Genomic DNA, 227,904 nt, shown 5'->3' with positions numbered 1-227,904 from the left:
TAGAAACAGAAGATTCATGTCATGACTGAATGAATAATTCTTTCCCCAGTGGAAAATAAAAATTCTGTTCCTAAAATGGTCATATTGCAATTAACTTCAGGCAACTGCTTATTCCCATTTTGGTCAGTTCATCAAGCAGGATGATCTTATCAAAAGAACAGTTTGTTTGCTTGTTTGTTTTGGAACTGGGATTTAAACCCAGGTGCACTTAACCACTGAGCTAAATCCTGAGCCCTTCTCATTTTGAGACAGGGTCTTTCTAAGTTACTTAGAGCCTCTCTAAGTTTCTGAGGTGGGCCTCAAACTTGTGATCCTCCTGCCTTAGCCTCCTGAGTCACTCAGATAACCGATGTGCACCACTACACCCAACTGCCAAAGTCCATTTCTAATTGACATGGTGCTGATGGCTCAGACTAAAGTGGCTCCTGATTTTGCTTTAGTTTCCCAATAGCTTGAGTGACTATTGTATGTGATATCATGCATTGATTGTAGGAACTTGCTTACCCTGAACCTATCCCTAATATGGACCCTCCCTTGTTTATAGGTAAGACAAAACAGATGCTGTGCATGAAAGTTGGGGGGGGCTAATTCCAGGAATATAGCAAATTTTCCTGTCACATGCACCCTAATATTATCCTGACATGTGACCAGGCATGACAGATTTGCTAATCTTTACTGTAGTTATTTCTACCGTGTTACATCTGGTGACCAGGAGGCGAGGCAGCCTGTGGTTTCTACATGAAGTAACACTGTAGTGATGCTCTCACAATCTCCTTAGGACAACCGATTAAGCAACTGTCAAAGGATAAGGAGATAATTCTTAGTCTCCCTAAGATGCTAATTAGTCCATCAACAGCTGCTTCCCTAACCTCAGAGCTGGAATACAGAGGAAGTATAAATGGCAAATTTTCTGGGCACAAATCTTAAAAAATTGATTCATCTACCATGATGTAGGATGCCAAGCACCAAAAGTGCCCCATAACCTTGGAATGGATGACGAATGTCACAGCTTTTGATTAGACCTAGAGGGAACTCCACAAGAAAGGGCCTCCCCTCTTACAATCATGGGACTAGGTGGAGTTGCCAAGAGAGAGGGCGATTAAACAAGAAAAAACTGGTAGCACTAGTTCCTGGGACATGCGTATCTGGGATTCAAAGGCCCATGTAAAGTGAATAAATAATGCTTGGGGAAGTCGATTTTCTACACACCCTTGCACTAACATTTTTTAAACATTTCCCATGCACCTGGCACAGACTAGAATATAAATAAAAGAAAGATGGTTCTCCCTTGAAAGAATGGGATGGAATTGGTTGTCTACTCAGCATCCATTCTGCCTTCCCGTCTTCAAAATAGAATCTTGTTCTCATTCAGGTTTTCACCCACCCTAATAATCACTAGCTCAGGGACCTGAAGGAATTGGCCCACTCTAAACCTCAGGGTTGGAACTGATTGGTCTAGGGATGACCTCCATTGCCAAGGACTGGCAGCGCAATGGGGGCTTCTGGAAACTAATTCTGTGTGTTCTGAATGTGGAAAAGGAGTGCCCCAGCTGAAGACAGCAAACATCCTGTTATCTAGTCTTCTGTTGCAAAGACAAAATACCTGAGATAATCAGCTTAAGGGGAAGAAAGGTTTATTTTGGCTCATGATTTCAGAAATTTTAGTGCATAGTTGGTTGGTTCCTTTGCCTTTGGACCTGTGATGAAGCAGAGCATCATGGAGTGGAACATGTGGTGGAGGAGGCTGCTTTCCTCCTGGCAGGTAGGAAGTAAAGAGAGAGGAAGGGGTGGGGTACCAACATCCCCCCAGTGACCTAACTTTCTTCCATTAATCCCCACTTCCTAAAGAACAGCTAAGATCAAAACCATAACAGACCACCATCCCTGTGATGAGAGGAGCCAATAGTTAGGAAAAGGTTGGACTCTCAGTGAACACTGTAGGGGCCCCAGACCCAACACTGATAAATATCACACTATTTTTATTGCCCTATATTAATAAATCCACTTTATAATTTAAGCCACTTTGTAATTTAGGCTATTATTTGCAACCTTAAAAATCCTAATTAGTAAGTTGGGCATGATGGTGCATTCCTGTAATCTCAGTGACCTTGGAGGTTGAGGAAAGAGGATTATAAGTTTGAGGCCAGCCCAGAGAGACCTTGTCTCAAAATACAAAATAAAACAGGCTGGAGATTTAGCTCAATGGTAAAGCAACCCTTGGTTCCATCCCTAGTCAAAAAAAAAAAAAAAAAAATCCTAATTAGTGAAAAGCTAACAGTCTAGACTTAGCTCCCTGGAAAGACATTTTCTACAATCAAGCCAGAGGATAAAATACTCTGTTGGAACTAGATTGCAATTAAGACAAGGAGGGCTTAATATTTCTTTGTATCTCTAGCACCCAATAAGCATTGAATGCTGAATCCTTCAGTGTTTCACATAAGATAGTGTATAATAAGGGATCTGGTGGTAGAATAGCTATTCAAATAAAATAATAAAGAAAATAAGACACTAATACTAGCTCTTAATAATAATAGCTAACATTTATTGGTCACTTAATACATGCCAGGCACAGTTCTTTGTGTAAGACTTAGAGTAATGTGCATGGAGTAATCAATTTAATCCTCACCACAGTAGCCACGTGCTATTGCTATCTGTTTTATAGGTGAAGAAGCTGAGGCAAAGCACAGCTACCAGATACTTATAAGAAAGTTTGCTTACCATGAAAATTCTCAAATAACTAATGACTAATAAAAGTGAAATCTTTAAGTCTCATGCTTCAACCAATAGAACTTATCTAAGCCAGTTTATAACAGGAGTGTTTCATCTTATAGACAGGATAAAAGGATGAAAAATACAGTTCCACTTAGTTTTTTGTAACACTCTGATGTATTATGTTGATTTATAGATTCTTAGAAGCCTGTTTTTACATTTTGCTGCAGTGTAAAGTTTACTGTAGAAGCGTTTAAAAACCCATGCTTTTATTAGTCCAATCTGTTACCTGTACCGTTTTACTAAAATGGATCTACTTGTTAACCTAGACATAACAAGCCATATGTCTTTGACCAAAACCTCCAATATTTGAATCTGTATTAAGGTTCTTCAGAAAAAAAGAACCAATAGAATATATACAGACATACGAAGGGATTTGTCATGGGAGTTGGCTCATGTGTTCATGGAGACCAAGAAGTTCCATAACCTGCCATCCAGTCAGGAAAACTGAGAGAGCTCATGGTGTAATTCTGTCCTAATCCAAAGGACTGGAGCCAGGCACAGTGGCACATCTCCCAGTGTCGGGCAGAATGCCTGAGTTCAGGGGCCCCCTGGGTCAGTCCCAGAGGCTGCAGGCCTGAGAACCTGGAGTTCTGATATGCAAGGGCCAGAGGAGATACATGTCCAGCCCCAGAAGAGAGAGTAAATTCACCATTCCTCTACTGTTTTGTTTTGTCTGATCCTCAACAGACTGGATGATGCTTTGGTGAGAGGTCTTCTCTACCCCTTCCACTGAATTACATGCTGATCGCTTCCAGAGACAACCTAAAGAACACACCCAAAAATGTTTTTACCAGTTAACTAGACATTCCCCTACCCAGTTGATGCAGAAAATCAGCCATGACATGCTCCATATCTTTATCTGAAAACAGATAAAAATGTAAAAAATCAAGAGAGGAAGAGACAGAATAAAATCAGTGAATATATAAATAGGTGGTAATTTGCCGGAGTCCGGCTGCAGCAAAATAACCGGGGGGTGACGAATAACTTGTGTACGTTGATACAGCAGGAGTAGGAGCCGTTTATTGCAGGACAGGAGCAGTATTTATACATTCCACACAGTTTATCTAATTAGCATAAACTAGATACAGCACTGAACCAATAAGAAATCTCCACACTTAATGGCTCGCTTTTGTTACTTCTCAAACCACTCCCTCTGGCATTTTGCCAGGCACCATCCAGACTTGTTTACGAACTCTAACATTCCCCTGGCTAAATGCCAGGTGTTATTTTGACTTGTTTACAGACTCTAACAGTAATTACTGTTTCTTCTTTCAGTAATAATTTTTGGAAGCTCCCACACACACAAGGTGCTTTTCTAGATGCTGAAGAAATAATGAACGAAACAGATCCAAGGACCTTACTCTCTATGACAGAAGCAGATGCTAAACAAATCACCAAAAAACTAAATACCCATTATGTATTTTGCCTTGTAGAAAAAGTAAAAGGAATGATGAGAGCATCCAATTCTGTGTGTGTCCAGGGAGACTCTCCTGAAGAAGTAACATCAAACATGGTCATGAAAGAGATGAGTCAGAGGTGTCTTGGATTGTTCTACCCAGCATAGGTATAGCCCAAGTCTTTCTGAAGAAATACTCTACTTACATTCTTAACCTATGTGCACCCTGCAGCTGAGACCTAGGCTAAGCTAGAGAGTGTATTCCCTCTCTGGCCAAAGTGATGACTCAGGGAGTCCGGGGATGAGCCCGTGACCTCCACTAGACCAATTGCCATAGCAGGCCAAGATGGTGCACGTGCTGTCACAGTCTGATTGACAGAGGTCGGAGCTGTAATCAGACACTCTCTCTCTCTCTTTTTTTTTTTTTTCCTTTGGTACTGGAGATTAAACTCAGGGGTACTCCACCACTGTGCCACATCCCTAGCCCTATTTTGTATTTTACTTAGAGACAGGATCTCACTGAGTTGCTTAGTGTCTCACCATTGCTGAGGCTGGCTTTGAACTTGCTGTCCTCCTGCCTCAGCCTCCTGAGCAGCTGGGATTACAGGCATGTGCCACCGAGCCCAGCTGCTGCTGCTGCTGCTGCTGCTGCTGCTGCTGCTGCTGCTTTTTCAATTTATATATTTTTAATTGTGGATGAACCTTTATTTTTATTTATTTTTATGTGGTGCTGAGAATCAAACCCAGTGTCTCACACATGGTAGGCAAGTATTCTACCACTGAGCCACAATCCCAGCCCTGTATTCAGACACTCTTCTACAATCAACTTAATTCTTGCAAACATAGCAATTGAAGAGGTGCCCAAGCAAGATCTGGTGAGGTGAACCTCACAGGCATGTTTTTGTAATTCTTCACTGTAGTAAGATTTCCGCCAAAGTGTCCTTGAGATGCTTTGACTTGATACATGGAAAAACATGTATTAGTAGTAGTCATTCCCCTAGCTTTGTGTTTTAATTACAGGAATGTAACTTAACTGAATGTTTCTGGCCCCTGTGGGATCCCTTACTCACTCCTGCCTAACTGATGAGTATTAAGGGAAAACTAGGGATGGTTTCTTTCCCTCCTGGGGTTTTGGAATCTTTTTCAGGGAGGATGGTGTCTGCTGTGTTCTGGGCTCTGAGACAAATGGGGCCTCACTATAGGAATGACTCACAGGTAAAAATGTCTGCCAAAGCCTGCAGTCCACTCTTAGGAAGCCCATAATTGTCCAGCACCTAAGCTACGTCCCTCAAAGTACCTTTCATTAGTAATAAAGATGATATTTTAAGCTTCATCTTCCTGATCCTTCTCTATTTTTCATATGGTACAAGCTTAATGTACTTGAATAGTTAAAGACCATAAATAAAGTAACAGTTCTAGAGTCCCCTCAAAATAACTTAAAACTTAAAAAGCCATGAACAAAGTGACATTTCTTGAGCACCCTCAAATTCCAACATTAATGTATTCTTCTTAATGTGTACTGGAAAGACATGGCCAGTTACTTAAGCATAATTATCTTGCTAGGCATGGTGGCACAGACCTGTAATCCCAGCAACTTGGGAGACTGAGGCAGGAGGATGGCAAGTTTGAGGCCAGCCTGGGCAACATAGCAAAACTCTGTCCCAAAATAAAATTAAATAAATAAGTGAAAAGGGGAAGGAGGCATAGCTCATTGCCCATGAGTTTAATCCCCACTACCACACACACACATACACACACACACACACACACACAATGATTTGATAGATATTACTGCTTAATATGAAGCTAATTATTTTAAGGAGGTCAACTTGGTGTCAATGAAGCCAAAAGATTAAGAAAACAATAATATGAATTTGGAAAATATGGCCAAAAATTATGAATTATGTGAATGATAAAAGTATGGACATTCTACACCAAAGAGGAAATTAACAGAAGGCATGTCTTGGCTTCACCCAGGAGTTTAATGATATAGCAAAGGCCTGTCAATTCAGGAGAAAGCTTTGTTAAGTTGATGAAACCTTATATGGCATAAGAAAAGCATGGAATAGCAATGTATTAAAGTTAAATAGGAAATACCGGTGTGAAATAATGACCTTTAAAAGTACTTTTTCAGCTCTGAGTGACCCAGCAGCAACATCAATAGAACTCTGGCTCACTGCTCCTTCTAGAACATTCCCAGAGCTTTGTTCCTGGGATTTAAAATTATTTTTTACTAGAAGGAAACATAATCCCTTGGAGAATAGCCAATTCCATGATTTAGAACAGAAAAAAAAAATCAGAACATTTTTCCACCCTCCTTCTGTTGCCAAAAAGCAAGGATGTTTGGGGGCCAGCGTGTAAAGGATAAGACAGCAACATAAAGGGCCCCCCCTCCATGGGTAAATAGTAACAATGTTTAAAATAATATTTTTTATTGTAAAAACAAAGTTCAGATAATGAAAACGAAACAAAATAAATATATGCTTGGGTCAAAAAGTAGAACTTGCACCCACCCCTTTTGCCCCTTCCATAAGCCTCGTCCCATCGTTCTTCCTCTCCTTTCTTCATATAATGTTGATAACTTCCTTTAGTTTTTTATAGTTTTATCACCTAAATGTGTGTATTCTAAGATACTCTAGTTTAGTCTGGCCCATTTGGAAAAAAGATGATCTGTCTTTTGAGATAAATCATAATTCAATCATCAAAGTCATCACTATCGTCATCATGATAGCGTATAGAAATGAGTCTTGTGAAAGTCTATGACTTCAAAATGACTCAAAATAGAAAATTTAATATGAAATCTGCCAAAAACTTTCTTGCAATACAAAGTGGTGAACATAACCCTGTGTATTGTTTACTGATTTTAAAAATTAGGAAGGCTTGGTAGTTCTTCTATTAATTTTTATGTCCGTGAGACATAATCATCTGCCTTTCTCTCTCTGTATAAGGAGAACAAATATTGGAAACTGGAAGTCAAATATTCCCAGAAAAAGTAGGTGCCAGGAATAGGAAGGGCTGCTCAGCAAGAGTGGGTGCTCACAATAACCAACCAGGAGGAGGGCTCTACAGTGTTTTCCAAAGTAATCAACCACCAGATGACCAGCAAAGGAATGCCGATTACAGACTCCAGCCCTCAACTCCTGGGAGATTAGATCTCAGTGCCAGAAGGGAAGATGTCAGCTTTTAATGCTAAGACATCAAATCAATATTTGATTATGACAAGATAATCAGTTATATAACAATGGACAGGTGATTTTTTTTTTATTTCAGGGGCAGATGCTAGATTGCAAAAATTAAACCCTAGGCGTAAGAGAAGGCCTGAAACAGTTTCACTGGCATAATAGACACCAGTAACGATAGAAAAGCTTGCTATGGAACTGTGGTTCAGATTAGAATCACCTTGGGAGAAGCAATCAAGCCTGCCCAAGAATTAATCATCCAACACACCAACTCCTGCAATCTAAGCTGTTCTGATAAGATAATCTTTTCTCTGAGTCTGCCTAAGAAAATCTGTGACCCCAGAAAGGAAAATATAACAATAATAATACTGAAACCTGCAGATATATCAAAACAAGCATAGAAAAACAAGCACAAGTCTATGATATTGATGCTTTAGAGTAGATTTAAGTGCAACTCTAGCAATAAGATTCTGTGATTTTTTGTTTTTATGTTTGTGAATTAAGGTTTAGAAATGTTTAAAAGGATTAGTCATTCAAAATATATAATTGCATCTAGCTTAATTTTCTTAAATGATTTGCTTAATAAATTTGTAATCGATGTTTAAAGGCCCCAAGAAAAATTGGTTTTCAGTTTTTGGTATCAGATTCACAAGCTTAATAAATTGAGCATTAAACAAAAAACAAATGATTGCAGATTTTCCTCTCCATACCAAAAAAAAAAAACCTTGGCTATAAAAGATTCAATCAGTAATAGAAGATGGTCTGACTTTATATTAGTTACCTACTTTTATGTGACACATCATCTCCAAACTTCCTTCCTATCTCAAAACAATCCTTACTAACTCATAGTGTATTGTCTGTGCCTCACATAGCTGAGTGGCTTTCCTCCTAGGTCTCTCCTAGGCCTACAGTTCAGGTGTCATCGTTGCTGTCACTTTTTTTTTTTTTTTTTTTTTTTTTGGTACTGGGGATTGAATCCAAGAGTGCTTTGCCACTAAGTTACATCCCCAGCCATTTATTTATTTATTTATTATTTTGAGTCAAGGTCTCCCTAAGTTGCTTAGGGCCTCACAAACTTGCTGAGGTGACCTCAAACTTTCGGTCCTCCTGCCTTAGCCTCCTGAGTCCCTGGAATTACCGACATGTTCCACCGTGCCTGGCCAGCTGCTGTCATCTTAAGCTCAGCAGGAAGGCGCCCCTGCCAAGCTCACACCTGTGGTCATTGGCAGGATTTGGTTTCATCAGTTCACTGACTGACGGCCTCAGTTTCACCCCTGGCTCTTGGCTGGGGGCTAGCTTCTGCTCTTTGTCATGTGAACCCCTCCAAAAGCAGCTCATGTCACAGCAGCTGGCTTCATCAAGTGGATGATTAAAAAATAAAAATAAAAGCAAGGAGTCATAGTCTTTTATAACCTAAGCTCAGGGGTGATGCACATCATTTTTGTCAGATGCCCTGTTGTGAGAAGAAAGTCCACACTCAAGGGCAGGGAATTCTGAGGTGGGTGTCAGTGGGAGCCACTTTAGGAGCTGACCGCTGGCCCATAAAACAATACATTGAAGACCCTGGGGATGAAACCAACCATCGTATCTCTGAAAACAATAAATCACCAAATGTTTATTGAACATCTCTGGGCCAGACACGGTGGTAAGATTCTGGGATACGGTGACGGATGAGACACAGTTCCTGTCTACAGGGAGCTCATGCTGAATGAGGAAGTTCAACATCTTAAGAAGAGTTAACCATTCTCTACTCTCTTCCTTTTCTGACCCTATGACTGTATTCTCCAAATATTCATTTAAATATCTGGCTATCTGTGAAACAAGGATGTCCTTGAGGGAAGATATTATATTTCTTTGATATTTGTGGCTGGTTGTGTCTTTCAAATGACCTCACACATATGAAGCCTCCAAAAATGTAACATCTCAAACCTAAAAAAAGCAGGCATGGTCAATTCTCTATAAACCACTTATACCTTAGTATAAATTAATGATCCTAATCTTCTGGGAAATAATCAGGATAGGGGAAGACGTGCTTGGGAGCTGGGTAGAAGTGATGCTAAGGAAACTGTATAAAGAGGAAACTCATAATGTTAAAGGAAATTAGGTCGACTCTAGTTTTATCAAGGCATGACTTAATTGCCCCCCTTCCTTCCTTCTTTCTCTTCCCAACCCCAACTCTCAAACAATGAGGAGGTTCTACTATAGTTCCAGGGTCTCCCTAAGTTGCTTAGGGCCTCACTAACTTGCTAACTTCTTTTTTCCTCTGGATTTTACATGTTCTTTAAAACAGGCAGTAATTATATGCCAAAATTTTGACAGTGACATAACTCTATTTCTCTCTCTCACATAATTGCATGAATGTGAACTCTCTATAATTACTGTGTTTAATTAGAAAATTAAGAGATGCAACTAATGAGGACAGGTGATAAAAACAACTGTGAACATTTCTTTCAAATTTACTTTTAGCATAAAATTCACTCCGGTTAAACTCTAGTGAACCACAGAATTTTTTTCTTAGAAATGTCACTAGTGTTCATCCCAAATGAATATATTACCAGAGGGATTCATATTTGTAGAAGACTTAGAATTTTTTTTTAAAAATCATCCTCCTTATGACTTAAGCTTAATTGATGCTTTTGGCCAGGTGAATTTGGAAAGGTAAATTATAGGTCACAACGTTAATGCTGAATACAGTTTTCAAGAGGAGAAGGGGAGGGACAGGGGAAGAATTGGGGCATGAAGTTAACCAAATTACGCTATGTGTATGTATTCCATAATGCATTTCAATATTATATCTAACCACAATGCATCAATTAAAAAATAAATAGAAGACAGACCAATAGAGTATAAAAGGTGATCAAGGAGGGAAGGGGGAAGTGCCTGGGATTGAAATGGAGAAAGTTATGTTATATACATTTATGAATATGTCAAAATGAACCCCACTATTAACTATAGTAGTATAACGATAATACACTAAAAAAAAGGCTTCTCGTGCTGACAAAATCTATCTCACAACAAGCATCCATTGCTTATTTAGGGAAAAAAAAAAGTTTAAATTGGCAACTCACTCTTCATGGAGATCTTACCTGAAAGTCAAAATGAAAACAAGAAAAAAAAAAAAGTAGAGGGCAATGGTTTAGACCTAGGGACTTTGCCTTTCTAGCCCCACCAAATCTGCAAGGCAAGCAGGGAGGGAAACACATTGCCATTGCAAACCACAAGTGTCTTCCCAAAAGGGTGAGTCTTAGAAAGGACGGCCCCTGGATTCTGCAGATCTGTGTGTGTGAGGGGCAGATAGGCCTTGAGGCTGAGCCACAGTTGGGAACCAGGGCCAAAGACATGAGCTACTGTGCTAACAAAATACTAACAGGAGTAAACTAAGATGAGAAGGGAGGTGAGACCAGCAGCCTGGTTCTGTGGTTCCAGGGAGCAGCACAGTGAGCAAAACAAGTCCTGCAACGTGTTCACATCATTGTGACTCAAGATCAGCCATTTTCAATGCCATTCATTACTTCCGTTGAGAACCACAGAAAAGGCCCACTGTTTAGTTTGGATGGGTGTGGCATGGAAAGAAGCAGCATGTGTGGAACCAAGAGGTGATTAGTAAACTGAATGAATTTTATTGTTAGGATGGTTTGGGGAGTTGGTAAATGTAAAGTGTTTAGATCAGGGTCCTGCACATAGTAAGGTGATATGTGCTTGTTAAATTGGGAAATATATTGCATATACAGCCACCAAATTGAGCCCAGCTAACCTGGCTAGCAGAGGAAATGAAAATCACCAGACTAAGCAGAGATGGTGTTTTTCGCAAATTGAGGCCAAATTTGCTTATTATGCTGAGACATGAGACTTTAATACCAATGATATTGGGGTTTGTCTTGTTTTGTTGATACTAGGGATTAAAACCAGGGATGCTTTACTACTGAGTTACATTCCCAGTCCTTTTTATTTTTTACTTTGAGACAGAGTCTAAGTTGATGAGGCTGATCCTGAACTGGCAAACCCCTGCCTCAGCCTCATGAGTTGCTGGGATTATAGGAATGTACTACTGTGCCTGGCTCGTTTTTTATTCTAAGGACCTATTACAAATGCCTACAACTTACTAGAAATCCAGTGAAAATTGTTCCATGAATAAATGAATATAGATAAATGTTGAATTTTTAAAGACATCCATTCATTTTTTAAAAAATGTTGAATTTCAAAGAATATAAATTATTTTAATTACAGTGTCATGATGGTTTTTAATCTTTATTTTTTCCCCTTGATCTGAAGAGATCCTTGTCATCCTGGGAGTAATAGTTAGCTAAACTTGCACCAATACTGCCCAACCCACTGGCAAATGTTTGTAGGTCACAAAGTAGGAAGTGAATAATTTAGTGCAAACTTATTTCTACCAGTAGGCAAAGAACCAGACATCTCCCCTCACCCCCCACTCGTTTATTGCAACTTTACTTAAAACAGGTAAAAATTAGAAATAGAACAATATCCATCAATAACAAAGGGGAATGAAAGGAAGAGAAAAGAGATGGGAATAGGAAAGACAGTAGAATTAATCAGACATAACTTTCCTATGCTCATATATGAATACCTGATCAGTGTAACTCCACATCATGTACAACCACAAGAATGGGATCCTCATTAGAATGGGTTGCACTCGATGTATGTATAATATGTCAAAATACTGTCATGCATATTCAAAAACAAAAAAAAAGAATTAATTAACAATCTATAGTACATGCTTATAATAAAACACTCTACAATAAAAAGAAATACTGATACATGCTTGTATGTAGATGGATCTCAAATATGTACATGTGTCTATTCTGAGCAAAATAAATTATGTATACATATATTGATACAATATTTTTTACATCAAGGTTTAAAACAAAAGAAAACAATCAGTTAACACAATGGTTGTTTCATGAAAATTTAGGGCAAGATTTTACTCAAAAGGATAGAAGGGAAATTTGGGGGGCTGTGGTAAAGTTTCATCTCTTTATGGATTTTAGGATTACATACATGTATGAATTCATTAATATGTGCATAAAGCAAATGTGCTCTTATGATTCTTATACTTCATTTTATGTATCTCAAAAGAAACAGTAAGCCAATATTGAAAATAAGTTGATATTATGCTGCAGTATTTAGCATAAAGTACACTAATTAATTAAATAATGAATAGAGAATTGGTCACCTGGTAGGTTTCTGAACAAGTGAACAAGGAAGTGCTGATTATTGATCTAGGTAGAGTCTATCAATATTTCCTTTTTTCCAGCTTTTTTGTTGAAAAATTTTAACCACAATATAATGTTGAATATAAATATACAGTAAATTCATACAAAGAAAATGTGAATGAATAATGCTAGACCCAAATTAAAATGTATCTAGATGGCAACAGAATTTATGATATAAATAACCCCTTCTGAATTTGAAAGTACTTCATAATAGTATTGGGGGGTAGAGCAGAGACAATGTTATATTTAGAGGTATATATTTGGATTTTTATTCTTTGAGCTGTACATAAAACTACTTTAATCAGAATAGTGTATGAAGACCAGTTTCATCAGTTAAATTCTACAAATTTAGTTTTATGTACAATGAATGCTTTTTCCTTAGGCTTCAAATGAAATGCTGTCTAAATGATTTGGTTCTTGTTCGCTTGCACATGTATAAGTATTTTTTATTATTTATTCACAAAAAATGCTTAAAATTTGATGATTAATTCATATTTAAATAAATGTATACTTCCTCTTTCTTAGTATAGAATGAGTGGGTATATACTTTAGGGACACTGAAGTATATACCCACTACTAGCTTGGAGAAGATAAAAATGTTAATTCAAGGATAATTGATATTTAATATCAAATACAAATTGACCTTTAGTAATATTAGATATTTCTGAAGTTAATAATTAGTGAATGGTTCTTTGGATAATAATGTAATCCAACATTATCATCTTTACAACTGCAAAGGGTAAATTAGGTGATATTTAGCTTTCTGCATTAATTAGAACAAGAAAGTGTCTATTTTTCTTAAGTGGAATTTTATTAGTATAAGTCTGTTTTAGAGTATCTTCTATTTTTTATTTTATCATTGATTATTAATTTCATTTCATTATAATCTGATAAAATGCAAGGTATTATCTCTATTTTTTTGTATTGGCTAAGAGTTGCTTTGTGGCCTAAGATAATCATATATATTAGAGAAGGATCCATGTACTGCTGAGAAGAAAGTGTATTTAGTCACTGACGGATGAAATATTCTACATATGTCTGTTAAGTCTAAATTATTAATTGTGTTCTTTAGTTTTATAGCTTCTTTATTAAGTTTTTGTTTGAAGGATCTATCCAGTGGTGAGAGAGGTGTATTAAAATCACCCAGTGTTCTTGTGTTGTGGTCTATTTGATTCTTGAAATTGAGAAGAGTTTGTTTGATGTACATAGATGCTCCATTGTTTGATTCATAAATATTTACAATGTTATGTCTTGTTGATGTATAATTCCCTTAAGCAGCATGAAATGTCCTTCCTTGTCCCTTTTTTAATTTGAATTTGTTTCTCCTTTGACTGACTGTTCTTCTAGTGTAGCTCCTCCCTTTGCTGGTTTTCACTTTTATTTTTTATTTCTTCTTCATGGAATATTTTATAGAGTATATTTTGTAGTGCAGGCTTTCTAGTTGTGAAATGTTAAAAGGTTAACATTTGTTTATTTTGGAAGGTTTTAATTTCATTGTCATTTCTGAAGCTTAATTTTGCTGGGTATAGTATTTTTGGCTGGCATCCAGTTTCTTTCAGAGCTTGGTATATCTTATTCCAAGACCTCCTAGTTTTGAGGGTCTGAGTTGAGAAATCATCCAAGACCCAGATTGGTTTCCCTATAAATGTGACCTGCTATTTTTTCTGGTAGCCTTTAAAATTCTACCCTTATTCTGTATGTTAGGCATTTTCATAATAATGAGCCTGTGTGGGTCTATTGTAATTTTGTATATTTGGGGTCCTGGAAGCCTCCTATATTTGATTTTCCATTTCATTCTTTGGGCTTGGGACATTTTCTGATACCATTTCATTGAAAAAAATGTGCATTCCTTTCATTTGTATCTCTGCACCTTCATCTATCCCAATAAATCTTAAATTTGGTCTTTTCAGATTATCTTATATTCCTTGGGAGTTCTATTCATGGTCTCTTAACATCTTTTCTCCAAAGTCAACTTTGTTTTCAAGATTATATATTTTGTGTTCATTGCCTGAAACTGTCTTTCAAGTGATCTTGTCTGTTGGTGATGCTTTAAATTGAATTTTTAATTTGGTTTATTGATTTGTTCATTTTGAGGATTTCTGCTTAAATTTTTTTTTTCAGAATCTTTATCTCTTTATTGAAGTGATAGTTCACTTCCGGTATTTTCTCTCTGATTTCAATCTTTTTATTGTTCTTTATTCCACAGATCAGTTTAACTCTGTACATTCTAAACTCCTTCTCTAACATTTCTTCGACTGTGGTGTCAATACATTCTATTATTAAAGTATATTGATTTATTTGGGTGATTTGTTCCCATGCTTTTTCATGTTGTTTGTGCGTCTACCCATCTAACAATATGGATCTGAGGTGGTAGAGTCTCTATTCTGTGGACTTATAGTGTCCCTGAAGGTTTCCAGTACCTCACTGTTTAAAGGGAGACAAATAATAACAACCAATGTAAACAATATACAGCATTAAACAAATACCTCTTACTATGATTATAATGTTAATTATCACAATAAGCAGAAATTATATGATCAGTTATTACAAATAATAAAAACAACAAGTTTGCAAAAGGGTTTACAGTTTCAAGTGGTGGACTGGGAGAGAACAGAAGTGATGTAAGATGTAAGGATTCTAAGGGAAGAGGAGAGAAGATAAAAGTAAAATATTAAAGGAAGAGTGAAAGAAAGAACAATAAAGATTGGCTGTTAGCAGAAGAAACGAGAAAAATAAACAATATTTCTAAATGTAAACAAGTGAGAGGAAAAATATTAAAATAAAAATTTTAAAACTTAGAAATAACAATAAGAGAATGCAAACAAAATGAAAATATACTAACCAAAATCCTAATCCTCAAAAAACTGATTCATTAAAAATAACTGACTTCAAAAATGCTCAAAATGAAGCCCAGCATGGTGGCACATGCCTGTAATCCCAGGGGTTTGGGAGACTGAGACATGAGGATAGTGAGTCCAAAGCCAGCCTCAGCAACAGCAAGGCACTAAGCAACTCAATGAGACCCTGTCTCTAAATAAAATACAAAATAGGGTTGGGGATGTGGCTCAGGGGTCGAGTGCCCCTTAGTTCAATCCCTGGTAACAGCCAAAATTAAAAGCTAGAAATTAGAAAAAAATATATAAATTTGTATAAATGTCCATGAACCACTAAGTTCACAATTAAACAGAGAAAATAAGGGGAAAATAAGATCTCAATGAAAAGTTAAAGAATTTTTTCCATTGGAGTTCAAATTATTCTCAGCTTCCCTTCTCAGCAGTGTTAGGTGGGGTGGTCTGGAGTGTGATGCTTGCCCCACCCTCAGGGTGGGATTGTTGGAGTGAGAGAGGTAATTCCATAGGTGGAACTCCTGGAGGCAGGTTTTAGGCTTAGGTAGGCTTCAGGTTCTTCTCCGAATGCCAGTTTATCTGGAGATTTTAAATCAGTGCACCTCCAGGGCCCAGCAATTGTCATTCCATGCAGGAAGACTACACCCCTGATCATCCCTGGGTTCCACTCATGCAGTGGAGGAGCCAATTCTTAGTTCACTCCTTCACCCTTGCTGAGAAGCTGCCTATCTGCTCTCTTGGCTTTATGCCATGGAGCAGCCTGGAAAGTGACCTTCTCTATTCCACCATCTTGAAACCGACCAGGTATGTATATCTTGCATACAGAGTCATAAACAATATTTCTGAATGTAAGGGATAGTAGACAAACCCTGTGGTTCACCTTGTAAATACCTCTATAGTTCAACCACTTTTACACTGCCAGGCCACCATTCACTGCCATCAGGATCATAGCCATGGACCCTAACTGACTTCCATTTTTGCCATTGCCCTATAGCATCTTCTCTCAAATACAGCAGCCAGAGTGGCCTCGTAGAACAAATCAGATCACAATCCATCTCTGCCCCAAGGCTTTATATGAATCTGCATCCAAGCAGGAAGACAGAACCTTCTCTGGATATTTCAAACAGAGGGAATGTATTATAGGATTTGGTTACAAAGATTAGTAACTGCAGGAAGCCACAACCACCCTCGGCTGGAGGAATAAAAGGTAAAATGGTGTTACACCAAACCCATAATCAGAGCCATAAGAGTGGTTCCTGATGGAACCAAGCTGCTGGACCCAGCCCTCTCAGCTGCTGCTGCTAGAGCAGCTGTTCTTTAGGAAAGTCAGCCAAGAACCTGGTCCAAAAAGAGGAGGGCTCTTCCTTCCTCCCATCTTGCACTCTCCTGCTGTTATCTCTCATTGGCAGACCCTGACAGGAAGCCATCATCAAGGGAGTCTAGGAATTGTAGTTTGTAGGTCTCCTGCTCCAGCATTCAGGGGAGAGTATAGAAGGAGAGTACATGAGGTTGACAGAGAACAGCCCCTGTCCAGACCAGCATCTCACAGTCCCCAAGGCTTCTGCAAAATAGGAAAGCGTCCCCTCACCCAACACTTACAGCCTTCCCCTCTGAGATCCTTTCCACCTGTCCCCAGGTGCACACTGCACCCACACTGGCTTCTTTGTTGCTCTCCTTTCTAGGAGTCTAACACTTGCCATTTCCTCTGCCTAGAATGATGTTACCCCAGACACAACTCACTCCCTCTGCCCCATTAGGCCTTTACTTAAGTGACACCTTTTCAACAATGCCCCCCTGGAAACTAGAACTGAACCAGTGTCCAAATCTCCATCGCTCTCACTGTCTTATTTTTCTCTCAACTATGTATCCCATTCTAATATACTGGAAATTCTTTTGTTCTTGTATTTATATTTATATTTTATATTGTATAAATGTTTTTCTGTATTATATGTTACTATATATATATAGATATAGATATAGATAGATAGATAGATAGATAGATAGATAGATAGATAGTTGTGGCTTCCTGCAGTTACCAAATATATAAATATATATATGTAATTAAATTGTGTATTTAGGTATCTATATTCCCCCACTGAAATGTAGGCTACACAGGGGTGGGAATTTTGTCCATTTTGTCTACTAAAAAATCCTTGATGTTCAATAAAATAAAAATTGTTGATAGTCAACAATTAACATATTGTATACTTAAAACTTGTAAAAGGGTAGATGTTAAGGGTTCCTGGCACAATAATAAATAGATAATTTCTCAATTAATAAAACAAATGTAATCCTTAGTAGATGTATTTATTCTGAGTTTTTTGTTGTAGTTGTTTTGTTTTGTTTTGTTGTTTCTCTTCCTTCCTTCCTTCCTTCCTTCCTTCCTTCCTTCCTTCCTTCCTTCCTTTCTTTCTTTCTTTCTTGTACCAGAGATTGCATCCAGGGGAGTTTAACCACTGAGTCACGTCTCCAACCCTTTTTATTATTTTATTTTGAGATAGGGTGTCACCAAGTTGCTTAGTTACTGAGGCTGGCTTTGATCCTCTTACCTTGATCCTCTTGATCCTCTTACCTCAGCCTCCTGAGCTGCTGGTGAGGTTTTTAAGAATTATAGTCACTTAAGAGCATGGGTAAGGAAGAGAAGATAATAAGGCTCACACCTCATCTGTAGAGACTCTCTAAGCCCACTAAGGTAACTGGAGGTGTCACTGAGTGGTAGAGTGTTTGTTGCTTGGTGAGTTCTGGGTTCAATCTCCAGCACACGCGTACACACACACACACCACAGCCAATAAGCCTAGGAAGGTGTCCCTGTAATTATCCCAGAACTTGTCACACTCTATTATAATTATCTGTTGCATATCTGCCTCCTGCACTGCAACTCTACAACTGTAAGATCCATGCAACACCAAAGGGCTGGTGCCTCTGGGCAACAGCATACATCAAGGACCTAGCAGGACTGTCATGCAGGCATGTGAGGCCCCAACAGTATTTGTGGTCAAATGTTAAACCAGAATACCATATAAAAGTCTCTGAACACCACTTCTTTCCCTGGTGTTCTGAAAAGGCAGAGGAGTCGACAGCTATGAGAAAACATACAAAGAGGCAGGAGGTAGTTAAGTATGGAAGCAAAGGAAGCTAGTGAGCAGTAGTAAGAAAGGGCAAGCAAATAATATGACTGCAAAAAAACGTTTTCATGCGTTTTATTAGAAGTATTTATGTTGCCCCCAAAGCATTCCATTGCTGAAGTATTTTAATAGCTGGATATTAGAGATTAACAAACAAATCTTGAAAAATGATTAAGTTATGAAATCAAAATCATCATAGAAAAGTAATGGGTCTCAAATAGATAAGAGATTTTACAGTGTTATTCTCAAGGGACATGGGGAATGGATGTTAGGGCTACAAAAATTTATTAACAAAAGTGTCTTTCTAATTTACTAACAAATCTTAGGAGAAAATAATCCACAGTATGTGCATCTGTGGACAGTAGAAATATAACTGCCTAAAATCATCCTTACAAAGTTTTTCTCCTAGAAGTTTTCCAACAGATATCTACAAAATATCTGTCATCTTTTATGTAGACATTGTGGCTACATATTAAACTTAAAATAGATCTGTTTATTTGGTAACCATTCAGGAGCTGGAAAAAGTCCTATCACACACGTACTGGAGCACCAAATTTATCATAAATAGCTTCGACTTGGCTTATAACTTCAGTGGTTAGAGGCACTCAAAATGTCCCATCTCATCTTGACCTGAGAAGTAGTCCTGCTCACTGCCTGCATGGGTGCTACCTAAGCAAAACCCCCAGGGGAGACTTTAGAAGGACAAGCCTCCTCAGCTTGCCTATCTCGGGATGAACATCCTGTTTTGTGGTGGCCTGCTGGAGTGTTCAGTGTTGGCTCTCTCTTTCTTCTGCTTAATTAGAAATTCAATTTGACCAATGACAATTTCAGATATATTATAAGCAACAGGAATTCAGTTCATCAGAAAGCTGCCTTTTGAGTCCATGCTTACCACATAATTTTGCAAAATACCTCCCAACCAGAAAATAATTTCAACCTGCTGCCTGAAGTGTACATTTATTTGTTCACTGGTGCAAGGTGAAAACTGAGCTAAATCAAGTGAGATACGTGCACACATTCCTGAAAGGATAATTTTAGAACAGGTTTCAAAGCTGACTCTGATTCAAAAATGCCCCTGCTACTTAGACCCACATGGAGATGCTCCCAGCCTCACAAAATGTCACTGAATAATTGAGTTTTGCTAACGGTGGAAGTGATTACAGCTGCAGTGGCTTCCTTGCTGGGAGAGGCAGGAGGAGGAGGAGGGGACAGTTTATTAGAAATAACTTTAGGGAGAGTACAATAAAAGCTGACATGCAAAAGCCACAGCTATTGATTGCAAATCTGGCAAGGCTGCAGGCCATTCTCATTGCAGGCAGGGCACCTCAGGGCCCGGTAGGACTCCTTAAATCTGTTGGCCAGCATCGAGAACTTGCTGCCGTGGCACAGAGAGCAGGTGGCACTGCCAGAACCTCGGCAGTGAAAACAGTTGTCCTCGGGAAGTTCCCCTTCCTGCAAGAGACAGGCCAGGGTTTAGTTATAGCAGCAAGTTCAAGTTTATTATTCACATGCAGGTCTTGGCAAAGGCTGGGACAAAATTAGAGAAAAATACTTCCCACGAATGCTAGTGATGGCCGGAACACAGGATAACAGCAGTTTTATCAGAGAGGATTTATCTGGTGAACATGGGTTAAGACAGCATCCTCTACCACCACAACTGGCATTTGGAGACTTCACGTTCTTCATCATGCCTGTGAGCATCTGACGTGTTATTTCTGTAAGCTCCATAAGGGCAAAGACTTTATTTTTCTCACTGCCAAATACTAACAGTGAACTCCTGTGGCATGCCTGGTTGGTGCCAGGTACAGTTCTAAGAGCTTTCTATGTATCAGTCCATGTAACTCTTATGACATCCCAGTGAGATAATATGAGTGTTTCAGATAGAAACATGAGATACTGAGAAGTTAATTGGCAATGGTCACACACACAATTGGGAAGAAGAGGAGGCAGGTTTTGATCCCAGGGGACTGATCACCAAAGTTCCAGCTGCTAGTGACTATGTATATAGACTTCACTGTAGTCTAATAGTAGATGACCCAAGAAAGATCATTTTGTGTGACGGAGAGACTGAGTGGACAAATGAATAAATGAATCAGTGTTACCAGCCTTCAAAGCTTAGCTATCATTTCTTGGCATATTTTATTCCTCTTTGAGAACTGTGTAAGGCCTGGTGACTAAGAGCTCTGTGCTCAGGAGTCAATAGACTGAGGCTATTGCGTGATAGCAGCTGTACAACTTGGACAGTTCCCTTCATTTTTCTAATCTGTTTCTCTATCTGTGAAATGGGAATGGGAATGTCTGAGTAGCTGGGATACCAAATTAGAGAATATGTATAAATGCAATATTCTCTGGCATTCCGTAGATTCCCCATAAAAGTCCATTTCCTCCTAAGTCCTGCCAATAAATCTCCAGTCCTTGACTTTGACTCTAAAGAAAATATACCGGGGTGATTATCTTGCTCTTCCCCTAAGACATCTCAAGGAAACCTGCAATTTCACACTCCTTATAAACTGTGAATCTCCCAAGAAATAAGGGGTGATACCAGACTGATACCAAGTGAATCCAATAATATGTCCTGCCCATTTCACCTTCAAACATTTTCTCAAATCCATCCCTTTTTCATCATCCCAGAACTACAGCACCTAGCCCAGATGCCCACCCACTCTGGTCTGAATTCATATGGACCTGCCTCTGCTCCCTCTGGTAAGGACATTCTCCCCAGCAAAGCCCATCTCATTAAGTTTGCTATAGTCATGATCCTCACCCACCCACACCTCCAGAGGAGGAGCCCTGCCCACTGTCGTCTGCACTGCCCCTGGCTGCAGGTCTCCTGCTCTGCTGAGTACACCTGCTAGCCAGTCAACAAGCACCCTGGGACAGCACCTTCTTACCACCACTTCAAGGGCAGTGTCCATCCCACTGTTGTTCACATATTGGTGCCAAATAAACAAACACATCAACAATCTAAAGAACACTTCCTATTCTTAAACTCTAGGATCAAGACAGCTCCACCCACCCAACACAGCTTCCTTTATAACCTGAAAATAAAAATCATTTCTGAAAAGAGAGACAGAAGTTTTGAAAGTACTTTCATCATGTTGCAATGTGCCTAGGAAGATGTTAAATTTTATTTACTCCAGATTTAGGGAAGGAAGAGGTTACCCAACCCATTATGTTTGTGTACTCTTGTTAATATTTGATTGACATGCTAAGCGAAATAAGCCAATCCCAAAAAACTAAAGGCCAAATATTCTTTTGGATATGCAGATGCTACCTCACAATAGGCAGCAGAGGGGATAGGGGGATGTGGGGGGAAGAGTGGGGAGATGGGGATGAGAAATTCCTCAGAATGAATCGGACATAACTTTCCTATGGTCATATATGAAATCACGACCAGTGTAACTCCACATTATGAACAACCTTGAGAATGGGAAGTCATACTCCATTGTATGTATGATATGTCAAAATACATTCTACTGTCATGTTTAACTAACAAGAACAAACAAAAAATTTAAAAAACAAAAAACTTGTTGCCATATTTTAATATATGAACAATGAAGAAGTTCCTTTTCTTCCTTTAAAGTATTCAAAATAAATATATTTGCATATATATCTATAGAAAGAGAGAGAGAGATTTGGTACTGGAAATTGAGCACAGGTCTTCATGCATGCTAGGCAAATGTTCTATCACTGATCTACAAACCCAGCCCTGTTTGTTTGTTTGTTTGTTTGTTTGTTTTTGAGGCTGGCCTTGAACTTGCAATCCTCCTGCCTCAGCATCCTGAGTCTCTGGGATTATAGGCTTGTACCACAGGAACCTGCTCTGTTTAGTCACTCAACTAATTCAACAAGTATTTAATGAGCCTATATGTCATATGATACATATGAAATACATGCCTCTTTCTTCTTTTCTTAATATTTTTAAAAATTCTTCTCAGGAAATATTTAGCAGCAAGATATAGAGCATGGCTGCACAGCATGGTTTAGGTTCTAGACTCTAGCAGAACCACTCAGCCTACCTTCACTCAAAAGCTAGGTAGCCTTGATGGTGGCATCCAGCACCAGCCAGAGCCTGCACGGCAAGGCGGATGTGATCGTAACATTGGCAGAGAGATGTGCCTAGCCTAGACTTGACTATTGGCTTTAATTATCTCTGGCAAGTTACTTAACCTCTCTGAGCCTCAGTTTCCCCAGCTGCAGACAGACTATTGCCACTCAGGCTCCTGTAAGAATGAAAGGGACTGATGCATGAGGAGCACTGGGCATGATACCTGGCAACTGTGAGCCCTGAATAAATAGCAGCTGGTATTATTATTGTTACAATTATCATCATCATCAACATCACTATTATTATCTCAAAGGTGAGATCACATAAAGCATAACGAAACTCAGACGATGTATATTCTAAAATCCACTGAGCACAAAGCCAGATTTTTCCCTTGTACATTTAACTGTGTCTCGATTCAATTATTCTTCTCCTTTTCTTTGATAGTTGATGTAGAGGTTCAAGCGAGGCCTGGCTTTCAGCCTTGCCCTGCTCTTTCATCAGGCTCTCACTGCGTCCTGGTTCCATATAACAGAACAAAGAGTCTCTTGGTCAGAAGGGGTTTCTTGATGTTCTTTGACCCTCTCTTTTAGAAGAAAACTTGTCTGGGCATTTATTGCATGAGGGATTGGGCAAACAAATAGCAATTTAAAGCAGAGTTTAAAGGATAGACAAGTGAAGTATAACCTTTCAAGGCAACCGTCTGCCTGCACAGCTCTGCCCTAGTTTACAGCACTACAGCTAAGAAACACGCATCCCTCCAAATTGAATTTAAAGGTAATTGTCATATCAGGCCTACTGTTGCTTTCCCATTTAGGCCTGCAATGTGACCTGCATTTTACCATTTCTAGCCCTCTTCCCCACCACCCCCCAAAAAAAGAAAGTGCTCCTAAAGGAGGCAATGTGGTAGGAGAAATAGTAAAATTAAAAATTTTTTTTTAATTCAGAAAGTAGAGTTTCAGATTACAACTTTCAGTAGTCTGCCTGCTACAGTTCTTAGTAGTTCTGCGCAGAAGACAAGAAAAGGCAATGACAGAGTATTCCTCACCAGCTTGTACATTGGTTTTAAATCTCAATATTCTTTCAACAAACATTTAATTAATATTTACTGAGCACGTACTATATGTCAGTCATTACTTTTTTGACACTCAAACCTCTATGTTGCACCCAACATAAACATGCCTCTACCATCATGGAAGCCAAATCAAAAGCCAAGAACAAAAGTTAACCAGATTAGCACTCACAAAAAAATTGCACTATGAAGAGGAGTGAAGAGTCCCCCGACAGATCCATGTTGGAGGGATTTATCTTCATGAAAGCCTGAGAATATCCCTCTCAGGGGATGATGTTTCCTCCCTGATCTCAGGGGCTGCAGGCAAGGTGGCAGAGAACCTGAGGAACATTCTAGGCAGAGGGGGTTTGCCTCTGGTAGGAAAGAACCAAGAACATATGAGGGATGGTTCCATGAGCAGTGTGTCAGGGTGGAGAGCATGAGAAGAGAGGTGTGAGAAACAGGGCTGGAGAGGTCAGCAGGCCATTCAGAGCTTTCTAGAATGAGAAAGGTGTCTTGGTTTTATACCAAGCAATGAGAGGATACCAAAAGCTTAGACAGGTAGTTAGTTTATGAAGTTGGTGACAGAATCAGATTTTCATTTCAAAAATCCATTATTAAAGGTGAGATCAGGTTGGAAAGAGACCTGAGTAGATGCCAACAGAACCTTGGGAGTCTTTCTCTGGAGACTGGGTAGCTGGGGCTCTGGGGAAGGGGAGGGAGATGAGAAAGCAGGAGAGAAGAAAGTGGACGCTGGAGGAGTCGTGGAAAGGTGGGTGGACTCGCAAGGTGAGAGAACTGAAGGGACAGGGGGTCTTTGGCACCTTGGCTGTCACTTTGAGGCCAGTTCCCACTTTCTTACTCTTATCACCTAAACCCTCCCAGAGTGGGATATTCATCACTCAGCTTCCCTCACCAACTCATGGGAGGTGACAGGGAGTTCCACAGAATGCTTTAAATGGAATCTAAGAACAAATTTTCATTTTCCTGCTACCCAAGATTTTACTCTCTTAGCGTAGATCCATCAAAGTTGACTCCCCACCCCAAACCTCACACTGTGGATTAAAGGACACTTTCCTCCTCCCCTCATCTGAGCTTGTCTGATCAGTGGTGGCCCACGCACAGGGCTGTGGAGGGAAAACATTGCAACTGCTTTTTATATTATATCTGCTTTTTATCTAAAAATAGGCCAAGAAATTAAGCTTTAATAATGTTCTTAAAGACATTTTTATACTAATATTTTTGTTCGTTTGAGACAGGGTCTGGCTAAGTTGCTGAGGGTGGCCTTGAATTTGTGATCCTCCTGCTTTAGCCTCCTGATTAGCTGGGATTACAGACGTGCATCACACCCAGCTTCTAATTTTTAATAAACCGGTTAGCACTGGTGCTCTCACTAGGTCAGGCCATCCCTGGACAAGTGTGGTACCCAAGAGACCCTGGAGTAGGTGTGACTTTCAGTGTTGTTGACAGTAGTGTCTCAGCTGTCAATTGTATTCATTTTCAACATAATGCTTTTTATTGCAGTTTAGTTGGGCCTGGGATCATGGATTTACAAATATTATTGCTTAGCATTAACTAAACTAGTCTGCAAAATAGACTCCTGGCTTTATGCAATGTCTTCAAGGAGACTGAATCGAGGATAATAGTGGTATGAGAAGCACAAATGAACCCAGGAAAAGAGGAAAGAGCTGACTTTTCCTGAGCTTTTAAAACTAGCTGTTCATAAGCCACATTGCACAGTGAAACCAAAAAATACATAATCATATCTCAAAAGAAGTATGCCCCCAAAATTTTAAATTATGAATATTTTAAATATGGATTTATATATGTTCTTTGTTCTATGATTATTGCTAATAACATACCATTAAAATATAACAAATACTAAAGTGTCTTCACATCTTTAATATTTAGACATTTTGGGTATTCGTATTCAAAAGTTTTGACTTAAACAGTGAATAATCAAAATGATTTGGACAGCTGTAGGGTCAGCCCCGAGTGGGACAATCTGGCCCTCTGACGCACCTGCATGTACTGATCATGGGGAAATGTGCTCTCCGTCTCTGACAAAGGCCCATCATTCTGGTCTCTATCTCCATAGGTTTCTTCTTTGCTCATCAGAGACTCTTCCTCAGCCACTTCTTCTTTCTGGAGAATTTTCCTCATGAAATCCCTCTTGTCCATTGGGGTTCGGATGATTTTCAGGTTATTTGTGTAGATGATTATCTTTCCAAAATCTATAATAGGTGGAGGCTAGAGAAATGGAGAAGAAACATGAAACTTTCACCACCAATCACCAAATACAGGTTTGCAGAAGCTGTCCAACACCCCAGGAAGTAGGAGAGAAGGAATTTCCAACATTCAAAGATTGTGAACACATCAGACCAGAGTTATAGTTCATTCCATGGCTTGTTTACCTTCTCTGAAAGCTATGAAAACCAACCTCTTCCTTCTTGTTGATGGTAACTCTCGAAGCTAAACTACTCAGAGTGTCAGACTCTGGAGAGCAAGGTCTAGAGCTTCAGAACACCACAACAATCAATGCAGAGCTGGGCACAGTGGGTGCTTAATAAACACAACTTAACACTTTTTTTTATTCATGTAAATATAGCTCTACTTTTTTCAATGCATAGGCAATATCAGCAGATACCATTTATTGAGCACTATTGTGTGCCAGATGTCATGCTAGGCAATTTACCAATTACCTTACCCCTCTGCAAACATCCCTATGAGGAAGTTTCCACATTTTACAGATGAGGAGACTGTGTCTCAGTGGGGTTAAGTATCTTTCCAAGGTGGCAGTTACTCAGGTTCTCTGCCTGGGATTCAAACCCAAGTCTGTCCTCCTACAGCCCACATTCTTAACACCTGCCCTGCACTATTGACAAGAATTCCCCTTTCCCAATTGAGGATTGATGTAGCTACTCAGTTGTAACCTGTTTTTTGATAATCCATATAACATGAAAATATTTTACATCAATAAATATGCTTCTAGAGCATCATTATCAATAGCTCATGTTCACTTGCATGGGTTTAGCTTATGTTAGTTAATAGTTTGCTCAGGAACTCATTTGGGCAATACCATAATGCAGTAAAGAAGCCTGGAGGATAAGGGTGTTGCTTAGGAGTAGAGCACTTTCCTAGCACACGTAAGACTCTGGGTTCAATCTCCAGCATAGGAGGAGGAGGAGGAAGAAGAGGAAGAGGAGAAGAGCAGTAAGTTGTCCGGGGAATAACTGTCAAGGAATTCCTTGATCTATCCAAAGTTAGGACAGCTTGAAGGCAGACAGCATGGAATCCCAATTCTCTGGTCCACCTATTGTGAGGTACAGGGGAGTTGAGTATGTCTCAGAACTCCGATTTACTCATTTGCAAGTGGGCTGACATGCAGCTGGGAGGCACCACCACAGACAAGTTAGTTACTAAAATACAGAAATCCCTTCACACTGGATGGTAAACAGGTATTTTCCTGAGACTCCTGAATGCCCTCCTATTATCCAGCTTCCCTTCAGGAGCCTTGAACATCCCAAAACCCAGTGGGTAAAGAGTTCATTCTTAGAACCTCAAATCCTGGGACCCTGCCCAATTCTGCTGCCTTCCATGCTGGTTGGGTATGTCCCTGTTGTTAAATATTTTTATTCTGATCCCTGAAACTAATGATATTAACTTCTGCAGATGGGAGGTGGTATAGAAAATACAAAATAGGTTTTTCAAAAGCTGGAGGAACTATGCTAATGGTGGGCTTTGTTGTTTTTGCTGTTATTGGGAACTGTTCTTCAGTAGTGCATGCACACTCATGCTACATACCTAAATGCCTTCATGAAATATTTCCCCTGCTTACAAAACTACATAAATCAAATCTACTTAGATGCTACAGTCGAGCAGTCCCCTAATTAAAACCTTCATGTATTCAGCCAAAACCCTACTTCAGCCAGACTTCAGTGTTCAAGTTCCCTTTTTTGAAGCAGTGTGGAGTTTTGTGAAGCTCCCTACCTGGCCCTTTTTCTCTCCCTCTGGTCGAGGGATCATGTAGCAGCTTCCTTTTCCTGTCGTCTTATGCACAATGGACTCCTATTTCACACTCCGGACTATCAGTTTCCGACCATCAGAAGATAAGGATGGAGGAGCTTTGGAAGGTTCCATTTCTACTCCCAGTGATAGCCAAAGAGGCTCAGTTACGAGGAGCCTTTTCACATCTCGAGTTGTCTTCTTTTCATTTCCTTTTTGGAAGGCAAAACTCTGAATATGTGAAGAGCATCAGGGATCATCTGCTCCAACCCCAGCCTCTAAGCTGCATAGTCAGTATTTTTTAATATACTCCAAAGATGGAAGATCCCAAATCACCTTGAAGGTGTGGTTAAGTTTCTGTCATGCTGATAGCCACATTCTTCCCTGTGTCTAAGGAAACTCCCCGGTGAAACCGAAATTCTCATTATCTGGTTACACCCAGTTGCCCCTGAGGAGCAGCCACTTTTGTATGAGAGGGTCAGGATGGGGTCAGAAATTTATCGCTTCCTTCCATAGCCCAGGATGGCCACCTGGTGGGTAAACATTTTTAAAATACTCCAGTGTCTGTGACAACATGCCTAGAGATTGATATTCAGGTATTATTAAATCTTTCCATTGCTGTTTTTAAATGCAGAAATGCCTTATTGGGTAGTAATAATGTGATGGGCTTTGTAGACAAATCTGATTCAAATTTTATCCAAATATTGTTTGACAACCGTGTGAGACATGCAAGCTTTTAATCCTTCTGAACTTCTGTTTTCTCAATTTGTAAAACTCTCCTAGAAATATCACGAAGATGAAATTATATAGTACGTGTGAAATGAGTTTCAGTAACTGTTACTTCCCTTCTTTTCTGCTTCCACATTTTTGTGAACCTCAGTTTTAATTCCTTAAAATATTTAGATTAGTTTACAGCCGCTTTCTCCACCCATCACATAAAATAAAAAAGAATCAACATTTCTTTGATAAGAACCTGCTTTTTATTGCAATGGTGAGTAATATTTTCTAAAGAGATACAAGGTGCAGGCATAATGCTAAGTGCTTCCTGTGTGTTCTCTTCATTAATCACAATAACTGCTCTGTAAGCAGGTACTCACTTCTACTGCCCTCGTGTCATGGATGACATTGAAGATCAGCAAAGTTAAGTAGAGTGACAAGCTCACACTCCAAATGGGTAGAAATGGACATCAAGTCCAGGTTTGAATGACATCAAAAGTCCTTGCTTTCAGCAGGGTGCAGTGCCACATACCTGTAATCCCAGCAGCTAGAGAGGCTGAGGCAGGAGGATTTTAAGTTCAAAGCCGGCCTCAGCAACTCAGTGAGACCTTGTCTCAAAATAAGAAATAAAAAAAGGGCTGGGGATGCAGCTCAGTGGCTAAATTCCCTGGGTTTAACCCCTGGTATTAAAAAAAAAAAAAAAAACTTGCTTTATTTGCATTATTAGTATTATTGTTATTGTGATATAATATATATAACATAATATTTTCCATTTTAACCATTTCTAAGTGTCTCAGAGTTCAGTGGCATTAGCACATTCACATTATTATACAGCTATCACCACCATCTATCTGTCTGTCTGCAGAACTTTTTCTTCTTTCCAAACTGAAACTCTGAATTCATTAAACACTAACTCTTTCTCTTCTACCTCCAGCACCTGGCAACCACTATTCTTCTTTATATCTCTATGAATTTGACAATTCCCGGTTTCTCTCGTAAGTGGAACCATACAGTATTTGTCTCTCTGTGACTGACTCCCTTCACTTAGCTTAATGTCTTTAAGACTCATCCATGTTGTGGTGTGTCAAATTTTCCTATGTTTTAAAGGTGGAATAGTATGGCCTTGTTGTGTATGTACTATTCATCAGTTTATTCATTCATCAGCCAATAGACATTTAGGTTGTTTCCACCTTTAGCAGCTGTGAACTGCTATGAACTTTGGGGTACAAATGTCTGTTCAAACTCAGAAAACTTTTCTTTGAATCATTGCTCTTAACGACTACCCAATGTGGTCTCCTAGCCAGTAGTTACTAGAGGTTATTTTACAATTGATTTGCCATTGAAAAATCATGACATTCCAGTTCTTGTCTCCTTCTTTTGCATGAATACCACATGGACAAACTTTCTCAGTGGGAGATGCTACACAAACCCATCATGGCCCCTCCAACCCAGAACCTGGCTAAGATTGGGATGTGGCATTTGATCAGGAAACAAAGAATAGAAAGATAATGAACCCAAACAGGAATCCTCTAGAGTACTGTTTTAACCAGCTGAGCTGTGTGGCCATGAAGACTCACTTACCAGGTATTGTAAATCCACATCAAATCACAGATTTACAGAAATGCCGAATTTGGCATATGACTTATAAAGCAGCCCAAAATTGTCTACCATGGCCTTGTATGAGGTTTGTATAAAGTATGGCTTTTTTAAATTCTAAACCTGCAAATATAGCTTAAGATAAATACTAAGTCCTTAGTAATAAGTACACAATAAATGGTAGCTGTCATTATTGTTGGTGTTGATGTTGGTATTGTCATTGTTGTTATGTAATCATCTTGTTCTTAAAAAGGAAGATGCCATAAGGCAAAAAGCATGAGAAATTAGAAGATCTGGATTCTTATTCTGACTCTGTGTCAAGGGACCCTGTAATACCTAGCGGATCCCTCATCAACTTGGCACTTAGCTTTTCTCACCTGCACAGTGGGAATGACCTTAACATTCTCTCCAAGATTATGGCAAAGATCCAATGTGACAGAGACAGAGATAATATGTGATAGCACTTAACAATGTATATGTTACTCTACTAACATAAATATTGAAAAGAAGCCTGGTAATCTTTGGTAATTGTGGACATTCCTATAATTATACTGTATCAATTACAGCAAGTTCAATACATTTGTCTACAGTAGATGTAGTGTCTATTCCCTTAGGAAATGAACAATAAAAAATGATTAGGAAGTAATTATCTGAATTTCACACTTTAGAGATGATAACATACCCTGGTGTGTCATTTATTAATAACCTAGACACATTGTATAATTATTTTTAATGATGAAAAGAAAAAAAAGGCATCCATGGTCCCACTGGCACAAGCATGTACACATCTTCTACAAACTTTGGCATCTGCAAGTATTTTCCAGATTCTTCTAGCTTAAAAGAAAATCACGTATGGGCTCTTGATTATACATGGTACTAGAGAAGATAATTGAAATTCACAGATAAAATGCATGCTTCAGTTGAACTATTAGCTCAAACGTCTCCCCAGGTCACATCTCTGGTTGATTTGCTTTTCACCATCTCTTCCCAGGATTCCAGCTAACCAGAGTCCATGCTAATGAGCAATGGAAAGGCAAAAATAATAAACGACAAACACTTACAAAGCAGGCAGTAGGAAGGTGACAGCAGGAAAACAAGACTTGGATAAACCGCAGCTGAGAAATCGGCTGTAGTAAAATGGGCACCTTCAAACACTCAGCTCTTTCGGGAAACAAAACGACCCACTGCTGCATAATTTTCTAAAATGGCAGTCTGGCAACCTGAAAACCACTGCACCTCTATTTAATTTACACACCGAGAAAACTCAGCCAAAGACCCAATTACAAGGTATTACCCTGGATGGAATTTGAATGCTATTTATGCTCATTGCACTTTCCAATGAGTAGTCAACAAGCATGTTATTTTTGTCCCGGAAATATTATTCTAATAACAGCTTGGTGCATCTATGGCTCTGGATGGTAGCTGGTGAGAGCAAGAAACAAATCTGAAGCATTTAGGTGTTTCTCTAGACACGCTGCAGGAAGCCCTACCCTTAAAGCTTATAACCACGCACAATACCAACCTTATGGTCATTCGCCTTGTAATCATTGAACAGAGGCTGGCTGCCTGCCAAAGTGTAGGCATCGCCCTCTCTGAATACACTGATCCTCTGAGCAGTCAGCTTAGGGAAGTACAGCGAAGGTTTGGGGGCTTCCCCAGACCCATAAACACCATCCATTGGCTCAAGGGACTCCTGGAGAAAACTGTGAGGGTATTCTTCCTTTGGCGACTCTAATTCCTGCCCATCCTCAAAGACCTGCTTCAACACTCGACCACTGTAAGAGGAGGAGATTTTAAATCGTACTTTCCGGGGTTTGCCATCACTCTTCTGATTCAGCTTCTTCTCGGGGTCCTCCATTAGCAGAAAGTTCACCCTGTGGTTTTCAGGCTTCCGGGCAGCCAGTGAAACTTGGGCTCTAAGGAAAAGGCATTTTATTTTCTCTCCTCCTGCATATGATTAATTCAGGTTGGTGCTAGTGTATACTCAGTTTACAGCAACTGACACCCACACATAAAATATTGATGGACCCTCATGAAAAGACAGGGGACCGTGGGCTTATAGAATGGATGGAATATAAGACAAGACTGGCTCCCCTCCTAATTCAAAGCTCATCCATAACTTCACTCAACCCTGGCTTGTCTTAACCTGAGGATGAATACGTTTATTAGACTAAACAAGCACCAATTCAATAAGGATCAGACATTTAATCAATTAGCGATTGTCTTGTTGTTGTTACCAACAACTACAATCCAGTGAACACTTAATAAGTGTGTGTGTGTGGGGGGGGGAGGTTGTCACATGCATTATCTTGCTTCATGCTCACAATAACCCTACAAAGAATTGTCTCTTTTCCACAGGGAAAAGGGAAGCTTTGAGCTATTTCCTCATTTTCTACTTCTACTACAGCTAAATACGTGACAGACTAGGCAATCAAACTCAGACCCGACTCCAAAACCGTGAGCGGTACACCAGGCCAAAAGTTTTCAAACTGTGTCTTGTGGGGACCTGGATACAATGGAGTGTCTTGTTGGCTGTTGCTTAGAATAGGAGGAGGTCAAGGGTCCTATAATCAGGGTCTTCCACTCCATGTTAACCAAAGAAGCTCCACTTTCTAGGTATTTTATACATTAAGTCTCATTTGCAAGCACAGAACTAGTCTCCTCTGACTGTTGGACCCAGTAAATGCCCAACACTGTGAGGGGGGTCCATGGGATGAATGTCAGAGAAACACGAGCTGTGGGTCCTGAGACCCACAATCCAGTTTAGGAAACAGACCTAACACATGTGAAATAACAACCTCAAGCTTAAGGGTGCAAACTGTCCTGTGCTGAACCCCACAACAGCTGTTCTGGGAAGGAAGTGGTCTCTCAGGAGACAAGGATGGAAGAAGGCTTGTAAAGGAAAGTAGGCTCAGGTTGGATCTAAAAGGACGGGTTGGCTCTGAAGAGCTGAATGGTGGAGTAAAATCGTTCTCCCTATGTTTGCTGACAGCCTCAATTAGTTGCCCAAAATGACTTCTCTCCAACTTCCTGGAAATTCCGTCCCCACTGCCTTCGTCCATCTACCCCAATACCCTGGCCCTAAATGAAAGCTTCATGTCCCCAGTTTTCAAAATTGTGGTTGCTTCTAAAGACATCCTGTATCCATGTCCAATTCCATTCCCCACATTGTTGTGAAAGTTGTTTCCCAAAAATCTAGTCTGCATGTATCAGTTCCCCCTTAAAATTCTTACCAAGTGATCACAGCGTAACAAGTTCTAGTTCTTTCATGTGACAAAGTTCCTCAGAATGCAGCCTCATCTTCCTTCCTCTCCAGCCTCATCCTCAGCATTTTTCCAAGTGCTTCCTGGAATTGGATTCCAGGCCCACCAACAAACTCACCCATTTCATAGACCCTTCAGGTTTCCGCCTCTCACCCAGTACCTTGTTTACTGATTCGTGGATAAAATTTCTGCTCCTCTTTCAAGTCACACCCTGAATGTCTTTGTTTCTGGGAAGCCTTTCCACTGCCCCAGGGAGTGCCACAGAATTGTGGGCCTACCACATTAAGGCACTTCTACCTTTCCCTTGTCAATCTTGTGTTTCCTCCCATAAGACCATGAACATCTTAGAGTGAGAACATCTATATCATCTCTCTATTCCCAGTGTTCAGCAAAGTGCCCAGTACATACCAGAACTCACTTAACAATTGTAGAATGAATCAATTCAGGTGAGAGAAGTCAAATAAATAATACTTTTGGAACAAGAATTGGGCATGTTGGTTGAGAATAATGAAAATGTATAATCAGAAGGTTGTTAAGAAAAACATCTACCTTTCTGCTAAGGACAGGTAGTATCACAGTTATAAAGTGCCTGCATGATCAAGGAATAGGTCAGGTAGAAAAAAAAAAAACTAGAGAAACAACATTTTTTAAAAAAGAAGAAAGCAAGCAAGCTATGTTCTTCCTGACACAGAAGACACGCTCCTCTAGGTCCCCACTGATGTGGAGCTGGCCCAGATATGCCATGAATGGATTACATTAGGCCCAGATTTTGATCGCTCAGCCTTGAGGGCAGCCAGGTGGGGCCCAGGACTACATTGACCCAATACATTTGTCCAGTGTATATCACAACATCATTATTGTCTGTGTGTGCCTTGCCATGAAAAAGAGTAGGCATTCCCCCATGAGAAAAATATTTTTTCCTTCTGCCTCAGGGAACAGTTATTAAAAAATGAGCAATAATCTGTCTTTATCTAGAGGAGCTAGGGAACTGACTTCTATAACTAACTGTCAAATAAACATGTCCAATTGTTCCCAAAATGAACACCCTTGGCAAAGGTAGCCTTCCAGAAGAGTGGACTCAAACAGAACAAAACATGCAGATGAGTTTTCCTAGTAACATTTGTTCAGCACTTTCTTCACGCCCCTTCCCATATTCACAGATTTTCAGTGAGCCGAACCAGTCATGGGAAGTTTGGAAATAACCATGCTTGCTTGATAATTTTTAGATGGTAGTGTTTTCAGAATAGTCACAGTTCATACACTTCCAGAAGGAGGCTAAATTGATAAATTGAAAGCAATTTTGGCAGTATTATCGAAAGCCTTAGAAATGTTCATATCCTTGAGTCTTTCAAAGAAAGAAAATAACTGCCTGTATCAGAAGAAATCATGTCAAGATGCTAATATCAGTTGCCTCTGGGCGGAGGATGCTGGATGCTTTTTTTTTCATTCCCAGTTTTATTATATTTTACTCATCATGATAAGCTCATCTTACTTTGATAATCAGGAGGAAAATACATTTTAAAAATCCATTAGTTTTAACCCAATAATTTCTCCTAAGGAAATAGTTTTAAAAGGATAAAAATATTTATCTAAAAAAAAGATAGTCTCCATAATATTATTTATACTGGGAAAAAAACTTGAAAACAACTTAAAGGTCCAACAGTAAGAATTCCATAACATAAAAGACTATGTAGCCCTTTTAAAATGATTTACAAAAAGTTTAAAATAATATGTTTATGGTACAAATGAAGTAGCAAAATTATAACAGAATTTTATATTCTATAATATAGAATTCACTATATAAAGCTGTATAGGAAGGAACTAAATGCATTAGAACACAGTAAAATTTTTAATGGTTTTTCTCTGAAAAGGAAAATGGGGTGATCTTTATTTTCTTCTTTTCATACATATTTGTATTTTTTAAAAATTTTCCATAATAAGCAAGTACTATTTTATATTAGAAATGCTTATCATTATATCCCATTGGCTAGAGAAAATTAAATCCACAACATTCTGCCATTTCTCTCTGGCTGAATTCGAATTAGTGTCTGACCAGGACAATCTTCATAGTGAAAGGGGACTCCAGTTGCAGTCACATGGGAACAAAATACAAATCAGAATAAACCCACCTGTGAGGTATTCTGGACAAAGGTCTTCAACATTTTTCTAATCAAGTCTTATTTTCAGTTTATAGGAATGATAAGGAATAAAGGAATGAGTTAAATGACCCAAGAGGAAAAACTCAGACAAAGTCATTCTGAGGGACATCTACAAGACACTGGTCTCACCAAAAAGTCAATATATTAGGAAAAACAGAAGTAAGAGAAACACACTAGATTTGAAGTGTATAAAGAGATAAAAATCAAATCTAATATGTGAACTTTGATTGCTTCCTAGAAAAATTTGACTCTAGAGTTGATATCACATGGAATTAGAGAATTATTATTAATTCACATAGTCAAGATAATGTTATGTAATTATATAAGACAATGTCTTTTCTGTAGGAGATACATGCTTAAATATTTAAGGTGACATGTCATGATGCCTGGAATTTAATGTGAAAATGTTTATCCTCTCAATATGTGTAGATGTATATTTAAATTCATGTATATATAGACATATCAAAATGGAGAAATGTTTGCATTCTTGATGATTAATTATTATATTATTACTCCAATATTTTTGCATGTTTGAAATGTTTCTAATAAAAATTGGGTTTTCTTCTAAAAATATTCACCCAGATACCTAGTTTTGCTTCCATGCATTTTGATTTAGACCATAGTGTGCTCTGATCTTTTTAGGAGTAGTATTTTTTTATCCTATCCTGTCTGATGTCATTTACTAGGCTTTATTTTTATGTGTATTTTGGGTTTTGGGAGATTATATTAGATATGTGTCTTGATGAGAGAAATGTACAATTATTGCAAATTGAGTGTGAACATCATCCTTTAGCGATCTTTCCATCATCTATCATTTCTAATCAGAGTGGGGCTTATAAATTAAACATATCCTTTTAATCTGCTCATACATTACCACACAGTGTGCTCATATGTGTGTGTCTGTGTGCTTATTTAAACTCCAGTTCCACATCCCCCTTTGAAATACTGTTAAGACAGAAGGATATTACAGTTATTGATTATTTATAGAGGTTTGAAAGGGTTCATGGGACTTTATAAAATTCATGACAAACAAAATCCAGGTTTATTATCTGTCCTACTCCACCACCACCTAAAATACAAAGTCCCAAGGTAATGCTTTAAGAGACTGTCATATCTCACCATCATCTTTTAAAAATTTTTCCAAGGTTGTGTAGGCTCCCTCAGGAATGAATTTGTCATTATGGATGGAGGTGTCATGGGACAGAGTTTAGTGGTTTGTCTCACTTGTCCCCATCCACATGGCACAACAATCAGAGGAACATTCCAGCCAAAATATGGGGTCAAGGGAATCTGATTAGAGGGAAGATGTGATCCACAGAGCTAATAATTATTTTCTGAAAAAAAAAAAAACTAATAAAATAAGTTGGATCAATGTTGAGGAGTAAAAACATGTTAAACTGATTGCTTTACTGCAAGACTTCTCAGAATGTTTAATATACTAATACACTTTGTCAACATTGCTGAGGGGGATACATTATTTCTAAACCACGGTTCCCACAAAACTCTTTTTATTTTTGGAATTTGATTTCCTGGGGTCAATATTCTGAGGAAAATAGGCTGGGAGATTCTGTTCTCAAAGGCTTCCTGGCTTAAAAATTCTCTCCACTTTCCACCTGCACCCCTCTGTAATAAAAAGGAGCTACTGCTTATTGGGCATTTACTGTCTAAAAAGGAGATATTTTGCAGACAGGGCTTTTGGAAACTCAAGCTCAAAGAGGTTAAGTTACCTGCATGGGGCCCCATAGCCATGACATGTCAGTCATTATTCTAGTCCAGGGTTGACCCCAAAGCTCAAGCTTTTTGCTATTAGCACCTTTATCTCACATCATGAAATTAACCACTTGGGAAAAGAAAGACAGTTCCTTAAAAAAGGGAGATGACTTATTTCAACTAGTCTCATCGTATTCTGAATCCCATAATAGACCTGATCTGAAACCAGATCAGTGAGGATGAAGCTTCACTACCTGTGTGGTTGGTTCTCTAAACTCTGCCTCAGGTAATAGCCCTCGGTTTGCTTTGAAATACAGCCACCTGCATTATCTGTAAATCTCCAGAATGCAGGGATAGGCCATCTTCTTCATACCTTGATGTGTCTTTTCCTCATTGCCTCTGAGCTGAGCTGGCACGGAGTCTCGGTATCGCAGGCCAAACCCCAATCAGATTATAAAGGGAAGGTTCTCAAGGGAGCCGGCAGAGGGAGAATGTAGTAGGAAAATATCAGCCCTGCCAGGAACCACAAGCCAAAATCTGGGACTTTATTAAAAAATAATAACCGCTTGGGATTATTCTACCACTCAAAGACCCTGTCCCTGGGGTCCTTGGTTTGCCTGCTAGAGAGTAAGGGACTCATTTTTCTCACTCCTCCCTTGGTTCTAACTTACTATGCATTCCTGTCTATAGAAAGCAAGCAGGGATCTCAGGCTGAAAAGGGTCCTGAGTTTTCTGTATTCCAGCACTCTCCAATAGAAACATGGTATAAGCCATACATGCATTTTTTAATTTTCCAGAAGTATCATTTAAAAAGTAAAAAGAAAGAGATAAAATTAGTTTTAATAATATTTACTTAATCCAGTATAGCCCTAATTTTATCATTTCAACATGTAATCCAACATAAGTATTTGTTAGATATTCTTTTTTCCTGTCAAACCTAAACTCCTGTATATATTTTATATTTATAGAGCATCTTAATTAGTTCACTAAATTTTCAGTTAAAAATGTTTGATCCCTATTCAGACTTCATAAAATATATAGTTGACAAAGTAAATTCATGGATCCAAGATGCTGCATTGAGCATCAATGTTTAAATTTATATGTAAACTAAATTAAGTTAAAATTTTAGGTCTATAGTGGAACCAGCTACATTTCAAGGCCAGTAGGCACACAGGATTTGGAGCTACCCTTTTAGACAGCTTGTAGCCACCGTATTAGAAATTCTTAACGAGGCCAGTAGTGCCCCCTAGAGGGCATTATGGAAATTCGTAAAAACATTTTATTTTTAGAGTTGCACTCACAAAGAACACCACAGACATTTAGCAGGTGGGAAACCAGGGACGCTAGACAACCTGCAGTGTGAAGGAAAAGCCTACATAGCAAAAATTTGTCCCACACTTCAGACTCCCGCAGATAAAACACCTGTTGATAAAATTAGCTCAGCCTAGAACCTGTTTGTTTTTCTATTGTTTTTCTTGTTGGAAGTAGGGAACTTAGCTTTGATACACATTTGGAGAAACTGAAAATGCATACAAATTAAAGGAAGCTTATACTTTGTTTTGTTCAGAGTTCTACCAAGAGTTTTCCCACCATTTCGAAAATTATTTCACTGATTTAAATACCACAAGTACAACAGACTGCATCTGCAGCTGTCGCATTCAGAGGTCCTGGACATAGGCATAGCATCTGACTATTTCCTGACTCTTCTAGGGAAATTCCACCTAAGCATTTGCTGGTAAAATATGTAATATTTTATTGTCAATGACCTTTTCTGTTTCTTTTTATGTTAGAGCAAAGTCATTGTACTGTTTCTTTGAAGTTATGTTTGTAGGTAACTCTAATCTGTTCATTTCATTCCATAATAGTAAAAGGGCTTTGGGAAATAATGTGTTCCAGAAAGCAAGGCCCATGAAGATTCTGCCACCTGCAGGAAAGAGAAGGAACTGAGGCTGCATAACAGAACACCCCAGGACAGGGCATAGCCGGGTGATTACTACTGGGTACCCACAGTGTCCAAAACACTAGAAGATAGGGCTACAGCAGGGGCCCAACAAGCACAGCCCTTCTCCCAAGGAGCTCACTGTGGAGTGTGAAAAAGAGCAATGTGGGCAAGAACAATCTGTTGGTCAGATAAACTCCTAATCTATTTCAAACCTCTCTGCTAATAATTTGCCCAGGTTACTTGATCCAGGAAAATGTAACAAGAATGCTAAAGTTTCTGGACATAAATTTAAATTTTTTTTCAAAGTTTATGTCAATGTAAGAAGTGTACATAAAAACATAGGAGTAAACCATGAATTTGCTCTTTAGTAAATAAATTAAAAAACAAGAGACACAAATAAAAGAACAAAACAGAAGCCTTCTTTCACCCTTCCCAGAACATAACTATTACTATAAATCTAGAATATATCCTTCCCAGCATATATCCTTATGCCCCATCCTGCTCACCAATTAAATTGTGCATTATAAAATCAAAAGACAGCTAACATTTTGGGTACTTGAGAGTCAGGTGTTAAATGATTGGCAAGCATTGTCACCTTTTACCATAATCACTATGAAGTAAATGTTAAAATTGTGTCCATTATATAGATAAGAATTTGAAATAAAAAAAGAATATGGAGGGGTCAAGTGCATCCCCAAGATTACAGAGACATAAGTGGTGGAGCTTGAATTAGAAGCTGGATAATATAGCTCTGGAGTCCACATCCTAAACCAGCTGCAGAGTGCAGCTTTTAAATATTAATAAACTCCTATGTGTCGCCATGATGTTTTCCCTTGGGACAAATAAGCATTTTTGACTAAATACTTTCAATTCTGTTTATAGCAAGGATTATGCCTAACCCCCAAGACCTCCTAAAAGGCAGTGCAAGGCAATGCAAAGGACTAGGTTTTAGGAACAGCTCCTTCTGGCTGTGTGATCTTGGGTAAATTGTTTACATCTCTGAATCATAAAGAAGTGGATTAGGACCCTGAGAACATGAAACACAGCAGGGACAGTTTTCTATGGACATTTGTGAGTATAAAAACCTCTTAAAGAGGTTAGATCCAGGGCTGGAGCTGTGGCTCAGTGATAGAGCACTCATCTTGAATGTGTGAGGCACTGAGTTTGATCCTCAGCACCACATAAAGGATATTGAATATATTATTCAACGTACATGTATGAATATGGCCTAATGAATTCCACCATTATGTGTAATTATAAGGCACCAATATTTTTTTTAAAAGATGTTAGACACAAGTGTCCTGTTGGTGACTGAAGATTGGCAGTACGGTTCAGAGTTTCCGCTAAAGAAATCCAGTTCATTCCCTTCACCCTCTGAGGTACCCCCTTCAGTTTCCTCTTGAGTTCTATTCCTTCCCTACTTTTTCAGAGAGTCAGAACCTACTCCCTAAGGTGCTAAGCAACTCAGTGAGACCCTGTCTGTATCAGAGTTGCCACTGAAGTTACCAGAATATTTCAGGGCTCTGGAAAAAAGACTGATTCAGAGTCAAAAAATAAGAGCTCTAATTCCAACTTAATCTGTAAGAATTGTTATGTGGCTGAAACAAGCCTCCATCCCATTTTGGGTCTCTGTTTCCTCTTCTCTAAAAATCATGCATTTTGCACATTTGGGGGGTGGTTCATACCAGAGATTGAATTCGGGGCACTGGACCACTGAACCACATCCTCAGCCCTATTTTGTGTTTTATTTAGAGACAGGGTCTCACTGAGTTGCTGAGCACCTGGCTTTTGCTGAGGCTGGCTTTGAACTCATGATCCTCCCTCCTCAGCCTCCCAAGCTGCTGGGATTACAGGCATGCGCCATCACACCTGTCATGTATTTTGAATCTCTCTAAATTCTGTCTCAGGATGAACATGCCACAATTCTATTTCTGGCAGTGATTGGAAGGAAGAGGATGATGGACACAATGGAAAACAATCTATCCTCCTACCAATATTCATTGATTTGTCAGAGGCCACAGTCAATTGTCTTTCTCTGGAGTAAGCACACAACTGTTGCTCATGCAGCAAAAGCCATTTTTTTTTTTTTCCTGAGAAAACAAAATGTTCTGGGAAATTTCACAAAAATTGCTTTCAAACTGTCTAAAGAGCCACAGATTCACACCAAGTAGGCATTACATGAAGCCTGAGGTCCCACGCATTGTCTGTAAGTACTTTCCATGAAAATTTCACAACACTCAGACATACTCTGGACTGCTTGGTTTAGCAATCTATGTGACAGGCTGAGGCCAAAGCAGGAACTTGACTGGAGATGTTAGATCTGAGTAACCCCAGACCCAGGAATTTGAACTGTGTGAGTATGTCTCTCCCCAGAGGTGTCCTCGGGCAGAAAACATAGCTCTGGGACAAATACATCACTCACACCAATACCCATCTATCCATCCTAGGCTGGACATTAGAAGTGTGCTTGTATACACACACACACACACACACACACACCATCTCTGAGGACCATCATCACTGAGGAAACATGGTGAAGTACAGTCACAATACTCAGGTTCTGGCCAGACAACTTGGCATGACATCAGGCTTGGAAATGATCTATTTCAGGCCTAAATTTTATTATCTGTGATCTTGAACTTGTTAGCCTCTGACAATCAGATTCCTTGGTATTATGAACATCTTCCTAACCCACTGAGGAGACAGGCTGGCCTGTAGTGGTTTATACCAGGATCTGGAGCTTTAATTTCCACCTGTCCCACACATGTCCCCATACCTCTTCTTGGAAGAGCTTTTCCTCTGCTACATGTGGTCCTGGCGAGAGACAGAAGACCCTGCTGCCTGGGCCACATCGATTGGTGCAAGGTTGGGCAGAGCAGATTGAAGCCTTGCCTTATGTTTCTGTTATCTATTGTGCAGTGTCCAGTTGGTCTAAAATTTAATGATATCCTCTGTTTTCTCTCATGCTTCTGTAGCTGGGGTTTCAGCCATCCAGAGGCTGGGCCGGGACAGAACATCCAGGATGCTCATTCACATGCTGTTGGTACTTGTGGCACTGGAGGACTCAGCTGGGGCGGTGGATGGGAGCACAGTTCCTCTCCTCGTAGCTTGGGCTTCTCAGAGTATGACAGCTGGGTCCCAAGACGGAGCATTCCAAGCAGACAAGTCCCAATGTGCCTGCAATTTACCAAGCTCTGCTCACACTGTGCTTGATGAAGCCCTATGGGCCAAAGCAAGTCACACTTCCAAGCTCAGGGTCCCACTACACAGGAGGGAACTATACAGAAGAGTCAATACCAACAAGAATGGTCCTTTGGAGGCCACCAATAATTTCATTTTTGTGTGATTAACCTAGTTTGAGTCACTATCACTTGTCACCAAAACATCGATGACTAACAGAGTCAGTATCAGATCTGAATCCAATTCTTATTTTTGCCATTTATTAGCTGTGCAGCCAAAAAATGTCACCTGACTTATCAGAGATTCAGGTTTTTTTCAATCTTAAAATAGAGACAATACCCAGTCAGCATACCATTATGAAAAATAAATAACATGAAAGGCTTGAGAACATTTTTTGAATTCAAATGTACTATACAAATAAACATGTCACAGTGATGATAAAGGAGAAACTAGAGGGCTGGGGCTGTAGCTCAGTGGTAGAGCACTTACCTGGCACGTGTGAGGCACTGGGTTTGATCCTCAGCACCACATAAAAATAAATTAATAAACAAAGATATTGTGTCCATCTACTATATATATATATATATATATATATATATATATATATATATATGAGAAACTAGAAGTTTAAGTCAGTTTGTTTTCACTCATTACACACACATTCAATAGATATCTACCCTATATATATCATCTTATATATTCCTGCTATATAAGAGCTGTATAAGCCCTCAAAGAATTTGAAGTCCAATACAGGAAATAGATATGTGCATATATGATACTAACACAAGGACCCCTCAAAAGAGAAATAAGTAAAGTATTATGGATAGAGATGAAAGAAATAAATCATTCTGAATTGCATGGGGGCAGAGAATAAGGACATCTTCAAAAAATGTGGCACTTATCCCCAGCTATAAAGAATGTGTTTATATACATAGAAAAGGCAAAACACCTCAGAACAGCAGTCACTAAATGGGCAATGGCTAGGAAGCATATAGGAAGTCCTTGGTAAGAATTATGTGTGAGCTGGGTGTGGTGGTGCATGCCTATAATCCCAGCAGCTCCAGAGGCTGAGGTAGGAGGATTATGAGTTCAAAGCCAGCCTCAGCAAAAGCAAGGTGCTAAGCAACTCAGTGAGAGCATGTCTCTAAATAAAATACAAAATAGGGCTAGGGATGTTGCTCAGCAATAGAGTGCCCCTGAGTTCAATCCCTGGTACTCCCCACCCCCCCAAAAAAAGGAAAGAGAAATTATGTGTAAATGGATAAATAAATGGACAAATGACAATCCAGGAATAGCACACAGTCCTGTATTTCTTTTTATTATTATTATTATTATTATTATTATTAGTTGTTCAAAACATTACAAAGCTCTTGACATATCATATTTCATACATTTGATTCAAGTGGATTATGAACTCCCATTTTTACCCCAACAGTCCTGTATTTCTGAGCAAATAGAATATGGGAGGGCATGTGAGAGAGAGGACTGAAAGAACAGATTGGCCATGCTATGATGCGTCTTAAATGGTATACCAAAGACTTGGGCATTTATTTTAATGAGGAACCACTGAGGACTAGGAAACAAGACCAGAACCATGTTTTGCAATGATGGCTCTGGTGCTAATGTGGGATGAGCCTGATAATGGCACTATTCTTTCCCTCCGTCCCTGTCAGTGTAGGGAGTGGTAGGTGGGCCCAACTCTCTAACTCTCTCACTCTACTCCAGGGTGGTCAGATGATTCTACTTGGCCAATGGGAGCAACTTGTGCTGCTGGATCACAGGGTCAGGCACTTGACTTGAGCCAGATCAGAGAGACAGCCTCCTAGGACTTTAGGGAGAGCATTAGAAAAAAAGTGTTGGGCTGGGGTTGTGGCTCAGAGGTAGAGCACTTGCCTAGCATGTGTGAGGCACTGGGTTCGATTCTCAGCACCACATGTGAATAAATGAATAAAATAAAGGTCCATCAACAACTAAAAAAAATATTAAAAAAAAAAAAAACAGAAATGCTTCCCCCCACCACCTTACATACTGATATTGCCAGTCTGGAATTACGTCAACCTGAACCTGAAGTTGATGGTGACAATAAAAACCAGCCTGAGAACAAAGCTAAGGGGAAAGGAAATGGAGACTATAGACAAAAGGAGTCAGCAATTAATGGCTTTATTTGTGTTCCCGGAAAGAGACACCCCAAAAGCAACCCCCTCCATTTCCAGTAGCACTGGAAGGGATCCAATCACATTCCTTTTGCACTTGAATGGGTTTTTTGACTTTTTGTAATGGAATGATTTCTGGGTGAGTATAGTCAGACACAGTGCTAATTTCTTAACAGTCATTTGTTGGTCTAACGAATGTGTTGAAGTGCCTGCTAACTTCCAGATACTCTTCCAGGAACTGAAAATAGAGTGAAAAAACAGACCCAAATGCCTGCTCTCATGGCGCTTACATTCTAGTGGACAGCAGTCAGGAGGGGAATAAACAACATCATTAAAATCTGTAGTGTGTCAGATGACTGTCTGTTCTGGGAGAAGAAAACGAGGCAGTGGAGGGAGTGGAAGAACAGGCTGGCAGTCAGATTGCTCTTTGACCTAAAGTGCTCAGGGACTTGTCATTGCTGAGGGCTCAGCCTTGATGGGAAGACCGGCTTTCCAGGAGAAGGGGACTTCCCTCCCCAAGGCAGGACTGTGCCTAGGAGTGGAGGAGCACAAGGAGGCTGGCATGTGTAAGGCTCAGGGGACGGTGGGTAGATCAGATGACATGGGAGGGACAGTGGAGGGAGAGGGCATCCTGGAGGCCATTTTAAGAAGTGAGCTTTCACTCTGAGAGACAGGAGGCCAGTGGATTTTCCAGAGGAGGGTCAGGCACCAATGCAGATTTAAAAGGATCACTCTGGCTGCCACACTATGTGCAAAGTAAGGCAGGAGTGAACGCAAAAGGCCAGTTAGGAGACCACAGAAGCACAAAAAAGAGGAAATGGCTTGGCTGGCAGTGGCAACATTGAAGGTGGTGAGAACTGGCCAGCCTGGGCATCTATTTGGAAGGTAAAGGCCAACAGGTACTGCTGATAAATCAAATGTGGAGTCACATAGGGAAAAGAGAGAGTTTAGAAAGATTCCAACATTTTTACTTGAGTGCCTTAAAGGATCTATTAGCAGATGAAAGGAATATTAAGAGAGTTCAAGCTTGGGAATGAAGGTCAGGTGTTTCATCTTTATTATCTTCAAATTGGAAGACGTGGGTGGGGTAGGTCTTCATGTCTAATGGAGCATCAGAGTGTCATATCCACGGAAGTCTGGACTGGAGTAATATGCCTGCACCATCCTCAGAGAAAGCTCAGAGAAAGTTTCAGCCTCATCAGTTATGTGGGGGAAGATGTTCTTGCTGTTCACCTTTCCCTAGTCACGTCCTCTTTATCCATTTGCAGCTCTAATTGCCTTGCAAGACAATGAGCTCAGACGTAATTCCCTCCAGTCTCAGAGGTCAACTCTAAATTCCAACAATCCTAGCCAACAAGATTTTTTTTTTCATCCTCAAAGTTCAGCTCCAGGAATCCAAGAGGATAGAAATGACCAAGTGCAAACAAACAAACTCACCAGGAACAAAGATTTCTACCAAGTCTCAAAAGAATCTGGAAATTCCTGGGATGTGCAGAAGGAGGAACAAGGCAAGCACAAAGAGTAACACCGGGGCTGACAGGTGGCAGAGGAGGTGTCGATTCAGAATCCTGGTGGGTTTTATCAGCTGATGAACACCGAAATACTCTGACAATTTTTTTGCTTAAAATAGGAACAATGAATATGAAGGGATCTTTTAAATGTTAATAGAAGCAGTGTTAAGGAAGAAAATTGGACCTATTGTTTTGCAAACAGCTAGATCTGCAGAAGCAAATTCAATATGTATTTCTGAGGGCTCCTTTCAAAATATGCTTAATTGTAATAAGCAAAACTCCAGGAGGCACACTGTAGGGAAAAGACCTGGGGATCTGGAGTTAGATGTGACTTCCAGCTGCAGTCCTACAGCAAATCACTGACTCAAAAATGCTGCATTGTAAAATGCAGTTTCTATTCTCCAGCTCCATCCATGTAACTGTAAATGCCATAATTTTATTCTCTTTTAATGCTGAGTAATATTCCATTAAGTGTGTGCGTGAGTGTGTGTTTGTGTTTGTGTGTGTGTGTGTGTATATATACAGCGTCTTTATCCATTCATCTGTTGAAGGGCATCTAGGTTGCTTCTACAATTTAGCTATTGTGAATTGAGCTGCTGTAAACATTGATGTGGCTGCATTACTATAGTATGCTGATTTTAAGTCCTTTGGGTATAGACTAAGGAGTGGGATAGCTGGGTCAAATGGTGATTCCATTCCAAGTTTTCCAAGGAATCTCCATACTGCTTTCCAGATTGGTTGCACCAATTTGCTGTCCCACCAGCAATCTAAGAGTGTGCCTTTTCCCCCACATCCTCACCATCATTTATTGTTGTTTGTATTCTTGATAATTACCTTTCTGAGATGAAATCTTGGAGTAGTTTTGACTTAAATTTCTCTAATTATTAGAGATGTTGAACATTTTTTAATTTGTTGATCAATTGTATATTTTCTTCTGAGAGGTGTCTGTTCAGCTCCTTAGCCCATTTATTGATTGAGTTATTTGGGTTTTTTGTTTTGGTTTGGTTTTTGGTTTGTTTGTTTGTTTGTTTGGTATTTTTTGAGTTCTTTATATATCCTGGAGATTAGTGCTTTCTCTGATGTGTGTGTAGCAAAAATTTGCACCGAAAATGTAGGCTCTCTGTTTACCTCATTGATTGTTTCTTTTGCTGAGAAGAAGCTTTTTAGTTTGAGTCTATCCCACTTATTAATCCTTGATTTTATTTCTTGTGCTTTAGGAGTCTTGTTAAGGAAGTCAAGTCAGGGCCTAATCCGACATGATGAAGATTTGGTCCTACTTTTCTCTCTATAAGGCAGAGGGTCTCTGGACTAATTCTTAGGTCCTTGATCCATTTTGAGTTTAATTTTGTGCATGGTGAGAGATACGGGTTTATTTTCACTTTTCTGCATATGGATTTAAGTGAAGTAAGCCAGTCCCAAAAAATAAAGGCTGAATGTTCTCTTTGATAAATGGATGCTGATCCATAATGGGGATGGGGGAGGCATGGGAAAAATGGAGGAATTTTTATTGAGCAAAGGAGAGGGAAAGTGGGGAAGATACATGGGGGCAGGAAAGATGGTGGAATGAGATGGACATCATTACCCTAGGTACATGTAAGACTACACACAGAGTGTGACACTATATCATGTACAACCAGAGAAATGAAAAGTTGTGCAGCAATTGTGTACAATGAATCATAATGCATTCTGCTGTCATATATACCTAATTAAAATAAATAAATTTTTTAAATGCAGATTCTAAGATCACTTGAAATTGTCATGTAATGGAAGAAAGGCAATGTGCTTAGAGAGAACCAGAGGCACTGAGGTTAGGCTCCTGATGAGCACTGATCTAAGGCTTCTATATCTGGGTGATATACAAGTTGAGAACTTGGGAAGAACACCTGGATTTGAATCCCACTACCACCACACTTGCTCGAAGACCTAAATCAAGGTAATCGCCATTCTGGCACTCAATAGCCACATCTGCAATACTCTTTCTTACCTTCTTGTCAAGGAAATTATCAAGATTAAATGAGCAACTATGTGTGAAGACTTAGCATAGTTGCCAGCACATAAAAAACACTGGATACTAATTAGCAGTACTTATTGCTATCACATGTAATTCTCATAACAAGACTCTGAGGGGTGAAATCACTAATACTGCCATATCATAGTTTTTTTAATTACAGCGATCAAATAACTTGTTCAAGGTCACATCACTAGTAAATTATAAACATTACTAATAAGTAGTTAAGGAGCAAAAGTTGTAATGGTTTGCATGTTAGCATTTGGAAGTGATCAGCTAATCTTTTGATGGTTTTCCCTAGTGTCGAGCTCTTCAGCCTTACATCCCATTTCTCAGCTGAGATGCTACTGACTTCCATCTCTGTGCAGTGGCCTCCACTTGTCACACTTGTCACCACTTCAGAGAAACTTTTCCTGACCGTATACCAAAAGTGGTCTCCAGCACCCCCATTAGCGTATCTGCCTATAATACTACCATTTTATTTTCTTTATAGAAGTTATGGGTTAACTTGCTCACTTGGTTGTTTTCTATTTCCTCCCACTGGAATGGAAGCTTCTCGAGGGCAAGGACTTGAGTGCCTAGCAGAGCCAGGGGTGGAGCCCAGTGGTAGAGCGCTTGCCAAGCATGTGTAAGGCCCTGGGTTCCACCTCCAGCACAACAATAATAATAATTATGCCTAGCACATAAGTAGATGCTCAAAAAATGAGTGATGACTGAGCCTTCAGACCATGACCTCAATTTACTTCTCTTATACATGTTTTTTCAATTAATCTTCTGTCTTAGATCTGTCAGCAAACAATCAGAAGTTGGGATAAATAGTCCTGCTCTCTTTTCTTCCCCCCAACAATTCCTCTTATGCACATTTCTTTATGAGGCTAACAGGACAGTATGATTAGACATGATTTTCTCCTCTCCCAGAGGCTGGTGCTAAATCGTGAGGCTTAATGAGAATCCCATTCCTCTCACTCACTCTAACTGTCACGCTGTGGCTGAAACAATATTGGGACTCATATCGTACATCCAAGTTCATTTTGTTTCCACACTGTTGTACCTATGAGCAGAGTCTCTGGCAAGTTTGTTTTAATAACAGGATTCCATAGAGAAAATGTCAACTGAATTCATTACTAAAATAAATCGAACTACGTGAATAAGGCTAGAGTGGAAGAGGCTTTGAGAAAGCTTTATCTTCTCAAACTTGGGGGCTGATCACAAAATGACAATGAATAAAACACACACCAGCTCTCGTTGGAAGACAAGATTCTCCTGGCCAGGACCCCCGGACTTCTCCACCCAGTTAAGCTGTGTTCTATAGCTTAACTTTTGTGAATATATAACATCCTATCCATGACCCAAGGAAAAGGGAGCTTGTACCTACAATTTTCCTACTTTCAATTAAAAAATATAACTAATAATAATGACATAATTACAAGCCGGCTCCCTACATCTCAAATACAGTGATGACATACAGCTGTACTTCCTATCTGCAAACTGATTTGAAAATAACACAAAATATACATAGAACCCAGCTTGACGTGACCACAGCCAGCTTATTGGTAATTGCCATATATGCCATAAGTGATCCTAGCTCACATCCCAAGCCCTACAGGATAAGCAAAGTAATCAAAATAGTCAACCAAGTGTGTTGTGCCAGCCAATGACGGTGTCCATACTGTCTCTTAACTGATGTTGGGTATGTCAGTACTTGTTGAGCAAGGCCAGGGACATTCTGATTAGCCATGGCCCACCTTTGTCTACTTAGCATATAAACTCTCCTCCTGCCTTTGAATATGGCATCCATCTGTCCTGCTGTCACCCAAGACATGCTTCTGTCCATAAGTCCCCAGGAAATTGTGCAATCCTGATCTATCTGTCTCTTTCTTCAGTCTCTTGACACCTTTCGGCTTTGGCAGCCAGTTCTCATGCACCAAGACTAGGCATTTCTGAACCAAAACAATTAATCATAAAATGTGATATGTGCTTTGAAGGAAACTCATGTCGGGCTGAGACCAAGGGAAGAAACCTACTTTAAATAGAGCAAATATGGTTTAAACCAAAATGAAAAGGGTAAGGTCAATTATGTGAAGTGTGTGTGTATGTGTGTGTGTGTGTGTGTGTGTGTGTGTGTATACATGTGAACATGCCTTTCTGTGAAGGAGGAGGCTAAGGCTCTGGGAAGTTAAATCTCCTTCCAAAAGTTGCTCACATATTATTAGGCAGAGCTTTATGGATTTTTTTTAATCTTAAAATTCATCCTTTTATTTTTTTAAATTACACCATAACATTGTACATATTTACAGGGTACAGTTTAATAATTCACTACATGTATGTAATTTGTAATGATCCTGTCACAGTAATTAGTATTTCCATCTCCTTAAACATTTATTAATTCTTGATGTTGGGAGCCCAGGAACTTCTTTTAATTTTAATGAAAATGTATAATAAGTTATTATAAACTACAATCTCCCTGCTGTGCTATAGGACACTAGAACTTATTATTTTTGCATTTTGTCACTCCTTACCCAACCTCCCTCAAACCCCCTACCCCACCTTTCCTAGCTCTAGTAATCACTACTGTAGCCACTATTTTTTTTTTGAAAGGTGTGTCATTTTTTTAATGATTTTATTTTTTAAGACATTAAATTGACAAAAATTTGCATATTCAAGGTGTACAATATGATGATCTGATATACATAATATACGTTGCATACTGATGACCACAGTCAAATTAATAGATGCATCACCACCCATAGTCAGCACTTTTGGAACTTGTTTGATTTAATAGAATTACATACTCTTTGCCTAGTTATATGTTGTTTCTCTCTTAAATCAAAGAAGATGGAGGATCCGTGCTTCTTTGCAGAAGAGGCTCAGTGTTTTCCTGTGGTGTCTCAGCTCATGGTAGTAATTGCTGAGCAAGGTCCCAGGGCACTTGGAAAAGGCCTGACTTGGCAACAGTGGGGAGAAAGAGGTCAAGGAAAAGTGAACCGCCGGGAAACCAGGGAGCCCAAGAGGAGCCCTGCTTTAGAAAATGTGCCTGACAAGAGCCCAGGGAAATATGTGGGAGATGAAAACATAGGAAGAACTGACCCAAGGACAAGACAGGAGAAACTGAGTCCCCAAATTCACCCTCCTTGGGACCAACTCTGTGAGCAGTAAATACTTAGATATTGACCAATTTTTAAAGTTTTATTTCTGGTCCTATAGCCAGACTATTTTTTTTTTTTTTTGCCATTGTCTTCTTTATTCAATCAAAAAACATTTGTTAGATGTATTCTAATGCTCAGCCCTGACAATACAATGATGAAATTATGGTCTGTGATTGGTCTCTGAAATAGGTTTCCCTGGGTCCTCAGTCTAGCCAGCAAGAACCTAAACAGCCTGGATATGTTCCATAGGGTCCAGCACCAGCTTCACACTAGCACTGTGCCAGCTCTTGGAGTCCTAGGATGAGGGAGGTCATTCCACACACCAGAGCCCAGGGGCCAGCAGAAGCGGCAGTCGGCTAGTCAGTGGCCAGTACAACCCCTGGGAGCAAGAGCTGTGGGAGGTAGAATGCAGGAGGCCATGGAAGCTGAAAAGAGGGTCCCTAACCTTAAGCAGTTTCCTGCATGAAATGTCCCTTCTTTCCTTCATTCAGCAAATAATTACAAAACCCCTGTTAGGCAGACACTGCTCTAGATGCTGGGCACCCAGTGAGAACGAGAAGATCCTGTGCTTCTGGAACTGATATCCCAGGAGGAGCGGGGAGACCAGAACAAATTAACAAGGATCAAATAAACTTGATAGATGGCGGTAAGTGTTTGAAGAGCACAGCAGAGAGAAGGAAAGAGAGTGATAGGAAGGACAAAGAAGGACATGGACGGGGGGCAGCAGAGGCAGGAGAGGAGCCCTAAATACCAAGATGGACCAGGTGAGGGCAAGGGTTCAAGGCAGAGTCCTGGGTAAAGGTCTAGAGGCAGAGGCAAAAGCCCAGCCTCCTCAAGAGCCACAGAAGGCCAGTTTGAATAAAATGACCTGGATGGAATGGACGACTGAAGATGAGATCAGAGTTATAAGCAGGACCAGTTTATGAGGGTCTGACATGTATTTGGGATTTTATCCACAGTGCAATGGGACAATGGGAAGCTGTAGGATACTGATATAGAATCTCTTTGGGGGAGGGGCGGGCTTGGGGATCAAACCCAGGGCTTGGCGCGTGCTAAGCATGTACTCCACCACTGAGCTACCTCTGCAATCTGATACAGATATGTCCTGATTTACACTTGCTAAAGGTAACTCTGGTCAAATGGATGGTGGAGTATCATTTGGCCCCAAATGGTGAGCACCCATTTAATCAACATTGTCATATGAACAGCAATCACCCCATAAAATAAAGGCGATCCAAACCTGTGAATCAGGAAGACCATAGTCTTAGACAATCTTTCATATCAAACAAATTTTAGCTTTCTGAAAAACATAATACATTGACCAGAGGTTTCTCATTTCGCCTAAGAAGAGTGAAACTTTATATAAACTGATACTGGTCCAACCCACAGACTCTCATTCTCACAGTGGCCTTAAAAATGGTGGTTTCACAGAATTACAATCAATCAACAGACATTTGCTGATCACCTTCTATGTGTCAGGCACTCTGAAAGACACTGAGAGATGTGCTTCCTCCCTTTGTAGAGCCCCAGCCCACGTGGCCAGCAGAAGAGCTCTAGTTTAGAGGCATTGTGTGGACCAAGGAAAATCAAAATAACTAATTGCACAGGCACCTGTTTGTAGATTTGTGATGAACCTGATGGAGCTGGTGATTAAAAGCAGCTTGACGTGTCTGTGGGCTGAAAGATGAGTGCAACAGTTTGGGAGTGTTGCAGGGGAGATCCTATCAGGGTTGGGAGGAGCAGCCACCCATCTTCTTGGGGGGAAAAAAAACTCCTATCAAAGTTGGGGCTTTCCTCATAATTCATTCAAAGGAAACCAAGTTTGGGGCAGTGTCTGTGTATTACAGTATCTCTTCCCTACATTTTCCTAATTATTTCAGTTGGCCTAAATGGGAATTCTCTATTAGGAAGTTTTAGAACGAGTGATCAAAATCTTGGTCCTATTAAGAAGATTAAAAATTAATAAAATACATTATTGAACTTTGATAATAAGTGCAAGCAGATAAAGCTTCTCAATCGCATGCTCACCAGCAGCAGAATGGAAAAGAACAAAAAGTGACCATAGTGAAAGGATTTCAGAATAACAACCATGCTCTCTGCCACCTGTCAAAGACTGTCCAAAGCAAAGACAGGCTACCAACCAACGGGTGCTTTGGCTTCCTGTTCCTAATGCTATAGCCCAAAGGGCAGTGATTACTTTAAAACAGTGGTTTGGAGACTTGCATTAGGATCACAAGAGGAGCTAATAAGAATGAAAAATCCTGGATCCCTGACCTAGGCCTCTTAGACTAAATTGAAATGTTCAGGACCTGTGGTATTGGATAAGCTCTTTAAGCAATGCTGACCTTGAGGACTGCTATCATCTGGGCTCCCTAACTAGCTATGGATGGCCAATGAGAGAGAAGTATAGGAAACCTGCAGATGACCAGGAGATCTTGCAGAAGGTGGTCTAGTGGAGGCAGGTGCAGAGGACCATTTCCAACTAGGCCATTAGTGTCCCTACAGGGAGGGAATGGTCTTTTTTTTAGTAATTTTAAATAATCTGTGGATGCTCTATAAACTCCACTAGTTATTGTTGATGCTTGGCTTAATCTTTCCCAAAGCTATTTTGTCCACCTTGATTTTGTAGGGCCCTTTGGGCTAAAAACTATAAAAGCCAGATATTGCTCTCAAACACTCCAACATTCACATAGAAGTTTTCAGAACAACCTCAAACATGCTGCTTAAGAAGATAGGCTCTAGAGAATGTTCTCTCTGATATGCAGATGCTAACACACAATGCGGGGGCGGGGGGGGAGGGGGGAATAGAAATTCATTGGTTTAGACGAAGGGAAATGGGAGGAAGGGAGAGGGGGTGGGAATAGGAAAGACAGTAGAATGAACAGGGCATACCTTTCCCATGTTCATATATGAATACACCGCCAGTGTAACTTCACATCATGTACAACCACAAGAATGGGAAGTTATACTCCATGTATAAATAAAATGTCAAAAAACATTCTACTATCATGTATAACTAAAAAGAATAAATAAAAAATTTTAAAATAATAAATAAAATTTAAAAAGATATATCTACCAATTTATAAGCATATATATATATATATATAATAAGTCCATTTAAATTCTAAAAAATGAAAATACGCTCTAGTAGGCTGTGTGTTCTTTCCCAAGTTGTGCCTCAGTTTCATCATCTGCACAGGGGGTTAACCACCAGTATCCACTTCACAGGTAGCAAATAGGAATATCTATTCAAAATCCTTTACATGTCCCTAGAACAGAATCAATGCAAGGTAAATATTTGCTCAAATGTACAAGCTTGTCAAAAATGCTAAGTCTCCAGGGGGAAGTGCCAGCAGCACACCCTACTGACACAAAAGTCACCCTGGAGGGTTGGGGGAAAAAGAGATGAGCTTATTCAGGAGGAAACAGATGATGCTTTGTGAAGATCTCAGAGCTGTGCATGGCTGTGTAGGAGGCGAGGGGGCGGAGGAAGGGGGACGCTGCTCCTGCTTCAAGCTCCTGCCTGAGCTGGGGTGGGAATGGTGTGTGACAGGAAAGGAAGAGGAAAGCAGAGAAGTGACAAACTCACTGTGCGTGTGTCTGTCATCACGGATGAGCAATAGAGATGATAAGAATCCTCAAGGCAAGCCTGTATCATTAGAGAAGGAAGAAAAAAGCTCATTATTAGGGGGAAGTTGATGTTCTGTGAAGCCAGAGCTTTTAGAACAAAAAGAAGCAGACTGACAGTTTTCAGGGCTGGGAAGCATTGTTTTATGGATGATCCATGACAGGCCCTGGGGTCTTTTGATTTCTCTTATTTTATTGCTTTAGTGCCCCCACTTTCTCCATCAGGCCCCAGGCAGAACCCTGAGGGGAGTCTATGGGAAAAAGTTCTTAGAGGAAGAAGAGGAGGATTTCTGTGGCAGAGGGGTATCTGTATTTAAAGAGTTTCATTTAAACTGTTTGGAAAATATCACTGAAGCAGATCAGTAGTATAATCTCATTATAAACCCAACTTTATACTTTCCAAAGGATGAAGCTTAAAGGGTGGAGGTAGGTATCATTGTAGCTGTGAAGCCTGGATTTAAACTAGGTTCAAATCAAGGTGACACCCTGTCTTACCTTGGATCAATCATTTAACCCCCCTGACCCTCAGTCTCCACATCTGTACATTGGGATTGAGATTCCAGCCAACCTTACAGAGTTACTGTAGGAAATACATGAAGGTCCCCGAGCAGACCCTCAGGGAATCACCCTGACATCATCTTCACATGGCCATCCTGTCGTTGCTATCATCACTGTTGTCACTATGCCCAGGAGGTTACAAAGCAATAATAGAAACCAACTTTAAAAATCAGAAAGTTGTCAGGCTTCAAATCATAGCAGCTTTCAGAAAACACACAAATCACCTATTTCAAACTTAACAACAACGGGAACCATAGCTAGATTTATTTTGTCAGTTCCCTGCTCACTTTGATAAAACAGTCATTTATTTCCAGGGCAGGCAGTCCCCAAAGTTCAGATCTCCCTTTAAGATACAGAACAGATGGGGCTGGGGATGTGGCTCAAGCGGTAGCGCGCTCGTCTGGCATGCGTGCGGCCTGGGTTCGCTCCTCGGCACCACATACAAACAAAGATGTTGTGTCCGCCAATAACTAAAAAAAATAAAATAAATATTTAAAAAAAAGTTCTCTCTCTCTCTTTCTCTCTCTCTCTAAAAAAAAAAAAAAAAGATACAGAACAGCACTGCTGTGCCAAGACAGATCAGTTCTCTACAGTATTTTGCTGTTATGCCCACCCCACCTCCAGTGACCAATTCCCAAGCTTCCTTTGTTCCCCAGCCTTGGTTCCCAAGGCACAAACAGCTCAGAGAAGAAAGCAGTTCTTATGGTTCTGGTCTCAGGTTTCCCTGTGTCTTAGACTCAAACCCAGTGATTCCACAGTCGAGTTCCCCCAGAGCTATGGACCACTCTAAGAACATTTACAAAAGACAAGATATGAGAATAAGTGTGTAGAATATGGACAAGAATCATGATCCAAAGAATGAAAACACATCCTCCCACTGAATCATTCCATAAACACTGGTGGAATATCTATAGGGGTCCAGTTCTATGCTCAGGACTGGACAATAAGGAAAAGAGAATACCGTCCTTATCTAGAAGTCCATAGCCTAGGAGACAGCAATTAAGGACCCCTGTAGCATGGAGAGGAGAGAAGCCTATTCAGGGTTGGTTCAGTGACACCTTATGATGAGATTACTGGGCTCACATTCTCGGGGCAGGCAGTGAACAAACACTGAGGGATATCCTGAAATACCTCCCCATCACTTACTTTGCACCATACCGATCTCCCTTTTATGTCTTCATTGTTTCAGAATAAGAGACATCCTTACTCAAAAGCCAGTATTAATATTGCTCATTATCAGCCATGCCAAAACCTGTGAGGCCACTGACCAACCATCTTATTCCCTCATCTGTAAGATAGGAACAAAACTGTTTGCCCTGCAATCAGATATCAAACATAAAAACTTTTTTTTTTGTAAAGTTCTGTTAAGGGAGGCAGTTTTGTCCCCATCATACAGATGAGGAGATGAAATGATGGGCCTTACAGCTCAAAGGTAAAAGAGCTGGGGTGTGAGCCAACATCTTCTGACTCCGAGTGTAGCACTCACATCCTTCAATACCTACAGCAGAGTTTGCTCCATCCTGAGGGCCCAGGAAAAGGCCAAGGGGTCAGGGAACAGCTGGTAACACCTGCCAGTACCTGGATGCACCTTGATTTGAACCTAGTTTAAATCCAGGCTTGACAGCTACAATGATACCTACCTCCACCACATACCTATGTGGCAGCAGCACTGTGCAGCCAACCTCAGCCTTATCACCTGAATGTCCCTATGCTCTACCTGCTACAACCTGTGTAAATGCAGTCCCTCACCTCTGTTGCCCAGAGGGAGAACCTCAGGAACAAGTCTCCTCATATTCCTCATCTATATCCACTGCCACCCACAAGTCCCCATGGGAATTACCTCATTATCCCCGTGGAGGCTGTAGCCTCCACTGAAATACTACTTGGGGAGTTTCTTCCTAGGATCCCAAATCCTGAAGAAGTCAAATAGACTCAGGTTCCCATCTGTTTCCCAAATTTGCCCTGCATTGGCCACTTTGGGTTCTGAGCTACTAAATCTTCCACATCACCTGGGGAGAACAGGTCCTTCAGGTTATGGCTCCAACCCTGGCTTCCCAGGGACCAAGAATCTGTTTGGGGAATAGGAAGAGGCAGACTCCTCATAGAGCTTCTACTGTCTTATCTCACATTTCTTTCTCCAGGCCCTATATAATAGGCTCTCCACTTCTCTTTCGGTCCACAGTCATATAAACAAATCAGGGAAAGAAGAGAATCTGGGCCCCACAAACCAATTGACCACTGCTAGATAATTTCAGAAAAGGAAAGGCATCCTTAGTCAAAAGCAAGTATCCCTCATTATCAGCCATGCCAAAATGCCATTGTCCAATCATTTCACTCTTTTATCTGTAAAATGGGACAGGGCAGGGGGGGGGACATTCAGGAATGGATCCCAATCATGAACTCTTAAAAATACCCCTTAATAGCAATAATAGTCATTTATTGAGTCCTCAAATGTATACCTAATTAACGCTCACAAGAATCTTTAAAATAAGTACTACTACTGACCTCTATTTAGAAAAGAAAATGGTGGTCACTTGCTGAGGGCACATCCTCAAACCTAAGCAGTAGGCAGATGGGCCCCCCACTCTCTGTCCTCAGAACCTAGGCCTTCACAATACTGAACCCAAACTTGTCCACCCTGACTGCGTTTGAAGGGTTTGCAGACCCAGGTAGCATTTCTACTCAATTGCTCTGAGAAACAGTGACAAAGCAGGGTTTAAGTAATAGGTTGATGGGTGGGTGGGAGGGAGGAGGAGAAGCTGTTAACTTTAGATGTGTAATTCAGGCTGCTTATTAAGTGGCAGAAGTGTCACCATGCCCTATCTTTGCCATCCACCTTCTAAAATAAAGAGCCAGGGCCTATGATTTCCTCAGTGGGAAGATCCATCCCTCACATCCTTATAAACCCTGCAGATGGTGGGGCTTTTTACAATCACCAAGGAAAACTTTGGCCTATGAGAGGTTCCTGTTATTTGCTGAAGTCCCCCAGAAGCATGCCCTCCACATCTAGTAGAGGATCTTATAAGATAGGAGAATGTCCCAGAAATTTGTTTATTAACCCCGTCACACTACATAGAGCCCTGAGTGATAAAATCACATTGGTACTTGGTCATCCTGGTACCCCATTCCTGCATCTAGGTCAGTCAAACATCCTCTGCAGTAATGACTTATATGAATTCTAGCCCCAGAACACAAACCTCTGTGTGTATATTAATACTATGTAAGTTGAAAGTATATAAGTAATTATTGACAGAGCCAAAATAAAAACCCTAAAATCAGAATTATAGTCAGGTAGTATTGTCTATAAAATTACTCCTGTTCCAAAATATAAAGGATTATAGTAGCTTACATCTACCTGGTGTTTTCTATCTGCCAGGAACTGTTAAAGAACAGTCCTGGACCGTCACATCAATGTTACCTGGTGAGAAATGCATATTCTCAGGCTCCGCCCAGACTTGAGTCAGAAATGCTGGGAATAGTCCGAGCAGTCTATGTTTTAACAAGCTCTTCAGGTGAGTCTGATGCATTCTAAAGTTTGAGAACCCTTGCCTTATATTAATGTTGAAGAAAATAAGGTAGAGGAACTATTGAACACTACTGTTTCCAGATTATAGAGAAGAAATCTGTCTTAAAATATCAAGTGACACCAGGACTGGAAGGCAGTCCATTTTGCCACCCAAGTTCCTGTTTTCCTAAATACATCTGTTCCTGCCAATGAAAAATAAGCATGCCAAAAGTCAAAGAGACAGCAATTCCTATGGAAACAAATCAAAGAGAGTTTCAGTTCAGAGCAAGCAAGCAAGAAACATTTATTGACCATCAGTTATGTGTCAGTCACCATGTGCTGTGGTTTGAATGTTTCCATCCTCTTCAAATTATTATGCTAAAATTCCAAACCCCAAGGAGATGGTGGTGGGACCTCTGAGAGATGATTAGGTCATGGTGCAGAGCTTTCATGAATGATTAATGACTTTATAAAAGAGGCCTCAGAAAGACCCCTTACCTGGTCCTTCTGCCTGTGAGGACCCAGCAGAAGTCTACCAACTCTGACAGCAGCCCTCACCAGACTCTGAACATTTCAGTGCCTAGACGTTGGATTTCCAGCCTCAAAAACTGTAAGCAATAAGTTTCTGTTGTTTATGAGCCACACAGTCTTGAAGATTTGTTATAGTAGCCCAAACAGAAAAAGACACTATGCACAAATATCTCATTTAATTCTAACAATAGGCCATGCCAGTTAGGCACTCTGAAATCATACCAGGTAGGGTGAACTACTTTTCCAAGTTCTCCTTGCTCAGGAAGTTGGAGGGTAGAATTTGAATCCTGCTTAAACTCTCTAAAACCCTCATAGCCTCCCAGGGGCACAGTTACATATTTAGCAAACCCATGTATCCTCATGGCAAAAAGGCCAGGAAACCAAGGATAAATGTGTATGTAGCAGCAGCAAGTGAGATCACTCTGTTCCAGGGCTCAAAATCCACCTCTACAGCATCATCACGATCTTTCCTCCCTCCCTCCCTCCCGCTTCCCTTCACATAAACCACCGACTTTTCCCTTTCTCTCTGTGAGATGGGAGGGGGGGAGACAAGTTCTTACCAAACTGAACATGTTGATTCTCTTTCTATTAATTGAGCATTCACCTACCTTCCAGGGGAAACAAGGCCCTTAGAGGTTAATGCTGCCAGGAATGAGATGAATTGCTAGTTGGAAATGTAGCAATATTCAGTGAGGATTATCTTAATGTTATGGATGCCTTTAACCAGCTCCCCACACAACACACATACACGCCCTCGAAACTGGCTTAGGATTTACCAGCAACCTTCTAAATCAATGGCTTACTTAACTTTCAGGCTGTATATGAAATGTCATGAAATGTCTCTACAGTCAAGCAGCACAAGGAGATCCAAAACTTAAATGCATTTTTATATTAACTACAGTTTCCCAGTCATCATTTTGTAGATTTTTTTAAATAGTTTGCTATTTCTTTTCACATAAAGACATAGTATTTTTACTTCTTGATTCATAGATTCAAAGAGAAACAAGGTGGAAACTTCAAGTGAAAATATTTGTTAGAATAAATATATTTTTTTAAAAAAACCCAACTCTAAACAGCCCCAAATGCAAAGGCCATCTCTGTCACTCCCTAGCTTAAAACTTATGACTGGTTCTTGGTCACTTTCAGGATGGAGCCCAGGTATCCCAGGCTCTTTGCCAAGTACTTTGTGATCAGGTGGCTGTCCACCCACATTCTATCCCCAAAGTCTGATACTTCGACTACACACCCCTTGCCCTGGGTGGGCAATATACAGACAGTCCCCAGAAAGTCCCCCCATCCTCAGTCCTTTGTAACTATAGGATTCTCAGGCCAGAATCCTTCTCCATTTCTACTCATCCTTCAAACTCAGCACAGTTGCCACGGTCTTCCTTGACCACAGTGGGGACTCCCAAGGTAACCTGTACTGACCTTCATCATAGTACTTTCATGCTGGTTCATGGTAGTCAATTTAATCCTGGGTCACCACCAAAGCAAGGAGTTTCATGAAAGTATCTCATTGTCATGAGAGCCCTGCACAGGACCAGTCACATAATAAGCACTCGGAGCATCATTGTTGAATGAATGAGTGAATAAATGAATAAATGAATGATCATTCATTCACCTAGGTATTCATTTTGTCCACAGGCTCCAAGTACACCCTAGAAGTGAAAGCTATGATTGTCCTCTCCCAACACATTTAAAAAGTGGCTTCTAGCCCAGGAACAGTGGAACACACCCATAATCCCAGCTGCTAAGGAAGCTGAGGCAGGAGGATCACAAGTTCAAGGCCAGGCTTAGCAATTTAGCAAGACTCTGTCTCAAAATAAAAAGGGCTGGGGATGTAGCTCAGTGGTAGAGCTCCCCTGGGTTCAATTCCCAGTACTGAAAACAATTTTTTTTTTCAAACTGCTTCCATTCCCAGGGACTCATACCAACATGGCCACAATCACCTCAAGGCTGCAGAAATTCAGTCCTGCACATGATGTAGATGAACTCATTTTCATTATCTAGAGGAGTCCAGCATTGTTCACCAAAGTCAAGATTCTTAAGATTGGTAACAAAACCCAAGCTAGGTTAGAGTCCTAAAGCTAGTTCCTATCTGGAATGGTCTGGAAGTTTAGTTTGGTTCAAACCTTCATATCATAAGGCCAGTGTAAATATGTTCTATGTATTTAAGAGCAGGGGTGAGGGTAATTATAGAAGCAGTAAAGTATTATAGACAACTCTAACTCAAGCATAAAGCAGTGTATAAAGTAAACAATGGAAGACTATACCCTGATATTGGCCCATAATGTGATTCTCCAGGAACAGCCCTAGTTTAGTTTTTAGAAGGCTGATGTATAATGAACCTGTAACACAGAGTCAACTCACAGTTGGCCACATACAATATGGTTTTTACAGCAGTTTTGTTAGTTGCTACAAAATTAAAATTAAAATGCTTCACAACTGAGATGCTTTCATGAGGCTCCCAGCTTTGAAAAAGAATAGGAAATAAATAGACTATCAGAAACTAGAATGAAAAATACTGTGATTTTCAACTTTTCTTAGAAAATCCAAAGATCTACCACCCCATTAGCAATAACGAGGTGAAGGTGACTGGTGCCAGATACTTAGCATGAGGCATGCTTTCAAGGTAGTCACAGCCCCTACCTGGCCCACTTACCAAGCCAATCCAGCATCTACAAGCACTGGAGTTTACAATCACTAATATATATCCTTATAAAACCCTTCTAAATAGCATTATGAGCACTGACTACCATCTTCTCTTTTCCATTATATTTATTGTTTTTTGTTTGTTTTTTGTTTTAGTACTGGTGATGGAACTCAGGGGCACTTAATCACTGAACCACATCTCCAGGCCTTTTTTGTATTTTATTTGGAGACAAGATCTCACTGAGTTGATTAGGGCCTTGCTAAGTTGCTGAGGCTGGCTTTGAACTTGCAATCCTCCTGTTTCTTCTTCCCAAGCTGCTGGGATTACAGGCATTGGCCACTGTGTCCAGCTTATTTATTGTTAATGTATACAATTCTACCTACATATTCCTCTGTATGGTATATATGGGGCAGGATCTATATGTGTAATGGTATTTATAACCAGTACTTTCCCAATGAATATTTACAGTAGCACCACATATTTTCACTAACAGTAAACCATATACATATATGTGTGTATGAAAGAGTGTGCATTTATGTAAATATATACCTATATATACATATATATGTGTTAATAGATATATATGCATATATATATATATATATATATATATATATGTCTTTGTGAGTATTTCTCTTGAGTGAATTTCTGTATATAGAATTGCTGAATAAAAGGGAATGTATATTTAGGGTTGGGGATGTGGCTCAAGGGGTAGCACGCTCGCCTGGCATACGTGAAGCACTGGGTTTGATCCTCAGCACCACATGAAAATAAAATCAAGATATTGTGTCCACCTAAAAAAACTAAAAAATAAAAACTTTTTTTAAAAGGGGGAATGTATATTTAAATTTTTATTGGACAATATAAAAATGCTGAAATTTGTTTAGAATCCCAGTCATGGTTAGCCCCAAGCAGGGGCAAGGAGAGGCTGAGGCTAGAGACAGGGCTGGAGAGGTAAACTGCCCACCACTTTAGCCCTCTTCTTCAGCAGCGATAATCCTGTGTTCCTAGTCCACCCATAGTTCATTGCCACAACAGTAATATCACAAATGGAAGAGCCAGACTTAACAGAACAAATAAGTTTTTGAATTTAACTTGAAACTTTAATTCAGTCATAAATTGGGCATGAAAACAAAATGAGACAATTCTGGTTATCTCTATAGAATTTTCTATTTGTTATTGCAAACCAAAGGAATTTTACTAAAATGTATTGCCTAGCCTTTATTTAATTTGCGCATTTCTCATTATTTTATCTCAAAAAGAAATTCTTCCATACTCTCTCTCTTTCTGTTTCAGGCTTATTTCCCTTTATACTTCTTATAAATTAACCTGGTATTACCCTGAGAAGGCTGCTCATGTTTCCATGGTTTGAGCTTTATTAAATAAAACTAAAAATATAAATCTAGGATCAAAATGCAAAAAAGGTATTGAACATCTTTTTAAATATCATAGATGCAGCAAATGGGATGACATGAGGGTTAAGAATGCAGACTGCCTGGATCTAAATCCTGGGTTCCTTGGGCCCTGATGGACCAAAGCATCATCTCCAAATGGCTCCACTTCCTCATCTGCAAGACTAGATAATAACAGGGTTAGGGTTCTTTGCACAGAATCTGACACAAAATAATGCTAATTGTTATTATTTATTCTAGCATAATAACCAACCCCATCCCTCTTAAAGTTCTGAAGATGCTACAGTGCCCATGACCACGTAGGCCTTGGGGCAGCTCTCTGTGAGTTGACAGTCATGCAGTGACCAAATCAGAATGATAACTGCTTCAGGAAGAGAAGCCAGGAGTTGGGCTCAGTTTTAAACTGTACTTTAGATGCAACATGATAGATAATAAGAGCCCTGGCAAGGGGATAATGGCTAACCTTTGCTGAGCGCTACTCTGTCACACTCTTTGAAGCATTTTATAAGCATCTTCTCGATGTACGCTCACAATAATCCTATGGGATAAGTGTTGTTATTACCATCGTCTTTTTTCTCAGATGAGAACCAAGTACAGAGTGTTAAAGTGATTTGCTCTAGGTCACACTCTTATATAATAAAGTGGTAAAGCCAGGCACAGTGGTGCACACCTGTAATCCCAACTACTAGGGAGGCTTAGGCAGGAGGTCACAAGTTCAAGGTCAACCTGGGCAATTTAGTGAGAGTCTGTCTTGAAAAAAAATTTTTTTTTCTTTTAGAATAGGACTGGGGATATGGCTCAGTGGAAGAGCACTCTATGGAGTTCAATGCCCAGTACCATATACACACAAAATAATCATAAAAATGGGGTGGCATAGGTCAACTGACTTTAGAACTTATGCTCTTGACAACTAAAGAGGTCAGAAATGATATCAAAAAGAGATAAACTGCAGCTACAACAAAAAGAAAAATTAGTATTGTCAACTTATATCTCTAGAGCACCTGCAGACAGCAGATCTGCTCTAAGATAGCAGACACTGCTCTAAGTGCTGCTGACATGTTGGGAAATGTATTCCTTATGAAAAGCTTAAGTATATATTACTGATCATATTTTTATGGACGGGGCTTGGAACTATTGAACACAAAGCTCACAAAAGTTCTTAATGGTAGAGCTGAGTGTCCAAAGCATGTCTCCAGATTCCAAGTCCCAAGCTTTCTCCTTAGAATTCAGTGAGAATTCCAAACACAAAGGAGTCATTCCCCTCAGTCATCAAATATTTACTAGGCACTCGTGTCAGCCACAATGATCAATACAGGCATGGTTCCTGCACTATGAGACAAAAATTGTGTAGAAGAAACCAACTATATATGATAATAAGTGAATATAACATATCATATAATTGGTAGGTAATTAGCACCATCACAGCCCCCCAAAATAACTAATTTATTTGACATGTTTTAAATGTTATTTAGCCAGTAATAGAAAAATAATTCTAATTCTGAAAAAAATAAAAAGAAACATATGTTTTTCATGTATTCTATCATATAATACCAGACCTGCCTCTGAAGAAAGATATCTAGGACTAAAGCATTTGGGGAATTACTGGGTTTTGCAATTTTCCCACCTGTGTGATCAAGAGTACAAGATTATGGTTACCCAATAGTCCGGGCAAATTGTCAGCTTTTGCATAGACTTGCTCTGGATTTAATAAGAATTAAGGTTGAATCCTGCTAATGGTTTTGAATCAAAATATTTACCAATTTCATCAGAAAGGAAACAGTAAAAGATGATAGGGAAGACCAGTTAGGAGCAAAATGAGCACAGGGTTGGGGTTTTTGTGTTTTTGTTTGTTTGTTTTTTAAGGCACAGACAGTATCTGTTATGGATTAACATTGACTTACTATAATTTCAGAGCTTTGAAATAATTTTTTTAAATAGTTACTGTGTTAGTCAGCTTATTGTTGCTGTTACTAAAATACCTGACAAGAACAATTTAGAGGATGAAAGATTTGTTTTGTCTTACCATTTCAGAGGTTTGAGGCTCCATTTCTTTGGGCCCGAGGTGATGCAGAACATCATGGCAGGAGGGTATAAAGGAGGAAAGCATTCCGTTCATGGCAGCCAGGAAGGAGCTAGGGGGGAAAATAAGCTGCAGAAAAGATAAACCCTTCTAGAGCATGTCCCCAGTGATCTATTTCATCCAACTAGGTTTAGCCTACCAGTAGCCCATTCAGCAATCAATGGATTGATAAGTCCACTGATGAGGTCAGAGCCCTCTTGATCCAATCACTGCCCAGTCAAATGCCCCATCTCTGCACCTTGCTGCACTGGGGACCATGCTTTCAAAATGAGGCTCTGAGGGGCATTCCAAATCCAAACTATAACATCTATATATCAATTATAATCCACAGGATTACAATTATTATTTATTATTAATATTAATTATTATAATTTATATAGGATTTAAATATCTCATTGTAACTGTTTTAGTAAATTTATAATGATTTAAACTATTTTCATGATCTTTTCTTAAAATGTATTAAACTAGTAATATATGTTCATTATAGAAAAATTACAAATGTACATAAGCATGATGAAAAAAATAAAAATCAGCTAACAAGCCTGGTTCCCAGAAACAGCCATTGTTGACATTTTGGCATACATTCTTCTAGTCCCAAATTATATATCTGTCATTGTTCTTAAATAACCTGTAAGTTAAAAGTTTCTATATCCACTTAATTGTAAATGTTCTTCATATTATATATATGTATATATATATACATACATATCATTTCAATAGTTTTATAGCATTCCCATATTATATAGATACATAATCTGTGTGTGTGTGTCTTTATCTGTTCTTCTATTGTTGCACAATAAGGTTATTTTGAACTTTTCACTATTATAAGTGATGCTACAAGGAATATACTTAAGTACATTTCTGTTATATTAGTACAAACTTCTACAAGTGTTATTTAAGGATCAAAGGGACTTTGTTGTTGTTGTTTGCAATATTGGGGATTGAACTCAAGGATGCTTTACCACTGAGCTACATCCCCAGCTTTTTTTATTTTATTTTTTTTTTATGTTGAGACAAGGTCTTGCTAAATTGCTGTGCCTGGCCTGGAACTTACCATCCTCCTGCCTCAGCCTCCCAATTAACTGGATTTATATGCATGTGCCACCATGCCCAACTCAAAGGGGCATATTGCCATAGTGTGGCTGGGCACAAATGCCGCAGTCTGGCTGGGCACAAAATCACGAGCCACCACACAGCTTGTAGATTCAAATAGCAACTCTTTATTCCCAAACTCACACCAGCCATCTACAATCACGTTCTGGGGAAATCCACGTTCTCTGCCCAAATCCATCCCCACTGGGCTTCTGTCTCCCAAAAAATACTGTCTGAATCCGGTGAGAACTCAAGGGGAACTCAGGCAGCAGGATACGCCCTATTCCCAGCAGGAATAACCTTAAACCTGGAACCACCCTAAACCCGGATACGCCCTGGTCCTTGAGCAAGGTCACCTACATGCAATGTCACTGCAAAATGTCCTATTTCCACGAGTCCTTCCACTAAGCAACATGGGGTACGCTGGCAAGGAAATTGTCATACCTACTTGGCTAATGGCTCCCAGCAGCATATTTTTGTGGCTTTGGCTATACACTGAATTTAATTTTTATATATATATTTTTTACTTTGAAATAATTATAGACTCATAATATTTGCAAAAAAAAAATGGTACAAAGAAGTCCCTTGTACCTTCACCTAGCTTCATCTTATATAACTATAATATATTATAAAAACAAAAAAACCGACATTGGCACAATACAATTAACTAGACTACAGGCTTTACTTGGGTTTCACCAGTCAAATTATTTTCTATTAACAGAACCTACTTTCTCTTCTCATAAAGCTGCCTTTAGAATGCCTTTCTAATCTCCTGTAGGAAAAATAATACAAATATAAGTCATAGATTATTTTTCTCAACTGAAAATCAAGAATGCAAGAATCTTTCACCAGATTTGAAGGTGGATAAAAATCACTGTTTGTGATACAAAAAAAAAAAAAAATGTTTCTGTCTTCTTGATTCTTTATGATACACTGGAGCATAGTTTCTCCAAAGCCTGGGATACCCAGGACAAAAAGTGAATAACTGGATCAGAGTGGGAAAGTTGTTCCCTTGTCCTTCCTCTTATGATTGTGCTAAAAAGAAAGCTTATGTTTAGGGCTAGTCTTTAATGCCTCTCTAACTCTTGCTAATTCTCCCTTTTTAACACAAATTGCTCAGGCCTCATGTTTAGGTCTAGGAAGATAATAGCATTTGACTGGAATTCAATGGTATTCTATTACTTTAATCAAATATGTATTTACCTTCACCTTCAAACTGCAGCAAGTGAAACTGGTTTCTCATTTACAGAAGTGTGTTTTTTTTTTAATTTCCTTTTAAAATAAGTTATTTCAATTAGGAAAGTGAGTTGCTATTCTTTAAAAGTATGTGATTATGGAAAAAAGACATAAAGATGGATTAAGGATACATTGTGTTAAGAGTGTTCTGGTGGATAAAGAACTAACCACATGTACCTGCATGTTCTTCCTCAGGTTTTGTAGGGGTTAGAGTGAGAACCCTCTGGCTCCTGGTTCTTTCATGAGATCTGCTTACCAAAAAGAAGAAAAAAGAGATGAATCCTGAATCTATTAAGCATTTATTGTATGCATCACCACATTTGACTCCTCTGAACAACCTAGTGAAATAGGTGCTCTTAATAACCTCATCTTATACATGAGGAATCAGAGAGAGAGAGAGGAATGGAGCAATTTGCCCAGGTGATCTGTTAAATGTCAGAGCTGGGATTTAGATCGGTTCTATTGGACTCCAAAGTCATGCTCTTGATTGCTGGATCAAACTGTTTCTCATTAAACTTAAATGTACCAGAAAATGTACCCTGGCTCTTTGTCCTCAGCACCAGTTTGGATCACTTTACCCTAGGGCTGGTAGTTGCAGAGGAGCACCCTCTGGTCCACTCCTTGCCTGCAAACATCCTCCTGATTGCAGAGGAAAACTCACAATTAACTTCATTCCAGGCCTGCATCTTTCAAAGGCAGGATGTCCCACAGCCATCCACCCCCTGCTGTTCTGCCTTCCTTCATTTCCACTGTTGGAAAGATGCCCACTCCCTTTGTCCCAGTCCTTGAATAGTTCCAAAGGTTCCCTTGTATCACTAGAAAATCAAGTCACATGGGCAAAGTCAACTCATGTCGGCAGATAACAGAGCTTTAGTTACATATTAAAACATTCATCCACGTCCATACTAGGTACTAAAGGAAGAGAGCAAGAAGTAGAGACCATGGCCTCCACCAAGAATATAGTGAGAGTCAGAGAGACTTGACAAACAAGCAGCCCTCACACTTCATATTTCCAACCACCTGACCTCCTAGGAGGGACCCTTAAGGAACTTAAGGATTGGATTACAAATGGTTAACTTTACAGCAGAGATCCTGAGAACGTCAAAGGCTGAGAGCCAGTCAATTGAAAACACTGAATCTCTAAAGTTATAATTCCAATAAATAATTTGATCTACAAAAGTTATCTGCATGTTTGTTTTGTAATTTAGAGTAGGCTTCCTTGAAGGTAATTTGGGAGCAGGAGTTAGGGATGGGTTTGTGAAACAGGAGCTGAGGGAGAGCTAATCCAAGGATGAGTTATTGTGTCAGTACCTTATGAGCAAGTGGTGCTCATCGTGGGATCTTCTAAGGAGCCTTATGAAATCTCAGGACCATCCCAAAGGATGAAAAGGAGCATTTATTCACACGCTGCCCATCAGTCAAAGATGATCCACACCTCTGGGTCAAGCACCTCTGAGCAAGTTCCTAATGATAATCCACGCACTTTTTAGTTCATGGCAGGGTTTTGAGGAGAGACCCAAATTTGGTAAAACTTACCTTATGTTAGAGGTAGAGTTGAGGACATTCAAAGCAGCACCAAAACTATAAAACCACTACTAACAGTTTGATATACATCTGCCCACACTCAAATATTTAAGAACACCATTCATGCATTCATAAGCACATTCAAGGAATACTTATCGAGATTCACCACATGCCAGTCACAGTGTTAGTTAGTGTTCTGTTATGCAGACAGAACAATGACAAGACACATAAGTGCCGTGCTCTCCTACAGTCCGTTTGGAGAGTTGGGCATTAAATAAAAGATTATAAAGTTGTTGAATTACATTAGTGATAACTGTCAAGAAGGAGAAGGGTGAGACGACAAACTTCTTACTCCTGAAAAATCAAGGAGGTCTTCCCTGAGGAAGAGACATTTAAGCCCAGATTTGCAGAGAAAAGGGTAAAAAAGGCAAAGGGAGGAAGAAAAGGGTACTTAAGAAGAGTTGAAAATAAAACAGTTACTAGGACGTGTGTTGGAAGCAGGAAGAAGAGCATGAACAAATATCCTATGGCAGAAAAACTTAACTGTCCTGAGAATGAAGAGAAGCCAGCACATCTGGAGTGGGAGTGAGGGGAGGATGAAGTGCAGGTTGAGGCAGATACTCCAGGACATACAGAGGCGAATAGGTCAGAAAAAAATTTTACATTTTTATCCTATGGTAAACGGGAACCTACTGGAGGATTTCGGGGGTTTTGTTGTTTGTTTGTATGCTTATTTCTGGTACCAGGGATTGAACCCAGGGATGCCTAACCACTGGGCCACATCCCAGCCCTTTTTATTTTTTATCTGTAGACAGGGTCTTGCTAAATTGCTGAGGATGGGCTTGAATTTGCAATTCACCTGCCTCAGCCTCCCAAGTTGCTGGGATTACAGGGGTGGGCCACCATGCCCGGCTTCCTGAAGGATTTTGAATAGGGGTACGATATGATCAGAATTGCTTTTTTATTTTTTTACATAAATCAACATGTAAACAGAAGCATCAGAATCTCATAAGTATCACATAGTGTTACGAAAGACTGCAGCCTGGGGTTAGCATTCAGTGGGCATTACAACCTGTGTTGGAGGCTGGGGATCCAAGTGTTCCAGGCAACTTCTTAGGGAGAGGTATGTGTAGTCTGGGAATCACAGACAGTTAGCAAGTCAGTGGAAAGGACAGGGAGAAAAAAAAAAAAAAACTTATTTATTGGAGCCTTTGTCAGACTCTGTGAGTACAATAGACAATAACAATATCAATATCCTTATTGGATATATCTCTGTCTTGTAGAAATAATGGAGTGCACACCTCCCTGAACCATGGCCCATCAGACAGTCACACTTTCCTGGGGTCACAGAGATGTTAAGGACCCTGTTGGTGTCTGCTGAGGTACCCAGACACAATGCAAATGAAGTGAGAAGCTGTACAGATGCAATAGGGAAGGCTGGGTGTGGTCTTTTTTTCCCTTCTGATGAACACCAGATATCCCCCATACAGATGTGGTCGATGAGGCTGACAGTTCATGAAATCTGGCCATCACCGCCAACACCAAAGGATTCATCAGCGGTTACCAGGATCCCCAGACTTACAGGCCAACACAGGACAAAGAGATGGTCCTCTTGCTCGTGGTCTTTAGGTTCATCTCTCCTTCCTCTCATTTTGGCTTTCTACCCAGGTCTTTCCTGCCTCCAATCAACTTGCCTCTTTGATTTAGATGAAGATAAAGTCTAAGAGGCAATGCCAAAGCCCAGATGAAGCTCTGGACTTCATCAGTTTTCTCAAAAACTTGGATGCCCTGGCCTCTCTGGGGACACCTACTTTACACCTACTTTTGCCATTTAGCCCAATGGGAAGACAGACCACAGTAGAGATTGAGAGCTTTATCTCAAAGCTCTCTATCTTATGTCACTCTGCAGCTTGAAACCTTTTAGTGACTCTCCTTTGCCTGCTACATAAAATATAAGGTTTGGTCTTTTAGTTTTCAGAGCCAGACTATATTCCAATCTTGAACTTTCCACTCAGGAGCCAGGTAACCTTAGGAAGGATCTTTGGTCACTACACCTCATTTCCTCTTCTGGAAAATGAGAAAGACAGTACTGGCCTGTGTTGGACATGTCATATATATTGCATCAGATTCTCTTTGGTACTCATCATCCATATGCCCAGAGTTTCTGTTTTCTCTTACCAGACTTAGATGGAATGTCCACCACAGGGCATGGGGTCCAGCATCCATGTAGCCCCAGCAATCTTGAAGTATGGGGCATTTCATGCTCATGGGGTTAAATTTCAACTAATGGGAAGGGGAAGGTAAGAGAGACACATGCAGATCAATTCTGCCTTCTTCTCTCTCTTCCACGAATTGCTCCAAGGCACTGCTCTTCCCTAACAGAACAGCTGATGGGGAGATTCCCAAGTAGCCAGTGTACACACCTGCTGGGCCTCCTCAAGGCTTGTCATGAAGCAGTGTCCAGCTTGGAAATGCATTGTCTTGTGTTACCTTCCATCTTCCCTGCCTCATTTCCTTTTGCTCTTTCCTAATGCCTTGGGTTTGTACCTCCAAAATAAAACATCAGTTATTTCAAAAAGAAAGAAACAAAGAATGCAGCCTGTAACTACTGCATAACTGTACAAATATGAATAGAAGTATTGGCAGGATGGGTACAGTGGGGGTCCTGGGGTCTGGCACGGCATGTGGAGTTCACCTTTTTATTTTTAAGGACTAAACATTTGTCTAGTTTGATGCCAAGTTAGCATTCAGCTAAGCTGGGGTGTAATCCCCATTTAAAACTCTCCTCCTTCTCCTAAACTTCAAAAGAAAATGTTTTCTCAAGACTATCCTCATATGTGGGTGGTACTGGGGACCACCTACAGGTGTGATTTGAGAGGCACTAAAAGAACCCTTCTCCCTTCCTGTGTAAATTTTCTGTCCTTCACTAGTGCCCAAAATTCTCCCATCACAATTTTATCGGTCTGAATTTCCAATTGCCAAGTATCCTAGGAAAGAGTAACTCACGGGATTTATCCTGCTTTCCTGGGACTGAGCTAGTTTGATTGGATTTTCTAAGAGATAGAAGAGTTTGAAGATTTTTGAGACTACTGATCATGCAGGGGCTTGAAGGAGCCATTAAGTTGGATAGACTATGGATGGACAGCAATTCTCCTTTTTTGACTTTATCAACTTGTCTTGGATTGGCCCTTGGATCAGTTGGTGTATATACGACAGATTTATATATGAAAGTATGGATGTATACAGTGAAACTATGTAGATGTACTTATGGCATATATATGACTTTATAATATGAGAAGCAATCACAGATGTACTTATAGCATATATATGACTTTATAATATGAGAAGCAATCACAGTAAGGAAACCCAGTCCTGGGATTAGACCAACCTGAGCTCACAAGATTTGAAACCCTAGGGAAGTTATGGGATGCTAGGGAGGATTCAATAAGATAATCTGTTTCAAGTCTTACTACCTGAACTTAAACTATACTACAAAGCTATAGTTTATAGTACAAAAATGGCATGGTATTGGCACCAAAATAAACATGTAGATCAATGGTATGGAATAGAAAACACAGAGACAAATCCACATAAATACATTTATCTCATACTAGACAAAGGCACTAAAAGCAGACATTGGAGAAAAAAGCCTCTTCAACAAATGGTGCTGGGAGAACTGAAAATCCATATGCAGTAAAATGAAACTAAACCCTTATCTCTCACCATGCACAAAATTAAACTCAAAGTGGGTCAGGGACCTAGTAATTAGACCAGAGACCCTGCACCTAAGAGAGGAAAAAATGGGTCCAAATCTTCTTCATGTCAGATTAGGCCCTGACTTCCTTAACAAGACTCCTAAAGTGAAAGAAATAAAATCAAGAATTAATAAATGGGATAGACTCAAACTAAAAAGCTTCTTCTCAGCAAAAGAACAATCAACGAGGTAAACAGAGAGCCTACATTTTGGTAGCAAAATTTCACCACATGCATGTCAGATAAGGCACTAATCTCCAGGATATATAAAGAACTCAAAAAACTTAACAACAAAACACAAACAACTCAATCAATAAATGGGCTAAGGAGCTGAACAGACACAATCAATCAACAAATATATAAAAAAATGTTCAGCAACTCTAGTAATTAGATAAATGCAATCTTGGAGTCAAAACTACTCCAAGATTTCATCTCACACCAGTCAGAATGGCAGTTATCAAGAATACAAACAACAATAAGTGTTGGTGAGGATGTGGGGGAAAAGGCACACTCTTAGATTGCTGGTGGGACTGCAAATTGGTACAACCAATATGAAAAGCAGTATGGAGATTCCTTAGAAAACTTAGAATGGAACCACCATTTGACCCAGCTATCCCACTATATTCAAAGGACTTAAAATCAGCTTACTATAGTAATGCAGCCACATCAATGTTTATTGCAGCTTTTTTCACAATACTAAACTGTGGAAGCAACCTAGATGCCCTTCAACAGATGAATGGATAAAGAAGCTGTGGTATATATACACAATGGAATATTACTCAGCATTAAAAGAGAATAAAATTATGGCACTTGCAGGTAAATGGATGGAGTTGGAGAATATCTTGCTGAGTGAAGTAAGCCAATTCCAAAAAACCAAAGACACAATGTTCTCTCAGATAAGTGGATGCTGATCCATAATAGGTGGGCGGGCATGGGGAAAATGGAGGGATTTTGGTTGGGCAAAAGGGAGGGAAAAGAGGGGAAGGGGTATGGGTCCAGGAAAGATGGTGGAATGAGTTGGACATTATTATCCTAGGTACACATTTGACTGCACATATGGTGCAATGCTACATCATGTACAATCAGAGAAATGAATAGTTGTACTGCAATTATGTACAATGAATCAAAATGTCATATATACCTAATTAAAATAAATAAATAAAATGGATTTGAGAAGAAGAAAAAAAATAAAGTCTTAGCAGTTGGGCTATGCAGCTAGTATTTGATATATGTTACTGTTATTAAGATTATGTGTGTGTGCATCATTATGGAAGCATGCGTGTTCATGTAAGTATAGATGTGGAATATCAGGGAGAGAGAGTGTGTTTAAGAATAAGAGAAGGAAGGAGGTAGGATGTTGGCAACTCCAGCAGCAGATGTTCTAGCATTGAGTGGCCCTTTCTGGGGTTGAGGGGACTGCAGGGATGCTCACAGAGGACAGCAGCTTTACTAAGTGGGAAACAGTAAGGAGAAGACAGAGCCTCAAACAAAAAAAGATGTGCTTATGGGCACAGAACCAAGAGTGGGAATTAACTGAAGGATACAGGAAATTAACTGAATTAACTGAAGGATACAGGAAAGTGAAATGGGATGGGATTTTTTTTTTCCTTTTTGGGTACTAGGGATTGAACTCAGAGGAGCTTTATAACTGAGATATATCCTCAGCCCTTTTTGTTTTGTTTTGTTTTAATTTTAAGATGGGGTCTCACTAAGTTGCTTAGGCTTGCCTCAAACTTGCGATCCTCCTGCCTCAGCAGCTGGGATTACAGGTGTGCACCACCAAACCCAGCAGGATGGGATGTTTTTGAAGTTCAAAGGGGAGTTTAAAAAATAAGTTAAAAATTATGTCTGAAACTGACATGAAAATTAGGACTCAGTGGCCAGAAGACAGATAATTTCATTCACTCCTTCCCAAAGTTCCCCCTTGTTTTGAGCTTTATGTATGTTTGATTTTTTAGAGATGACATGAAAGAACTTTGAAAGATAAGAAAACCACAATAGTGTTTTCAGGCCTCTTGGTCTCCTCTTAAGGTTTTTCTCGTACCTCTCTGAGTGTTTTCCAAATAATAAAGAAATGGGTACTTATTTTGAAACAGAAAATATATTTTTAAAAAGACAATCAGTTTCTAAGCCCCATTTCTGTCCTTAACTCACCAGACAACTTCAAAGAATCTCTTGATCTCTCTGGGCAGAGATGCCTCGTTTGCAAGAGTTGATTGGTCAATTTTGGTCATTATATTTTGATTTCTTGCCATCCTAAATGACGTTTAGCTTCCTTGAACCATCTCTTCTCCTCTTGAAGTTATATCATTCTATCACAGCAGTTGAGAGCACAGACCACCTTCTGCTAGCTGTGGTGACTCTGGGGATGAGTTCTCTCTGTGTGTCTTGGTTTCCTCAACTGGAGAGTGAAGGTAAAGAGTTTAGTGTATCCTTAGGTTGTTAAAAGGGTTAAGCAGGTAAATTCAGGTAAGGTATTTAAAACAGTGCTTGACACAGATAAGGCTATCCCTGTGTTAGGTAACATTATTATTATTTACTTACTCAATTGGAATCCTTTGTAACTTTGCATGAGATGCACTATTGACAAATCAAAAATGGAAGTATAAGACCTTATCTGGGATATGAAAAGACTACAGTGGGTAGAGGGCCGGAGAAGAACTGGGACAATTGCTTTTCCTTGGTTAAAAAAGAAAGAAAGAAAGAAACTTCTGTACTTTGATTTCAAGTATGTGTATTGTACACTTACTTTTTTTTTTCTTTTTAAATTAAAGAGATTGAGTCAAAGGTCACTGAAGTCCCTCTTATTTCTAACTTCAGGGACTGGCCATGGTCTTTAAGGAGCAGTCTTTCCTCTGTGTCTAGCAATCCTTTTTATCGTGGCTGCCATTAATGTTTGAACGTCTCAGGAAAAACTTATAAAGGCTTAAATAAACAAGATCATCTTGGCATCTTTATAACTGAGCAGGTTTCGACTTCTTGGATAGGAAAGACAATAGGGAAAATGAAAATACAAACTTTGTCAATACTTGGCTTTCTGGGATGGCTTCTATTTTTGCTTCTGATAATCTTTCCCCAGAAATTGACTCAGAGACATAAAAGAAAGACGAGCAGCAGAGCGTAGCTGATAGGCAGCAGCCTGGCGGCGAAAGCGTTAACAGGGCCGGGTAAGGCGATCCCTTGAAGTGAGTAGGACTCTGAGTTGTTAAAAGTTTTGAAAGCGGTGGCAGCCGCGCACTTGGGGAAGGGAAGCCAGCTGGAGGGCGCGCAGCAGCGGAGCCGAAGACCGGCTGAGCAGAACTCCGCCGAGGTTAGAGGCACAAGGTTAGTGGCCCCCGCGCCTCCCCGCCCGCCGCGCGCGCTAACATCTTTAGAGAGGAGTCCTGGGAAGGCGAGGCGCCATCTCTCATCCCCGTTTGTCGTGTCTGCCCTGCTTACGCGGGGCCACCCTCCTGCCAAACCTCCCGGCTGCGGCGCTCGCCCAAGCCTTGGCACGCGGAGGAACAGCTGTCTTCGTCCCAGGAGACTTTTCTAAACTGGAGGCTTGGTTTCAGATATCCAAAAGGGATCTGTTTCTGAAACCAGGATTGTTTTCAGACCACACACACACACACACCCTACCTGCACATGCTGCTTCGTCTTGGTTTTTACAGGTTGTGACCACAATCCAGAATTCCTATCTGCTTCCGCTGAAACTGAGAACAATTGTTGAAGTAACTAAACAGGCTGCACGACTTTACTTTGTGGGAGGAAGATTGTGTCTGAGGCTAAGACAATCAGGCGCTGGGGGGCGGGGGGCGGGGGGAGCGCTTTCAAGTACCCTAGCCTGTGCTTAACGCAAAACAATTCTTGCACATTAGTTTGTAGTAGTTTTACTTGTATGTTGCCAGAACGAAATAGCGGAGGAAGATAGATTGTGAAGGACGTGATCCTACATCTGCATGGGTTTCATAGAAACTTACCTACTTAAACTTATCTGCACGTGATGCAGACAACACACAAACTTAAATCTAGGGAAAGACGGAGTTATTGATAGGTAGTGTCGCAGAAATTACAATCTGACCAGGCTTTGATTTGAGAATTAAGATTTGACTGTTCCAGAGCTTCCACCAGGCAGTGGTAAAAGACCCCTTCCTGCCCTGGATGGTAGAGGTGCAGGACTAACCCCTTGGGCAACTCAGTTTTCTCTCCCTGTTCTCCGACGCACAGAGACAAGGAGCAGTCAGTTGCTGTGCTGAATGTTCCCTCTGATTCTTGCAGCAGGCACCAGTGGAGTTTTATACCTGCTAGCACTGAATCAGAATGACTCATATGAAACTTGGGTTCCGGAACAGAGTACTTGCAAAGAGCCTTATGAGACACTGCCTCAATGTAGGTGGGATATACCTCTCAGAGCAGTCACATTTTTTCCCTCCTTTCCTTTTTAAACAGGCAGGAATTCTGACGCTCTCAAGAGACCCTTCTCTGCCAGCTTGGCTCAACTGCCCCTACGATGTGGACCCTGCTCCTCAGGGACCGGGCTGGAGTTTTAAAATAAAATGGATGATTTGACGTTACTTGATCTTCTGGAGTGCCCTGTGTGTTTTGAAAAGCTCGACGTCACAGCCAAAGTCCTTCCTTGCCAGCACACCTTCTGCAAACCATGTCTACAGAGGATTTTCAAGGCCCACAAGGAGCTGAGGTGTCCAGAATGCAGGACCCTGGTGTTTTGCAGCATCGAGGCGCTGCCGGCCAACCTGCTGCTGGTGCGTCTTCTGGATGGCGTGCGTTCAGGGCAGAGCTCCGGGAAAGTGGGCTCCTTCCGCAGGCTGGGCGTGCTAACCTCACAGGACGGCAGAAAAAGCAGGACCAGCCCCAGAGGTCTGCAGGCCAGCCCTTTCCGGCCTGTGCCCAGTATCAGAATCCACATGGACGGGGTAAGAAAGATCTTAATTGTTAATATCATGTCCACTTGGAGGTTGTGTGTGTATATACATGGAGCCAGGGATAGTCTTCTCTTAGTTACATTTGGAATGCCACCATTAATTCCCTAGAGATAAGTTTCCGTGAACAATTATCATTTTGCTGAGACATGAGGGAATCCAGAACCTACCTAATCCATCTGAGAATTCCTTAAAACTTCCAAAGTTTTCTAAATTCTCCTTACTTCTTGTTTACAGCTATCAAGATAAGGAACCCCTTTTAGATTATATTTTGGGCCTTTCACTTCTGCAGCTCTGAGTCCAAACCTGTGCATGAGAAATGCCCAGAGGGTGAGAAAAAGAGAGAAAACAAATCCAACTGCTGGTTGTTTTTGAGATCTCTAAAAAGTTTCCAAATGTCAGATATTGTTTGAATTTTACCCAAATCTGTCTTCCCATTCCTAGTCATAAAGCTCTATTATGACATTGCTCATTCATAATCTGTTTGAAGCTATCAAGATACTTGACACCCCAGATCATTTGAGAGCGAAGCGTCTATGTGGGTAGACTGACTGATAGCGAAGATTGGGCTGTGAAATTCAACAGATGTGTGTAGAAGTCCTGCAGATGTGTCTCACTTTACAAAACGAATAAAACACGCAAAAAATACGCGTCAGGGTCTGCAGGTCCCCTAAGAAAAACAACCGACCCTGTGAAACCACAGAGGAGATTACCTAATAATGCTTTTTGTGTCTAGATAATGCAAATTCCTTTGTCCAGCTCTGCAAACACACCCCAAGAACCTTATCTTACCTGGCAGTGAGCCTTGTTGTGGGATGCTGTGTAAGGGAACATCTCAAGAGAAGGACATGGTCCTTGTGGGTCCAGCAGGATTATTTGCACTGTCACCCCTGGAGTCAGTGTGCCAAAGTGGACACAGAGGCTGTGGCTTAGATTGTTGGCATGCTTAGAAAATCAAAGCTGCATTCCTTGAAGTCTTGCCTAAAACAAGCTTTAATACTGGGAGGAGGGTCCCAAAACTGCTCTGACAAATAGTATTGTGTTGCGGGGGTGTGCACAGGACTTCCTCACATAGGAGAAGAGCTTATACATTTGGAACAATTTTCTGAAATTTTCCCTCCAAAAGCTTAGCCCTTCTCCAGTTCACTGTACCTTTAAGCCACCCATGTGGTAGGGGTGTATGTGAACATTCAAAAATGAGAGCGGGGAGAAGCTGGACTTTGTTGTGATTTCTTCACAACAGACTTTATTGCTGTTGTGTGTGTGTGTGTGTGTGTGTGTATGTGAATACATTCCAGAAAAGGGCTTGGCACTCCTCTTTAAGTCTCCATTAGCCCTGGTCTAGTCATCAATCAGAATCCAGAGGCCTGCAAAGGCAAAGTGGGGGAGGGGAGCAAACTTTTCTCAAACATGCCTTGTTTATAGAGAAAAGGGCTCTATCTCTGGGTCTGCAAATCTCCCCTTGAATTCCTAAGGTCCAGCAACCTGTCCCTCCCCCTCCTTGCAAAAGTCTGACTTGCCTTTCAGGAGTGTCAATACTCACTAAGGACAAGTTGCCAGACTGGGAGGAAGCAAGTCCCTTATCAACTTCACATACTTTCTTCAGGTTTTCATCTTTTTGTGTGTGGCTGTGTTGCTAAGAAATGGTAGCAATGAGTAGGTGCACAGCTCTCAGGATTCACAGGGCCCTTCTGGAAGGCACAGGGGATTAAGACGAGAGCTGATTATACATAAGAGAAAGCCATCAAGATACGGGATGTCCTTGGCACTCTTCTGCAGAGACTTGTAACCTCAGACTAAGGTGCCAGTGCCCTCCAAGCCACTCTGGACCAAGGCCTGTCATAAGGCTGAAACAGAACCAAGCCTTGAAGGGCTCTTGCTTTGGGGAGGACATAGTTAGTGAAGATGTCCTGTGAAAGGGCAGAGCTGGCAGCCTCCCCACCACCCTTGTTTCCTTCATTCTCTGAGCTGCTCTTTCTTGAACTGCTCATCTTATCCCTTTCGCCTCTCTCAGTAAGGACATGAACAAACCTATTCCTAAACATAAATGCGGCATCATTCTGCAACCTGTCTGACTCCCAGAAATATAACTATCTTTCCTGTGAGTGTGAAAGCAACCATGTATCCTTCCGTTAAGAGAACTGAAAAGTTCCTGGATGCCACCCTCTGCTTCGAGTCACAGGATTGGATTTGTAACCTCAGTCAAATTCTCCTGAGTTACTCGCCCCCTTTGCCTCAGTTAACCCAACCTAGTCAACAGCTAGCAATACTTGCTGCACACCTTCCTCCAGGATAGTATGAAAATTATCTTTGCAACATACTGTATCACCTTAGAGAACATTGGCTGAGTAGATGCAAAGCATCATCATTAACATTAATTTAACCTTGCTGTAAGACTTTGGGCAAGCCACTTAAATTTCTGGGTCTCAATTTAAAATTCTGTAAAATGGGAAAATGTATTGTAAAAACAGAGAGCCACTGTGAAGCTTAACTAATTAGTGTTTGCAAAGCACTTTGAGAGACTTAGATGAAAGGCGTTTGGATGATCATTATCATAGTAAATATTATTATTGACTGTTTATTGTGCCCTGCGTGCATGAAACATTCTACAAAACACAGAAGCAGTGATAACCTTTGCAGGAGAGTGTAACAGGTATTATTATTAAACTTGAGTCTATGATGAGTCCAGGCTAGGATAATACTAAGTATAAAGTTAGCCCCTAAGAGGGCATAAATAACCTGTTGTCACAGGGTACCATTTGGTAAAATACCTCTTTCAAAAGACTCACCAATGAACTGGCACTCTGAAAAAAAGTCATTTAACATTTTATGCATGAGCTTTTTAAACCCAAAGTCTGTTCTGCTCACCTAGGCTCATCTGAAAAACAAGCTCATCAGGATCTTTTTGTTGGCTCAAAGAGTTCTGATGCATCCTGTGCCAGCCAGAATGCTAGGGTGGAACCAATAGAGTCACACCTCATGGTGCCAGCCAAAGAGAGAGAAAAAATTGGCCCATTGTGCCTACATGTCTAAATCCCTTCCAAGCTGATTGTGTAAAAAGAAAACTTGAGAAATGGCTGCAGGTTTTTACAGCATGCAATTATTTCAAACCAACAAGTAAGATCAACAGGCAGTGGAGGACCCTCATAGGGCTAATCCCACCAGTTCTTATTCCTCTCCATAAGACAGTCGAGCCAGAAGAACTTTGCAAACCTTCGAAAGGATTATGAGATCCTGAATAGCTGATCGCTTTTCCTCCTCACTCTGTTATACTTTAATAACACTTCCGAATTAGGACAGGCAGTAAAGCATCGAAGTTAAGAATTCACAGGCTTAGGTTTGAGAAATGTCAAAATTCAAATTCTGATTCTTCCCCTCCATAGTTGTATGCTTTAGGTGTGTCACTTATGCTTCTGGGCCTCCAATTCTCTGTCTGTAAATTGAAGATAATAGTAGTACCTACCTCAGAGGGTTGTTTGAAAAAGAAATGAGATGATTCACGTCCATTAGCTCTTAGTGCATCCATTTGCTCATATTAAGTGTTCAATAAATGTTAGCTGTGATTGAGATGGAAGTTACTCAACACTCTCTACTCTGCGTTACAGTCTTTCTTTCACCTTTTATTAATCAAGCACCACCCAAGATGATCCTTGGCACTCTGATTTCTGGCTTGTTTCATTTACCCCCGCATGATCTGTGGCCATATTTCAGATAAGCGATTCTGCCCAGAATGCCCTGACTTTGCAGCATTACTTCCAGAACCCTTCAGGTGCTATGAGTGGATTCTAGGAGAAAACTCCCTAACTCACTCACTTCCTCAAATAACCAGTTCAGGGGAAAACCATACAGAGGGCAAGACTAAAGCCTTTCCTCACATCACCAATTCTTCATTAACTTTCTGTCTTTTCTTTTCCTCTGCCTCTCACTTTATTTCCCAACACAAATGTTACCACCCTGGGTCTTGCAGGGCTGGACATTTTCCCTAATTGTTAAGAATCATGCCAATCACACACATTCCTGTCTTACTCACCCCATATCAGCGAGAACACACCTGCCACCGCCAGCACACAGACCAGGTGGCTTTGTCCTAGAAACTTTTTCAGCTGGTGTTGCAAGCAACTGGGGAGAGAAAATGAGGTCAGAAAGCACTTTAGCAAATTGAGTCTGGGTAGACACCAGAAGGTGGGCAAACCCTGTTTCTGGGTGGCAAATGAGTTCAGAGATAAAGCTGTAATGCAGAGTAGTTTTTCGCTAAATTTGCAAGGGGATTAAAATCATCCCAGCCCCTGAAAACAGCAGGCAGGTACCACCTGGGACAGCAAAGACCATATGTGGCAGGTGGAAGAAGACAGATAGGTAGAGGCTGAGGTGAAAAGTCAGAAGACCCAGATGAATCTCCAGCTTCACACACATATACAAACGTTTTTAAAAACCATATGGCCCCAATTGGAACTGCCAGTCTCTCAATGCACCACTTTCCTATTACAATCCCCTCCCTTTTATTGCTAACTGTAAATGTTAAGTAGGAAATTATGGTCAAATGAAGATGAATTTGCGATGGGGTTCAATCATCTGTTAGCCTTAAGCAAGTCACTTAACTCTGATCCTCAGTTTCCATATTTGTAAAATGAAGATAATAATTAGATATATATACATATATATATAAAGGCTATTTTGAAGTTAAAAGGAGATAATGTACATAAAGAACTTAGTGCAAGTGCCCAGTACATAATAGGCACTAATAAATGTTATCAACAGAAAATAACACAAGATTAATGAGTCGTCAGCCCAACGGCACATGCCTGTAATCCCAGTGGCTCTGGAGGCTGGGGAAGGAGGATTGCAAGTTCAAAGCCAGCCTCAGCAACGGTGAGGCGCTAAGCAACTCAGTGAGACTCTATCTCTAAATAAAATACTAAAAAAAGGGCTGGAGATGTGCCTCAGTGGTTGAATGCCCCTGAGTTCAATGCCCGGTACACCCCCCCCCCAAAAAAAAATAGTAATGAGAGGAGAAAGTCTGCTGCCATTGGTATTTTGCTGCCTGTGCGCACGCGCACGCACACATTCACACACATGTATTCAGGGGTCCCCATTAAAAAAATTAAATACAACAGTAGTTGTCCAGGGTTATGTGTTGGCGGAGGATCTGTTCCCAACAGCAGCATGGGGGAATTCTATGGGTGATGAAACTGTTCTGCATCCTAACTATGGTCTAGGTAAATGAATCTGTATATGTATTAAGAGTCATAGTAAGATACATCAAAAAATTTTTTCTATGATAACTTGAAAAATAATATTAAGAAAAGGGAAAAAAAAACTTGTACATTTCTTCTAGTCCCTGCCTGATTTTCACCTGGCCTCCTCTGATTTCTTTTCATCTCCATGTTCATTGGGCCATTGCAGTTTCTGGGAAGGAAGTTGCCATCATTTAGATGATTAGGGTAATTCTTGCAGGAGGGCTCCTCCCTGTTTTAGTAAGCCAAATATTCTATTACCTGCTTCAGTTTTCTCATTGGTTAAAGGTGTCTGGCCAAACACGACAGCTCACTCCCTGTGGAACGGCCTAGGTACTGAGGCAGTTGGGTGGGGCACAAAGTTTTCCTTACTCAACCTCAATTATCCGCCACGTGCACTGGAGGCATGTCACCTAAGAGATTAGCCAGTGCATGGTTCTGTGTTGTTTTCCTTTCCTCTTAGGAAAGGTTGCCTGCCCACATGTCCCTTCATACTAGAAAGAGATTTTGGAGAGAGGGAAAGTGAGTGCTCAGCCCATGACTCCTGAAGAGCATCCTCATGGGACCCATTCCAGGTGCCCTCACCTTGACTTTGGTTACACAGCTCAAGTACAACTCTATTCAATTACTTATCTCTTTCTTTCCCATTCTTTTTATTAATGCTTATACCTCAGACCAGCCTTTCATAATGTGCATTCTATAAATCCTGAGTGGATGTTTCACAAAGTTCCAGAGTCAAATAAACCAGAAATTAAAAGAAAGCTAAATATTTGTTTTTCAAAATGTTTCAGGACTATTGCTACAGGACTTTTTTTTTTTTTTTTTTTTTTTTTTTTTTAACGTTCAGCATGCTCTCTCTCTCCAATGCATTGGAAATCTCTAAGTGGGAGATGAAGAAAAAAATTTCTTAAACTTCAATGATGTTGGCATCCCTCTCTCCTCCCTTTTGTCAGTACTTTAGTAATTGTCCATGGAACAAAATTTGGGAAATGCTGTCTCAGACTTCATATGCTCAGTGATAATGCAAAAGATATTTTTAGACAACTCTTAAACTCACTATCACCATCTTCTGCCATGTTTATTTAGTTCCTACCAGTTTCTAGCTATAGCTTCTACAAGAATCTACACAGCAAAGGTAAGATATCACCTTCCCTGGGGCTGACTGTCCAACCCAGACTGGTTGATAAACCAGCTAGTCAGTCAGTACCAGAAGTACTGATAGTGATTGTAAGATATTATCTATTATAAGTTGTATCATCTGTTTAGTATAGTTCTTAAGGGGAAAGGAAACACTACAAGTTAGATACCCACTGTAAGATACATCCAATCTTAGAAGTATTGAGATGTGAAAAAACAATTATGTCTTACTTATAAAAAGGCTACACATATTGCCTCATTCCCTGCATATAACATTCTAGAAAAGGCAAAACTAGAAACTACAGTGACAGGTGGATAATGGACATGGTTTTTGTGGTAGCAAGTAGATTTGTCATAATTCATCAAACCATACACTTAAAATGGGTGCATTTTTGTATATAAAATTATAACTTAACAAATTCAATTAAGATAAAGAAGTCTTAGATTCCAGAAATTATGATATGTGAGAGTGTTAGGTAGTGAGGTGGCTCAGTTTGAGGGAAATGAAGCTTGGTCAGTAAAAATTTTTTTAAAAAATATATGTTGTAAGGGTTGGGAAGGATGTGGTGAAGGGATTGAAGGGCAGGGTCTATTCTGGACATGTGGGTGCTAGGTGAGACAGGGCAGAGCAGGGTATGCTGAATTAGAATGGAAGACGATTGAGAAAGAAACAGATGGAGAAGAGACAGGGTGACTGGATATCTGCCTTCTTATCAGGGTGACTAGATAACATGAGGAAGATACATGCCAGTCACTCTCTGTTACAAAGTTTCTCCAACCGCCATCAGGCCAAACTGGTTATATGACATCTTGTAGCCTATCAGCTGTATCTACAGCAACTTGGTGGATTAAGTGCAGCCAAATGAGGTATCTCTGCTCCAAGTGTGTGACTGAGCTTCCCAGGTAACAGAAGAGAAGCCTCCATGTTATTGGCAGGCAGAGCCATTCTCTTCTGTTGAAGTGGTCAGGTTGCCCCATAACCTAGGGTATATGCCAGAGCATCCAAAGGAAGAGGCAGACACAGGCAAGGAAAGTCAAGGCAGGCCCTTCCCCACCAGCAGCTTCCTGCATTTGGGGGTCTACATTAGCCCCCAGTGTCACAGTGCTCCAGAACACTGCTCAGAAGGGAGAGTTCTCAACAAATTGTCCCTCAATGCCTGCTGTGTGGCAGGAATGGTCTAGAAAGTTCATATCAGGGATGTTCCTGGTCTCAGTGATTGTAAGATATTGTAAGACTTCAGGATTCAAAAGTAGCCGAGTTCATTTTAGATCTCTGTGGTTTCTTCCGTCTTTTTCCAGGCACCAATTTATCTTTTATCTTTCAAAACTGTGCTCAGAGCACCTAGCCCATATTAGGAATCCCAAAACAGGCCCTAAATGGAAGAGTAAATAAATAAATACATCCAAGACTGTGATAGACTTTATGGAATCATGGAATAGCTCCTCGCGGGTGCAGAAATGAGACCTTCATCAATCAAGCCATTACAGAGCTATGTGGGCAATGAGCAGTACAGTACATTAGGCAGAGAGTGTGTGGAAACTGAAATACTTTTGATGTGAATCACCTCATTAACTACCTTTTTGGGTGACAAACGTCACTCTCTGGAAAACACAGTGGGTCAGGTTCAAAAATCACTGAGTTCATGAATTGCTAACAGAATATAGGAAATACCATTCTGTATATGGCTGAACTCCTGCATCATACACCACAAATTCCATGTGCTGCCTTGATCTTAAGAGGAACATCTTGTCATGAGTTAATTGACAGCTAGTCACAGGGAAACCTAAAAATCTAAAAGAATTTGTCACTGAGTTATGAGCTGAACTGATCTGGCTCCTCCTTCGAGGGGAAGGCAGCATTTTAGGTAGGTACACAATATCTGTTCTCATGCTGCCAAGACTTTATCATTTATTCAGCAATTAAATTTTTATTGTGGTAAAATTACCCAGTATAAAATCTACCATTTTATCCTTTTCTAAGTTATAGTTTAGTGTCATTAAATATATTCACCTGGTTGTGCAACCATCATCCTATCCACCTGCAGAACTTTTTCATCTTTCCAAATTCAAATTCTCAACCAATACCTCTCCATTCTCCTCAGCACCTGGTATATATACTCTTTCTGAATAAGTGGATTAGGTGCTTTAGTATCACTTTAAAATATGTATTCCAATTTTCTGCTTCTTTTGATTAGACTTCCAATGAGATAAGTAAGCAAGATAACATTATGATTCAGAAGAAAGGCTCAGTATGTATGTGTATTGGCTGTATACTTCTGGGTAACTTACCTAGTGATGCTGAGTGTCATTGATATAAAATGGAAATAGTGTCAAATATGGTGGCACATGCCATAATCCCAGCTACTCAGGAATCTGAGGCAGGAGGAATGCAAGTTCAAGGTCAGTCTGGGAAAGTTAGCTAGACTCTGTCTCAAAATAAAGGACTGGGGATATAACTCAGTGTAGGTGCCTGCCTAGCATGTGCAAGGCCCTGGGTTCAGTCCTCAGTGCCCCCCCCCTCTCTCTCTCTCTCTATCTCTCTCTCTCACACACACACACACACACACACACACACACACAGAGGAAATAGTAAGGCTCACACAGGATTATTGGGAGGATTTAATGAAATGATATCTCTAAAGTGTTTAGCACAAGGCCTGGCACCAAATTAGCTCCTAGTAAGGTTAACTATCAGCTTATACTCATCCAGGTAGGTTTGTCTTTTAAAGTACTATCACACTTACCACATTTGGCTGCTATGTCTCTGTGCTGTAGGCATGGATATAATGATAATCATGGCATTATTTGAAGCATAAATTAATTCTCATAGGAATTATCTTGCACAAGGCCTGCTACATAAGCTCAGTGATGATAAATGTAGGCATGATTTTTAGTATTTTCCCAAGTCTCATTCATTTAAAAGATATGTACAGGATGCCTTTGATGAATAAAACCTTTTGCTCATGCTCCAGTAGAAAATAAAAGTAAGTGAAACACGATCCTTGTTCTCAAAAATCTCATTGCTTTTTGAGAAAGATAGCCATGTAAACTAATCATCATGATGCAGTTAATAAATTTTAAAAATATTTACAGTGTGTTAAGACAGTACAGCGGAAGGACTGGTCCACTCTATCAATAGAGCAGATATTCAGAAGGACTTATTGTGTGTCATTTACTGGGCTAACTACTTCTATCTATAGACTCATTTAACTCTAGGTGCACAGCACTGTGATGAGTGCCACTGGTATCTCTACAGGTCAGAGGTGTATTCTCAATCAGTGTCAATATTGATAAAATAGGAGAATACGATTACAGATCAAATTTTAGCTGTCCTGTATTTGTGAGAGCAGTCAGTGAGGTTATTGAGGTTGCATTTAAAAAAAAAATACACATGGTCTGCTTCCTAATCATCTAGGCATTAATAGAAACCCATGATGCTGAGGACTGCAAACCTACAAATACACTGAGAGACATGCACATTGAGAGATGAGGCCAGGCTCTGGAAAATGTGCCTTTGGGGTGCCATTCATATGCACAGCATGCAAGGTCAAAAGACAGAGGTGGGAGAACTTGGATCATTTGTTGATACCCTTACCTGAAAGGCTAATAGGAAAACTTCAATCTGCAGACAGGGGAAATAAAGCAAATAATGCCAGGGTACTTGAAACAGGCCACCTGAGCTGAGGGCATTAGCCAAACTGCCAGTGTTAGAGAAGGTAAAAATAGATCATCTCCCTGATCAGGAAACTGCTCCAGGTAGCTGACAGCAACCCATTCCCAAGTCTTGGGGTGGCCTCCATTCCTCTGGAAGTCAGTCATCATCATATCTCAGATCAGCCTTAGATTTCTCCTCGGGTTCCCAGGAGCCTGGTGCTACCTTCCAGTCTCTGCAGTACGTTGTCAGGCCACACAGTACCGTCTGTTCCTGTCTCTTCCTCCTGGAATATACGCTCCATGAATAAGGAGCAGTCCTGTCCTCTCTACTTAGTACAGTGCCTGAAATGCAACTAGCACCAAGTATTTAATTATCGAGTGTCTAATGTTTGCCGTATTGCAAGAAACTGCATCTAGTTCACCAACCTCAAGGCTGAAGAGTCCTCATGTCTTCCCCTGAGGCCAGAGGAAAAGAGGTGTGCGGGCCATTTCGTCCCCAGGATCCTGTCTTGCGGATAAGGGTGTTTTTTGACTTAAGGCCCGGTGTGTTAGGAGTGGGATGCTGGTGCTTGCAGGGGATTCAGAAGTAATTGGGAGGTGAAAAAAGAAGTCAAACCAGAATGGAGCCAGACTGCAAGGAGAACTCCGACCGGCTGGCAGGCCGAAGGCGCCTGTGAGCAGGCCGCCCTGGGTTTTGCAGAATTAAGAATGATATCGCCGCACACATAAAAGTATTTTAATTGGTTGCCAAGGCAATGCGAAAGAATCACTGAGCACAGAGCAGGAATAGAACTCTGCAGGGCTGTGTTCATGAAGGGTGTTTATCTAACAAGCTGCCTGTGTATGAGAAAGGCAAGGTGACAGTAAATCTTATTTGGAACTTTTGCTTAATAAACAGGAATGACAGAGAAATGGAAGGGCAAAGGAGAAAACTTCCTTTCCTCACTTTGGAGAAGCAAAAGAGGTAAATCCAGATTCCAAATATCTCTCTGGAGTTGAAAATTCCCATGAATGAAAGAAATCCAAGTGGATTGGCTACATGCTTAAAGGAAGGAAGGATGAGAGAGAAATATAAGGGGACAGCAGTGTTCTCTTCCACTTGAGAGATTATAAAAAGGAAGCTATCTTTTAACAGAAAAAAAAAAGTATTTTTTTCCCTAATCTCTTACTTCCCTTTGCATTAGGAAGAAAAAAAATGTACAACTAACACATTTCTTTTTATTGCCTTGTTTTTGTTTTCCGGAGCCTTTAAAAGATGAAAATTTTTTCACAACCATTAAACTTTGTGGTTAAGATATGTCCTGGCTTCCCTGCGGTCCTCCATTCTGGTTACTCTCCCAAGATCTGAAGAATCCAGCAAACCTAGTCCAATGGAGTGCTTATTCTGATACTTGGGCGAGGAGGGAGGAACCAGGAAAAGAAGGAAGCCAGAAAGGAGGTGGATGTAGTTGTTAATCATCACCTGAATAACTACTACTATCACATAGCACATACCCTGTGCCAGGCACTGTGAAAAATAAACATGTTTTCCTTTAATCCTCCCAACGATCCTTGGAGGTCTGTGGTACTTTCCCATTTTGCAGATGAGAAAACTGCTCAGAAGAGGCAGAGCCAGGACTTGAACCAGAGCTGTCTGAATCCAAGGACTGGGCTCTGACCAGATCAGTCCAGGTGATCACAAGCAGTGTGGTGTTTTCCTGGAACTCTGTGGAGCCCTGTGCTGTCTGCCGTTGCTGGTTGGTTCCTGTTGGTACCCACATTGCCATTCTAATGTTGTTGATAAGCTTCAGAGCAAGATTTCATCTCAACAAATCCAGCTCCGTGTTAATGATATCTATGTCTTAATTAGGTATAGCTTGGTCAGAATGCCAAGTATTTAAGATGTAAAAATTTATACAGAGGAAGACAAGAAAGGGGGAAACTGAGTAAAAGGGTCAAGAAGGGGAAAGACAGAAAAGGTACACGAAAGATCTAGACTTAGGAATAAAAACCAGAGAGGAAGGAAGGAGAACAGAAAAGGAAGCCAATCAGAAAAAAAAAAAATGTGCAAGGAAGGGATATTTGGGGGAGATATTTTATCAGGAGCTATGACAAGCTCTCGTCCAGAAATGGTCTGCTTTTCCTGAGATATAAACAGAACAAAATATTTATGTTCCATTCCTATGGAAACCTGTCATCTGGATAGGCAAAATGGTTCATTTTAGGTGTGGAAGAGTCTGAAATCCTGTCTAACTGAAAACTAACATTGTGACATGAAGTGTATCTTAGTGCTTAATAAATCTTAGCAATTACTACAGTTACAGGAAAAAAGTCTCAAATTCTCTGAGTCTCAAGTTTCCATCCCAAATGTAAAATTTGTCCTCTTCATGTTTGATGGAATGTGCAGAGGATACCGAAGTATTTGCATTTATGTTTTTAAGATAAAAAAATGTAAATTTAACGGTTATCAGAAAAATTATTCCTACTTTTGAGCCATTACAATTTTCAAGGGCTGCAAAAACCAATCCACAGAGGAACACCTTCTTACAGATAAGAAAGCTGAGGTTCAGGAGAAGTGGGTAGCTTGGCCAGAGCTACCCACGTGAACCGGGGCCAAGCCTATGTTCTTGACCACCACATTATGTAGATTCATCTTGCAACACATTTTCTCTTTGCAAAGAATATGCATAGCCCAGATCTTTTTTACTTACTGTGGCATTAAGTAAAAAATGTGTGAATTTCTCTTAAGTCATGTAAATAGTTTAAATCTCGGCACTCCAAAACTGCATGGAACCAATCACACATGCAGGTATTGTGTGAGTCTTCCAGTTCCTTCATATTTTAGAATATTGTATCTGAAAGAGATTTTGAATGTCCTCGAAGTGAGCCGATGCCTGCCCAAGACCTGAATCCTCTCTTGGACTTCCCAGAGGGAGACCTATACAGCAGTGCATTTATATCTCCGGGATCTGGCCACACTCTCTTCCCTCTAATATTGAATAGAAATATTAGAACACTCTTCCTGACACTGAGCCACACAAAACACATCTGCCCCCTCTTTAATGGGAATTTACAACTTGTTAAAAGCAAGTCAAGAGGCTACATCTATTTTAGTATCTTAGTTAATCTTGTTTTTCTATGCTGAAGTACTTCACTAGGTTCACTAAATGAGCTAGTTTTAAGACTACTTAACTCAAGGAGCAAGATTGTGGAATAGTTAAAAGTAGGAATTCTAAAGTCAGAATTAGTGGTTTCAGATCCTTGTTAGCCATATACCTTTGGGTAAGTCAGTTAATCTCCCTGACCCTCAATAACATATAACCTACCACATACATTGGTTCTGAGGACTAACTGACCTACTCCAGGACTGACCCATAAGTGCATTATCATGTGTTAATGTTTTGTTATTATTTAGTAGTATCATTGCCAGTCTCTGCATAGGTATCCATCTTTCCCATTCAGAGCACCTATCCAAGGCCCAGTTGCTTTCTTTTTAGACCACTCACAAATAAGCCTAATAGGATCTTGTCCCTTAAAACATCTGAAGTATCTCCATGCTGGGATTTCAGGTCTCTTCAGAAAAAATTTTCATACTCCTAAGAGAATCTCTCTTGGGACCCTTTCCCTGTAAAGAGCCTCTAGCATAAGAAACTTGCTAAAAACAACAATGTTACTCTTGGAAGGATTATAGGGAAAAATATCTTTTCTTCTTTATGTTCTAGAGAGTACACTTTACATTCTGTTTGTGCATGCAGGCTACCAGGATAAACTAAAGTCAGTGAAAGGAAGAAATTCTGCATTTTAAGGAGAAGAACCACTGCCATTCACTCATTACACAAATTTTTTTATTAAGTGCTCACTATGTACTAGACACCAGGATACAACCATAAACAAGGTAGATACATAATGTACACTGTATTGGGATAAATAAAAAGAACAAAAACATCCGTGGTCTTAGTTCCCCCAGAAGCAGACCCTGAGAAGAGAATTGAACACACATAGATAATCTGTGGACACTGGCAGGGCAGTGGGAACAACATATAGGGAGGAGAGGGTGGTCAATAAAGATGTCTTCTGAAGCCAGCTACTACAGCGGGAACTGAAATTGTGGTTAAGTGTCTGTTGAATAAACTATACACAAAAGTATAAAATGGAGAGCAAAGAGAAGATCTCTGATCAGGGTAGTCAAAGAAAGTCTCTCTTAGGGAAGCATTTATGCTGATACCTGAAGGATGAGCCGAAGTAGCCCTGAGAAGAAGAGAGAATTGAGTTCCAGCGAGGGAGAACATCTTGAGCCTCTTTCCTGAGGGTGGTTTCCAGAGAGTTCCAGTTCCAGAAACTAGGGGAAGACCCATATGGCTGAGGGATTATCAGCAGTGAGGTTAATAGCTGCAGAGGTGGGACCAAGAAGCCATGGTAACAAGATGGGATTAGATCCTAGAGGCAACAAGAAAGATTTAACCATGGAGTGACCTCACCTGATTTTCAGTCCAAAATATCGCTTTGGCTCCTGAAAATGAATTTGGGGAGACCAAGAATAGAAGTAGAAGATGAATTCTGGTCTTCTGGATGAGTTGGCCTGGACTAAGATAGCAGCAGTGACGGAGAGGAGTTGACGGATTTACCAGTAAATTTGGAAACAGAAACAGCAGAACTCCCTGCAAGTTGAACTCTTTACATATCATTAACCTTATTGAAAACTCAACATGTTAAGCAATTCCATTTAACTCTCAAAGCCTCTTTATGAGGCACGTACTCTTATCTTCATCCCCATTTTACAGGTAAGAAGACTGGGACTCAGAAAGATCAACTTGCTGTGGGTCACATGGAGAGAGCAAGAGAAGCTGGATTTGGACAAAGCTGATGTTCAAAGGCACCATACTGTAGTGTTAAAATTAAGCAAGGTGGGAATCCACCTAACGTCTCCCTCTCTGTGCACTTCACCATTCACTTCAGTACTGTTCCTCTATAGAATGTCATCAGGCAGAGGGGAAACCACAGGCATTAAAACTGAAAGTCTGTGTTTGAATTCAGCTTTCACTTACTGGCTGTCACTGGAGCTCTCAGAGCCTCAATTTCCTCCTTACTAAATCATATCATCTACTTACCATGAAGTGGAACCCTGTAAGCCTGAATCACTAGGATAGTCCAGTTGACCCAGCCCACCTCTCTGGCTACCTCCAGCTGGGAGCAGAATTCAAGTGAAGTCAGGCTTACAACCTAGGGGACTTTGTGCAGGAGACTTGACTCGGGAGATCTAGGTACAAGTTTCTCTCCAGTGAGAACTCATCGCAGCAAATTCTTCCCATGACTCTGCCTGAGGCCTGGCAGAATCTGGGCTGGGTACTACATCAAAGGAAGTCCTAAATCAAACTCATTGCAAACTTTTTTTAAAATGTCACCTGATAAGGAATCATAAAACACAGGTGCTGAGAGCTGAAAAGCATCATAAAAAAGAATTTTTTTAAAACCATCTGGTCCAATGTCTTATTGTACAAATGTGCAATATAAGGCTTAATAAGAAGAATGGACTTGCCAAAGTCATACAGTTTGCCAATGAACATAAGCAAGGACCAAACTCCAGGTTTCCAGACTCTCAGCCCAAGCATTTTGTATTATACCAAGCTTCCCTGCTTCTTGCCGGAGCCATTGTAATTAGTTTGCCAGGCTTGGGTCAGAGGACTCGGTCAGATTGCAGCCTAAAGAATCACATTTGAACATGAACATATCCAGATTATGTATAGTGTTTTGCAACTGGCCCTGCTTAGGGCACTTTAGACTTCTGGTGCTCAGCTGCAATTTGGTGTGAAAAGCAAATAAACGTTTACATGCTCTTACAATTTATGCCAATTTTGAGCCTCAAAAGGCAGTTTCCCAGAACTCCAGGAAAAGGACAAAGGACAAGCTATACAAAAGGGCAGAATAAAACTAAAGCAGCAATGATAACATCTTTAAAACGAAATGCAAATGGTATGAAAAAGGTGAGCACAGAATTGTCAGCAAGTGCCTCTATACTTCCTGGGTATTAGTATCTTCAAACAATTCTTATGCCATCTTTTGCCCAATCTGACCAACCATTTTGGTTTTGAAAATGTTATTCAATTGGTTCCAAAGAATATTTTTTAAAAGATTACTGTGTCAAAGGAGATGAACATTTTTGAGACTCCTGAAACATAATATTAATTTACCTTCATTTGTGTTTGCCAGAACTCTTGTAGTTACAAGTGACTGAAACCACCTCAATCTAGCTCAAACAACAATGAGAAATCTATTAGGTCACAGAGTGGAAAGTTCAGATTTAATGCCTATCTCGGGGTCTCTGAGGACTCAGAGAGTGCTGGCTTTCTTCTGCCCTGGCTCTTCTTTAGAGATTGGCCTCACTTTCTCCATTTGCAATTGTGTTCTCTATGACCTGCACTGAAGAAGGTGAATCCCCCAGGTTCTTAGCAAACAAAACCCAATGGTGGGGATGGAGGGTATTAGGGTATTAGGCAGTGAGAGCCCTTCTGGGAGAGCTGGAAAGCCTGACCAGAGGCCACCTTAACAGAAACAATGTTTCACAACACCAGCTTCCAAGTCCAACCCTGCTGGCCCTGCACACAGGTCTCCCTTGGCTCTCCCTGTATATACTGTTGTATTTGGAAGTCAATCCACTGTAGCCTCCACCATCTTCACACAGAGGAGTCTTCACCAGTCCCTTCTGTGGGTCACTAACTCCCAATTTGAAATTCAAGTCAAGTACATCTAATTGACAAAGCTTAGATCCCTGACTGAAAGCAACGCTGATAAAGGTGGCATTTTTCAACTTCTCAATCTTGAGGCAGGGTCTACCACCCACCAAAATGCATAGGGTGGGCGAGTTTGCCAAGACAGAAAGAGATTTCAGACCAAATTTCAGATGCAGGGCATTCAAAGACTCATAAATAGATGCTACAAGAAACATGGCAACAGATAGTTCAGATGTACATAATTCCAGAAGAGAAGGAGAGTCTCTTTCAACATCACCTAGTTCAAAGCCTAGCATTTAGTTAACATCTGTTGGACTGAAATGATCCAGAATCTTAACAAATAAGGTATGATTCTAAGTCCTAAGACTCCTTTGTGACTGACACTGACAAAATTAAGATGGAATTAAAAATCCTATGTCCCTCGAGTTACCTTATGTCTAATATATTTTTTCCCTGAACTTTTGTTTAAAGGTAGGCAGGCTGACCTACCTCACTTGTATTATTTTATTTCTGATTTCTTTTTGTGAGAGGAAAAGGGGGGATAAAATATTTCTGACAAATGGAAACCTGGCATTTTTACCAATGGAAGTATACTGAAAGATAAATGAGATTCCTACCTAGGAAGAATATTAACAGGATGTAAAATTGCTTTTAGCACTTAAAGACATATTAGCAGGGTCAAAACTGGGATCAAAATGAACCCAATAAGCAAGGCAGCTAGCACATACAATTCTCATTTTCATTGACAAACAAGCCAGGAATTTAAATGCAATCCCTCAAAAAGCTTTCACAGGTAGCGTGATATTTGAAACCAGCAAGCAACTGATGGAAATTTTTATAGGGATGCTGAAATTAGCTTTGCTAACACATACTCCTACAGTGAACACCACCCAGCCTTGACTCTGGTAAAGTTGCCCAAGGAGATAAAATGAAGAGAGCAAATTGATAACATTCTTGAAGACAGTGGGATTTTTCAGGAGTCAATACATTCTTGTCTCCACCTCATTTATTTGCCTTGTGTCAGTTCTGAAAAGTGTGTAGTGGGGAGAAACCCTGAGGGTCATTTTTAGTTGTCACTTCCAGTAGTCTCCTTTACTTGGTAAAAGAAATTAGAATGTGGTGACTCCTTAGAATTTTCTCATTTCTCATAAAGGTGTGTTCTTCACCTTATCTGTAACTACCATGGCCTATTTCTGGTCCCCAGAGAGAGAAAGAACTGAGAGACAGAATTTCAGAGTGTGTGGAGTAACTATCAAAGGATTCTAGGTGCAGACAGGAAACTATTTCAGGATCCTTAGGAATGCAGGGTTTCACATACCTAAATTATAGGACATAATCATGATGATGAGTGTTTAAAAGAATTTTAATAGCTTTGATCTAAAAAATAGAAGTGTAGGCAACCACTTGGCCATGTGCTATAACCACACTGGGTTTATCATTTTAACTAAAGTGGTAGATTGGGGATATCAGTTCAGCAAGAAAGAAAAGTTGGCCATACCAAGTATTAATACTGGTTAGATCAACTTATCCAGGGAAATTTTCCCTGTGTCCAGAGTTCATCTGCTCTGACATGAGGACATTTTCTGTTGTCATTTGAAAATTTCATTCTCAAACTAGCTTTAGCAAAAATAGGTGGGGGGAGTAAAAGGGATGTGACTAGAAGATTGGTTGTTTGATGAGAATTTGAAGGATGGACCTTGGGTGCAGCAGGATCCATGGGTTCACAGTCTTGTGGATTCTCTTATCTCTCAGTGCTGCCTGCAGCTGCTTTTCTCTTCATCAGGCAGGTTCTTTCTAGGAGCATGACACTGGCAGCCAAAACCCACATCATTATTTAAGCTCCTAATTTTAGAGAAATTAAGGTTTCATCCATGACAGCTCTACCAAGGAGACTCCAATTAGCTTACCTTGGCTCCTGCGTGATTCTCTGAGCCATCTGTTGCTCGGGCATAGGGAATGCTCTGATTGGTCGAGACTAGGTCACGTGGTCACCCAAGGGCTGGCGGCTGTCCGCCCACCAACACCATACCGATTGAGCAGAATTGTTAAGGAATAAAGGAGAGATGGATCACAAAAGGAAGAGAGCCTGTGCAGACAAATCCGTAAGGATACGTCTGAGTCCTAAGCACGTTTTTTAGAATTATTGACATTTTATACATGTAAGTTAAAAACAAAAAGGAACAAAAACTCCAGATACTTCCCAGTACCCTATTTCCATTAACCCTTCGACTTTTTGTCCAAACACTACACCAACCTACCAACCTGTCTATCAAAATCCTGCCCACAGTTTTTAAGGTTCTATTCAAATGCTGCCCTTTGGAAAACCTTCTCAGTTGGTCCCTGCCTGAGATTCCATCTCCCTCTCAAGTCCTGTAGCAAGATTCACCCAACATGTTCATCATCCTGCCTTCCTCTCGTATATGTGCATGGTTCTGCCTTATTCTTCTCCCTCACCACCACCACCAGACTAAAAGCTCGGGTAATTCTTAATGAGAGTAAGGGAGTAAGAGAAGGAGGAAGAAAAGGAACTGAGTCAACATCCCCCTTGGACTTGGTATTTCCTCTGTTGTATCACTTAGCCCCTCTGGGTTTTGTTTTGTTTTAGTTTGGTTTGGTTTTGGTTTCTCTTTCTGGACTCGGAGTTTCTAAGAGCAATTACTCTATATTATTAAAATACTTCCTTTTTATATAGCTTGCACCAAATAAATACTAGATCTACAGATGGTGTGCGAATTCATGATGTTTTAGAGTTGATTGTAGTTTGTGACATAAACTTTCCCTTTGTTCCTATGAGAGAGACTCCCAAATAATGAAGGAATTAAGATCAGCTGAGTTAGTGATCAAGTTATTTTTTATACCGGAAGGTATCCTGGCCATATTGAAAACAGGTGGAACGAAATACATTTAAACTGTTGCACAAGAGAATTTGTTTTAATATAAACTACTGTCTGTCAGGTTTATTAGATACCCAAATCCTTCACACCTTCATTTGTAACCAATTTCCAAGTACCCTGAAGGCACAGAGCTGGATTAAATGATCCTGAGTAACCTTTACCTCATTTCTTTGATTTCTTGGATTTCCTTTAGTTATTTGAGTTTGTATTTTTGTTCCTTTGGGGTTTTGTTTGTTTGTTTGCTGTGTCTCCATATCACCAGGAAGTCCATGAACTGCAGTTCTAATTAAGTTATATTTTCAGCAAAAATGAGAGGTGTGCAGCTTATGGAGGCTTGCCCTTTGTCCATTTTGACTGTGGATCCTTAAGTCATCCACCATAGGACTCGCCTTTGTTCTCACAAAGCATGCTCAGTAGGAAAAAAAAAAATTCTTGTATGTTCTCAGAATAATTAAAGGAAGCGGCCAACTCATTTTTTATGCTTTTGTTATTTTCAACTAGGCTGTTCAAAAAATAAAAACTAGAAGAAATGTATTTCAACCATCAATTGCAATCTTTTCAGTTTTCCTTCTAGAAATGCCCCAGCCCTGTTTTTATCAATGGAGTTTATCTTCAGGCTGTCTGATTCCATAGATAGACATCAAGGGAAGAGTGCTAAGTTCACTTGGTTATCTGGGTCTAATAGCCCCCCAATAAATGGTCAATTGACATGCTGTGTTATAAATCATCTTGAAACTGTTCTGAGCCATCATTATTTCACTGTCCAGAGCCATCATTGTTCTGGACTAGGGTGATTGCAGTTTCCTGTTGAACTAAGAGAAGAAAAGAAAGTGGAAGTTCAATCATACTCATCTCAACAGTCATTGCCTTTTGCACACAGCACATGGGTTGGGCATTGTGCGTTTTCAAAGCTGAAAAGAACTAAGATAATTAGTGTTTCTACAAACTACTCTAAGTGTCATTCATCCTTTCAGTAAATATTTACTTATCAGCCACCATATGGCAGACAGACGAGGAGGTCATGTATATGAGGTAGAGAAAAATGTGAATGTGGTCTCTGTTCTCATGGGTGTGCAGTCTAATCAGAGAAATGTTAATTAGTAAAACATACAAATAAATGTATAATTTTAAGGTCTGATTAGAAATAAGAAGAAAAGGCCTGAAAGCTCTGGACTATTCCAAAAGGGATATTTAAGGAAGAAGGAATTAAAATGAGTGTCAATGTTCAAAAAAGGTACTTCCTGAGGGAGTGAAGGATAAGTAGCAAGGAGCCAGCTAGAGTTGGGCAGGTGGATTGAGGCAGAGAGAGCAGTAGCATGTGCAGAATCTTGAGGAAGGAGGGCTGAACTGTTAGAGGATGTGACCTCAGGCCTTGGAAAGAAGGGGGAAAGGTCACAGGGGAAGGGTGAGGGAACAGGGACCCAGCAGATTTTGAAAACAATAGGAAGCCACTAAAAAGTTTCAAACCAGAACAATATGATCCAGTTTGCATTTTCTAATGATCATTCTGGCTGCAGTGGTGAGAAGGAAGAGGCAAAGACCAGGGAAAGCAGGGAAACCTGGCAAAAAGGTGTTGGTGGCAGAGAAGTGATGAATTTCAGATCTATTTTGGGGACTCAAATTCCCTCAAGTGTGTAAGTGGAATCTTTAATACCTACATCCCAGGGCTGTAGGAACAAAAGAAAGGCATGTGTGTCGTGAGTTTAAAACAATGCTTGACACCCTATAAAAGCATTATTAATAATAAATGTTAGGTACTTTTTTTATTCTTATTTTCAGACCAACAGGAATTGATCTGAATAAAAAACTCACTTTTTTGTGTATTGAGAACCCTCTAGACAGTGGTTCTAGCTCATGAGAACCAAAATATATATTCTATATCCGGCACTACACCAAATGCTGTGGAGGAACTCAAGGGAAAGATGAGCTATGGCTCTGACACTCAGAACAATCCAAAGTTTACAGATGGCAATGAAGAGAAGAGAAGATGAATACTCTTGGAACAAGTAGAAGTAATTACTTATAAATAGGGACTCAAAGTCCCCTAAAATAGAAAAGAAAAGAAAAAGAAAGAACTCTTTAGCTTTAATAATTTAGGTAAAAATCATCTAATTGTAACCAAAGACCTAATATGAGCTGAACTCTATTTAAGACTCATGTTTAGGGAACTGCTTCAAAACAATAGTTTGGTGTGAAGAAAAGGCTTCAAATGATTAAATAAACTCTGAATAGATATTTGCCCATTAGTGTATCCTGCCTAAGTCAATCTCTGACCATTAGCTGAGCAGTAAAAGCAATCTGTTAACTTTGTCAATGAAACAAAGATGTCTCAATTACAATAACAACAACAACAACAAAAGACAGAAATGCCAAAAAGGAATACTGTTTACCTAGTACCTGCTATGTCCTAGACGCCAGGGGAGAGAGATTATGCCTCAGTTTCATGGAAGAGGAAACTGAGGCTCAGTGAGTGTTTTAGCTTTTTTCACTACTGTGACACAAAAACCTGAACAAGAACAATTTTAGAAGAGGAAGTTTATTTGGGGGATGAAGGTTTTATAGGCCTCAATCCATAGACAGCAGGCTCCATTCCTCAGGATAGAAGACTGTGGCAGACGGAAGCAGCTCACATGATGATCAGTCAGCAGAAAGAGACTTTACAAGCCAGACAAATAGATACCCCAAAGGCAGCCCTCAATGACCCACCTCCTCCCCCATACCCTACCTGCCTTCAGTCACCAATCAGTTAATCCCATTAGGGGATTAATTCATAATCCAATCATTTCTTCTCTAAACCTTCTTGCATTGTCTCACACGTGAGCTTTTGGGGGACAACTCATATCCAGCCCATAACAGTGAGTTTTAGGTATGTCCATGTGGTTACAAAGATCATGAGTGGCAGAGTAGGGGATTTGGAACCCAGATTTGACCACTGTGTAGGACTGTCTCCATCTTCTCTAGCCAACAATGAGGACACTTAGGAGTTGAATTCATGGTGAATTATTTCTATAGGAAATATCTCAACCGCTTTCGGGGCATCTATGAATTCCCAACATTGCGAAAAAAATGTATGGATGTTTGACCTGTGTGCAATTTCCTGGAAGAGTCCATACCTTCCTTCATCAAAACCCCAAGAGGACCCATGATACCAAAATGTTTAAAATTTGGCTTAATCTATCAAGATTTTTGAAGTATTCACTTATTGATTTATAATATCACTTGTAAAACACTAGCGAAGTGCTTATCAGTATTTGTGTACAGATGCTCAAACATTGCAGCATTGTTCATAAAAGAAAACATCTGAAACATTACAAAAATCCATCAATGGAGATGCAAAAATATATATTATACATACATATGTATATATCTATACAGAATATTATTGGTATTTTTAAAAATGAAGATAGCTAATAAATATGTCCACAGAGTACAACTAAATCGGAAGAAAGCAAGTGGCAGAACATACCTACATATTTTTGATAAAAAATTATGTCTATATGAGTTTGTATGTGTATGTGTGCTTTTATATGCATAGAAAAATCCAGAACATTATTCTTTTTTAATTTATTTTAGTTGTAAATGGACACAATACCTTTTTATTGATTTATTTTTATGTGGTGCTGAGGATCAAATCCAGTTCCTCGCATGTGCTAGGCAAGTGCTCTACCATTGAGCTACCCCAGCACTCAGAACATTATTCTTTAATAAAAATATAATATGAGCAACATATGTAATTTTAAGTTTTTAGTAGCTGCATTAAAAAGTAAAAAGAGAAAGTAATAGGGGAGAACGGAGGAGAAAGAAAAGAAAGGTAATAGAGAAGGAGATTGAGTAAATTATGTTATTTGCATGTACAAATACAGCATAATGAATTCCACTATCATGTAAAATTATAATGCACCAATAATTTTTTTTTTTCAAAAAGGGCAAAAAAATACAGGTGAAGTTAATTTTAATAGTGCATTTTATTTAATCCAATATCAAATTATTACTTTAAAATATAACCAATATTTTAAAACTATTGAAATATTTTACATTGTTTTTTCATATTACTATAAAAAATGGTTAAAATCCAGGGGACTAGGACATGATTCAGTGATAAAGTGCTTAAATAGCACACATGAGGCCCTCAGATTGATTCCTACTACCACAAAAATAAAATAAAAATCCAGTGGTAATTTTTAATTTACAGTACATTATAATTCTAACTAGCCACAATTTAAGTGGTCAACAGTCCCAAGTTGCTAGTGGCTACCATATTGGATAGCGTGGTCTAGAATCACACACATCAAACTCTGGGTACAGATAGTCTTGTCTAAGAAATGGGATTAGAAAATAAAACAAAAGATAAATTCATATTTTAATTTAAATGTTCTATAGCATCTATATTTTTTTATAGAGAACATTTTAGAGACTTGGAAACTGAGGCTCAGGAACATTAAATAGCTCATTTGCCCAGATTTCCACTTCCAGGAAGGGCCGGAGCTAGTATTTGATACAATCTGAACCCAAACTAATGCTCTTAACCACTATACTGTTTCTGCTTTCCTTCCCAGAATATTGAGTGGGCCCTATCTTATCCTACTAAACTGAAAAGACTATAAAATGCAATGTTCTTTCTGTTACCGGGTTACTGGAAATGACATGCATCCAGAGCTGTGAGAAAATTTTTAAAGAAGGAAGTAAATTTTATAGATTGAGTGTATATCAGAAGATGTTCTGATAATTTATGAGCATGGAATTTTTGCTGACATGATTACAAATGCAATTTGATCTTCTCATTATTCTCAGGGCAACTGAAAAGAAGAGGAAAATCATCTCTCTAGAAACTTTTAGTCATTTTTGAGTCATAAGCAGTATCAGTGGGCACCTTGTTTCAAGGCATTCCAAGTCTAAATGGTTTCTACCCTTGAGAATTTCTTTGGATTGGGCCAGGTATCCTCTAATCAGAGTTCTGCTTTCTTCTGCAAGAAATTATAAATCCAACCTAAAGTATCTTGTGAATATTACCTGAATGGCTGCACCTGAACTTGAGAACTCTGCAAGGAGCCTTATTGTTCTGCCTACAAACTCAGCCTTTGGCTTAGAAATTTTTCCTACCCTCCAAAATCTGACTGGGTGGCTTTATTGATTGTAAGTAAATGAAGTAACAAGACAATAAACAATAGTCTGTCTCTTTCCTTCCCCCTAGATCCTGATCTCAGAAGGTGTCTGTTCTAGTTATAAGAGCTGATTGAGGAAGGAAGAAATAAGGGACCAGCACATGTGGGGCTCTCATATGTGTCATTTCACCTTCAGAATGACTGTACAAAATTGGGATTATTATTTTTCAGTTGGCATACATGGAAATTGAAGCTTAGAACAGGCAGGTTATTTTTGCACAATCTTTTGGCTGTCAAATGGCTCCAAAGTCTGTGTTTATTCCTCAGTATCATTTTATAGGATGGGAGATGCCAAGCAGAAATATAAAATATCCAGGTCAAAATAAGAATGAATGAAGTACAGTCTATCAAACAGTCCAAAATATTGACCAGCCACAACTTGTGCCAAGTGTTATGGCAAGTGCTAAAGAAGAAAATGTGGTCCTACCTGAGCCCAGCAGAATGTTGATTGTCAAAGCTACCACATCTATAATGGCCAGATTAAGATCAAGCCCTAAGGTTGAGACACAAGACAAAATATGAGACTTGAGATAGTCAAGAAATAATGATAACAATAGTGATAGTGGCAAGTTCTAAGCATGGTATATGGATCATCTCATTTAGTTCCACAACAACTACAGGTAGTTGGTATTATTATCAGACCCATTTTATAAGAAAAAACTGGCCCAAGGTTACCTACCTAGAAAATAGAAAATCTGGGATTTGAGTCCAAATCTTTTTTTCTTCAAAGAATAAACTTCTTGGTATAGAGAGCCAGATGTATTTTAGTTGAATCTTTACTACTCCCAATCTAATGACCTTGGATTTGATTTTAGCATCAATCCATCTGGAAAATAAAATAAGTAAACCTTTGATAGTAAATTATAAAGGAAGGCCATACTCTTAATTACAGGGAGAGGAAAGGACAAAAATATTCTAGCATTCCACCAGGATAGCACAGGCATCATTTCTACTCTTTAGGACAGATAGGTTTGCCAGCTTCCGAAGCAGTGAGTTGAGTACCCCAAGAGGACCCATGATACCAAAATGTTTAAAGTGTTTGAAGGATGTAGCTCCCTCCCACCACCACCATTACCCACCCACAGCCCTTGACCTGCTCCCTGAAGATCAGACTCCAGGGTGACATTCACTTGACAATCATTGGTGACTGCCAATGACATAGGAGGAGCCCTCTCTAAATTTGAGCACTGCTTCTAAGGGGAAGTGTCACAGGAAGAAAGTGTCTCTTGAGCTCCCTCACCCCAAAGACAGGCATCTGCAACTGCCCCTGTATCTTTTGTGCCCTTACAACAGATACAGAAGCTATTTAAATTATCTTTATCCTTAATGGTCTGGCATGGTGGCAAGTCACTTGACTTATTTGGTAAAGGGATTTTGAGAGTAAGTAGAACTGGCAGTGTATAATATCCTGATCCTAGTTTGAGCTCCACAGGGGCAAGGCTTTGTCCTATTTGCTGCTGTATTCACAGTGCCAGGCACACGGCTAGACACAATGAATGCAAGAGGAATCAAGGTATCCCTGCCCTTAAGAAACTCATGGTCCAGAATAGCAAAAGCAATTCTAAGCAGGAAGTGTGAATCAGGCGGTATAACGATACCAGATTTCAAACTGTACTACAGAGCAATAGTAACAAAAACAGCATGGTACTGGTACCAAAACAGGCGGGTGGACCAATGGTACAGAATAGAGGACACAGAAACCAATCCACAAAATTACAACTATCTTATATTCGATAAAGGGGCTAAAAGCATGCAATGGAGGAAGGAGAGCATCTTCAACAAATGGTGCTGGGAAAACTGGAAATCCATATGCAACAAAATGAAACTGAGTCCCTTTCTCTCACCATGCACAAAAGTTAACTCAAAATGGATCAAGGAGCTTGATATCAAATCAGAGACTTTGCGTCTGATAGAAGAAAAAGTTGGCTCCGATCTACATATTGTGGGGTCGGGCTCCAAATTCCTTAATAGGACACCCATAGCACAAGAGTTAAAAACAAGAATCAACAAATGGGACTTACTCAAACTAAAAAGTTTTTTCTCAGCAAAAGAAACAATAAGAGAGGTAAATAGGGAGCCTACATCCTGGGAACAAATCTTTACTCCTCACACTTCAGATAGAGCCCTAATATCCAGAGTATACAAATAACTCAAAAAATTAAGCAATAAGAAAACAAATAACACAATCAACAAATGGGCCAAGGACCTGAACAGACACTTCTCAGAGGAGGATATACAATCAATCAACAAGTACATGAAAAAATGCTCACCATCTCTAGCAGTCAGAGAAATGCAAATCAAAACCACCCTAAGATACCATCTCACTCCAGTAAGATTGGCAGCCATTATGAAGTCAAACAACAACAAGTGCTGGCGAGGATGTGGGGAAAAGGGTACACTTGTACATTGCTGGTGGGACTGCAAATTGGTGCGGCCAATTTGGAAAGCAGTATGGAGATTCCTGGGAAAGCTGGGAATGGAACCACCATTTGACCCAGCTATTGCCCTTCTCGGACTATTCCCTGAAGACCTTAAAAGAGCTTACTATAGGGATACTGCTACATCGATGTTCATAGCAGCACAATTCACAATAGCTAGACTGTGGAACCAACCTAGATGCCCTTCAATAGATGAATGGATCTAAAAAACTGTGGCATTTATACACAATGGAATATTATTCAGCACTAAAAAATGACAAAATCATGGAATTTGCAGGGAAATGGATGGCATTAGAGCAGATTATGCTAAGTGAAGCTAGCCAATCCCTAAAAAACAAATGCCAAATGTCTTCTTTGATATAAGGAGAGCAACTAAAAACAGAGCAGGGAGGAAGAGCATGAGAAAAAGATTAACATTAAACAGGGACAAGAGGTGGGAGGGAAAGGGAGAGAGAAGGGAAATGGCATGGAAATGGAAGGAGACCCTCATTGTTATACAAAATTACATATAAGAGGATGTGAGGGGAAAGGGAAAAAAATCAAGGGAAAGAAATGAATTACAGTAGATGGGGTAGAGAGAGAAGATGGGAGGGGAAGGGGGATAGTAGAGGATAGGAACGATAGCAGAATACAACAGTCACTAGTATGGCATTATATAAAAATGTGGATGTGTAACTGATGTGATTCTGCAATCTGTATTTGGGGTAAAAACGGGAGTTCATAACCCACTTGAATCAAATATATGAAATATGATATGTCAAGAGCTTTGTAATGTTTTGAACAACCAATGAAAAAAAAGAAACTCATGGTCCAGTGAAGTGAAACAGACATGTAAACATACAATTGAAATATAGTGTATTGAGGGCTGTGGTTGGGGAAGTAAAGGGTTCCACAGAGACACCTGATCTGTGTTTAGGAGTCATGAGGTTCTAGGGTGAATCACATCTCAACTGGGCTTCAAAGATGAGTAAGAGATAACCAGTTGGAGAAATGGCAGAGAGGTTGCAGAGCACAGGAATAGCCTGTGTAAAGGCTCTGAGGCCAGAGAGAACTCAGAATCAGAGAAAGGAGGGGCTGGGGTTGTGGCTCAGTGGTAGAGCGCTTGCTCAGCACGTCTGAGGCACGGGGTTTGATTCTCATATAAATAAATAAATAAATAAATAAAAAGGTTCATCCACAACTAAAGTAAATACTTATTTTAAAAAAAGAAATCACAGAAAGGAAGAGGAATAACAAAGCTAAAGAAGTTGACAGCAGCCTTTCACCCACATTAAGAAATCTGTATTTAGAAGCCAAGGGGAGACTGAGCAGAAAAATTATATTATCACTTTTAACGTTGTTTTCCATACCATCTAAGGAAGACAATGGATCTGAAACCAATTGAGCTTTTCTCCAAAGTAAGCTTTTTGAGTCCTTCATTCTTTCAAGCTTTTAGTCGTGCATGTGGTATTGTTGAAATATCCTCCCAAGATGTTTATCTTTATAAGGATGAGAAATTGCCAAAATCTTTATTGGCCCATGTAGGAGAAAAGAGATCATGCTTCCATTAGGCCATAAAAATGACTGCATCTTCCCTAGTCTTTCTCCACCTGAGCCCATTCAACACAACTTAGTGTTGCTTTTTTCTGTTCATTTGCTTGGTTTTGGATTTGAAGTTAAGACAATATAGTACTCTGAGTATTTCAGTAAGGTTTATATGGAAGTGGTTTTGCTGCACTTTTCTTCATAAGACACGGACATGTCCACTGTGGAAGTTGTGAAGTAATGGAAAGGGAGAAGAATTGGAAAAGAGGGTATATTCATTTTCTATACTATATGACAAATTACCACAAATGTAGAGGCATAAAAGAACACACAAGTGTTATCTCACAGTTTCTGTGGTCAGGAGTTCAGCACAACCTCATTAGATCCTATGCAATGGCCAGGGCTCAGTCCTCATCTGGAGGTGCAAATGAGTAAGGGTTCGTGGACAGGTCATAGAGTTCATTTCCTTGTGACTGAAACACTGAGAACCCATGCTTCTTGCTGGTGTTCCCCGAAAGTCACCTTCAACTCCTGGAGACTGTGCTTGGCTCCTGCATATGGACCTCTTAAAGAAGATTTACTTCTTCAAATCTGGCAATGGAGAGACCTAGCAAGATGCCTCCAGCAAGATGAAGTCTTGTATAATGTGAAGTAATTGCAGTAGTGACATCTCATCACCACTGTTCTGTTGGTTGGAAATAAGTCACGATTCCTGCCTACTCAGGGAAAGGGATTACACAAAGAGATGAACACCTTTGCTCACTGTGGGGGTCATAGGGACTGCCTTAGAGTCTGTTTGCTACAGATGAATTGGGAAGGGAAGGGAAAGAAAAGAGTAAAGAGAAGAAAAATAGAGGGAGGAGGAAAATGTATCTATGTATACACAGCATTTACCAGTTATCTTTTAGCACATTTTATCATTTTAATCTTCCCCGAAACCCTGTGCAGTAGGTGTTCCTATTGTGACCATTTTATGAAAGAGAAACTAACAGAGAAGTAAAGCAGGTTTCCTAGGGTCACACAGTGTAAAAGGTAAAACCAGGTTTCATGTTTGTTTCTATGAGACACCATAGACCCAGCTTTAACTATGGTTTAAGGAGGAGTAAGGTAAAGAAGAGAACAGGAAAACAAGAAAGAATGGAGAAACAAGACAGAACAGAACTCCAAAACCACATGTAAATTTGTTCCTAAAAGAGTTGGCAATCAATAACACAACCTGTAGGGTCTACAATATATTGGACTGGTTTCAGCAGGAACCACCCAATTAAGAAAAAAACATAAACTTGAACTGAAGCCAGCAAGACCACAGATGAGTCTCATGCTTCGGAATCCTTTTTTGGTCCACCTGAGTTTTTCAGAACCTAGAGCCAAATACTACAGCCAAGTTGTGCTTGGAACCTTGGAGACGCCCAGCTCACCGGGCAGCATCTTAAATGCACGTTCTGCCAACCTTCTGCGGGAGCACATCTGGGCCCAGGCAGCCAGGCCAGGGCCTGGTTTGTTTTTCACAGCTCATTTACAATGTCCCGTTCTATTCCTGGACACTCTGTCCTTACCAACTGACACTGGAGCTCAATTTCCCAATAGCCACTTTAACGAGATGGCTCCAAAAATGCTGCTCAGCACCCATCCTCGGAAACCAGCCTTTTCCAACACCTGCTGTAAGAGGCACGGCTGGACATGGCATAGCCCTGACTCCTCTCTTAGTTGACTGAGTCTCTCATCTTAAAGGGATAGCTGCAAACACTATTGGAAGCCTCCTCATGCAGACACAAGGGGACTCCAGTAATCTGAGGGAAAGGAAGGTATTTGGAAATCAGATCCCTCTTGCACCAACCCAAGGCAAGAAGGTCAACTAGTCCAGCCCCCATCCCTGTATTCTGACTTGACAAAAAAAATGGTACACTTCTAGCCCATCCACCCAGAGCGGGAGATGAGCAAAACCATTTACTCTACGGTTCTCAGATAACCCTGCTAGAGTCTAACCCACCAATGAACTTGTGTTGAGTTCCAACTTTATGTCAGAGCACTGGGCCCTTCGTGCATAGTCAAAGGGAACAGCAGACATTGCAGCAGTGTCAGACTGGGGCAGTGTCTGACTCTGCCATTTCCCACTGTGGGACTATATGCAAATCTATGAGCTGTGTCTCATGTTCTTTATCTGTTAAATGGAGATAATAAGAGGTCCTACCTGGTGGGTTCTCGTGAGGCTTAGAGATGATACAGTACAATGTTAGGACTCAGGACCAGCTGACCAATAGATGTTTCTTACAGAGGCACTCAACAGGAATGGATATAGGTGGGCTGACCCTCAGGCCACATTTAGCTTTCCTGAGAAGCCACTTGAGACAGGCTCCAGCACTACATCTACATGGCACCTTGAGGATGGGAATTCTGACTGCCTAGTGCACTGGAAGCCCTGGTATCTACGACAGTGTGGGCACACACAGGCACTTGGTAAATTTTGGTTGACCCTCATTTTATAGATGAGGAAATCAAGTGTCAAAGAGGCTAAATGACTTCCTTAAAATCAACAGACAATAGTTGCAATTTGAATGTAAATCACTTTGATCATAAAGCCCTTCTTTGCACTTTGTAACTTGCCATAATACTACTCTTCCCACAATAATATTCTGTCATTCATAATCATTGTTGAGCTTATTAAACACTAATTATATGCCCAGGAATGTTGGGTTATTAATAAGATCTGTTTCCTACTCTCAAGAGGTTGGGATTCCAACTCTCTGCAAGAATCCATAATCCCTGAATCCAGTGGATGGCAAGAATTTATATTTCTGGAATCATATTCCCTGACTCCCAGAATCAAAGTGTGTCTAGATGGTATGAACCCTCAGTACATTTTTAGAGCACCTCCCCTATGTCCCATACCCAAGATTATAAAAGTGCAACAAAGTCTATTGGACAATTCTGTTTCCTTCTTCTGTATTGGCTGGGTGTATTCATAAAATATTGCTTCAGAGAAAAGTTAAATCTGTGCAAACTTGGGATAGTCAACTGCCTTTTCTCTATTTCCTCTTGCCACATGTCCCCAAAGTAGGTCTTTATGCATAACTTAATGCCCTCCTGCTCTCTCCCCTCTCTAAGGGTTTGCAAAACATGAGATACTTTAGTCAGAAAATTAGACTGGGTGAGTTGTTCTAAAAGCTGCTATCATTTGGGTAAATATGCATGTTCTGATTAGAAACATTAATTCAGGGTTTATCTCAGTTTTCCTTCCTGGTTTTCTTTTCTATAATGTTTAGGGACAAGAAGTAGTTAGAAGAGAAGGGCAGTGTTTAAAAAATTTTTTAAAATAACCCTCTACATTCATTAGTGGAATTCCACAGTACTGTGTGAGCAATCTCATAATAATCCTACCTCAATAAGAGAAAAGTTGTAACTAGTTCAGTTAGGGTAATTATAGGGCAGCTTTCTTCCAGGCTTTAAAGATATACTTTGAAATGTTTCTTTTTTCACTTGCCTCCTGCTGTATGGGGGAGACACGGAGGCTCCTGGGACACCTGCCAGACCTAAATGAGGGCCAACTGGAGAGAGAGGCACCAAGATTTTGTTTGTGTTTTCCTGTGCTCAAACTGCTGGGAACACAGATATCTCACCACCATGGTCTCCTATTGAAAACTCAGAGCCTGAATAGTATTATGGCAAGTTACATAGTGCAAAGCTTCAGATTCTGCACTAGGATAGCAGTAGTTGCAGAATCACCTGGCAACTAATTGGAAATGCAAATTCTTGGGCCCTGCATGGGACCTACTGCATAAGATACCCTGAGGGGTGAGGTTGAAGGAAATCTGTGTTTCAGTGAGCCCTCCAGATGATTCCAGTGCACACCAAAATTCAAGCATCATTGCTCTGGGGACACACGTTGAAGAGCATTGTCCTAGTAATTTATTTATCCTAGTAATTTACCCTAGGGATTTATTGGAATGAAGCATATTTATCCATATCCACACAATTTGGAATTGTACAGAACCAGGCTCTGCCACTTAACAACCAGGAGACCTTAGACAAGTTATTTAATTGTTCTAAGGAGTAGTGCACTGGTAAATGTTTAACAAATGGTTCTCCGGGGAAATGTTATGTTTAATCATTTTTGTGGCATAAATATTTCCATCATGGCTACCTAAGCTTTCAACATGGAAATATGGTGAAATTTAATAATTGGCTCTCATAAGCCCATGAAAACTGATTCCAGCACGCTGCTCTCTCAGTCTCAATTTCCTCATCTGTCAAATGGGCAATAATAATAGTATGTACTTCACAGGAATAGTTGAAAGGTGGAAGTGAGAAAATAATGATAGCAGACCCTTATTAATATTCTGTCTGCCAGCTACTTAATATGCATTGTCTCATTGAATCCTTATAGCGATGAGATAGGTACTATTATTCCTTCCCCTTGATATATGAGTAAAGTGAACTGAAATAATTAGTCCAAAGTCACACAGCTAGCAAGTGAGGAAATTTGAGTTTGACTCCAGAGCCCATGGAGTCAGAGACATTATCAACCTTTTCACATGATGTTCAGTATAGGATGATGCTCAGAAACTGGTAGCTATTATCATGATATAATATAATGGTAGCTATTATCATGATATAAAGGTCCTTCTTTCACTTCTTAATTGCCTCCTCCCTTTGGAAGTAGGGATGAATACTTTGTGCTGCATAAAACAGCCCCAGAATCCACCTTCATTTTCTTTTGAGAGAAAGAGCCAGTTGGCTGATGGGAGATTAAATATTCAGAATATTTACCATATTCTGATTTTTTCCTATTGTATTCCCATGGTGTCATTTAATCTGTACTTTAGTCCCTGAATTTTTTTGCAACTGGTAGATCTAGAGCTAATGCCATGGCTAGAGCCACAGCCACAATTGGCTATTATATTTATATAAGTTATAAAATTTGAAATTTGGTCCTCCTTTGAACTAGTCATATGGCAATTGATTGTTGATTATTCTTTTTTGCCAGGGTGGGTACGGGGAATTGAACTCAGGGGCGCTAGACCACTGAGCCACATCCCCAGCCCTGTTTTGTATTTTATTTAGAGACAGGGTCTCACTGAGTTGCTTAGCACCTTGCTTTTGCTGAGGCTGGCTTTGAACTCGTGATCTTCCTGCCTCAGCCTTCCAAGCCACTGGGATTACAGGCATGCGCCACTGTGCCTGGCAATTATTGATTATTCTTGGTATTAGATGATGACAGCTGTAGCTGATTGACACTCACAGGAAACAAAGAAACTCAGATTCATTTTAGTAGTTGTAAGCCTCTCGCCTCCCCAGATCAATTAAGTGTGTTTTTCTAGGCTTCCCTGAGCTTCAATACTAATATATGTGTCCATACTCATATATAGTCTTTATTGAACGATAGTATATGCATACAAATTTTTTGCAATTTGCTTTCTTTTTTATCCGAAGAATATGTCATGGACATCTTTCCAATGGCAGTCCATACAGATCAGTCTCATTCTCTCTAAAGCAGCTTGGCATTCCACAGAAGCTACTTGCCAACATTTATTCAGCCAGTCCATCATGAAGGGACATTTAGGCTAGTTCCAGTTCCCCACTATTATGAACGATCCTCCATAATCTTTTACATAGATTCTAGCATTCATCTTTTGGAAAAATTGCTAAAACTAGGATTCCTGGATTAAAGACAGGACACTTTTTCCCTCTATTAAATTAAATTGAGTCACAGCCCATACGTTAAACTCTTCTGTCTGTAAACACTTCAATGTATATGAGATAACCCCATAAATCCAGGCAATTTTCAAATTTGCCTAGTTACCTCATAATTTTTTAAGAGGTGGTTTGTTGTCAACAATAAGTGTTGGCAAGGATGTGGGGGAAAAGGTACACTCATACATTTCTGGTGGGACTGCAAATTGGTGCAGCCAATATGGAAAACAGTATGGAGATTCCTTGGAAAATTGGGAATGGAACCACCATTTGACCCAGCTATCCCTCTCCTCAGACTATACTCAAAGGACTTAAAAACAGCATACTACAGGGACATAGTCACATTAATGTTGATAGCAGCACAATTCACAAGAGCTAAACTATGGAACCAACCTAGATGCCCTTCAATAGATGAATGGATTTAAAAAATGTGGCATATATACACAATGGAATATTACTCATCAATAAAAGAGAATAAAATCATGGCATTTGCAGGTAAATGGATGGAGTTAGAGAAGATAATGCTAAGTGAAGTTAGCCAATCCCAAAAAAAAAAAATGCTGAATGTTTTCTTTGATATAAGGAGACTGATTCATAGTGGGATAGGGAGTAGGAACATGGGAGGAACAGACAAACTCTAGATAGGGCAGAAGGATTGAAAGGGAAGGGAGGTGGCATGGGGTAATTAATGATGGCAGAATGTGATGATCATTACTATCCAAAGTACATGTATGAAGACACAAATTGGTGTGAATACACTATGTATATGACCAGAGATATGAAAAACTGTGCTCTATATATGTAATAAGAATTGTAATGCATTCTGCTGTCATATATAAAATTTTACATAAAAATTTTTAAAAAGAGGTGGTTTGTTGAATCCTGATCCACCAAGGCTATGCACTGCAGTTAGTTGATATACCTCCTAAATCACTTATTCTCTAGGTTCTCCCTTGTAGACATATCTCCTCTTTTTTTCTTTTTCTTTTTCTTTTTCTTTTTTTTTTTTGCACACAGTATGTTTATTAGGAAGATTGGAACATTTGTCTTATAGTTTACCATATTCTGAATTTTTCCTATTGCATTCCCGTGGTGTTATTTAATATATACTTCAGTCCCTGAATTTTTTACAATTGGTAGATCTAGACTAATACCATGGCTAGAGCCAGAGCCACATTTGACTATTTATATTTAAATTAATTATAAGTGATAAAATTTGAAATTCGGTCCTCCTTTGCACTAGTCATATGGCAAGCCCAAGTGCTCAGCACATGTGGCTACCATATCAGCCCAGGATAGCACATATCCATCATGGCAGAAAGGTTTATAAAGGCATCATGGAATCTGCTGATGATTGTTAACTTATTTTTTTCTCACACATGCTAAAGAACAAAGACAAACATCCTGAAGTTTTTATCACTAGGCAGGCTCAGGTAATAGAAGGAAAGTAACTAGTAGGTGCCAGATTTCACTCTTGTCTGTTTTAAGTGGCAGCACTTGTGTTTACAGAAGATGATTTCAAGTATTTGTAGCTATCGTCTCAGGTACACATGAGATTTGTGGTAACATGAGGTCAGCAGCTCCCCAGCAATCAAACAGCCCTGACCCCCTCCTGCCTTCTCAAGGCGGGGTGGGGGGAACTGAGGGAATCAGTGTGAATCTGTAAAGCTCAATCTTATAGTTATTGTAGGACATGCTGGTTCCTTAAAATCCCTAAACACTCACCCTTTCCTGAAGGTGCAGGTGCTTCTGTAGGTTTCTTCCTGACTGTGTTTTTGTCTTGGCATGTGTGTAATGAGCATATTTCATAACTACTAAACAGGTTCCTCAACTTCTGTGACCCTTTGCAAAGCCCAAGGGAGCCATGTCAAGACAGAATGGGCAACCAGCCAATTAAGAAGTCTGGCTGGCTGTGCATCCTAGCAGGTGCCTCCCCCAGTACCAGAGAAAACCTCAACCAATTTACAAGGAATTGGATATTTGGGGGTTATAGTAGGATACAGTATGGAAAATTTGAAATTAGGATGCCATCATTCATGAATTCATTCATTCTAAATGTCTACATTGGGCCAGATACTGTGTTAGACACTAGGATCGACAGTGAGCTAGAGAGAAGTTTCTGCCCTCACTAAGTTTACAATATGGTTGAAGAAGAAGATTTAAAAAAAAAAAAGCCACTGTAACACCATTTGACAAATACCAGGATGGAAGTAGTAGAGAGATCCCTTATCCTATCTTGGACATTCAGGGACATGATGTTTAAGCTGAGACCTCAAAGACCAGCAGTCGTTGGGCAGGAAAGGAAGAGGATGGGAGGTAGAAAGAATATTCTGGAAAAATTGTCTGTAAGACAGCATGAAGCATTGGAAGTACAAAAACAGGTTCTGTTTGGCTGCAATGGTTAAGTGCAAGAGGAGGGTGGCCAGAGACAAAAGTGGGGAGACAGACAAGAACAGCATTGATTCCAGCTGTCATGAATCAGAATCAGCTGTCATGAGTTAGACATGACACTAAGTCATATCTCCTCAGGCCTCAGTTTCTCCCTCCACCACATAGGCATGAGAATATCACACAAGGTTGCAGCTAGAACCTAATGACATAGCAGATGCAAAAGTATGTTACACACCAGGTCTTAAAATAATCCCAGTTATAGAGAAGCAGTGGTACCAGGCTGGAGCAACATTTCACGTCTGGAGCTAGTATAAATTAGACAGGGAGGGAGCTCTGTGGTGGTGTGTTGGAACCAGCTTCTACCAGCTCTCTGGAGGCAAAGTGCACATTTCTTCCCAACTCCACACTCAGTGATGTCAAATTGGTAAATGATGTGGAAGTACTTATGACAATTGACAATGGCTACCAGACAGAGCCTTAAAAAAAAAAAGTTGATTTACTCACAGCCCTGAGTTAGGGTAAAATTAATGAGAAGAGTAGGGACCCTGGGCAGCAGTCACTGAAGAATATCTATTCACAACAACAACAAAAAAAAAAAAAAAAAAAAGGATTTTGGCATCATATAGAAAAGAGCAACTGTATAATTCTTTCTGCTACATGGAACAGGCCCACCCAAAGCCAGCCTTTAGGGAAGAGGACAGGAAGACCACTCCCTCATGCCAACCCATTTCCCAACGTGCCAGAGGAGTGTCAATGACACCCAGCTCATGGAAATAAGATTGGAGCCTCTCAGACCAACAGCTGCTGAGAGCTGCTTTCTTTGGCTCATGTGGCCAGCAATAAATTGGATTTCAATGTTCTGAATAGGCAGAAAAAGATAGCTCCTTGCTCTCCAGCTCCCTGTGCTAGAGCTGCCAGCTGGCACTTTTCTGTCACTCATCCTGGCTGCCTGCGGTGGAGATGATTCACTTAGTGCAGAGGGCATGTTGGGAAAGAAAATGTCTTCAACAGGCAGGAGTCGTGGAGGCAGATACCTGTTGGGAAAACCAGGATATAGATAGAAACCTGAGCATGTTTTAAATAATGGGACCTTTTTAAAGGATGGCCTAGGAAAATCCAGATTCATCTGTGGCTAGTATGCCAGGATACTCCCCAATTGGGGGAAAATAACGAGTTGAGTGTGTTGTGGTTTTATGTCAGAAGTAGTGTTGACAAAATAGCAAGTTTGAGTTGAGTTTAAGTAGTATGGGTTAATTTAATATTAATTCACTCATCTGTTTGTTTATCAGATAAATGAGTGTTTAGTGGGGGGCACTAGAATGTAAGTCCCAGGAAAGCAGAGATTGCGTCTGTCTTGCTTATCGTGGACACTCAGAAAATTTTTGTTGAAGACATGCATGGATGGCATCACTTTGCCAAGTGTTGAGAATACAAAGGTGAATAAGTCCTAGTGCCTGGTGTGCAAACTGATTAGTCAGTCATTACAGCACAGGGTGACGTGTGCTGTGATAGGGGAAGAAGAGCATGCAGTGGCTCACAGGATGGAAGATCCAACTGTTTTTAATATTCAGCTGATCTTAATATCTTGATAACTGAATTTCTATGTTAAAAAATAATAATGGGAGACCCAACCTTCGGGATGGGGAGGAGACAGAAAAGGCTTTCTGAAGACAGAGCTGTACAGGACACACAAGACAGTGTTGAAGATATTGGCATCTATCTAGATAGGACCTTATGGAAACAGAGAACCATCTTGCCTATCCTGCAGTATCTCCTATTCCTCAGGAAGAGTACTGACTCGACCTCAGTGAGCAATGATTGCAGATAACTGCTGGAATGCTTCTATGACTTAATTATCATTGATGTTTTCCATTTCTCGGGGACTTGAGGATTTTCATAAATTCTGCCTTTCAACTGAAAGAAATGACCCGACGCCCAGAGCGACGTGTGGGTCTTTAGCATCTCTCTGATGCACAGCTGCTCACTCCTTCCATGGAGTCCGGCTTTATATGCAAGCAGGGCACTTCTTCTCCAAGGTCATGTCAGCCCCATTTGATAAAAATGAGAAGAGTGCTTTGAATTTTGATTTGAAGGAGGCAGACAAGCTGCAGATTTGCAGAAGGTCCTGGTGGTGAGAAACCTTGACTTCAGAGGCAGCTGAACAGAGAAGGAAGAATTCTAACTTCCTGGGCTTAGTGTTTCCAACAAGGGGTATGCCAACCTTTTCCCTTTCGTCTCACAAATTATAGTGCAAAATAAGTGATAATATGCACACACACACACACACACACACAGCTTGCAAGGTTGAAGACTAATTAAGAAGGAAAAATTGAAATCAAGATGGAGCTTTTTAACACCAGAGGACAAGCCCAGCTACATTCACTCTCCTTCTCAAAGTCATTTCTCCCAAACATCTGTAAGTATTTAAGGTCCCTCCATTTCTCACAAGGTGCTGGAGGCACCTTGACCTCACTGGCAATTTAAGGAAGACCCCATACAGAAAAGTAGAGAGAAAAACACAATGACCCACCTTCTACCCACGACTCAAGTTCACACTTGAGTCATCTCAAGTTACCTTTATTTTGGAAGTTTTGTTGTTGTTGTTGTTGTTGTTTTGGTACGAGGGATTGAACCCAGGGGCTCTTAACCACTGAGCCACATCCACAGCCCCTTTTATTTTATTTGTTTGTTTGTTTGTTTGTTTATTTATTTTTGTGGCAGAGTCTTTCTAAGTTGCTCAGGGCCCTGCTGAGTTGTGAAGCTAGCTTTGAACTTGCAATCCTCCTGCCTCAGCCTCCTGAGTCTCTGGGATAAAGGCATGTGCCACTGCACCCAGCTATTTGGGGAGTATTTTAAAGATGCTTCTGGAGCTTTCATCATTCACCTTAAAAAAAAACTGTTATCTTTAGAGTTGCAAGAAGTAGTAAAAACCACCTTTGCATGGTGCTTGACGAAATTGAGGCCCAGAGAAGTCCCACCCCTCACTGGAGGACATATACAGTGCTGAAGTGTGGACCACATCTAGGAGCCACCTCCAGCCCCCAGGTTAGGGACCCATTGTAAGAAACATCCTGCTGTTTGTCCAGGCCACATTGTCATGAGTCATCCCTCCTCCAGTTCCAGAACACCCCACATGAAGATAGAAGAGGAGAAACAACTCAGAGGAGAAAACTAGAATAGAACATCTGAATTTTTTTTTTCCTTAGCCAGTGGAGTAGTGGTGGGAGGGTCGTTGGCTCATTTTTCTTCACTCTGCATGATGAATTTGGCTCAGTTTCTTAAACCATATGGAAAAAGACACATCCACCACACACCATACCTAAAGCTCACTCAGAGATAATGAATGGAAGGGAGTAAAATCACCTCCCAGGCAGAGTGAGATAGCACTTTTCCTTGTCCTTCAGGCTCCCACCTGCATCCTGCCCTTCTCCACAGGTCCCTATGCCCTCCTGGAGGAAAAGGTGGTAGAAGACATGCTTTGGTTCCCTGGGCAGTTCACTGTGTCCCACTGAACACCTCCAGGACTTGGCACCCAGCTAATTCAAAAGCTATCCCAAGCAATTTATGGAGAACCAGCTTGTGTTTGGAGCCAGGGATGGAACTATGGACGTGGGGTATCACCCTCCTGTGGTGGGAAAGTGGGATCACCCCAAAGCAATGTTGGAGAAATGTCTGAAGGGAGAACAGGAAAGTATGAAGTCCTGGAAAGTCACCGGCAATGATGAGAGGCACTTGCTCTCCCCACACGGGGTGAGCTCCTGATTCCTTTGCCTTTTTCCTGCTGCAGAACCCCCCGGAACTCAGGAAGTAGGCAGGGTCTTGAGGGAAGAGGTTGGCATATCCTGAGTGTTTGGAAGAGAAAGGAAGGAATGCCAGGTCCATGCACTCAAGTGTCTCTAGTTAGGTAAAGAAGGAAAAGGAGGCCTGAGATGGCTCAGCCCTCGGAGGAGGGCTATGATAAGGCAAAAACTAAGGGGAGAGAATCAGAGACACAGCAAAAGCCACAGAACAGCAGAGAATTGTAGATACGCACATGGGGCAGAAATAAGAAGCTTCCACACATTAGCTCCCTTTCTGTCCCTCAGTGTCTCTTTTTCTCTTCATTCTTTTCTTCTGGTACATTTACTCCAACTCACAATGATATCCCTATTTGTGTATTATAAGTTTGATCTTTGTTTCTCCAACTAAGATTGTGACCTCCTTGTATAATACCTGGCACGGCTGACACTCAAAAATACTTGCAGAAAAAAAAAATACTTATGGAAAGAAAAACAATGAATCAATGACAAGTCGAGCTGGGGACGTCAGGACCGAAGGTGTAACAGCAGGCCCGCGACTCCGCTCTTTTCCTCTGGGCAAAACCTCTAAGTGTCCTTATTTATTGAGCATTTATTATTTGCCAGACATTCTACTAATTGCTCTACATGATTTATCTCATTAGTACTCTCAACAAACTCAAGAGGAAGTGTTTCATAGTTAATGATTCACTGGAAGGGCTCACAGAATTCAGTGAAGCTGGTATATTCATGCTTATGATTTATTGCAGATAAAGGGTACAGATTAAAGTCAGCAATGGAAAAAGGCACACAGGGCAGAATCCAAGGCAGACAATGAACAGAGCTTCCAGTCGTCCCTTCCCAATGGAGTCATGCAGACTCCGGCAATGCTCCATGACAACATGCATGAAGGGTTGCCCACCAGGGAAACTCACCTGAGACTTGTTGTCTGGGAGTTTTTAAAGCTGCCATGACTGACCGTCCATGTGGATGCCCTTAGTCTCCAGCCCTTCCAGGGGTCAAGCTTCCACTGCTTGTTCCTAAGCTCCCACCATAAATCACATAAATCATCACCTAATGTGACCCAAGGTCCCCAGGTAGACAAAGTCTTCTAGATTAGCCACAATAGTCTAAGGGCTTAGAGATCAACTCCTAGGGCAAGAGCCAAACCTTTGGCTGGAATGTGCAAGGTTTGGATAACCCAGACTTGCTGAGTTGTGCTGAGCACAGGGAAGGGTTACTATTAGCCCCAATTTGTGGATGATGCAATCTAAGGCTCAGGAAAGCTTTGATTTGGCCAGTTATAAAAGCCAGAATGCAAACAAACCAATATCTTACTTGATCCAAACATAGGTTTGTAACTATTGCACCTAGTACCTCCCCTACACAAGTAAAATGCTCTACAATGAAGAGAAATTTACAGAGAGCATCTCATAAGCCTGTTCTCACATTGGATGCTCAGTCTCAGATTTCCCTGTGGGAAGATCCCAGTACAGCGAGCTTTCTGGTGATCCTCAATACCCAAGCAGCAGATGGTCCTTGCCAAGGCCAGCTGGATCTATTCCTCCCTATTGAGTGAACTTTGGGGGGTTTGGAGGTGTCTCCCCACTTACTAGAGTAGGGCCAACCAGCACTTCCTAATATTAACATCATTGTCCCCAACAAATCTGCTCCAAGAGGATTATTCCCCTGAGGGAGAGAGGGAAAGAGGGAAGTGGATGGCTCAGCTGGTTAAACAGCAAGTTAGGCTCCAGGACAATTGTTGAGCCCTTGCCTCACCCACAGGGTGGAATCATAGGGAAAGTCACATATGCCTTACCCCACATTCCCAAGGTGTGTTCTGCTGATCCTGCAAAGTGGTCCAGATGCAAATACACAAATCACATTAGCAGAACAAGCTTCTTTTGTTGTTGTTGTTATTTGTTTGGGGGATTGGGGGGGGGGGGTTGGAGGGGTTTTTGTTTGTTTGTTTGTTTGGTACCAGGGGTTGAAACTAGGGGTGCTTAACTACTGAGCCACATCCCCTTTTTTATATTATTTTATTTTTGAGACAGGGTCTCACTAAATTGCTTAGGACCTTGCTAAATTGCTAAGGCTGGCTTTGAGCTCTGAATCCTCCTGCCTCAGCCACTGAGATTACAGACATGTGCCACTATGCCCAGCTTAACAGATCACACTTCTGAGAGACTTATCAGCAAAGAAATCTATGTGACTTGGTTTTCCTTTATGTTCCCTGAATTTATTTGAGTATAAAGTGCTATTTGTATACATGTATGACACCAAATTATTAACTTTGGAGATGTGGAAAATATGAGTATAACAATTCCTTTCTATTTCCCAGCTCATGCCAATTAATCTTGTTTTCAGATAATTGTCACCACTTATGTTTATTAATCTTTCATACATTGTTTTCCTCCAGGAACAGCAATTCCTGAATGTTTCTTGATTAATTCTCCAATTCATTCATTTATCAGGCATTTATTGAACACCTACTTCTGTCCAGGGCTCAGAGAGAGAGAGAAATAGAAGTGCTTCAGACTCAAAACCTGAATTTCCTAGGAGCAGAGAGTTCCTGTAGCCTGGTGAATGAAAACTTGAGCCAAAGGCCAGGAGGGCTTTTTCTTGGCTCCATTCTCCAGTGATGGGCAATCTTATGACCAGCTCAAGGAGATAAGCAGTTCACCAGGATGTTGATATTGGTCCCACCTGATGCCAGAAGTAGAGAGGACCAAGTCAACCTTTCTGAACTAGAGAAGTGTCCCCAGAAAATGGTCAAGAGCTGTTAACACATTAGCAGGTCAAGTTCTTATACATGCTCTGCTTTTTCTCTTGTATGAGTCTCTGGGGTGATACTGGTCCCCTTGAGCTCTTTTTCTTACCTTGTTAACTATTCATACCCCCTTGCATTTTTTTTTAATTGGAAATAAGCTCAGGGCTCACTGGCAGCCGAACTACCTACTACTATTGAATTCTGCTGTTTGGATATTTTATTATTATGGGGTTTTGGGTTTTTTTCTGGGTTTTGGATATTTATTAATTTGGAAATGTACAGACTTTTTTTCTGTTTGCTTTTGGATTTGTTTTTTTAGTGACTTCAACAACAACATTTATTTTATGCTTACCCTGCACGTCCTCCTTGGGTTGGCAGAGTAGCCCCACACCCTGCACAGCTGCAGACCCAGCTAGAAGGGCCTGTATCCCCTGGAACGCCTTTGTCACCTCTGTAGGAGGAAGAGAATAGGAGGCTCCTCCTGGAAGGGACACCCTCCACTTCTGCTCCCATTTTGTTAGCCAGAGTGGACATGTGGCCATGCCTGACTCCCAGACAGGCCCTTCCTTGTTGTTGGTTAAAAGCTGGGATGTTAGTGTCCTCTCCCTCCTGAGCACTTCCTGGGACGAGGTCTGCCTTTGCTGTCAAGGACTGGGAGGAGAGAGAGGAATCAAAAATCACGTGGTTGTGGCTTCAAGACTTGAGGCTTGCCTGAGAGGGAAAACAAACACAATAAAACAAGACTGGCAATGTCCCCCATTTCCTCTATCCCTTCAAGGAAGAATTGTTCCATCTTCAGTGTCAGAAGGTAAATACAGTAGTTCAAGCAATAAATTGTGGCTATGACCTCATTTAACTCTGTGTCCTTCAGGTAGTGCTGGACCTGGGGGCTCAAATTTTATTGTCAAGGCTCTAGCTATTGAGTTACCTATTGCTTTGATTTGGATGTCCCCACCAAAACTCAGGTTGAAATTTCATTCATATGGTGATGTATTAAGAGGTGGTAACAGACGGGATGTTTAAGAGGTGATTGGGTCATGAGGGCTCTGCCCTCCTGGATGGATCAATGGATTGTAGATTAATGGGTCATTGTGGGGTGGCTTTGTTATAAAAGTAAGCTGTCTGTGGCTTGTCTTGCCGTGTAAATGCCCTCAGCCATATCATTACCCAGCAAGAAGGGCCTCAGCAGATGTCAAGCAGATGCCAATGCCATGCACTTGGACTTCCAGATCCACAAGCTAAATAAATTACTTTATAAATTACACAGTCTGCGATGCTCATGCAGGGACCCTGACCCGGAAACAGATTTAGAGTTCACAGGTGGAAGAAGATGCAAAACACATTTAGGACAGCAGACATGCTTTATTCAATGGTGGCTGCAACCATCAGCCAGCCCCCAGCTTCAGCCACACCCACCCACCCCCACCAAGCCATTTTGCCCCTCCCCTTAGCCCATTTCCATAGGCCCTTTCTATATGCAGATCAATCAAATAAGACTCACTGCCAACAGGTTACCTAAGAGGGGCCTATGCTCACAAGTTAATGTTTATGACCTGGAGTCCATACACTGAATCACAGTGTTTCTGGCCTTGACTGACTGTACCACAGTCTGTTCTAAGTCCTGGCTTACGCACTGAAGACATCACACAGCCCACCAGATCTCAGCCAGGGAACCTCACTACAGCCATTTTTTTGGCCTGCCCCAACAGGGGTATTCAGTTCAAGCAACAGAAAACAGATGAAGACACAATTTTTCTCACTATATCTCTAGTTCTGCTGCCTTCCATAGCTTCTTTCGGGGAGGTATGGCTACTGGTTGAGAAACATCCCCAGGATTATGGTCCAGTATTGGATTTGTACTATATTACCCTGGTACTCCAAGGCCCAGAGACTTAAGGTTCATGATCCAAGAGTAAGAATTGCTTCTTCTCAGTATCTATCAAATCTCAAAGAAAAGACTAGTTGCCCCTGAATGGCTCATGTGTCTGTTCTGTACCAATCACTATGCTGGGAATATTTGGGTCCTCTAACTGGCTGGCCTGGGTCGCACAGTCCTGTAAGTGATATCATCAGAGTGACTGACATGTCTGTCACAAGATGAAGAGAGAACAGGCACTTTCTCAGAAGGGGTTTCTTGGTAAAGCAACAACATAATTTTACTACCAAGATTTCTGCATATCCTGGTCTCTTATTTCTGGGTTCTTTGCATTATCCCTCCATTAAAACTATGTCCTTTGTAGTTTCCAGACCCTACTGAAAAGACAAATGAATAGACAAATAACAGAAGAATTGAAGTCCTAAGTTTTGGGCATCTAAAAAAAAAATTAGCTTCCATTTGGATTGTGTGCCATTATGAAAAATACCAGGAAAATTTGGGGTAAAAATGGGAGTTCATAACCCACTTGAATCTAATGTATGAAATATGATATGTCAAGAGCTATGTAATGTTTTGAACAACCAATAAAAATAAATAAATAAATAAATAAATAAATAAACAAAAAAAAATACCAGGAAAAAGAGTTTGGGAATGACCTGATTGTGAGACTCCACACCATCGTACCCCCCTGTCTCCTCACTTCTGCACCTGTAGCGACAGAAAACATTTATGAGTCATAAAAGTTGCGACCAACAACAGAACGGGTAATAGCTGATGTGGAACTTGGCATCATTTTCCCTGGAGAGAACAGTGGAGGACGGGAGAGAATCAACCAGCTCAGCCTCTTCAAGTGCTCAACTTTGATGTGAGGGCTCTGGAGTTCAATCACTCATGCTAATGCAGCCAGCAGCAAGCAAATTGCACTCACACTCTATTCAGATTTTGATTACAAAACAGCCCGAAGTGAGTTTTATGATGGAAAAACATACTAGGTGATTTCAGCTGGATGAGAGACCATGAGTGTGATAGAAGCAGCAGGGCGTGGAGGTCAGATGCACCTGATTCCATCTTGGGTCTGCCACACATTGGCTATATGACCTTGCCTGGTGGCACTTACCATCTCAGAACTTCTGTCTCCTAATCAGCAAAATAGGCTACTACCACCCCCTTCAGAGGGTTCTGAGGTCACATGAATGAGATATTAGATGAAAGCGCAGAGTGCAATAATGTAAAAAAAAGTTTCCCTGGCCTGGCAGAACCCCGGTGAAAGTTAATTTTCTGCACTTGTCAGAGTCACTCTCTCGGGCTCCCTCCCTCTCTCCCTCTCTCTCACCTTCCCCCACTCCCTCTCTCTCTCTCCATCTCTTCCTGCCTCCCTCCACCCTTGTTTACTCCACCCCTGTTGTTTTCTATGAACACAGAACTGAGAATACCAGGGGAGAGATCATCCAAAATGAAGAGAAAGAAGATGAAGAAGGTCTTCATGGTTAAAGACAGATTTACAATTTACTTCCACAATACTAATCTGTGTTGAGGGGAGATGGACAAAAGATGGGGTAGAGATGAAGATTGTCAATGAGGCCTATCTCAAGGCGTCAATGTTTAGGCATCTTCGAAGGCATTGAAGCACTTCACATAATTCAGGTTTAATATACTCTCTCAGCACTTGAAATGTATTCCAGAAAGGTGAAGAAGAAAGCATGTTGGCAATTTACAAAGTTTGCTTCAAAACTGCACTGCCCCCATTAGAGCTAGAACCAGTAACTTGAACCAGTAGCAGCAAACTTGGGTGGTAGGCGCCTCGGTTTATGCCTAAAGGACTTAAATCAGAATACTATAATAAAGCAGCCTTATCAAGTTTATAGCAGCTCAATTCACAATAGCCAAGCTAAGAACCAAACTAGGTACACTTCAACAGATGAATGGATAAAGAAAATGTGAGATAGATATATAGATATATAGATATATAATGGAATATTACTTAGTCATAAAGAAGGATGAAATTATGACATTTGCTGGCAAATGGATGAAACTAGAGACCATCATGCTAAGTGAAATAAACCAATCCCAAAAAATGAACGCCAAATATTCTCTCTGACATGCAAATAATAACCCATAACAAGGGAAGGTGGGAAGGGGAAGAATAGAAGTTCATTGGATTAGACAAAGGAGAATTAAGGGAAGGGAGGATGGATGGGAACAGGAAAGACAGTAGAATGAATAAGACATAACTTTCTTATGTTCATCTATGAATACACAACGAATGTAACTCCACATCATGTGCAACCACAACAATGAGATCCTAATTAGAATAGGTTATATCCATGTATGTGGAATATGTCAAAATATACTCTACTGTCATGTATATCTAAGAAGAACAAATAAAAAAAATAAATTAAGGAAAAAAACAAGTGGTAGGGATGTTTAACAAAAATGCAGCTACTTAAACTACTCCAAGAGATTCTGATCAAGTAGTTCAAGGATGAGGTCTGGTATCTGTATTTTTATCATCTCCCAGGATTCTGTAAATGTCAACCACAGACTTCATTTTGAGAAACACAAGTTTAGTGGTTACAAGCTTGGACTTGAGGATAATCCTAAATCCACCCCCTTCTAGCTTTATGAATTTCAGCAACTTTTAATTTTTCTGATCTGCATTTTTCTAGTCTTTTTTTTGTAGTTGTTGTTGTTATTTTTATTTTTTTAAATCAAAAATAACACACAGTTCAAAATTTTTTGTAAGAATTAAATAAAATATATTGTAGAGTGTTTAACACAGGAAAAAATATTCAATAAACACTAACTAGTGATATTATCATTTTCATGCAAAGCCAAAAGTCTCGAATTCTTTTTTCTTTATCTTTTCATTCTTATTTTCTTTTCTTTTATGAATCCAAAAGACAATACATTTAGCGCGATGGAAGTTTATGCAGCTTTCAGACAAAGTCTAAAGTGAAGTAGTCCAAGATGGGTATAAGCAGCTCTGCAAGCCAGAGCCCTTCCTTCCCTGTTTAGGAGTGGCCCTCAAGATGGCAGCCAGAGCCCCAGGAACCATGCCTCATTTCACATAGGAGGACGGAGGAAAAGAAAGAGAATATCAGTCTCCCTCAGTAAGGACATTTCCTAAAGATGGTTTACATTCCGTTGGCCAGAACTTAGCTACCACACAGGCTGAAAAATGTGACAGTATTCCAGGTAATCATGCACCCAGAAAAAAAAAATGTGTCTTGTATTACATTGAAAAACTGGCAAGAAGGCATATGGAAGGAATGTGGTTTCCCATGCACCCAGCTTAAGAGTCCAGCAGATTTGAGTTGTTCCCAGAATCCTCTGCTTTCATGGTGCTTGGACCATCTTCCTCAAGGAGAGGAGTCACATGGTTTCCTTAGCCTACTCAACTGGCTTATTTGCATCCTAAATTCCTTCATCTTTCACTCCTCACTCCCAGCTTCATTCATTTTCTACCGGTTTTATCAAATTTTAATAAGCAAGACAATTTTTTCATTGTAGAAAAATTTTTTAAAAAACACAGCTAAACACTCAGAAAAAAAATTAGTATTCAAAAATCTGACAACTTGGAAATATGTAACATGTTCGTGTACAGACATCTACCATTTTCCCTAGCATTTTACCTAATACATATATAATGATAACCTAGTCTACATGATGGTTTTTAAGTTCTATTCCACTTTACCAGATTACAGATCAACATTAGCAATTTTAGTAACTGCAGTAACTGATTCATTGTATGAACTCTACATAGGGCAGCGGGGTAGGAGGGGAAAGGAGGGGGCTTGGGGTAATTAATGATGGTTGAATGTGATGATCATTATTATCCAAAGTACATGTATGAAGACATGAATTAAATATAATATTGAGTATACAACACAATTGAATATACACAAATTGAATACACTATGTATACAACCAGAGATATGAAAAATTGTGCTCTATATATGTAATAAGAATTATAATGCATTCTGCTGTTATACATAAATTTTAAAAAAGAATGCAAATAAAAAAATATATAGTCCCACATGACAGAAAGGATTAGGATTAAACCTAAATTGTTAGAACTTTCAATTTGCCAAACTGACTCCAAGCAAGATCAGAGTGAGGCTAATTCTGTGTAGGGAAAGTAGTTTCAATTGGGGGAAAAAAATTGACTTAATTAATTATTTAGACAGGAAACTGATTTGACAAATGATGATTCACAAGTTGATTTTTTAAAAAATCTGATGATTGATTTCTGACTAATTATTTCTTTGTCTTGGTTGAGCTTCCTAATGATCCAAACACTCACAAGGTTTGCAATTCCTACAGAAGGTTGAAGATGAATGATGTTGCAATTGCTCTCAGAGCGAGCTTTCTATTTCCAGGTGGTTTTCATCTCAATTTTCTTCCCATCAATACTGAGGAACAGGAAGAACTGATAACATTGGTCCTCCATTTTAAATGATGGTAATAAATATCGTATACCATTTTTAATACACTTTTTTTAGATGGCAATGATCTTTATTTTATTTATATGAGGTGCTGAGGATTGAACCCAGTGCCTCTCACATGCTAGGCAAGTGCTCTACCACTGAGCTACAACCCCAGCCCATTATACCATTTTTTGAGCATGTATTATGTGATAGGCAAGATATTAAGTCTATTATGGGTATGTTTTATTCCTCACACCAACCTTAATAAGATAGGCATTCTATTAATACCCCATTTTTTTTTATAAATGAATACACTTTTAAAAGAGTTAATAGCCATAATCACACAAGGGGAAAGAGGTGGAGCCAGAATTCAAAATCAGTATAGACCCATAAAGAGTCCCTGACTGACTCACTCAAGTTCACAAAGTTTGTGAGTGAAACCCCCAACATTGTTCCTGGAATAGAATCAGGTGGCCCAAGTTCAGATCCTATGTCTGCCATTTCCTGTCTGTGCCACCTTCACAAGTTACTAAATCACTCTGTGTCTCAGTCACCACCCTATCTGATAAATAGGGATGATGAGTATCTATCTTAAAGGGCTACCTAGATTAAGTGAGACAACACACACACACACAATTAGCACATAGAATATGCTTCCTTAAAGTTATTCATATTATATTCTGTCCCACCAGCCTCTAAGCTACGTACCTGTTATTTTCTGTGCCACTGCAGGTGCCTCGAGCCAAGGCCTTATGCAACTACAGAGGGCTTAATCCTGGTGACCTGAGGTTCAACAAGGGTGACATCATTCTTCTCCGGAAACAGCTTGATGAGAACTGGTACCATGGGGAGGTCAATGGCATCAGTGGGATCTTCCCAGTCAGCTCCGTGGAAGTCATCAAGCAGCTGCCCCTGCCGCCCCCTCTCTGCAGGGCCCTCTACAACTTTGACCTGCGAGACAAGGATAAGAGTGAGAACCAGGATTGCCTGACTTTCCTCAAGGTAAGACTCTGCTGGCCACCACGGTCTTTGAGGACCCATAGAGACTATTGTAGAATCCAGAGCTGTTTGCTTAATATTTGCTGGTTTCTAAAAAAATATGTTTATTTTATATATGAATATACATGTAAGTGTATGTAACATACCTGTGCAAATATATGCATGTATATATGTACAATAAGTGTGTATGTATAAATCAAACTGCATGGAAGTGAAATCTCTAGAGAAATCTACTAATAAGTGTTCAATAAAAAATTTTAAGCCTTTTTCTATTGCAAATATAAAAATAAGTATTCACACATTGATTCATTCTGAAATCACTTTTGAGCACTTATTCTTTGGAGGCACTGGGAATGAAGCATGAAAAAGTTGCATTTTCTACCTTCATGGCAGAGTAATAGGAGAATTATGTGAACAAAAAATTAGTTTGATCATGTGCTGTATGAAACTACAGCCCTACCTCTTTATTATGTATCCATAGTGGTATTCTTGCTGATGACCAAGTTATGGTCACCTAATTCCCCTTATCTACAACCTTCTATTTTGTTGTAAACATAATATTGAAAACACTCTGAGCACACACAGTAACATAATCATACCTTTATACATAAATAACCTCTTACAAGATATGTTTTGCAAGCACATGAACTACCCTAAGATATTTTGGCCTCTTTTTTTCATTGTACGCTTCCCCACCATTTACAAATAATGACAGTTGTACTAAATCTAGACCACTTCAACTCTCTGTGTTCAGTGTTTGTTATTCCATAGATATACAAATTCTCATGGAAACCAAAGTAGGAGTTATTTTCACTCTTTTCTATTTATAAAAAGATCAATAAAGGTAAAAGAAGGAGTGCTGCTACCATAGCTCAAGAAGTCTTTGTTTTGTAAAATATCTGCATTTCAGTTCTACCATATATGAGGGACTTAACAGTCCCTCTAGATAACCTCACTGTCCTCCATATTTAGAGATAGTGATCTTTGTTTTTTTCTTGGAATCTCAGAAAGAGACTCCTAAGACAGGTCATTCTACAGGCCAAACTGCTAAATTGACACTTAGACTGTAGTTGGAGGAAGGGCAGCTCAATTCCATGAACACTTATTCAGTATTTACTTTGTGTTAGACATGATTAAATACTGAGCTCTGGGGACACAGAGGAAAACATGAGCTGGAAGCACTACCTGCTTCCCTGACCCTCTCCAGAAATTTACTTCACACTCTCACTCATGCCATTTACTTCACACTCTCACTCATGCCTTGAGCCCATTTATGTGCCAAGTCAGCCATTGGGGAAAAAGTAATCAGTCAACGTCCCTACCTTCCTGGGGCTGTCTCTAATGCAAGAAACAGACTTGTGGAAAATTTTGACCCAGGAGTCCAGAGAGAGCATTTGGTCCATTCTGGAGGAGTGCGGAATGCTAAGGCTCCACTAGGAAGTCCTAAACTCAGCATGTCCAAATTAAACTCAAGATCCTTGGGGCTGGGGTTATGGCTCAGTGGTAGAGTGCTTGCCTAGCATGTGTGAGGCACTGGGTTCGAGTCTCAGCACCAGATATAAATAAATAAATTCATAAAGTTCCATCAATAACTAATAAAAATTTTTCAAAAAAAAATTCTTCCTCCAATGATGCTCTCTCCTTCATGCTTTTTCTGTAAGTTAATTGTATTTTCAGACACACATTCATGTACTCATCCATGCTTGTATATATTCTAGAAATATCTATTGGATACCTATTGCATGGGAGATACCACATTAGGTGCTGAGAATGACAGGAATGAAAAAAACAGACACAGGCCTTGCACTCATGAACTTTATATTCTGTTAGGATGGTCGGGCATTAAACAAATCATAACTTGAAATGTGTAATCAAAAATTGTAAAAAGGTCAAAGAATGCTAAAAAAAAAAAGCGGGAGAGTATAATTTGGTAGTGAATTTTAGATTTGGATTGATTTAAGTTGCTTAGGAGCATAAAGCAGCTCAGATAGCCCAGACAGTATATTCTTTTTTTTTTTTTTTTTTCTTTTTGGTACAAGAGATTGAACCCAGAGGTGCTTAACCATTAAGCCACATCCCTTTTCTTTTTCTTTCTTTTTTCCTTTTTTCTTCTTTTTTTTTTTGCAACAAAGTCTTGCTAAGTTGCTTATGGTCTCCCTTATTTGCTGAGACTGGCCTTGAATTTGCAATCCTCTTGCCTCAGCCTCCTGAGTCACTGGGATTACAGGCATGCAACACTCTACCCAGCCCAGACAGTATATTCTTTAGTAGATGAATATACAGGCTTAGATTGCTGAACATGTATGAACATGTAAAGGTGTTCCTGATATAGTATTAAGTTCAAAAAAATCATTGTGTCCTGTATAAAGTACAAGAATATTCAAAATGAATTTACAGTACTAGAAATCAGAATAGTGGGTACTTTGGGCTCAAGAGTAGGAAAGGGCACAAAAGAGCCTTCAGGGTGCTGGTTCTAGATCTTGAGTTGAATGGGGCAGGGAGTTCATGGCCATAGTTAAATGTAGAAATTCTTCCAGATTTTCATCTAAAATTTTGTCCTTTTTTAAACACATGTACCTATGTTTTTGAAAAAGTTTTTCTAAATCAATATGTTTATAGGTACATAAGTTTTCATCTTGATACAAAAAGAATCTGGAAAAAAATGTATTAACTAACTGTTAGCAATTGTTGTATCTTTGTGGTAGAAATTTTTTCCTTATTAGACTTATCTGTATTTTCAAATATTTCTATAAATTTACAAATAATCTTTTGTAATAAGAAATATTTGAATAAAAAAAATGCTTTATGTTTGGTAAATTAAAATGAATAGGTTTTGAAAGTCTTCAAAATAGGAATGAAATTCATTCTTCTTTTGCCAAACTAAAAGCGTGTCTCCCTATGAACTTCCATCTTGATCTCCAGATTAATTTAAATGACAAGTCTGGATTCTGCTGGTGATTGAAATTATAAGAATTTCCAAGTTTTCCTATTAGATTCCATTGATCTTCCAAATTATTTCTACCCCCTCTTGTAGTCTTGGTGACCTCAGTATTGCCCTTTATGGGGAAGTTGTATTTTAACAGGTAGATTTCCTAGATAAATCATGCAAGAGCTACATTGCTGTACCTCATCTGAGACTCCAAACTCATCAGCAAAAGCTCTACAGCCTGAAACCTGAGAGCAAATGCTGACTGCAAGACTTTCTCTTTCAGGATGATGTCATCACTGTGCTCAGCCGAGTGGATGAGAACTGGGCAGAAGGCAAGTTAGGAGACAAAGTAGGCATCTTTCCCATCTTGTTTGTGGAGGTATGTGAGTATCAAGTCTATACCTGATTCGAGCTTACTCAGAAATATACATGTGCCCCCAGTGATGCCTGAGACCAACACTTACTTGACAGGAGGTTTATTTCAGAAGTAACTATAGTTTCTTTAAAAGATACCCAACTCTGGCAGTAGTGGGAAGAAATGCACCTTTTTTATTCTGCTGCCAAGAATGTAAATTGGTGAAATCTCTCATATCCAAACTCTAATAAATTCATACCAAGAACCTTAAAATATACACCTCCGTTGAGTCAGCAGTTCTACATCTGAGAGCTGATTGTCATGAAATATTTATATAAGTATGCAAACACATATGTACAAAAGATACAGAAATGTTCATCATAGCATTGTATATAATGGTGAAAAAACAAATAATCTAAATATCCACTGATGAGGATTTAATGTTTAAAATTATAGTGATAGATATGTATATGCCTATTAAAAACAATGGTGGAGGATAATATTTAAAATCAAGGAGTATTTGATATTATAGAAAAATTCATGATTTATTGTTGAGTTAAAAAAATATTTTAATGAGTGCAGAGTTTTAGATTCACCAGATGAAAAACTTCTGGAGATTTGATTTATAACTCTGTGACTATACTTAATACTACTAAACTGTACACTTTAAGATAGTTAAGATAGTAAATTTTTATATGTGTTTTGTACCACAATAAAAAAGCTACGTGAAACTAGCTTTATAAATATATATGTGCATATAAATAGAAAAGGAACTAGAAAGACACGTACCAAAATATTAACAGTAACAATAAGTAGATGGTGAAATTCAGGATGATTTTCATTTTCTTCTGTCAGTTTGTATTTTCTAAATCCTGTGAAATGAGCATAAGTGTATTACTTCTGTGGGATTTTTAAGCTCATTTATTTTAAAAAAATCAGGAAACATGCTAGGCCATCTATCTATTCCTCCAGAATAATAATATAACTCGTAGTCCCTGACCCCACTAGCCATGAGCCTCACCCTGGCTTGAAGCAAGTCACTACAAATTTAAGAGAGGTTTCATTGTTTAGCCATTTATTGGGCGCTTACTCTGCAGAAGCATGAAAAATGAGTTTTGGAGAGCTATGAAAGAAATTAAAGGTGTGGTCTCCCCTTCTAGAAGGATGGGATGAAAACAGAAGAGAGGCATAGTTTGGGAAAAGAGACCAATTCCTCCACTCATAAAAACCAAAGCAGTTGTGAGTGGATGGGTGCCCAGAGCTCCGGCTGGCTCTCCAGGTTCTCTGTACCTCTACTCCATCAGTGTTGAAGGAATGGACAATTAGAGGGACAGATGGGAAAGGGCCCAGAAAAGTTGTTCTTTTTACTGTCTCTGTCAAAAGATAATCTCATTTCTGATGCTCTTTTCTCTTGCTGGGACCCCTGCAGGCACATCCATCCAGTACTTTCCACCTGTTCACTCATTTTATAAAGGCTCGGTTAGAAATCCACATTCTCATGAAATTTCAGCAATTAGTTGAACACAATGGTTTCTTTCCTTTCTGAACACCTGACAGGTGTGTTGGTTGTACTTCACAAGCTAGCATAACAAACAGAACGGAATTCTGTAAAAAAAAAAAAATGATAATAATAAATAAATAAATAAAAATCAGCTTGCTGAGCATGTGAAAAACCTTGGATCCAATTCCCACTGAGAAAAAGGAATGAAGGAAAGAAGGATGGAGGGAGGAAGGGTGGGAGAAAGAAAAAAGTATATTGCTTAACAAATCCATGAATGAAAAACTATTTGAAGGTGGCCAGAAAAAAAAAATTAGAGGACAAACCATCCAGTATGACCCTGTCCTAAAAACATTCAATCATTCAACTAATTTTTCAGTGGGAGCCTGCTATGTCAGGTCCTGTGCTAAGTTCCAAAGACACAGATAGATATGGGTCCCTACATTTGGAGATTACAGAGTTGGATGTTCAGGTAACTACAAGTGTGCTAATGATGTGAAGGGTGAAGCAGGAGGAAATATGATGGGTTATCTTCTGGGGTGGGAAGATAATCAAGTGGTTGCTCTAACTTACCTTGGCTAGGGGATAACAAGCCAAGATCTGACAGATGATTGGAATTACATAAGTTAAGTATAGAGGGAAGAACACTGGGGGAAATGGAGATATCTTATGCAAGAGTCCCATAACACAATGAAATGTAGTGTGTCTAAGGGACCAAAAGAATGTCAGAGCTGGAACTTAGAGAGAGTGACAGAATAACAAAAATTGAAGCCATAGAAGTAAATGGGAGGCAGGTCACTGATGGCTTTGTAAACCATGTTATATAGTCAGAAGGGTCTAGGTGATGCTGCTGTAATAAATAGCACTGAAGTCTCCAACTTAACAAAGAAAATGTTATTTCTCACCTATGATGTTTATCAAAGGATGGTGAGAATTTCTGCTCACATAGTCACTCAGGAACCCAGACTAATAAGGCTAGGTCATCTTATAACTGTACTATCTGGAACATGTGGATTTCCTCATTTCCACAGGAAGAAAAGAGTGAGTTGTGTACCAGCAATTAAATGCCTCAGCTCAGAAGTGACACTTCCTACTCCCATACATAGCCCATTGCCCTGAACTAGTCATGTAGGTCCACTCGACTGCAAAATAGGTGAGAAGTATGGGGGAACACATGGAATACTTGGGTGAATATCCTCTGTGCCATATCATAAGAAGTTTGGATTTGACCCAGAGGTCAAAAAAGCCTTGAAAGGTTTTAAGTGAGGCAGTGATTTCCTCAGAAATCACTTGTTTCTTAATGGCTGTTCTGACTGCAGTGAGAAGAATATTTTGAAAAGGAGGGAGAAATAAAACAAAGAAACCCTTTAGGAGGCTATTGCATGGCTCAGTTAGCAGATGATTGTGGCTTAGACTAGTGGAGAGAAACAAGTGAACACATTCAAGGGCCTCTTAGCAGACTGAACTCTAGAGATATGGGGATCAAAGAAGTGGAGGACAGGAGAGAGGAAGTGGTCAAGAGGTACCTCGCTTTCTGATTTGTGTGCCTAAGTCAGTGGTGGAGCCATTTGCTGGGTCAAGTAACCTTTGCTGAATAGAAACAATAATGATGACTGGGAGACAATGGTTAACTCTCCATAGACAGAGATCAGCTGTGATTAGTACCCAGCTGGACATGTACAAAGTGTGGAAATTCTTGCATGATCTCTTGCATTCATAGTGGGAAGGCACCACTGATTTTATTACCCATTTCTGAAACCCCCTTTTCCCAAAACTTTTACATTTAATGATTATTCATTGGGTACTCTCCCTACCACTTTACCTCTAAAATTAGTGATTACAAGAACCCTCCAAATTATCATCAAACTAGCCATTGCTTCATTTGTTCTCCTAATTGCTAGGATGGGAAAAGATAATCAAGTGGTTGCTCTAATCTGGGAACCTGCTTTTCAAAAATTACTTGAAATCTAAATGGAGCTTTTTAAAGCAGTACTTCAATTTTGACTCCAGTAATTTCATTAAGACTAGCACTTGCTGAGAACTCTTTAAATAAGCTCTGAATTACCAGGGTTTTGCAAAGCAATCGGAAGAAAGAAAGGCTTTCTTATGTGGGTGATGCATTTTTTTGACATCAACAGGATTTTTCCTGTTAGTGTGTCATTTGATTTATTGAATTGCACCTGCATAAAAGGTGGTAAAGCAAACACTGAGCTTATGCCATTCTTGTCAGGACTTCTCCAACGGGGCCTGCCTGGGTTATGCGAACCTTGCTCAGCTCAGTGAACCTCAAGGATATTGTTTCAAATGAGTGGGTGCAAATCTAAGAGACCTGCAACCCTTCCCCAGCTGAGCTATTAATCACACAGGCAAAGGAAAGGGCTGATGCAGAGACTCCTGGGACTCTTTGTCAATATTGTGATAGAAAAGCCAATGGTGGTACTCACCTGGGGGCAGAGCAATGAGGTCAAAGCAGAAAAAAAAATGACTAATTATAGTTGTGGATGGCTGCAAAGAACATTACTTATTTAATTCAAAGAGTATTCATTGACCTTTTACTGGGTGAAGCATGGAGGGACAGGTGCTCTGGGGATAAGGCATTGTCCCTAGTCCAGGCTGCCATCAGAGCCTGCCTGAATAATTTCAGTAACTTTGAATTTGTTTTTTTACTTCTGTTCTGGAACTTCTTAATAATAACCATAATGAACTTTTTGTTTATTTTATTTACATAAAGTTTGCTCTCTCTTCTTGGTGTCCAATTCTATAAGTTTTGATAAATGCATATACTTGCATAACCATATCACAAATCAAGGTACAGAATAGTTCCAACACTTCCCCCAAGAACCCCTCATGCTGAAATTCCTTGCCCGGCTTTCAACACCTGGCAACCTCTAATCTGTTTTCTGTTCCTATATTTTTCTTTTTCCATAATGTCATATAAAATGAATCATAAGGAATATAACTTTTTGAGTCTGGCTTCCATCACTGCATAAAGCATTTGAGATTCATATGTGGTTTCACATATCAATAATTCATGCTTTTTTGCCGAGTAATATTCCATTGTATGGATGTATCAGTGCTGGTTTATATCAATTGTTAAAAGACCCTGGGGTTGTTTCCCATGTTGACAGTTATGATTAAAGCTGCTTAATCCTGCATGCTTGAGAAAAGAGGATGGTAAGTTAGAGGCCAGCCTGGGCTATATAAGGAGAACCCATCTCAAAAAAAAAAAAAAGTTGCTATAAATATTTCCATACAGATTTTGACTGAGCATAAGTTTTTATTTCTCTTGAGTGATTACTTAAGAGTGACATTGCTGGGTCACATGCTAAGTATGTGTTTAACTATAAGAAAATGCCAAACTGTAACATGAGCTTCTGAAAACATAAATCAGATCATGTCGCTTCTCTATATAAATCCTGCCAAAGGCTTCCTATTACACTTAACATAAAATTGGAGCCTCAGAGGCGCTCAGTGATCTGGCCCCCCGCCTCCCTCTATGACCCACTCTTTACCGCCTCCTCAGCTACTCCATTCCATCCTTCTGTCTCTTTCTCGTCTTTTCCTCAAACAGGCCAAGCTCCTTCCCTCTTTAGAGAACTTTCCCACTAGCTTATAATACTTCCACCTGGAATGTTCTTACCCCCATTTTCACATCATGTTATCTCAGCTTTAAAGTCACCTTCCCAGAGAGTCTCCTTTGACTTCCCAGCCTACCACAGACACTTCCCTCAAATCTGCTCTTGTCTTGTTTAGTCGTCTACATGCTGGCTGTGTCATGGATGTCACTCTCTCTAGACCTCAGCTTTCTTATCTTTAAAGTGGACATCATCTCCCCCCTACTTGAGTTTTTCACAGTAGTCAAGCTTCTCAAGGTGAAAATTATGTCTCTCTTTAAATTTTTCCCTCCAAGCTATTTAATCCTCTACGAATTGTCTTTTAAAAACTTCTTAAGTGGAAAATTTTCATCTTACCCCTGTAGTTGAGTTTCTAAATTAGAATGATACATGTGGATTTAGAAAACAACTGCTGGCAATTATAATAAAGGGGATTTAAGTAATTATCCTAAAATTTCAGTTAATAAATATGAACCTTGTCTTGTCAACCTGTTTCACATTTCCCAAGGAAATAAACCCACAAGCGTTCTCAGTGAGTTGAGTACTCAAAAGATATTTGTGAGAATTGACCAATAGGGTAGAGAAGGCAGAGGGTAATTCAGTGGTGTGCTGGAACTGGCTGGTACTAGAGCAAAAAAAACAAACAATCAAAACAAACAAAGTAGGTTATTACATTTTCAGGAATTTTGTTAGTCAACTGGCAGGTTGGTAAAGAGATCATGGCTTTTCCTTTTTTTTTTTTTTTTTTTTTTATGTGAGGTGAGTCACCAGCACACTGCTGACTGCAAGGTATAGAACAAGAGAGAAAGTGAAGAGATGAGAGTATTTCAAGGAAGTCGTAAAAGACAATCAGCATAGAAATCAGGATCTCAAAATCATTTGCCTTCTGGTTCAAACATTTGTTAAATGTATGAGTTTGAGCAACTTCACTCACCCACAAATACTCACTATATAGTCATTCTGGGATACAGGACAGAATAATATATATAAGGTCCTTGTCCTGGAAAGGCTCACAGGCCAGTGGAGAAAGGCAAGTCAACAATTTCAGTATGGAATGAAAAACTCCCTGATGGGAAGCACAGTGGCTGCTGGAGCCCTGAGAAGGCTGAGCAGCCCACCCTGGGGGCCTGGGGGTGGGATTCGGAGATGACTAAGGCAGGCAGAATCCAGGAGGTAAAAAAGGCTGAATGCAACTGGGAGAAATGGGTAAAGGAAGAGTACTCCAGATGGGGAAAGAGTATCGCGGGTCACTTTTAAACCTTTGGACCACAGTAAAAATACCTACTTTGCAGGAGAGCTGTGAGATAATAGCACATTGATAAAAGGTGAGAGCTGTGAAGGAACGGCCCTCTGAACCAGTGACCAAGGTGGCACCTAGCCAGGCATCAGACTAGCTTAGATGGGACTTCACTACCACAGAGATCAGAAAACTTAATTTCTCACGGGAACTTCTGTCTTTTCAGCCAAACTTCACCGCAAGACAACTTCTAGAGAAGAACAAAGGGCGCCCATCATCCCGCACAAAAAACCTGTCCCTGGTGAACTCATCTTCCAGAGGCAAAGCGACCAACACGCCCACCCTCCGCAGGGTCCCAGGATCCAGGAGGAAGGCACCAGGACAGTTTTCCATCACAACAGCCCTGAACACCCTCAACCGGATGGTCCATTCTCCTTCAGGGCGCCATATGGTGGAGATCAGCACTCCAGTGCTGATCAGCTCCAGCAACCCCTCTGTGATCACCCAGCACATGGAGAAGGTGGACTTCCCTCCCAGCTCTGCAGCACAGGTAGGAAGAGATTCCTGGGAAGAAGGGAAACTTGGAGGTAGACAAGGGATCCACCCTAGGTCACAAGTGATATTTGATGCTTAGTCCTTGCAAAGCATCCATAACCCATGAATATAAACTAACGTAATAAGTATTACATATCGGAACTGTGTATGTGATCTCATTTCATCCTTGAATAGCCTGTGATTTAAGTAGTAGTATTATTATCCCCATTTTAAAGACGAGGAAACTGAGGCACAGAGAGCTTAAACTACTTTTCTATCCCATGCTAAGTGCGATCCCATGACTCCTGTCCCTTTGAGAACTTCTCCCCAAGGAGATGATGGCTCCCATTTTCCGGAGATGATTTTGTCTTATGTCAGACTCACTGTCCCATCCTCGAGCAAAATATTAGGAATCACAAAGAAAAAATGCAAATATCTACACATGACTGAGTGTTCTCAGGACTGACCACATAAGTTTGTGGGACCCAATCCCAAATGAAAATTCAAGTCCCTTGCTCAAAATTTATTAACAATTTCAAGATGGCAAGAGCAGATCACAAGTGATAGCCCTGAATGTCTACATGGGTCACATACACATGAAGCCAGCTTGGGTGATTTCATAAGGCGCACCTAATGAAATAATGCATGTAAAGTACTTGGCACAGTGATTCCTGGCACATACCAAGCTCCCAGTAAGCATGAGCTCCTAATACTATTTCTATTGTTTAATCCTGGTCACTAAGTAGCCCACTGAAGAGAGATAAGTCAAGGTGCATTGTGGCAATCCAGAAGCTGAAGTACTTCTAACAGAATGTGGCTATTTAGGTTGAAGGGCACTTTAAAAGATGAAGGAGCAGAGGTATGAAGCAAAGTAATTAAGAAGAACTGCATGATGGGTGTTCAGCCGAAAACACTCTTTGGAGCCACACAGGTGGCAACTTGAAAGGACAAACCACAACTTGCTCTGATATATTTTTTTAAGAAGCTGTAAATCTTGTTTTTAAACATGAATTTCTACCTTGGGATTAGATGGCTTAATTGGACTCTAATCCTTTTTTAACAAGACAAGGAGGAAGAAGAAAGTCAAGGGCTCCTCAAAGACCTGTGTGCTGGTCTGAGAGGAAAACAATCACGTCCTACACCACTCTGTATCTTCTACCACTGTCTGGGTTGCTAAGAGGCTGGCTGCTTGTGGGATTCTCCCCACCACCTGTGCTACACACATGTGCATCCACATGTTCTCCTCCGTGTACATCCTCTTTGCATCAAAAGTCTTTAAGAACTTCTTACACATGCATTCCAAACACTGTTTTGCTAGTACATACATGCTTTGTGCTCAAAGTTCTTCTTCCACCTCTCTCTCTCCCTCTCTCTCTCAAATAAGGGCCTAATGACTCATAATTAAGCCAAAGAGTCACAGAATATTTTGAAACCATTCTTTATATAGAGACATAGATATATAAAGTACAGCCCACACTCGATAGAAATAAGTTAGCTCACTCAGCTGTGAGTTGGCTGAAAAAGATGTAGGCAAGAGTCATTTTCCCTGTGCCTTTTAAATTCTTTTTATAATTTTGAATCTTTTTTTATGTTAGTGCTTTATAGTTATACCTGGTGGGGCTCATTTTGACATATTCATGGCTGCATATAACATTTTTTCTCCATTTCAATCCCCAGTATTTCCCTCCCCTCCTTCCTCACCTTGGTCCCCTTCTTCTACTCTATTGGTCTTCTTTCCATTTATTTTTTTAGTTGGTACATTATAGTTATGTATAATGAATTAGAATGCATATTCATACATGCACATAGCATAATTTGGTCAACTTCCTCCCTTAGTTCTTCTCCTTTCCCTCCCTCCTTCTTAGTCCTCCACTTCTACTTTATTGATCTCTTTTCTATTTTAACAAGATTGCCTTTTTTTTTTAATTCCTTTTTTCTCTCTAGCTTCTGAATATGAGAGAAAACATTCCACCCTTGACTTACTTAGTCTGGCTTATTTTACTTAGCATGATATTCTCCAGTTCTATCCATTTGCCAGCAAATGGAACAATTTCATCTTCTTTATGGCTGAGTAGAACTCTGTTCTGGTTATATATACAGCATTTTCTTTATCCATTCATCAACTGATGGACACTTGGGCTGGTTCTATGACTTGGCTATTATGTGCTGCTATAAACATTGGTATGCACATATCTTTATAGCATGCTGATTTTAGGTCTTTTGGATAAACAACAAGGAGTGAGATATCAAGGTCATGTTGTGGTACCATTCCTACAACCTTGAGGAATCTCCAACCTTCTTTCCAAAGTGATTGTATTAATTTACAATCCCACCAAAATTTATTAGTATACCTTTTCCCCCACATCCTCACCAGCAATTATCATTATTTGTATTCTTAGTAATGGCCATTCTAACTAGGGGAAGATATTCCTGGACATTTACTTTATCTACAGAGAGGCTGAACCAGAGTGGGAGAATCCCAGTAGCATTCAAAACAAGTATTATTCCTTTCTAGTTTTCACAAACAGTGAGAATTACAAAGTATGGGCTTTCACATATCCCATTCCCAGGGAACCTCTGTGTGGTACTGATGGCCTTTTCTCAATTCAGATGGTATGGATTATAAATATTTACATATGTTTGTCCAGGTGTTATCAAAATGCCAAAAAGAAGCTAAAGATAAGAGAAATGTTAAACAAATGGAAAAAAAAAACCAGTTCCCCTGCTTCCTTTTTCTCTAACATCCTCAAGAGAGCTGTGGTTGGGTCTAATTTATGACATTCCCCTTGCTTTCCCCATACTAACACCCCACACAGTTCTTGGACCCTAATAAGTGCTCAATAAAGTAAATAATCAAGACTTTTGATTTAAACATCTGGGCAGGTGGTGACAAACTTAGGGAAGACTGGAGAAATAATTAATTTCCTATAGAAAGATTACTGATCCGTGGGATTCTTTCAATTGATAAATATCCATTAAGATAGGTATGGTGTGCACACCTGTAATCCCAGCTACTTGGGAGGCTGAGGCAGGAGGATCATAAGTTTGGGGCTAGATTTGGCAACTTGGCAAGACCCTGTATCAAAATTTTTTTAAATAATAATAAAAAGGTCTAGGGATATAGCTTAGTGGTAGAGCACCCCTGGTTCAATCCCCAATACCACAAAAACAAAAAACATAATCCATTAAGTGTTTACATTCTGCTAATAATACTCATAGTGCAGACTAGGGATTCTACTACCAAAATAACAAAACATTAATAATAATCTCAAACTTTACTGAAGTCAATATAAGATGGATAGATGGATAGATGATAGATAGCTGATTGACATCCTCTGATAGCAAAGTCTTCTTTTGTCCTGTTCTCTATCCATAAAGTGTGGTGTGTGGTAATTGGTAAGAATATATTAAATTGCTTATCAGCAAGGAATTTAAGACCCCCAGAGAGAAATAATTTAGGCAAATTCATGTAATTAGTAACGAGTCTGGATTGACCTTAGAACCATCTGAATCTAGAACATAAGTTCTTGGCACTACTCTATGCTGTCAACCAAGAACCACATCAGGAAACATCCTTAGGCCTCTGCAGTTTATCCTAGAAGTCTGCAGCCTACTCTTCTTTATTGTCTTGTTTGACTCTTTTTGACTTCATGACTTTCCAGCTTTCTCTTCCCAGCATGCCATTCAGTAAAGAATTTGTCCTGTCTTTGGCACCTGAAGAGGGTCATCACTTTGTTCCTTAATGAGCTACCAGCTCTCTCCAAGCCTTCATTGTGTGTGGTGGCAACGGCACTAAGAAGAAGCTGTTGCTAGCAGGGATATAAAAAATAAATGGCTAACTGTAGTGGAGTTATGGGTTCCTAAAGTAAAAGGAGGAGCCTGGTGGTAGCCACAAAGACTCAGGAGGTGCAGAGACTCAGACACTAAGAACCTAAGGATGAAGGTCTTTGACACCTCTCTAAGGAAAAGAGAGAAGAGAGGCATCAGATCCAGAGTTTGGGGCAAGCTATTTCCCATTTCTAAGTCAAATAATATTGTTCTTACTATGTTGTTTGGTGATAACTGGTATCTTAAAAGTGAGATCAGTTTTTTGTTCACAGAAATGTATAAAGATTTTTAAATACTTTGTTTAAATTGTAAGGACTTTTTTCTTAATCGGGAGAATAGTAAGTTAATCAAGGTACAAGTTGGGATGCAATGAATATTAGAAAACACTGATCCCGGTGGCACATGCCTGTGATCCCAGCATCTCAGGAGGCTGAGGCAAGAGAATTGCAAGTTCAAAGCCAGCTGCAGCAACTTAGCCAGGCTCTGAGCAACTTAGAGAGACCCTGTCCCCTGTCTCACAATAAAAAAATTTAAAAATTTTAAAAGGGGATGGGGATATGTCTCAGTGGTTAGGTGCCCCTGGGTTTAATCCCTGGTACCAAAAAAAGGAAAAGAAAAGAAAACACTGATCTCAAATAAATACACGTAAAACTAGAGCACATGCGGTGCTACGGAAGAGAGAGGAGCACAGTCTGTTAAATTTAGTCTCATGATCCCTAAGATGAATATTTGACTGTTAGTCCCTTCTTTGATCATGTAGCAAAATGTCCAGAAAATTTCTTTTAGAAAGTCGTAAAGCATAAGCCAGGGAGATTAGAGAGTAAGAAGCCATTTTTCTGAAATCATACCAGTTAAATAGCCTGGCTTCCCTCCTGTGGCAGAAATAAATCTAAGATTGTCCTCAAGCCTTAAACATGCCGAGTGTGGTGGTGCACACCTGTAGTCCCTGCTAGTCAGGAGGCTACAGTTGGAGAAACACTTGAATCCAGGAGTTTGAGACCAGCCTGGGTTATATCCTAAGACCCCATCTGAAAAAATAGTCTTTAACACCAAAGAATTGGGAATGTTATATTCTCATAAAAATAAGCCAGACCAAGGAATTTTGTTTTCCCGTTGTCTTAATGTCTTCCTACCTGGAGGAAACCACTTGACGCTTCTGGGTAGAACATTGGGAAATAATATCAAAGATGAACTGCCACTATGGACTGAGAACAACTGCAGTGGAGAAAAATTCAGGGTGAGGACTGAAAAGGCTGCTTAGGCTCCATGGAAAACTGGGGTGGAGGAGGTTAAGGAGGTGGATTGGCACCAATGTAGTTGGCCTTTGGGAGAGTCCTGGAGGTTCACTGCAGGTCCACACTGAGAAGGTTGCCTTAGAAAGAGAAAGAAAGTAAACTGCACAACATATGAGTTAGAAAAGAAGTCCTTCAGCAATGCAAGGCCCCTTTAGGGGAAGTCACAAGTATGAGATTCCCCCAACACCTTCCCAGTCATTCTAAAATTGGCTTGGTTCAAGACGTGGAGCCTCTTAACCCATCTCCCATGCTCACAGAATAATGAGGCATTCTTGTTTCCAGTAACTGTGAGCTTCCAAAGGGATCCTGCTCCTCAGCATACCTTCCCCTCCCTTCCCCCTTCCTGCTCTACTACCAGACTCTCAGCTCTCGCCTTCCACCTCCCTCCTCCTACATCACAGATCCAGGGTAGTGGAACAGCTACACAATCAGGAGGCTGTCTCTCCCTCACCTCCCACATCCAGCTAGTCAGCAAGCTCACTTTGCCACCTAAATAGCTATAGCTTCTGTCCATTTCACTCCACTTGCCTTAGTTTTAGTCCTCATCTCTTGCCTAGACAATTGCTCTAGCCTCCTACTGTTCTCGCAGAACCATGGTCAACCACTGCACCTCAGCCCACCCAAACCCTCCTACCCTCCTCTGATTTTCATGGCCTCCATAATGACTTCTTGAAAACCCAAATCCTTTCAGCCACTTTTCTTCCCCAAACCACCAATGGTTCCCAATAACCCACACAAGCAGTAATACCTGCTGTTTATTGAGTGGCACCTAAAAGATGGTTTACAAACATTATGATCATCCTCACATCTCCTCATGGTAGATATTGGTAGGTCCATTTCACCAAATGGGAAAACTTTGAGATAGGAAGGTTAAGTAACTTGCCCAAAGCCTCAAAGCTAGAGTCAGGTTTTGAGGGCAGACCTATGTTCTCTCCCTTAAATGAGTTATTGATATGGCATATCAATAACAGTATGGCTACAGTCCACCTTCCAGCATCCTCAGCTACACACACACACACACACACACACACACACACACACACACAAATGTTGCTAACATTTCTAAGCACAGTTTATTCTAGGCCACCTAGTTGCTTTTTGCCCTTGTGCCCGACACAATGCTCTCATTACTCTGAGCAACGAACAAATGTTTGTTGAATAAATAAATGCAAATTCCCCTGAAATTTATTTTTCACGCATTCACTTGTTGCAATTATATCCATACACTAAGCTCTGAATGCATACCATTTCTTCAAGGAAGCTCCACTGGTTACACCTCCCTGGCAGAATTAATGTCTCTCCTCTGTGTTCATAGCACAGTGTCTATGCTTCTGTCATAATCAATATATGACAGAACATATAGCATCACCTTCTTTGTACCACATGCATATCTTATCACCATGCTCACTAGATTGAAAAATTCTTAATGGCAAGGGTGCTAATTTATTCACTTAAGTGCTGTGGAGTTTCTCAAATGCCTCTTGTTTCTGATTACCCCCAAAACAAGAGGTAAGAGAGAAAGGAAATGCTGTATAAGGAATGCAAATCCCTCCCCACCCTCTTCCATCCCATGTTGGGATGACAAAGACGGGTTCAAGCATCTTCCCTGGGCTCCTGGGAAGATGAGCTGTCATGCACCATAGGGAATTCTGAGGTCAACAGAACTAATTCTCCTTTTAACTCCGTATTTAGAATAGTCTGAATAAAGTAGTTTCTAGGAGTTTTAACTATTCCAAGTCTGGACTGGTCCTCTCTAGGGGTGTTCCTTAGTCCCCAACTTCCCTAGGGGTCTCCCATCACAACTTGTTGGTTCAGGGCTGCCATGAGAGATGGTTTTTACTTATAATTAAGATAATTTTCCCCTTTAGACACCCTTTCAGTAAAAATTTATATTTAAGATTTTTAGGTAATCTTCCCTCTATGGTAATTTACAGAGCTAAATTAATCTTATATTCTTATGTCAATATCCCCCAATTTAAATTTCTTTTATTTCAAAATTTTCATCACAAATAATATTTCAGAGCACTCTAAGACTGAGTAGTCTCAAAGAATTATGACAGAAAAGAGGTGGGGAGACTGCTTTAAATGGACACCTCTCACTTCAAAGTTCTGTGTTCCACATCATGTTTATCTGCCCCAAAGTGCTGTCTATGGGGCCTCGTAGGTATTTAAAATATGTTGGATTTTCAAGAATGTATGCCCTGGATAGAGCAGACCCTTAAACTGTTCTCATAAATTATCAGCTAATGCCTCAGCCAGTGTTCACTGGCAGATATCTGAAAGCAAGAAAGAACTAGAGAGCCCCCTGGGAAAAGAACTATCATGAGCCACCTAGAGATCAGTCTTATGAAGAAGAAACCATACCAGCCTTGGATACAGACGCCTCTTCCCATCCCAATGGTGGGGCTCTGAAGGAATGAGTAAGAATTCTGAGCTTGAGTTTCAAAAAATGGAAATAATCCCTACCAGATAGACTGGTAAAATCAAAAGGTGGAAAATGGATATAAAATGTTTGGCTTCTTACAAAGCAACTTAGAACTTTGATACTGTTTTTACTTTTTAAGTGTCTGGAAGTCAAAAATTTTTGGCCATCAATTGCTAGACTGCTCTTTGATCCTGTATATTTTTTAACTCTTTATAAAAAGTTTTTAAATACATGTAAGTTGATAGAATGACATAATTAACCCTCATGACTCCTTACCCAGTCTTAGCAATCTCCACTCTTGATCCTATATTATTCCACATATATCCCCTCATTTGTTGGATGTCCCATAGTGTTATTTTTAAAGCAAAGCCCAGACATTATATCATCCATAAACATTTCAGTAAATGTCTATTTTTAAATATTTTAACATAATCATGATGCCATTATCACACATTTAAAAAATGAACAAAAATTTCTTTAAAACATAAAATATGTAGTGTCCAAGTTTCCATATTTATCTTGTAAATGTTGTCACAATTGATTTCTTCAAATGGGATCCAAATGAGGTAAACTCCTTGTATTGGATCAATATGTTTCTTAAATTTCTATACGTTTATTAATATTCACCACCACCATTTAATCCTTGCTATACATATAATTTAAAAACCCAAAATATTGCTGGGCACAGTTGTGCATACCTGCAATGCCAGCTACTCTGGAGGCTGAAAGAGGAAGATCAGAAGTTCAAGGCCAGCCTAAAAAACTTACCAAGACCCTGACTCAAAATAAAATTTAAAAGGGTTGGGAATGTAGCTCACTGGTAGAGTGCTTGCTTAGCATGCATGAGGCCCTGGGTTCAATTCCCAGCATCAGAAAATCAAAATGAAACTAACTCATTTGTCCTGTTGCATTTTTACATACTGGATATCTTTGGTTGCATCTTTTCAGTATTAGTAAGCTCATGTGATCGTACATGTCTCTCTCTCTCTATCTCTTTCTCTCTCTCTCCTCCCCCCTCCCTCCCTCCCTCATTCTCTCATACTTTCAAAAACCAAAATTAGATCTTGTTTTGTCTTTTATTGTACAATCCAATAGTTTAAATATATTCAGAGGGTTGAGCACCTATTGCCATAATCAATTTTAAACATATTCATTACACCAAAAGAAAAACCCATCCTCTTAGACATCACTTCTCAAATCCTCTGCTTCCCTCCATCCCAGCTCTAGGTAACCATTAATTTACTTTCTGTCCCTTTAGGTCTACCTATTCTACACATTTAAGATAAAAGAAAGCATATAATATTTGATCTTTGGTAGTTGACTTCTTAGCAGGTTGTTTCAATGTTCATATATGTTGTAGCATGTATTAGTACTTTTTATGAACAACTAGCATTCCATTGTGTGGATATAATAGATTTGGTTAATCCATTCACTAGTCGATGGACATTTGGGTTGTATCGCCGCTTGTATAGACATGTCTATGAGAAATTCTACCTGGGAGTAGAATTTCTACATCCTATAGTAACTCTAATATTTAACTATTTGAGGACCTGTCAACTATTTTCCAAAGATACTGCATGATTTTACATTCCCACCAACAGTGTGTAAGGGTTCCAGTTTCTCTATATCTTCACCAACCATTGTTTTATCATCTGTCCTTTTGAGTATAACTATCTTGGTGGGTGTACAGTGGCAACTCGTGGTTTTAATTTGCATTTCCTTGATGGCTAATGACATTGAACATCTTTTCATGAGTTTATTGGACAAATGATCTTTTGAGAACTATTTATTTATATTCTTTATTCATTTTTCAATTGGGTTGTCATCTTATTATTGAGTTGTAAGAGTTGCTTACATGTTCTAGATAAAGTCTCTTATCCAATATATGACTTGGAAGTTTTCTACATTCTGTGGGTTGCCTTTAACTTTGTTAGTGGCATTCCTAAAGTACAAATTTTTAGTTATGGGGATGTCTAATTAACCTACTCTTTTCTTTTCTGCTTGTCCTTTAGTTGACCTGTCTAAGAAACTAGTGCCCAATCCAAGTTCACAAAGATTTAACCTTATTTTTCTGCTAAGAGTTTTATAGTTTTAGCTATTAGGTTTAAGATGCAGGTGGAGTTCATTTTTGCATATATTGTGAAATTAGGGATCCAAATTATTTCTTTCACAGTTGTCCCAGCACCATTTATTGGAAGAGCTATTATTTCCCCCATCTTGTTATCTTTACACTCTTAAAAACTAAGTACTTCTTTTTTTTCAAATATTTATTTTTTAGTGATAGGTGGACACAATATCTTCATTTTATTTATGTGGTGCTGAGGATCGAACTCAGTGCCTCATGCATGCTAAGTGAGCACTCTACCTCTGAGCCACAACCCCAGCCCCCCCAAAATATTGAGTACTTCTTATTGTAACAGATCAGGAGGCACAAAATGCCCAATTGCTTCTCTTTTTGCATTAAAATTTATTCAGATTAAGACATTATCAACCTCCTCCATTCATTATGAGGCTCCCCATTATTCACCTAATGATTTGAACATCACTTCATTCTGGATGTAAAATACTAACAATTCCAAATCTAACATTTCTCCTGAACATTTTTTTTTTTTTTGGAGAGAGAGAGAGAGAGAGAATGAATCTTTTTTGTAGATGGACATAACACAATGCGTTTATTTTAATGTGGTGCTGAGAATCGAACCCAGGTTGTGCCCATGCTAGGCGAGCGCTCTGCCGCTGAGCCACAATCCCAGCCCTGAACATTTTTTTAAAGTTGCAATGCTTTTATAATATTGACTACTATTTTCTGAGAGTTTACTATGTGTAAGATGCTGCATAGGGAGCTCTCCTTAAATTATCTCACTGGATCTCACATCATAGGTCCTCAACATATGTTGGGGAGTCCAAAACTCGTGTCCTTAATATCTCTCTCTTCCTCTTCCTTTTCCTTCTCTCAATCCCACCCTCCTTGTTTTGCTCTTGGACATTCCCTGAGCTCAAAGACAGGGCTCATTTTGCACTACCTTCTTGCCTGGCATGTGTGCCATAACTGAACTGCTAACACTCTTTCCACTGGCCGCTGCCAGCTGGATTAATCTTCCCCTGCCTGCCTGTGCCAGTCTCCTTGTTTACATCCTTATCACTGCCCTCAGGCTAGCCTTGGCTTCCCAGTCTCTTGGGCCACGTGTTCACTCCCTTGCCTTTCCTGAGGTCTGGTTTCCACACTTGGGCCAAAACCAGGAGAAAGAGGCCTGGGTTTGTTCAGCCTGGAGAAGAAAGGGCTTCAGGTTTGATGTAGCGGGTGAGCAATGATTTCAGTTTTCCAAGCGAGGGTTTATATACTAGTGTTGTGTTCCTGTGTTAAGAAGAGAAAAAGAACATAAGTCAAAACATAAGGGGAGAAAAACAACAAGGGATTTGAGGAGGTAAAATGAGAAATCCGTCCTATCACATAGACTGTTAGAAACTGAATACTGAAAATGCTGGAGGAAACTGGGGTAAGCTGCTATTATGATTGTTGTGTTTGGATTTGGTTTTCATTTTCTCCTGTAGATTTAGGCAGCTAAGTATAAATTAAAAGGTTTAAAAGGTTTTGAGTTGGGTAAAACTTCTTGTCTTGCCACCTAATATAATAATAACTAAATGACACTAAACTAAGTACTTACTACCATTAAGTCTCTGTGTCCTTATCTGAAAAATGGGATGTCCTTCCATGCAAGGTCTATGCAAGGATTAGCAATAATTTAATGAGCTATATCATTGCTCTTAATTTCCCCCTTCTTTCCTCTAAGCAGAGCTTTTATAATGTCATCAATTTGTGTGACTGAGGGGACCCCCTATCTTAAGCAAATGAAATTAAATGTCTTCTAAAATCTAGAGGACCCTTCCAATCTGAATTACCTAGAATGTATTCTTCACGACTATTAGCAGATATGAGGTGTGATCTTATGTCATTTTATATGTAAGAAAACTGGGTGGAAGAGGTACCGTACTCCTTAATAGATGCAAGGTTTTCCCCCAAATAATTAAATAAGAAAATGGATTGCAATTTAGAACTAAGAGTTCATTTAATATATAATTTGATGCTGCATCATTGAGCCACATCATCACAGGTTGCAATGACCATTATTCACAAAAGGAATGTGATGGACACGCCCCAGTTAGGCCTAAGAAAATCCTAACTTGGCACCCCTACCTGTTAATTGCATGGCCCTGGATGAGGTATTCTGTCTATCCCAATTTTTCCATTTGCTAAGTGGATTGACAAAATTGACCTGGCTGAGTATTATTGGCACACTATGAAGATAGATAACAGAAGAAGAGCTGTTCCTTTTATTTAATTAACGGTGGTCATTGTTGGGATATCTTCTTTCTTCGGCTGCAGCATACATTCACAGGACAGAACTGGTTTTTCTCTGACCAGTGTTCTCAGTCCAACAGGTGTCAGGTGTCCCAGAGGCAAAGAATGATTCAAAAATATATGGAATTTGGGGCCGGGGATGTATGTAGTTCAGTTGGTAGAATGTTTGTCTAGTAAATGGGAGACCCAGCACTGAGTATATAATGGAAAAGGTGAGATGGGGACGTGGGGCTGCAGGGTCAGGAGATCTGGGAAAGGACTCCGTGCTTCTTGCTGAACAGAGTAACCTTAGGCGAGATATTTAATCTCTTAGATCCTCAGTTTTTATGTCTGTAAGATGAAGCCTGTGATGGTAATTTTTATAAGATTGCTATGAAGATAAAACAAGGCAATGCATGTCCATGAGATAATGGCCAAGGTTTAGCAGTGGTAATTGGCTCAATAAATGTTCACTCAGTTATTATCATTGGGTCAAGCCAGGAAGCTGTAACCATCCCCCATCCCTGCTGCCCCCCGGGGCTGGCCTGTGCAAACAGGCCTTGCTGAGAGTGAGATTCATCAGCCACACACACTTCAGAGGGATGATCTGTCGCAGCCTGCCTTGCAGAGACAAAGGCTTCCAAAAGCCCCATTGCTTCCTCAGAAACAGTGACAATTCCAGATGAGAGGAAGGTGTGTGGCTTTTGTTTTGTATCCAGTGGGCCCATGGGGCAATTTCACTTGTTTAGCTCAGACCCTCGGTTGTAATCTCATGTGAACCCATATCAGGAAAGCCAAGAATTAATGCAGGAGAAAAGACTTTGGACAAAGGACACAAGGATGTAGCCTGAGGCGGGGCCAGCCACCTGTTCACCATTTTCTATGTGCATCTTTCCAGTTTAACTCTAGCCCTATCCTCACCTGGTGAGGCCCAGAGCCTATAGTGGGTTCTGATTGACAAAGCCCTCATATCCTGTCAGTGAACTGGTCAACAAAGAACTGTTGGGTGCTCACCATGCACCAAACACTGTGCTGGGCACAGTGGACACAAGGAACAAGACAGACATGTTGCCTGCACTTGAGGAACCTACAACCTATCAGGGAAGACGAAAACTTAAAAAGTATTAAAATGCTTGACTACAAAAATGATAAATGTACAAAGTTCTGTGAAGTTCAAGGATGAGGAGTGGAGGGAGCCTGGCATTCATTCTAGGGCCAACCTAGTCTGGAAAGGTCAGGGAAGCCTGCCTGGAGGGAGTGATCTTCAGGTGGAGACCTAGAGGTTAATAGAAGTCAGTCAGGTGAGAAAAGGAGACTGGCTGGGGTCCTGTGTGCACCTCTCTTTTTGCCCCAGTACTGAAGTCACACCAAGATGTGCCAGTATTCTCTATGCAGTGTGACTCCTGCAGTACTCGCATCCTCGGACCTGCCCAACCTCCTTGAGGTCCTTCACGGAAAAATCTTTCTGGTTTCTGGTGACTAAAGCAGGTTCTGTAATTAACCTTGCTTGCTTCCTTGATTCAGCATTTCTCCAATGAGAGGCTAAACTTTACATCATTGTTTTGCCCAATTAATTCTGGCAGGTGAGACACTGAGGAGACCCAACCCTGCCCTGGTGAAAGAGGGAGCGGCCCAACCTGCACCTGAGACATTTTAGCACAGACTCTTCAGCTCTGGGAGTTGGAAGAAGGGTTCTTTGACCTCCACTAGAGCATGCAACAGATATAGTCACATATCTCGGAGAACTCAGCAGGAAGGGAAAGCAACCCAAGCAAAACAATATAGAAAGCAAGAGAAAGAGAAAATGGTATACAGAGCAACAGTTAGGGACAGAGAAGATGGTTTAGGGATACATGTGGGGCATAGACAGGCCTTAATAGTACAGTGACCTTGATGACATGTCTTATCCTTACAAAAGTTCACTTTCATTGTCTTAAAATGGAAAAACTAAAAGCTTCTTCCACCCAGACCTGTTAGGATTGAATAAGATATGCACATCCCGAGGGGTTTTCAACCTTGGCTCTGTTGACATGCCCCCTTTATTGAGGGGGGATGCCCTAGTGCATTGTAAGGTTTTTAGCAGCCATTTCTGTCCTGTACCTGCCAGATGCCTATAGAACTCACCACCCATTTGTGGCAAAAATGCCTCCAGACACGGCTACATGTACTCTGGGCTCAAAATTGCCCCTGGTTCACTGATGTGCTAGATGCAGCACAGGGTCTAGCTATAGTCAATGCAAAATAAATAGCAGCTAAGTCAAGGCCTCTGTAGAGAAGATGCCCTTTCTGAATAGCCATGGAAAACCATTTCTCAAACACATGCTGAGAGTGTAAGAGCTTTGGAGAAACCTGGAACTTTCCCAAGTGGGACAGGGGGACTTGCCAGTGTCCTGTCACTGGAATTGTGCATTGGCTGGAGAAGTTGAAGGGTCCTGAGCACTGAGTGGATTACCAGACCAGGTCCACCTTCCACTCCAGCTCAGCTCAAAGAGAAAGGAACCCGCTCTTTGACACACCCAGCACCATGGTCCTGCACACACCCCAGCTTCTGTGAGTGTTGTTAGTAGATGTCATTTCCATTTCAGATGGAGGAATTGAGACCCATGAGGATAAGTGTGTAGCTCAGAGTTACTCAACAAGTACATTTCAGGGTTTGGATCAGAACCTAGGTCTGAGTGTCTTCCAGGCCTATGCTCTTTGCCTACCCAAGCAGCAGGAGTGGGCATCTCAACTGTCCACAGTGCTGATTTAGGAGAGGTTCTCAAGCAGCAAGTAGGCACAATGGAAAGGAATGATGGGATTGATTAACAATGCCTATCCTGGGCCAGGAGCAGGAAATGGGACACATGTGCCATGTATTTGCCATCTCCACACAGGGCCATAATCTAAGGCTTAGTGATTCTATTATAATTTTGTTTGGAATTATTTGGGGGCTACACTGGACTGGGGTATATCCAGCTTTGTTCAGCAAATAAGCTACTATGCTTTCTCTTGATAGAAACTGAAAATCAGACTTTTCTTCAAAAAGTAGCAGTTTCTACAGACGGCACAAAAGGGGCTTGATCTTTGGTTGTTTTCTGGAAAAGCAAGATAAGGGCCCTATCACAATCCTTTGTTAGTGCCTCAGGAATTCTACGTAGGAGGAAAAGAAAGCAAAATATTCCAAGGAAATGGGCCATTTTATTTCATTTTAAAAAAATCTGTTTATTATATTTTTAAGTACAAGCTTTGGGAGATGCACTCTCCATCTTTCTCCCTCTCTTCTCACCCCAGAACAATCAAGTGCTGATGGAAAATTGCACAACTTAAAACCTGCTTACATATGCAGAGAATATTGCGAATACCAGTTTGTCTGTTTCCAAGACATTTCAGCTGGGGAGGTCCTTTCTCACGCTGAACACTGGATAGGGCAACTCTGAGGACATACAGGGCAGGGTCAGAAATTAGAACAAACCGTCCCCACACACTGGGCTCAGCTCCAGCTGCTTAACTTCACTCTTTCCTTGTCACCTTTGGCTCCACCCGCGTAGGCACTGATGAGAGGAGTCCTGCTACCTTCCCGCTTCTGTTCACAAACATGGAAGGCCTACCATGTGCCTGGAGTCCATTCATTAGGTTACAATTTGCTGAGGCCTTGCTGTGTGCAAGGCCTTGGGGATGCACTCAGGAGACAACCCCTCAACAGATTTGTACCAAACATACATCAGATCACAGACAGCATGAGTTTAATCTCTCTCCTGCCTTAGTCTCCAATGGCAGGATACTAACGAGGTTGGAGAATGCCTGTCCTTTATTTCCAAAGTCTCATTCCCTGTGGCTGAAAATAGACCTTCTCTGGGCCTCATCTCACAAAAAAGAAAATAGTCACCAGAGAAAGGATTATTTCCACAGCTGGTACCTGGAAATTACCCACTCTTTATCCATTTCTTTGACCTAAAGTGGATTGAAAAACTATAGCTTATGTGGCCTATAGCCTATTCTATATGGTCAGCAAGTTAAAATTTGTTTCTACAGTTTTGGGTAGGGAATAAAAAGAAGAAGAATACTCCATGATAGGACAAAATTATATTAAATTCCATTTTCAATGTTCAAAAGTAAAGTTGACACCCAGCCAGGCTCTTTCTTTATGTATCATCTGTGGCTGCCATCGTGAAACAATGGCAGAGTTAGATGGTGTGACTGTATACAAAGTCTAAAATATTATTATCTGACTCTTTATAGGAAAAGTTTGGTGACCCTTATACTGAAACACTGCCCTTTCCTACTTTCTTTAAAATGCTTTGTGAAAATGTGTGTCTGGTTACTTTGGAGCCTTCAGGAAGGAGGAAAAACTGGATGCCTTGGGGCACTATCTGGATCTCCATGACTGACCTAGGCCTGCAGGTGGACATTTGTCACTTGCCACTTTGTTTTGGGATTTGCTTAAGTGCTACCTTAGTGCCCTTAACTTGTTAAGGACATGGTAACTGGTGCCCTGTGACCGTTCCAGAGTTAAGCCCAGCTGGGCCTGGCATGGAGAGATGTTTAGTAAATGTTAATTAAATATGTGAGTGATGAATTGAGTGAAATCTGGTGAATGTATATATACCTATATATTTGAGTCCATAAACTTCAGCAAGAGACTGGATGAATGAATGAACACTTAAGTGATTGAGGGACTTTATGAAAGAGAGAAGATGGAAAGAATATATATATGAATAAGGCAGTTCTTGTAAGGATGAGGTATTCAATAAAGAAATACGTATTTAGGTGAATGAAGGAGGGAGGGATGGATAGGATGAGTGAGTTCCAAGTGAATCCGGCTACAGAATCCCTACAGATGCCACATACGGGGAATGAAGGGTGTCAGCACCAAGTTCTGCTGATTCCATCATTTCACCTTGCTTGTTCATACCCTGCCAACCCTGAGGATTTTGAGCTTAATCAATACCCTTCCTTGTTGAGGGTGTGTCATGCTTTAGTGCTTTAATGTTTGGGCTCGGTCAGAAGGACAAAATCACCTGCACCTCTGGGCTTAAAGCCAGGCAAGGCAGCCATGACCCCAAAATTGCAGCCTCCACATATAGAAAAATATGCCTTTGGTGGCTGCATCCCCAATCCCATCTCTTCCATGTGCTGTAGATGAATGAGACATACCCCAAAAGTTGAGGGTCCCACAAAGACAAGAACACAAGGGATGGGTAACATGTTGGGTTTGAATGAAGTTCATAACCAAGGTCATCCTAGCCAGATAGGAGGTTGTGGAATCATGTCACCCCCGTTATTCTGTTTTCTTAATAGAATGTATGTTATGTATTCTGTTCCCTCTTGCTTTTTACATGTTTGTTGTTTTTCCTGATCCCTCACTAGAATATATGTTTCATGAGGATGGAGCCAGGCAAATGGAAAGTTCAATAATACTGGTTGGAAATGAGTGAAACATAGTTTGGAGAGCTAATCAAGAAACCCTACCATTCGAACCAGCTACTAGGGCACAGTCCCTCGCCCAGTGATGGAGCTGGTCCTGGATCTACAGCCAAACCCCACCAGCGACCTTTCAGCATGCCATTTCTCCTCTTCACAGCTCAGGGGATTGAATTAGATGACCCTTAAGGTCCCTTCCAGCTCTCACATTCTAGGAGTCTAAAGCCACAGGCTTGGAATTTTTCATAGAGTGAATATGAACCAGAGTTCCCTGCTGGCCACAAGTCTTAAAAGAAAATTTGGTTATTACATAGGGGTGGCCATTTTATCTGGCCCATGTTCTGGGGCAGGGTGACCCTAGGTGTGGTGACATCTAAGCATTCTGTGTGAAATGACCCAAATGCTACCATTGCTGTCCCTCAGGCTTTGCCAAGCTTCTGTTCAGAGACAAAGTCCCACCCGACATCCTGCTGCCCATGTCTTGTTAAAGTCATCAACGTGCACCCATAAAACCTCCATGAGAGGAGAGACTGGGAAATGTTTCAGATGCCTTTGCAGAGTTCCCAGAAACTGGGCAAACCCTTTCTGGCTCCACCCAACAAATGAGGTAGAGAGCTAGACAGGCCCTTGCATGAGGCCCCAGCCCTCATGGACTCTTGCCCTCTGAGAGCCTCCAGCCGTGAAGGCCAACACCACTTGATCCCTATCTCCAAAGTGCACATGCTGCCTTGTGTACTGCATGTGGGGCTGAGAGAGCTGGCTCTGAATTCCAGCTTAGCTTACATGCAGCTGGCTCTATGGCCTTGGGCATATTAGTGGGATATGTTTTTGTCTTGATATTTTCATCTGTAAAATGGGAATCATGGTGATAATAACAGTACATAGTCCTTTGGTTTGTTATGAAGATCATATGAGAAAATAGCAGGCTTAGAACATCATAGCCCCTAGCAAATGTTCCGTAAACATTAGCTCTAGTAGTGGTTGTGATTTGGAAATCTGTTTTGGCTTTCCCCATCTTATCTCCATGCGATAACATGCCTGGTAGAATCAGGGACTATGCTTTCTTTTCTAACCCTTTTCATCTTTACTTTGCCTCATATAATCCAGACATCAAAGCGCTTGTCAAATGGAAGGAACCAAGATTCCCAAATCATTTCTCTCCAAAGTTTACAGGATGTCTACTTGTCAGAATCCCTGAGAACTGGCCCATAGTTGCCTTTGGAGGCAAAAAAAAAAAAATGACAACAGGTTTTATGGGAAATCATTAGTGAGTTAGGGAATATAAAAAGGCTGAGATAGAGAATATAAGGAAAAGTAAAGAACTAAAAGTAAAAGTAAGCCTCGCAATGCACCCCAATCGTCCAATGTTATAAAATTATTAACACCAGCAGAGCATTTGGGAAAAGGATGAAATAATTTCTTCACATCTGTCCCAGACGGTTTAGACACTGACCTTCCTGAAAGCAGATTCATCAAACATTTGTTGAATACTTAGACAACATTCTACAAGCCGGGGATACATACGATCAATTGACGTTTGTTCTAAGGATAGGCCAAATTAAGAACTTTCATTTTCTTCATCCAAGTCCACGTTTGCTTTCCTTTTTAACATATTGAGATAAAAAATATCAGAATACCTGGAGGCAGAGATGATCTGAAAGGTTCACTCTCCTTTCATTTCCCATTAAATGTAATACTCTGGAAGGTGACACCTCTCATTGTCCAAACAGCCTGGGGCTCTAAGTTTGTGTGATTCTCTCAGAATCAGAAGACAGCTGAGGGTTTGCTTATCAGGCAACTGGCCCCCTTCAGGCACCACGGGCTGGGCTCTACAGGCAGCCATGGCGGGCATATGAGGGGCAGCCCATCAAAACTGTTTAAGTCTCATTAGAGACAGTGAGGGACGAGCTTCCCCTGACATCTGTAGGATCATACAAAGCCAGTAACATCCTGTCCAGAAAGGCGCTTTAAGTGATGGCTTTGGAAATGTCACATGTCCTTTCCACTTGTTGTACATTCCTGAGCCTGTATGCCTCTAGAAAATAAGCTTGGACCTTGTAGCCATGTTCTCTTATTTCTATGAAAAGGAAGTTATTGTATGACAAACCAAGGCCTTAGCCTCAGTACAAGGTGTTTTCCCAAGGGTCTCCTGTTAAACAACTCAAAGAGGAAGGCAGACCAGCCAACAAGAAGGTATCAGACAGGAAGAGCTTCAAGACACCGTGAGCAAGACAGCCTCTGTGATGTCTAAAGTTGCAAATTCTTCTCTTACTAAATTAACTGAATTACCCATTACAACTGCTCCCATAATGTAAGGAGTGGTGATTCTTTTTTCTCTTCTTTTCAAAAACATCGATTGTTATTGCTATAATCCCTTTGAGAAATTTTTACAATAATTAAGAAATACTAAGCACATGGTCAGAAGTAAACTTTATGAAGATGCCAAGATGAACTTGATGTTGTCAAATGATTGGGGGGGGGGCGCTCTAAATTCCTTAGAAGGGATTTTTCAAATTAATTTTTCTTTCTGTCTGATTTCAGTCTACTTTTCCAGTCATCTCCCTGAAATGAGACCCTTAGACTTATGTAATTTGACAAATCCTTAGGGGAAAAAAAAAAAACTATTAAAGCTCACCTAAACCAGAAGAAGGAATTTAGGAATGGATTGGTTAAATAACCTGCCCATGAAGGAAAGCAGAGGAGACTCATGCCAGAGAAATCTGAATTCAGAACCGTGGTTCCTAACAATTATGCTGTGTTGTTTGGGTCCATCCAAGAATCCTTTTGGGAGGCTGAGGTTGTGGCTCAGTGGTACAGCGCTCACCTAGCGCGTTCAAAGCCCTGGGTTCAATTCTCAGCACCACATAAAAATAAATAAAATGTATCTCTCCAACTACAACTAAAAAATAAATATTAAAAAAAGAGTCCCTTTGGGTCTATCTGCCTTAGTTCAGGAAATGACCCTCATTGCCACTCTCTTCACTATAAAAAAAATTTTTTAAACTACTTTCTAAAGATTAAAGGTTATTTTATCTATATCAGCAATGGGTAGAACATGAAAATTTCTACATGTTTGGATACTTCCAATCTCTGGATATTCTTCTCTGGAAAATGTGGGTGCAAGGCCCTGGTAAAGGACAGATACCATGTTAGTACATCGTCCACCCTGTATGTGAGAGCAGTTGTCTTGTCACAAATCCCCCAGACCTGGCACAGTGCTTGGTACCTAATAGATGGTGAACAAGCATCTACTGTGACTAAATGCCATGAGGGGATCCAAAACTGACTTAAGAGGAACTTTGCTTGTTTAAGTGTTTCTGGCCTTTTATGAGACCCCATGAGAGGATTTAATTATAATTTTTGCAAAACTGTAACTCTTCAAGTAGACTGTTAGGGCTGGAAGGACAAGGGTTATAATTAAGGTTTTGGTGTGCCCTGGCATTTCAAAAAGCACTAACAGTACCCACTGCTTTGGTGCCCACATTCTGCTTTGAAAGCAGCAGGCCCATAGGCTCAGAGAAGCATGAGGTAGACAGTGGCTGGGAAGAGGCAGGGCAGGAAACATTCTGTGGCCAACCAAAGGACCCAGCTCAGGAAAGAGGATTTTATTTTTATGGCTTGAGGTGTATACTATCTGCCTTCCCCCAAGAAACCAATGCAGAGCTCAGCTACAGAGAAATGCCAGACCCTGCCTGTCTCAGGAAGCCTCAGGATGCATGAGAATAGCCTAATCTACTGTCAGGAAAGACAGATTTCAAAACACATGTCCCATGCACAGGTCAGCCACTCATTGCTGGGTCTTCGTCAAAGGAAATCTGAGCTATTATGTTAGACCTTTATATCCTAGCAGTGAATCTTTTGTCGTTGTTGTTGTTGTTCTAATAAGTTATGCATGACAACAGGATGCATGCATTTCAACTCATTGTACACAAATGGATCACAACTTCTCATTTCTCCGGCTGTACACGATGCAGAGTCACACCATTCATGCACTCATACATGTACATAGGGTAATAATGTCCGTCTCATTCCACCATCTTTCCTTCCCCCAGAATCTTTCCTTTTTTAAACCTAGCCCTACTTAAAACATCCTGTCACCAGCCTTTAAGCCCTGCGCATCTGCCTAGTATGACTCTCACCTTGTAATAGCAACGATGGTGACCATTTAGCAGGCACTTCACATGAACCAGGTATGTGCATACAGCACATTGCAAGCATGTTGTGATTGAATATCCTCACAAGAATCTCATGAGGTAGCTACTTTATTGTCCTGTTTCATAGATGAGGAAACTGAAGCTTAGAGGAATTGAGTCTGAGCCTCATACAGCCAGAAGTTCAGTGCCAAAACTCAAACCCAGGTCAGACAGCACAATTCCATTCTTTTTTCTATGGTTATATAGTGTGTCAAGGAACTGCAAAAGCCCACATAGTCACGTAGTCAGTGACTCTCCCCAGAGGGTTCTTCTTGAGTAAGAAGGTGGGACTCCGGAATTTTTTAAGGTCTTGAACTGATGAGATAGGTGTCCACGTCACTGGGGTTTTCCAAACCTCTGTGCAAATGTTCCAAGAACCACCTTTTCTCCCCAACAGAGCCCACCAGGTAAATTCTTGTTCAGGAATTTATCTTCAACATAGAGAGCTTATCAGAAACACTTCACATCTCGTAAACAACTCCTGGAAATGCTTTAGAATATTATTATAACCATTAAAGAAATTGAATTAGTAATTTAAAATCTTACCGCAAAGAAAATCTCAGACCCAGACAAATTTACATGTGAGTTCTTTCACAATTTCAAGAAGGGAATAATTCAACTTTTATATAAATTCTTCTAAAGAATGAAAAAAACATTTTTATTTATTTCATAAGTTGAGGACATTCTTTGTATCAAAGCCAGAAAAAGTTAACATAAGAAAGGAAAAGTAGCATTCTAACTCACTCATGAACACAAATGCAAAAATCTTCAAGTGTAGACTAGAAAACCGTACCCAGTTATGCACAAAAGTGGAATACATCATAATCAAGTTGGGCCTTTCCCAAGATTCAAAGATTAATTTAACATTAGAAAATTAATTCACCTAATTTATCTTGGTTACCAGGTTAAAGGAGAAAAAACATTTGATATTTTCAATAGAATACAGAAAAAATGATAAAATTCTATATCCTTTTGTTACATATAAAAATCTTAGCAAACTAGGAATAAAAGATTAATGGAATCTGGGGCTGGGGCTGGGGCTGTAGCTCAGTGGCAGAGCACTTGCCTAGCATATATAAGGCACTGGATTTGATCCTTAGCACCACATAAAAATAAACAAATAAGGCATTCTGTCCATCTACAACTACAAAAACAAATTTTTTTAAAGCTTAATGGAATCTATCTAAAAGCTACAGTAAGCATCATACTTAATGGTGAAATGTTGAAAGCATTCCTATAAAGTTAGAAAAAAGAGTAGAAAGCCTGTTCTGTTCCTGCTCAACACTGTCCTCAAGATCAGTAAGTCAAGAAAAAGAAGTAAAGGTTAAGTATTTAAAAGGAAGAAGCATAATTGTCACTATTTGGAGATAATACTATTGTCTGTAGAGAGAACTCAAAAGAATCCAGAAAAAAAAATGTATTGAAAGTATGAATTTATCAAGGTTCCCGGATACTATCAATATAAGAAAGTGAATTGCATTTCTGCATACCCAAAGAAAAACAGAAAAGTAATTTTTAAAAAGATGGCTATTTACAGTGGCAACCAAAAGTTTTTTATTCCTTAGAAAAGAATCCAACATAAAATAGTTAAGACTGAAAACTTTATTGAAATACATTAAAGAAGATATAAAATAAATGGAAAATAATGCCATGCTCTTGGATACTAAGACTCAATATCTGAATGATTTTGATTTTCCCCAAAAATTCATTCATAAATTCAAACCTGAAGGAGTTTATTTGCTTGCTTGTTTTTGTGGTACTCAAAAGGGGACTCTAAGTCAAAGCGAGGAACAAAACACCAAGAGCCGAAATACTTCTATTGAAGAATGAGTTTGGGTGGGGTGAAGGGTGAGTTTTACCTGGTCAGATATCACATTTTACTTTAAAACTATAGTAATTAAGATAGCAGGGATTCAGCATAGAATGTCTGTTAAACCAACAGAACATATTGCCTAGAGACAGACACAGCATGAAGATTTGATTTATTTTTTTTTTTTTTTAGTTTTTTTTTTTTTTTTTTTATTGGTTGTTCAAAACATTACACAGCTCATGACATATCATCTTCCATACATTTGATTCAAGTGGGTTATGAACTCCCATTTTTTACCCCAAATACAAGTTGCAGAATCACATCGGTTACACATCCACATTTTTACATAATACCATATTAGTGACTTGACAGAGCAGGCTTTGCAGATCAGAAGGGAAGGGTGAACTATGGTGCTGGGCTAATTGGGTATCCATGTGGAAAAAAATGAAACTGGATTCCTCCCTTGTCAAAAATCAATTCCTGGTGGATTAAAGACTTAAATGTGAAAGGCAAAACTATGAAACTTTTCAAAGACAATATAGAAGTATATCTTTATGACCTTGGGATAAAAAAAAATCTTATTCAAGATTTTCCCAACGTGGGGCTGGGGATATGGCTCAAGTGGTAGCGCGCTCGCCTGGCATGCATGCGGCCCAGGTTCAATCCTCAGCACCACGTACAAATAAAGATGTTGTGTCCGCCGAAAACTAAAAAATAAATATTAAAATTCTCTTAAAAAAAAGAAATTAAAAAAAAATTTAAAAAAAAAGATTTTCCCAACGTGTGAATCATAAGGGAATATATTTTAAATTTGACAATATTAAAAATAAGAATTTCAGTGCATCAAAAGACACTGCAGAATAAAAAATACAAGCTACAAAGAATTACTATACCAAATGCTAGAAGAAAATAATAAATAACCCAAGGGAGAGAGGGAGACAAAGGACATGCACAGGCCCATAAACATTTGAAAAAAAAATTGGAGAAATGAATCTAAAACCACAAAGATATAGCATTTCACACCCACCTGATAGGCAGATATTAAAAATCTGGGCATTACCACATGCTGGCAAGACTGTGGAATAACAGGAATTGTCATCTTGTGCTGGTAGAAGTTTAAATTGTTACAGCCACACTGGGAAACAATTTGTTATTGCCTAATAAAACTGAACAGGCTTATACCCTATGGCCCATCAATTCCACTCCTAGGTGTATATCCTGGAGAAACTCATATACGTGGGCACAGGGGACAGGTCAAGAATGCTCGCAGCAACATCATTCATAACAAGCCCAAACTGAAAATCACCCAGATGGCACATCAATGACAGAATGGCTAAATGGTGGTATATTCAAACAATGAAATATGGGACAAGAGTGGAAATGAGCCACAAAAAAATGAGCCACAGAAAAACTTGGTGTTAAACAAAAGATGCAGGACACCATTGAACACATTTTGAGTTCATTCACAAAACATGCACAAACAGGCAAAACTAAACAGCATGCTTAAGGATGTGTGCCACGGTGGTGAACTACAAAGAAAAGCAGCAATGATTAACAAATTTCAGTGCTGCTGCTACTTCCAAGGGGAGAGAAAGAAATCTGATTGTTAAGGAATATGCCAAGAGCCTCTAAGTACTGTATTCTATTTCTGTCTTTATTCTGTTTCTTATGTATACAGGTATCAGTATTATTGTTATTAAGTAAAATTACATACATGTATCTATATACATAATGAATGTATAATGTAAATGTTTAATAATAAGGAAAGTAACAGATGAGAGGTGGAATGTAGCAAAGATCATGGGTGACAGAAAAAAACCCAGGGCCGGGTGCAGTGACACATATCTTTAAGTCCGCTGTCTCAGGAGGCTGAGGCAGGAAGATCACAAGTTTGAGGCCAGCCTTAGCAACAAAGGATCACAAGTTCGAGGCCAGCCTTAGCAACAAAAGACATGGTGTCTAAATAAAAAATATAAAGGGATGTAAATGTGGCTCAGTGGTTAAGCACCTCTGGATTCAATCCCTGATACCAAAAAGAAAGGAAGAGAAGAAAAGACCCCAGGGCTAACGTGAAGAAGGGAAGGGGAGGAGAGGTCATTGAAGCTAGAAAGGAAAGCAGGAGTCAGATCATGGAGAATACTCTAAGCTTCAGTGACTACTTGGGAATTGTAAATTTAGTAGTTTCCCAATGTTATACCGTATTACCTGCTAAACTATCCATGTACTTGAGGGTGTTCAGGGGGTGGGGGGTTGTTTTGTTTTTCAGAGCTGGATCCAAAAGAACCTGCTAACCGCTCATAAATGGGTTCTCTTTCGCAGACACTGTCTAAATTCTCAGGACAAATAACTAGCACTGAGTGGCTGCTGCTCCTTGCTCATCAAGAACAGGGAGGGTTTGCAGCTGGCTGGCTTGAGAAGGCCTAGATGGAGAAGGACTGAGAATATCTTGGCAGCAGGAACTCTAATGCCCTGGCACCTCAGCTCTGCTAGGAAGGAAAAGAAAAACAAACTGAACCGATCTCATATTCCACCTGCTCTCAGATCTATTCTGAATTACAAGAGACACGGGACGGTGACAGTGAGCAGCATATCCACAAGCATAAACAACACAATGTTGAATATGGCAGAAAAGCAGCTCGTGTACATGACCCCTTTAGCCACAGTGAAATCCAGAAATGAGTGTCAACCTTGGAGCTCTGCAGAAAGGCTCTGAGCCTTGTGTTCTTGCTTCTGGTGTCAACTTGACCACCCATTTGCTGGCTACCTCCAGGAAATCCTTTTATCCTGGTTCTCCATTCTACAAAAATAGGGATAATGATAATGGAGCCTGTATATAAATAAGCAGTGGAGGACAGTGAAACAGCCCTCGAAGATCAAGGTAGTTTCCAGGGCACCCTGAACTTCCCTACCTGAACATGCACCAAGCTTTCATAATTACAGGCTTAACTCTTTCTGGTATAGACACTGAGAGTTCCACAAGTGACTCCTGCGTGTCTAGATTATTGTGGAAACACCAGGGCATAGTGAATACCCAGGACGTACAGGGTGCACACATTGCAGTTACTGAATGTGGCTCTTAAGAGAATAAGCTTTTAGCTAGGATAGTAGAATGTGATAGTATCATTATCCAAAGTACATGTCTGAAGACACGAATTGGGTGTCAAAATACTATATATACAGAGATATGAAAAATTCTGGTATATATGTGTAATAAGAATTGTAATGCATTCTGCTGCTGTTTATTTATTTATTTATTTATTTATTTATTTTAATCAATTTTAAAAATAAATAAATAAATCAAAAGAGAATGAGCTTTCTGTACCCACCAATTGCTGTTGGTGGGTACAGAAACTACCAAATAAGACCTTATTTTCTACCTCTAAAATATTGCCCTTCTCCCAACCCTGAGAACATTCTGTAGATTATAGGTCATTAATAGCCCCTGGGAACCCAAGTGCAGAGCCATAACCCACTCTGGAGTAGTTCACACTCTTTGAGGAAGACAGTGGCCCCATGCCCACCAAGTTACTGAAAGGCAAGACCCCTGGAGGAAATAGCAGAATGCCGTGGCATGAGTAGAATTGGGGAAGAGCAGACATATTTAGGAAAGCTGAGGGGGTTTTCCTGATGTTTGTTCCCAACCCCCATATTCTCAGTTCCTGCTGTGTGTCCAAGACCTTGCAGGGATATCCCATAAAAGGAGGTGCCCATCCACCCCACAGAGTAACTGTGTAATAACTAATTTCTTTGCAGATCAAAGTAAATAATATTTATTGAGCACTTACAATGTGCAAGGCCCTTTGCTAAATAGTGTACATGGATTATTTTATTAAATCTTCATAACAAATCAATGAGAGAAATGCCATCATTTGCCCCTGTTTTAAGATTTTTAAGAAACGGAGGATCTGCAGAGCTCCACCACTTGCCCACCTGGTAAATGGTAGAGCTACTTGGCTGGCACTCTCTAAACCATATCTCCAGACTCCTGAGAGGCAGCTGCCCTCGTTATACCTGTGTGGCTCATGGTGAGGGATGACAATGGAGCACTTCCAGAACTCCATGCCAGGCTTGGGGCCCCTTTCCTCCTCACCTAACCATGAAGAAGACCTGCAAATGCCCAGAGGCCAAGCAGCTGCGGTTCTTCTCTGACTGATAAAGATTTATTTTAACTGAGTCATTTCCTTCACAAGGGAGGGAAAAAATGTGTTCAGATTTTAGCAGAAATGCCCACCCCTCCCCACCCAACCCTCATACCCAAACCTGCTCCCTGATCTTTCTCAGGGTGCAAACCTTTTGCCAGGAAGCATCAGTTGCTCCAGGATCTCGTATGCATCCTTACAAACCTGTGTGGCCCGGACACCAGGGGTCACAATTGACTCCAGGGAAAGGAACCACCCATAGGCCTGATCCCTCAGGGAGGCTGAGCTTCCTGTCTTCCATCCCAACGACAGGAACAGACTTGCATCCTCAGAAGTGAGCCATCTGCAGAGAGTCTTCATCTACCCAGTGGGGCCTTCCTTTCTGTCCTGTTTTGTCTGTCCCCCTTCCCACCCAGTTTCTCCTTCTCCGTTTGTTTTGCTGTCTTTCTCTATCTCCTCAGTCATTCACTAACTCATTTTACCTTATTGACTGAGTTCTGAGCCATAGGTGCCCACTCCCAGTTTCTCTCCTATTCAGGTGCCCTCTGCCCACTTAAGCTGAGATGTTCACAGCCCCTTCTCTGACCAATTCTAGAGCTTGAGCTGAGTCGAGCTACAGCCCCTCGGATGTTTCCTGACAACACGGTAATGCACAGTATTTATCAGCTGTTGTAACAGCTCTATTAAGATATGATCAGGTATAATAAATTCAACCATTTTATTTGGACACAATACCTTCATTTTAAATAAACAATTCAATGGCTTTGGACATTGCATTACAGCCCACAACTGCAATCACGACATAGAGCATTTGCACCAGGCATGGTGGCACATGCCTATAATCCTAGTGGCTCAAGAGGACTGAGGCAGGAGGATCTCAAGTTCAAAGCCAGCCTCAGCAACTTAGTGAGGCCCTAAGCAACTTAGTTGAGACCCTGTCTCAAAATAAAAACTAAAAAAAGGACTGGGATTTGGATCAGTGGTTAAGTGCCCTGAGTTCAGTCTCTAGGACCAAAAAAATTGAACCTTTGCATCTCCTCAGGAGTTCTCTGGTGCCATTTTTTTAAATAATTTCTTTTATATGTATATATATTCATTTATTTATTTTTTAGCTGTATTTGGACACAATGTCTTCATTTTATTTATTTATTTTTATGTGGTGCTGAGGATCGAACCCAGGGCCTCACATGTACAAGGCAAACGCTCCTACTGCTGAGCCACTACCCCCCCAGCCCTGGTGCTGATTTTTTAACCAATCCGCTCTCCCTACCCTGGCTCCTGGCAAATTTTAATCTGTTTTCTGTCAACATGGTTCTGGATTTTTCCTTTCTTAGAATTTCAGATAAATGATATCATGTAGTTGGTCGGATTTTGGGTCCTGTGTCTTACTTAGGATGATGTTGAGTTTCATCCACGTTGCATATGTTGCTGAGGCGTGTCTCACTGTGCTTAAACCACAATATGGGGTTTTGTTTGTTTTTTATTCACCAGTTGATTGGCATGGGGGTTGTTTCCAGTTTGGGGCTGAAATGAATAAAGTTGCTAAGAACATCAATATATAAGTCCTTGGGTGGACATTATGTTTTCAGTTGGGGGGGGGGGCGGGGTACATGCTTCTGAGATTGTTGGGTAGTGTGGTCAGTGTTAACTTTTGTATGAAATGGCCAGCATGTTTTCCAGCCTGGTGGACCGTTCTCCATTCCCACCAGGTGTGCACAAGAATTCTAATTGCTCCACATTCTGATCAACACTTGGTATGGTTGGTTGTTTTAATTCTAGCCATTCTTGGAGGTATGTAGTAGTATCTTAGGGTGGGTTTAATTTGCATTTCCCTGATAATGATGAATGTTAAGCATCTTTTCATGTGTTCATTGGCCATTCTTTTGCATTCTTTGCCCAGTTCTTATTGGATTGTTTTTTTTCTTATGAATGTATTTAAGAATTTGTCCAATATGTTTTTATCTCCCTCTTTCTACCCTCCTTCCTTCCTTTGTTCCTTTGGGTCTATATGTTATCCCATTGTGTCTGTCCTAACTGGACTCTGCCCATTCTTAGGAGCTTCCTCTATCTCCATCTCCCTCCTCCTGTGGTGTCTTCCTCCTTCTTTATAGGTTCTCCTCTCTTTTTACCTCTAGGACACCTCAAACCTGAGAGTCTGGACTCCTTTACCATTCCATATTAGAAATGATTCCATCACAAGCCCACAGATTTCCAGCCTGGTTACAGTCAATTTTCCAAATAAGGGAAGATGAAGTTCTAAAGAGGTAAAAATACAGAGCCTGGTATACTGGAGAGATGGCTTTGCATTTAGTACCCTCCTCTTCCCTAGAAGATTAATAGTGCTTAAGATAGAAGTGTTTTCATTCAAACATAACATTGGAAAGTGAAGAGTATTAAGTGAGGTTCTTCCTGCTACTTTAGTGGTCCAGTAGCCTCCACAAACATAGGAGTAGTTATTTGCTTATAGTTTTTTTTAATTGAACCAATAAAAATAAATACTTTTTTTAAAACTTGCAACTCTGTGCCAAAATGTTAAGCGTAAGGTGTAAAATGTTTAAATTAGAACTTAAAACTGTACAAATTTATTTCAAATATAGAAATGTAATATAAATTACATGAAGTATGTAATAGGAAAATAAAAACAGTTAAAAAAAAAAGAGAAAGGGTGGTTGTTTGCATAATAAGGCTCTCCCTTGACATAGCTCTCAAGCCCAGCAGGACCTCCTTGCCCTATTATACCGAAGGAGCAGCCTAGCCCAAAGCCAGCTCCTTTATATCTATTTGAAGAAACTAGTTTGACAATGTTTAATTGCAAAGCTCAGAACACCTTATTCAGTGTTAGAGTAACTCGGATGGGAAATTAGGGAATGGTTTCTTTATTTTAAAAATTTTTATTGAGATGTAAATCACTTACCATACAATTTTCCCACTTATGGTTTAAAATTCAGTGGTTTTTAATATATTTACAGACATGTGCAATCATTATTTCTAACAATTTTAGAACATTTATTAGTACAGAAAGAAACTCTATATTCAAGCTATCACCAAACTCTTTAGCTATCACTCCCATGTCCCCTTTATCTCCTTAACTCTGGAAACCATGAGTTGGCTTTCTATCTCTAGAGATTTGTCTATTCCCAACATTTTCATATAAATGGAATCATAAAATATGTGGTCTTTTGTGTCTGGCTTTCATTTAGTACAATGATTTCAAGGTTCACCCATGATCTTATACATGTCAGTACTTAACTCTTTGTATGGTTGGATAGTATTCCATTGGATGGATATATCATACTTTGTTTATCCATTCATCAGTCGGTGGACATTTGGGTTGATCCCATCTTTTGATTATTATAAATAACTCTTCTGTAAACATTTGTATACACGTTTTTACATGGTCATGTATTGTTATTTCTCTTGGGCATATACTAGGTACTTCTCTTGGGTATTTATATACTAGGAGTGATCTTACTGGGTCTTATTATTTGAGGAACTGCCAGACAGTTTTCTAAAGGGATTGCACCCTTTTGCATCCCCACCAGCAATGTATGAGGGTTTCAACTTTTCTACCTCCTTGTCAACATTTGCTATTATTTTACAAGAATGATTTTCCTGATCCTATAGCTAGATTCTCAAAATGTTGCACATACATTTACACAATCATTGACATAAATACACCACAAAACTATATAGTTGTGCTTACCTACACAATCCTCTAGACTTTACATGCATAACATACAGAATATTGTAGATATTTGCCCTCACATATATACCTGCATATATATATATATATATATATATATATATATATATATATATGCAAACTCATGCAGGAGGCATGTATTTCAACCCATATGGTTGAATATACCCATATATACAATAGACACATGTACCTACAATTGCTGTGGGTTCTGAGCAAACAGAACCAGAAACACATGCACTTAGTAACACGTGCATACCTGCACAAACACAACTACACAAATAATAGTTGTACCCAAAAACAGTCCTAGAAAGGCACATATGTTTAGTAACCATCATTTATGGACAGACAACTGAAAACAGATCCGCTGTGTTTACCTTGGATGGCATGGAGGGAGATAGATGGTTAAGGCTTTGTCAGTGTTTCTCGTACAAGGTAGAAAGATTTTTTTGTTCATTTATTCATTCTTTAAGCTACAAGTACATATTGAACGCACAAGAAAAAGAAGGATGAATAAGACTGACACAGTTTCTATCCTTGTGGAACTTAAAAGTCTAGTGGGAGAATCAGTAAAAAGCCAGAAAATAAACCAGTATGTGAGATGTGGCAGGAGAGAGATAAGCAAGGTGGTGTGTTCGCTAATAGGCAACTCCTGGGATAGCAGGCAGTTTTTAGAGGCTTTTGTCATTGTTGTTCCTTTTTACCCTGGAGAAAGGGATTTGTGTGTGTGTGTGTGCGTGTGTGTGTGGGTGTGGGTGTGTGTGTTAACACCATGAGTAGTCAATGAGTGTGTGGGCTCAGAACCTAGGTGAATTGATTTTAAATTTTCTTTTCTACTACTTTTGTGACCTTTCTTTTTCTGTGTGTCTCAGTTTCTCATCCAAAAAACAAGGAATAATAAGGATACTTGTAAAGCACTTTAAAACTGCCTGGCACGTGCTAAGTTCTGAATCCATCTTAGCCATGGTATCACTTTCCAAAAGCAGGTTTTCATAGAAGGTAGGGAGCTCTGTGGGAGAGGGTGGGGTGGGGTGAGGAGGGGCAGGGAGCAGGAGGAGTAGCAGCAGTGGCTGTAAACTGGACAGTATCTGCACAGTCTTGTGGAATGTGGCCCTGGCATGCCACCCAGGCAGGCCATCAACTAGTCTGTTCCACCCCATTCTACCCAAAGCCACAATCCACAGAGAAGACACATGGTGGGTGGTGCTGGGCATGGCTCTTGGTCTTCAGCTGCGTCAAGCCTTATTTGCTGCAGGCCTGACTTGTGGCATTCACTGGTTCTGCTTCTCTGTCCTTCTGACTGTGTAGGTCAGCACTTATCATCCTGCACCTGCCTCCCCAGGACATTCCATGGCCACGGTCAGTCTGCCCGGCTCCCAGCAACACCTCTCCACTAACATGTGAGTAAAACCTTCATCCCTCCATCCCGGGTCCCTAGTACAGAGGAGTCATCTCTGCTAGCCCGTTGCCGTTGAGCCTCCCATGCCCAGACCAGAGAAACAACTCCCCTTCCTTTACCACCTTCAAAGGAAATAGTGATGAAAAACACAAATTAGCAAGCCACAACATCTTAGCTCATTATTTTGCAAAAGCAGAAAGAGACTGTAAGATTATATACCATTACACCTCTGGGAGATTGGCTATTGAGCAATCTCTATTGTTTTTCTTCAGATTCAAAACACCAGGTCATAAATAAATGTTGATTTAGTAATCAGCAAATATATATATAACATTTTGGGAAGACAAACAAACTTGTAGCTGAGAAGACCGTGACCTCTTTGATAAAGCATCTCAGTGTTTAGAATCTAGGACTTGCTAATGTCTGGCCTGAGGGTCATATTCCAGTGGCCCGACATGGGTTATTTCTTGAATAGCATTGGTGGGGCAGCTAATCTCACATCCTCAGCCCCAGTGGCACTATTCCCTGTTGTCTTCCCTGACTCTTACCTAATGTTACCCGCTTGAGTCCCATGTGGGCTTTAGGATGCAATGTCTCTGCTTTAGCCAGAGGCCATTTTTGCCCATTGCAACACCCTGTCCTCCATCTCACCAAGCAGTCTATGTTTCACTGTGTGTCAAAAAAGAGAGAAAATTAACCTCTGCCTCCTACTTCCCAATGTTTGCTTCTCTGCCTACATTCAGATAGCTCCTTGGGCCATTCCTGGAGTCAGACATCCCCATGCTCCCAGTCACAGGGGTGGATCAGAGAGTTCTGTGTTGACTTCTCACTCCCCTGAGCCTTGCTGGTTATGAGCATTCTCTTGGAGGACACATTACACTGTCGTGAAAAAGCATTCTTCCACTGTCGTGGAAGACCATTTCTTGTAGGTTTGAAACTCATCTCTGTTACCAATCCTTGGTCATCTTTCTCCATTTGAGGCCAGTTTACCAATTGTTTTAGTACCAATGTTGGCCTATATTAGTGTTCTGTGGTGCTCTATGGAGGAAGAAAAGGAAGATGGAGAAGGTCGTACTCCTCCCCCTCCATGACTGTTTCAACCAGGCTTACCATTTTTATCTGTCTACATGATGAGGTTTCCCCCTTTTTTTTTAATTTCCATTTTAAAAGGTTGTTATTGCTAACCATTGGGCTGCTGCATTCTGGGGTTCCAACTACCTCTGCCATTGGCAGGCTTGATGCTCTCCACCAAGCATGTCCCCTTCTTCCCTCACCGGTCCCCTGTGTCTCCCAGGTTTGTAGCCCTACACTCCTACTCAGCCCATGGACCTGACGAGCTGGACCTGCAAAAGGGAGAAGGCATCAGGGTCCTGGGGAAGCACCAGGACGGCTGGCTGAGGGGCATCTCCTTGGTCACTGGGCGAGTCGGCATCTTCCCAAACAACTATGTCATCCCCATTTTCAGGTGCGTGCCCTCCAATCTTAGGCATCAGGAGGTTGCTTCATCCTAGACCAGAAGCCTTCTGTGGGTTGCAGTGAGGCAGACTCAATTATCTTCCAGAGTATATGCCAAGAAATTGCCTTTGCCCTCGTACCCTCCTAACTCTTCAAAGAAACACATAGCAAAAACAGTTAACTGTCTTACAGCTCGGGGGAGTTGACAGGCACTTTGCCTCTTTTAACTCACTGGCTATACCCAAGGATCTTGTGTTTGTCATTTTACAGGTGAGGGAACTGATATGCAGAGTTAAGAAGCCTATTGAAGAGCTAGATTTCAGGTTTTCTTCTGCATAAGTCCCAGAAGTCCCACATCACACCCCAACACTCCATCTAGTGGAATAATTGGGAAATGTGGGCAGATGACTTCCCAGAGCATCTTGGGAACGTTCCTAGGATGTTAGACTATCAGGTAGAGTTCCATGAATTCAGACCACCACTCGCCCACCCACACTCCAACAAAAATGCTAGTTACCCCACAGTGCTCTTCCTACCAGTTTTTCCCAGCCTTTTCTTTTTTTCCACTTCACAGCATATCTATTGATTTCATTGATCCAATTTATCCTGTCACCTCACATGGCCACAATGCACATAGTCCCCAGAGCTACCCATGACTCCTCCTTCTTCTACCCCACATCAGCCCAGGCAAAGCCATGAGACAGGGAGTCCGAAGAACACTGACTTTATGATGTACTAGAGGGCCTCAACTCCAGGGAAAGTGATTGGACCCTGGGTGGGGGAGGTGTTCTATCTAGAGTCATGTCCACTTTGGGAGCTCTTCACTTAGTTGGGCCCTTGTCTGGAGTTGGGCATCAAAGATTGTGAGGAAATATCAAACTGCATCACGGGAGAAACTGATGAAGACACTTGGGTCATTTAACCTGTAGAAGACAAGGGACAGAGGAGTCTTAGTACATTGTAAACCAGGAAGATTTGTTGCATGCAGGGGCAGTACAGTAGACTAGGAGGTTAGTTGGAGAGAAAGATTTGGTTCAAAGAAAGTCTGCATTTTCTAACCCATAGATTTTCCACCAGGCTAGCTGGCACGGTACAGAACACTCTTTCTAGAAAGAGTGCAAAGTCTAGGTCCTCGCAGATCCAGGATTACATAAAAATATTTTTTTCACATGGCAGAAAGTTGGAGTAGAAGATCCTAGTTGTTTCTTTCAATGAAAGGTTCTTGAAATTTATTAAAAAGTCCAAACTACCAAGAGGCAAACTAATGGGTTCTGTAACTGATGCTCTCAGTCATTATTACTTCAGTAAATATTTATTGAGTGCCAATTATGTTTCAGGCACCTTTTTAGGCCCTGTAGAAATACCCATGAACAAAATATGTAGAATTTCTGCCCACAGGAGCTTATGATCTAGTGTGAGAGAGATAGGGAACAAGATAAATAAGTAATACATATTGTGGATTAAGGGCTAAGAAGAAAAGTCAGGAGAGTAGGATAGAATTTGTGTAGAGGTGGGTTATAATTTTAGATAGATTGACCAGGGATGATCTTACTCAGAAATAAGAAGGAGGAGTGAAGGAAATAAAGATGTGAACCATGTGATTCTGTGAGAGAAGTGAATTCTAAGCCAAAGGAACAGCAAGTATAAAGGCCCTAAGGTGGGAGTGGCCAATAGAATCGAATTGGAACAAGGGAGAGGGAGAATAGTAGGAGACGAGGTCATCTAGAATGTCCTAGGTCATAATGAGGGACTTCATTTTAACCCTATTACAGAGTTTTGAATAGAGGAGTGACATGAATCTAACTTACGTTTAACCAGAGTATCTCTTTCTGCTGGGAATTTCGAACTAGTAAGAGAATAGACTAGAGAGAAAATAGTAAAAACAGAAAAACTGGTTAGGAGGATATTGTAATAATCCTGGGGAGAGATGATTGTAAATAGAACCAGGGCGTTGTGAAGTGGATACAGTCCAAAGTGGACAGATGCTACAAGTACCCTGAAGTTAGAGGCAACAGGATTTTCTAAGAGTTCAAACATCAGATGTGAAAGAAGAGAGTAGTCAAGGTGAGTCTCGGTTTTTTGCCTTGGCTAACTATCAAAGGGAGTGGCCTTTTACTGATGGTGATGATGAAAACCGTAAGATGGGGAGATTGAGTTATGGGGAAAGCAACAGCTTAGTTTGCAACAGACTAAGTCAGAAAGGCCCATTAGTAATTAGAGTAAAGATGTTGGTAAGTTGAATGTACAAGTCTAGCATCTAAGAGAGCGCTCCAGGCTTCAGATGGTATTTAAAGCCCTAAGATTAGATGAGGTCATCATCATAGCATCAGTTCTATCAAGAGACCAACAAAGAGCCAGAAGCTACAGTCTTCAAGGAATGAGAGGACACACAGATCCTGAGGATGAATAATGACCACACAAGGTGCAGGGGTGGGTGTAGAGTCTGATGATACGAGTCGAAGCCAGGAAGTCTTGAAGAGGATGGGGAATGATTTAGAAGTGACAGGAACAAGGTAAATGCCTATTCTAAATTAAGAACCATTGCTTCCCTGAAATCTAACTAGAATTGTCCAAGGCTCATGCCTACAGGTAGAGCATTTGCTTCTACATTTAACTCTAGGCCCAGTCCTGGCTGTGCCATCAAAGAACATTAGAATAATGGTGATCAGATATAAGTAGATATAAACTGAAAGTCTCCCGGAGAAACCAGAACATATGGTCACCCTAACTAGAATGCATGTAGGTTTTTATTCCCATGGATCTCAAGGCTCCCTGCCTCTCCTCTTTGGCTCTTCTCCTGGATGATATGTTGTGCTCTTGGGCAAGCCCTGAGCTTCTGTTCTCATCCCCTCTGAGGTGAATGTACGTGAGACAGTAGATGGAATCTCGGCACCATGGATTACCACTGAGTCCTCCCTCCCTGCTCAGAGAAACCTGAACATGTGCATAGCTTGAGCTGCTACTAATGTTGAGGCATGATTTTTCTTATGTGGAAGCAGCATTCCCAAGAAGAACAAGTGCCTGTCAGAGAATATACTCCTAAGGTTATTAGATGACAGAGAATCCATGCTTTCTTTGATGATCTTTCTGATATAAAGAAAGTTCCCATTCCCACTGACCTTGGATTTGAATGACAAATGCTCAAGTTGTCTATCTGGGTGCAGCTAAGCCATATTCTTAGCCAGGCCTTCCACTGTGGGAAGTTTCATTCTTCCCATGTCTCAGGACTGAAAAATGCTGTCCTTTGTCAGCTGAGTTTCTACTACTGTTAGTAAGTGATGTGGGTGAATGTAGTGGGTTGGGCCACACGGGCAAGCCTCTCCTTTCTGTTCTTTGGTTCTGTTTGACTTTTTTCCATCAGGTAGAAAACCTCCCTTGTCTTTGTTTTCTGTTTGTAGTGACGGCTTGCACTGCCATCCAGTCTTCTTGGTGTATAGTGCAGCCTTTTGTAAAAATAGCAGGGCTGGGAGAGATAGATGCACCCTGAGCACTGGAAACTTTACTCTTGTTAGCATCATCTCTTATGAACTGAGCCAGCCAAAGTATGGAGATTGATTTAGAAAAGGATTGACCAAAACTGACCAAAACATCAAAGTTTAGAGTTAAGATTCAACAAGTGAGCCTTTTATCTACCAAGGGTCAAAAAGGCTTCTGCGCTAGTCTGTTCCAGCCCTCTAGACTAAATGGTGACACGAACCTACACAGTTCTTGTTGACCTCAACTAAATCTCTGCCACAATGAAGTCTCTTCCCAGATCCTGGAGACATCCATGAGCTCAGGTTGTATAGAACATTTGTCAAATTTTCAAACTTTTCATCTGTCCAACATCCAAACCCCTTCTTTTTTTTTTTGGCACTAAGTATTTAACCCAGTGGTGCTCTACCACTGAACCTGTTTAAATTTTATTTTAAGACAGGTTCTCACAGATTTGCCAAGACTGCCTTTGAACACACGATCCTCCTACCTCAGCCTCCTATTATAGATGTGTGTGGAATTATAAATATGTGCCAAGGTGCCTGACCAAACCTCTTCTTTTTCTTTTACTTTTTATTTTTTTATAATTGTATATGGACAGCAAGTTTATTTTATTTATTTATTTTTATGTGGTACTGAGGATAAAACCCAGTGCCTCACATGTGCTAGGCAAGTGCTCTGCCACTGAGCCACAACTCCAGCCCCCAAACCCCTCTTTTTTTTTTTTTTTTTTTTTTTTTTTGCAGTGCTGGGGATTAACCCAGGGCCTTGTGCATATGAGGCAAGCACTCTACCAACTGAGCTATATTCCCAGCACCCCCCAAAAACCCCTTCTTAATAGCACCAATATATCTTTGAACTGCCTTCTTCGTGTGTCGTCTTGGTAGGAGGAAGATGTTTCCTCTCTTTTCAGAGACCAAACAAACCCAATACTCCTTTTCCTCCTCAACCCTGCATGCAGCTAAGGGTCAAGCTGAGCCAGTATTAGGCTCCCTCTTGGGACTTTAACACTTGAGCAGGAGAGGGAAGATGCGGGCAAGTTGGAAAACCTAGCACAGTGAGGACACCAACAGCAGTATTTGATCTGTGGCTTCCTCCTATAGATTCCTCTGCTGAGCCCTCTGCACCCTCCTCAGATCTGCTACTAAGTTCTTTCCTCCCCCTCTGCCCTCCCAATAATTCTCTTCTGCCCAGTTAGCCAGGATATTTTTTTTTCCTTACAGTCTTCCCAGATACATATGCCTACCTAAGTAGCCTTATGGGTGGAGAAAATTGACTAGTGGATTGCCACTCCTTGGCCTTTAACTCTCTGCACAGACTATGTCAAGATGGTCAAGTCCAACCTTTCTCCTTACCAGGAAACTGCTGCTAGTGCTGAGCCCAGAAGAGCTGCTCTTTGTAAGGCACCTTTGAATACTGGCCAAGCTCTTAAGGACAACATACCAAACAGACAAAAGGACACAGGGACATGCTCAATGGAACAAATTAGAAGCAACATCCACTGCCTCCCACTTAAGTCCAAAATGCTTTTCTGTCTCCTCTGGAAAATAAGGACATAATGTCTTCAGTTTGGGATGTCATGGGGCTTAATTAATACATTTCAGCAAAGTGCTTTGATGTTGGGGGAAAAAAGTGCTAGGTAAGTGTTGAGCTTTTTGCCAAGAGACATAGAGTAACTCAGTATTGCATGGGAGACTTGGGATTTGGGAGTTCCTGGAATCTGGCCCAGTACTGGGCTCAGGAAAAAAAAAGAGTTCAGACCTCAGACCATAAACAGCCATTCAAAGAAGGGACTGGTGGAATAAGGCTGGCTTGGGCCTAATTAGCTGTATTCCATTCTTGCTGCTCCTGCTACTGCTGGAAATAATTTTGAAACCTGTCTTTCCTGTTGCTGATCCACTTTGCAGTATCCAGCTCTTTGCAGCCTCTGTTCAAAAGACAGATCAGTTGTGCTCTGCCATGGAGCTCATGCTGGGGATTGCTGTCCTCTGCCCAGATCTCATCTCCAGAATATAGTCTGATCTCTCACTGGTGGACAGTCTCACTCCCCTTTATGCATCACACCACCATGGGGACCAGGCAGGCTGACAGTTGCGGATAGAAGGTCCTTTCTGCTAGCATCAGTTCTTACAGTATCTGGCTGCATGTACTTTTGAGGCAGGTGCAGGACACAATTAAATGACACTTTGCCTATCTTTACATGATACTGGCTCGTTATTAAACCACATCCTACATCTAGATAACCCAAAACATCTCCACCAGAAGATTCCTAGAGCTTATAAATGTGTTTAACAAAGTAGGAATATATAAGATCAACACCCATAAATCAGTAGCTTTGCTATATTCCAACAGTGATTCAGCCAAGGAAGAAATCAGGAAAACCATTCCAGTCACAATAACCTCAAAAACAAACAAACAAAAAAAACCCTTGGGAATTAATCTAACCTAGGAGATAAATGAGGTCTACATTGAAAATTACAGAACACTGAAGAAAGAAATTAAAGAAAATTCTTCGAAGATGGAAAGACATTTCATGTTATTGCATAGGCAGAATCAATATTGTCCACATGGCCACACTATCGAAAGCAATATACAGATTCAATGAAATCCTCATCAAAATACCAATGACACTCCTCACATAATTAGAAAAAAACAATTCTTAAATGTATTTGGAAGAATAAGAGACCCAGAATAGCCAAAGCAATTCTAAGCAAGAAAAGCAAAGCAGGAGGCATTTCAATACTTGATCTGAAATTACACAAATGTAACAAAAACAGCATGGTATTAGCATCAAAATAGACATGAAGACCAATGGAACAGAATAGAAGACACAAAGACAAATTCACATACCTAGCCACCTGATATTTGACAAAGGTTCTTTAATAGAAAATATATAGATATATATTTTGGAGAAAGGGTAGCCTTTTTAACAAATAGTTATGGGAAAACTGGATAGCTATATATAGAAAAATAGAAGTAGACCCGTATCTCTGACCCAGCACAAAATTCAAATTGAAATGGATCAAAGACTTAGGAATTAGACCAGAAATATTACAGCTGCTAGAAGTAACAGGGTCAACACTCCATTATATAGGTGTTGGCACCAACTTCTTTAACAAGAGCCCCAAAGTACAAGAAATAAAATTAAGAATAAATAGGATGCCATCGAACTAACAAATTTCTGCTTGGGAGAAAATCTTTGCCACCTGCACCTCAGAGCATTAATCTCCATAATATACATATATAAATAACTCAAAAAACACCAAAACCCCACAAGTAACCCAATCGATAAATGGGCAAAAGAATTAAAGAGAAACTTCTCAAAAGAAGAAACACAAATGGCCAACAAATATAAGAAAAAATTTTCAGCATCTTTAGCAATTAGGGAAATGCAAAACAAAACTACACTAAGATTTCACCTCACTCTAGTCAGAATTGCAATGATCAAGAATATGAACAATAATAAATGCTGGCGAGGTGGTGGATAATGGTACAGTTGTACCTAGTTGGTGGGACTGCACACTGGTACAACCACTCTGGGAAGCAGTATGGAGGCTCCTCAAAAAACAAGGGATAGAACCAATCACTATATGACCCAGCTATCCCACTCCTTGGTGTTTTCCCAAAAGACCTAAAATGGGCATACTACAGTGATACAGCCACCTCAGTGTGTACAGGAGCACAATTCACACTAGCTAAATTATGGAATCAGCCCAGATGCCCACCAATAGATGAATAGATTAAGAAACTGTGGTACATATATACAATAGAATTCTTCTAAGCCATAAAAAAGAATGAAGTTATGGCATTTGCCAGTAAATGGATGGAAATGGAGAACATGGTGCTAAGTGAAATTAGCCAAACTTAGAAACTCAAAAGTTAAATGTTTCTCTCATATACAGAAGCTAGAGTCAAATAAAGGACAAGCGAAAAGTCTAGTAGAATAGAGGAAGGGAAATGGCAGAGGGGAGAAGAGGACAAGAGGGAAATTAGATTAATTTCCATGCAGTGTGAATTTGTTGGGATGAACCCAGGTATTGTCTATAACTATAAAACTCTAGTGAGAGAGAGAGAGAGAGATAAAGGAGGAGAATTGAGGGGAAGTGGCCTACCAGAAATCTAGAGGCACTGACAGAAAGGCAGCCAAGACCTTGGTTGCGTTTGCTCTTTCCAGGGAATTAGCAGGGGCTACTTTATCAACAGGTGACAAGGTGATTGATGGACTGCTCAGGAGGAGATGTGATGTGGTGGCTAGATTGGGTAAACGGAAAAGAAAGGCATGGGAAATGACAGCCACTGCCAGAGCAGTTCAGCGAGCTTCAGGCTAGAAATAATGGCTAAGGAATTGTTTTATAAAACTTTAATGCTGTTCTTAAAAATCAGAGCCCAAGGCTGAATTATCAGGGTCTTTCAGATACATGCCTAGAGTATACCTGCTGTTTTTTTGGTTTATTTCGGGCAGAATTCAAGTCTTCCAGCTCCAGCAGGGTCTCAGTATGAATGTGTATAGTAGGAAGAAGCGGGGAGTGGTCACATTTGGTATGTGGTTGGTTGTTGATGGCTTTTTAAAGTAAGACTCTTGAGTGAATATTTCTTTCTCCCTTTCCCTCTCTCTCTCTCTCTCTCTCTCTCTCTCTCTCTCTCTCTCTCTCTCTCTCTCTCTTTTTAACAACAACTAGAAAGACCTCTAGTTTTCCAGATTCCCGGAACCCTGGTCTCTATGCCACATGGACATTATCCACCTCCTCTGTGTCCTCCCAAGGCAGCATTTCAGAAGGTGATCCCCAGCAAAGCCGTCCCTTCAAATCCGTCTTTGTGCCCACCACGGTAGTCAACCCTGTGAAGAATGCAACTGGAAATTTAGGACAAGGGTCTCTTCGGAAAGGGCGGAGCAGCATGAGAAAGAGTAAGTGGTGGCACAGAGGTATGTGCCTAGAGTTAGCCGATGGCAGCGGGGTGCAACCCCAGGTACACAGGGTGATTTTCACTAAAGCAAGATCTTGGCTTTAAGATGAAAATTTGCAATTCCCTAATGTGTTTTTTACCAAATGATCAACTGGAAGTCCCTGCCCTGAGTCACTTTTTGCATGCACAGTGAATGGCTGGGATGATAGTCCTAAGTGTCACACAGCCAAGGTGAATGTTGGTTCTTATTAAGACAGGCTGACCAAACCTTTGCTGGGCCAGGGCTTCCCAAACTATGCTCTAGGGAAGCCCCCAAGGTTTGGGTGCTCCAGAGCTCAGGAGAGGAAGCAAGAATAGAGCAGTGCTCAGAGTCCCTGCTATTTATGTGATGTATGCACAGGGTTAAAAAATTCTAGCATAAAAGGTATTCAAAGCAGGTTTCCCTTATCTCCTTAACCCTCAGTTTGAAGTTTTTTCTAGATAGATAGAAAAACACACCAATCAGTCACATTCATAACACTGCTCTGCACTTTGCTTTTATTTTATTTTTACCTACGTAACATATACATTTCAATATGGCAATACATACAGACTTGTCATTTCAAGAACTATGCTTTTATCTCTCAACATATTAAACTTCTAAATAAGTTCCCATTTTCAGGGATTCTGAGAAGTGTCTGAATCTCTCTTCTATAAAACATCAAGGTTTTCTTCATTTGTAACCAGCCAAGTGCAGTAAATATGATTTCCTGATTTAAACTAGGCTCTGCAAACCCTCTTGCAATCTTAACAAGTGGTTTAACAAATTTAAACAAGTGATTAGACTTGAAAATATAATATGAATAGTTTGGGAAGAAGAGAAACCTGTGGGATAATATGCCATGTGGGGAAATTTCCCAAGAAAAAGAAAGCAAATATCTCCCCTCTGTTCTGTCCCTGTGTTTCCCACTTCCCTGGTCACCAGGCTCACTGCTCTGGTCACTTAATTCCACCCAGCTGTACCTCCTGCCTTTGCCTCTTGCTCCTACCTCTTCCTCCCCTCTCAACACACACACAAACACACACACACACACACACACACACACACAAATAAGTAATTCCATCACAATAGCCTTGGGAAGTTACTAATCTCATCAGACTTAAGTGTTCTCATTTGTAAAATGGAAATAAAAATAATACCTGTCTCATCAGCATCACTATATAGATCTAATAAAATAATCTGAACAACATCAGTACAGTGCCTGGCATAGAAGCTCTCAAGAAACATTTGCCTTTTCAAAAATTGTATCATTTTATTAGTAAAATAACTTTTATTAGTAAATAAATTATATCATTGCTGCTACAAATAAAGAGTTTAGTCCATCCAGAGCATGAATTTGTTTAGGGTTGAAAGGGTTCACTCTCATTCTGGACCAATGAGGAATGCAGAGAATTCGGCCCATCCTCAGTGGCTTGCAATTTAATACACTCTCTGACACCTGCACATAAATCTTGATCGGCTTGAAGCTCTGACTGCTTGCATTATATGCACATGCAATAAGAAAGCACTCAATCTTTTGAAAATTAGAAGCTCACAAGATAAATAGGCAGGAAGACGATTTTTCACATGTTTATGGGCACCTGAGGACATGCCTGCCCAGTGTTGCTTTGACTTCCCAAGTCCCAGAGGCTTTCTTTTTCTCCCTTTTCCCCAAGGTGGGGCTGGTCAAGCTATCCATCTCCCCAAAGTGAAGAGAAATGACAGGAGATTGACCATGTGCACCTCACAGGACTGTCAGTGAAAAAATAAATGTTCAAACTGAAAGGTCAGACTTGTGTAAATGGTGGCGGGCTTGCTAGCAGCAAACAGCTGAAAACACCAACTGTGTTTGGTGAGCCTTCTGCGTTTCATGTTCCCATTCGGCTTAACAGAGAGCCACAGAGCAGAACTTGGCCTTGGCTCAGACCTTCTGTGCTAGATGCAAACGACTTTGATTCAAACATGTGTCCATGGGGTTTCACGAAAGACTAACAGCTCTGGCTGGGACATTCCTATGCCTCCCCCAAATACTGGGAACCCTTTGGGAAATGTCCCACAGTGCTTCTCAGGGGGTCTTCCTGACAGTCCCAATGAATCCTGGGTTCTCCAGGTCACCTACAGGCCATGTGCAGAAAAGGTGGGATCTCCTGTCTTTAGAGAATTTCAGGGGAAGGAATGGCTTCTTTATGCTGACGAAGGACTAGCTCAATGTTAAAGAAAGAAAAAAAAAATGAGTTCAGGAAAGGGTGAAACCAAACTCTTGAACTTTGAATTTTCAGGTTATGTGGTTCTTTACCCCAAATAATGATAGCTAACAAGAGTGGGGCACTCTTACATTCCGGCACTGTCTGACTACCACTGGGTACCCATCATAAGATGAGATCCTCACCACATCCTATGATGAGCTGTTATCATCTCCAGTTAACAGTGAGGGTACTGAGGGAGAAGGTGTGACTCTCCTCTCCAGATTTAGGTCATGAGACCTTGCAAAGCTCACCGCACATGCAGCCCTAACTCCAGAATGACATTTATGAATCTGCCTCCGTCTGGAAGATTCTGCCCTGACTAGTCATGTCTGGTCTGGCACATGCACTTATTTCCACTCACCCCTGAATACCCCCACAAAAAGCATCCTCACCACCTCATGACTAAAGCTTCTGCTAGAACTTTCTGATGCAAGTAGCTGATTAGAGTCCTCTGGTCCCCTCTTCTCTCTCTTTTCTTCTTTCCCTCCCTCTTGTCCTTCTCAGTTGTCTGTCTCTTGTGTTTCTCAATTGCTGTTTTCTTTCTGTGTCTGGCTTTGTTTTTCATTTCCTCTTTGGTGTGCCTGCTTCTCACTGTGAAGCTGTCTTTGTGTCACTCTTCTTCACACTCTGTCTTTAAGGCCTAGAGGGAGAAAATAGGAGAGTGTGAACATAAGTGTGTGTGTGTGTGTGTGTGTGTGTAATAGACATATCAAGATCACACCAAATCACACGAGAGAGAGAGAGAGAGGTGAATGGAAGCAATAGTCCTTCTGACAACACACACACACACACACACACCATTCAGCTAGCCAGTTACTTGCTGCCAGCAAACAGCACTAAAAAAAGAATAAGGTCACCTTTGAAAGACCCCAGGAGAATGTGAGCTCAGTCAAATTAGGAAAGCACTTGACTATTCTGGGATATCAGGACACACTGCTTACCCAGCCCTGACCCAACCTGCTGTCAGCCACCGCTGTTGCTGATATCTCTGTCATATAATCCCCTAGATGGATCCCTGCAGAGATCGGTGCAGTCAGGGATCCCCTCCTTCATGGTGGGTTCCCTCAGACGCAATCCCACCATGGTGGTACAGCCTCAGCAGTTCCAGTTCTACCAGTCTCAGGGGATCCCGTCCTCCCCATCAACGGTGGTGGTGGAGATGGGACCCACACCAACTCCCACTGGGGAGCCTGCCCTCACCTGCGTCAGCAGAGGCAGCGATGCCAGGATCCACTCGACAGCCAGTTCAGTCATCATGGAAGGCAAGGAAATCCCCATCAAGAGTGAGCCTCCGCCAAAACCACCCGCATCTGCCCCACCATCAATCCTGGTGAAACCAGAAAACTCAAGAAATGGCACCGAAAAGGTAGGAATAAAATCACAGGGGACCTGACTCTAGCTCCCAACTTTATACACTGTCCCAGCTCCTGAGATCTTAGTGTTGGTAGTCAAGGACCCAAAGTTGCATCCTCAAAACTATTCTGACACCCAACACCCCCACAGCCTCACACTTTCCCCTTCCTAGATGTGTTACTGATTCACCTTTATTCTTCACAAATATTTTGTACATATTTCTTTTGAGACCCAGAGGTGGCTTGGAACAAAACTGATTGTGGCATCAGACAAAACTTGATTTAAATTCCAGCTCTGCTACTTGCTGGCTGGGTGGATTTAACCAAAACACTTCACCTTTCAAGTATTTATTTATTTATTTATTTACTTACTTATTTTTTGCCTAATCCACAAAATGGAGATAACAGTTGATAATGGCCACATAGGTTTAGAGAATTAAATGGTGTTAAGGTATATGAAGTCCTCACATCATAATTGACACATAATTATTCATCATGTCAAAGAGGTAATAGACGATAACTCCAACAACTAAGTTATTGTGACCTCTGTGGCAGAGGTCAGATCGATTAACTTCTAATATGATTTCTTTTTTCCATAAAATTCAATCCTGGTGTCCCCAAATGAGAATCCATGTTTCTTCTTACTGCTTGACTTTCACCTTATCTAGCTGGGGTCTGGGGACTTACTAAACACTTATAGTTTGAAGGTTGTATCTAATAACTTGAGTTTTTGTACTAGAAGACATGGGGTTTTGTAACATCTGAAACAATAAGGGTGGTGGAAAGGAAGAGATGACACAGAGAAATCTAGGTGACGCTCATTGTTATCTTCTAGTTTATTTAACATCATTATTGCCACCAGATCACCACCATCACGCATCACCACCACCATTACCAACACCATCACCACCATCTTACCATCATTCACCCCATTCCCCCACAAAATGGAAAGAGTCTGAAGTTTCCTCCTGTTTCTAAGTACTTACTAATTATTAACTACCCAACAGGCACTATGCTGAGAACTTCGCACATCCCTTCTCACTTAATCCTAACAGCCCTCTGAAGTGGGTATTACAGGCATGTACCACCGTGTCTAGCACTTTATTCTCATTTTTAAATGAGGAAATGGAGGCTCAGAGAGTTAGAAAACATGACATAAAGTCACCCAGCTGACACCTGAGTGTCTGGAATCAAATCCAGATCTGATATAAAAATTCATGATCTTAATGCTAACCTATAAGCCTAGAGGGAAAGGCATTTGGAAAAAGTTAGTGTTGACTGATATAAATATTGGGAGTTTTTATTATGACTTACAGTTTTCACATAATTTAAAGTTTTCCAAGCCCCAGTTACCCAATAACCCAAATTATAAGTGCTTAGTAAGTCCCCAGACCCCAGCTAGATATGGCGAGAGTCAAGAGGTATGAGGAAACATGGATTCTCATTTGGGGACACCAGGATTGAATTTCTTGGAAAAAAAGACATCATTCCCAGGCAGTACCACAGAACACTTACTAAGCCCCAAAGTAGGAATTGGCCAAAGCAAATACCTGTAGCTACCAGGAATTACATAATAGCTTAGGAGAGGTGAGAGGAAGGAAGGTTGAGGGGGGGCTTGGAGCAAACTGAGACTCAAGTCTCATACAACAGGGAACTGCTTCTTGGCTCCAGCCAGGTGTTGCCAGAATGGGGCAAAGGCCCAGTGTGCCAGATCTTTGATTTTTTAAAAGAGACATGAAATCCTGATTTGTATATGCAGTCTTCATATGAGGGGGAGTAAATCAAACCCTCATACACTCTGAAGGCTAAATTCAACCAGCAGGTGTCCAGGGAGCTAACTCTGCACTGAGGATGTCCAAGGCCATTACAGAAAGCTCTAAATGTAGTCATCAGAGAGGCCTGGAGGAAAAGCTAACCTAGAGATAGACCTTAATGGAAGGCAGATGTGAGAGAGGCAGAAAGGGAACTTCCCTTCTCTGCAATTGCCTACACTCTTCCTAATTGTTCTTCAATTCTCTGATAGCTTTCTCTAGGAAGCCTTCCCTGACTATCCCCATCCCAGCTGGAATTAGATATTCCTCTGAATTCTCAGCATCTTCTACTTCTCCCATCAGAGCAGTTGTTACAACTTTCTGCTTACCAGGGTGGTTTTGTTCACTCTGAGACTCCAAGCACCTAACAGTGCGTGATGCATGGTAAACACAGTAGATAGAAATATTTGCTGAATGAAAACCACACAAATTTGGAATTTTGAATGGGGACGGGTGTAGAGAAATAGCATGAACTCAGTCCTGAGGGGGAATAGTATGTGTCTCACCCATGTTCCTTTCTCTTGCAGCAAGTTAAAACCGTGAGATTTCAGAATTATAGCCCTCCTCCCACCAAACACTACACTTCCCATCCCACCTCTGGAAAGCCTGAACAGCCAGTCACCTTCAAGGGGTCCCTGCCCGAAGCAGCCCCTTTGAGCTCAGAGATGACCATCCTATTTGCCCATCGAAGTGGCTGCCACTCTGGACAGCAGACAGACCTCCGGAGAAAGTCAGCTTTCACCAAGATCATGCCTCCAGCATCCACTGCCTCAGCCACACAGACCGCATTTCCCAGCAAATGAATCTACCGGTGGCTTTTCCTAGACCCCAAAGAGGTGAATTGCATTTAAATACAATCTGCATCCAATGAGGGCATCCTACTGTTCTTTGGGAACTGGAGCACAGGTCTTTGTTCTGCCCATTTTATTTGTAGGAGAGGGAAGGTGGGAGAAGGAATTCCTGCCCCAGGTTGGATGGTCTTCCAAATAACAATTTGATGCAGCAAGGCCATCCACACTGTTCAGACTAAGGAGAGGGACCCACTTTGTCCTCCAGCATGCAGTGTTTGTGTTCTGTGTAAAATTTCTGTGGTGTCCTAAAAGGGGCTTCAACCAGAAGCATGGCAGTGGTGGGATCGTTGGCATGGCTTCTTTAACCTTAATGCCATTTTCTCCTCTTACCAACATGTTAGAAGAGCTTCTGACACCTAATACAGGCCATACACTGCCATTAGTAGCTGCCATGTGTTTTTCCCTCCAAAAGAGTTATAATTCTGGCTGAGAGGGAAGAAGTTCTGGGAGGGGTATGAGATGGATACTTTGTACATTCTGAGAACTCACTAAAACCAAAGAGAATCAGCTTCCTGAGTTTGCTCCAAATGAGAAGGTCAAAGGGATCTAACTACCAATTATCAAAAGATCACCATATTTTAACCTTCTCAATCTGCTTCTCCCCATGTAATTCTATACAAAGTTAAGTGATAAGAATGGTGCTGCAGATAGGGTCATGTGTGGTATTATGGACAATTCATTCATCCTTCCCCAAGAAAACATGGTGTGCTTTAAAACAACCTGCAATGGGGCGTGGTGAGTTTAGATACATAATCTGCTTTGTAGCACTTTTGCTTTCCCTGGTGTCTTCTCATTTGGGGCAGACTGGTTGTTTCCCCCCATAAGACAACTATGTCAATGACAATATGCCAATACAAGGTTGGAGAGGGGATACTTTGAGAGGAAACTGCTAGAAAAGGGACTGAACAAAGAAGATTAGACAGGAAAGGGGGAGAAAGGAGGAGGAAAAAAGGGAAGGTGAAAATAGATGGAAGAGAGAAGAAGAAAAGGATGAGAGTGAAGAGAAAGATGAATCTGAGAAGATAAAAGAGACGTGGAGGGAGGAGGTAGCCTTGACATTCCTGGCAGAGAGGGAAGAAAGGCCAGTCTGCAATGGAGAAAGGGGCAAGGGCAACCCCATGAAGGTGGCATTGAAATGATCAGGAACCAGCCATGCAGAGCTTTATAAACAGGGGTGAGGAGGCAACCCAGGGAGCCAAGGCCATGCTGTAAGACACCCCATTAATTCTCATTAAACTTAATTGTTGTGATTAACCTGTACTGAATGCCCATCAATGGGGACAATGTGATGCGTAAAATGACATTTGCTACTAAGGCTGTGTTCCATTAAAAAAAAAAAAAAAAAAAAAAAAGCAGGTCTAAGTAGACCTTTCCTGTAAACAGTTCTTGAAGTTCTTAGGATTACAAACATGTATTTTTTACCTACCCACACACATGGAAATTAGAATTATTCATAGATTATTTTTATTATTTGCTCTTTTTAGATAAGCATGACAGTAGAGTGTCTTCTGGCATATTATACACATGTGGAGTTTAACTTACTCTAATTAGGATCCTATTATTGTGGTGTACATGATGTGGAATTGCACTGGTTGTGTACTCAAATATTTCAAATACAAGGCTAGGAAAGTTATATCCAATTAATTCTACAGTCTTTCCTATCTTCCTTCCTCCTCCCTTTCCTTCATTCCCCATTGTCAAATCCAAAGAACTTCTATTTGTCCCCTCCCCACCCTTCCTTGTTGTGGTTTAGTATCCACATACCAGAGAGCACATTGGACTGGCTTATTTCACTTAGCATTATGTCTCCAATTCCATAGATTCTTTCAGAACTTAATAGAATAAAACGAAACATACTCCTGCCAAGGAACACTACACATGGGTCAGATATTTGGAACTGGTAGAGCCAACATTGGTAGCATGTTGCTCTACCATTTCGGTGAGATATTGACCCATGTGTATGCCACAAAATCAATATGGCCAACTTCACGCCTCAATGAACTGAATCTTATCATCCAGGTGGAGCTATGGGATAAAGTCACAGGGACGAGAAACATGATATGATTTGTCAAATATGAGTGTCTATGCCTCATCTTTATCCCAAAGCATTCTCAATGAGTTTATCAGCTACACCCAGAGTGGCAGAGATATGGCATGACAAGCCAACCACATAGTTAGCCTATGCCTCAGTAGCAATGGATCCAGTTAATTTCTAATGTCTGTGGCTGCCAAGCAGGTTGTTTAGGCATGATGAAAATGAAAATGGAACGTGAAACAAAAGAGTCTTGCCACTGTCCACTATCCCTACAGGATAACCTCTTTGAGAAATGTAAACTACTCAAGGCTTGCCACCCTCCCTTGCACTGAGGTCACCCACGCCTAGCATCACACTCACTGCCTCCCACACCAAACACCTTCTTTGTAGAGTTTTATGCCTGTTTGAAAAAGGAACAAGAGGATATTGTTTCTAGATAAAAATGGACTTCACTGCCCCTTCAATTCATTTATTCCACCAACATGTTTCTAACATTGACTACATAGTGGGGACAGCAGTGAGGACCATAGACTCATCCTCTTGTGCAATTTCCATAACAACTTATAGGGCAGCCATAACTGTCTCCATTACAGAGCCAAAGAAACAGGCTGGCAGATTAGCCACAGACAGTATAGCAGAGCAAGGAATCTGACATCAAAGCCCAACTTGTGATTGCGCTGTATGAACCCAAAGGCCATCCTTGACTTTAGGACATACTCTAGACTGCTACGAAGCTGCATGGTGCAACTTTGGTGACAAATGCAAAGAAGCCCAGCAAGCTCTGCTGCACATGAACTGAGTTCAAGCTCTCATTTATCACTTTCTGACCATGTGATACTAAGCAAGCTACTTAATTAACATCTTGGAGCCTCCTTATCTTAAATAAGAATGTTGATGGTTCCAGCCTCACTGGGCTGTTGTGATGATTAACTGAGATAATAATGCATAGTGACTTAGTGCCAGCACACAGTGAACACCTAACAAATTCTAGACTTGGATTTTTTTTTTTTAAATGGCTGTTGAAACTCCAGGTGGGAAATTCTAGAACAAGTACATGCTCAGGATTGTGGTGCTAAAAGGAAACCCACAGCACCTAGTTCTAGAGTTGAGAACACAGTCTAAGCTGAGTCCTGAAGGACAAGTCAAAGTCAGATAGACAAAGCAATGGGAGACAGGGTCTTCCAAGCAGCAGGAGAGCCCTGGCAAGTGGGTTTAAATGTAGCAATGAAGCCGAGTTCCCTTGTACTTACAGGAATCCATTGCTTTGTGGAACATTCCAGAAATCCTAGATAGAACCCCAGCACCTCAAATCAGAAGGTGAAAATTCCAGCCTGTAAGAGCTGCATCCCTCAGTTAAGACCCAAATGCCTTAGAAAAGGTGCCTTTTACCACATAGACCCCCAAACCATGGTGTTAGGAAAGGTGCTGAGGATTGGATTTGACTGGTGGAAATGGGACAGCTAAGAAGTGACAATGGATTACAATAGCTGGGGACATTCTCTAGGAACCATATTGTCTCATTAAGCAGCATCAAGATTCCCACTTAAAGCTTTTCTGCTTCCCTTGCTATGTAGGACCAGCCTCACTTCCTCTCCCTTCAGTCATCCATAGACAGGGTTTATGGAACAGAAGACTTGGAAGCAGGGCCCCACCTGTGACTTGATGAGGTGCAGGACTGACCCAATTCCCAGCCCAATCACTTCCTACATCCTGAAAAGTCAGAGGGTCTGTCCATAGGAACTCTGCTTTCCTGAGCAGCAGCAGTCCAGGGGTCAAGGTGACTTCAACAAATGGACATGCACTCGTTAATTTGCCACAGCCCTATATACCTGCTTCACACACTCACACAACCTGCACCTGAATTAGGGATAATTTGCCAAAGAAACTATATGCAGGATACCCTCTCAGGTCATCAGAAACCCTTCAAAAGGTAGAGCTGAATCCTTGAATCAGCTGATACAGAACACTCAGGTCTCCCAAGTGTGGTGAGCCTAACCTGGGCTCTAGAGAGTCTTATTCAGCAATTTTGAGGTGGGAACTAGATATCTGTTTTTAAACAAGCTCCCTAAGTGACTCTCAAGCACATGAAATAGAGCTAATCAGTTTTCTCTTATTGAATATGAGAGCTGACATTTGGCTATGACATTCAGCAGGAGTACAGACACACTGGTTTTTAAAACATTAAAATAGGTCTGTAGAATAGGTGAATCACAGATGCTCTGAGCTCCCTGAGGCTTCTCCCCTCCAACACCCTGACCCTTACCCAGATTCTCTCCATCATTCTACTACCCCGCAGCTATTGCACCAAGGCCAGGCATAGCTAAGATCCACAGCAATAAAGCCCTTGTTCATTCTGAACTGATAGTGCCTACGTCATACTGGTTACTGAATGCCTTGAATGTTAGCCTACAGTAAAGAACTCAGAGAGGTTGCTCAGAGGCTGAGAGCATGTAAAGCAAGCCCAGTACTCTTCCCAGGTCCATCCTGCCCTTGACAACCACCTTCCCCAGACCTAGGCCCTTGACCAAGAGGGCAGTTCCATACTTGCTAATCTACCTGTTTCAGCTAGCATATTCACTGGCATGTGTGCTTACCAGCTATTCTGGCACCCATTTGGCAGGTGTGGAAGTCATTTGTTTCAATGACATGATCGGCATCCACTCTCATCCTCTCATCTGCCTCTGATCACCCAGACCAGCCACATACCTCTGAACACTCCCCCTGGGAGGTGATCAGCTGTGGCAAGCAGAATAGCAAAGACCTCTCAAGTCTTTCCAGGTGGGACCAAGTGCTTATCAAGCTGGCACCAGTCAGTGCTGGAGCTAGCAGCTGCTGACACTGATGCTTTCCTTGCATATATTTTGAGAGAAAAGGCCCCAGTTTTCCTTTTGGCTAAGAGAAGAGATTGTTAGTACTTCAGCAAACTCTCAGGTGACCATGAAAGACAGTCACTTAGGGAATGTTTGGGGGAGGTAGGACCGAATGAGAGATGTTAACTCCAAAGATCCTTGCAGTCGGTTAGTGTCATTGAGAATAAATCATGCAAGGACATTTTGCTTGAAATAGAGCAACGTTAAATGATCAAGCTGTCTGCCAGTATTATGTCCTAGACCAGAGCAGAAACAAAATGTTCCCAGGGGGCTCTCTGTCTTCTGATCTACGCTTTGACATACAGAACGCAGCAGAGGTGGGATCCAAGTTATGCCTTCAAATCAAAGATGAGGGACACAGAGGAGCATCACAGGCTCACCCAGCCATTCATTCAACATTACTCATCCTTCACTCACTCTGCACCAGGCTCTGGAAGGAGGAACAGGGATACAGTGGCTAACAAGATAGATAAAAATAGAGATGACCCTCATAGAATGTTGTTAGTTCTTTATTAATTTAGCAGGGGTGGAGGGAATTAGGGCTTCTTTCTGTTTTCTGGCTTTTATTATCAAATATTTCATCCATATGAAATATATTTATATATATATTTAATTATACAGGATCATAAAACAATCATATACTTGCCACTGAGGTTTTTTATTTAACATTCTTTCACAATGCCTTTATTTTTATTTATTTATTTTTATGGGGTGCTGAGGATCAAACCCAGTGCCTCACATGTGCTAGGCAAGTGCTCTACCCCTGAACTACAGCCCCAACCCCATTATCACTGTTTCCTTTTTCTTTTTTTTTAGTTGTTGATGGACCTTTATTTTATTTTTTGTATGTGGTGCTGAGAATCAAAACCAGTGCCTCAAGCATACTAGGCAGGCATTCTACCACCAAGCCACAACCCCAGCCATTCTACTCAGTTTTTAAAAAGATAGTAATTCGCAATACCATGGTGTGCCTGTTCCAATCCCATTCCTTTTTTGTCCTCCTCCCAACTTCCCTTGAAATCACTCTCTGGAATTTCGTGCTTATTGTGCCTTGTAATGTTCTCCAGGTATTGAATTTTTAGTTCAGCCCATAGATATACCCTGTAAATATGAGCCAAAGCAAATATTGCAACATAAGGCTCAGATATTCTGTCTGAATATTTGGGTTCTCTTCTGGTCTCTCTCACTGGAATTTTGAGGATTCAACTCATTGCTGAGAATGTGAATTTAAAAGCACGAGGATGTCTAGTTTTGAGAGATTCTAGTTTGGAGGAATTTTACAAGAATTCTTCCAACTATAGCTACTTGTTTCTTCTGAATGGGGAAATACAGGCTGAAGCTGTGTCCAAAGTCTGAGTATAGGGCTTTTTAAGCAGCTCTGCTCTGGGCCTTGCCTGGCACCTCTGGGAAGCAGATTACAGAAACCAAAAGCAACTACTCAGAATCTGAAACTAAAAGAGATCTTGCTGCTGCTGCTGCTGCTGCTGCTGCTGCTGCTATTAGCAAATGTTCCTAAGAATCTTGTGAGGTATGCAGGGGAAAGGTATCTTGGTACCCAGATTACAAATCAGAAAACTGAGTCTTGGGTCTCAAGAATTTTTTTTTTTTTAGAGAGAGAGAGATAATTTTAATATTTATTTTTTAGTTTTCGGCGGACACAACATCTTTGTTTGTATGTGGTGCTGAGGATCGAACCTTGGCCGCACGCATGCCAGGCAAGCACGCTACCGCTTGAGCCACATCCCCAGCCCTCAAGAATGTTTTAATTAATTCCTTGCCTAAGGTCACAAAATTAGTTTTGAGATGAAACGGAAACTTTAAAAAAGCATCTCGTCTGACTACTCCTCCTGCAATAATCGCCATTATTTATTGAGCACTTACTAATGCCAAGCACTTAACATGCTACATGCATTATGCCATCTAATCCTGCCCAACCCTGGGAAATACTGCTATTATCCCATTTTAGAGATTAAAACCTAGGTTTCAGAGGTCAAATAACCAGTCCAAGGCAACAATGATTATAGCCCATAACTCTAAACCCAATCCTTAATCTTAAATCACAACCTCCCTCTACATCAGTGGCAACTATAAACACCCTTCCAGCATGGATGAGGTTGGAAAGAGTGGGTATGTGCTGCTATCACCGAGACATGGGTGGAGATAGGGGAAAGGTTTAACTCAGATGATCAATGCTTTCCAGAGAAAAACAAGGAACATTCCTGTAATCCAAGAAGTAGGAATGGGAAGGAAAATAATTCAGAGGGTTCTGTGCAAAATATATTCAAAAAGCAAAGCTACCCTTGCGGCAAGGGCTGCCAGACATAGCCAAGCAACTTGAAAAAGAACTGAAGCAAAGTGGTTCCGGATCATTGACGTCAAAACACAATGATCATTTTGCATTCCCCAGATTGCTCGCTCTTCGTGAGCTTATTTCTGGTTTTGTCTGTCCTCACACTAAATGATATGGAACAGAGTGGCAGAAGAAGAGAGGGATATGATTTCCAAAATAACCTCCACTTTCATCTCCTCTGTGGGAATGAGAGGGCTCAGATAGCTGACACCTTGCCTGTTCTGTGCTGGTGTTTATACAAAGTTCAAAGGCAACACCCGCAGATGCAAGCTAATTATGCAAATAGGGCACTGTTGATGGACCAGAACTGCAGCCTTGTAAGGACTAAAAGGATGCCAGCCAGGACCCAGGGAGAAAGGCAAAAGGCATTTGCAAGGCCATTTTGTGCATGCCTGCATTTTGTATTGGTAATGTTGGAACCAGGGAGAGCGTGACCAACTAGCTTGATGAGAGCCATGTGCAAGTCAGGGTTTGACTGCTATAGATCACTCAAAGCCACCCTAACATCCTGCTCATGAAAATAACCACTCCCTGACCATCTGAGAGGATGGGGAGAGCTGTTGCAAGGAGTGACCCTCACAAATAAGCAAAAATCAAGCTTTAGTCAAAACATAAGGAAGAGGCTCAAACAGACCTGGAGAGCCAAAGAGGAATTCAAATAAATATTGCTTCAAAAGGATTGGTCCCAGCTTCCTGCCCCCAAACACCGCCACCTTCTTCCCAGTTCCTTGAGAAATGTAGTAAATCTCTGTTCAGAGAGTGGAAGACTGTGTTGCATGAAGGAGCTACATCTGTCACAGCCACAGAGAGAGAGCACCAGCCTCCACGACAGGGAACAGAGCAGTCAGGCAGGAGGGGTGAGACGGATTTGAAGGGAAGGCTAATTTTAGCTATCACAACCACATTTCCAAATATTCTGTTCTGCACATTCTATTTATAAACTGATTTCTCTCTTTCTTTTTTTAAGCTTAAGTTGCTTTTAGATGTTGGCAAATTTAAGGACTTGGACCATTTTCTTTATGGGAGTCTCCAACAGGGGGCCAGATGTTAAAGCATCATTCACCAAGGATTTGGGGGTCACTATACAAGATTTGGAAAAGCAATATCAAATAATGGCTAAGATGATGAATTCTTGGAACAAGATTGCCTGGTTTTGTCGCAGGTTCCTTACTTACTATGTTTCCTTTGGCAAAATGACTTAAGAAACTTGAAAAAATGGCAGAGTTTCCCTAGACCTCAGTCTACTCATCCATAAAATGGGGGTCAAATTGGGTTCTTGGCAGAGTTAAATGTGATCACACACATCCAACTCTGGGCATAGAACTGAGTGCATGGAAGTTTTCAATAAGTGGTAGCTATTAGAAATAAATGGATAAGGAGGCACAATTCCAAAACAAAGCACTATAACAAGCTAAGCCCTATTGTAAAGGACAAAAGTGAGAGAGGAGCACAAGAAGGAGTGCTACAGTTGATAAGGGAGTGTCATCAAAGAGAGAATGTTCTGGGGCTGGGGTTGTGGCTCAGTGGTAGAGTGCTTGCCTAGCATGTGTGAGGCACTGAATTCGATTCTCAGTACCACATATAAATAAATGAGTAAAATAAAGGTCCACCAACATCTAAAAAATTAAAAAGAGAGAGAGAATGTTCTGAAAGATGGTCAGCATGAAGAAATGTGGTATAGAGGAGTCAGTGCCCAGGCTCTGTCCTCAGGTTCAAATCCTGGCCCTACCACTTCTTGGATGTCTGACCTTTGGCCAGGTTAACTAACCTCTCTGGGCCTTTCTTCATACACCTGAAAGGTGAAAATGCTGTTCAATACTTTATGGGAGTTGTTGAGAAGATCGAATAAGACAAATAGGTGGGATGCTATGTGAAAAAGGGCCCCAGAAGTGGTAAATGTTGGAGGAGTCTGCGGGCCTGACAGAGGCTGGGAATCAAGGAGAACAGAAGAAAAGCTTAATATAAAACAGAAGCTTTTGGGGGGGTGGGAGGTTCCAGGGGTTGAACTCTGGGGTACTCAACCACTGAGCCACATCCCCAGCCATATTTTGTATTTTATTTAGAGACAAGGTCTCACTGAGTTGCTTAGTGCCTCACTTTTGCTGAGGCTGGCTTTGAACTTGCGATCCTCCTGTCTCAGCCTCCCAAGCCACTGGGATTATAGGCATGTGCCATTTCGCCCGGTTAAGAACAGAATCTTACTAGCTACCATTCCTCAGGAATGTTCTAAATGCTAGATACTGAACTGTTCCCTTAGAGCGTCTGCTACAGCGGGGTTGAGAGTCCAATGGAATCAGGTGATCTGGACTCAAATCCAAACTCTGCATTTCCTGTCTGGGTCACTGTGGCCAAATCATTTAACCTCAGCAGCCTTTTGGTCCCTCACCTGTGAAGTATAGGACTTGTGTTTTCCTTGAGTAGTCTGGGGACGATTAACTGAGATAATGTACATAGTCAAATTTGCACAGTGCCCAGCACATAGAAAACGTTCTGTAATGTCTGCTGTCATTATTATTATCCATGTGGATTTTCTCTCCAAATCCTCATGACCCAAGTGTTATCGTCTTCTATTTATAGCTCAAATAACCGAACCCCAGAGGATAAATCATTTGTCTAAGGTAACAGCTGAGAAGTAGTGGGTCAGCTCCAAAAGACTACAAATCTGGGCTTCATTGCTCTTTTTACCACTCACATAAGCTGAGAAACAGCACCAGGATTGAGGTGATGGGACAATTATTTAAGAATGCATTTATGCCACCATCCTCATAAGTCTTCTCCCCTCCAGTTTCCCCCACCTGCTCACCCCCTCATCTGGTGAAGGTTTGGTGTGTAGGGCCAGCTCCAACCCCAAATGCAGCCAGAAGCACACTGTGTTGTCCCTCTGGGGGACTCGCAGCTTCCCAGTGTTGACACGATTTATGAAATGTCCATTCTGATTTGCAAATAGGTCTGACACGGAAAAGCTTCCAGCTGGCTGGTGATTTTGATAACAACTCCTCTTCCTCGGTGCCAATTAACAGAAATTAAATGCCCTTGGCACATTTTGCAATTCAGAAAATGCATGTGCTGATTAGTTAACCCCTGCTGGCCATGCCATTGTGGCCTTACGGGGTCCAGGCCAAGGTTGCTCTCACTCTATCTCCGTTTAAAAATCACAAAATGTTTTCTTCCTGGGTAAAAATCAATGACATCTCATTCATTTATTCATTCACTTTTCATTCAGTGAAATGGGATAAGCATCTACTATGTGCCAGGTATTGTTCCAGGAGCTCAGGATACAACAATGAATGGCACAGATAAGCATCCTGCCTTTGTGAAAGGGAGTGAATGGTAAACCGGAGGGTTCCTCCATGACAGATGTCACACAGGAAACAGAGTGATGAGACAGGACAGCAGAGGGTGGTGAGCCGTATTACAGGAGAGGCCAGGGAAGGTGTCTCCAAGGAGGTGACATTTGAATTAAGACCTGAAGACTAAGAAGGAACCAGACATGAAGAGCATGTCTAGGAAGAGCAGAAAATAATTCAGTGGGTCCAGGAGATTCCCTGTGGGGTAGGTTCAATGAACAGGGCTCCACTTATCAAACGTTATCATATGATAAGAATGTGTTGGGTGTACAATTATAAAATAACATGAATCCTTTCAAGAAGGATCAATTCAGGAAGATGTTCCTGCAGCTATCACAAGCAGCAAGGCAGGTCTTGCCCTGTTCTTCCCCCCATTCCCCAGCTCTAAAACAAGGGGCTGGGCTCAGGCACCAGCATTCTAGGAATGCTGGATCCAAAGAGCTCACCTTCCAAAGGGGCAGATCATTGCAACCCTTTAAAGTAAAGACTGTGCCACAGGCAAAAATCTGTCGGTCATTTTGTGAATAAAAATCAGAACCATCATTTGGAATTGTGTAGACAAAGCATAAAATGTAATCACCTTTGTTATCATTAGGATAAATTTACTGAATTTCCATACTCATTTATACATTTAGAAAATACTTACTGTAGTTGTACCCCCCCCCCCCGCCTCTCTATATCTCTCTCTCATTCTCCCTTCCCCTTCCTCTCCCTCTCTGGTATAGCAGTCAAGAACCTGGGTTGTAGAATTGGGACACCTGAGTTACATCTGAAGTATGACTGGCTGTGCAACTTTGGGCAAGTCACTTCACCTCTCTAAATCTCAGTTTTCTCATAATGTAATGGGAATAATTACAGAGGCCAACTCTGAATGTCCATATAAAGTAAATATTGAACTATTAGTATTCTCATTCTATATATTCGTATGTAAGACTTTATGAATTCAAGAAACTGAAGCAGGCTTTTGATGGGCAAAAGAAACTCAAGTGAAGAGCATGATAGCAAGCTGCCATTTAATGATCTATAAAACTCCATGTGCAGGGTCTTCCATTCATTGAGAAAATCAAGAAGCAGGGTCATTATGAGTAGCCTTTTAGAAGTCTCTTAATTTATGACTTGAGCTGGCAGTTACAGGCTCCTGTTTTACATTGATACTGTCCCTGTGCTTTGCTTCCATGGACTCATCTAAAAATCTCACCACAATCATACAAAGGAAGGCGATTACTGTCCCCTTATTACTCTCAAGGAAGCTCAGGCCTGAGGAGATCAACCTCCATGGGGTCGCAAGGCTAGGAAATAAACTCCGATGGTCTGACTTCCTCCTGTGGCTGCGGCCAGCCACCCCACTTAAGACAGGACACAAAAGCAGCCATCCTGCAGCCAATGGGATTTGCTACTTCAAATAGTCAAGAGTCTTAATTTTATTAGTTATTGATGAACCTTTATTTATTTATTTGTTTATATGAGGTGCCGAGACTGAACCCCAGTCCCTCACACATGCCAGGCAAGTGCTCCACCACTGAGCCACAACCCCAGCCCCATAGTCTCTTGAGATCTCAGTAAACAAAGAATCATCACCTGCCTAATCCTGAACCCCGGACCTGTAGACAGCACTAATGAGGGCTGCCCCCACACTACACAACACCGGCCTTGAGAAAATTCACATCTTCTACCCTTGATGGGATTCTCAGGTACCTATTAAAATGTCAGGCGATCTTAGAGTAGAAGCTCTTTCTACATCATTTAACACAACCTGGAACATACGATTGCTGTGGCGGCCAGCCTTCCCTTAACAGTTACTTCCTTACTACTTCCCTGCACCTTCACTTGATCTGGGAAATGCTATGTCACAGTAAGTGTAGTTAAAAGAGCCAACAAACCACCACTATTCTCATGGGATCCAGATGTAATCATCTCAAATAACCTTACTTTCGGTCAAAGAGGTCCCAGCTGCTGACACCAGGACAGATGTGCAGAAAAGTGGCCATTGCTGGGATGGGGACAGGTTGGCTCTTCTCTACAGGCAGATGCCCCAACATCCACATAGATACTATCCTAGGCACGAGGAAGAAAAGCAGGATATGTCAAACACAGGCCACCTTTTCCTTTAAGGGCTCAAATTCGTGACAATAAAATGAAACTTCTGTCCATAGTCAGTGGTGTGTAGAAAAGATACCAACACTCCAAACCCTTTGTAACTTCTTGATGTGGTGAGACTCAAAAGTGCATCTGTGTAATTGGGGCTTGGTATTCTTGCCTGCTTCTCCTGCTGAATGCAAAGCAGCCACCTGGAGCTTGTGACAACTCTTACTTGTGCTTGGGCTAAGTGGAGCACATTAGCAGATGAGCACATGATACAGTGTGCTTGCAGCCCCTGAGAGCTCAGAGAAGCCCAGTTTTGAACCCAAATATAGCTGCTTTCTTGAAAGGTTGGGCCCCTTTAGTATATTCAGTTCCTGGAGCCACAGATCATTGTTCTGCCTTTGGAGAAATGGTTCTGGGAACGACTTTCATAAACGTTGCATGCAAGACCTGATAGTCTCATGCCACATCCCAAAGAATGAGGCTGTAATCATTATTATCATTAGTAGTTTCCCCAAATAGCAAACTAGCCTGTTACATCAGCCTGAGTCCTGGATTGAAAAAAACATCAGGCTCTTGATGAAATAAATTAGGCAGGACACAGAAAACTCCTACATATTTCTTGTTTTACTGGGTTTTCATGGAAACTTGCTTGTGGACAAACTCTAAGGCACGGTGTGTTAGAAAGCAGGTCTTAATAAATTTTTTTTTCAGGCTAATTTCCCAATATCCTTTCAGCCTTCTTCTTTCCTCCTTCTGCAAGGTCAGTTTGGATTTTATTTCCACACAGAAGGACAACAACCAGAGGAGGTTTAGCCAAGCACTGGCAACAAAATCACAGAGGCCAACTCATTTCTGTTACACCCATTCCACCATTTGCCCTCTCCTCACAAGAAGCTAGCAGAGGGGTTTGCCTGCACTGTCCTCCTGAACATTCTGTGCCTAAGGAAGAGAAAAGGCACAAAAGATTGCACAGTGAAGGAGTGACATTGGTGATGTATACGGGGACAACAGGGATGTAGGTTGAATTTAGTAATCAAAATACTTGAGGGCCTCAGGGAAATTCTGGGAGCTTATGAATTTTAACTTATTTTTGAAATAATTTCAGACTTACATAAATGTTTGCTAAAACTATACAAAATATTCCTGTGTACCTATCCACTATGTTCCTCAAATGTTAACATTTTACTATATTCAGTTTGATTTTTTTTCCCTGAACCATTTGAGAGTAAGTGGAAGAACAAATGCCCATTTATTCCTAAATATTGCAAGGTGCCTTTCCTAAAAGCAATTATATCCTCTTATGTAGTAACCACAATACAAGTAAGAAAGTCAGGCAGTCAACACTGATGTAGTGTTATTAACTAGTCTATGGATCTTATTCAGTTGCCCCACTGCTTTTTCAGTTGTCCTAGTCTTTTCCTTTATACAAAAATTTTTGCAGAATTCTTGTCTAGGGTCCCTTCCAGATCCACATACTGCATGAGATTGTCACATCTATTTAGTTTCCTTTCATCTAGAACCATTGCTCAAGCTTCATGATCTTTCATGGTCTTGGTATTTTGAGAAATATATATATATTAGTTGTAGATGGACACAATATCTTTATTTTATTTATTTATTTTTATGTGGTGCTGAGGATCGAACACAATGCTTCAAGCATGAGAGGCAAGCACTCTACCACTGAGCTACAACCCCAGCCCTAGGCCACGTATTTTCTGAAGAGTCTCTCAAGTTTGATTGGTCTGCTATTTCTTCATCATTAGACACAGATTATTCATTTGGGGCAATAATAGATAATAAACCATAGGATCAAACAGGAATCCCTAAGTTCCTATTGATATAAATAAGGGAATGGGGAGAAAGGAAAGCTTTTCCTCACAGTAGTGTGCCAACTACTAGGTGCAGACAGTCGGTGAAATTAGCAATCACCATTCAGCAACCATTGCAGTAATAATTGGTTCATGCAAAAATCAATGGATCTGGGGTTGTGGCTAAGTGGTAGAGTGCCTGCTTAGCATGGGTAATGCACTGGGTTTCATCCTCAGCACCACATAAAATAAATAAACAAAAAAGGTATTGTGTTCATCTACAACTAAAAAAAAATTTAAAACAAATCAATGGGTGCTGAAACTAGGGGGTGCAAGCTTGAAGAACCTCAGAGTATCTCCTCACAGGATACTTATTAATCACAAAGGGGAAAATTGCAGCCTTAGCTGGAGAAATCTGGTAAGCAACTACTTTCACTAAAAGGCCAATGTTAGAATCACCAGCACTGGGGAAATAGATGCTATTTCACGTACCTTCTGATAAGACAGATTGAGGATGCAACATCTCTTGTGCAAAAAATCAATCAAAATCAAACAAAAATATTCCTGCCCAAAAGGCTTAAGAATTTTAAAAATTTTTAGTTCTTCCCAGACTGCTTTCTTACACAACAAATTATGAAATCTTTCTCACCTTTGCAGAGCCTGCCTTCGTAGTCATCTCAACAGATATTCTGGAGGAAACAATCTGCTTGGAAGGAAGCCTCTCAATGAACATGTGTTGACCACGTGACATTCCTCGAACATCAGGAATGGAACAGAAAAACCGACTGCCCTCCAAGGGAGGAGGGTAATAAGAGAGAGAGCAGATCTGTCTTCACCGCCAGTATGAACGGGTGGTGGGCAAGGATGGGGAAAAGCAAGTGAGGCATGTGCCATTGCAGGTTAGACTAGGCTGCCACCCCTCCTCTTACTCACTTGTATTGTCAAAGCCCCAAACTTGGTCTTGTCAATTTGTCACAGCATGGCACCTTATATGGATGAAGAGAAGGCTATCAAATACCTTCCGGCTGAGTCTGGCCTGTCTCTCCAGCTCAGATTTAGAGCAACACCAAGGATACCATAATATTCTCTCTCAGGTGTTCAATCTGCAGAGGCCAATACTTCTTCACAATGTCCCCTAACCTTTAACCCCTGTTCTGACTCCCCACCAAGTATCCTATATCCCTCTGCCACATCCTCATTGTTTTCCATTCCAATTACATTCTGTCCCACCACCCCCCATAACTTTTGATGCAGAGGATGTCTATTAGAAAATAGTGGTCAAGGAAATAAGGACCATGTACATAAAGAACCTCAGACAAGAAAAATCTATGACATTTTAAGACAGATACCATAGACTGCAATGCTATTTCACAAGCTATTTCAAGTAGAAAGACACAAAAATCAACTATAACTGTGCATCCTCTTATGTTTATAAATGTCTCACACACACACACACACCAAAAAAAAAAAAAAAACCACCATTAGCCAGACACAGTAATGCATGCCTGTAATCCCAACAATTCTGGAGGCTGAAACAGGAGGATCACAACATCAAGGTCATCCTCGGCAACTTAGCATTTTTAGATTATCTATGTTGACCTGAGAGAGACTTTACAACAGATAAGTAAATTCATAAATACCTTTAAATTTTTTTAACCATATCCATTTTAATCTCTTCCCCGATCTAAGGACAGCAAAATAAGAATTTCATTTTTAAATGCACGAGGTGCCCTAACAGAGATTTTAAAGGAAATGCAGCATCACTGGGATGTGTTGGTTGTTTTCCAGTTCAGCATCCTGGTTTTGCACTGACATCCTCAGCCCTTCATGCACTCCTGCTTGTAGACATTTTTACACATGCTGTTTTTTAATTGCCAACCAAACCGCCATCAGAGCAAGGACTGCATTTATAGTTACAGAAATGTTTTCTTCCATGTGGAACTGTCACGTGCGGAACTTAAACTGGAGCCCATTGTTTTTACTGGGATGAATAACTTGGGCTTCTTAACCATACCCTTCTCGAAGTTAACCACAGGAGAAGGTGATAAAAAGCAACAAGAGGCCCCAAAGTACTGGCATCTGCTGAGAGGTGGGCCAGAAACCAGGAGGTATGCGTGAACTCCGGAACAATAATTCAATGAAGACAGCTCTTTCTCACACATGGTCAAAGACAGTACTGCTGTCAGTCATTCTTTTTCTCTTGGCTCCTGTGATCTAATGTTGGTTGCGATTTTCTCTGGGAGGAATTCAGATTGGCTCCTCCTTAGCCTCAGCAGTGACAGAAACAGAAATGAGCTTTCAGATGCCTAGATCTGTGTTACTACTGCGAGGCCTTAGAGCCCACCTGAATACAAGTTTTAATGACTTCATTTTCCAAGGTTAAGCCATAGAATTCCACAGTTGGGAGGATTTTTAAGTTTGTAAGTGATATATGGAAAGGTTAAGTGCAGGGAAGCTGGGTGTGGTTGTGCACGCCTATAATCCCAGCAACTTGGGAGGTTGTGGCAGGAGGATGGCAAGCTTGAGGCCAGCTTCAGCAATTTAGTGAGACTCTGTCTCAAAGTTAAAATGTCTGTGGATGTTGCTCCGTAGTAGAACACCACTGGGTTCAATCCCCAGTACCAAAAAAAAAAATCTAGAGAAAACAACATAAACTTTAGTCACCCGAAGCCACTGACCACAATGGCTATTAACAGCCTTGTCTTGAAGACCCTCTTGCCCACATTTCCATCTTCATACACTGGCTTCTGCAAGTCACAATTGGAGCAACAGGGACTCCACCGCTCCTAATTTTTACCCATGCTGTTTTTTAAGTCTGTGGGAATTCTCTGTGACTCATAATGGAGGGTTTCTGAGGGATTTTGCTTTTCCTTTGAGCCTGTTGAGCCTATAAAACAAATACTTTCCTAAACACAAAAGAAAGAATCTGACTTGTTCCCAGCCAAACCCAGAAGCTTTGAGAAAGCTCCCCATTTTCTAAAGTCTGCACCTTGAGCACACAGATTCCAAAGGATGAGGGGTCAAAAAATGGTGGGAATGGCAAAGAAGCAGAGGAAGGTAGATTTGAATGATTACAATGATGACCTGAAGCCCAGAAATTTGCCCTAGAATAGTTTTCAAACATGGCATCTGAGTTTCATTCAGCTCCAGAAATGGTTGCTATTTATTATGATGTTAAGTCAGGGGGAGGTGGTGTTGTCTAGGCAGAAATGAAGAAAAAAATGGATGAGTAGAAAAATCCACTACTCCACAAACAAATATAAGGAGAAAAAATTGTATATTCTTGTGTGTGTGCTTACTTTTTTTTAAGTCCAGTGTTTTTAATAGACCAAAAGAAAAACTTTATGGGTTAATATGTCTGTGAATAATGTTTAAGAAAGGGGTATAATGCGTAGCCAATATGGAATGTTGTATAAATAAGCCTTAAATATACAAAATATATCAACATAAAAATTATTGCACAGGAAAGTGGGCACTTAAAGGACTTCCAAGATTTTCATATCTTTGTTCCAAAAAATAGAGTTCCAGGGCTGGCAGCTTATTTCCTTAGTATATTCCACTTCAAAGCCAAGAACTTTGGAGAGTTTTTTTGTTTGCTCATTTGCCAGGTTGGTACAACACTCCACATGGATTGCTTTGAAATGTCCATTACGCACATGTTGGTGTTACCTGCCCACAGGGAATCATCAGAGATTTGTTCCACCTTTACATCCTGGAAAACCAAAAGAAATTTTCTAATAAGAAGAAAAACATACAGAAGGTGTCTTCATGGTTGGATAACTCAGATTTGTACCACTCAGAACTTGGTGTAAAACTGAGGTCATGAGCTGCTCCATACAGAATTAGTACTATCTCTAATGTGAATTTCCAGTGTTGGATAATGTCTCCCCTGGCGGGCGGGAGGGGGCAGGGAGCACGTATTTTTGTCAAATCATTTTATCTTGGCCTTGATGTGTCCTTCTAGAGGAAACCAGAAATCCTAAGCCACCTCCCTTCAGGACCCTTCACTACCATTCGTTTTCAAAGAACTCTACGTATGAATTCTATTTTATGATCTGTGATGCTGTAGTAGACTCAATGCTTTCAGAGCCCAGAGTTTTACATGCTTGAGGTTTTGGCTATAATGAAGTGCTAAGTACACTCTTTTTCCACACGGACTGATCTGAAGAAGCAAAGGGGAAGGGGGCTGCCTTGCCGGAGAGGTCCAGTCGCATCCTTCATCAGCAGAGAAGAAAACTGTGCTAGAGGCCTGTGTATGAAATGCCATCTCCAGGGAGGGGTCAACCATGTGAGAGTGCAGAGTTTACCAAGGTCTCCTTTGCCAAAAATGTGTACTGTCCCCAGCTGTGAGCTTGTGGAGCCCGAGATGTATTTTAGCATGAAACAATAAAAACAGGTTTATTTTCATTTAATAGAGTTGTCAGCCAGGCTTGGTGTTTTTCAGTAGCTGGTTTGGAGAGAGCAGTACTTTACCATAGATTATATGTCAACACCATCTATTTAACTTTTCCCAAAGAGATTTAGCTCCTGGAAGCTGCTTTTGGACATCCAATAGAGAATTGGATGGAACTAATTGTGGAAGTCGCTGGGTGCAGGGACAGGTAATACTTCCTCTCAAGGCTGACCAGGCTGGAGTTCACCTCTGTAGAGCAAAATCTGGTTTGTACAACCATGTGATCCCAAAAAGGCCTCTTGTCTGGAAATGTCACTGAAAACCTCCGTGTAGAGGTTAGGAGCATAGCAGCTTCAAGAGCTGGGCTGCCTGTGTTACCAGCTGTGTGACCTTGGGCAGATTACTTACCATTTCTGTGGCTCAGAAATCCCTTTTCTGGAAACTGGGAGTTATAATAGCACTTTCCTAAAGGATGTCAAGAATGCAATGTCTTAAAACATGCAGAGGGGTTTGAATAGTACCTGGCAAATATAAATGCTTAGTGTTTTATTACCTTCACAGTGTTTGCCATAGCCACTGACCAGCTATGTTATTTACTGAATACTCTTGTTTTAATTGACTCAATTTTCATCTCAAATTTAATGTCAAGGAAAATTTTATATCCCAACTGTAAATGGAAGACTAGTATAATTTTCTATAAACATAAGGTGACCAAAAAATAGTAATAGCATATATTTACTGAGTACTTAGTACTTGCCAAACACTAAATGTCTTGACTTATAATCTTCACAGCCACATGAGGTCAACACTATGACCATCCCACTCTACGGATGAGGAAACTAAGAGAGAGGCTAGCAAATTTCCCTATGGTTGCAAAGTTAATAAATATGTTTCCAGCTCAAACTCCAAGCTCTTCAGCTCTGCTCTATGGTGCTACCTTAACTAAAACTGGACATGGACTTGGTTCACATGGTAGATGGTGCTAGGTTAGCTTCCTAGGGCTGCTACAATAATCACCACAAACTGAGTGGCTTGAAACAACAGAACATTCTATAAGAGTTCAAGAGCCTAGAAATCTGAAATCAAGATCAAATCAAGTTGGCAGGGCCACGCTTCCTCCAAAATTTCTGGGTCAGGATCTTCCTGTGTCTCTTACAACTTCTGGCAGCCCCAGACATTCCTGGCTTTTGGCAGCACCACCCCAATCTCTACCTCTGACTTCACATGGTAGTCTTCCCTTTGGATCTCCAATTCTGGGTCTGATCTCCTCTTATAATGACATCAGTCATTTTGGAGTTTAGAACCCACACGAATGACCTCAACTTGATTACATTTGCAAAAGATCCTATTTCCAAATAAGATCACATTCACAGGTACCAGGGGTTAAGAATACAAATATCTTTTTTTGTGACATATGTGGAATGTAAAGAACACAATTCAACCCATAATAGTTGCCCACCTAAGACTCTGAGCCTGGGGCAAAAAGAGTACAAGTGTTAGGGAAGTGTTCAAGATTAACACCAACCTGAGACTTTCTTCTTCATTAACCAACATTGAAGGAGGCCAGGTGCAGTGGCACATGCCTGTAATTCCAACAGCTCAGGAGACTGAGGCAGGAGGATCACAAGTTCAAAGCCAGCCTTAGCAACTTAGTGAAGCCCTAAGTTAAGTTAGGGAGATCCTGTCTCTAAATTTTAAAACAAAAACAAAGGTTGGGGATGTGCCTCAGTGGTTCAATCACAGTACAAAAAAAAAAAAAAAAAAAGAGTGAAGGAGTCAAGACAAGGGAAGGACAATGGCTTATGTGTTTTGGTACATTTGGAGCAAATTAAAATTCATTATCTCCTACCCCATCACTAACACTCTGGGGAAAGTGGCTTGGCAAAAGAAAATAGGACAATTCTCCCAGCCTCCTAGACATCCCTCAGGAAAGGCTGGCAGTGGAAAGCTGGTAGAAAAATGCAACCTCCTCAAACTCCAGACCAGGAGGGAAGCACACCGCACCTCCAGAATGTGTTTTATGTGGCTGGTTTGGAACAGCAAATTCAGACAAATTATGAAGTCCTCATCAGGGGAATAGGTAAAGAAAGAACAACAGCAGAGACAGTAGTGGGGGACATCATTTATTTTCCTACTATTTCAGTGAAAACTTAAAACAGTTGTTCTACTAAGAGGGGTTTGAGAGGGAGGACTTGGGGGAATGAGGAAGAGTTATTTCGCTCCATCAAACCAGAGTGTCCTTAGTTGAAGGGACCGCACAGATTTCATAGAGTTGAGAAGTTCTCATCTTGAGTTCCCGGGCCACCTGACAGATGGAAAAAGGCCAACAGCAGTGCACCACCAGCCAATCCTCGCATAGTGTGCCCTGTAGAGGTAAATGCATTTAAGGGCAGGACCAGGGTCTCTGTTCTAAGTCAAACAAGCTCATTTCCATTACATGGGCACCTATAAAATGCTACCTGCTGACTCATCCCACTCACTGCTTCCAAGATCCACCAACACCCAGGGCACTGGACTGTCCAAACACCAAGTGGCTCAGTGGCAAATAGTGCCTGTGATTCAGAGACCTGTCCTCAAGACTTTTGATATGGAGCTCCTACGTGAAACCAGTGATTTTTCTGTTAATATCCTGGAATTTTTCTCTTAGGACCTAATATTTATGATTATTTTATTTATTTATTTTGAGTTGGTAGTAAGTGCAATGGTCCAAAATTCCCAAAGTAAAACAGGATAGGAAGTGAAAATAAATCCTCCTCTGCATCTGTCCCCAATCATTTACCTATCTGGGAGCAACCGTTGTTTCTTATATATACTTGCAGATAAATTCTATGTCAACATATAAAGTCTTTTATGAGAATAGCTGAATACTTCTGTCATTTTTTCCACATAAAATTATATCATAGGGATCATTCCATAGAATACATAAAGAGGTACTTTTTTCTTAATGTCCACATCTTAATATGCATGATCAGTCACTCCCCAACCTCTCATGTACTTTAGTTTCAGACATGCTGGGGGAGCCCTCAAAATGAATTCTGCACATATCACATAGGTAATATTTTAAGTCAGAACTTTCAAGTACATCCTACAAATTTGGTATGATTCTGTCTATCGCCTTCTCTTGAAGTAATAAGAGACAGAAATTGGTTTTATTTCTATTGAAGGAAAGGACTGTGTATTGGCTTACAGAGAAGACCATTCACAGCTATCTCCTCCTATTACTAATCCTCAAAGCAGGTCTCAGGCATCACAATTTGGCCAACAATTTGCATTTACCTTCTACTTGGAAATACCTTTCACAATATAGCATTTTAGTTAACTTATACTTCATACTAAAAAAAGACCAAATCGGAAACATCTGTCCTTTGTCCAAGTTGCACATTAAATGTGTCATTTTAAAACATTTTCACTCACACTTTTTTTGGTAAATCACATGTTTTTTAATTATTTTTTAATATTTATTTCTTTAGTTATAGGTGGACACAATGTCTTTATTTTATTTTATTTTTCTTAATGTGGTGCTGGGGATCAAGCCCAGATGCATGGTAGGCGAGCGCTCTACCTCTGAGCCACAACCCCAGCCCATAAATCACATGTTTGGAAAGCATCCGGGTTCTCATAGACTGAGGGTCACATAGGCCTCAAATGCACTCACCTGTATTTTATGTCTCTCTCTTATGCCAATTCTCAATGCAAAGGTAGACCCAGGTAACAAAGGCCAACAAGGACACTCTCCATAGTTCCTGGCGATGTCACACTCAAGACACAGCGGACAAAACAGACCACAGAAGCCTATTAATAATCATACCAAAGAAAACCAAGGTTCTTAGATGTTCAGGGAGTGAGTGACTGCTCATCTTAAATAGCATTTACAACCCTCTGCCACCAATTTAATGCTGCACTGCCTCCCTGCAATCAGGGATGGGGAATGAACAACCAGTTCCTCAAAATTCAGTGTACGAATATTGCTATAACTGAGCCACATTAAAATTGTCTTCTTTTGTTAAACACTGACAAAGCTGAACCTGATACAATTCTGTTAGCATTGATTATGGTAATTGGTTTTTCCTGTTAAGAGAAATGTGGTGAATAATTTTTGAATCATAACTGTTGCTTCCATTGTTTTCATCTATCTAATTTCAATATTAAAAACAGACACAGTCTATAGGATACTCTTGAATAACAGACATAGTTCCTATAAATATGATTGAAAGCTTTTTGATGGTACACTCATTCTGCTTCCTAGTCTTATCAGGGTTCTCTTCTATTTCTGAGACCAAAAGGTTATTCTAATTTTTGTTAGTTTCATTGGAGCCACCGACATCTGTCAGTTTCAATCTGCAAACTATTAGGTGCTTGGTTCCTTAACTGTCAACTGGAAACTTTGTCATTTATTAGTTCACTCATCTTTATCTACTGATATGGGTTCCTACATATTCGGCACAAATATGTGTGCCGAACACAGAGGTTCTATTTTAAATATGTTTTGGGTCACAGATCTTTTTGAGAATATGATGACAGTTATGAACTTGCTTCACAAGGGAAAAGAAAAGTACATGCACGTAGGCAGGCAAAATTGTGCACTTAATTTCATAGAGTTCACAGAGACCTGGAAAACCATTAATAGGCCACGGGTTGAGAACCCTGATATACAGTTAAAATGTTATGTCATCTAGCATTGCAAAAAATGACAACCCTGATGAATACAAATAATTAGGACTATGAAACAGCATAAGATACCAATCTAAACACAGTCTTTGAAAAATGCATTCAATAAATATTGTATTGAGGCATAATTTATGTACAAGAAAATACACATATCTTAGGTATTCAGTTGAATGAGTGCTGACAATCATATTTACCCAAGCAACTGAACATGGAGAATATTGCCCTCACCCAGAGTTCTTGTGCCCCTTTTCTAGTCACCCCAAATTCTCCCGCTTCCCACTCCTGAGGGAACCCACAGTTCTGGTTTCTATGTTCATAGGTGAATTTTACCTCTTCTTGGACGTCACATGTTTACTTTTGTATCTGGCTTCTTTTGTTCAACATCATGTTTCTTGAGATTCATCTATGTTGTTATGAGGTCTGTTCTTATTATCAAGTAGTATTCTACTGTATGAATATTCCAGTTTGCTTATCCATTCCCCCACTAATAGACACTTGATTATTCCATTATTGATTCCTACAATGAAGACTGCTATGAATGGTTAGCTATGTCCTTATATTGACATATGTTTTCATTCTACTTGGGTAGATTCCTGAGAGGGGAACTGCTAAGTCATGGATAGATATATGTTTAATTTTACACAAAAAAATGACCAATAGTACTCTCCAAAGTATTTGTATAATTTCACAGCCCCTCCAGAAATGTATAAAAGTTCTAATTGTCCCACATTCTATTTTTATTCAACCTTTGCTATTGTCAGTCTTTTTTATTTATTATGGTTTTTGCTTGCCATTTATTTGCAGTGCTGGGGATGGAACCCAGGCCTCACCCAACACTGACAACTGATATGAACAGCTTAGAGGAGAACAAATGGCCCAGAAAATTTACAGCAAGTACAGAGTGGTCACACTGTATGCAACCTTGAATTAGGTTTTAAGCATTCATAAAAACCAATCAAATCACATTTTATGCATGGCTTATAAAATAGTGCAAATCTCTACAAATAAGAAATTAATCAAAAGTTGTGCAATTGTAAAGCTGGCAAACCAAACAGCCAATAAATGTGTTTCTACAATCTCCTCAGTTGCAATACTTTAACTGGTAAAGAGGAATGCCCATCATCCTTAGGAAGCATATTATAAAGAAGCTGTTTATGTGCAGTGGAACTTCTGTGCCTTACTTTTATAATTCAAAAGCAATTCTTTTTACTTGTAATATTTTATCATATAACTATATTATCTAGTGTTCATTAGGAATTGGTACTAGTTTCTGAAGGAAACACCAAAGTTCAATTACTTTGGATCAGAAGTTCAATGTGATTTTTAACAAAACATGGAAAACAAACTTCTATTATATAGTAACTACTTCTATTATATAGTAGCTACTTCTATTATATAGAAGCTTCTATTATATTTATACCAAACTACTATGTGCCAAGTCCTGCTAAAAACATTTTGTACATATAAACTCTTTTAATCTTTGCAGAAATCCTATAAAATTGACCCTGTTATTATCCCCATTTTACAAATGAGGATACTGGTCTCCAGTAGACTTAAGTAATTATTAGTGAGGGACAAAAACCATATTTGAATTCAGAAAGTCTGACCTTAACTACTATATATATGTTCTGATGTTTTACATATTATCTATTCTGCCATCTTGGTTGTGGATTCACATTCTCCCGTATGTATCTCCATTATCACTACCTCACATATGCTGTGTGGCAGTCTTAAATCATGCAACTCCTTTGTTTCAAGTGCTTCTGCTCTGTACTTTGAGGAGTGTAGTAAGATATGAAAATTCTGTCAGATTGCACCCCAAGAAGGGATGTGCAAGAGCGGGATGATGGGATATTTTTGGCTCTAGAAGAAAATTTTACAACACATCTCACAGGCCAAGGATAGGTATCAAGAATACACAAAGAATTGTAAATCAATATATAAAAGATTAAACAAAAGAAAATGGGCATTAGCAAGTAGATCACTGAAAAGGAAATACAAATGGCCAAAAACAGACAGGAAAATTTGCTCAGTACCATTATAAATGCATATTAAGGGCTGGGGTTGTGGCTCAGTGGCAGAACACTTGCCTAACACATATGAGGCACTGGGTTTAATCCTCAGCATCACATAAAAAATAAATAAATAAAATAAAGTTATTATGTCTGTGTACATCTAAAACACTAAAATAAAAATTTAAAATTTTATTTTTAAAAAATGCATATTAAGACTATCAGAGGGGCTGGAGATGTGGCTCAAGCGGTAGCGCGCTCACCTGGCATGCGTGCGGCCCGGGTTCGATCCTCAGCACCACATACAAAGATGTTGTGTCTGCCGAAAACTAAAAAATAAATAAAAATTCTCTCTCTCTCTCTCTCTCTCTCTCTCTCTCTCTTTTAAAAAAAAGGACTATCAGAAAGCATTTATAACCCATAAGAAGACAAAACTTGTCCATGTTTGTGAACATCATATGCTGTGGAGAATCAGAAAAATAGGTACTCCACAAACAAATGGAAATGGCACAGTCACTTAGGAAGATAACTTTGCTGAATCTAATAAAATTTAAAATTCTCTAGTAATTCCACTTATCAATGTCTACCCTAGAATAACGCTTACATGTGCACACCAAGATGTAGGTACAAGAATAGTAACTTGAAATTTAAAACAACTTAAATGTACATTTATAGACTAGAGTGCAAATAAGCCAAGGTGATGTAACCATTCTATGGAATCATGAAGAATACAGTAAAACCTGGGCACACCTGCAATCTCAGCAATTAGGGGAAGCTGAGGCAGGAGAATTGCAAGTTCAAGGCCAGCCTGGGCAACTAAACAAGACTCTGACTCAAATAAAAAAATAAATAAAAGACACTGGGGATGTAGCTCAGTTGGGGACGTAGCTCAGTGATAGAGCACCCCTGGATTCAATCTCCAGTACAAAAAAAAAAAAAGCAATATGAAAGATCTATTAAGACCCAACATAGTTAAATTTCTAAGATATATTTTGAGTTCTAAAAATAATCAAACTGTAAAATGGTATGCACAGCATAGTGCCAATTATGTTTCCTTGAAACAATTATGAATCAATAGTATGTATTACTAATGGATACATATATAAGTACAGAGAAAGATGTAAAAGGGAACCTTCCAAACTGAGAGGATTTTTATTTTTATTTATTTATTGTGTACTGGGGATTGAACTCAAGGGGGCACTTAACCACTGAGCCACAATCCTAGCCCTTTGTTTTATTCTATTTACTTATTTGTTTGTTTCTTTGTTTGTTTATTGTGTTGTATTTCAAAACAGGATCTCACTGGGTTGCCTGGGGCCTCGCTAAGTTGCTGAGGCTGGTTTTGAACTTGTGATCCTCATGCCTCAGCCTGCTGAACTACTGGGATTACAGATATGTGTCACCATCTGGCTCCAAATTGAGTTTTTAAAAAAGAGGCTACATGGTTTCCTTTTCTCATTTTTTAATAAGGTGAATGTATCAATGTGTTCTTAGTGGAAAAAAAGGTTTTTTCTTTTGCTTTTTAAACATACTAAGGTTCAGAAGGATTTGTGGTATAAATTTAGCCTTTTCCTAACCCAAAAAAACCTCTGGTATTTACCTAAGAGTAAGCACTCCAGCCTGAATGACCCAGGTCTATTCTCTGAGGCAGGGTCCACCCTTCTGTGTATAATGCGGTTCATTATTCACCCTAACTCATGGGGGAGCCAAGATAAAGAGAAGTGAGAAGCCTCGGGGAGTAGAAGTAGAAAAGGTGGGTGGAAATTTCAGCAAGCCACATTTCAGAAATTATTATGAAAATGCAGAAACTTCTAGCAAAAATAGATGCTTTAAAAAGGAATGGAGCACACGCCTACATTGCCAGTGAAAGTGTAAATTAGTACAACTTCCAAACATAAAGCCATTTGGCAATATACATCAAGATTTAAAATGGCACAGACTATTTGACCAGCAGGTTCACCCCTAGGCAATTATCCAACAGCTATACGCACAGACATGCAAAATGATCCCCATACAAGGACATTCATACAGCATTAGTTTGCATAGCAGGAAATCTGGAAACTACATAAAGGTCCACCAATGGGGATTTCTGAATAAAAAATATGGGACAATAAAATGTAAATGGAATCTTGGCAGCAATTTAAAAAAAAATCACCTCCAGATGTGCTGATATGGTCTGGTCACCTAAATGTATTGCTAAATTAAAACAAAACAAAATGCAGACCAATGTGTGTTTACAATTCTACCATTTGTGAAAATTATATACATATACACACAAGAGTAAAAAGTCTGAGGAAAAAAAACCAGAAACTAAAATGTTAACATCATTTATCTTCAAGGGTTGCAATTACCAAACACTGCTTTTTAAGAGTCTTTTGTAAGTTTCTTTTTTACAATGATTATGAGATATTTTTATAATACAAAATAGTTTCATTTTTTAAATGTTTATATCCTTCTAGGTATATGGACTATTTCTAGGCTCAGACAAGAGTATTTGCCTCTGGAAAAGAATTAGGTAGGTGGAAAGCAGGAGGGAATACTTGCTTTTCAAAAACAAACAAAAAAAAAAGGTAGATACTTTTGAGTTCTACCTTGTGTGTTAAATAATCTTTCAAAATGATTTTTTTTAACTGAGCTATTGCAAAAGCAATAAGCTCTCCTCCCTGAAGTGTTCACAATGCCAAGGGTAACATCTATATTGCAGAAGGGATTTAGACAAGCAGGCCAATGACCTCCAATATCCCTTCTAACTCAGAGGCTCTATGATTCTTTTAATTAAGTGCAAGAAAAGAAGAAGAAGAAGGAGAAGGAGAAGGAGAAGGAGAAGGAGAAGGAGAAGAGGAGGAGGAGAAAATACAGATTACAATTTATGCATTTATTTGTGTCCAGCGAATTTGGGTTTTTGTTTTTGTTTTTTTTTTTTTTTTTTTGTAATTTGTTTCATTTTGGGTTTGTTTTTTTTTTTTTTTTTTTTTTTTTTTTTGATACCAGGGATTAAACCCAGGGGTGCTTAATCACTGAGCTGCATCCCCAGCACTTTTTATTTTTTATTTTGAGACAGGTTCTCACTGGGTTACTTAGGACCTTGCTAAGTTGCTGAGGCTGGCTTTGAACTTGTGATCTCCTGCCTCAGCTTCCTGAGCTCCTGGGATTATAGGCCTGTGCCAACACACCCAGCTCAGGAAATATTTTTAAGTGCCTCTTATGGGCCAGGTGCTTGGCTGGACACCAGAGTGGTAAACAATACAACTGTGGCTCCTGCTTTCAGAGAGTGTACTATTAACCTGAGATACAGTAAGGGGACACCAATTGCAGTCTGATGCCTTTTCATGCCTCCTTCCTCCTTCCTCAAAGAAAATCCTGGTTTGCTTCCTTCCATCCATCTTGGGCGTCTTATGGTTCCTAGTACGTATCAGTCTTACTACCTGTTGTTTACAGTGCCTTCTCAGTGTCCCTACACTGAGAGCCTGGATACTTCTTACTGGTAGGATAGAGTTTAAGCAAGTCTTCTGAAAAACCATCTTTTACCATATCCTCTATCATTTCCTTGTATAATAATACCCTGTTTCCTTTATGGCACTTATTACAAATGCAATTATTTTGTTTATTTATTAATTGTCTCTCTTTTACAAAATTATTTCTGTCTTATTCACTATTATGTTTATAACATACATCATGTGCCTATACACAGGTGGGAATTCAGAAAATATTGATTGAATTACAAACCAACGTTGATTACACCTTCTGTATAAACTTCTTTGGAACAATATCACAAATATTCCTAAAGCCAGAATACACAGTTTTTTATTCACTATGCCTTTAGCTGCTACTTATTCCACCTTGGCCTCATCTTCACATTTGAGCTCTTGGGTACTCTATTTATGAAGGACACAAAGACACCCATTTGCAAGTCCCAGTGCAGAGTAAATTCAGATAAAAGTACAGGAGTGGGAAGAGGGAGGCAGTTAAAAATATATAATTACCATAAAATAAAGATGCAAAATGTCAAAAAGAAGTGGAAATCATTGCTGTTCATAATGTACCCTTTGCTTAATGGATGACAAATTGGAGCAATAATTCCCAGCATTTAAAGGAAAAATATCCCAGGATGGGAATCTGGCGTGGAAGTAGTTCTGTTTTTGTTCCCAAGCCTGTCACAACTATTTGCACAGTGATTTACTTAAAATGATCCTCTATGGATGAAATAATTCCCAATTAAAAGTCCTTTTACACAAGAATGGGAAGAAGCCCGAGATTCATAGCACTCATACTCCACCTGTGTCCTCACAGATATGGTGTAGATAATGAGTGCACAAAGTGATATTGCCTTTAAAGAGTTTTTCTGAGGCCATTAACTTAGAGACACTATGAACAGTCACCAATGAAGGCCCACGTAGGAAACAGTTAGAACATGACATTCAATCACCTTGCATGCTAGATCTGTGATATCTTCCTGCATGATTCCTGCCCAGTTGTAAAGAGCGTTGTATTTCTCCAGATTGTCACTTTCTTCGTACTCCCCTTGTCACTTTCCTTCCATCTCCCCTTGTCACTAGAACTGGCTCTCAAATGGAATCCTCAGGAAAATAGTCTGGTGGCATCCTGAACTTTGATGGGAGTTAGAGAAAAGCTGAGCAGTACAACAATGTTTAAGGTAAATAAGATGAGGAGAGAGCCTTTCTTTGGCCATCTTTCTAGGGGCTCCTAGGATTAGGTAGAAATCATTGCAGCATCCAATCTAAGCCTCTTGGCTCTCAATGTGCTGAAGGAAAACAAAAAATATCCAATAGCATTCAATATTAATAGCTAAGATTCACTATAATTAACATTGTAGTAATATTTGTTGGGATTTTCCTTGTAATAGCACCCTAATAGTAAATTTGGGAAATTATCCCTTCACTCTTATGAGCAATATTAGTAGGACTGTCATTCAGAACGCCCTGGCCTTGCCAAGCAGTAGGCATGTGACCCAAACCAGGCAAATTGAGTTGTGTCTGCTAAAACCTCAATTCCCAGATAGGATGACACAAGGGTAAAAACATTTGGTGATATGTAGATTGTCAGCTCCTGGTAACAACGCATGTTGTCCTTTCTGACTCGATGAACTAGATTATCTTCTAATAAAGTCTAGCATTTGCTTCTACATTAGTTTTCTAGGGCTTCCATAACAAAATACCACAAATTGAGCATCTTAAAATAACGGAAATTCTCTCACTGGAAAATATAGGAGGCAGAAGTCAAATCAAGGTGTTGGCAGGGTTAGATCCTTCTGGACGATTCCAGGGAGAACCCCCTGCCCAGCCTAACTAATCCAGTGAGACTTTAATTTGACTACATTTGCAAAACCTTACTTCCATACAAGGTTACATTCAGAGGTTTCAAATGGACATGAATTTTAAGGAAGCACCATTCAACCTAATTTGGCTTACAACCAAATATCCCCAACTGATCCAGTAATGCTCCAAACTAGTGTTAAGAGTGGGTTCTATGCATTATATGTTTTAATCTTAACAACAACCCTTGAGGTTAATATCTTTATTATCTTCATTTTAGAGGGGAGAAATGCAGATTTAGAGAATTTTCTCAAGGTTAAAAGACATTTAAGAACAGAGTAAGGCATCGATGTTTATAGGAGCTCAATTCACAAAAGCTAAGCTACAGAATGAACCTAAGTGCCCTTCAACAGATGAATGGATAAAGAAAATGTGGTATATCTACACAATGGAATATTATCCAGCCATAAAGAAAAATGAAATTATGGCATTTGCTGGTAAATGGATGGAACTAGAGACTATTATGCTAAATGAAATAAGCCAATCCCAAAACATCAAAGGCCAAATGTTCTCTCTGATATGTGGATGCTAACACACAATAAGGGGAGTGGGTGGAGAACAGAAGTATTTTTGGATTAGACAAAGGAGAATAAAAGGAAGGGAAAAGGGATGGGAATAGGAAAGACAATAGAATGAATCAGAAATGACTTTCCTATATACATATATGAACACAAAACCAGTGTAACTCCACATCATGTACAACTGAAAGAATGGGAAGTTATATTCCATGTATGTATATATAATATGTCAAAATACACTCTACTGTCACATATTACTAAAAAATAACAAATTTAAAAAAAAAACATTAAAAACAACAGAGTGAGGAATCAAGGTGAGGCCCATATCTAATAAAACCTGTTCTCTTAACCACATTATAGTTAGGCCTTTGCCATAGGTAGGGTACACTCATGTCACCCAGCCCCTAATCAAATGTGACAAACATCTCTGCATGGTTATTCTGCCTTCTCTTTACCTTGGTACTAAGTAACAACTAGAGAATCAGGAAAAGCCCTGAGAGAGCCAGAGAATGGCTACAATAATCATCTGGTCAGAAATCCACATTGGTAGCAGTGGCAGGAACAGACCTGCACAGCTGAGCCTCAAGACTCAGCCGAATGAGGACTTGCTCAGAGGTTTCCAGCTGATCCATATTGTGTTACTGTCAGGCAAGTTCAGATGTTCCCAGAAAGCTTCACAAGATGGGGAGAGTCATATTCTCCAAAAACAGTAAGACCCAGGGTCTTTGGATTTTGAACTTAAGAGACTGGCCTTCATCTATCAAACAATAGCATCCCCACCTTCCTTTAAGAGAGATTCCATGACCCAGTTGTTCCCTAGGGCGAGAGTATCAAGCACAAGAGGGAGATCCTAATTTGTGGTACCAGAGTGGATTAGAATGTCCTAAGGTAAAAATTGGAATCAGTATGCTTTAACTCCAAATCCAGAGAAAATCATGCAGCAAGAGGACAGTGGTATTTGTAACTCTATAATTAAACCAGTATCCGAAAAGATTTCAATCCATGAAGGGAGTTTCATTTTGTGAACATTCTTGTTGTTATGAGTATTGGATATTCTTCAAAGAAATACTGAATATTGAAAAGAGACAATCAAAAAAATAAAACTTATTCATTGGCTTGCCATCTGGAAACATCTACTGTAAACATTTATATATGTATCTTTCCAAATTTTTTCTAAATTTTTACTCACCCCCAAAAAAACGATGTCTAATGTGCATAACTTTGCAACCTATTTATTTAACCTAAACATGTATCCAAAAGATCTTTTCATCTGGCTGTGTAATTACTGATTTGTGAGTACCCCTGGTGAACATTTAGGTTATTTCATGTTCTTGCTGTCATAACCAATGTGCAAAATGTAATGTTCCTGCTAAGTCTATGCACATGATTTATTTCCTTAGACTAAACTCCTAAAAAAAGTAATTACTGGGGTTGGGGGTGTGGCTCAGTGGTAGAGCACTTGTTCAGCATGTGCAAAGACCGTGGGTTCAATCTCCAATACTCCAAGAAAAATGGATTAAAATTAAAATTAAAAAGTGTATTTACTGGATCAAAGCTATGTAACACTTGAGGTTCTTTCTATATGTAATTCTAGGCCATCTATGAGGAAATCTACATTTCTACCAACAGTGGATGAGGGAGCCCATTTTGAGTGTCTTTGCCAACAGTGGATTTTGTCATTTAAAAATCTTTGAAGGCACCTCTTATTCTACAAAAGCATCCACAGTGCTGAGAAGCAAGATTTTCCAGCTAGGGAGTACACTTGAGTCACTTGGGTTAGACCAGTTATTCTGAAACCATTTAATTTCGGTCTTTGTACCTGATGCAGTTGGTTCATTCACTGATATCTTGGGTAAGAAAAAGAACTTAAAATTAAGAGGAAAAAACCTACAAATTCTCCTATCTCTGCAGACACTGAAGAGGCCGGTGCTCCAGTCCCCACCAGTCTGGGCAATTGCTGTGATTGTGGTCCTGCCACTGGCTCCGCGGACGGGCTGCTTCACCACAGCGTGGACTGGTACATGGCTCCTGGAAAGTCAAGGATGGTGATGAACTTGAGAGTGAAGATTCTTCAGAACAATACCATTAAGCAGACAAAATGATAAAGAGGCTATGGGAACCCAGTGGTGCAAAAGGAACTCATAATTCATAACCCAGGCTAAGTTCACCATCTCCCTCCCTTCATTACACCTTCTTATCTGACTTTTTTCCCTCTCTCTATTAATAGCATTATTATCCTTGGAACAGAACCAGGAGCCAAAATAAACTTCTTTATAACTTGAAAAATAAAATAAAATAGCATTATTATTCCAAATCCTGTCAAATTCAATGTCTAGTATGCTTTTGTAGTGTCTCATAATAGTTAAATTCACAAATTTGAAACCAAGAGGCCTTGGTTCATATCCCAGCATGCCACTTCCTGATGGACTTGATCTTGATTTAGTGGCTTAACAGCTCTGTTTTCTGTTAGTTCAGATGAAAAAAACTGCTATGGGGTTACTATGTCAACTGAAGGACATATAATTACTGTGCCCAAAGGGTGTGTAACAAGGTGACCCAGAGTAAGCTGCATTCCAAAGCATTTTCTTTCTTTCTTTTTTTTTTTTTTTTGCTTTCTATTTTCACTTTTGTAGTGCTGGGGATCAGAATCCAGGGCCTTACACAAGATAGGCAAGTGCTTCTATCATTGAGCCACAACCCCAGCCCACCCCCAGGGTTTTGAACCTTTGATGAAGAGACTGAAAAGGAATTGGACTGAATAGGCAGACTGAAGCTTGGACTAGGTCACTGAAGTTAACATGTAGTATCATTTAAGTGAAAACCCCCAATTTAGAATATATCTTGATAGCAAACTGCTTTATAATTTGTCCTGGTAGGACTATGAAGTATAACTTTGGGTTAAATTCCCTGAATGGAATAGATATTCCCTATGTCCATCATTCTGAATTAGGAAATTAAGGCCTAGAAGTTCAACTTTGAAAGTGAGGTAAGAAAAACTTCCTTCTCTGAGGCTTAAAGTATCTTGACTAAATTTAAACCATAGGGATGCTGGAGATATTCCCATAGTGAAGGGTAAGCTGCACCTGGCCCCATGGAAGGAGTGGTCAAGAGTTGGGTGGAGGGGCCCTAGGGTGAATCTGAGCCTATATGGTGGGGTCATTTTCCTGTTTTGTGGTTTTGTTTTGGCAAGCCTCAGAAAGAGTTCGATCTCTGGTGTTCTATGAAGAATTAAAGAAAGCACCTGCCTCATACTTGATTAAAAATAAACAAGAGAAGGGCTAGGGATATAGCTCAGTTGACAGAGTAAATACCTCGCATGCACAAGGCCCTGGGTTCAATCCTTCAATCCCCAGCACCACTAAATTAATTAATTAATTAATTTAATTTAATTAAATAAACAAGAGAAAGCAGCATTTCTTCTTCTAATAGTTGTTGCTATAAGTCACCAAAACTCAGAACTTAGGACAGAGAGCCTGGAGGTCAGAGGAAAACATTTTTGATCACTCTTAAGGTAGCAACCTGGGGGCATCATGGAAAGTTGAGGAGCCCTTTGAGAACCTCTAAATTTGGGCAATAAGGCCAGTGGAATATTATGATCTCTTAATATAGGTTGCCCTGTTCTTAAGACCCAAATCTCTTCGTCTTTCCCCCAATACTGCACAAGTACATAACTTCTCAAACTTGACAGCACATTAATTGTCATGCTTCCTAGCCTTACCTCTGACCAGTGTCACCCTCCAAGGAAGAAGAAATCAGTATCATAGAAAGGTTTCCAGGTAATACTTAAGCAGTTACCCTACCACTCTTGAAACCTGGTACCAGTAGATTTGAATACCATTAATGGTAACTACAGTAATTTCTAAGTATTCTCCTAGTAGTGGTGTCAATGTAACCATTGACAAGAAAATCGGATAAGTGGGAGGTAAGTTGGAAGGAAATATGCTTGTAACACACCCAGTATAAAGTGCCAGTGGGACATCAAGAGGATGCCCAACAGAGCTGGAAGTGCTGCACCAGAACTTGGAAGAAAGGCTGGGGTTGGGAGTGCCTGTCTAGAAATCTGTAATGAATCTATGAAACATCTCCATCTCTTTCATCTATTGGGCATTACAGACAATGCCTAGCGTCCAACTAGATTTTCAAGAGTTTGATGCTTGGAAAAAAGTACTAGCTCTTGAATATAAAAAGGGCAAAATATTAATTAATGCTGTTAAACATAAAAATTTAGCATTGTCAAATTTAGAGTCTACTGATATTTTACTATGTTGAAAAACAATTTACAAGTTCTCTTGTTTTACAAAAATTCCCTAGTATGGGTTGGGCATGGTGGCGCATTCCTGTAATCCAGATGCTTGGAAGGCTGAGGTGGGAGGATCACGAGTTCAAAGCCCGCCTCAGCAATTTAGCAAAGCAACTCAGTGAGACTCTATCTCTAAATAAAATATTTAAAAAGGGGCTAGGAAGGTAGCTGAGCAGTTAACGGGCCTTGGGCTTAATCCCTGGTACCAAAAAAAAAAAAAAAAAAAAAAAATTTCCTAGTGTGCATGACTGCTGAGAAGCAGCAGCCATTGGTTAAGTAAATGAATTACTTGTGTGCAGTGTGATGACACATGCCTGTGATTCCAATGACTCAGGAAGTTCAGGCAAGAGGATCACAAGTTGAAAGCCAGCCTCAATAAATTAGCAAGACCCTATCTCAAAATAAAAAATAAAATCAAAAAGGCCAGGAATGGGCTGGGACCATAGCTCAGTGGTAAAGTACTTGCCTCACATGTGTGAGGCACTGAGTTTGATACACAGCACCACATAAAAATAAATAAATAAAGATATTATGTCCATCTACAACTAAAAAAAAAATTTTTTTAAAAAGGGGCAGGGGAGTGCCAGGATGAGGCTTAGTGGTAAAATGTCTCTTCATTCAATCCCCAATACCATCAAAAGAAAATTATTCAGAGAGAAAGAGAGGGAAAGAGGAAGAGTTATCATGTAGGTGTGTTGTTATGGTGTGAGTTAGGGTCTATTTCTATGGATTGACTTGTGTTCTCCAAAATTCTCACACTGAAGCCCTAGCTTATTATGTAAATGTACATGGAGATAGGGCTCTTAGGAAGTAAATACAGTCAGAGGAGTGGGATTCTGGCTCAATAATACAGACACAAAAACATTTTTTTTTTTGTACCAGGGATTGAACCCAGGGGTGCTTAACTACTGAACTACAACCCTAGCCTTTTTTACTTATTATTTTTAGACAGGGTCTTACTAAGTTGCTCATGGCTCACTAAATTGCTGAGGCTAGCTTTTAACTTGTGATTCTCCTGCCTCAGCTCCCCAAGCTGCTGGGATTACAACATGCCACCACACCAAGCACAGGTAGCCTTTTAAGAGGAAGAAAGAGATTTCTTTGCCAATATGCATGTGCAGAGGAAAGACCGTGTAAGCACACCACAGTCCAGGAAGAGCCCTCTCCAGAACTTAGCTACACTGGCACCCTTCCAGGCTCTAGAACTATGCAAAAATAAATTTCTCATTTATTCCCTCAGTCTATGGCAATCCAAGCAGATTAAGACACTAAATGGCCATGAAGAAACTGTTATTTCCTCAGCCTCCACCTGAGCTCCTTGAGGCCAGGGGGCACCTGCTGCTCCTCCTGGTATCCAGCACACTACCCTGATATTTACCACAATAAGTATTTGTCAAATTGGATCAAATGGATTCCTAAGTCTTTTCTGTACATGAGTCCTCCTCAATCTAGCTCCTCTAATCTAAATTATATGACTATTACTGTGTTTCATTCTCTAGTAAAAGTGCAACTCTCAGGTGTGAATTGATAAAATAAAAGCTGCAAGTAACCTAAAAGCTTCCTGCATCACCCTACACAATCCAAAACATTTCCCTCTCTACATCATGCCCACCAGCAAGGGCTTCCATCATTATGCTAAGAGTTTCAATCATCCCTGATTTTAGTAGAGAGATTTCTTATGCTGAATGGCTGGATTAGATTCTCCTCTGAAATGAATCACTTACTGCTTGCAACCTAGAATACAATTTTTTGCTTCTATCATAGAATTATGTGCATAACACCTTTTATCACAGCAAGAATGCCTGTCCTTTATCTACTCCAAATCAAACAATGAAGAGGACAGATTTTCCTTGGTGGGAAAAAAGTGTGTGTGTGTGTTTTCCTAATTTTCTTTCCTTAATACTTTAAATCTTTAGTGATTTTTATATTAAAATGTCTTAATTTGCATACATTAGCTAAGACATTTCAGTTCAAGATTATTGCTCATGTGTTATAATTTAAATAACTCTACCCTTCCCTGAGAACCTTTTATGTCCTGGCACTGAGTAGTCCCATTAAAAGCCAAAAAATTATTCGAGGCTGCTATAGGTGTTAGAATAAAGTAGCTATTGTAGATTCCCAGACTGCTTTTATGTATTACCCTAGAGAATCTATGTCACCATGAAAAATCAGAACAAATTTGGGAACAGTGGGTGAAAATGATGACCCCAGAACTATGCTAACTCAGAGAACCCATTCACTTAACCATCAAAGTCAACAATTTCTTCCCTTAGTTGAAAGAGCAGACTTCAGATTAAAGCACACTAAAAATTCAAATGTGGTTCAGCTACATTCTAGTTGTTTGACTCTGAGAAACAACTTGTCACAGCCTTCAACTCTTGCATCCTTCTCCTTAAAATACCTTAGATCACAATTGGCATGACTACTAAGGAAGATCATGTACTTGGCACATAGCAGGCCTATAATCAACGGCAGCTATTGTTATTATTGTGACTTCAGGATCCACTACATACCCTATGAGAAACAAAGAGAGAGAAGAGATCTGGGCCAGTTTTTCAGTTATCATATTGCTATCCAAATGCCTTAAATTTTATTCAGGAAAACCAAATATCCCAGCTTTTCTAGGATCAATGGTCTTACCTGGGTGGGAAACTTTCAGTGCTAAAACCAGGATATTCCCTGACAAACCAAGAAACAGTAACCTTAATAATCAGAAGTCAAAGGAAGTTTTAACTCATGAAAGGCAGGAGGCTGACTCCAGCCAAAGTGTGATCTGTTCCTATTTAGTGTCAGGAAATGGATGAGATACACACCCTTCCCTGCAGTGACCTCACTCTAGTCAGTCCTTACAGCAGCTAAGCACATTCCACGCTGTATGTCCCCAAATGCCTAATACTTCAGCCTAGCAGGGTTTGTGTCACTCTCTTCCTTAATCAAACTTGCAGTACTAAGAATTTGTTTTGCCTTTCACTCAGGCATCTAAATTCTTTCACATTCTTAACTAAAGCCAAAACCCTTGAATTATTATTTCAAAGGAGTGGCAGCTACTGGCAATCGCCAGAAATAAAGTTTCACTTAGTCAAGGTTCAACATTTTAAGTAAAGAATGAAGAGACATCCTTTCACCTAAGCCAAGCCTCCTCTTTTCAATAGCCAAGCAAGGCCAGAAGAAACTAATGAGTTGCCCCCTTTTCAAGTACACAAGGGGCAAGACAGAAACCACTTTCTTCACAAGCCCAGTTTTCCTTTCCCTAGTTCCTTTTAAGAAGGACGTGTCTTGGTAATCCATCTAAAGAGCCAAGGCTGGGGGAAAAAATTCATTCTACTTCCTACCTCAAGTTGGAAATAAAATGTTCATCTTCAGACGATATGAGTGAAAACAGCAGAGGTGAGGGTACATTCAGTAAGGAAACATCCTTGGGACACTTAGAAAAGTAATGTCCAAACCAATTCATAGTAAGAAGTGGCTTCTTGTCATTTGGGCTATCCTTTTTCTTTTGGCAATAAAATTACTGATTCTAAATTTAGATTCAATACAAAGTGACATATTTCTTTGAAAGAATGTTGTATTGATATTCTGGAACCTGAGGTCATAGCAGTATGACTGACACATCAAATCTCCTGAAAGACAGGTACACAACTAACTGAAGGTGTGTCTATTTGACTAATCTGAAGTGAGATACTGCTGGACATATAGTTTAAGTTTTAAAAAAATCAGATAACTTATCTCTGATGGAAAAATTCCTTAGTTTTGATAACTTCTATCAAACATTTATCTAGCTCTATGTCACTAAGTATCTCTTGACCCTTCCTTGGAAGACCCAGAAGCCACAGATTTCTTTCATACTATATGACTGAGAAGCATCAGGGGCCTCTCTTCATTTCCAAGATTATTGTCCAATTCATTGAGACGAGTCCTGTAACTTAGCTAAAATCATGGACAGAAAGGTCTTTTAGCCCAGGTATCATACTTGAATCCATTTTTTGAAAGTGGTTGCCTCACATTTGAGACATGCTAGGTTGCCCCAAGTCCATAAGGCTATTCAGAACTTCCATGGACTTCATTGATAATGCTAGGGAAATAATGCTTCTTTCCTACTTAGCCCAGATGGAATCTAGAGAAGAAAGCAGGGCTGGGTGGTAATAGTTTCCCAACTGCTTTGTATCTTCAGGATCATAGGAACCACCAAAGCAAACATTTAGGACAGGCTTCAGGAGGGATGGACTTCAGTAACACTAAGAAATGTCCTTGGAGGACAAAAAAAAAAAGGCAAAATTGCACAAGAAGGGGCAGAATTCAAATCATAATTAATGATTCATTAAAAAAACAATAGGAAGAAATTGCCACCATGGTATATATTCTTTTCATCAGACCCATAAAGAATAATTGTGTTTCTGAACTCCTAAGTATTTACGTCACCCGGGTTATTACCAAAAGCCTGAATTACCTTTCAAATTAAGAGTTTTTAGACACAGTTTCATAATTGCCTTCACCTGCAGGCTTCTGGACAACAGACTCAGAGAACTCTAAAATGCATCTGATATTCAGAACAGCTATGTTTCTGCTGTTTACCACTCTATTCCAAGTGCTTACCACAGTGTCTGACACATAATAGCACTCAGAATTTGTTAAATAAATGTGAAATACATGAAAATTCAGGTTATAATAATACAAATTAAGAGTGATTACTAGCTTTACAAAAAGATTTACAGTGTGCTTCCTTTTAAGAGTGAACAACCATTGTACAAGTAAGCTCTGATTC

General features: G+C 40.3%; 3 protein-coding genes across 3 annotated transcripts; 1 reads left to right on the top strand and 2 right to left on the bottom strand.

The window, feature by feature from the left end:
* Positions 1 to 19,822: 19,822 nt before the first annotated feature.
* Grxcr2 (glutaredoxin and cysteine rich domain containing 2) lies at positions 19,823 to 31,825 on the bottom strand. The gene is made up of 3 exons (XM_027927517.1): positions 31,490 to 31,825; positions 25,672 to 25,899; positions 19,823 to 20,005 (listed from the first exon to the last, which is right to left on the bottom strand). The coding sequence occupies exons 1-3, from the start codon at positions 31,823 to 31,825 to the stop codon at positions 19,823 to 19,825; spliced, it is 747 nt and encodes a 248-aa protein (XP_027783318.1).
* Positions 31,826 to 77,548: 45,723 nt separating this feature from the next.
* Positions 77,549 to 202,636, top strand: Sh3rf2 (SH3 domain containing ring finger 2). The gene is made up of 10 exons (XM_027927917.2): positions 77,549 to 77,926; positions 128,346 to 128,615; positions 131,825 to 131,920; positions 138,472 to 138,795; positions 171,220 to 171,311; positions 172,605 to 172,775; positions 180,919 to 181,145; positions 184,417 to 184,775; positions 187,100 to 187,408; positions 202,576 to 202,636. The coding sequence occupies exons 1-9, from the start codon at positions 77,549 to 77,551 to the stop codon at positions 187,373 to 187,375; spliced, it is 2,193 nt and encodes a 730-aa protein (XP_027783718.2). The 3' UTR covers positions 187,376 to 187,408; positions 202,576 to 202,636.
* A 5,854-nt stretch (positions 202,637 to 208,490) lies between these two features.
* On the bottom strand, positions 208,491 to 226,596 carry Plac8l1 (PLAC8 like 1). The gene is made up of 4 exons (XM_027927513.2): positions 226,475 to 226,596; positions 220,734 to 220,870; positions 209,967 to 210,103; positions 208,491 to 208,676 (listed from the first exon to the last, which is right to left on the bottom strand). The coding sequence occupies exons 1-4, from the start codon at positions 226,594 to 226,596 to the stop codon at positions 208,536 to 208,538; spliced, it is 537 nt and encodes a 178-aa protein (XP_027783314.2). The 3' UTR covers positions 208,491 to 208,535.
* Between the last annotated feature and the right edge of the window lie 1,308 nt (positions 226,597 to 227,904).

The sequence above is a fragment of the Marmota flaviventris genome, chromosome 5 (genome assembly GCF_047511675.1).
Source record: "Marmota flaviventris isolate mMarFla1 chromosome 5, mMarFla1.hap1, whole genome shotgun sequence".
NCBI lineage: Eukaryota > Metazoa > Chordata > Mammalia > Rodentia > Sciuridae > Marmota > Marmota flaviventris.
The sequence above is the reverse complement of the archived record's forward strand: the minus strand, read 5'-3'. Positions and strand labels throughout refer to the sequence as shown.

Bases quoted from the DNA above. Each gene is read 5' to 3' on its own strand.
- Grxcr2 (XM_027927517.1), bottom strand. From the start codon at position 31,825: ATGGAGGACCCCGAGAAGAAGCTGAATCAGAAGAGTGATGGCAAACCC. The intron at 25,900-31,489 runs GTTGGTATTGTG...CCATTTCTCTAG, and splicing joins ACAAGGCGAATGACCATAAG to CCTCCACCTATTATAGATTT. The intron at 20,006-25,671 runs GTGCGTCAGAGG...TGTCTCTTGCAG, and splicing joins CCCATGATCAGTACATGCAG to GAAGGGGAACTTCCCGAGGA.
- Sh3rf2 (XM_027927917.2), top strand. From the start codon at position 77,549: ATGGATGATTTGACGTTACTTGATCTTCTGGAGTGCCCTGTGTGTTTT. The intron at 128,616-131,824 runs GTAAGACTCTGC...TTTCTCTTTCAG, and splicing joins ATTGCCTGACTTTCCTCAAG to GATGATGTCATCACTGTGCT. The intron at 172,776-180,918 runs GTGCGTGCCCTC...AACAACAACTAG, and splicing joins TATGTCATCCCCATTTTCAG to AAAGACCTCTAGTTTTCCAG.
- Plac8l1 (XM_027927513.2), bottom strand. From the start codon at position 226,596: ATGAATTGGTTTGGACATTACTTTTCTAAGTGTCCCAAGGATGTTTCC. The intron at 220,871-226,474 runs GTAGGAAGTAGA...TTGACTTTCCAG, and splicing joins CATTTTATTTCCAACTTGAG to GAGCCATGTACCAGTCCACG. The intron at 210,104-220,733 runs GTAGGTTTTTTC...GATTATTAATAG, and splicing joins CTGCAGAGATAGGAGAATTT to GCTTCTGTGGTCTGTTTTGT.